Source organism: Rhinopithecus roxellana, chromosome 9 (genome assembly GCF_007565055.1).
Source record: "Rhinopithecus roxellana isolate Shanxi Qingling chromosome 9, ASM756505v1, whole genome shotgun sequence".
NCBI classification, from domain to species: domain Eukaryota; kingdom Metazoa; phylum Chordata; class Mammalia; order Primates; family Cercopithecidae; genus Rhinopithecus; species Rhinopithecus roxellana.
The window spans coordinates 1,624,140-1,912,497 of record NC_044557.1 but is presented as its reverse complement, the minus strand read 5'-3'; the positions used below and the strand labels follow the sequence as shown (position 1 = coordinate 1,912,497).

Genomic DNA, 288,358 nt, shown 5'->3' with positions numbered 1-288,358 from the left:
AAACTATCTTAAGTCAGGTTATCCAGTAAACGGAGTATGAGATGGAGATTTTCCTTTAGGAGGTTTGCTGGGAAGTGGAAATGAAGGAAGCATGATGGGACAGACTGAGATGTTGAACTGTGATTAACTTGCATCAGAGACATTAACTAATCCTATAGATAGACCTGGAACTAAGATGCCTCTTCAGAATTGTCTCAAATCACAGTAAGGGGCTGGGCCTTTATACCCCTATATTAACTAGGCATTGGATTTGAGGGTGCCACTGGAGAGGGGGCATACTTTGGGTAAGACAAGGTCCCTTTGACAAAGGGTAATTCCAAGGAAGCAACTCAAATTTGAGACATCAGCAACACACAGTTCTGACAACTGGGTGAATGAGTGCTTCAGTTCTAAAAAGGCAATCTGGTCTGTATACCCACAGAATCTACTACAGTGGCCCTCGCTTTACATCCCTCAGGGATAAGGATCTGAATCATCCCATCAAGCAAACTACCTAGACCGGCCAAGGTGCCAGTCAAGCAGGAGGTAACTCTAGATTGGGCAGAGCAGGAAGGAGCTAGTGAGTATCAGTCACAACCTTAGGATCCCTTGCAGCAGGAGTGACTATAGTGTGGGTCACTTACTCCTCTCTTGTGAGTGTCTTTAAGAATGAGACCAATAAGAATCCTAAAGAAGGTGTTCCTTTAGAGGTAAATTTACTATGTGAAGCAAGTAGATCTGATTCACATAGGATGTAGACTATTGATGATTTTGTCTGGATCTCCTTTTTGGGCCAAATCACCTACTCCCCACAACCAAGGATATGAGCTGGTGACAGGGCAGGGCCAAGTCCATCACTGAAAATTGCCCTTCACCAAGGGATCTTCTTTGCTCAAGGTTTTGCCCCTTCCCAGGGGGTGTCCTCAGCTAATAGCTGGCTGAGATGAGGATATAAAGAATTGGTCACTTGCCTTCACTTGGGTCCATAGAGATCACTGGCCTTGATTTGGCATGTGTTTGAAGGGTCAACCCAGTTCCACAGTTCCCTGTTGGATCAGCTGAGCCCTTAGTTGCAACCACATAGCAGGTAGTTTCTCTTTCTGACCAGCAATGCACCTTTTACTTCCTAGAAGGCATATATTCCAAGAATTTCTTTCCAGTAAGTCTTCAGCATTTACCTGTCTTACAGATTGTTTCAGGGAACCCAGTTTAGAGCAGTTATTACTCCCATTCTCATTCATACGGAAGTGATGCTTATCAGGGTCCCAGGTGGGAGTTGGAAGAGTCAGGCCTCTTATCCAAATTTTCTAACATCAAATCAATTCGTATTCTGCTTCACTATAATTCTAGCATTTGTCCTCTACTCTAACACTATGCCTGGGAACAGGATTACATTTTCCATCAGCTTGCCTTTGAGTTGTAATGCCACCAAGAGAAGGCGTATTTTGACGGATGGAGTGATATGCCCTTCAGAGGTAGGTAACAAATTCCTCAGCAGAATATTCAAGAAATCTTTCTTTAATGACACTATTTATTCCAAATTGATGCATGAATTCATAATCTTCCTTTCCACCTACCAGTATTACATGTAGGTTAAAGATGCAGTTCAAATTCTCAAAGAAGCCTTTCCCTAACTGTTTCAAGTCACATTTTTCTCTCTTCTTTAACACAAACAGCACTGAATATACCATTATGTCCTGAATAGTCAGACTGAGAAAGTGTCAAGGTTCAGTCATTAATGGATTCTTGGGATAAATATTGTCTCATACATGATTTCAGAAGCGGTATGGTATTAGGCAGTTAAGATGAAGAGTTTTGAGGCACACTAACCTAGGTTTAAATTTTAACTCCATCATTTATTATCTATGAGCTCTAATAACTTGAGAAAGTAAATTAAGCTCTTTGTGACTCAGTTACTTCACACTGTCAAACGATAATAATGATGGCCACCAATGCAATGAGTAATTTTAACATCAGGAATAGAGGGATAACAAGCCGCTGACCTGCATCCCGATGTATTGCACTGTGCTTTTTATACCACCACCTATGAATAATTTTCACCAAGAAATATCTAACCTGAATCTAATCCAGCCTTTAGAACTAACTTCCACTTAAGAACATAGGAAATAGAGGAATATGTTAAACAACATGTAAAGGAAATAATTAGAAAAAAAATTAGAATTTGCAACATTCTGTGAAGTAACTATGCCTCTCTTTCTTTTTCTTTCTTTTTAAGCAAACCTTATATTTTAATTTTTTTTTATTTAGAGAAAACTTGCAAAGGTAATAGACAGCTCCCACATACCCCACATGCAGTTTCTCTTATTATTAGTACCTTATGCTAGTTTAGTACAATTATTATACTTAATGAGTCAGTAACATGATGTTATTGTTAATTAAGTTACCTATTGCATTCAGATTTCCTTAGTTTTTACCTAATGCATTTCTGCTGCTCCAAGATCCCATCAGGATACCACATTGCATTTAGTCATCACATTTTCTTAGATTCATCTTGACTGTAGACTGTTTCAGACTTTCTTTGATTTGATGACTTTGACAGTTTTGAGGAGTACTGATCAGGTATTTTGTAGAATGTCCCTTTTTATAATTTATTTGATGTTTCTCTAATGACCAGGCTGGGTTTCTGGGTTTTGGAGAGGAAGATCTCAGAGGTAAAGTCCCATTTTCATCACAACACATTGAGTCCATGTGATGAACATAAACATCACTATTGATGTTAACCTTGATCATCTGGATAAGGTAGTATTTGTCAGAGTCCTTCCTTGTAAAGTTGTTCTTTCTTCCTCTTTCTATACTGTATTCTTTGGAAAGAAGTCACTATGCACAGATGATGCTGAAGGACTAGGGAGTTATTCTTCATCTCCTTGAGAGCTGAGTATTTACATAAATTATTTGTAATTCTTCTGCATGGGATATTTATCTACCCTATCCTATTTATTTTCTTATTTAATAATTTATATCATCATGGATTCACAGATATTTAATTTATACTTGTGGTTATGATCCAATATTACTTTATTTTGTTGCTCAAATTGTTCTAGCTTTGGCCATTGAGAACTCTTTTATTTGATCCTGTTTCCCTTTGACATATCTCTATCTGTGTGAGAATTTTTTTAAGCATTTCTTTCATTTCTGGCATTACAAGATGCTGTAAGTTTATCCTGTATATTTCCTGTCCCAGTCTTAAAAACAGCTATTTATCTAAAGACCCTTGGGGAATGGCATTAGAAATCAAGGTCTGGGCTGTAAGTGTGCTTGTTGCCACAGGCATGTCATTCTTCTAGGCCCACTTAGCTGACAGCAAGGAAATGCATGTATGTTTTTTAATCTATGTATATACACCTCTCTATACTATTTTCTATAAATATCTGTATTTATATTAAGCTAAACAGAAATTCAAACTGATATCTCTAACTCTAATCCATTACTGGATGGATTATTCTAGCTTCCTTTCCTGCATGTCTGTAAAGACCCACTCCAACAGTGAGAAACCTGGCTCCAGCCATTCACCATCCCTTTCCTTCATTGTTAAATTTCTTCAATGTATGGCAGTATCCAGATTGTCAACCCATATTCCCATGGGAAACAACTTTATCAACTGAATTGCATTACCTATATACAGTTCCTTTTGTCATTAGTCTTACAGGCTCCCCCCATTTCCAAAAATTACTTGGGTCATCACCTTTTCCCCCACCCACGTCAACGAGGATTGCTTCATACATTTGTGATATAGTTAGATTTTCTTTTTGTCACTATGCTTTCCATCCTGGGACTCCCTGATCTCTCAACTGATTTTTTTACATTTGCGTACCTTAAGGTTAACTGTTTGTGCTATAAAGTTCTATGGGTTTCAGCAAATGCACAGTGTCGTCATGTTATCTGTATTATGGTATCACAGAATAATTTCACTACCCTACAAATTATTTTGAGCTTCCTCTATTCAAACCTTTCTCCTCCTCCTGAATCACTGGCAACCGGAGATGTTTTCATTGGCTCCATAGTGTTGCCTTTCTAGAATGTCATGTAATTGGAATCACATTGTATGCAAACTTCTAAGATTGGCTTTTCTACCTTAGCAACATTCATTGAAGGGTCATCTATGTCTTTTGTGGCTTGAGAACTGACTTATTTTTATTACTGAATAATATTCCACTGCATGGCCCTTCTACAGTTTGTTCAGTCATTCGCCTATTGAAGAACATCTTGGTTGCTTCCACCTTTTAGTGATTAGGAAAAAAGCTGCTAAAAGAACCATGCGTAAGTTTCAGTGTGAACAACTGGGTAAATTCTAGGACTGCACTTGCTCAATCACATGGTGAGATTACATTTAGCTTCATAAGGACTGCCAAAATGTCTTCCAAAGTAGCTGCACCATTTTGCATTCCCACAATCAATGAACAAGAGATCATTTTGCTCTGCAATGCCAGGATTTGGTGGTGTTAGTGTTTTGGGGTTTAGCCATTCTACTAAATAATAAGTACATGGTAGTGGTGCACTATTTCAATTTGCAATTGTCAAATGACAAATAATGTGACTGAACATCTTATTATATGCTTATTTGCCATCTCTATATCTGCTCTGTTGAAGTATCCATACTTTTGCCCATTTTATTTGGGTTATTTGTTTTCCTATTGAATTTCATGAGTTCTTTTTATATTTTGGGTATAGTTCTTTACGAGACATGCATTTTGCAAATATTGTCAGTTTGTGTCTTTTCTTTCATTTTCTAAATAATGTCTGTTATACTGCAAGGTTTTCATTAATGATTTTAACAAAGTTCAATTTATCAATCTTTTATATTTTAATACATAAATTGTGCATTTAATGCTTTATCTAAAAATTCATCACCAAACCCAATGTCATCTAGATCTTCTCCTATATTGTCTTTAAGAAGTTTTATAGTTTTGCATTTTAAATTCAGACCTATGTTCCATTTTGAGCTAATTTTGTGAAAGGTACAATGTCTGTATTTAGGTTCATTATTTCTTCAATAGTTCTATCATCGTTTATTGAAAAGACTGTTATTTCCTTCATTGAATTTTCTTTATTCCTTTTTCAAACCTCAATTAACTATATTTATGGATTTTGCTTTCTGAACTCTATATTTTGTTTTATTGTTCAATGTAACCATTCTTTTGCTAATACCAATTGATTATTATAGCTTGATAGTAAAGTCTTGAAATTGGGTAGTGTGAATCTTACCACTTTGTTACTCCTCAGTACTGTGATATCTATTCTAGGTCTTCTTTTTTCCAGGTAAACTTTAGGACAAAATAATTTGCTGTTAATTTCATTGTTACTGTGTTCATTGTATAGATTAAGTTGGGAAGAATTGATATCTCAACAAGAATGAGTCTTCCAGTTCATGAACATAGAATATATCTGTTGTTATTTAGGTTTTCTTTAATTTCTTTCATTAGCGTTTTGTAACTTTTCACGTACAAATTTTGTGTATATTTTGTGAGGTTCATCTTATTTCACCTCTTAGATACTATTGTAAATAGTATTATGGTTCTAATTTTAAATATCAGATGTTCATTGCTGGTATATAGGAAAGCAACCGACCTTTGAATATTAACCTTGTATCTTGTAATCTTGTTATACTCAGTTATTAATTTCGGGAAGTTGTTTTGGTCAATTCTTCGGGATTTTCTACATAGTCATGATATCTATGAACAAAGACAATGTTATTTCCTCCTTCCCAATCTGTATAATTTTTCTTTTCATTTCTTGTTTTGTTGCACTGTTATATTGAGCAAAAGTGGTGGGAGAGGACATCCTTGTATTTTTCCTGAAATTACAGGGAAGCATTCAGTTTCTCACTACTAAGTATCATATTACCATAGATATCCTTTATCAACTTGAAAAAATCCCTGTGTTTCTAGTTGACTGAGATTTTTTATGATGAATTAGTGTTGAATACTGCCAAGTATTTTTTATGCAAATTGATATGATAATTTTTTTTCTTATTTAGTCTGTTTATACACTGCATTACACTGATTGATTTTCAAATGCTGAACCAGCCTTCCATAGATGAAATTAATTTTACTTGGTCATAATGTATCCATCTTTTACATGTTGCATTCAATTGCTAATTTGTTTCTAACTTTATTGAGGTAGAATTGGTACACCAATATATGACATGTAACTGATGTATATCATTTGGCATTTTATCCATCACCTCTAAAAGTTTTTTCTTCCTTCCTTCCTTTCCTTCTCTTTTTCTTTCTTTTCCCTCCCTTCCTTTTTTCCTTCCTTCCTTCCCTCCCTCCTTCCTTTTTTCTCTTTCTTTCTCTCTGTCTCTCTCCCTCTTCCTTCCTTCTTTCCCTCCTTCCTTCCATCCTTCCTTTCTCCCTTTCTTCATTTCTTTTTTATAGTAAGAACACTTACCCTGGATCCCCTGTCTGAAAATTTTAACTACACGATACCTATTACTAACTATAGGCATGTGTTATTCAGCAGGTCTCAGGAACTCATTCCCCTTGCATAACTGTAACTTTATACACATGGAACAACAGCTCCCATATACCTTTATCACTATCCCTTACTTGTTGATAAATTTTTCATTTGTGTTTATGGAAGATATTTGCCAATTTTTATTATAATGTCTTTGATTTTGGTATTAGAGTAATACTAGTTTTATAAAATTTGTTAGAAAACATTATGTCTGCTTCCATTTTCTGGAAAAGACTGTAGACAATTGATATCATTCCTCACAAATGTTTTGTAGATTCACCAGGGAGCTCATCTGGGCCTGGTGCTTTCCTTTTGGGAAGTTTTCACATTATTGGTTGAATTTCCTTAATAGATACAGGTGTATTCAAATAATCTACTTCTCCTTGTATGAGTTTGGTAGTTTATATCTTTCAAGGCTTTGGTCTGTGCCATCTAGGTTATTAAACCTGTGGGCACAAAGTTGTTCGTAGTAGTTTTTTATTAGCCTCTGAGTACTCATAAAATTAGTAATAATGACCCATTTCATTTCTGAAACTGATTATCTCTCTTCTTTTTTTTTTTTTTTTTTCATGAGACTGTCTACAAATTTACCAATTTTACTAATCATTTCAAATAACCAGCTTCTGGTTTTTTTGAGTATTTTTATTGTATTCCTATTTTCAATTTCATTGATTTGTGCTCTAATTTTTTTTTATTCTACTTGCTTTTGGCTTAAATTGTTTTTTCTTTCTAGTCCTATGTAAGAGAAACTCAGATTTATTGTCCACTCTTTCTTTCTAATAATGTATTCAATGCTATAAATTTCCATCTAAGCAATGCTTCTACTGAATCTCGGTTTGTTAAGCAATATTTTCATTTGTATTTAGTTCAAAGAGTTTTTAAATTTCTCTCGAGACTTATTTTCGACTAATGTTATTAGAAGTATGTTGTTTAATGTTCAAGTATTTTTGATTTTCCAGCTTTTTTCTGTTACTAATTTATAGTTTAACTCCACTGTGGAATGAGAACATACTTCGTATGAATTCAATACCTTTAAATTTGTTCACATGTTGTTTGTGGCCCACAATGTGATGCATCTTAGTCAATGTTCCCTGTGAGCTTGACAAGAAAGTATATTCTGCTTGTATTGGATAGCGTATTGTACAAATGTCAGTTCAATCAAGCTGATTGATAGGGTTGTTCAGGCCAATTACATTCTTACTGACTTCCTGCCTACTTCATCTGTCAATTATAGAAAGAGTATGTTGAAGTCTCCAAGTACAATAATGGATCTATTTCTTCTTGCAGTTCTATTCATTTCTGCCATGCATATTTTTATGCTCTGTTGTTATACACATACTTGTTAAATACTGTTATGTCTTCTTGAATGATTAACTCCTTTGTCATTCTATAATGCACTTCTTTATTCTTGATAATTTTCCCTGTTCTGAAGTTGGTGCCATAAGAAATTAATATAGCTACTCCAGTTTTCTCTGTACTAATGTTAGTATAGTATATCTTTCTCTGTTTCTTTACATTTAACTTATCAGAATATTTATATTTAAAATGTATTTTACAGACAATATATAAATGTGTCTTGTTTTCTTTAATTCACTCTGAAAATCTCTTTTAATTGGTGCTTTAGACAATTTACACAAAAATTGCTTATTGGTATAATTATATTAATATTGGCCTTGTGTAACTCCTTTATATTTGCTTATCACATGTTTCCCTCTATTTCTTTCTTATCTGATTGTAGGGTATTTGATGATTCCATTATATTTGGATAACAATTATACTTCTTTTTAAAAATTGTAGTGGTTTTCATTGTCTTTGCAATTTACTGTATCCACCTTCAAGACATTGCACTGCTTCCACCCTATAACAGTGTTCCTAATTTCTCCCTGCCATCACTTATTACATTGCAGTCATTCATTTCACTTATAAAATATGCTATAATCACCTAATATATTTTACTGTTATTATTGTAAACAGTTATGTTTTAGATCAACTAAAAATAAGAAAAATAAAAGATTTATTTGTATTTACTTAATTCTTCTCTGATGCTTTTTCTTTCTTTATATGGATTCAAGTTTCTAATCTTTGTCATTTTCCTTCACTCTGAAGAATTTAAACATTTCTTATATGATTTTCTGCCAGTGGGGAATTCCCTCACTTTTTATTTGTCTAAAAAAGTCTTTATTTCTTTTCTACTCTTCAAGGATAATTTTTCTGGAAATACAATTCCACATTGGCTGTTTTTTTTTTTCCAACCCTTTGAATATTTCAGTACACTCTTGTCTTGTTTACATGGTTTCTCACAAGAAGTTCAGTGTAATTATCATTCTACAATAGATAAGGCATTTTATTCTCTGGCTTCTTATATGTTTTTTTCCCATCATTTTTCCTCCCCCTTTTAATATGATGTGCCGAGGTGTGGATTTTTTGCATTTACACTGCTTGGTGTTCTTGGAGTGTCTTTGATCTGTTATTTGTTGTCTGTCATTAATTTTAGAAAATTCTCCATGATTATTTCAAATATTTCTTTCACTCCGTTCCTGCTTTCTTCCTCTCATATTTTGATAATGTATAGGTTATATCTTTGATTTTGCCCTACAGCTCATTGATGTTACTGTTGTTTCTTGTTCCTTTCCTCTTTGAATTCCATTTTGGTAAGTTCTGTTGACATCATCAAGTTCATTGACTCCTTCCTTGGCTGTGTACATTCTTCTGAAGAACCCAACACACATTCTCCATTTCTGTTACAGAGTTTTTCCTTTCTAGCATATTCCTCTGATTTCCTTCTTAGAGATTTCATTTTTCCATGTACATTACCCATCTTTCTTGCATGCTGCCCAATTTTTTTTCCATTCGAGCCCTTAATACATTAACCATAGGTATTTGGTTACATCCTAATAATATTAATATCCTAACGTGTGTCATATCTGAGTATGGTTCTAATGCCAGCTTTGCCTCTAATGCCAGCTTTACTTTTGCTTTTGTTCTAGCACGCTGTAATTCTTGTTGAAAGCCTTCCATGATATGTCAAGTAATAAGAACTGAGGTGAGTACCTTTTGTGTGTATTTTTTAAAATATTAATCTGGCATATAGTTGGACTGTGTTTGTTTTTGGTTTTGTTTTTATAAAATCTTTCTAGCCAGAGCTGCATTTAATGCTTGATGCAGTTGTAGGTTCCAGAGTCTTCAAATTCCTCTTACTTTAGTCTTCCTTGTTGTGTAGGAATGCTTATATAGAGTCTTTATCTTAGAGCTCTTTCAGCCATAATCCAACATTATACTGGACCCTGTGGATGTGGTGGTAGTTTGGATGAAGGAAAACATTCTATAATCTTATGATTAAACTTTGATCTTTAAATGAGCCTGTGTTCCTGAGCTGTAACTTTCACATGTGTTTCTTTCTGCCTCCCATCTCTTCACTCACCTTAGGTAAGGCAGGAAACCTAGAAAGGACTGCAGCAGAGCAGATGCCCTTTCTTCAGCTGGGGTAAGTCACAGGCAGTCTTTCCCTTTAGAGAGAAGGGTTTTCGGAGAATGATCATAATGGTTACATCTCTGCTTCCTCAGCCAGAACCATGAGATCTTTCTCAGTTCTTCAATGTGATAACCTGGTAGGGTTCTTGGAAATAAAACTTAATAAAGTTTTGGGGTCCCCTTAAGACTCTGGCCTCCAAGAGTTTCTAACTTTCATTCTTATTTCTATTCAGCCTCCACCAATTTATCAAAATTACCCTTTAAGTGTTCCTACCACTGTATTGCTCCAGCAACTACTGTTCCAGGTGAACAGATCTTGGCTGAGGCTCTCTGGATTTGCTTAACTCTCCAAATTTGGAATGGCAGTTTTTTCTGAGACTTCAACTCTCTGATAGGTCCAAAGCCAGTAAGTAATTATCAGTTTATTCAGCCATTTTCATGTTGCAAGGACAGGAGTTATGATTTCCAAACCTTTAAATGTCAGAGCCAAAACTAGAAGCCTCCTGGTCTCTGAAAACTTAATGCCATGAAAAAGAAAAGGTAAAGGCAGGACTGTGCTAGAAGAAAAGTGTGTTAACATAGATGCTACCAGCTGGGTGCAGTGGCTCACACCTGTAATCCTAGCACTTTTTGGGGTTGAGGTGGGTGGATTTCTTGAGTCCAGAAGTTCAAGACCAGCCTGGGCAACATGATGAAACTCTGTCTCTACAAAAAATACAGAAATTATCTGGATGTGGTGGTGCATGCTTGTAGTCCAAGCTACTCAGAAGGCTGAGGTGGGAGGATTGCTTGAGCCTGGGAGGAGGAGGATGCAGGGATCTGAGATCCTGCCGCTGCACTCCACATGGGTGAGTGAAACCTTTTCTCAAAAACAAACAAACAAAACAAAACAAACGAACAAAAAACCTCATAAATCCTACCAAGTGAAATGTAGGTTACTGTATTGGATCTTAGTTTGGACAATATGTACTTTTTGCATGCCACATAATCTGTGTTCGATTGGGAACATTTTAATGTGAAAATGGTATTAGGTATATTACAAACCTGTTGCCATCATTTGGTGCTATAATGGTATTGGGAATTGTTATTTTGAAATTGCTTATTTTTTAGAGATGCATACCAAAGAATTTGGGGTAAAATGCTATGATATCTATGATTTATTTTTAAAAACTTAAAGTTAATGTCAAAATGTTAAATCTAGGTAATAGATATATGGATGCTTATTGCACTATGCCCCAAAATTTTTTAGATGTTTAAACTTTTGCATCATAAAATTTAAAGATATATAATAAATAAACCTATCTTGCCATGTTAACAAATATTAAAAGGTACACATGAGACAACATAAAGTATAATCCATGGCACATAAAAGTTGTTCAATAAGTGACACATAATTTGATCCCCAAACTGGGAATTTTTTATTCTAGGGTAAGGATTGTGTATTCACTTGGAATAAACAATGTGGTTCTCTAAAATTAATTTCACTTCACCTACCACTCATCTTTTTAGAGTCATGAAGGATAAATCAATATTGCTTGTCGAACAAACACTATTACAATGAATACGGCATATGTTAGTGCTATTGCAGCTTAAGGATGAATGATCGATAAAAGAGGTAGACACCTATAACACTATCATCGCTGTGTGACATTTGGTGATCATCCACTCAGTGATAGATGCTTATTGAAGAACTGGCAGGTAGGTCAGCAAATTTCTTGATTCTTCTGGGCTTCAGAGAAAATTTTAGTCCATGAAAATAGGCGCCAAGGTGGTTAACATGTATTTACTATATACATAGTTTGCAAACATGAAGTTACAAGTCTTCTTCACACTCTACTAGGCTATTTGAATATTCTACATTCTATGAGCTATGAATTGCTTTCAAAATCAATGAGAACTTAAACATCATCTTAAACAACTCCCTCAGTTAAAAGGTGATGAAACTAACTCTCAGATAAATCAAATGACTGCCCAGATCAGAAAATAGGAAAATACAACTTTCAGACTTCAGTTCTGTGCCTTAATTTATATACATAGCACATACAAAGGATGCTTTTTAAAATTTTTTTGAATGTGACTTCTACATACAGCTTAGAAATCACTCTGTATTTTTCTCACATAATGTTAGTTCAAACACATGTTTATCAATTGCTTACGAAGTGCCAAGCAATCAAGTTGCTAAAAGAAATGAACTCTTTCTTGCCCTCAGCAAACACACAATACAGTGGAAAAATGCAATGAGCAATGGTAAACAAGTCAGCTTTGGGCTGTGGAGACATCAAACAGGGAGGAATTAACCCCATGGGAAGAGAGGGTTGATGTTGTCAAAAAAAAAAGAAAAAAGAAAAAAAACACAAAATGGATTTGATGGGGGTCACAAAGATAGTGTGAATTCACTGAATGAAATCAGAGTGGCAAGAAACAGTGCAAACAAAGGCAAAAACATTTAGAAGGGCTTGGTGTCTTTAGAGACAGGTGAAGAATGTGGATAGTTGTGGTGTGTGCAGCAGAGAGATGTGATAACAGGAGTTTAAGTTACCAGGATGTGATTCTCATCTGTGGCTATTAGAATCATCAGAAAACTTTCTAAAACTCCTGATGTCCAAGGCCCCACTTCCAGACCAATTATACCTGGACATCTGGTAGTGCCTGCAGGCATGGACATTCTAAAACTTCCCCAGGTGATTCTTATGTGAAAAACTGAATATCAGGGAATTAAGACAAGCTTACTACGGAAAAAAAGATTTTAAGTAAACTGTTATATGGATCAATGCAGGATCAGATTCTTAATATTAAATAACTTTTTTAACTTCTAAGAATTGGTCCCAATTAAAAGACAACAAATTTATCTGATGACAAGAACCTAGCTCTTGCTTAAATTATTAGTTTTAGTTAAGGTAGTTTCTAATGCTCTGTAAGAAGGTAAACATTAGAGTCAAGGTAAGAAACTCAATTTAAGCTTGCTTCCAAATGGCTGAATAGGAACAGCGCTGGTCTGCAGCTGCCAGCGAGATCGAATCAGAAGATGGGTGATTTCTGCATTTCCAACTGAGGTACCACGTTCATCTCATTGGGACTGCTTGGACAGTGGGTGCAGCCCACAGAGGGTGAGATGAAGCAAGGTGGGGTGTTGTCTCACCTGGGAAGTGTAAGGGGTTGGGGGATTTCCCTTTCCTAGCCAAGGGAAGCCATGACAGACTGTACCTGGAGAAATGGTACACCACTGATGAAACACTGCACTTTTCCCACAGTCTTAGCAACCAATAGAGCAGGAGATACATTCCCGTACCAGGCTCAGTGGGTCCCACACCCACGGAGCTTTGCTCACTGCTAGTGCAGTAGTCTGAGATGGACCTGCAACAGCTTGATGCGGGGAGGGGCATCAGCCATTGCTGAGGCTTGAGTAGCTTACAATGTAAACAAAGCACCCAGGAAACACGAACTGGGCGAAGCCCACCGCAGCTCAGCAAGGCCTACTGCCTCTATAGATTCCACCTCTGGGGGCAGGGCATAGTAGAACAAAAGGCAGCAGACAGCTTCTGCAGACTTAAACATCCCTGTCTGACAGCTCTGAAGAGAGCAGTGGTTCTATCAGCATGGCATTTGAGCTCCAAGAATGGACAGATTATCTCCTCAAGTGAGTCTCTAACCCCCATGTAGCCTGACTGGGAAACACCTCCCAGTAGGGGCCAACAGACAATGCAAACATGTGGGTGCCTCTCTGGGACAAAGTTTCCAGAGGAATGATCAGGCAGCAATATTTGCTTTTCTGCAGCCTCTGCTGGTGGTATCCAGGCAAACAGTCTGGAGTGGACCTCCAGCAAACTCCAACAGACCTGCAGCTGAGGGGCCTGACTGTTAGAAGGAAAACTAACAAACAGAAAGGAATAGCATCAACATCAACAAAAAGAACATCCACAACAAAACCCCGTCTATGGGTCACCAACATCAAAGACCAAAGGTAGATAAAACCACAAAGATGTGGAGAAGCCAGAGCAGAAAAGCTGAAAATTAAAAAAACAGAATGCCTCTTCTCCTCCAAAGGATTGTAGCTCCTCGCCAGCAAGGGAACAAAACTGGACAGAGAATGAGTTTGATAAGTTGACAGAAGTAGGCTTCAGAAGGTCAGTAATAACAAACTTCTCCGAGCTAAAGGAGCACGTTCTAACCCATCATAAGGAAGTTAAAAACCTTGAAAAAAGGTTAGATGAATGGCTAACTAGAATAAAGAGTGTAGAGAAGACCTTAAATAACCTGATGGAGTGGAAAACCAGGGCACAAGAGCTTTGTGATGCATGCACAAGCTTCAATAGCCGATTCGATCAGGTGGAAGAAAGGATATCAGTGATTAAAGATCAAACTAATGAAATAACGTGAGGAGACAAGATTAGAGAAAAAGGAGTGAAAACAAACAAACAAAGCCTCCAAGAAATATGGGAATATGGGAAAAGACCAATTATACATTTGATTGGTGTACCTGAAAGTGACAGGGAGAATGGAACCAAGTTAGAAAACACTCTTCAGGATATTATCCAGAGGAACTTCCCTAACATAGAAAGGCAGGACAACATTCAAATTCAGGAAATACAGAGAACACCACAAAGATACTCCTCAAGAAGAGCAACCCCAAGACAAATAATTGTCAGATTCACCAAGGTGGAAATGAAGGAAAAAATGTTAAGGGCAGCCAGAGAGAAAGGTCGGGTTATCCACGCAGAGAAGCCCATCAGATTAATAGCAGATCTCTCGACAGAAACCCTAAAAGCCAGAAGAGAGTGAGGACCAATATTGAACATTCTTAAATAAAAGAATTTTCAACCCAGAATCTCATATCCAGCTAAACTAAGCTTCATAAGTGAAGGAGAAATACAATCCTTTACAGACAAGCAAATGCTGAGAGATTTTGCCACCACCAGGCCTGCCTTACAAAAGCTTCTGAAGGAAGCACTAAACATGAAAAGGAACAACTGGTACCAGCCACTGCAAAAACATGCCAAATTGTAAAGACCATCAATGCTATGAAGAAACCGCATCAATTAACAGGCAAAATAACCAGTTAACATCATAATGACAGGATCAAATTAAAACATAACAATATTAACCTTAAATGTAAATGGACTAAATGCCCCAATTAAAAGACACAGACTGGCAAACTGGATGAAGAGTCAAGACCCAGCAGTGTGCTGTATTCAGGAGACCCATCTCAAGTGCAGAGACACACACAGGCTCAAAATAAAGGGATGGAGGAAGATATACCAAGCAAATGGAAAGCCAAAAAAAAAAAAAAAAAAAAAAAAAAAAAAAAAAAAGCAGGGGTTGCCTTCCTAGTCTCTGATAAAACAGACTTTAAACCATCAAAGATCAAAAGAGACAAAGAAGGACACTATATAATGGTAAAAAGATCAATTCAACAAGAAGAGCTAACTATCCTACATAATATATGCACCCAATACAGGAGCACCCAGATTCATAAAGCAAGTCCTTAGAGACCTACAAAGAGACTTAGACTCCCACACAATAATAATGGGAGACCTTAACACACCACTGTCAATATTAGACAGATCAACAAGACAGAAGGTTAACAAAGATATCCAGGACTTGAATTCAGCTCTGGTCCAAGCAGACCTAATAGACATCTACAGAACTCTTCACCCCAAATCAACAGAATATACATTCTTCTCAGCACCACATCACACTTATTCAAAAATTGACCACGTAATTGGTGGTAAAACACTCCTCAGGAAATGTAAAAGAATAGAAAACATAAAAAACTGTCTCTCAGACCACAGTGCAATCAAATTAGAACTCAGGATTAATAATCTCACTCAAAACTACACAATTACATGGAAACTGAACAACCTGCTCCTGAATGACTACTGGGTAAATGACGAAATGAAGGCAGAAATAAAGATGGTCTTTGAAACCAATGTGAACAAAAACACAATGTACCAGAATCTCTGGGACACATTTAAAGCAGTGTGTAGAGGGAAATTTATAGCACTAAATGCCCACAAGAGAAAAGAGGAAAGATCTAAAATTAACACACCCTAACATTACAATTAAAAGAACTAGAGAAGCAAGAGCAAATACATTCAAAAACTAGCAGAAGGCAAGAAATAACTAAGATGAGAGCAGAATTGAAGGAGATAGAGACAAAAATAACCCTTCAAAACATCAATGAATCCAGGAACTGCTTTTTGAAAAGATTAACAAAATGGATAGACCACTAGCAAGACTAATGAAGAAGAAAAGAGAGAAGAATAAAGGGAATATCACCACTGATCCCATAGAAATGCAAACTACCATCAAAGAATAATATAAACACTTCTATGCAAATAAACTAGAAAATCTAGAAGAAATGGATAAATTCCTGGACACACACACCCTCCCAAGACTAAACCAGGAAAAAGTTGAATCTCTAAATAGACCAGTAAAAGGTTCTGAAATTGAAGCAATAATTAATAGCCTACCAACCAAAAAAAAAAATCCAGGACCAGACAGATTCACAGTCAAATTCTACAAGAGGTACAAAGAAGAGCTGCTATCATTCCTTCTGAAACTTTTTCAATCAATAAAAAAGAGCCTCATTCTATGAGGTTAGCATCATCCTGGTACCAAAGCCTATTAGAGACACAACAAAAACCGAGAATTTTAGGACAATATCCCTGATGAACATCAATGCAAAAATTCTTAGTAAAATACTGGAAAACCAAATCCAGCAGCACATCAAAAAGTTTATCCACCATGATCAAGTTGGCTTCATCCCTGGGATGGAAGACTGGTTCAACATACACAAATCAATACATGTAATCCACCATGCAAACAGAACCAACGACAAAAACCACATGATTATCTCAATACAGGCAGAAAAGTCCTTCAACAAAATTCAACAGCCCTTCATGCTAAAAACTTTCAATAAATAAGGTATTGATGGAATGTATCTCAAAATAATAAGAGCTATTTATGACAAACCCACACCCAATATCATACTGAATGGATAAAAACGAAGCATTCCTTTTGAAAACCGGCACAAGACAAGGAAGGCTGTCCTCTCTCACCACTCCTATTCTACATAGTGTTGGAAGTTCTGGCTAGGGCAATCAGGCAAGAGAAAGAAATAAAGGTATTCAATTAGGAAAAGAGGAAGCCAAATTGTCTCTGCATGCAGATGACATGATTGTATATTTAGAAAACACCATCATCTCAGACCAAAATCTCATTAAGCTGATAAGCAACTTCAGCAAAGCCTCAGGATACAAAATCAATGTGCAAATATCACAAGCATTTCCATACACCAATAATAAACAAACAGAGACCCAAATCATGAGTGAACTCCCATACACAGTTACTTCAAAAAGAATAAAATACTTAGGATTCCAACTTACAAGGGATGTGAAGGACCACTTCAAGGAGAACTACAAACCACTGCTCAACAAAATAAAAGAGGACACAAACAAATGGAAGAACATTCCATGCTCATGGATAGGAAGAATCAGTATCATGAAAATGGCCATACTGCCCAAGGTTATTTATGAATTCAATTCTATCCCCATCAAGCTACCACTGACTTTCTTCACAGAATTGGAAAAACTACTTTAAAGTTCACAGGGAACCAAAAATAGCCCACATAGCCAAGACAATTCTAAGCAAAAAGAACAAAGCTGGAGGCATCATGCTATCTGACTTCAAACTATATACTACAAGGCTACAGTAACCACAACAGCATGGTACTGGCACCAAAACAGATATATAGACCAATGGAACAGAACAGAGGCCTCAGAAATAACACCACACATCTACAACCATCTAATCTTCGACAAACCTGACAAAAACAAGCAATGGGGAAAGGATTCCCTATTTAATAAATGGTGCTAGGAAAACTGGCTAGCCATATATTGAAAGCTGAAACTGGATCTGGATCCCTTCCTTACACCATATACAAAAATTAACTCAAGATAGATTAAAGACTTAAATGTTAGACCTAAAACCATAAAAATCCTAGAAGAAAACCTAGGCAATACCATTCAATACATAGGCATGGGCAAAGACTTCATGACTAAAACACCAAAAGCAATGGCAACAAAAGCCAAAATAGACAAATGGGACCTAATTAAACCAAAGAGCTTCTGTACAGCAAAAGAAACTATCATCAGAGTGAACAGGCAACCTATAGAATGGGAGAAAATCTTTACAATCTACCCATCTGACAAAGGGCTAATATTCAGAATCTACAAAGAACTTAAACAAATTTCCAAGAAAAAAACAAACAATCCCATCAAAAAGTGGGCAAATGATATGAACAGACACTTCTTAAAAGAAGACATTTATGCAGCCAATAGACACATGAAAAAATTCTCATCATCACTGGTCATGAGAGAAATGTAAATCAAAACCACAATGAGATACCATCTCACACCAGTTAGAATGGCGATCATTAAAAAGTCAGGAAAAAGCAGATGCTGGAGAGGATGTGGAGAAATAGGAACCTTTTACACTGTTGGTGGGAATGTAAATTAGTTCAACCACTGTGGAAGACAGTGTGGCAATTCCTCAAGGATCTAGAACTAGAAACACCATTTGACACAATGATCCCATTACAGGGTGTATATCCAAAGGATTATAAATCATGCTACTACAAAGACGTATGTTTATTGTGGCACTATTCACAATAGCAAAGAATTGGAACCAACCCGAATGTCCCTCAATGATAGACTGGATTACAAAAATGTGGCACATATACACCATGGAATACTATGCAGCCATAAAAAAGGATGAGTTCACGTCCTTTGCAGGGACATGGATGAAGATGGAAACCATCATTCTAAGCAAACTGTCACAGGGACAGAAAACCAAACATTGCATGTTCTCACTCATAGGTGGGAATTGAACAATGAGAACACTTGGACACAGGGTAGGGAACATCACACACTGGGGCCTGTCGTCGGGTGGAGGGTTGAGGGAGGGATAGCATTAGGGGAAAATACTTAATGTGAATGACGAGTTGATGGGTACAGCAAACCAACATGGGACATGTACACCTATGTAACAAACCTGCACGTTGTGCACATGTACCCTAGAACTTAAAGTATAATAATAAAAAGAAATTCAATTTAAACTTAAAAAATCAATTTCCCGCCGGGCGCGGTGGCTCAAGCCTGTAATCCCAGCACTTTGGGAGGCCGAGACGGGTGGATCACGAGGTCAGGAGATCGAGACCATCCTGGCTAACACGGTGAAACCCCGTCTCTACTAAAAAATGCAAAAAACTAGCCAGGCGAGGTGGCGGGCGCCTGTAGTCCCAGCTACTTGGGAGGCTGAGGCAGGAGAATGGCGTAAACCCGGGAGGCAGAGCTTGCAGTGAGCTGAGATCTGGCCACTGCACTCCAGCCTGGGCGACAGAGCAAGACTCTGTCTCAAAAAAAAAAAAAAAAAAAAAAAAAAAAAAAAATTCAATTTCCCAAGTTTAGCTCCCACTCAAATGTCCGATGACATTGACATTAAAGTCCTACAAGGGACATCTCAACTTCCCTGCATCTGCCAAGTCCTCATATTATAATTGCAACCCATTTCTCTAGCATTGTTTTAGCTTGATCATTTCAATGTCCATTCATTCAATATTGTGTCCCAGGCACTGACCTGGGCTCTGAGGACAGACCTGGGCATAAGTAGCCCCAGTTTCTCCATTCTTAGGGCTGACATTCGATCAGAGGACTTCCTTCTTTCAACTCAGTTCAGCACTTCTAACTTCAGCCTCTCATTCTTTAAACAATCCAAACAAACAACAAAGAGCTTGATTAAAATATGCGATCACTTTTCCCATCCCTCCTCCTATTGTCCTCTTCTATTCATCTTCCATATTAATCTTTTAAAAGCATCGGTGTCGCTATATGACACTCCCTGTTCAAAAATCTCCAACAGCTCCCCATGACTAATAGCAGAGAATCTACTGACATTTATAAACCTCCTCTCTCTGCCATTTTTGAGGACCACTGTGGTGTCAGCTCCTGTTATTGAGATGAGTACGGCCCAGTCCCCACGTCTATTAGAATGAAGAATAAAACACGAATCCTTACACTAACTGCAGCTATGCCTGACTTCCCTTTTCTGTTCAGTCTTATGAATCTCTGATAAAGGAGCATTAGTGCACTCTGTTGTCAACTAACCTTCCATATCCTTGCCTGAGATGTCGATCTTTATCCTGATTCTCCTACCTAAAAGACCCCAGTGCTTTTGATCTGTCCCTTTCTTTAGCAATGTGTTTCTCTTGAACTAATCTCTCATGCTATTATTTTAATCCCTATTTACCTAAAAAGAAAAATCATTTCTTGAGAAATCAGGGATTTGTTTGATAAATGTGTGTCTTATTCATAGCACCTAAAAGTGGTGGACACATAGAGGCATTGCAGAGTGAATGCAAGAGTTTTAGGCTTAGAAGCTGCAGACCTTGTTTTAACTCTAAGAGCCAACATAGTCAAACTCATTTTCCTTATATCTAAAATGAGAACTATGGCACTCACCTTTCAAGTACCAAAGAATAAAATTAAATCACAAAGTTTTTTTAAAAAATAAACACAGCTATGAGTATGTTAATTTGCCAAGAAGGAAACATGCCATTGAAGAAATTCACTTAGTTGTTTACTAGCTAGAGAAAAAGAAATCAGGGGAGTTTAACTGCTGGAAAGGAGGAGTTAATGGTGGTTATGCTAGTTAAGCTTTGAAGTCTGGCACTATGGATAGAATGAGTCCATGGGTCCAGAACAATTGGTTGAAATGAGTCCCGTTGTTCATGAGTTAGAACAGCTTTTTCAATTATGTCCAGTAAGAGTCTAGAGTACTGGGGTCATTCAAAGGTCATGTCTTCCATTTGCTTTAACTAGCTAGAGTAACTTATGAAATGCAACACTGAATTTTAGTATCTCCTAGGAAAGCACCGCCTTCAATGAAAAATGTCCTTTATAAAGGCTTGTTTAAAAAAAAATCTTAAAAGTCAAGTAATTAAAATGTATACATTGTTCAGCATATAGTAAACATTTAATAAATTATGTGTAGCATTCTTATTGAGTAATATTTGGTCATTAATTAATTCTTAGATTGGTTCCAAAAGGCATGCCCTTGAGTTTTGGTTATCTTTGGAAATAATTTTGAAAATGAGAAGTAAAATTATTTTAATAAATATTATGTTAGCAGCTGTATGGCTGAATTGTGTCCCCACTCCCACCCCCCAGATTCATGTTTAAGTTTTAACTCCTAGCACTGCAGAACATGGCTTGCTTTTTTTTTTTTTTTTTTTTTTTTTTTGGAGCCTTTAAAGAAGAATTACGGTAAAATCAAGTCAAAGGAAGTGGGGGCTAATATAATATATCTGATTTCCTTATAAGAAAAGGAGATTAGGACACAGACACGTAAGACAGATCTCAAGAACAATGTGAAGACACCAGAAGACAGCCATCTACAAGTCCAGGAGAAAGATCTCAGAAGAAACCAACCCTGCTGACACCTGTAGGGTAAATGTGCCTGACACCAATAATTTAAGCATACCCTTAGAATGACCCTGTATGGCAGACACACTTTAATATGTGTTCTGAGCTATTGAAACTGGGAGTGGCCAACCTGAAGATTCATTCCTTGTCTATAATAAACATCCTAGCCCCACATCCTGTCCCATGGAACATAAGCCATACAGGGGATTGAGGGAGGCCCTGAGTTTGGGGTTAAGTGAGGTTCCCAGGTAGAGATAATTAGGGGAAGGGTGTTAACTGAAAATGCTATATAAAGTGCATGACATTTGGACATTTGGAGGTGATTGTGTTTTCCTGTCCAGCTTGCTGCCACTGGGGCATGCAGTAATGTTGTTCAGCCTGCCACCACTGGACCATTTCTATAAGTAAGTTGGTTCTCCTGTCTAGCCTGCAGGCACTGGACTCCTCTGTATGTAAGACCCAGTGAAACCCCATGTCTTGTTTGCTGGATAATGGGTCTCTTCTTAGGCCTCTCAAACCTGGTTTCTTCCCAATTGAGGTTAGTGGGGTTTGGTGCAATACCACCTTGATATTGGCTTCTAGCTTCCAGAGCTGCAAGGAAATATATTTCTGTTTAAGCCAACCAGGCTGTCTATCGTTTATTATGGCAGCCCTAGCAAACTAATACAGGGGCTTTCATTTATTATATATATTTTAACCATAACCCTGTGTGGTAGATAATATCCTCATTTTACAAATTCAGAAGCTGGGGTTAGAAAAATTAGGTACACTGGCTTATATTTTTACAGTGTCCTAAAGCTGGAGATCTCATTGAATCTTTAGGATCAGGGTTCAGACCAAGTCAAGGCTGGTGAAGCACTTGCCTCAGGCTCAAATTTTAAGGGATGACAAAATATTCATCAATAAAGATAAATGGGTCTGGCGTAGTGGCTCACGCCTGTAACCCCAACAGTTTGGGAGGCCAAGGCGGCCATCTACCTGAGGTCAGGAGTTCGAGACCACCCTGACCAACATAGTGAAACTCCATGTCCACTAAAAATTCAAAAAAAAAAAAAAAATTAGCCTGGCGTGATGGTGCATGCCTGTAATCCCAGCTACTTGGGAGGCTGAGGCAGAAGAATCACTTGAACCCAGGAGGCAGAAGTTGCAGTGAGCTGAAATCATGCCATTGCACTCCAGCCTGGGCTACAAGAACAAAACTCCATCTCAAAAAACAAAACAAAAACAAAACAATAAATGGCTCAATGCAATATATTTTACATTCAACTTGTTTTGGGGATAATTATAGATTCACATGCTGTTATAAGAAATATTACCCAGACCCTTCACGTACCCTATTCTCAGTTTCCCTGAAGGATAACATCTTCCAAAATTATAGTACAATATTATACCAGAGTATTAATCTTGTTACAGTCAGATACATAACATTTCCATCACCACAAAGACCCCTGGTGTTGCCCTTTTGTAGCCTCACCCACTTTCCCCATCCCCACTCCCTCACCGACTTCTGAAAAGCACTAACCTGTTCTCTATTTCTATGATTTTGTCATTTCAAGATTGTGAAACAAATGAAACCACATAGTAAGTAAGCTTTAGGGGTTGGCTTTTTTCATACAGCGTAATTCTCCGGAGAGTCATCCAGGCTGTTGTGAGTCTCAGTGGTTTGTTCCTTTTTATTGCTGAGCAGTGTTCCATGGTATGGATCTACCACAGTTTAGCCACTCGCTCACTGAAGGATACCGAGATACTTTAGTTTAGGGTTTTTAAGAGTAAAGCTATTATAAACATTGTATACAGGATGGTTTGTTTCGTTTTGTTTGTCAGAAGATTTTGTTTTTATTTTCTTTTAAATTTTTTTCCTAGCTTTATTGAGATATAATTGACAAATAATATGGTGCAGGGCTTTGTGTCATAACTCCTCATTTCTCTGGGATAAATATCCAAGTATGATGTGAGTTGAATGTTTAGTTTGTTAAGAAACTATGGAACTGTTTTGTAGAATGGCTATATCATTTTACTTTCCTACAAGCAATGTGTACGCAATCCAGTTTATTCACTTCCTAACCAGCATTTTTAATTTTAGCCATTCTGACATATTAAGGGATACCTCGTTGTTGTCTTAACTTGCACTTCCCTAATGGATAATGATGTTAAATAGCTTTTTGTAAGCTCACTTGTCATCAGTTTATCCTCTTTAGTGAAATATCTGTTTATATCTTTTGTCTTGTTCTAATTGGATTTTGTGTTTCTTTCTTTAATGCTGAATTTTAAGATTTTTTATTAGTCTAGATATTAGTCATTTGTCAGATTTACGACTTGCAAATATTTTCATCCTCTTAAAAGATCGTTTTTTAAAAAGTTTTTAATTTTCACTAAGTCCAATTTATTAATCTTTTTCTTTTATAGACTGTGCTTTTGTGTTGAATTTAAGAACTTTTGCCTATTGCTAAATCACAGAGTTTCTTTTACATTTTCTTTTCTAAAAGTTTTATATATCTTCTGTTTTACATTTAAGTCAGTAATCCATTTTGAGCTAATGTTTCTATAAGATGTGAGACAGGTTGAGATCAACTTTTTTGTCTATGGATGTCCACTTTCTCTGAAAGGCTGTTTCCTCCATTAAATTATTTTTACATCTTTGTGAAAAATTAGTTGGGCATATTGAATGGGTCTCTTTCTTGGTTCTCTAGTTTGTTCCATTGATGCATGTATCCGTTCTTCTGCCAATCACCTACTGTCTTCATTACTATGGATACATAAATATTGAAATCAGTTTGCAAAGGCAAGAAACACACTTGCCTTGTTCCTGATCTTAGGGGGAAAGAATTTTGTCTTTCACCACTAACTTTGGGGTCCCCTGTAGGCTTTGGGTAGATGTTCTTTGTCAAGTTAAGAAGATACCCTCTATTTCTATTTTGCTGAGAGATTTTTTTTTTTTTTAGTCAGTTGAATCATGTCGAATGCTTTTCCTACATTGATTGATATGATTATATGATTTTTGGTTTTTGCCTTTTAATGTAGTGGATTGCATTAATTGACTTTTTTTTTTTTTTTTTTTTTGAGATGGAGTCTCGCTCTGTTGCCCAGGCTGGAGTGCAGTAGCGCGATCTCGGCTCACTGCAAGCTCCGCCTCCCGGGTTCACGCCATTCTTCTGCCTCAGCCTCCCGAGTAGCTGGGACTACAGGCGCCCGCCACTGCGCCCGACCAATTTTTTGTATTTTTAGTAGAGACGGGGTTTCACCGTGTTAGCCAGGATGGTTTTGATCTCCTGACCTCGTGATCCACCTGCCTCGGCCTCCCAAAGTGCTGGGATTACAGGCGTAAGCCACCGCACCCGGCCTCATTGACTTTTGAATATTGAATCAGACTTCCATCCCTGAAATAAACCCCACTTGGTCATAGGTATAATTCCTATTATATGTTGCTGATTTATATTTGTTGATATTCATTTACAAATTGTACTAAGAACTATTTTGATCTGAGGGTTTTTGTTTGTTTTTGTGCTGTTGTCAGATTGATGCTGGTTTCATAAAATGGAAAATGTTCCTTTCTCTTCAATTTCCTGGGAAAATGTCTTTTGAATTGGTGTTAATTTCTTTTTAAAAGTTCAGTAGAATTATCTGGTGAAACCATCCGGGTGTGGAAATTGCTTTTGGGGGAATTTTAAAATTATGAGATCAATTGTTTAACAGTTATAGAGCTATTAAAATTTTCTATTTTCCATTTGTGGAGTTTTCATAGCGTTTTCTGACAAATTGGTTCTTTTCATCTAAGTTGTTAAGTTTACTTATATAGAGCTATTTGTAATATTCCCTTATTATCATCCTAATGTCAGTGAGGTCTCTAATGACATCCCCTATTTCATTTCTGATTTTGGTAATTTATGTCTCTCTCTCTCTCTCTCTCTCTCTCTCTCTCTCTCTCTCTCTCTCTCTCTCTCTCTCATCAGTCTTGCTAGAGATCTTTGTGACTTTTATTGATATTTTCAAAGCGCCAGTTCTTTGTCTTATTTGTTGTTTTTCTCTATTGCTTTTCCACTTAAATTTTATTTCTGTTTTTATTGGTATTGTTTCTTTTGTTCTCCTTGTTTTGGGTTTATTTTGCTCTTCAGTATTTATGTTCTTACGGTGGGAGCATAGATTATTGATAGGAAACTTTTTCTCCTTTCCTTTTATTTTATTTTATTTTATTTTATTTTATTTTATTTTTTGAGACAGGTCTTGCTCTATTATTCAGCCTGAAATGCAGTGCCAAAATCACAGCTCACTGCAGCCTTGACTTCCCAGGCTCAATTAATCCTCCCACCTCAGCCTCCCAAGTACCTGGGACTGCAGGCATGCACCACCACTCCTGCTTAATTTTAATTTTAATTTTTGTAGAGATGAGGTTTCTCCATGTTACCCAGGCTTGAGCTCCTGGGCTAGAATAATCCATCCACCTCAGTTTCCCAAAGTGCTGGGATTAACAGGCATGAGCCGCCATGCCCAGCCCTTTGCCTCTTTTCTAATCAATGCATTTAGTGTTACAAATGTCTCTCTCAGCGCTGCTTTAGCTGTGCCCCACATATTTCTTATATGCTCCATTTTCATGTGGTTTAATATATAGTTTGATTTCTTTTCAGACTTTTCTTTGGCCTGTGGATTACTTAAAAGTGTGTTGTTCACTTTCCAAAAGTTTAAAGATTCTCCTGTTATCTTTGTTACTGATTTCTACTTGAATTCAGTTGTTGTTGGACAACAATTCAACATAAGCGCATTTTTCTATAAGTTTGTTGAGGTTGAATTTATGACCCAGTGTGTGGTTTGTCTTCATACTATATATCCTTTGGGCACTTGGAAAAGAATGTGTATTCTGCTGTTGTTGGGTGGAATGTTCTATGAATATAGATTAGATACTATTAGCTGATGGTGCTGTGAGTTCTCTTCCACATTCTTACTGATTTTCTGTTTAATTTTTCTATTAATTATTGAGAGAAGAGTATTGATGTCTCCAACTATAACTGTAGTTTTGTCTGTTTCTCCTTTTAGTTCTATCAGTTTTTACTTCACATATTTTGCAATTTTGATGTTTGATATATATACATTTATATATCTTCTTGGTGAATTGATCCTTTTATTATATAATATATCCCTCTCTGGTGATTTTCCTTCCTCTAAAGTCAAATTTATTTGTATACTTTATACTTGTATCAAAATATCACATGTACCCCCAAAAATGTACAACTATTATGTATCCATAATAAGTAAAAGTTTCTTAAGTAAAAAAATAAATTCTAATTTATGTAATGTTAATATTCATGTTTGCATAATATATCTTTTTGCATTATTTTATTTTTAATCTGCACATGTCATGTCAAAAGTGAGTTTCTTGTAAACAGCATAAAGTTTGGTTACATGTTTTAATCCATTATGCCAATCTCTATCTTATGATTGATATATTTATACCACTTATATTTAGTGTAGTTATTGTACTATTTTATTTCATTTGCTGTTTTTTTTCTTTCTTTTTTTATCTGTTTTGCTTTTCCTGCCATGTTGGGGGGCTACTTTAACATTTTTTAGAATTACATTTGGATTTATTTTTAGTATATCTCTATGGATAGCTTTTTTTTTTAGTTGTTGCTCTAGCTATCACTTTATTTATATATAAATTACTGTAGCCTATTGGTGATCATCTAAGTGACACATAGAAAGCTTATATTCCTTTAGGTCCTTCTACCTTTCCTTATATATCATATAGTTGGATTAAATATTTCCTCCTATATGCATTTAGAATTACATCAGATAGTGTTATAATTTTTGCTTCGATCACCAAAAATAATTTAGAATACCGACAAAGAGAAGGAAAACCTATACTGCTTACCTGTATTTTTGTTTACTGTGTTCTTTCTCCCTTCCTGATATTCTAGGATTTCTTATTCTATCATTTTCATTCTGTTTGAGGAGTTTCTTGTAGACATTTCTTAAGGTAAATGTACTGGCAACAAAGTATTTTAGTTTTCTTCTATTTGAGAATGTATTCATTTCCCCCTTATTTTTGAATAATATTTTTGCTGACTATTGAATTCTGGCTTGATAGTTCTTTTCCTTTAGAACTTGAAAAATATTGTGCTACTTTTTTCTGGACTCCATGTTTTCTAATGAGAAACCTGTTGTCATTGAAATTGTTTTCTCCCATACGTAAGGGATCATTTACTTTGACTGCTACGTAAGGGATCATTTACTTTGACTGCTTTCAAGATTTTATTCTGTCTTGATATTTCACAGCATTTGTTGTGATGTGTTCTTAGTGGATTTATTTTAGTTTATTCTTTTTAGAGCACATTCAGATTTTTGAATGTGCAAGTTTATGTATTGTGCCAAATTAGGGAAGTTTGCAGTCATTTCTTCAAGTTCTTTTAAGCCCCTTTCTTTCTATTCTTCTTTTAAGAATTTTATAATATTTAAAAAGTTCATAAAGTGCTGTCCATATTTAAATTCAGTTTATTTACTCTCTGTTGTTCCTATGGGTAATTTCCAGTATTCTACCTTCCAGTTTATTGATTCTTTATCTGTCCTCTTCATTCTGCTATTGAGACTAAGTAATACTGAGCTTTTATTTTAGTTATTGTAGTTTTCAGTTCTAAAATTCAGACAAATTTTATTTCTGAAATTTCTACTTGGTAATTCTGTATATCTCTTATATTTTTACTGAGACTTTCTACTTTTTTGCTGAGGTTTTTTTTATATTTTTGTTGTTTCAAGCATGTTTGTAATTGTGCACTGAATCATTTTATAATGGCTGCTTTAAAAATATTCTCAGAATTCTAATACCTCTGTCATCTCGATATTAGCATTCATTTGGTCTATTTTTATACATTTTGAGGTTTTCCTGGTTCTTAGTATGATGAGCGGTGCTACCCTGGATAGCTTTGCATTATGTTATGGGATTCTGGATCTTATTTAAATCTTCTTTTTTAACTGGCTTTGATTGACACCACTGCAGCAAGAGAAGGGAGAACACTGTCTCATTACTGTTAATTGTAAGTAGAAGTCAAAGTTTCTTACTAGTATACCTTTGACACTGGAAGTTGAAAGGACTTTTTATTACTGCTGATGAAGAGTATAGTGCTGGTTTATCATGTGGGCTCTACTGATCCCACATTTGTTGAGGATTCATTACTGTTGGATAATAGTAAAACCCTGACTTCTTTAGCCTCTTCTGACATTGCCTCAGGAGAGGAGAGAAAAACTGTGTTACAGTCAGTGGGGAATGGGAATTCAGGTTTCCATTATGGTCTTCAATGACACTATCATAGAAAGAGACTCAACACTAGTCAGTGGGAATAAGAATCCTGGCTTTGGGTCAATCTGACATTTGAGAAGCTTAGAAGACATCACTCTGTCCTAACAACAAATAAAAAACTGAACAAACTGAAAAATACCCAATTCCAGCTCACCCTCACCATCCTATTCCATCTATGAAGAGTAGAAGGGGCTACTGAGAAACACATGTGAAGTACACAGTCCAAAGGCATAGGCTCACTAAATGACTGGGACCTAAATTTAAAACTATAGAATGATTCCCAACACCCAGCCTTTACCACCACATTCCCAAAGGTTTATTTATTACATTTTCTTTTACCAAGTATCATATTCAACTATCAATAATAAATCACAAGGCATACTAAAAGGCAAAAGCAAACACAGTTTAAAGAGACAGCACAAGCATCACACCACACTTGAATATGGCAAAGATGTTGAAGTTGTCAGACCAGAAATGTAAAGCAACTGATTAATATGCTAAGAACTTTAATGAATAGAACAATATGCAAGAACAGATGGGCAATGTAATCAGAGAGATGGAAATTCTGAAATCAACAAGAAATGCTAGAGATCAAAAATATAGTAAAAACATAAATAATACCTTTAATGAGCTTATTAGTTGACTGTACACAGCTGAGGAAAAATATCTCAACTTTGAACTATCTCAATAGAAACTTCCAAAACCGAAAGACAAAGAGATAAAAGACACATACACACCAGAAAAGACTTATAATGTCCAAGAACTGTGAATCAACTATAAAAGGTGTAACATTACCAGAGCAGAAGAAAGAAAGAAATGCCATATTTGAAGCAATGATGACTGATAATTTTCTCAAATTAGTGTCAAATACCAAACAACAAACCCACAAGGTTCAGAAGACATCCATCAGGATAAGAGCCAAAGATAGCTATACCTGGGCATATTATATTCAAGTTACAGAAAATAAAAGATAAAGAAAAAACCTTGTAAGAAGCCTGAGAATAAAACATAAATAAATAAATCTTACCTAAAGAGAAGCAACGATAAGAATTATATCTGACATCTACTCAAAAGTAATAAAAGCAAGAAGAGGATGGAGAAATTCTTTAAGGTTTTGAAAGAAAAAAACACCAACCTAGAATTCTGTACCCTGAAAAAATTAACCTTAAAAAGTGAAGGAAATACAAATACATTTTTGGAAAACAAAAATTGGAGGAATTTGCTGTCAGTATACCTTTCTTGCAAGAAATTTTAAAAGATGTTTTTAGAGAAGTAAAGTTATATAAGCCAAAAGCTTAGACGTGCATAAAGAACTCCAGAGTAGGAATAAGTAAAGGTAAAATATAAAATTTTATTTTTCTTATTATTAGTTGATCTATTTTTTGCCACTATTCTCCTGGAACTTATTCTTAATTGATCTGACAGATAATAGGTTTCTTAAAAATTGTAACAACAGCATATTTGAATACACACAAACACACACACAGAATTCTGTATGCTTATATATAAATGAAATCACTACAAACATTGACACAAGGAACAAGAGGAAAGAATTAGAATTATTTTGTTATTAAAAGACACTTTCATGACCCATAAAGTTGCATAATATTTGAAAGTGGACATGGATTAGTTGTAAATGTGTATTGCATATTCTAGGGCAACCATCAACAAAGTAAAAGATGGCCAGGAGCGGTGGCTTACGCCTCTAATCCTAGCACGTTGGGAGGCCAAGGCAGGCAGACTGCCTGAGCTCAGAAATTCAAGAACACCCTGAGGGCAACATGGTGAAACCCCATCTCTACTAAAATACAAAAAATTAGTGAGGCTTCATAGTGCATGTCTGTAATCCCAGCTACACGGAAGTCTGAGGGAGGAGAATTCCTTGAATGCAGGAGGTGGAGGTTGCAGTGAGCTGAGATTCCACTGCTGCACTCCAGCCTGGGCCACAGAGCGAGACTCTGTCTCAATAAATAAATAAATAAATAAAATTTTAAAAGGAAGAATAATATTTCTAAGAAAGGTAGAAAATGAATCATATAAAATGTCCAACTGAAACCACTGAAGGTAGAAAAAGTAGAAGACAAAAATAGAAACAAAAATCAAGGGCAATAAACAGAAAACAGCAACAAATATGGCCGATGTTAACTATATCAATAATTACTTTACACATAAATGGTTTAAGTACAGCAATTAAAGACATAGATTTTAGAGTGGATAGAAAAATAAGACTCGATGTCATATGTAGGAAATATTTAAATATAAAGACTCAGGTAGATTAAAAGTAAAGGGAAGAAGAAACATGCTAACAAAAGAAATTATAAATAGCTACATTAATTTCAAACAGCAGACTTCAGAGAAAGAAAAGTCATCAGGGATAAAGAAAAGCATTACATAATGATAAAGGGTTTAATTCTCCATGAAGACATAACAATTCCTAATGTTTATGCATCCAGCAACTATGCATCAAAATATATAAGACAAGTACTAATAGAACAAGGAGAAATCGGTAAATTCACTCTTAGAGACTTCAACATCCCTGTATGAGAAATGAACAGATCCAGTGGGCAGAAAGTCACTAAGAACATAGTTGGACTCAACAGCACCATCAATCAAATGAATATAATTGACATCTATAGACTACTTCATCCAACAACAGCGGAATGTACATTCTTTTCAAGCCTACATGGAACAGTCACCAAAATAGATCACATTTATGTCCATAAAACACATATTAACAAATTTTAAAGAATAGAAATCAAGCAATGCCTACTCTCAGACCATAATATAAGTAAATTAAAAACCAGTAACAGAAGGACAGCTGGGAAATCTCAAAATAAATGGATATTCAACAACATATATTTCAATAACACATAAGTCAAAGGAAAAATCTCAAGACACATAAAAAATATTTTGAACTAAATGAAAATGAAAATATAACATCAAAATTTATGGGATTCAGTAAAAGCAGTCATTAGATGGAAATGTATAGCACTGCATACATATACTAGGAAAAAGAAAGATCTAAGATAAATAATCTAAGCTTCTATTTTAACTAGGAAAAAATAGCAAGTGAAATCCAAAGTAAACATAAGAAAACAGAAATTAGAGCAAACATCAATGAATTGAAAACAGGGAACAAATATGAAAATCAACAAAGCTAACAGTTGCTTTTTTAAAAAAAGACCAGTAAAATCAATAAACCTCCAACTAGATTAACTAAGAAAAAAAGAGAAAGATGTAGTGGCTAATGCCTGTAATCCCAACACTTTGCGGGGGTGCCGAGGCAGGTGGATCACCTGAAGTCAGGAGTTCAAGCCTAGTCTGTCCAATTTGGTGAAACCCCATCTCTACTAAAATTACAAAAATTAGCTGAGCGTGGTGGCAAGTGCCTGTAGTCCCAGCTAGGGTGGAAGAACCACTTGAACCCAGGAGGCGGAGGTTGCAGTGAGCTGAGATTGCGCCACTGTACTCCAGCCTGGGCAACAGACAGAGACTCTGTCTCCCACATGCCCCCACCCCGAGAAATAAGAAAAAAAAGAGAGAAGACATAAAGTACCAATGTGAAAAGTGAAAATGGAGGCATCACTACAGATACCATGGACATTAAAAGAAAAATAAATAAATACTATGAACAACTATATTCCCCCAAAATTGATAACTTAGATGAAATGGACCAACTTCTTGAAAGACACAATCTTCCAAAATTCACACAAGAAGAAGTAGGCAATCACAATAGGCCTATATCTATTACAGAAATTAACTCAGTAATTAACAACCTTCTAAAAGAGAAAGCAACAGACACAGATGGGTTCACTGGTGAATTCTACTTAATACTTAATGAAGAAATAACAATTCTCTCTAATTTCTTTCAGAATACAGAAGCAGAGGAAATACATCCTAATTCATTCTATGAGGTCAGGATTACCTTAATATCAAAATCAAAGCCATTACAGAAAGAGAAAACTACAGGCCAGTAGCTCTCACAAACACAGATGCAATACTTTTCAACAAAATATTAACAAATCAAATCAAACAATATATAAAAAGAATTGTACACCACAACAAGTGAGATATACCTCAGGTATGCAGGGCTGATACAACATTCAGAAAGCAATTAATGGAATCCATCACATCAAAAGTCTAAAGAAGAAAAATCGCATTTTTATAGCAGTAGATGCAGAAAACTGATTTAACAAAATTCAACAACGATTCATGACAAAAGAAAAACCTCTTAGCAAACTATGAATAGAGAAAAACTTTGTAAATTTGATTTTTTAAAAAATCTACACAAACCCTACAATTAACATAACCCATAATCATAAGAAACTAGAAGCCAGCCAGACGCAGTGCCTCACTCCTATAATCTGTAATCACAGCACTGTGGGAGGCCAAGGCAGGCAGACCATGAGGTCAGGAGACTGAGACCAACCTGGAAAACATGGCGAAACCTGGTCTCTACTAAAAACACACACACATACACACAAAATTAGCTGGGTATGGTGGCACAAACATGTATTCCCAGCTACTCGGGAGGCTGAGGCAGGAGAATTACTTGAACCAGGAAGACGGAGGTTGCAGTGAGCCCAGATTGCACCATTACACTCCAGCTTGGCGACAGGGCGAGACTCCGTCTCAAAAAAAAAAAAAGAAAGAAAAGACACTGGAAGCCTTTCTGATAAAATTAGAAACAAGGCAAGGATATCTTCTCTCACCACTTCTCGTTGAGATTACTCTGGAATTCCTAGCTAATGCAACTAAGAGAAGAAAAAAATTAAAAGGTACACAGATTAAAGAGGAAGAAATAAAATTGGCTTTGTTCACAAATGACAAAGAACTGACAAAAACTTTGCTTGTAACCAATAAGTGATTATAGCAAGGGACACAATAATACAAAGTTAATATTTATAAAACTCAGTTTCTTTTCTATATACCAGCAATGAATAAGTACAATTTTAAACTAAAAATACAAAACCATTTATATTAACCCCCACAAAAATGAAATACTTTGGTATAAATCAAATAAAATTTTTATAAGATGTATATAAGGAATATCATAAAACTCTCATGAAAGAAATCAAAGAAATAAATAAATGGAGAAATATTCTATGTTCATGGATAGGAAGACTAATATTGCATGATGTCAGTTTTTCTCAAGTCTATCTATAGATTTAACACAATCTCAATTTAAATCCCAGAAGTCTATTTTGTGGATATGAACAAACTGATTCCAATGTTTAGAGAGGGAGGCAGGTGACCTAGAATCGACAATGCAATATTGAAGGAGAAGAACAAAGTTAGAGGACTGATACTACCCTACTTTAAGATCTACTAAAATGTTATGGTAGTCAAGGCAGCATGGTATTGGCCAAAAAAAAAAAGGCAGAAAAAGTTTTCAATGGAACAGAAGACAAAGCCTAGAAATAGACCCACATAAATACAGGCAACTTGATCTTTTACAAATGAGCAAAGGCAATACAATAAAGCAAAAGATCTTTTCAACAAATGGTGTGAACAACTGGACATTTACATAAAAAGAATCTAGACACAGAACTTACACCCTTACAAATATAAACATTAAATATGTCATGAACCTAAATGTAAATGTAAAATGCAAAACTAAAACTTTCCTAGACAATAACATAGGAGAGAAACTAGATGACATTAGGTATGGTAATGACTTTTTAGATACAACACCAACAGCCTGATCTGTGAAAGAAATCATTCATAAATGTAACTTTTTAAAATTAAAAATATCTTCTCTGTGAAAAACACTGTCAAAAGTATGAGAAGACAAGCCACAAACTGGGAAAAGGATATTTGCAAATCACATATGGTAAAGTACTGTTAACCAAAATATACAAAGAATTCTTAAAACTTGACAATAATAAAAATACAACCCAATTTAAAAAACGGCCAAAAGATCTGAACAGATACCTCACTAAGAAAGATACATGGACGGCAAAAAAAAAATAGTATTTAAAAAGATACTCAGTATCATGAGACACAAGGGAATGGGAAATTAAAACATTACGTTATTCTCACACCAGTATTAGAACGGTCAAAATCCAGAACACTGACAACGCTGAATGCTGGTTTGGATGTGGAGCAATGGGCACTCCCATTCATTGCTGGTCAGAATGTAGAATGATATAGCCATTTTGGAAGACAGTTTGGCAGTTTCTTATAACCCTAAACATACTTTTACTATACAATTCAGCAATGGTGCTCTTTGGTGTTTATCCAAATGAGTTGAAAATTTACATCCACACAAAAACCTACACATCAATGTTTACAGCAGCTTTATTCACAATTGTCATAACTTAAAAGCAAGCAAGATGTTCATAACTGTTACATATATATGTGTGTGTGTATATATATACACACACACACACACACACACATACACATACATATACATATATATCCATACAGTGGAATATTTAATCCTGAATAATATTCCATACAGTGGAATATTATTCAGGACTAAATAGGAATGAGCTCTCAAGCCATAAAAAGACAAACAGGAAACTGAAATTCACATTACTAAGTAGAAGAAGCCAATCTGGAAAGACTATATACTACACGTTTCCCACTATGACATTGTGAAAAAGGGCAAAACTATGAATACAGTAATAGAACTAGTGGTTACCAGGGATTAGGGGGAGGAAGAGAAGAATAGGGAGAACACAGAAGATTTTTAGGGCAGTGAAACTACTCTATGATACTAGAACGGTGGATCAAAGTCATTAGCATTTGTCAAACCCATAAAAGATACAACCTCAAGAAAAAATCCTATTGTAAACTATGGGCTTTAGGTATCAATGATGTGTCAATGCAGGTTCATCAGCAGTAACAAACGTACCACTCTGGTAGGGATGTAGGTAACAGGGGAGGCTGTGCTGTCTGTGGGGACAGGAAGCATATGGGAACTCTGCATACCTTGCAATAATTGTTGCTGTAAAACTACTGTAAAAAATGAAATCGATTTTTTTAAAAACCTGACTCCATATTGGCCTTCTCTGATACAATTCCTGTGAGGGTCTTGGGCACCTTGTTTCATCTTCACAAGTGTCCCCACTCAGTTACCCATTTAATCTTTGCTGGCTTGGGTGGAGTGGAGCCACATTTTTTCTGCAGTATTTGGATAAAGCAGAGTAGCTATTTTCTAAGTTTCCTGTCTTAGTAGACTGCCCCTTTCCTGATCCTTTGACTAGTGAAAGCAACTGTTTGCTGCTGGGACTTGTTGTCTCTGCTCTAATTGGCATTTATGGGTTGCCTGCTTCTTCAGTTACATGTGCAAGTGATACGAGGTGAAAAGAAAATCAAGGGAGTTCACTGCTGTGTCACTCCTCTGGTCCTGAGGAAGCCTTCTGCCTTCTGCTGTCATCACATATAGAATGTATGTGCAAGATTTTTAGTTGTACTTAGTAGGAGAAGTAGGTGAAAGTATTTGTAATTTATCTTTTCAGGAACACAAGTCCCAGTGCAATAATTTAAAAAATCAAAATTAATGCAAAAAAAAATGCATGATGAGCAAAACATCAAAACTGTAAAGGCAGGATCAGTATTACTAAAGTTTCCTCTTCTCTGAGCCTCCAGTGTGGCCTTGTGCAGCACCGTTATTGATCTTGCCTATATTTAACATTTAGAATTGGCCTTCCTTTAGCAAAGAAAACAACAACCAATGGCTTAAACAAGAGAGGAATGTTTTTTGTTGTTGTCGTTGCTGTTGTTGCAGAAAGGAAGTCCTGAATCAGCAGCTTCAGGCTAGGAGATGCTCCATGGCTTTATCAGGAATTTGGGCTTCTTCTTGTCTATTTCACCATCTTTAGCCTATGGACTCTTGTTCAAGGTCACCTTGTGGTATTCATGGCTAGTCGAGGCCAGAAGGAGGAAGAATGGCTGGAGAGTACAGAGGGACTTATGTTCAGCTGAGGCAGCATTTTTCTACACATTTCCATTCACATTTTCCTGGTAAAGACATTCTTTTGCCTCTTCTAGCTAAACACGAGGGTTGAATATATTCTTCAGTTCTGAGCTGCAATATATCAGCTAAGAATCAGGGTTATCTATTCAAGGAAGAAGAGATCAAATGTTGGAAGAAGGGAATTAGCAATCTCTGCCATACATATGCCACTTGGTAAGTACCCAAAGTCTGAAAGAGACTGGCCCAATTGCTGTATATCTCACGATGCTGTAAATGTTGGTAAATAGGAATAATTTTCTTTGGGGGGGAAGCAAAGTCAAAAGCAGTAAGTATAAATGCAAGACCTCAAGGTATATGCACACTGAGCACTGCTGGAAAACATCAACACTCACATTTCCTGTCCACCCTCTTCCTGGGGCTGACTTGGAAGTTCTCACATATCCTCCTGGTCAATGTGAATGGATACTATTTTAGATCCAAAGGGCAATATGTCCTGTTCGCTGAAACAACGTGTATGTTTTTATTTCCCAATATCAATCCCTTCGCTCTGGACATTTAAGAGGCAAGTTCTCATCAGCATTCGGGATGCTGTGGATGGTATCAATATGTTCACACTTCCTGCTGTTAAACTCTCTGTTTTCACTGCTGACAGCTTTATGGGGTGGATATAAAGTTTTCTTAGGCAGCTCATCAGTCCTAGAGCAGCATACCTATTCAAGAAGGAGGGACAGAGCCCCTTACTGCAGCAATTTTGAACAAGGTCAAGAGTTTTTCTGGCATGACCCAACCCAATGCAATAACAGGACAACAGCTCCAAGCCAAAGGCTGAAAGGCAGAATTTTATGAAATCTTCAAGGAAAAGGGCAAAAAAAAGCCATGCATCTGCAACAGAAAAATGTGTGCTTTTTCAAAGGCTAAAAATAAACAAATAAAATCACAGAAAAAATATAAAGCACACATGGAATAAAACATACCTGTTTGTCTCTTTAGTTTTCAATGCTTTCTTCATTGCTTTTCATATTTTAGTTTTCATTGCTTTATATATTTTATATAAATGTGTATGTAAATTTTTATATTTATATACCTTTGATATAGTTATACATTTACACACAAATATATTTCATTGACCTGATTTACAGATTTTAATATAACACACCTTTTTGTAGGTTAATTCAGAAAATATTCTCATATACCTCAACTTGGAAGAGCACAGTGAAAAAAAGAAAGACATAACACTTGAAATGACCTTGTCAACTGGAAAACACTATCCAGATATTAGGAAGAGGATTCTGGCATTACCACCATCCAAGAGCTAAGCGTGCAGTCTTACCTCTCAGAGAGATGAAAATATTCTCCAAAGGTTACACATTTAGGAGGAGTCAGAGTCAGGACTCAAACCGATATAAACTTCTACCTGCAAAATACATGCTACTGTCCAGGTATAGGGACACAGTAGGCATGAATAGCAGTGATGCAAACTGCAACAGCCAAGCCATACTAGAGAACAGCTGAGAGCAGGAGTGACCTGGTGCCGGGGTTCCCCAGGGTTCATGAATCCCGACATCACCTTCTGCCATCCACTTAGCTAAGGGTCCTCATGTTTCTTATACCTATTACTCATTCTTTGAAAATGTGATATTCCTGTATTATCCCAGTTCTTTTCTACCCTTCAGCCACACCAAGTGCCTCTGGTGGTGAGTTAGGAGGAAACTGTGCAAAGGATTAAACAAAAATGACCACATCACTTGACCTTGGAGGAAAATGAAGGTAAAGGCCCTTTCTTCCCCTAGGCTGATGATTTCTTACTCTGATTTATGAGGTTAGCAGGAAAAAGCCATTCTGCACCCAACTTCACTTCATTTATTGTAAGACTGCATGCAATTGTATGAGAAGGCAACAATTGCCCAGTTGGGCACTGCAGAGTTTCTGTCTCTCCCTCTCTGACCCACTCACTTCTATTGGCCAAGTGTTCTCAGTGTGAGGCCGCTTGTCCCAGGGCACTCTTGAAATGGGGATGTGTGTTCCTCCATTCAGTACCCATTTCTCTAACTTGCCCTTTATCTCTCTTCTAGAATTCTCAAGAAAATAGTTTTTAATTCATTAGCAACTTGTTAGCACTGGGTTGCTGTATCAATTCTTAAGAGAGATGTTAAAGTTAACAGAAGAAACTGGAAAAGAAAATCTCCTAATGCTAAGGTAACACTTGCCTGTGAATACAACACTATGGAGAAAATAGGTAGGGATGCTGGAACGTTCGGTCAGTCCCTAGAGACTTCTGCCTGGATCAATCTGCTCCCAAGGGTCGAATTAGGAGCTTCCTGGCAGGCTTCTGACTTGAAGGAAATATGTGGGAAATAGTCATATCCTTTGTCCTCTGAAGTGCCATTGGTTTCTGTGGGCACTGCAAAAATCCAGAGATTGAGAATGGTTTGAAAAAAAGGTGCTTTTATAATTGGGAGAAATGTCTACAGCTGTGACTTTTGCCTCATGGATTCTAGAAGATCTCTTTTATTTTGTAATTCAAGACTGCATAGGTAGCAAAAAAATTACGTGGCATATCAGAAGCATGAAGTAAAATTTAAAATACTAGAATAATATATTCAGTCACATCACTGTATATAATCCTTTTTAAGAAATGGTTCTTTCCTTTGTTTAACTTAGTCTAAAATTCCATCTGATATCTGAGGCATCATTACAAGATTTTAAACCAAGATTAGTTCAGTACGTTAAAGGGGAAGAAAATATTTCTCTTCAGAAATGTTAGTAAAAATGGGTTGAAATGTTGAATATCATTCCTCTCAAATAAAGCTGACAGAATATAAATCACCCTTAATGTGTCTTATCCTCTTTAAAAAATGCACCAGGAGAAAATGGTCTCTGCTCTTCGTATACTTTGAAGGGTTTTAATCTTCATTTCATTTTGACTTAGGTGCAAACCAAAGGACACTGAACACCAAGGCAAGAGTTGGGTTTTCATACTAAATGAGATTTCTGGTTTATTTAAGATGTTGCCCAATCCAGAAGAAATCATAATCTCAGAACAGCTGCCAAATTAGGAGGCAGTTCTGGGTTTTCCTATCACCTGACATTTTCTGAGTTTGCTGTTTGTCCAGACCCAGAGTTCATTTTCATGTTAATCAAATTTGTCCAGTCACCAGGCGGGCGGGACCACCTGACCTTGTGAAGCTAGCTCATCTGTTTCTCAAATCATGAGCAGGCCCTAGTAAGAAGTGATTCTTGTTAATAAGAAGTAGAAATGCCCATTCGTGACCAAAACAACTTTTAATTAGAAATACAAAGAAAGAGCATTTTCTGTAGATATTCTCCACTTAACAATTAAAAAATTAAATATTTAGGTTTTAAATTGAAAATAGATTTTAAAAAGCCTAGGACCCTACTGTATTGAAGCATATAATTTATAGGAATAATCCATATATGATTGCTTTCTCAAATTAGAAACACTAATTACCTCAGCAAGTTAGTCTCCGATTCATTTGGTATAGACTTATACCTTTACGCATGAGTGTTGCTAAGCCAGGATGATCCAAGCAACCTTAAAAAATCTCCTTTATCCACAGGCCTAGGCTGTTTGGGCTCAATCAGTATTCATGAGAAGTGTCCTGGCAATTAGTAGTGAAAGAACAGAGAGAATTTGATAAACTAAAGCTCAGAAAATCTTTAGAATTCAAAATGGTGAGATAGTTTAAGATAGAAATTGATCACATAGATTTCAGTTCTGGATTCCTAAAAACAGATGTAGCAGAGGATTTCAGGTACAGACTGATAAGCCCTTCTTCCCACGGGTTGCCCAGTAAAGCATGTTATTGAAAATCTGTGGTTAACTTTGACACAGAGAGGAATGATGTCATACAGTTTCGTAAGTGGTCAGCGATAGGTACTCTAGGTTAACATAACAGAGGCTAAAGTTTTCTGTAGAAAACATAAGGATACTCTTGGCTAAATTAAGGCTGTATTAAGTTTAATTAGAGCTGTCACAACAGAATCTGTAACAAGGAATCCAGATTCTGAAAACATCTAGGTGTCAAGGTCATTCAGATTTTATTAACCTGAGGACCTGAAAAAGGAACTGATCTATGGAGAGCATTGCCGCTGCAACAAGACAAGGTACTCGACGCTTCTGGCAGACGTCATTTCTTTTCATCTTAACACAGACCTTATGAAGTAGGTATTATGAATCTTCATGTTCACATAGTTTACTAGTTAAGTTATAGCACCAGGTTCAAGTCCAGGCCAGTGTGACTCCAAAGCCCATGCATTTCCCACTGCATTATTCAGTTTATGTGGAGCAGGCAGTAGGCATTGGACAATAAGTAAAATTAAGTTAGCTAAATTACAAATGCATCCATGCTTTCACCTAACCATTCTACCTGGAGTAATTTACTTTGAAAAGATACCTGCAGAAGTCCAAAACATAATTCACAAACTTATTGACTGCTGCATTATTTGTATTAGTAAAAGCCAGGAAAGAACACTAAATGTATCCTAATAAGGGAGAGGTTAAATGAGAAACAATGCAATTACACATTAAATTGCTATGTGGCCAGATAAAAAGGATGAAGAAAATAAATATATACTTACATGGAATAATCTTTAGAAAAAGTTAATTAAAAAACTAAGATGAAGAACACTGTATAAAGGGTTAATATTTATGTGAGAAGTGAAAGGAAATAAGAATATATATGTATATGATTTTATATATTATACACATCCTTAAAATGAGAATCATCAGAAAAAATAACCAAACATTTTTTAAATGTTCAGCTATAGATGGTAGAGAGCTATGGGGTGAGGGGACAGAGATAGAAATTAAATGTCTCTGAAATTGTTGTTTTGACTTTTAAACCATGTAAACATCATACAATGCCTAAAAGTAAATAATAATAAAACAGAAAAACAAAGGAATAAAAATTTTAAAGTGAAAACCATCTGAAACAAATGAGCCTTATAATATTGGCCACATGGAGCAAATAATTATTTTAGTGTCATTAAAAACAGTACTGATCTAACACTGGGATATATTCTAAGACAAAAAAAAGAAATACGAAAATAAATTTAAAACTTTATCCAGAAATTTTGTTTTGTTTTCCTCAGTGGTAATATTTATTTCCTTGTTTTGAATCATTTTTGTGAATATTGTATTATGCTACAAATAGATAGTTGTTTGTTATTATATATCAAGATTTCATTTATAAGGGAACAGAGATACAAATCTAAAGTTCAAGAAGTTAAGTAAATCTCTTGTTCAAGTTAAAATAAAAACAAAATGATACATTCATGAGTTTAAAAAATGTATCCATCAAAGGGCCGAAGAGCAATAATACTTAAGTAGTATTGGGCACCACTTATGTCCAAAATTTGCTTTCTATACACCATTCTTCTCTAAAGGGTACTGTCCTTGTTTCTGAAAATAGCTGTTTCCAGATCTAATAGGGAAAATACAGTGTTGGGACATTTTTTGGTCCCAGAAAGCAAAAAGTATTCCAAGACCAATGGAGTCCTGTCAAAAGGACCCAGGGCCCAGTCAAAAGAGATTCTACCAATCAAAGTTGAAACAATCTGAGTAAAAAATAAAGATAAATGTATTTGATTGAAGCATATCGAATATAAACAATTTCAGACTACAGTGATGCACACATACCCCTACACACTCACATAAATAAAAAAAGCTTCCATTATACCAAGTCCTTCTGTGGAAATTGGTAAATTAATGAATTAAACGATTATATTTTTATTTTATTGACCATAAAGTGTCACCAAATAATCCTAATTGATGAGGGAAAATGTTTATTATAGAAAAGCATCAACTAACAATTATAGATGGAATGACGGGAAATAACACCACCATTTAATAGCTCCTAATAGGTATTTGATTCAACAAGGATCAGGAATGAATGCTAAAATAATTAACTGACAAGTTGATGGTGCTAAAAATACTGCCACACAGATAATCTCCTAATTGTAAAGGGAAAAAGATAACTTTACAATGGAGAAATCTGATTGCTACTATCATGAAAAATGAATCAGCCAATCATTTTGTGCCTCCTGGTATGATGGAACATGAAGTACCTAACATCACCAATAACTTACTTTGCTAAATTGTGGTTCAATATAAACAACATAAAATGTACTATTTTAACTGTTTTTAAGTGAACAGTTCAGTGGCATTAAGTGCATTCATATTGATATGCAAATTTCCCCACCATCTATCTCCAGAACTTTTTATCTCCCTAAACTAAACTTACCACCCATTAAACACTAACTTCTTACCTTCTCCTCAAAGTTGTGGTGACCATCATCCTACTTCCTGTCTCTAAGAATTTGACTACTGTAGGTACCTTATATATGTGGAATTATACAATATTTGTTCTTTGTGACTGGCTTGTTTCACTTACCAATGCTTCAATGTTGTAGCATGTGTCAGAATTTTCTTCTTTGTAAGGATGAATAATATTACATTGTATATATTATACTGACCGTTGTCTGAGCATTGGGCCTATTTATTCCTCCTAAAATTATCATTTATGAACCCTCGAAATGGCCACATTTCTCCAATATTCCCTTCCCCTATTAAGATGGATATACAACTATGTGTACTTCATTGGGTCATTGGATAACTATCCTGAAATTCTTCAGTGCTTATGCACATTAAATTTATTTGTATGCTTTTTTCTCCTATTAATCTGCCTTATTATCAGTTCACTTTTAGTGAATCTTTAGAGGGGAGGGGAAGGATTTCCCTTGGCCCCTACATAACAATTCAATTTCTTAAATAGTTGCAAGAATATTCAACTATCTTTCTTACATTGAGTGATATATATATATATATATATATATATATATATATATTATAAAAATTTGTTATATACACTTAGGTAGTGTTCATCTTTTGGCTACCATAAATAATGGTGCTATGATCATGAGTGTATAAAGATCTGTTTTACTCACTGACTTCAATTTTTGGGGGTTTATACCCAGGAGTGGAACTGCTGAATCATATAGTAATTCTATGTTTAGTTCTTTGAGGAATTGCTTTCCTGTTTCCCACAGCAATTGCATTATTTTACATTCTTATCAGCAAGACAAAAGGGTTCCAATCTCTCCAAAAATTACTTTTTCTGGTTTTGTTCGTTTGTTTGACAATAGCCATCCTAATGGGTGGTAATTGGAATCACATGGTGTCTCTCCTGCTGTTATTGTAGATCTGTCTATTTGTCCCTTCAATTCTGTCAATATTTGCTTCATATATTTAGAGCTCTGATGTCTGGTGCATACAAATTTATAATTGTTATATCCTTGATTAACTGACGCTTTTATTATTATACAAGGTCTTTCATTATATCTTGTAAATGGTTTTTGACTTAAAGTCTATTTTTCTGATATTAGCATAGGAACCTCTGCTTTCTTTTAGTTAATGTTTACATGGAATTTCCCACCCTTTATTTTTCACTTTCAACCTATGCATATCCTTAGATCTAAAGTGACTATGTGGTAGATAGCACATAGCTAGATCCATTAAAACAAAAATTCACTCCATCAATCTATGCCTTTTGTTGGAGACTTTAACCCATTTATAATTAAAGTAATTACTGAAAGAGCAGCACTTACTTTTGACATTTTGTTATTTATTTTTCATACATCTTATTTAATTTTTTATAGTGACATTCTAATTACCTCCTCATTTTATTTGTGTATATTCTACACAAATTCTAATTCTAATTACCTTCTCATTTTATTTGTGTATATTCTTTTTGGTTAACATGGGGATTATATTTAACCTCCTGAAGTTATAATAATCTATCTTAAATGAATACCAACTCAATTTCAATTGCATACAAAAACCCTACTCCTTTGTAGCTCTGCCCCCTTTATGTTATTTATGTCATAAATTACCTCTTTATATATGTGTGCCTGTTAACAGATTTATAATCAATTTTATGCATTTGTCTTTTAAACTTTATCAAAAATAAAAGATTGAATTAAAAACCAAAATTACAATAACAATTTTTTAAAATGTCTTTGTACTTCCCTTTATCAGAGAACTCTATATTTTTGTATGGCTTTTGAGCTACTATCCAGCATCCCTTCATTTCAACTTGAAGGACTACATTTGGAATTTTTTGTAGAGCAGATTCAGTGGTTATGAACTTTCACAGATTTTGTTTATCTGAGAAAGTCTCAATTTCTCCCTGTTTTTTGAAGAACAGTTTTGCCACACATAGAATTCTTGGTTGATGGTTTTGTTTTATTTATTTTTTTCAGCTTTGTATATGTATCATCCCACTGACTTCTGGCCTTCAACGTTTCTTCTGAGAAATCCACTGATAATCTGGGGACACACTGATAATATTGGGAAATTCTGTGATTTACTCATGACATGAATAGTCATTCTGCTGTTGTTCTTCTCAAGACTCTTGCTTTGTCTTTGACTTAGCAATTTCATTATAATGTGTCTCACTGTGGGTCTCTTCAAGTTTGTAGATCATTGAGCTTCTTCCACTTGTAGAACCATACCTTTCCTCAAATTTTGAAAGTTTACAGCAATTATGTTTTTCAAGTAGTCTCTCTACCCTTTTCTCTCTCTCTTCTCCATCTGAACTCATATAGTGTGTGTATTTGTCTGTTTAATGGTACCTCATAAGTTCCTTAGGTTCTGTTCATTTTTCTTAATTCTTTTTGTTCCTCACACTAGATAATTTCAAATGTCCTGTTTTCAAATTTTCTGATTATTTCTTCTGTCTGCTTGAGTCTCTTGTTGTATACTTGTAGTAAGGTTGTTAATTCAATGATTACATCTTTCAGCTGTGGGACTTCTGTCTGGTTATTTTTATTAAATAACTTCTAGCTCTTTGTTGCTCTTCTCATAGTATTCATTTATTACTTTCTTAGGTTTCTTTAGTTATCTGTCATGTTTTTATTTCGCTCTGGGAATATTTAAGACAGTTATTTTAAAGTATTTTTCTAGTAAACATGATGCCTAGTAAACAGGGATAACTTCTGGAGATATATTTTCTTCCTTTGAATGTGCCATGATTACTTATATGACAAATATGGGAAAATGTTCCAATTGTTTGATTTAGGTAGAGGATATATGAGTAGTAATTGTACTATTCTTCCTGCCTTAGAAGATATTTGAAACTATTAAAAATAAAATGCTCAAAATTTAAGAGGTCTAAGTAGAGTTGAACAGGATTAAACCACTTATAAGAGCAGAAACTTGTGGTGGAAACAAACAGGGAGCTGAAGTAGCGAAACACAGTTCACAATGGTTGGAATACTCCTCAGTCCCACTGATTTCTCTCACTCATATTTATCTAGTACATATGGGTTAGACAATAATAAGCTGGGGATGCTTGTACCTGTAGATCTCAGATGAGGTTGATACTTTCCTTCTCCATAGATTACAGGCAACATAAATATAGAAGCAGTATTTTTCGTTCCTTTTGTCACTCCTTATAGCATCTACCTGTACAGACACTGCCACGGTTATAAATTACCAGGAGGCTTATGAAAATTTTCAGAGGGGAGTGACAATGATAAACACTGTCATAATTTTCTACTTCAACCTTTGTCCACACTTCTGTGCAATGTGACTTTACAGTGCTTCCCATCAAAAGGTGGAATCTATTCCTTAATTGTTTGCAACTGGGCTGCGACTTGCTTTGACCAATAGAATGCAGCAGAAATGATATTTGTACCAGTTCCAAACCTACTCTCCAGGAGGCCTTGCGTGCCTTCACTCTCTCTCAGAATCCTCCCAGCCACCATGTGAACCAATACAGGCTAGCCTGTTGTGTATTAAAAGATACTTGCTCAGTTCTCCCCGATACCCCAGCTAACAGTTAGCCAACTTGGCTTACCATAAGCTGACAGATGTATAACTGACAACAGAGCAGAATAACTGGACAGCTGAGCCTAGCCCAAATTGCTGACTCACAGAACTGTGAGCTAAAAATAAAATTGTTATTTTTAAGAGATAGGGTCTTGCTATGTTGCCCAGACTGGTTACAAACTTCTGTTCTCAAGCAATCCTCCCACCTCAGCCTCCCAGCTGAGACTACATGTATATGCTGAAGCAAATGTCTCAAATGGTTGTTGTGTTAAGCCGCTCAGTTTGAGGTGGTGGTGCTTTTCATAGAGAAAGATAGATGATGCTAAAGATGAAGGTGGATGATTTTAAAAAGGAAGAAAAAAATAAAAGAGCTCCTGAGCATATGTATGACTTCTTTTCATGGATCTCTTAAACCTACATTTTATTTAATCATAGTTTCTGTTGCTTTGGGAGCATTCAGCAAAAACACAAAAGTTATGTTGCGTTACTTCTATTTTCTCATGCATGGGATTTGAAATACTTTTACAGATAAAAGAACTCATTATAATTCAAGAGAGTTTATCTCATTTGCCATTAGTTCATATCTACAGAAGCAGCATCTGTCTTCCAGCAATGGGTAGCTACTTAGTCTCACCTATAAGTTTTTCCTTTGATCAATCCCACAAACCAGAACATTGTTGCTTTCCTGTATCTGTTACAACTTTACTTTTTTAACTGCTATACTTTTTTAAAGCTGTTAATAGAGTGCTGAGTGAGGTGACACTTCAGACATTGACTAGATTCCAGAAGACACAAGGATTCTGGTCCCCAATTCGAAGCTCCTAATTTCTTCCTCTACCTCCACCATACACCACCTCTGAGTATAAGACAATATACCCGGAAATACATGATGAATCTTATCCAGTAAAAAATACTGACAAAGACCTAAAAAAAAGATCAATATCAAAGTCTACACTAAAGATATTTATTTGAAATATTTATTCACAATCAGAATGTCAGTGTGCTGCCTTGATACTGTGTAAGGATCTCAAAGAATATCTGTGGACAGAGGAGATTAAAGAAAAAGTAGACGTAAATTTAGAGAAATATCAAACTAAAGAATCACTCAAGTGCCTACCCTTCTCACTCCTCCTCACGTTTTCCCCCACTCCATCAAAGGTTTTGAAAAATTGTAAGAAGTCTGGGGAATTTGGAGGCTGAGCAGGGCAGAGAAGCTTATGTTCATCAGAGAATAAGTTGGATTAAAATAGAAGAAGCAGAAGAGACATCTGATCCACTTCTGCTTCTGTAATATTGGCTTCAGCTACCTTTCTCTTGGGTCCTGACCTTCTCATTCAGTGAGATGCTCTGACAGATTGAAATAAAGTGATTAATGCCAATAAATTTAATTAATGGACCTGTCCAGCAGTTCAGCTGCAGTAGTTAATGTACTTCTGTGGCCCTCTCATCCCTCCCCACCTAGGGTGAGAAGGACAGGGAACCAATGGCTCCCAATACACTATGCAAGAGAATTGCCCAGATATTTTAGTGAAAAAGGTAGACAGGCTCCATCCCTGACTCACACTGAAATCAACGTATTTAAGGATGGGGGCCTACTAATTCAAATTCAGAAAACTATCCCAGTTAATTTTCCTGCAGCCATTCAGAGGCTGGTTCATGGATAAAATTTCGGAAATCACTGGAGAAGATGAAATTAAGATCAAGATTTTATGATGTGATATTTATAGAGGTTTTAGTAGAGTTAGTTGACTTCTATAGAATTACTTTGGACACCTCCATAAGTATGCCATTTGAGTGAGACTCTAAAGCAGACAACACAAATATAAATACCTACAGAATAAACAGGTAAGTAGGAAGTGCCAAAAGCCAGAGACTAAAGCCCTCTCTAAAAGTCATAACCCATTACTGCCATTTAGAAATGAGGGCACAGTGTGATTGTTCAAATACATATGAACATTAAGATATTTTAAAGTGAAATTTCTTAATTTTAAAATCGTAACAACTTAGTTTTAAAAACTTAAAATACTGTTTTAATGCCTAACTAGATTCTTCTATGGGTCTGAATGTGATTGCCAGCTCCCTTTAGGTATCTGCAAATAAGTTGTTACCTTTGTATAACTTTAATCTATAATAAACATTCTGAAGTATTCCAAGTATCAAAAGATTTTAAGCACAACAAAAAATTACCCCAAATTGAGTAATGACTAATCTTTACCAAATACAATTTTTCCACTTGGCATGCATGAGGGTAGGATAGACATCATTCTAAACACAAACTTGTATGGTGCTCAGCAGCACCCCCTCCCCAAATACAAACTCGAACACACACAGATATTATCTACCAGGGTCTATCTGTATGATGTTATACACACCAGGTGTTTGTTTTAGGCTGGAGAAGGGCACCTTATTCAGGGAGATTTGGGATAATGAGATAATGAAGCAACTACTACTACTGTCAGTGCTTCCTGAGCTGTGGTTTTTGACTCCTTGTGGAGAAAGATGTTAAAACCACAGGATAAAAATAGCTGCTTCCTTGAGTCTTTATGGGACTCTGAGTACAAGTGCTGCTTGGGGGCCTGGGTGAGAAAGTCAACACAAGCCAAGAGATTGGTATTCTCTACTTCTTTCTGGTTACTCTATAGCCCCAGCACCTGGAGGGCTGAAGGATAATATAGCTTCATTTGGTGCCACTGTGATGCTGCAGCTTTTGTGGAGGTGGGGTCAGGGCTTCAGCATCATTTGGAGTGGCAGCCCAACAGTGCCAAATGATCGACTTTGAGTCACTTGTGAGCAGGCACCACCTACAAAGAGATCACAGTTGATATAAGCCAATTTGTTCCTGTATCTCAATGAAACGATGCAGGCAACTCCCAGAAAATTGATGCCTCCCCACCACATACCTACCACCATCACCAGCCATGGCTGTACTCAATGTCTTATTCACCCTAATAATTTCTGTTAAGGATAGACCTAAGCCAATTTAGCCATTCAGAGTCATCAGGTTCTCCTTGGTAAATATTGGATGCCTCCAGTGACTAGTGATGGCTGCAATCAGTTGTTTTCTCTACAATGTTATTGCTAGATGCTATGTTAAAAAAAATACAAATTCTGAAACAAGTACCAATATGTATTAATGAGTAGGCATCAAAACATGCAAACAATGAGGTCTTGCAAACACAAGGAACTGCTAGCTCTCCACCCTTCCCACTCTTCTCTTTTGCACACCACAAGGCCACTAATAGCTCACACTGAGACAACCCTACAAATACTCTAATGGCAGAAAAGCAATGTTTTTCATCTCATAGAGCAAATAATTCTCTATCAGGTGAGAAAGTTGGGAATAAGGGGAGTTTTAGAGCTGAGGTGCTACTCAAAAAATATTAGCCTGCTGGGATCATAGAGGATTGATCATGCAAGAGCAGATTTTTCTGTACAAACCTTTCCAGACAACATCTATCGAACGCTATTTATTTCTCCAACAATATATTTTTAATATTCCTTATGTCAGTTAATAAACTCTCCAGTACTGAATCAGACTGTGATATGTGAAACACATTGTGTGTAGCTACTTCTGTGAAGTATGAACTGTGGTATAAAGTTTTCTAAATTCTAAACAACCACCTCTGAAGCATCCTGAAATGGAAATTACTGGGTAACATTCTTTACTTATGTGATCATCCCTGCAGTATAGATTCATGTTAACTTGCACACACATCCACCCCTCACACTCTCCAGATATATTTTAGATAATAAAATAATATCCCATAGAACACTATTTTTGCACAAGGAACCTACTTTATAGTGAATTAACATTACAGTAAAGGAGATCAAGCCTGTGGGTTTCACTGATCTTACTGTCTATTCAGTTGTCTAAAAGCAGCTGGCTCTGTAAAATAGAATGGTATATGAAGACTCTGGCACAATGTTAATCAGGAGAAAATACCACATGAGACAGAGGTGTTGCTCACAGGCTTGGTATCCCCTCTAAACAGCAACCAACAAGGGGCTCTTTCCCCCTGAATACACAGGCACAGAATACAACTGGTTGAAGTGAAAGGATTCCCTCTTATTTTTATGCACATAATGGTTTCTTCTCACATAATTTCACCTTGTGCATCAGCAAATATATACCTCCTTGATAAGCAAGATCACTTTTATTGGCCAGTATCTCAATATTATAAACCTCCTTTCCTTCTGTTGAATTAGTGGCTGGAGAAGCCCAGATTTATCAAGTGGATATCTCAGCTTCATATACAATGGAAGCATTGTTTATTTTCCTGCTGGAAGCACCAGTATTCTCCTGAAATATTAAAATCTTAAAACCATGGGAGCCTAAGGTTTATCTTGTATTGGACAATGAAAAGAGTGGTATATGGCAGTAGTAACACTTGTTGCTTGATCAATGAATATGGTTTGGCTGTGTCCCCACCCAAATCTCATCTTGAACTGCAGCTCCCATAATTCTCATGGGTTGTGAGAGGGACCAGGTCGGAGATAATTGAATTATGGAGGCGGTTTTCCCTATACTGTTCTTGTGGTAGTGAATAAGTCCCACAAGACCTGATGATTTTATAAGCAGTTTCCCTTTTCGCTTGGCTCTCTCATTCTGCTGCCATGTTAAGACGTGCCTTTCCTCCACCATGATCGTGAGGCCTCCCCAGCCACATGGAACTGTGAGTCCATTCATCCTTTTTCTTTATAAATCACCCAGTCTCAGGCATGTCTTTATCAGCAGTATGAAAATACCATTATCTGAATCTCCTTTCAATGTTTGGGGAATTCTTGATGAGAAGCACAGCATACCCCACCCCGCCCCAACTATAGAAGCTGCTTATTCCAGGTAGCCATGTTCCAAGCCTCTTTTGTAGTTAGTGCATGGCACATGGTCTAAGCATAGCTAATAACAAGCACTCATTCTGGAATTTGAGTAAGAAACTGATGAAACAAAGAATTAAGATAGGAGGAAACTTCTCTGCAAGCAGATGAGAGGTACATCTAGCTTTCCAGGTAACCAAGCTATGAAATGCCAGCAATAGCATCCAGTGATGAGTGCCACAATGAGCCCCATGCCCACTATGGTGCTCAGGGATCATACTAATTTTCTATTGCTATATAACAAATTATCACCATCTTAGCCCTAAAAACAACACACACTGATTTTCTCACCATTCTGTAAGGCAGAAGTCCAGGTGGGTATGACTGACTCCTCCATTCCAGGTTTTATAAGGAAGAAATCAAGGTAGTGGCCAGTCTGGGCTAATATCTACAGGCTCTGGGGAGAATCTGTGTAGAAGAGTAGCTCTTTCATGGTTTCCTGGTGACTTTTCATGTATTTATGTAGCTCATGCATGCAAAGGCTTGAACCACAGCTTACCTGAGCCTTAGAAGAATGCTTTGTGATCCTTCCAGAACAGGAGAGGCTAGGAGCATGATGAGGAGCTTCTGTGAGGCCATCTCCCACTGAACTTACCTCTCCCAAGAGGCTTTCATGAGATGATATGGTTTCCTGCAGCTTCCCAGGTTGTGATGAGGGATGGGAATGTCTTCTCTGCTCCCCTGAAAATGGAGCTGTAGGATATAAGACTGCTTAGCTATAGTGTAGAGTTAGCTCCCCAGGAATACCATAGCCCATGATCCATATTACAGCCCCCTTTTGTTTCTGTATAATTCTTTCTGGTGTGAGGGATGAGGACCATTGGGAACTGCAGCCCTTGGTTAATCTCCCTCTTGCTGTCTATGTAAGTAAATCAGCTGTTTGAATCTAAAAGTGGCTTGTTGTATTTTTACTAGTTTAAACAGTAAACGAGTCTTGCCTTGTCTTGGGTGGGCTTGGAGACCTGCTTCCAAGCTCATTCAAGTTGTTGGCAGAATTCGGTTTTTTTGTGGATGTGGGCTGAGTCTCCCATTTTTGCTGACTGTTTGCTGGGAATGGCTCTCATCTCATTAGGCTCCAGTCAACCCTCATCATGTTGCCGCCTCCATTTTCACACCAGCAGTGGTGCAAATCTCATTCTTCAAATCTCTCCAACTTCTCCGTCAGAGCTCTTCTTTCTCCTTTCAGAAAAAGTTCTGTTTTAAGGTTCATATTATAACATTGGGCCCACCTGGGTAATATGGGATAGTTTCCCTACTTTAAGGTTCATAAACTTAATTACATTTGCAAAGTCCCTCTTGTCATGTAAAATAACAATGTCACAGGCTCTGGAATTACGGTGTGGATATCTTTTGGGATACGTTCTGCCAATTAAAATTGGAAATGATGCTGGCATCTCATCAGACCAGATTTACGGCACAATTTTGAGACTTGCTATGCCTAGATGGCTTTCAAGCTTGGTTCTACAGCACTTCCAGCTACTCAAGCTACTATGAGCTACTCAATATTCCTCTATAAATCCCTCTCCTGCTTGTTAGAGTCAACTTTTATTTCTTGCAAGTAAAATTCTAACTGATACCGATCCACATCATTTTTAGCACTGTTGACAAATATTGGATGACATTTCTTAGGGCTTAAAAATTTTTGCCAAATGATCATAGCCCATAGACTGGCTTACAAATATATCCTTCACGAGTTTCTAATAACAATAACATCTTGGCATAAAAAGCTTCCTTTTCTTTTTTGAGACAGTCCCCTCTGGGGCTTGTGGTATCAGTGTCTGTAACTGTCTTATGAAATAATTCCTTATTCTCGACTGACCATTATTAGAGAAAACAATTGAGAAACTAGCCACCCAAAGACCAACACCTTACCTCTTACTCCCAGTAAGAATCTTCCATCCTACTCTCGCCTCCCTCAGTCTTATTCTCAGTCAAGGTTATTACACAAACATCATCTAGAATTGCACAGGAAGCAATCACTCCATATCATTTAACTTCTTGCAACTGTACTTTGAACTAATTGTTCCCCTTCCTCTAGGAGCCATCAGAGGTAACCCCACAACATCTTGCATCCCTGCTGACCTTAGGTACCACCTGCACTCTTGCCCCCTTCCTGCTTGGAACCCCTCATAGTCTGGTCCATTGCCTTCCCCTTCCTGCCCATGCAAAGTCTACACTTTGCACATTAGATAGCCTCACCTGGAAACAGCAAGTCCATCTTCAACAGTTGCTGATTATGCCTTTACTGAAAGCTGGTTTTCCCATTTCTCCAAAACTCCCCCAGTTGGAGGCCTTTTATCTCCCTCTCTCATTTCCCCACACTGCAGGGCCATGAGGCAGCATAAGTGTTCTCTGTGCTCCCTCTTGCCTCTTCCATACCCTTTCTCCTCCCTCCTGCAATATCCCAGCTCCTCCTATACTGAAGCCACCAGAATATACCAGAGATGCTGCTCCCTCCTTGCTATCATCTGCAGACATCTCATTCTTTCTCATCTCTTAACTGAAGAGGTTACCAAGTAAAATGGCTTACTCCTAGATGCACAGGAAGCCAATATTATATCCCTGGGTTTTTGAGAAAAGAAAAGCATTTTTTATTGCAAGTCAGCCAACAAGGAGACTAGAGTCTAGCTCAAATCTGTCTCCCTGTACTGGCTCTAAGGCAGTCATTTTATTAGAAAAGGTTTAGGGGGTGAATTCTGAGATTAGTGGGTGATTGGTGGGAGGAAAGAGGAGGACTAAAAAGTTCTCAGGCATGCACAGGTATCTCTTCACTGCCTTCTCATGAATCAGTCACACGTGCACATTTGATGGGCATTATTAGTATGAAACGTGTGATCGAAATTTGGGCTGTGACATCAGCAAGCCCATTCTGCACAGACTCCAGTTGGTCATATTTGTTCCAATCAATTGTAATAAATGTTTGGCAGTCTTTGCAATCTCATGACTGGGGGGAGCTTCAGCATTTCAGCAAGTCTTTTGTTGTTGTTTAATCTGCCATCCTACAAACTCATGACTATCTCTTAGTCATTAGTTTCTTTAACTATTTTGGGCACAGTTTCAATTCGATATGGTTTGGCTGTGTTCCACTCAACTCTCATCTTGATTTGTAGCTCCCATAATCCCCATAGATTGTAGGAGGGACCTAGCAGGAGATTATTCAATCTTGGAGGCAGTTTCTCCCCTACGGTAGTGAATAAGCCTTGTGGTAGTGAATCAGTCTCACGAGATCTGATGGTTTTATAAGAGGTTTCCCTTTTTGCTTGGCTCTTATTATTCTGCCTGTTGCCATGTAAGATGTGACTTTGCTCCTCCTTTGCCTTCTGAGACCTCCCCAGCCATGTGTAACTGTGAGTCCATTAAATCTCTTTTTCTTCTAAATTACCCAGTCTCGGGTACATCTTCATTAGCAGCATGAGAACAGACTAATACACAATTCTTGTGGTCTCTGCTCAGATTACAGCTTCTTAAAGGAGCCTTCCATGCCACCCCATCTGAAGTCACTTTACCTCCACCTCACTTCTTCTCTAGCCCATCATCCTGCTCATTTCCTTCAGAGCAAGTATATTCTGAAGTTTTTTAAATTACTTTATTCATTTGTTTAGTGTATGTTTATCCTCATTAGAATAAGCAAGATCCTCATCTTTCTAATTCACAGACATAACCTCAGTACCTAGTATAGTGTCTGACACTTAAGAAAAATTACCTACCTGAAATTAAGTCATAGTTACATGAAGCTCTACTTTCATGTTTTATCCAAATAGCCAATTTTCCTACTGCTATTGATAGAATAGTAAGCTTTGCTCCTGCTAACATGCAATGTTTTGTGATGTATTACATAGCAATATTGGGTCTGTTTCATGATTTTCTACTCTGGCACTTGGATGCATTTGCCTGATTTTTCTGGCAAAGCCAAACTGTTTTAATTACTGTGACTTGATAAACTTGGTAATAACTAGTAGGACAAGTTTCTCCCCACTTCTTTTTTTTTTTTTTTTTTTTTTTGACAGTGTGGCTCTGTTGCCTAGGCTGGAGTGCAATGGCACGATCTCAGCTCACTGCAATCTCCACCTCCTGGGTTCATGTTATTCTCCTGCCTCAGCCTCCCAAGTAGCTGGGACTACAGGTGCCTGCCACCACGCCCAGCTTTTTTTTTTTTTTTTTTTTTTTTTTTTTTACTTTTTTTTTTTTACTTTTAGTAGAGATGGGGTTTCGCCGTGTTAGCAAGGATGGTCCTGATCTCCTGACCTCGAGATCCGCCTGCCTAAACCTCCCAAAGTGCTGGGATTACAGGCTTGATCTTTTCCCCTTTTAAGTTTTTCAGAGGAAGTCTCTTTTATATGGACGTTAGAGTTCAACTTATTAGGGTACTTTCAATGTACAATGACAATGGAGTAAATCATGAGTGAAAAAAAATAACTTAAATTTGATTATATAAAAATATGAACACTTTGGAAGGCCAAGACAGGCAGATTATCTGAAGTTGGGAGTTCAAGACCAGCCTGGCCAACAAGGTGAAACCCTGTCTCTACTAAAAATACAAAAATTAGCCAGGGGTGGTGGTGCATGTCTGTAATCCCAGCTACTCGGGAGGCTGAGGCAGGAGAACCACCTGAACCTGGGAGGCGAAGGTTGCAGTGAGCCAAGATTATGCCACTACATTCCAGCCTGGAAGACAGAGTGAGACTACCTAAAAATAAATAAACAAACAAACAAACAAAACACAGAAAGAACTTTAGAATGTTGCAAAACACCAGAACCAAACTTGGGAATAGTAAACAATATGTAGCAGTATTTGTGTTGGGGTTAGAAGAGGCTATGAGTCCTCTTAAGGAATCAGGTCATACCATCCTCAGGACCAGCCTCAACCTGCCATCAAGCTCCCAAAGGCCCCACCACCACAGAATGCTCAGGGACAGGGAAGGGATGCTGCACACAGCCAATCACTTGGAAATATCTGGGAGCCAGTGAGAAAGAGAGAACAGCAACCCTCAGCATAATCAGGATTTAAATGTGTCCACAGATCTGACAGATGGACTGGACAGAAAGCAGGAAATGGAGGAGTGGGTCTGGAAGAAAGGGCATGCTGCTTGATGCACTAGAAGCCAACATTATGGCCTTGGATTTCTGAGCAAAAAAAAAGTTTTTTATTGTAGAGCAACCAACAAGGAGAGTGGAGTCAAGCTCCAACTCTCTCCCAGGGCTGGCCTGGTATTTTTATTAGAAAAGGTTTAGGGGGTGGATCTGGGGATTAGTAGGTGACTGGTGGAAGGAAAGGGAGGTCTGGAAAATCCTCAGACCTGTGTAGTTGTCTCTTCATGCCTACTCCTGGGTTGTATGCATAAATTCACAGGGAGTTAGTATGAAGCATGCAGCCAACATTTGAGCCAGCTTGTTCTGTGCAAACTTCCGTTGGCCATATTGGTTCCAACCAATTTCAGCCAGTTTTGTTATTTTATAAGTAGAGGGAGTTTTAGCGTTTCAGCAAACTGACTTTATTTTTTATAATGTTATCATGTAAACTCAAGAATTGGCCACTCGTTTCTTGACCTCTTTGGGGCAGTTTCAAAAGTGTCAGAGCCTAAAGATCAGTGAAAAGGAGTGTGTGAAGCTGGCCTGGCCATGCCTGTTGCAGCCCCTCTATTCTTGGAGTCTCTGCTATCTGATAAGGAAAAACCTAAGGTAGGAAGAAGCAGATGGAATTCTGTTTCTAAGAACCCAGTGAACTGCTGCGGAAAGCCCTTTCTGAAGAGCTGGTCCTGCCAATCAGTCACACAGAAGATCCCTTTGTTGGTTCAGGAATGTGGAGAACAGCATCAGGCTGATGGCCAAGGATGATGAGACAGAAAGAGGAGCCATCACTGAAAGGAAAAGATGCCTGATTTTCTTGACAGTTCCTCCCCTTTCCCTAACCAAGTTCTAGGGAATAACAGGGTGAAGGGAACCCCAGTAGAGTTTGATTAGGAGGTGGAGACCCTAATTTGTGGAATTTGGAATTGCTAAATATTTGTAATCATTGGTAGGTGAGGTCAAGACACCTATGAGCTATAAATAAGAGAACCAAAGGGTTAATATTATCCTCAATGGAAAAGATGTTCTTAACTCAAATAAAGAAAGGACTAGCTTTCCAATGGAAAAAAAAAAAAAGTCAAATACATATATATATACACACACACACACACACACACACACACACACACATATATATATATGTTTTGAGGCAGAGTTTTGCTTTGTTGCCCAGGCTGGAGTGCAATGGAACAATCTCGGCTCACCACAACCTCCACCTCCTGGGTTCAAGCGATTCACCTGCCTCAGCCTCCCAAGTAGCTGGGATTACAGGCATGCGCCACCATGCCCAGCTAATTTTGTATTTTTAGTAGAGACGGGGTTTCTTCATGTTGGTCAGGCTGGTCTCGAACTCCTGACCTCAGGTGATCCACTGCCTCGGCCTCCCAAAGTGCTGGGATTACAAGCGAGAGCCACTGTACCCAGCCTATACTTTTTAAATGTTAAATATAATAATATGGGTGAAATGGAGAAGACCTAGGAGTTCCAGTAGGCATAAAAATATTTCAAGCTTTCTAAGAAGAGATTTGGCAAAAAAATATCAAACACTTTAAAAGAGCTCATTGTCTTTAAAATAGTAATTTTATTTTTAGGACTCAACCCAAGGAGCTCACTGGAGATGGAGACAAATATTTACAAAGATGCTTATGCAGCATTTTTATCATAAAAACATTGGAAACAGCTTAAATATGTAGGAGATGGCTAAATAATTAAGATAATGTAATAAGCATTATGCAGTCATTCAAACGATGTCTTAATGTTACTGACATGGAAAATATTCAATATATAATGTTCAATGGAAGAAAAAAAAGATGCAAAACGATATAGTATGATTACCTACAAGCCATAAAATCACTGAACTGTACCTCAGGCATTACCCAGGCCACTGCGATCATTTTATGGATGAAGAAATTAAGGTTCAGAAAAAAAATTAAAGATCGGAGAGGATAAACGACTTCCTCAAAGTCACAGAGTTAGTTTGAAGCAGAACCAGGACTAGAATTCTGAAGTCCCTGAACTCTCCACTGAATGTTTCTGAAACTGGCTCATAAAAATTTTTCTTAACCATAATATGCATTTATGCATTTTTTTAAAAGGGCTTCCAACCTCTTACCTATATCACTACATTTCTCCTTCTATCTCTCTCTCTGCCTCACACTCCCCTTTTTTCCATTATTATTACCCTTATCAATCTATTATGACTCTGGCTACTAAAACTGCCTTATCTTCAAATCCTTATCTGACTAGGTAAAGGGAATTCTTTTTTGTTCTTTTCATCTGTATCAGATCATTAACACTTTAAGAAATATACATTGATGTCTACGGCCATACCACACTGAACACACCCGATCTCATCTGATCTCAGAAGCCAAGCAGTACTTGGATGGGAGAAATATACATTCATGAGGGGAATGTCCCTAGGCCTTCTCAAATTTGCAAATCTGAAAATACCCCTATTACATATCATTTTGCCATAAAATGCTATATAAAGTATAACTTAAAATTTTAAGTGACCCCCTTAGACAATTAATGATTCTATCATTTCAGTACTGAAGGCTTTTACACAGCCATTAAAATAAATTCTGGCAGAAATAGTTCCACAAATTGCTCTCTCTCGTTTCTCTGTAGAGTGCATGATAATTCTGAGTTGAACTCAGCATTTGACTCTATTTTTTTTTCTTTTTTCTTTTCTAAGAAGTATAACCTTTGGAGCCACTTAAGTTTTATCCCAAACTTAGCTACTGACTTCCTTTTCCAGGTCATTTTTTCAAAAGAAATAAATGTGTGTTTTCGTGTTTGGTTTTTTGTTGTTGTTGTTTTGTTTAATTCAATCACTACCCATAGCCAAAAGACAGTGCTGAGCAGAGAACAGAGTTATGTCTAGATTTAGATACAGGGAAGCCAATTATGTTCCCACCTATTAAGATCACTCTAAAATACTAAATTCAAATTCATGATGCTGTTGTGGTATTGGGTGCCTAGAATCCCAGCTACTCGGGAGGCTAGGCAGGGACAACTGCTTGAACCCAGGAGATGAAGGTTGCAGTGAGCCGAGATCAAGCCACACTTTCTCAAAAAATAATAAACAACAACAACGACAAAAATTCATGATGCCCGCAAAATTATTAATTACTATGTTCCAAAATAATTGAAATTTTAAAGGTTATCCCAAAATGCCAAGTTTTGCTATAGCGTTTCATTCCTAGTAAGACACTTTATCATCTCGAGTTTATTTTTTAATATTTTCCTTTGCCTACCTATCTCACTTCCAATTAGCTGAGGTGGCTATTGTGTGTTTCTAACCTCGTCTGTGGCCCAGTGATAAACACTTTACCAGTTGCTCAGTACTTATCTGTTTGTCTGACAAAAGATCTGCAAACACTTCAGGCCCAGATTGTTGGTGGGACGGAAGCAGGAAGTCTAAAATGCATGCTCTTGGAATACCCCTATGGTCTCATACAGCCCAGTCTTTGATTTCCTACATTATCCCAAAGCAAATGCTTTGCTCTATTAAAACAGATTAAAATCTGCCATGACCTATCAAGTCTTTTCTTTAATGAAAGTAGAATGAGAAATGTATCAGTTAATACAGCAAATGAAAGGGGGAAACTGCATTATAAAAGTATGGTTGAGGAATCAAATTTCACTGTCCCTTGCATGAAATAAAATACAGATAGATATTCTAATAGTCATGTTCTTCTTTCCTTACCTAGAAAATACCAGTCATCTCAGAATTATTGGATAAGTGTGTCAAGACAAAGTCTGGCCTCATCATGCTGACAACCATGAAGGGTCTAGAATGTGGCCTAACGTGCTGGAAGCCCAGACTTCTCACCGGTGACCTAGGGACAGGCCCTGTTCATTATTACATACATATTTGGGACTTTGAACAATTCAATTATTTTTTATTTATACTTAATCTTAGAATATCTTTCTGTTACAAATTCACTTTGGTTAAGGGAACATTATAAAGGGCGTTTTTCCTATAATTATGATAAAGCTCACCAGCTGTTAGCAACTCTTTGCATCTAGGAAATAAATCTCAATTAGATTTCACATGATAAATACTAGTGTGTCTTATGACCATTCCCATATGCAGTCATAAACAAGTCATCACTATTTTACTCATAAATATCTGTCAATTCCACCCACCCTCCTCTGTTTCACCCTCATCCACTTCCACGCTGTCCTATGATTGTGCACTGACCACCCTTTTTCTTTCTGGTTCCCCACCAATCTCTTCTTCTCATTGCAGAGAGAGGAGAGATTTAGAATATGTAAATCTGTTGTCAAATCTAGGCTTAAATGCTTCAAAGGTTTTCCAGTGCTTTCAGGAAAATAAATGCACAGGTTAAAAATCCAGGACCCAGAAGCCTCGCACACTTGGTCTGACTCTAGCCATGTCCAGTTCCACGGTCTGCATCTTCTCCTCACCTCAGCCCAGTTGTGCTCCAGCCACCAGGTTGAAGGGTATGTCACCTGGAGAGTAGGACCTGGGATGGAGGAGAGAAGGGTGGGGAGCAAGCTAGGGACTGTCATCTGTTAAGTGTCCCAGGTGATTCCAATATCAGAGTTGAGAACTATGCCTGTCAAGTAGTTTGCAGCAGGTTACTTTATTCTGAATTCTTTTTTTTTTTTTTTTTTTTTTTTTTTTTGAGATGGAGTCTCACTCTGTCTACCAGGCTGGAGTGCAGTGGCACGATCTTGGCTCACTGCAGCCTCCGCCTCCCAGTTTCAAGCGATTCTCCTACCTCAGCCTCCCAAGTAGCTGGGATTACAGGCATGTGCCACCACACCCAGCTAATTTTTGTATTTTTAGATGGCCAGGCTGGTCTCAAACTCCTGACCTCAGGTGATCCACCGGCCTCAGCCTCCCAAAGTGCTGGGATTGCAGTCGTGAGCCACTGAATTCTTACAGAAACTTATCCTCTTCATTCATAGTACTTATTTTCATTTGTAATTTTACACTGGATCATACACTTGAAAATTCCTTGGGAGGAGGGACTCTGTGCAGCATAGTGGGCAAGTGCCTGCCACCATACAGAAGCTTCTCTGTAATGACTTGTTCAATGAATGAATGAATAAAGGAACAATGGCAAGCTAGTTGATTATTTTACTTAAAGAATGTAGTATAATACAGTGTATTTTCATTTTAAAGACAATAAAAAGTATATTTTAACAATTTTTTTTTACTTTTTTTTGTTTTTTCTTTTTTGAGACAGGGTCTCACTCTCACCCAGGCTGGAGCTTACTAATATGCTCACAGCTCACTGTAGCCTCAAGAACTCCTGGGCTCAAGCGATCCTCCCACCTCCATCTCCAGAGTAGCTGGGACCACAGGCACACGCCACCATGTCCGGCTAATTTTTTTAGTTTTTGTACACAAGGGATTCCCATTATGTTGTCCAGGCTGGTCTCAAACTTTTGGGCTGAAGTAATTCTCTCACTTCAGCTTCCCAAAATAATGGAATTACTGGCATAAGCTACTGTGGCTTGCCAAAAATATATATATATATATATTTTTTAAATCCCTATATTTTCACAATAAAAGATAGTAAATGACCCTGTATTGCACTGTATTACATTTCCTTCTGGTCTTTTTTCTAAGCATACAAATTTCAATATTATAAAGATAATAGTGTACATTTAATGTTGCTACTTAAAAAAAATTTAATATTCTTCTGTCATAATTTTCCATACTATGAATGGCAAGATAATCCACCAATGGATGTCTTTATTTATTTTCTTTTCATTTAATTATTAGGTACTTGCTATTATTTTTCCATTAAAAACAAAAATTATTCTTTTGAAGTTTTCTTTGAAGTTCTAATTACTTCTTGAGGATAGATACCTTAAAAATGAGTTACTAAACCAAGCTCAGTAGCTCATCCATGTAATCCCAGCACTTTGAGAGGCCGAGGTGGGTGGATCACTTATGGTCAGAAGTTTGAGACCAGCCTGGCCAACATGGTGAAACCCTGTTTCTACTAAAAATGCAAAAAATTAGCCAGGTGTGGTGGTGCATGCCTGTAATCCCAGCTACTCAGGAGGCTGAGACAGGAGAATCAATTGAACCCGGGAGGCAGAGACTGCCATGAGCCAAGATTATACCACTGCACTCCAGACTCCAGCCTAGGTGACAGAGTGAGACTCCATCTCAAAAATAAATAAATAAATAAGTTACTCAGTTAACAAAATAAATATTTTGATACTTCTGCAATATTTACATTTTTAACAGCTGTATATGAGGCAACATTTTTGGGCTCATGACAAAGAAGACTTTCTTTTATAGGAGTATTCACATCGTTATCAAATATTAGCTGTAGTCTTCATCACTGAATGTTAATGTTTCTTTTCATTTTTCCAGTAGTGTTCAGTAATGCTTACAAATTTTGAGTTATTTATAAGAAGTACCAAATTTTGTACCAATTATTTGTTGTAAAAATGTATTGCTTGGCTTTAATTTTATGATGTTTATGAACTATAAAGAATTCAATTGTCATATAAGCAAAGAAATCTATTTTTGGTTACTTTTTTCATTCTTTTTATGCTTAGAAAGTCCTTTCCCCTACCATATCATATAAATAGTAACTGGATTTTTTTTTTCTGGTTTTAATTTTTTTTTCTTTTTGAAAGACATTTATTAGTAAATCACACTCTAAAATTAAGAGGAGACATCGTATAAGGGAAAAAAAATCCATGCTTTGGGATCACAAGATTGGGCCTTCTATTCCTAATTAAGTCTGTGATCTTAGACACATCAACTCACATCCTAGAGTTAACTGGGTATCATAACACTCATTATCTAGGACTGTTACTGTAAAGGAAGTGTAAAATGGCTAGATCTCAAAAATGTTATTTCTTCCTCCTTCCCTTTTCACGTTTGTTCATTCTTACAGTTCCTGACATTTTCTCATCTGGAATGACTCTGTCTCCTTTATCCTCTAAATTCTACCTGGTCATTATTATCGTCTCTTCCTTAAAAACAGTACCTGATCTCACATCCCTCCTTCGGGTTGCACTCTTGAGGTTATAATAAAGTACTAAATTTCTTTTTCATAGTTTTTCATTGCATGTGTGTGTTCACTCTCATCGCATAGCTCTCTCTTCCAGCAAACTCATTGTTTAAAATATTAACAGATTTTGCAAGATGTTGTGGAGGCTGCAAAAGAAGATCTGAAACTCTCGGCTTCCTACCCTACCCAAACCAAGGAGATAGTACTTTTAAAATATTAAGGGAAGGGACAAACTAATCCCAGACATGTACACCAAGCAAGGAATGGCAAATGATGTATCATAGGTTATATCCTCTTCCTGATGCATTTCAGAACTCTGAAGCTGTTCCCAGTCTCCAGAGTTCAGACCTCAAACTGAAATAGTTCTAGATGACCTTGGCTCCACCTGCTAGAGCCCACTTCTTCCTTTCTCCTAGGGGACAACATTTCCTGCAAAGAACCACACCCTCCTCATCTGGCTGCTCCTCAGGAGAGCTCTTGTCTGTGCAGGCTGCAAATGCAACTAATTAGGTGTGGTGACCGGCTTCAGTCTTTCCTGTGTTTTTCCCTTTTCTCCTACTCCCACCCCCTTTTCTTTCTAGTTAGACTGAAGAGGTCTCCTTAGATAGAGCATGATTTCCAAATCAGAGTGGTGGAGGCAATCAGGAGCCGTTAAAGATCCTTCATTAACATGGAGTGCCCCTTTGTAATGACCCATGTGGTCAGAAAGAGGAAGGAGGTTTAACCTCTTTACAGAGAAGCAGCCTCAGATGCTGAAGGTTTCACTGTCCAAGATACAGGCAGCAGCTTGCAACAGCTCTGTCTGTAAAGCTTAATAGTGAGAGCAATGATTTTGGAGCCTGCTCGACTGAGCTGTGAGTCAAAACCACCACTTATTGGCTCAGAGACCATGGGCAAATCAATAAGTGTCTCTGCCCCTGAAATTTTTAATCTCTAAAGTGGATCAATGTATATCTACGGTGAACCCCAAATATCTAACTCAGGTCTCCAGTCAATTTAGGAAGTTTATTTTGCCAAAATTAAGGACGCGCATCTGTGGCACAGCCTCAGAAGGTCCTGAGGACATGTGCCCAAGGTGGCCAGGGTACATCTTGGTTTCATACATTTTAGGGAGACAGGAGACCTCAATCGATATATGAGGACGTACATTAGTTTGGTCCAGAAAGGCAGGACAACTGGATGCAGAGAGGGGGCTTCCAGGTAACAGGTAAATAAGACACAAAAGGCTGCATTCTTTTGATTTCTGATTAGCCTTTCCAAAGGAAGTAATCAGACATGCATTTATCTCAGTGAACAGCGGGATGACTTTGAAGAGAATGGGAGGCCAGTTTGCCCCAACAGTGCCCAGCTTGATTTTTCCCTTTAACTTAGTGATTTTGGGGTCCCAAGATTTGTTTTCCTTTCACACTACTATGCACTTACTGTTGAGATGATTTAGTGAGGCAGTCTGCATAAACTGTTTAATATAGAACTCTGTGCTCAATAAGTAACAGCTATTATTATAGTAGTCCCCCTTTACCCACAGGGCATATGTTCCAAGACTCTCAGTGGATGCCTGAAACCCAATATGTGCATACAGTACAACGATTTTTCCTACACATGCAGAGCTACAATAAAGTTTAATTTATCAGATAAGATATGAACGACAATAACTAATAACAAAATAGAACAATTATAGCAATATCTTGTTCACAATTTCACCGATATAAGATTTGCTCTTACTATATCTCCTAGCAACCTCGGCATACAATTTCTTTTCTTTCCTTATGGAGAATTTTTACTTTTTCACTTAAAAAAAGCACTTGATGGCTTCTCTTTGGCAGATCTGAATTGCCAGCATCACTAAGGTTGCATTCGGGGGCCATTATGAATAAGTGAAGCCGTGTCATTTGTCTGGGGTAATACCTGCGGTTCCTTGTCCCACAGTCATGGAAAACTAGGATTTGGATACACCAGGGTGTGGTTCAGAGCAGAAGTTCAATAGGCAAAAGAAAGAGAAAAGCTCTTTAACTGCAGAGAGGGGTCCCAGAGAAAATGAGTTGCCAGTTTCTTGGTGAAATGCACAGAGTTTTATAGACTACCTTGAGGAGGTGGTGTGTGATTTACATAGGGGACAAAGAATTGTTTGGACCAGATATGCCATTTACATAGTGTGCAAAGAGGCTGGCTGCCCCAGCCTAATCTGTTATTATGCAGACGGGTTCTCTACCTGGCGGGTGCCATGTTGCCTGCTTCTTTATTGTACACATGGCAACAAAGAAAAGGGAAGATGGAGCCTCCATGTTGAACATAACTGGCTTTCAGGTAGCCCTTTTCTATTTGCACAGCTGCTGGCAGTCACCTGTGCAATCTTCCAGCTTGCTTATGTCTGTAGCTCCATTTTTCAGGCTGCTCTTTGTGAGAAAAGAAATAATTTGGGGACTGCTTTTTATTAAAAGGGAAATTCCACTGAGGACTCTCTTACCCTCACTATCTGCCTAAATAATTTCTTTTTAGCTTCTGTATCATAAGGGTGACTTGAACTCAAGCACTACAATTCCACGACAGTCAGTTTAATAACCAGGAGGGCTCCTAAGTGACTAGTGGGTGGGGAGTAGAGACAGCGTGGGTCCCCTGGTTAAAAGGATTCATGTCCTTGGTGGAGATGGAGCAGGATAATGTAACATTTTATCACACTACTCAGAATGGCGTACAATTTAAAACATAGACATCTTTTATTTCTGAAATTCCATGTTTAATATTTTCAGATTACAGTTGACCATGAGTGGCTAAAACCATGGAAAGTGAAGCTGTGGATGACGGGACTACTGTATTATTATTGAATGCCTGAGTGCTGTCACACGAAAGAGCTTTCCTCATGGTGCCTAACTTGACCTCATACTGTCTACGAGGCTTCAGGGTAGGGTAGGTATTTTATCTCCATGGATTCTGCAGGGTTTTTTTTTTTTTTTCTTTTTTCCCCGGATCTGATAAGTAGCAAAGCCAGGACTCAAAGCCCTCCCTGGAGGATTCAGGGCACTTTTCCCCTGGCCACAGGCCCTCTTGCCTTTCCGGTAGAGGAGCTCCAATTTGTGGAGGCCATGATTCCGCTGTGAATAATGAGCTTCTAAACAATGAACAGGGGTTTGTTTGGGTTGTTTTCATTCCATCTACTGGAATCAGCCAGATAGTATTGAAGCCCAGAAGCCTCACTACTGTGTGCTATCAATTTGTTCAACGATTATCCGAGGAGCAGGTGATTTCCATTAGATGGTCCATTAAATGGGGATGCGTGTTTTTCAAACTGGAAACTCTCAGCAAACAGAGAAGCAGAGCCGGCTGATCTGCCTCCCTGGGAGCCACTGTCCTTAGGCTGACCTTGGGTGGGAAGGATAACAATGTGGTTATCTGGGTGTTGTGTGGTCAGGCCAGGTACTAGACTCTGAGTATATCCACTGCCAACTGTTAACTTACCCAGCAGTGAGAAGGATATGAGATGGGTCAGGGAGGGAAAATGACAGCCAGTGTGTGACAGACAGGTTGAGAAGAAGACTCCAGAAACCATAAGAGCTCCCAGAAGCTTATTTTCTAGCTGGAGAAGGGGTTAGGGATAACTCACAAAGCCAAAAAAGAAAGTCCTGGATGATCCTTCTAACATCACCACGATCTTTCTGGGGAAAATGAGTTAATTACCTTCTACCTTTCTGTGTTTTTGTTTTGTATGGGCACATTAAATAGGGAAAATGGTTAAGACTCTCCCACTTACATCTTGATTTCTGTGTTAGACCTTGATAATCTATGGCTGAGATCATCTTGTAACGTGGTCTTTGCTGCAAGAAAAGTCCATGCTCAGGAAGACATTTTGAGTGGAGACGCAATAAACGAGTTTATTTTTTAGTTCTTTCACTAAGTTAACTAATCCAAGGATGGTGATCCAGGACAAGAATGAACTTTGCAAACCTAAATCCTCTCTGGATTTTCAGATGTTAATATACTTCTGAAATATAAGACTCAGAACAAGTTTCTTATGCTCCCTGAAGCATAGTTTTCTCATCAGTGTAAAGAAGAGTCTGAACTGATCTCTGAGATCCCTTCTGGCATTGACATACTACCAATCTTTTATTCTATAATCTTAGATTATTTCTGTAATAGACTGTAAACACCTTACTATATTTCTAGAATCTGACCTCATTCTCCAAATGGACTCTTTTAAAAAACGAACACAGAGTTACCTGTGTTACATGCAACCACCCTGCCTAGTTATACTAGTGAGATTCACATCTATAGCCCCAAACATTTGTCCTTCCAGTTTCATCGAGGTGAGCACCAAGGTAATTGCCAGGAAAGTGGTCAAGGGCTCTCCTGTATCTCATTGTTAATCAGGACTGCACTTATTTCCCCCTATTCTGATCAGGGACTGCAAAGATGTGATTTCTGAAGGGTTCATTTGGCATACTCCCGGGGAAAACACACACACACACACACACACACACACACTTTTCCTTAAAAAGGGGGTGGAAGTGGTGGAAGTTGGTGGGGGTGTTAGCAGGTCCCTAAGAGCAAAAGTTAGACAGTGTTGCCCTCTGGTGGCAAAATTTCCCAAGAGCGACCTTTGCTTTGAAGAAACTGCAATGACACTGGCTCGTCAGGGACTGGACACAGGGCGCTCGGGACACAGCATATGTGCGGAGAGGAAGAGGTCACTTGCTGAGAGGTGGCCATTCCATACAGAGTTGCTACCTTGACAAGCAAATAAAATCTTGCCACCAAATTGCTATGCTCTCTCCTTTCACTATCTCTCCTGGCCACAAAGGATTTGATCTTTATCTCATCTGTAGTACTCCCTTTTCTCCCATCAGTTCAATGCTTGTTAGAAATAAGATTAGAAGATATTTTAAAACTCAGAGGATTTGCCAAATCAAAGGTTTTGCCAAATAAGCTTACCATTAGTCCTTATGACTGCTTGACATCATAGGGTTTTCTTTTTTTTCTGTGAAATACTATGCGTGTGGATGAATTGGGGTAGCTCTGCATTCATAGTTTGAAGAACAAATTCTTCTGCCTGGTATCAGTTTCCTCCTTTCTAAAAAGAATGAACAGGAATAAGTGCTAAACAGATTTAACGCTCAATGATTCTTGTACCCCAATATTTATCTATATAGTTTTAGTATTTTATATTCCAAAGACCCATACTTCAAGGACATGCTGAAAAAAGAAAATAAATGTATTAACGCAAACAGCTCCATATCAAGGGCGTTGCATAGAAAGGCAGTTTTTAGACAAATGCAATTAAAATCACAATACTGATGAAGAGAGTCAGAAATATCAATAAGGAGGGCAACATTACCCTTTGATGGGAGAAAGAACAAAGCTAGGTGAATAAGTAAAGCTCTGCATAAGAATATGTTAATCAGTTTCAGGGTATTTCATGTGCTTCGTGCATGCATCTTATAGCATTTGTTTGTATTTTCTTGTAAATATGTGAATTACAATAAATTCTATTATGGAAAGCTATTTTCTATGGCATTTTAGTTTCTCCCTTAACTGAAAAACTACTGGGCTATCGTCAAACCAAAGATGGACCTAATGGCCACTCCTTTCAACTCCTGCCAGAGCTCACAAGGAGACAGAAGGCTGTGGAAAAGAGTATTTTTGCATGAACGTGCCAATTCAACGAGATCTGATACAGAAGAGATGGCTTTCATCTCCTATGCTGTTGTGGAGTGACAACTGTTTTTTAACCTAAGCCTCATGTTGGGACTCAAACAAATACACAGTTCATTGTAATTAGGATTTTGGAAACACGTTCACACAGCACCCACGGAAATAATGCAACCAGCCACTGGGCCAATGCTTGGTGATTTGCTTTAGTCTTTTAATGACAGACCACTAATTCCAAACAGGAGTGGTGGAGAGGATGGGCAAAGGGCTGGCATCAGAAGCTTGGCTAGAGTTGCTGGTCAGAACTGCCAACAGTGAGCCTCCACTGCTGTCTCCTTCACTCCGCTTTGTGGTGGACATTAAGCATTCCAATAAAATCGTCAGCTTGATGCTCAGCTGGCCTGATTGCTGAAGAGACTGATTGTATTATTCATTCTCATGAAAAGATTTTTAGGACTCTCAAGGATCTACAGAGATTACATTAAAAATTTTTTTAAAAAAGCTTCAGAGTTATCAACAGTTTAATTTATCCTCCTATTCTCTCAAAAGGAACAAAATCACAGAAGACAATAGACAGAGCCTGAACAGAAAACAGGTTTTTGCTGAGGTTGAACGAGTTTGGAAGCCCTGCATGTTATGGGATTGGGTGCCCCTCTCTTAGTCTTTTATTTTTTCTTTTTCATTTCCCCTTTCCACTTTTTTTCCAGACAGGTTCCTCTACCTTTTTTAAAAAATAAATAAACAAAAAGTAAACAACACCCCCTCCACCAAAAAAAAAAAAAAAAACACCAAAAATGTCCCAAAACAACAAAAGCTTGCTGCTTGCTAATTCCCTATGAAATACTTCCATCTACTGGCTGAATGGAGAAGACTCATGTTTTAACTTTTGTTGTTGAATTTGTACCACAATTTATGAATACCACTCTTCAAGTATTTAATACAAAAAAATAGGAATCGCAAATCCAAAAATCAAAGAAACTGAGCAATGTTTTACTTTATATTTAGCAATAGACCCAAGGAATACCCCCAAGTATTTGATATAGGCATGAACATTCAAATGCACTTTGCAAACACCCAAAATGAGGCACAGATCTGCAGTACTGCAGAAAGCAAACTGGTGAGAAAAAAGGAATTGAGAGACTAGGGAGAGCAATGGTAAGAGATGATCTTTTAAGAGATGATCTTTCTGTCAAGTTAGTCAGGATATTTTAAATCAGACCACATAGGGAACAAGGCCGTGGCATTAGAGATGAAATCAGAGACGGTGGCCAAGGTAACCACATTCTCTCTGTGAAGAAAAGTAATTCTGTGAGATCTAAAAAGAAACCAAATTGGATTTCAAGTTACGTTATTAAAGAGGATGCCTTCAATAAAAAGTCATTCAGAAATGATGCTTCTTCCTCTGTGTTCATTTTTTAAAAGAGTCCATTTGGAGAATGAGGTCAGATTCTAGAAATATGGTAAGGTGTTTAGTCTATTACAGAAATAATCTAAGATTATAGAATAAAAGATTGGTAGTATGTCAATGCCAGAAGGGATCTCAGAGATCAGTTCAGACTCTTCTTTACACTGATGAGAAAACTATGCTTCAGGGAGCATAAGAAACTTGTTCTGAGTCTTATATTTCAGAAGTATATTAACAAATTCAACAAAAAATACAAATAAAACTCAGGGTTTCCATATGGATGTTAAATGCATTATATTGTTTGTAATATTCTTTCAAGAGTTGTTAGTTTCTAAAAGCAGATCCATATGCACAACAGAGCATCACAGACATCCTGTTATTGGGTTAACATTCATATCACAGTGGAACATCTTGCTGCAGTTTGTGCATTTAGAATATACAGGGAACAACAGACTGCAGAGAAAATACAGTGCCTTTTTCAAAGGGTAAGTCTCAATAGGTCATGGGGCTAAATAAAATACGGATTGAATTATGTTCCCTCATTAGCTGGGCGTGGTGGTGTGTGCCTATAATCCCAGCTACTCAGGAGGCTGAAGCAGGAGAATCACTTGAACCTGGGAGGCGGAGGATACAGTGAACTGAGATCACACCACTGCAACTGCACTCCAGCCTGGGTGACAGAGCGAGACTCTGTAGAGAAAAAAAAAATGTTCCCTTTGAGGGAACTTCTCTAAAAGTTATTAATATGTTATGTGCCCTATTGGTGAAATGTAAAAAGAGGGGTCAAACCAAAAATGAATCCTTAAGGAGGTTTAAGGTAAAGACGTGGTGACTTAAATAACTCCACATACACATCTTGAGAAACTGAAGCTCTAATCTTTAAGTCAATTTCCTTAGTGATATATATAAAAACTCAGCAAGGAGAGAGTTCCCCAGAAGCAGCTGGCTGTGATGGGCTTTCGCCATGACTCTAGTGCTCTGTGGCATTACAGCCATTTCCATCCCCAACTTCAGACCTGCTTCTGCCATTGACTGGCCACACGAATTGAGGATTGAGGCTTAGCATTTCTCAACAGTGCAATTTCCCAATAGTATGAATGTGCTCTGAGGATATAAAAAGAAAAACTCTGCTTGTAGAAATAGAGAAATGTGGGGTTATAGCATTAAGTGCAATGGATAGGCACTTAAAAGGCAACATTACAATATAATTTTTTACTTCCGGAAGCATTGCAAACACACACACACACACACACACACACATTCATGAGTGCTGTTATCTACACTTAAAAAATGTAATTCTTACTTTCCTTTCCCAGATATGGCATGTTTCTTGAAGAGAGTAAATTTTTTAAATTAAACATTTATTCAATCCCATTACAAAGTATAATTTTCCAGAATATTTGAGTGCCCAGAGGTAAATTACAGAAATGTGTACAAAATGAAGCAATTTTTCTAATCAAATCACTGACATGTTAAAAAATTCATCTGAACTAAAAAGAAAAGAAAAGAAAAAAAGATTCCGTAGCACAGTCTTCATTTCTTAGATTTACTATTAAAGGCATAGCAGTGAAAAGCCCCCGGAACCACCCAGAGGTATCACTCAGAGACCCAGGATTAGCTTTGCTGCTTCCTGGCCCTCACGTCCCAAAGGCTGACTTTTCCCCAGACATCACTCACACCTGCCCACCTGTGTCTCTTCCCACCAGCCCCATCCCATCAGGACTAGCGTTCTGTCAGTGTCGGGACCAGCTGTCTCTGCATGGAAACCAGTGTGACGCTTACACAATGGAAATGCAATCACTTACCTCCCTTCTTTAGAACCTATCAAGTATTTCCTCTTGACCTTAGGATAAAGTTGTTCTTGGTTTTTAGCCTAAGCTGGAACACAAAGCCTTGCATAATCTGGTTCCCTTTGAGACAGCTAGGTTGGAAGCGGTGCCGGACAACCTCCAACCAACCTGCGCACTAGGAGGAATGCGCACTGGGGTGGAGACACAGAAGTTCGTGCCCTTTGGAGCAGGGAGGAGCCTGGCCCCTCCTCTTCCTGTGTGGAACCTGGGATTCAAGCTGCAGGCGGGAAACGCCCCAGCAGGGACTCGCCTAGCGAGAGTCCGTTTCCTCCTTTTCTTCCTCTTCACCCACTACAACTCTCTCCTACTCACCATTCAAACCACCTGCGAGTCTAAATTTTCGTGGCCATGGGACGGACGAGGACCCCGTCTTTAGCCGAACCAAGGAAAAGTCCTGCAACACATTTATACACGCCCAGCCTTCTTTTGGGTCACTGCGTTCCATCTGGTCGATGATGAATGCCCTTCAGCACTTTGGGAGGCAGGGGCGGGCGGATCACGAGGTCAGGAAATTGAGACCCTACTGGCTAACACGGTGAAACCCCGTCTCTATTAAAAATACAAAAAATTAGCAGGGGGTGGTGGCGGGCGCCTGTAGTCCCAGCTACTAGGGAGGCTGAGGCAGGAGAATGGCGTGAACCCGGGAGGCGGAGCTTGCAGTGAGCGGAGATTGCGCCACTGCACTCCAGCCTGGGTGACAAAGCAAGACTCTGTCTCAAAAAAAAAAGGTGCATTCTCCTTCCCAGCCTAATCATGCTTTACCCCAGCCTCCTTAACCCCTTCTGTGGTCCTGGCCTGGGAAGCTTCTCATCCTCCAGACCTCAGCTTCAAACATGATGTATTTGAGGTAGCTTTCCTGACCCCCTCGCTCCTTACTAGATTAGTTTATTTTCTAAACAGTTTTTGCAGTTTGTCATTGTAAATATCTTCCTCAGTTGACTCTATCTTCTGTGAGGGAGTGAACTAGATTTGTTTTGGTGACCCTGGTGCTCCCAGTCCTTGGTATAAGGTAGTTGTTCAATACACACAAACACACACACACACACACACACACTTAGACAACAAAGATTCTAGCTTGCAGTTGGTAGTCAAAAAAAATAGTTATTGTTTTTTATTCTTACCAAACCATCAAGTACAAGGAGAATACTATCTTTCATTACTGTGAAGGATATCATTGCTTCAAAGTTCTCTACCTTCCAAGTTCTGAACCCTGAACTACCAAGCTATAAAGGGCTATGCCTAGTCACATGTCCACCCATCACCAAATAACTCACTAACCGAGAATAATTACCTATTTTATTTTATTTTATTTTATTTTATTTTATTTTATTTTTGAGACGGAGTCTTGCTCTGTCGCCCAGGCTGGAGTGCAGCGGCACCATCTCGGCTCACTGCAACCTCCACCTCCTGGGTTCAAGTGATTCTCCTGCCTCAGCCTCCCAAGTAGCTGGGATTACAGGCATCTGCCACCCCACATGGCTAATTTTTTTTTGTATTTTTGGTACAGGGGGGTTTCACCATGTTGGTCAGGCTGGTCTCAAACTCCTGACTTCAGGTGATCTGCCCGCCTCGGCCTCCTGAAGTGCTGGGATTACAGGCATGAGCCACCGCATCTGGCCATAATTACCAAATTTAAATTTGCAAAGATGGTGACACTTTGACACTTGATCCAAATCAGGTGCCCTTTTCACTACACACACACACGCACATGCACACACAGTATGAGCCATGCATTACACACTATGGGTGATGCTTTCGTCACAAGAACAGTTTGCAGTCAGAGGTGGCGAATATGGAGCAGAGAAGTCTGGATAACTTGGGTTAAGGTTGATGCAGATTCAGTATTTCATTCACCTAACAAATATTTTTGAGGATCAACATGCATTCGTTCAATCGCCAAATATTTACAAAGTCCGTACACATTCCCAGGCACGTGCCAGGTACAATACTAGACATAGAGTAATCGGTGATGAGTAAAGCAGAAATGATATCCCATGCTTGTAGAGCTTACAGTCTTGTGAAAGGAGATAGAAAATAAACCAGGCAACAAGTAAATCACATAACAACAAATCTTGAGTACTATGAAGTGCTATAAAAGAAAGGGTCAGAAAGCCGTAAGAGAGACCAAGGGAGATCTGAAGAACAACAAAATAGCAGCCACTACTGAAGTGAGTGCTCTGGGCAGAGGGAACAGAGGCATTGTGCTGTAAGGGCCTGGGCCAGGAAAAGGTTTGCATGTTCTCATAGCTAAGAGGAGGCAGTAGGATTGGAGCGCAGCATAGGTGATGTGTTGTGGGATGCGGGGTGACTAGTCGCTGAAGTTTGCCAGGACAAGGCGGTTTCTCAAGACACTGGACTTTCAGTTTTGAACCTGGAACAATTCTGAACAGGGGCTGTTCATCACTCTAGGTTCAAGATGGGTTTGAAGAGACTGATTTTGAAACCACCTGCACATTTTTTGACTCATTTGCAGACACTAATATTATTATCATGATAACAGCATATTAGAGGGACAAACTACCTGCCTGTTTGAATTGAGTGGAATCCGTTTTGTGTTCATAGAGCAATATCTGCAAAAAGGGAAGAGATGCCCGGGATGCATCATAAAACAGCAGAATCAAAATACTTTGAAAATAGTGTTAGCCCAAGCAGCGCCATCCTATAAACCCCTGCCATTTTGCACACCCTGCTTCGGGTGGAAAATTCCACAGGAGGGGCTCGGGCCATGAGAAACATCTTGGCAGATCCCAGGCCTAACCGTCTGACTGCAGGAAATTCTTCCCTTATCACATTCTGCCCTGCAGTGACCCATACTGCCCCACCTCTCCTGTCCAGACCTACAACTGCTCCAGTCAATAAGCAGGGCTTGGGCTCCAGCGCTGTCTGGTGTTCCCCCTCTGCAAGTCTTTGTCCAATAAATCTGTGTTGCTGTTGAGCAACCCTCCCTGCCGCCGTCTCTATTTCTTTTATCCATTATAATAAATAGTAAATAGCAAAAGTGAAGAAATGAGAAAATTAAAGTGATAATGATAGATTAATCATTAATTAAGAGGGAGAATACTAAGTAAAGGATGTGGATGAATTTTGGCTTAGAAACTCTGATCTTGTCCACATAGTTGTAAGTGTATGTGTGTGTGTGCATGCACACACCCACATATGTGAAAGAGATAAACAAGTGATTTCTCCCTTTTTCCTTCCTCCCTCCCTCCCTACCTTCCTCCCTTCCTCCCTCCCTCCCTCCCTTCCTCCCTCCCTTCTCTCCTTCCTCCCTCCCTCCCTCCCTTCCTTCTTTCCTTCCTCCCTCCATCCCTTCCTTGTTTCCTTCCTCCCTCTCTCCCTTCTTTCCTTCCTTCCTTTCCTTCCTTCCTTCCCTTCCTTCCTTCCTTCCTTCCTTCCTCCTTCCCTCCCTCCCTCTCTCCTTCCCTCTTTCTCTCCCTCCTTTACTTTCTTCCTCCTCCTTTCTTTATAATTAATGCCATTCTAAAAAGGAACTGAAATGGCTAATGGCCTCTTATATTGAGTTTTATGCTTTTCAAAATATGTTCACATTACCTTCTTGAATCCCCACAATAATTCTACCAAGTAGGTATTATCTTCCACATAAAATCAAAAGACTATGAAAATTAAAATGACTTGTTAGACATCACACAGTAACTTAACAAAAGGACTAGGCTGGAACTCAGGGCTCCTAACTCCCCGACCAGTGTTCTTTTAAACACCGCCCTTTGTTATCAGCTAGCTCAATGACAGGATTTTGTAGATATGATAGGTAAGCTTAAAGGCAGGAAATGTAACTGTGGCAGCAGTTCTAGGAAATGCTACAGTTATCTTCTGAAACAGCCTGCCAAACAGCTCGGAGTCATGGCGGGCTCCCAAGGACAGTGTGATGATTTCTCTTGGGCCTCTTCACCTGGTGTTAGGTTATCTTCATAATAACTGGGGTGAACTAGGCCCTCCACTGGGCTCTGACATTTCACCTGCCACTTGTGCACACTGAAAGGCATGACATTTCTTACACCTTTGAAAACATCAGGGAAAATCAAAGAAATTTCTCTCATTCTGAACTTTACCTCTGCTGGGCCAAAAGGTTTGCTGCCAGGGCAATAATAAAAGCAAGAAAGGAGAGAGTTCCATAAAGAAGAGGTAAGTGGAACAGATTTATGGGCTGAAATAACAATCAACCAATGAGCACACTAGTTAAATTGCCTTCTTCAATACCTGCACTCTATACTATGCCTTTCTTATGTAAAGAATAAACAAAACCCTTTTTTTCTGTTTCAAAACAATCTTGATTTTCATTGTGTGTAATTAAGAAGTACAATGTGATATTCTTTGGATTGATGCACAATAGATACACATATTTTCAAGTCACGTGGGATAACATGTTCACATAATTTGTACAGATCAAGTCAGTGTACTTGGGATATCAATCAACTTACATATTTGTATTTTCTTTATGCTAGAAACATTCAAATTTTTCTCTTCTAGCTATTTTTAAATGTACAATAGATTATCATAAGCTTTAGTCACCTCACTGATCTTTAGAACATTATGTTATTTCTTCTATCAAACCAAATGTTTGTACCCATTAATCAACTTCTCTTTATCCCACTTCTTTCCTCAGCCACCCTTCCTGGCCTCTGGTAACCATGAATCTACTCTCTATCTTTATGAGATCCACTGTTTTAGCTTCCACATATGAGTATAAATGCAAAATGCTCTTTTAATATACTTATGCATAGTGAAACAGTGACTGTAGTCAAGCAAATTCACATATCTATCATCTCACGGAGTTAATCTTTTTTGTGTGTGCATGTAATAAGAGCCCTTAAAATCTACTCTTTTAGCAAAAATCTTGAATACAAAATAATTTTATTAATTATATTCTTTGTTCTGTACACTGAATCTTCTAGACTTATTCATTCTGCATATCTGCTCGTTTGTATAAAGGATAAACAAAAACTTTAAAGTACTTCTCTCTTCTGTCCTTCCAAGCCTACTAAGCACGTGGCATCCTCCCAGATGGAGAACCAAATCATTCACACACATAGTTGGCTGTTGTTTCACTCAAAAGGAGTTGATTTGAAATTATCTGACTGCATTAACTGAACTGATAACCGGCTGATCATTGCTATAGATAATGGGATTTCTTCAAGGCATGGAGAAAGTCAGTAACAATCAGATCTAGAATTATGATTTTTTTGACTATTCATTTTATAGGCCCCAGCCATCTCCAGTTGTGTATTCATTCACAACCCATGAGCTGGCACCGGGGGATTGGCAGACCCTTGTTCCTGGAACCTCCCACTGGTTATCACACCTAACGTTGGAACACTGTGGTACAGTGAACTCTGATTCCTGGAATTGTTACCAGGTGACCACGACATCATCAAATGGTCTGGCAATTCCTTCTACTGATGTCTCGAACATGTTTCAGACTAAGCTACGAAATGAAACTTGGGAAGACTTGCAGAAAATGTCCTGCACAACTGAGATCCAAGTAGCATTCATTCTCTCCTCCTTTCTGACCTTCATCAGTGGACTCATCATCCTGCTGATCTTCAGGCTGATCTGGAGAACTGTTAAAAAATGGCAAATCATCAAGGGAACAGGAATTATCTTGGTCAGTTTCCTTACTAGGGATCCCTTTGTGTGAAGTTACAGATGAGTTTGGGGTAGTTTTGTGTTCAGCAAAAGATCTAAGCTTCATTCAGTTTTTCAGGCTAACACAGTCAGCTTCTCTGGCCTGGTGCCTCAGAAAGGGTGGTAAGTCAGACCTCAGGCCACATTCTGAAGCCTGAAGAGACAGGGCCAGGCCTCTTTTCTCTCCCATCACTGGAAAGAGCAATGTCTTGTATGGATAATGATTAATGTTAGCTCTGGAAACGGAGGTCACTGTTCTGAAAAAAAGGTTCATAAACATTATGTCCATGACTCTATCTTGAATTTTAACAAGACAATTGTGCTAGGTTGTAGAAAGGAGGTGAAAGGGAACAAGACATCAATGTCAACCTTGCTTTCATAAATTGTTCATGCATAATGCATATGTACTGACATGTGTACATTGTCTTTTGTATGCTGTGTGAAGACAGCACATTGAGTTGCACATACACAGAGAAGCTCATGCATACATGCCTGTGCTATCCAGGCATAGATGCAAGGACATTTCTTATACCCAAACAACCTTAGCAGGAGTTGATGTTGTTGAATAACAGCTGGCAAATGATGATGATGAGGATAAATGATGTATTATACAGATAAGGCATTGCTTACGAGCTTGAAATAAAGCTCTCAAATGCTGTGTAATGGATGTTCTATTACCAGAGGTCAAAGCCGAAGAGTTTTATTATACCCTGTGTAGTTTGTTTCCATTTTTGCTTCCCAAACTTTCTTTCTCTGATAAATTATAGCAATTTCCATAACACAACACGTTTCACCTGTGCATTATAATCCTGAAAATTTGCTTAAAACATTTAGTGCTAAAACCTACAGAAAATATAATTTATAAATTGATAATTTTTAAGGTTATTGGTAATATGGAATTTTGTTTTCCATATTTGAAAATTAGCCAATATTGAAGCTTATAGATTTTGTTCCTAAACAAGTTTATTCTATTGATTATTTCTACATTATGGATTTTAAGCAGTGGCACAATAATTGGAGAAAGAATACTGGGATACTGACTTATGGGTAAATAGCCATGATGAATCTGCCTCCTGTTTTCTACCTTGTTTTGTTGTTGTTAATGCACAACTGAATTTGTAGGATTTTTAAATCTTCTTAGTCTTCTGCTCCAGGTAGTATTCTTCTCCATTATGTTCATTTTCTGTGATTACAAAAATGTGAGAGTACATTTGTCAATTTCCTATATTTTTCATTTCTTACTTTGGGTGTAATTTATGTCTACACTTCAATCCAGGTGCATCCTTTAATTACAAATATTTAGCAAATGTTACAAAATGTTAAGAAGTGAGCCTGAGCAACCAGAATGCTGTGCCGTTCTGCTTTTGAATCTTGAGGAAAGAGTTTGATCAAGTTGAGTTAGTTTTCAATAATTTGTTTTGTTTCATCAAATTAAGAGTGACCTGTTTTTCTCTAAGCCTTTGGAGAAGTTGGACAAATGCAAAAAAAAAAAAAAAAAGTCAGAAATCTAGGTATACTGTGAAGAGTTATTTTAAAAATTATTTGGAGAGTTATAATTTCTCTCCTTAAATGTGCATTTAAAACATTTATTACATCTATAAATATGATTTTATTATATTTTAAGACCAATTTGTTTTTCCACAGAAGGTAGCTCCAATTTTATGATGGAATTCAAATGAGTATTCTATATTAATGTCATACCTAGTATTTTTTAAATTAATTCTCAGACAACATTTAGAAACAGACATGAGTCGTGTGTATTAGAGGACAAATAATTGATCAGGATGTAAACTTTTATTAAGGAGTTTTTAAATGAGACTTCCCTTCTTATCATTCAGAAAATATGAGTAGAAAAATTAAGTGATTTTGGAAATCCTGGCTTCATATAAAATGAGCTTTTTTGAAAGTCAGAGGGAGTCATTTAGCTTGGTGTGGGTAGTCCTAGTTGGTTTGTGTATTTCTTTGTGGTGGTTCTAAAATATTATCAACAAACAATGAATGCCAGCTCAGGCCCCAGCCTTTCCTCATTGCCTGATATTAGGAAAGTCATTTAATTTCTCTATACCTTGGTTTCCACATCAATATAAAATTTATTTAGTCATGCCTAACTTTATCATATGAGATTACTGTAACATTTAAATATAATAAGTAAAGACATTCTATAAATGTGAGGAAGGATTATAATTTCAGAATATAACACCAGCCAAAAAAACTAAAAGCAACACAGAATTGCTGAAAACTTCCCCCTTCTCTCACAAAATGCAGACAAGTAATCATCTAAAAAATCAATTCGTAATCTTTTTTCTTTGTCCACATATCTTGATGAAAACTGTTACACTTATACCCAGAGCAGAAGAAAGCATGATGCTCCCAATTCTGATCGTTGCAATGATGTCAGTATGATGGGTCTGGGACTGAGTATACATGAGAATGACATAGAGGAAGACTGCAGAATTTCAGCATAAAAAAAGCTGTGCAGAAAACCAGGAAAATGCAAATCCAGTAAAATCCATATTGTGAAATATTGAATAAGCAACTTCAGGGTTCCCTGGTTTGGAGAAGGTAGAGTAATTTTCGACTGATACCATCACAAGAGGCTCTATCAACGTAAGTAAAACAGATTTATTTCTCTCAGATCCAGCTCACATTGTCAAATTCTTTCTCTCGATTGTAGGAACTGTTCACATCAGGTAGCATCGCTAGGAACCATGTAAGAAGCCTCCACTTCCAGGGACAATTTCGTGATCGTATAGAAATGTTGCTTTCGGCCCAGACCTTTGTGGGGCAAGTGTTGGTAAGCACATTTTCAGTGTTAGCTTGCTAACAAACTTTAGCCATAGGTGTGATTATAGTCAGTATAAATCAATTGATTCCCTAGGTAAGCAACTGATGTTCCTTTGGTCGTCTTATCTATAATATCACCACCTCCCCGTCCCCACCTCCCTGTGTCTACTGCTCTTTACCCATTATCTTGCTTTATATCTGCAGTGAATATAATTACTAATAATTGTATTATATTATTATACATTATGTAAATCTATGATATATTATTAATAATGTTATATAATTAATAGTATATAATACATTATCTGTAATAACATGTAATTATATTATATGGAATAATTATATAATTATTAATAATTAGTCTTACTAATTATAGTTATTACTAATCATGTATTTATAAATAGTAATTGTAATATTATATATTTACTAATTAATTATATATGTATAATTATATAATTACTAATTATATATTATAATTATATTTTATATTTATTGTCAGTCTTTCCACAAGGAAGAAAGCTTTGTTAGGGCAATAGTTGTGAGCATTTGGTTCTCTTTACATATGCAGATGGGTGTGCACATAGATATTTTCAAAAAATGTTTAGTAAACTAATCAGACCTGAAATGTATAGCTACTTTCCTCTCCTTTGATTTCAATAGACCTCTTTATATCATTATGCAAACTAGCCTTTAATGTCCCTCTATAATATTTATCCCTCTACTTCCTATTTTAATCTCGGTAATTTGAACATATTAAATCTCACTTTGGGCATCATCTCTTTGTGGCATCCTAACCTTACCTCTTTATTAAGTTAAGAGCTCCTCCTCTAGCTTCTTTAATATTTTTGAGCACTGCTATTAAAATTATCTGTGCACATGCCTGTCTCTCTCAGAGTACAGTGAGCTCCTGTCCATACTATGTCATGGAACTGTTTATTTTCCATTATCTGGATACAGCAGAAGCCCTGTAAATGAAGATTGCACTGATCATCCTTTCAGTAGTGTAGTTTGATCTAAAATATGAAAAGATGAAATTCGTAATTAGAGGTCTGCTGCCATCAGATGGTCTTATAATGAAAGTAGGTTCATGTGAGCTAAAGATTATCCTCTGTTTTTTATGACTAGCAAAAACATGGCCCTTTTCCAGTTACTGTTTAATTCCGATCTCATACATTGCTAACGCTTGGTTGGAAGTATTAAGTAAAACTGCTTCCATAAAAGCTGCAGGGAATGTTGAGTCATCTGGAAATGTGCCTCTCCTTTTTCTGTCTTCTAAAGTTTTTGATCTCTTTTCCTGAAATCTCTGTGGGTATGACCCATTGCAGAAGGATTTTGTAATTCTCTCTGATGATATCAAGGATTTCTTGGTTAGGATTCAATGTTCTTCAAGTGTTCAAGTCATGTTTGTGTGAGAAACTTTGGGAATAATGTATTAAAGGTCACTAGGGTGAGGGAGAAGGGAACTTACAACATCCATCATATGAGCATTGCATATGGGAAGTGGGTGGGAAAGGAATGATGAAAAATTACATACCAATAAAAATTACTTATTTAACAAAGGGAAACTGTATTATTTTAACCTATAACAGCTGGTGATTATCTAGTTGGAACAGCAGGAGGCAAGGAGTAAAGCTCAGATGAGAATAAATACTTCAGGCCGGGTGTAGTGGCTCATGCCTGTAATCTAGCACTTTGAGAGGCAGAGCAGGAGGATTGCTTGATCCCAGGAGATCAAGACCAGCCTGAGCAGCATAGCAAGACCTCACCTCTACAAGTAATTTAAAACTTAACTCAGTATGTTGGCCTGCACCTGTGGTCCCAGCTGCTCAGGAGGCTGAGGTAGGAGGATTGCTTGAGTGGTCAAGGCTGCAGTGCTGCAGTGAACTGTGATCACGCCACTGCACTCCAGCCTGGGTGACAGAGAGAGACCCCATCTAAAAAAAGTACTCTAGCATTGAAAGGCAAAACTGAGCCTCTTAGAGATCCCAAGTACAGTTTTAAGAGAATAAAATGGCTTAAAAGGAAGGCTTCCTTCCTTCTATCCTTCTTTCCTTCCTTTGTAATTCTTTTACTTCTTTTTTTTTATATATACTTTAAGTTCTAGGGTACATGTGCACAACGTGCAGGTTTGTTACATATGTATACATGTTCCATGTTGGTGTGCTGCACCATTTAACTCGTCATTTATATTAGGTATATCTCCTAATGCTATCCACCCCCCGACCCACTCCCCACAATAGGACCCGGTGTGTGATGTTCCCCTTCCTGTGTCCAAGTGATCTCATTGTTTGATTCCCACCTATGAGCGAGAACATGTGGTATTTAGTTTTCTGTTCTTGCGATAGTTTGCTGAGAATGATGGTTTCCAGCTGCATCCATGTCCCTACAAAGGACACAAACTCATCCTTTTTTATGGCTGCCTAGTATTCCATGGTATATATGTGCCACATATTCTTAATCCAGTCTGTCATTGATGGACATTTGGGTTGATTCCAAGTCTTTGCTATTGTGAATAGTGCTGCAATAAACATACATGTGCATGTGTCTTTATAGCAGCATGACTTATAATCCTTTGGGTATATACCCAGTAATGGGATGGCTGGGTCAAATCGTTTTTCTAGTTCCAAGACTAAACCAGGAGGAAGCTGAATCCCTGAATAGACCAATAGCAGGCTCTGAAATTGAGACAATAATTAATAGCCTACCAACCAAAAAAAGTCCAGGACCAGACGGATTCACAGCCGAATTCTACCGGAGGTACAAGGAGGAGTTGGTACCATTCCTAATGAAACTATTCCAATCGATAGAAAAAGAGGGAATCCTCCCTAATTCATTTTACGAGGCCAACATCATCCTGATACCAAAGCCTGACAGAGATACAACAAAAAAAGAGAATTTTAGACCAATATCCCTGATGAACATTGATGCAAAAATCCTCAATAAAATATTGACAAACTGAATTCAGCAGCACATCAAAAAGCTTATCCACCATGATCAAGTGGACTTCATCCCTGGAATGCAAGGCTAGTTCAACATACACAAATCAATAAATGTAATCCAGCATATAAACAGAACCAAAAACAAAAACCACATGATTATCTTAATAGATGCAGAAAAGGCCTTTGACAAAATTCAATAGCCATTCATGCTAAAAACTCTCAATAAATTCAGTATTGATAGAATGTATCTCAAAATAATAAGAACTATTTATGATAAACCCACAGCCAATATCATACTGAATGGGCAAAAACTGGAAGCATTCCCTTTGAAAACTGGCATAAGACAGGGATGCCCTCTCTCACCACTCCTATTCAACATAGTGTTGGAAATTCTTTTACTTCTTTCAACAAATATTTATTGTTTGCCAAGTACATGCTAGGCAAACACTCTAGGTATAGTGGAGAATTCAGGCAAGAAACTTGCATTTAAGAAACTTAAATTCTAGTGAGGGTAGATATGAAAATTACATACATATGTAAATAAGATAAATTCAGATAAGGAATGCCATGAGGGAAATGTGAGTGAAGTGTTTGTGAGTTATGGTTGTTACGGAGTTAGATCACAGTGATGATAGAAAAAATCTCTTAAAAGGTAAGATTTGAGCTGAAGCATGATGACAAAGAATAAAGCAACTGAAGAATTAAGGGAATAGAGTTCCAGATTGAGAGAACAGAATTCTGGAGTCAAAGAGTGCCACAAGAGTTTACTACAAGTACCAGAAGGAGGCTCCTATGCTAGGGACATGGAGAGCAGGGGACAGCGAGGTCTTACAAGAGACTGTAAAATGGCTCAATGTCTTAAGGTTCATAGGGAGGAGCTAAAAGACTCAAAGGGAATCACTCTATTCTAAGATAAAGGGATGTCTGAGATCTTAAAGCATGAGTTGACATGGTCTGATTATATTTTAAGGTTCAACAGGCACTAAAGGCTGAAAATAGAGGAATTGTCAAAAGTAAGACAGGAAAATAATGGTAGAAATTAGGAGTACAATTTTAATATGACATAAGTTTAAATTCAACAAAATTCAACCATAACCTTTGAAATGATAAATGTAACAAACCACAAAGAAGATATAACATCATTAACATCACTGCACCAAAAATATAACCCCAACATATGTAAAACATTAAAAAGTTATTTTGATAAATGAAAAAGTAATTAAAATAAGTGAACTAAGTATCAAATGCAAGAAGTTAGGGAATAAAAACATTAAATCTAAGCAGAATAAATTTAAAAGATAGTTAGAAAATAATGAATTATAAAACAGTTAATTACTTCAAGCAATGAAATAGAGAAATCAATAGCTAGTCCATAAACAAGGGAAAAAAAAGGAAAAAGAACAAATATATGAAATAAGACATTTAAATGAGAAAATAAATACAGATAAAAAGGAAATTGAAAATATATATATATATGCAATTAATTTTGAAAACTAGATGATTTCTTACTATAATAAGAATTACCAAATTTGTCCATAAAAGGAGAAATTCAAACAGACCAGTATCTGGAAAAAACAAAGTTGTCAAAGACCCATAATCATCATCACCCTCCCTTTTTGCCCCTTTGAGGAGAGACTTGGATGATTTCAGGGACTAGTCTATAAAACCGTCAAGGAGTAGATATCTCTAATGCTAATTAAACAGCTCCAGGTCATGGAAAAGAAAGCATTACATTTTCTTTTCCAATGAAGACACAGTACTCACATGAAAATCCCCCCAAATAGCAAATTTTATATACCCTAAAAACTAATGCCCTTAATACTTTGAGGGAGAATACATGGGCAACCACTCAATAGAAGACTAAGAAAAGGAAGAAGGAGGAAGAAGAAACTAGGAAGATGGAGAAAAAAAAAAGGAAAAGGAGAAAGAGGAAAAGAGAAAGAAGGAACGTGAGAAGGGAACTCCAACAGTAAAATAAAAAGATTCCCTTCAAAAAAGCATGCCCTCTAGAGGTCTTCCTATATTATTAATATTAATAGAATGACAAGGTGTTGATCAACTCTGTAGCATCTATGGGTTTGATGTTTAGTGCATTTATGGGTTAGATGTGTTATATCAACTACCTGCAGAAAAAAAATTTTCTTCTAAATTTAGTTCCAAATACGATCCTATTCTCAAACAATTATCTTATTCCTTCTTGAGATTTTGTGTTGTGGTTAATTATGTAACTGACTGTAATTCTCTATTGCTTTGTGGCTAGAAAATGTAAAACCAAAATTACGGCTTATTTTTAGCAAGTGTATCTATTTTTAGCATCATCCTAAGCACTACTGTATGTTCACATTCTGTTTTTCTGGCTTCTCTGGCATCTCTTTTTTGTTTTTTTCTTTCAGGTAATCTAGCATTTGTGTTTTTGTATTCTGCCTTGAATCCTTTCTGTAAATGCATAACCTTTTCTGTGAACATGTAATCCTCTCTGTAGATAAATTAAGTCCCTAGCAACAACAACAGTTGTCAACCTTAGTATAAAGAAGAAATAAATGCACAAATAAAGCATCATAATTCATTTGGAAATGGGAAAGAATATTTCAAAAATGGTGTTTGGAATGACTAAATAACTTATTTTGCTGTTTTTTGCTCATTTTCCTAATGTAATGCAACCTCTAGGGAAAAAAATAAGAAAAACATAAAACATATTGGAAAAGATCAGTTTCTTCAAATTTTATATGCATTATGTGAAAATAAAATAAACCTTTTCCACCACCTTGAGATAAGCTGTATCTTTATCTTTGTTTTTTTCCACTTCCTTTTCTTATTCCATATTTTATATTGAATATACCATCAAGCATCAAGAATGTACTTTGATATATATGATGAGAATACAGTTTAGAGATCGCTATCATATGAATAAAGAAAACACTGGCAGGAAACACTACACTACCTTCCTAGAAATGTTTTTGGCAGATGATTACCTTGTTTATGTTTTTTTCTGCACTGATCATTTATGGATATTATTGTTTATCTTTTCATGCACCTGATACAATATTTTAAAAGTACAAGGTAAAAACTAAATTCCTTCCTTACCCCTATCCCCAGAAGCAAGTACCTACTGCCATGAGTTTCTTCCTTCAAAGCTCTGCAAATTCTCAGCAACATTGTCAGATTTATTTTATTTAGGTGTTCAGGCCACTTGGGATACTCTCGTCCTCCCATAATTGTATCTATAAATATAAATTTTGAAATAATGTGTTACTTCTTGTGGCACTTCTTTGTGGAGAGTAGTAAAGTGAATGGCCAGTGAAGCCAGTGGAGGTAAAATTAGATCTGAATTCAGGTTAGTCCATAGATCCTGTCTTCAAATAGGGATACACCCCGCGAGAAAGGGAGGGATGCCGACAGGTTTCTGAGGGGTCAGCAGGTGGAACGGTTCTCCAACTTTCCTTGGTTCTACTTCCTAACATTGATGAAGCTGCGAACTCCACATGCTCACTTTCCTTTCCCCCACTACCATTTCACAATCCGTTTTTCAAGAGAGGCACTATCATTACCTCCTTTTTAAATGAGGAAACTGACACATATCTCATAGAAATACAATGTAAAAATTATAAAGTGGGGATGAAAAATACTATCTATAGATTTCAATAAACAACCTAAAACATAAAAATGAGTTAACATTGTAATCATTACTGTAGTGTTGTCATTATTACATGAGTTAATAAGTGTAAAATATACATAGGTTGTGCATATAATAAGCATATATAGGTATTGTTATTAATATTTTTATGAAGAAAATATCTCAGGACTTATATCTATAAACATAAACAATGACTAATATTGATGTTGAACCCTGTCTCATTCTAACAATAAGTGATATCTATAAATACCTACATTAATTTGAAAAGTCCATCTCGTGGGTGAATTTTTTATAAAATTTTACTTTTTATGTTTTGCAATGATCAGCTTATAATATGTTGTTTAATAAAAATTATCATGACAATTCAATCCAGAAAAAAATATACAAAATAATATTTTGAGGCAGATGTCAGGAAATTTAGATTCCCTTTGAGTTTCTTGCACCTATCTTGAGATTTCAAACCTGCTGTCCCATTTTTCCATTTGTTTATTACTGGAAATAATATTTGTTAGAGGCATTAAGCAGTAATTAGTAATCAACATGACATTTTATGTTGTAACTAGGATGATCATAAACACAGATTTCTGCTAGTTGTCCTAGTGTAATTGTTAATAGAGCCTCTTTTATTCTTAAAAATCTATGTATGGCCAGGTGCAGTGGTTCATGCCTGTAATCCCAGCACTCTGGGAGGCCGAGGCAGGCGGATCATGAGGTCAGGAGTTTGAGACCAACATGGTGAAACCCCATCTCTACTAAATATGCAAAAATTAGCCAGGCGTGGTAGCGCTCGCCTGTAATCCCAGCTACTCAGGAGACTGAGGCAGAAGTATCACTTCAACCTGGGAGGCAGAGGTTGCAGTGAGTTGAGATTGTGCCACTGTACTCCAGCCTGGGTGACAGAGCGAGACTCTGTCTCTAAAAAAAAAAAAAAAAAGGATATATTTGGACAATATAGTCACCTTGGTTTTAAATGAAAGCAAGTTACAGGTCATTTTCCAAAGAAGAGGAGCCAACAGAGAGAAGACAACTTTGTCTCCTTGACAGCCCCACAGATTAAATTACAGCTTTGATTAGAAAGAACCTTTTTTTTGCTTTTGTTTGGTATGCCTCTTTTTCTCTAATTTGCACCCTTCTTCCCTTTTCCTCATGGGTCATTTTCCTTCCTTTTGGTCTCATTTAGCCTTTCTGGAGATGTATATGTTTCATTAGTCTCATGAAGAAAAGTAGCTTTATTCATTAATTCTACATAGATGTATGTGTGTGTATATATATATATACACAATGTATATATACTTCAGTGTGTGTGTACAATTTATACACACACATATATGTGTAATTAATATCTTCCTTAGCCTTCTTAATTTTAATATGGTTTTTTCCAATTTACCTTAATTTTCCTTTTCTCCCCCTCTAGTCAGTTATATGAATGTATCACATGCTACACCACCAGTTCAGGATGAGCATTTTCTCATAAACTTTTTCTGATACCCAAACTGCTTCCTCTTACCATCCAAAAGTCCATCCTGGCCAGTCATGGTGGCTCATTCCTATAATCCCAGGACTTTGGGAGGCTGAGGCAGTAGAATCACTTGAGCCTAGGAGCCTGAGACCAGCCTTGCAACATAGTGAGACCTCATTTGTACAAAAAATAAAAATATAATTACCCAGGCATGGTGACGCACACCTGTGGTCCCAGCTATTTAATTGAGAGGCTGAGGTAGGAGGATTACCTGAGCCCAGGAGGCTGAGGCTGCAGTGAGCTGAGATTGCACCACCCACTCCAGCCTGGGCAACAGAGCAAAACCCTGTCTCAACAAAAACAAAACCATAAAAAACAAAAGTCCATCCCAAGCTGAGGAAAGGGAAGTCTGATTGGGCTCTAAGTTTCTTGAGAGGAATCCCCAAATCCACGTTTCCTCTTTGCAAGGAGGTGGGGCAGGGAGAGCTAATGCTAGCCCACAGGGCAAAAAGGATTAATGGGTAATAAACACATTGCTCAACGGTTCTTGTGAAGCTTGCCGTTTAAAAATAACATCCTCGGCCGGGCGCGGTGGCTCAAGCCTGTAATCCCAGCACTTTGGGAGGCCGAGACGGGCGGATCACGAGGTCAGGAGATCGAGACCATCCTGGCTAACATGGTGAAACCCCGTCTCTACTAAAAAAAAAATACAAAAAAACTAGCCGGGCGAGGTGACGGGCGCCTGTAGTCCCAGCTACTCGGGAGGCTGAGGCAGGAGAATGGCGTAAACCCGGGAGGCGGAGCTTGCAGTGAGCTGAGATCCGGCCACTGCACTCCAGCCTGGGCGACAGAGCGAGACTCCGTCTCAAAAAAAAAAAAAAAAAAAAAAAAAAAAAAAATCCTCAGCACAGGTTTTCAGTGGCAGTGGCTCACACTGTTAGCTTTGGCAGAGGGGCCTGAGCTCCTTCCCCCTGGAGCCTCTACCTGCCTCTGTTACCAGCAGTGACTAGTCTTGGATGTCTCATGTACTTGGCACTTACTCTTAATCACTGACCCTGATTGCAGATACCCAGCAGTTCTAGCAGTAACCCCCCTCACATCTGACATCCACATTCATGCCTTGTCCATGCTGTCAGTAATCATCCACTTTAAAGCCAGGAAGTGGCTGGTCAATGAGGGGCACAGGGACTTGGTAGAAATGGTCCCCTGGAGGGTATGTACCTGATCCATCCCAGGCTGGCACTTCAGGAAAATTTCTCAGTGGTTGGTGGAAGGTGGTGTGGGGGTTGGGCTGGACACTTACCCCTTCCTTTGCAGAAGCTGCGTGATACTTTCCAAACTTACTCTGTCCATAGTTCCCTGAGTCTGTGTCCTAAAGGATCTGGCTGTACTTGACTTCCTCCTTCCAACGTCGTCTTGATGAATTCACTGGACCACTGGATCTTCCAACACAGAGCTTGTGTTCTTGAATGGGGCAGCTTTGATGAGTGTCTTTCTGAGATCCAGCTCATCCTTTGCCCTCTGGATGAGCTTGGCCGTGGGCTTGGGTAATATTTGTTGTCAGTCTGGGTATCCCCATATTCAGGACCAGAGATTCATCATCTCCCTCAACTTAGCCCAGAGGCGCAGGACAGCACCACAAGCCCAGGTTAGGTCCCACCATCTTGCACAACCTTCACCGTGGAAACAGCCATCTGGGCTGGCCACATTTTCCAATTTCTTGAGTTGAAATTAATTGTATCAGAATTTTTCCTTGGAGTACTTCTTTGGCTATATCTCAGAGACTCTGGCAAGTAATGCTCTTATTTTTATTGATGCATAATTCATCTTTTAAGTTGTTTAAATTTTAATTTTGATTTCTTGTTTGATTCATGATCTATTTAGAGAAATGTTGTATGCTTTCACTTTCCTTGGATGGAGGGGTTTTCGATTGGGGATAGAGTGGCTATCTTTTCTACTTCGGTAGAAATTTATGGTCCAAGAATGTCAAAGCTTTTATGATTTCTACTTCACAGAATTTATGGAGAAATTCTTTGTTGTCCAGTACTTGATCAATTTTTACTACCATGTAATGGAATTTTGAAAGACTATATATTATCTATTTGATGTATAAGCAATACTAATTATGTTATATGTGTTTTCCATATCCTTAATTATTTGCTGAATGATTGAAAGGGACATGTCAGAAAGCTTCATTTATAACTTTTTAGTTTTATTGACTGTCATGTATTTCCAGCAGATTTTGAATGATACATTCTTATATGGTATCCACTGATATACAAAGTCACCTATTGCATCTTCTTGGTTGATAGTGCCTTTTATCAATATGAAATATCCACTTTTGCCAAATTTTGTATTATTTTTGGCTTTGTTTTGCTTTTGCTGGAATATTTTAGAATGCAATATTAGCATGTAACATTGATCCTCCTGTTTTCATTTTATTCCTACTGGGATATCTTTACCCAGCTCTCTTTCAATCTTTCGTTCTTATTTCCTCTTAAGTATGTCTCTTGGAAGTGTCATATAGCTGGATTTTTGTTCTTGTGTTGATTTAAAAATACATTTATTTTTTAATTTGCCAGGAGAATGTGATCATTTTCCTTTATGGTGATCTATTTTATTGGCCTTTGTATTATATTTAGAGATTAAATGTACTGCATGATAGAATATCTAAATATTAGTGGCTTAAACAAACAAATGGGAGATCAGTTAGCAAAGAAAGAGAGAACAGGTATTGGACACACACTAGGAGCTCTGCTAGGGTCTGAATTTCCTATCTCACCGGAGAGGCAGAGCTACATGGTGATTGTGAATTTCAGGAGATTTCGGTTCAAACACTCACGACTCCACTTCCTAGTATGTAATCTCGAGTGAGTTAATTTTTCTAAATTGGAATTCATTCACATAATATGAATATAAAGGAGGTTATAATAACACCCATTAGAGTGTTGCAAGGAGAATTCTATCATAATACATGTAAAACACTCAAGGCAGAGTAAGCACTGACCATTGGCTGATATTTACATTTTTACTTTTTTTTTATTACTTTAATTTATTTTTTGGCATCCTCTAATGTGGCTAATTTAATTTTAATAGACTATTATACACATTATGTAAATCAAATGCAGAACAAACTATCTGCCCTATATTTCTCTGTGTATCTTTGTGTGTTTGGTGTATCTATATGCTCCTTTTGTATGAGAATAATTGCAGGGGAGGTCAGGTAGCATTATACATGTAGTATGATTTCTTCTTAACGTTTGCTTTAAAGTCTAAAATTACACTAAAACCTAATTTTATCAGTTTTATTATGTACCAGTTTTTCTTACATAACGTACTATTTCTTTCTGAATTTTTCTTCTTTTTTTTTTTTTTTTTAAGAAGTGCTCATATTCATTTGCCATGGAGAAGTGTGGGTAGTATACTTTCTGAATCTTTGAGTGTCCGAAAGGTTTTTTTTTTTTTTTTTTTTTTTTTGCTCTTACAAGTAAACAACAATGTGGTTCAGTTTAGAATTCTTGGCTTACAATCTGTTTTTCCTAAAACTCTGTAAAAGCTGCTCCAGTGTTTTCTAGCACTTAGGGCCACATGCCAGGTACTAAGCTATTGTCTAGCGGCTCCCAATGTAGCCTCTCTCCTCTGTTTTGTGAGGCGGGGCCAGAACTCAGCAAGTGTGTCTCTTCTGTAAGTTTGCTCCTAGACTCTGCCAATAGGGAGTACAAGACGAGGCAGGAAGCCTAGAGGTCAGAAAAGGGAGTTGTTTGTTGCTACTGTGTTTTGTGTCTGTTCCTTTCAGTCCCACCTACTCAACAGATTTTTAGTCCAGTTGTTGTACTTGGTTCTTGTTTCCATTTTTTTCTTCCAACATTGCCACAAGCAGCTCACAGCATCGCTGCAGAGGCACAATTACCGTCTGTGCCAGGATCCTTCCTCTTAGGTCTTGAGGACTAAGTTCTGATTATTTTTATCTTGCCCAAATTCCTATCTAAGGGATGTAGGGAGTCATGCCCTACAAACCGTAAATTCTCATCGATAGGTTTTATTTAACCCTATATATTGGGAGTTACTTTCCAATCTGACTGGCATAACATTATGCCAGAAGAAGAAAGTCAAAATATTTTTACCCCAAAACATGTTTCTTTGCCACATTTTGAATGGCCCTGCAAAGCTGTCCTATGTGGGGGAATATTTGCATGTGTAAAGAATCTCTATTAACATAGCTAGATCTTTTTCTTCCAGGCCCTCCCAATCCTAAAGAGCTTAACTAAGAGTCCAGCACGTTTTAAAGATCTGGATAGGAAACATTTGTCATCTATTGTCTCTAAGGGCAACTATCATAAGACTTCAGAAGAACCTTGGTCTCCGCAGTCTTTTACCTTAACCTGAACATTTCCTTTCTATCAATCCCAGGTCTCCAGACAAACTCAACCAATTGTCAACCAGAAAATTTTTAAATTTACCTATATCCTGGAAGCTCCCCACCACTGCTTTGAGTCCTGCCTTTCCAGACTAAACCAATGTATTTCTTAAATGTATTTGATTGCTGTCTCATGCCTCCCTAAAATGTATAAAACCAAGCTGCACGCTGACCACCTTGGGCACAGGTTCTCAGGATCCCCTGAGGGCTGTGTCACGGGCCATGGTCACTCATATTTGGCTCAGAATAAATCTCTTCAAATATTTTACAGAGTTTGACTCTTATCGTCGACAGTCTGAATCCCAACTCCAAAGAGCACCTCTTTTAAACTACTAAATTTTGAGAATTCCAACCTTTTTTTTGTTGATCCCCCAGGCACTGGGATGCAGAAGCTCACAGTGAGTTATGCCCATATTCCTCTTTTTGCCTTTCTGATCCTCCAATCCTACTTAATAAACTTTTAAAATTCAATTCTCTTAAAATGACTGGTGTGACTTCTGCTTTCCCTTCCGGATCCTGACTGATACAGATTAGAAAGAATTACAAAGTCAGTCTTGCCCTCTTTAGTTTGCAGATAACCTGTATTTTTATATTTTCCAATATAGAAAAGTATAGACTATCTTCAAAATCTGAAATTTCCCCATGATATGGCTGTGTGTGTGTCTTCTTTCAATGTTTCCTCCCTGACAAGTTTTGGTGGGCCTTTTCGATCTAGGCTCAGGTTAGTTTTCAATTCAGGGAATCACCTTTTGCTTTTTTCTTTAGCTATTCTTTTTTTTGTGGGGGGAGTAGAAGTGTTTGTCTTATCCTTCTAGAATGCCCATTATAGTTGTTTCTCTTGCATTTAACCTCCCTGCCTTTTATTTTTATTTATTTGTTTATTTATTTTATGGAGTGTCACTCTGTCACCCAAGCTGGAGTGCAGTGGTGCAATCTTGGCTCATTGCAATCTCCGCCTCCCGGGTTCAGGCAATTCTCCTGTTTCAGCCTTCTGAGTAGCTGGGACTACAAGCGCATGCCACCACACTTGGCTATTTTTTTTTTTTGTATTTTTAGTGGAGATGGGGTTTCACCATATTGGTCAGGCCTGTCTTGAACCCCTGACCTCAGGGGATCCTCCCACCTCGGCCTCCCAAAGTGCTGGGATTACAGGCATGAGCCACTGTGCCAGGCCCCTGCCCTTTTAATTATAATTTTTATCTCGGTTTTTTTGGCTTGGTGGTTTTGGGGAATTCCTTTTTTCTAGTTCACTTTCATCAGTATCCATTCTGCTATTCAGTACCTCAACTGAGATATCAATTTTGTCAGTCACATTCCCTCCTGCCCTAAGACTTCTCTCATTCTTTTATTGTTCCTTTTGATTGTAGGCTGCATTTATTTCATCAGTATAATATCCTCTCAAGTCTCACTAGAAACTCTAATCGTAACTTTAAAATGTTAAATCGTAACAGATTCTGTGTTAACTCTTTCATGAAAGTCATTCCATGTACTTTCTTTGCCTGATCCTCCTATTTTCCTATACTTCTCATAAAACAGGCACTTCTCCATGATATGTTAATATTCCCAAGTTTAGAGTACTCTTGGTGCCCTTTTAAAAAGCATTGCATTGTGTTTCTTATCTGAAGACCCCCACAACTATCCGCTAACTAAACAGGGTTTTTTAGATCCAGTTGTGAAAATCAAAGTCCCAGGTTTCTATGTGTTTCCTCATAAAGATAAGCGTGGGAAATAAGGCTGAGGCCAGCAACTCTACAAAGAAGGCTCTGTCTGGATGAGGTCTCCACTCTTTCAGTTAATTTTTCTTTGATTTCTTTCTAATGTGCTTCCTAGAAAAAGAACTGTTGCCACTAGCCAAGAGGTTCCTCCTCCGGGACTACTCAGCCTCAGGGTGTCTCCTCTCCACCACTTTCAGCTGGATGGCCCCATCTCCAATCCATGGCCTCCATGGCTCAGGTAGAGGGCTTTCTACCCGTCTCTGAACAGTCAGCTCTTCCAGATTTTGCTCCTCCAACCCAGTGAGAAATTTACAGCTCTTCTCAGAATTATCTATCATTTCTACCCGACTCATTGAACAGTGTCAGTCAGAGCCCTAGCATCAGAAAGTACTCATCTTGAGAGTTGGTAAGAATGACTGACAACAGTATAACAGGTTTGAAAAAGGAAAGTGTTATCAGAAGGAAAGAAAACTGCAGTAGAGTTCAGCAATATTCTTCAGCAAAACAGGACTGAGTGTGCAGCAAGGTGCTTCAGCAAAGCAGGACTGAGTGGGCACCAAGGTGCTTTGACAAAACAGGACTGAGTGTGCAGCAGGGTGCTTCAGCAAAAGAGGACTGAGTATGCTGAGATGGATTTTTCCTTAGGGGTGTTTTGGACCTTAAAGCAGGAGCTTAAGGGAAATTTGAACCATATTAGCCCATAGGTCTGCATAAATGATTACATTTGTAGACATCGTGGTGCCTTGATGTCAACAAGGGTTGCGCGATGAGTTTCGACATGCATGCAATCCAGAGATGTATAGAAATTCTGGTTACTTGTAAATTTGGGGGAAAGAAACATGGAACCAGATGCCTGCTTTAGGTAATAAGAAAGCCCAATTACTTGTAATTCCTCAGGTAAGGAGTTTTGTCTCTGGATGGTCTGCTTGATGGGCATCAGGTGATCTTTCCTCTCCTTAGTGTCCACAAAGCTGTCAGCTCCCAGTGCCTTCTTTTGGTTTTAATGTACATTTTGCTGTTAGTTTCCTATGATTTCTGGGTAATGTTCTTTGGGTTTGTGGTATTCAGTTCTTAGTTTCAACACTTTTTTTTTTCTTTTTAAATTTACTTACATGTTTTTGTTCATTTCCACGGGTTGGAGGGATTGTAAAAGTAAGGCATGTATGCCATCATCTTTCCAGAAATCTGTCAATATATGATTTTTACTTGAACCTTCTATGGGATTTCATAAGAGAAAAAAAATGTACATAATCATATGTAAAGAAAAGTAAAAGGATTTCATTAAAATTATTAACAATTATCAATATGCTGCTATTAAATGTATATACGTGTGTATAAATACACACAAACACATATATATCTCCACTCCCAACAACTTTTCTGAGCTTCAGACCACAGTTGCAACTGAATATCTGCATGAGACCGTCAATCTTAGTATTATCTTCATCAACACTTAACCTAGATTTTTTAAATGGAACTTACAGGGCCAAGCGCCGTGGCTCACGCCTGTAATCCCAGCACCTGGGAGGCCAAGGCAGGCAGATCACTTGAGGTCAGAAGTTTAAGACCAGCATAGCCAACATGGTGAAACCCCATCTCTACTACAAATACAAAAATTAACTAAGTGTGGTGGCAGGTGCCTGTAATCCCAGCTACTCAGGAGACTGAGGCAGGGGAGTTGCTTGAAATAGGAAGGCGGCGGTCACAGCGAGCCGAGATTGCGCCACTGCACTCCAGCCTGGGCAAAAGAGAAAAACTCCGTCTCAAAAAAACCAAAAACAAAACAAAAATGGAACTTACAATAAGAGCTGAGACCCCAGCACTACCACTTACAAAGCTCTTGAAAGAAAACCAGTTGAAGCTCCTAACCTCTTACCCAATCACTTGTAAACTAGGGTAAATTTGAAATAGAAGAGCATTTTTGGAAGGGACTCCGCTGTTGGAGAAATGTGAGGGTACTTTTCCCCTCATCTCAAACTTAGAACAGAAAGCTGAAGAGGGACCAGTCAGAAATCTCAATTTGCCTTCCTTGGAACTTTGGGAGCACAGAGGACAGGTCTGTGCCTCCTCTGTGGCTCACTGTTGGCTGGCTGCTTTGTGTCAGACGAGTTGCCACCCAGGACATAATCTGTCCCTTCCAGTGTTTGTTGGAGCAAAGAAAACTTAAGAGTTTCCATGGGCCAAACATGAATCACATGGGAGAGACTTCTATAACCAGCTGAATGGGGGATCTGGGAGGATAAGGGCTCCTGCAGAAAACAGGAGGGTGGGAAGTAGTGAGAGAAGAGTGGCCATGAGAGAACAGGCTTCACAGAAATCAAGGAAACCACAAATCAAAAAGATTGTCTTCCCTCTTCCCCTTCTTCCCCTTGCATTTTCCCCCTTTATTTTGCTTTGTTTTATTTTCAAAGAATTTCACTTCTAACATATCAGATGATTTGCATATTAATTATCTTCATTTGTCATCCAGGCTGTGATGTCCATGAGGGGGCAGGGATCTTTGTGTATGTTGCTTACTGATGAACAGAAGAGTACTTGGGTCACAAGAGGAGCGAGAGAAATCTTTGTGGAATTTGAACATGAATTCAGTTGGAATCTCCAAAGAACAATGGGACCACCATGAAAGTAAACATTAAAGACCTTTCATGGCCAGAGAGCCCCAGGGTGTGAGCACCATGATCTAACACCAGTCAGAGAAGCAAGTTCCTTCTCTCATCTCCCTTTTCTGATCCCTCCCCAGATGGAGCTACAATTCTGGAGAGGTCAGTGGTAGCCTAGTCGGCAGAATCCAGGAATAACAACCTAGAAATGGTTAACAGAGATGAAACCGAGTCCTTTCACAATATGCATAGCCCACCCAAGGAATATCTGAGCTAAAATTAAGAGAAGATTTAATCCTAAATAAAAATCCAGAGTTTCATTATTAGAATTACACTGGACTGAACATGTTCAAGAGCTGGATCGTTTGGAAACAAGAAATAACTGGAGGGATGTTAAATTACCTAAAATTAACCTGAAATGTCATGAAGGCCGCAAAAGGTTTTATCCAAACACCCCCAGGGCTTTGAATGGACAGTTTCTAATTGCATTCCCCGAGTTATCCCTGTTTTACCGAGGCACTGGCATGGGAAAAAACCACCTTCTTCTCACTTGCAGCATTTTCCCTACTGCAAAAATTCTGGCTCTCCTTTAGGGAACACATGTCTGTAATTTTTTCTATAGTATAACCAACAATTCAAATCCAGGGTCTATTTCCCATAACCCCTTCTTTTCTAGCATGTGATAAGTTGCATAATGCCTATTAAGCACTTAATAGATGTTTGATGAGTGAACAAGTGATCACATGATAGGGCCTCTTGAGATCAAAGATTAAAAAGCTCTAGAAGCGCAGGAAGGACAAACTGTGTATTCTGAAGTGTATGCAAGTGAAAATTAGGTAAGTAAAATGGGTGCATATTCATTTTTTTAATAGTCAGGAAAGGTCCAATCAAGTTTTCTTGAATCAGCCGGGCGCGGTAGCTCAAGCCTGTAATTCTAACACTTTGGGAGGCTGAGGCAGGCGGATCACTAGGTCAGGAGATCGAGACCATCCTGGCAAACACGGTGAAACCCCGTCTCTACTAAAAATACAAAAAAAACTAGCCGGGTGTGGTGGCAGGCGCCTGTAGTCCCAGCTGCTCGGGAGGCTGAGGCAGGAGAATGGTGTGAGTCCAGGAGGCGGAGGTTGCAGTGAGCCGAGATCGCGCCACTGCACTCCAAACTGGGCGATACAGCCAGACTCCGTGTCAAAAAAAAAAAGTTTTCTTGAATCGATAAATGAATGAATGAATGAATGAATGAATGAATGAACTAACATAAGTGAATATGTGAATAAATGTCTGTACGTACACAGGCACGGTAAAAAGAGAAAACAAACTTTTGTCGATGTTATTTAATGCAAATGAAGTGGATTTAGACATTTGTCCCTGTTTTTCATTTTCAGGTGATCCTTGTCTTTGTACTAAGCATTGGGTCTCTTATTATCTATTTCATCAATTCTGCTGAGTGAGTACAATGTCCAGTCATGCTTGTCTGCTATATCAGTACATTGCTCGGCTAATGTGGAATTTTCTCCTCAGGAATAATGCTTAATATACTTTCACACACACATGCACACACACACACAAGCTCATAAAAATTGATGTGGTTGGCCTCTCCCAGTAAGCACTAAGCCCAGCTCTGCAAAATATACAAGAGTTTCCTGTATCCTGCCACCTTCCACTGCTAGGAGTCAGGGTGGTCTGCAACCCCCACCCCAGGTTTACTCTGGAGTCTCTGGGATGCCAGCCTTCAGCTTTCTTTCCCTCACCTAGGCCACTCATGAAGATTTTGTATGTCTTTGGTTTCCTTGGGTATTGGAGCAGAAACTCTGTTGTAGTTTCAGGGTTTCTCATAGGTTTCAGGCAACTTCGGATGGTATTGAGAAAGGAAAATGCCAGCCCTCACCTGCGGCAAAGAAGCGAATTGTTGCCTGCTGTCCTCTGAAAGCATCCTCTTCTTATTTCTCAGGGTTAGGGCAGCTATTTTGGACAAAGCCCATTCTACTCTGAATTTCATGTCAATCACCTGGGAATTATATTGGATTTCTAGCTAAAATGGAATTGGGATTGCAGGGCCGCAGAAAGCCAGGCAACTTTAGATAACCTAGGGAAACTGGTTGTCTTTGCATTGTAAATTCCTAAGAGATCTTTTAGGATATTTTCTTTGAAATTGGTTCAAATCAATCCATTTGACCTAGAGTATCTCTGTATCAGAAGATAATAAAATTGAAATACACTGACTAGATAGATGATCTTGCAAACCAGGAAGAGCTCCATCATCTCTCTGGCTCTGAATCCCCATTGTTAAAATGGAAATAGAACCAATACATCCTAGGAAAGAAATTGTGGGTAATTTTCCTGTTATTTCCAGTGCCATGGGCAGTCCACTGGTTTTGTTCATGCGTTCCTCTACTCCCAAGAGAAAAGGTAATTTCCTTGAGATCTGAACTTAAGTGTCTGGATTCATGGTGAATAAAGAAAAATTCTCCTATTCTTTCCCTTTAGTTGGTCTTATATAGATACCACTTTTAAAATGTTCATCTTCACAAACTGTCCTTCTTTATTTCCCAGCCCTGTTAGAAGCTGTTCATCATACGAAGACAAAACCATTCCTATTGATTTGGTTTTCAATGCTTTCTTCAGTTTCTATTTTGGATTGAGAGTAAGTACCTACTGAAAGTGGGAGTGAATATCCAAACACCACAGGCACAACATGCAGAGAACTAACTGTGTCTCAGTTAGTCCTACAATCTGCCTGAGTTTTCAAACTCTAAAGATAGATCATCTGTGCTCTAACTTGCTAAATATATACTGATCCCTAAAAACTCTCTGTCTTGCACGTGAAACCCTAAACCAGGTTAAAAGTTCCAACACAACATGAAAGTGATTCTTATGTTAAATGCCATCATCGTGTTCCCATGGCCTCCTTACTGGCTTCCCATCTTTACTAATAAAGTCAAACGAGCAGAACTTGAGTAGCAAGTCTCTGGAGATGTCTTTGGCTCCACTGGTGGCATGCCTGCAATACAACTGTGGAAAATAACTTTGTATCTTTGTTTCATTTTGTTACACTCATTTGTTAAATATTTCTCTCACTCTAGAGGTATTTATTAAGACCTTTTCTAGATCTAGATTTCAATCTCTTTATTCATTCCTTGTTTGTGGGAGACTAATGTGTATATATAAAATATATACATATATGTATGTATATATAGGCATGCTATATATAAAAACATATCTTTTTTTTTTTTTTAAAGACAGGATCTTGCTTTGTCATCTAGGCTGGAGTGCAATGATGCATTCTTCATTCACTGCAACCTATACCTCCCAGGTTCTGATGGTTCTCCTGCTTCAGCCTCCTGGGTAGATGGGATTACAGGTGCCTGCAACCATGTCCAGCTAATCTTTGTATTTTTAGTAGAGACAAGGTTTCACCATGTTGGTCAGGCTGGTCTCAAACTCCTGACCTCAAGCTATCTGCCTGTCTTGGCCTCCCAAAGCATCCACATAGCATATAAATATATGTGTCCGTGTATATGTAAAACAGAAGGAGATCAAGGCTTCAGCTGATGATTAAAATGTAGCTGAATAATGCTGTCTCTTGTGTTCACTTCAAAATTCTTGAGGGTAACAGAATTTGTGTTATTCTGTTTCCGTTTCATAGTTTATGGCAGCTGATGACAAGATCAAGTTCTGGCTGGAGATGAATTCTATCGTAGACATCTTTACCATCCCACCAACCTTTATTTCTTACTATTTGAAGAGCAATTGGCTAGGTAAGTGTGCTGTGGGAACTGGTAGCAATATCTATGAAAAAATAAAAACTCAACATTCATTTATAAGTATCTATTTTTCATTTTTGCTTAATGCCTGACTGTCATTTTAAAAACCCCTCACCTTAATAGTATGGTTTTACAATACACTTGCAGAAACCTTTTAACTTTAACACTTTGCAACGCAGCAGGCACGCAGTAGGTGTTCAATAGGTGTTGATGGAATTGACTGCACTTGTAATGTGAGAGGCAAGGTACCAACATCTCATTCCCCTCATGACACCTTTATGCTGGGATCCCACAGGACCTGGGGGAGGTCAAAAACCTCCCTTTGTCTTTAAAAGCTAATCATCACCTCCATATGTACTATGGCATTTTAGAGAATTATTTATTTAATTGTTTTGTCTTTAAGGTGAATGTGTTGACAGTGCATGGACATTATGTAGCTTTTATCAGTTTCATAAAATAAATATGAATTCCATTCCTTGCTAACATTATCATGCCACCTAAAGTAAAATATTATACAAACATTGTGAAGCATATCATAGAGACTGTAATGTCAGGAGTTTAAGTGGTTAAGGGAAAATTTGCTCTCTGTTCCAAAGAAGAGTTAAATAGAGTAAAATGAATAGTCCCCATAATATGTCAGGCATGCTTCTACACGCTTGATAGGGATGCTACAACTCTGTGAGGTTGGTACTATTATAATAGTAACATTTTACATTTTACATTCCCATCTTACAGATAAGGAACTAGAGACGGTGAGGGGATTGCCTTAGGTTACAACAGTGTCAGGGCTAGTATTTGAACTACAGCTTAAGCTGTTACACCTATAACTTGAGAACAGATTTGGAACATGTCGAGAAGAAAAAGAATGTAAGCAATTCCAATGATGTTATAACGTAGGCTCCCTCTGGGGTGACCCTCTGATTTTGGCAGCTTTCTTCTTTCCACTGGTTTGTAGGTTTAAGGTTCCTAAGAGCATTGCGGCTGCTAGAACTCCCTCGAATCTTGCAAATTCTACGAGCCATCAAGACCAGGTAAATAGCCCTGACCGAAGTACTGCTTACTTACTAGTTTGGATTAGAAAATGAATGTATTAACTGGACCTTAAACTCAATGCATTTCTTACCAGAATTTCAGTGCAAAGATCATGAAATCTCTCAGCTGCCAAAATATTATTTGTTCACATTCTCCCATTATATTGCATCTTAAAGTAGCTGAAAACTTTGCAATCGTTTTAAATCACTGGTTTAGTCTTTGTTTTGTAAAGCTATGGTGTATAAGTTTATTTAGGTTTTAATTCTAGGTCCCTCCACCAAAAAAAAAAAAAAAAAGTCAAAACAATTCAGAGGTATTGGTTCCATATATTTGCTTTAACAACGCACGTCTCTCCTGGCTAGGTAAAGAAAAAGAAATAATTCTTCAGGCATTAGAGTGTAAAACAATTCCTTGAAGCATATGTTACCCAGTAGCAGCCAGCAGTGAACTATTGCTTGCAGAAATATAGCCACCTAAGTATTTCCAGACAACAAGAACATAATCCAAACTGCCTTTGAGCAGCAATACTTGTAAAGTTTTGAGCAGTTTGGTCTGTTACCTACTCAAAATCTCCATGCCTTGACAGTCAAACTAGAAGCATCAAATATTAGAGGCCAGGTGGATTTCATTTCTATGTGTTTATGAATTATGGAGAAGCTGGAGGAGGAAAGGCTGCTCCTGTGTGACAGGTGGTCCTGCCTGAAAACCAGAGAGATCTCAGCTAAACTCTAGGGCTCTCCTTAGGTGACAAGGGCCCCTCTCATCCTTCACTTGAAGACCCTGTTATCAGTTCAGCAGCCTGAGTGACTTTATATTTTTGTGTTCTGTTCAGAATTTTATTTTGCAAATCTGCTCCCTGGATTTCTACTCCTTGGATTCCTGGCATAATGCATTGCATATTACTATGTTGGACAATATAACAATCTCCATGATCCACATGTAACATATTTTAAAAGTGATATGAGGCTAGTGGATATCGCAGCAAAATTCAGACTTTCCAAACAAGTATATGTAACTGGGCGAGTTTCAAAGCTGTGTTTCTCAACCTCTAATGTGTACGTGAATCAAGCAGAGAATCTTGTACCAGTGCAGATTGAGAGATCGGGGCAGGGACTGGGATGCTGCATTTCGAATATGTTCTCGGGTAACGCCATTCCTTCTGGTCCATGAGCCACACTTTGTGTAGCAACATCTTAGAGGATGAGGTGTTTATGCTGTTCTGGAATCTGTTAGACCCAACAGCTCTTTGTCTTTCTTCCTCTAGTAACTCAGTGAAGTTTTCCAAACTATTGTCAATAGTTCTCAGCACCTGGTTCACAGCTGCGGGATTCATTCACCTGGTAAGCATCTCATCACAATTCCTAGTGGTGTCTGTTGTTACCAGCATCCGTTTTTTGAAAAATGGAAGGGAACCTGCTGAGCCCCTGTCTCCACCACTGTAAGCCAGTTAGAGGTGTGTCTTTCTACTTCCCATTTTCAGGTTTTCTTTACCCTCATATTCTCACAAATATGTATATCCTACAATCAAGGTGTCTCTGTTTCCTCTTCCAACTTTCAAAACCTACTCTTAGGGAAAGACCCAGTAAGCTCCAAAGGTATCAGCAATAAGTAAAACGTATCACTGTATCTTCATAAGAGTTCTAGCGTTAAAAAAAATTAAAAAGTGAAGGAAATGAAGCCAGTTACAGGATTTCAGACTTATAAATGCTGGAAACATATGAGGGAGGAGTTACTGTTGCAAAGGGGAGTTTGGGGGCTTTTTTGATCCTCCTCCTGAAATCAGTCTGTATACCTAGCTGCCTCCTTTGCCTATAGGAAAGGCTGGTTCTTATCCCACATAATGAGAAATCTAGGAAATGGATCTCAACCATAGGAAAGGAACTCCTGGACCTTACTTTGTGAGGACAGTTGAGGAGCAGTCATTAGCAAATACAGAAATTGATGGGAAATGTTAAAAGCCTGCAAAAGCCGTTGAGCTAAACAAAACAGAATTCATAACAGGTCTTTTTTATCTGAGCCCTTCTCTCAATATTAATGTAAAACAATAACAATTTAAAAATACATTAAAAAGTTACCATTGTTCAATTCAACAAGAAAAATGTCAAATGCAAACAAGGATATGAACCTTCAAGAAATCTGAAGCTCTCTACGTCCTCCTCAGCACTCAGGAAGGAAAGAGATTTTCCCGAAGTGTCACAGCAGTAAAGGCTGATTCCTGGATTTAGAGAATTGAACCTTCGAGTCCTGGGCCCACCAGGGGACAAGTAGACATTAGTGTCCCTTTAGAAACCTCGTGGCTGCCACAGGATGCTAAAGGAAAAGTCATTAGGGCTTTTTTCTTTTTCCTTTAATAGCTGTTTCAATGAGAGGCTCAAAGCCTAAATGTGGCCTACAAGCATATTATTATATTTGACCTAATTATGTTTTAATTTTTTGTTTGCTATTTTTTTTCACTTGCTGACTTTTATGAAGAGCTCACATAAAAATCAGAATTTCTGAATTCTTCGGGAAAATATAAGGTTCTAATAATCCCACTCTCCCAAGGCCACCAAACCTTTAGCTGAAGAATAGCTTCGTATCACAAGGTCGAGAGATCGAGACCATCCTGGCCAACATGGTGAAACCCCATCTCTACTAAAAATATAAAAATTAGCCAGGCATGGTGGCATGCATCTGTAGTTCCAGCTACTCAGGAGGTAGAGGCAGGAGAATTGATTGAACGCAGGAGGCACAGGTTGCAGTGAGCCAAGATCGTGCCACTGCACTCCAGCCTGGCAACAGAGCGAGACTCCATCAAAAAAAAAAAAAAAGAATATCTTCTCCCTATGTACAGCAGGTGCTCTTGGGTTTACCACAGTCTCTGCCAGGCCTACTTGAATCATTGTAGTTTTGCTCCACTCCTCTAAGGATGTGAGCATGTTTCCCTGCTGGACATCTGGTTTCCCAGGAAAGGAGACCTCCAGCAAGGAAGTAACCACAGAACAAAGGAGAAGCAATGAGATGACATGTGAATTAAATGGTGCCACTTTGAGCCATGCCAATTTCTAGAACATTAAAAACCTAGAAGAACTATATCCCAGAGCAAAGAGGATAGCAGATTTTATTGAGGGGATATTTGAAATGGCAAACCAAAATAAAAGCTATGGTTATCCTAACTCACCATCTTCCCATTCTCATACCATCCTTCAGCTAAAAGTTGATATCATTCAAAGATTAATATTAACTAGAAATGAATCAATATGGCACCTGTGCCTAAATTCTGCTAAAAATAACAAGAAGGTGTATTGGAAAGCAGAGAGAAACATTCGCATAATAGAAGTTACAAAATAGAACAGTTATGAGAGCATCAATTAAGATAATTTGCCCAAGGGAACAAAGGAAAAGTTAAGAAAAAAAGCCCTTTATATTTAAAAAAATAAATAAATTTTTTAGAAAAACTGAAAATGATCCTTCATAGAATATTTATACGGTTTTAACTGAGGGATTATTAAACAACAGAAGTAATTGAAAGTGGACCAAAAGACATCAGAGAAAAATAACAAGAAGAGTATTACAGAGCTAAAAACCACATTAGAGGGAACCAAAATGTAATACATTTGACAAAATCACATTCAGAAACATGATGGACAGGACTGGAGCAAAAATCTTGACATGGAAAATAACAAAGATACTCAAATGGTTGTAAAAAAGAAACGTGAAAGTGGGACAATATTGATGCAACCTACTGTAAATATCATTAGGGTATTACAGAAAATAATAAATGGTGCCAGAAAAGTGTTTTAAAATAAGGTGTTGAATCTGTAGATTAAAGGATATACTGTATTCCAGGAAAGACAATTCTAAGATATTAATTCTAATCATATATTGGAGCAGTTAACAGACATTCAGGGATAAAAAGATAATCCAAGCAGAACAAAACAAGATTTATACAGGGGGGAACCAATGAGACTAGCTTCAGGTTTCTTGGCAATATAGATCAATACCAGAAGATGATACAGCAGTGTCTATAAAGTTTGCATAAAAGAAAGTGTAACCTGTCTTGTCATTTTAAGCGTGCAAGGGGTAACGCACCAGTGAGCTTCTTTTGAATCTGTATTAATAGCTTAATGATAAAATTCAGCCACATAGGAGATTAATGAAAAGAGAATTCAAGAATGGGGAAGCCATGGTAAGAAGTAGTGATAGTGGCTGGGCACGGTGGCTCACGCTTTTAATCTCAGCACTTTGGGAGGCCAGGGCAGGCACATCATTGGAGGTCAGGAGTTCGAGACCAGCTTGGCCAACATGGTGAAACCTCGTCTCTACTAAAAATACAAAACTTAATTGAGTATGATGGCAGGTGCCTATAATCCCAGCTACTTGGGAGGCTGAGGCAGGTGCATCACTGGGGGGCAGGAGTTCAAGACCAGCCTGGCTAATGAAGCCTTATCTCTACTAAAAATACAAAAAAATTAGCTGTGTATGGTGGCATGCAACTGTAATCTCAGCTACTTGAGAGACTGAGGCAGGAGAATCATTTGAATCTGAGAGATGGAGGTTGCAGTGAGCTGAGATCATGCCACTGCACTCCAGCCTGGGTGACAGACTGAGAATCCATCTCAAAAAACAAACAAACAACAACAACAAAAAACATGATATTTTGGTCAGGCCCCTTGGCTCATGCCTGTAATCCCAGCGCTTTGGGAGGCCAAGGAGGGGTGGATCACCTGAGGTCGGGAGTTCGAGACCAGCCTGGCCAACATGGGGAAACCCTGTCTCTACTAAAAATAGATAAATTAGTCAGGTGTGGTGGCAGGCACCTGTAATCCTAGCTACTTGGGAGGCTGAGGCAAGAGAATTGCTTGAGCCCAGGAAGTGGAGGTTGCAGTGAGCCGAGATCATGCCACTGCACTCCAGCCTGAGTGACAGAGCAAGACGTCTCTCAAAAACAAAACAAAAAAGTAGTGGTAGTGATTACTGAATGGATATAAAATAGAGCTAAGACATAACCAAGGTAATTATCACTACAGAATAGAATGTAGATGCACAAAGTAAAAGTAATATAGCTAATATAAATGTTGATGGGCAGGTAAGAGAAGATGAGAGAATGTCCTCATATTCTTCTTCCTAGTGTATCTCAATCTAAAGTTGAAAGAAAGTTTAAAATAATAAGAATTCAGTTTTGAAATATGCAGTTAAAGTAGATAATGATTCAGTCTGTTAACATTAGTCTGTAATACTTTACCTTAACTGTATTTCCCACCTTGGACTGACGGGTCAATACTAACATGGTTAAGAGGAAGAACAATGTGAATAAGTAGACCCACAGAAGGCTGCCAACTCCCTTCTTCCATAAACTAAAGAGATACTAAGGAAGTGGAAAGGGATTTGAAACACCAAATTATTACTCCCAAGGACAATGAGTTAAATTTTAAAGCCTTTTTAAAAAATTGTAAAGGATATTTCCAGATTAAAATAAATTTAGTTTTACTTTGTACATATTGTGCAGGGATAATATTGAATCCCTCTACTATGAGTTGTAAGAGACACTATGGGATTTTAGCTTAAAGGGAACTGTGCCAATAAATATGAATGATTTAAATCTGTGTGACTTAAATTTGGTTTTCTTGTAATGTACATCTTGGAAAATAGTGAAGACTCCAGAAGTCAGTGACTTTGCAACAGTATCCACTATCAGCCATAAGACATAAGAACAGACATATAATCCCATTCTTTCTTTGGAGTGGAGTATTATAGGGGTCCACACTCTTAACCTATTCATTAAATTTAAGAAAGGATCAGCACTTGGCACATCACTTTTAAAAAGGGAACAAATATCTGAGCAAACTGCATGGTTTCTAATTTCCTTCCTAGTTCTTAAAAACAAAACGAAAAGACCACTTCCCCCAGTTAGACATCTCTAAGATTTTATCATCTTTTGTGCTAAATAGAAATGGAAACATCTAGAAAATATGTGAGGTGAGGAGGAAAAAAGAAAAAACAAAAAAAAATTTTTATTATAAACTATACATGTATAAATGTATGTTATATATAATATGTTACATAATATTTTACACATATTTATAATAAATTTATATATGATATAAATGTCTAAGTTACTTCATTTATCTAATATTAAAAAATCTGATAAATTTAGTTTTCTTGAAAGGTGAAGACTCAAAGAAAAAATCAGAAGAAAATATTTTTAAAGGTTTTTTTTTTTTTTTTTAATCAACAAAAAGACCATTGTGCAAAGAGGTAAACAACTTGGAAAACTGGTTTGTTTTTCCATAGACACTAGCATTCTATATGCTTAAGCTTAGTGAAATGAAGTGCTCATTTAAGTGCTTCTTTCTTTAATGATAATCCTAATCTGGTTAAAAAGTGAGAATATGTTATAATTGCTCAGTCTGAGAGCCTTTGGAGTCCCCTGGCTCCAGGATGCAATGCTTGCACCTACTTGAAAAGAGAGCACAGAGGCATCTGTGCGCTGTGGAGCTTTTCAAATGCTGTGCTGCAGCTACAAGCCCCCTCAGATTTTGGCAATGATCACAATTAAGGAAACCAAGACTTTACACTCACTACCGTGATTTACAAACTCTTCCATTTATGTAAACTCTTCATAGCAACCTGAAAGCCATTTGGTATTTCATTTGGATTGAATGAAGTGCAATTAATCTCGTGTTTTGCCTATTCTTTAAAATTCTTCTCTTGGATTCTATTCAGAGACGTTTCCTGAGTCTTCTCTCTTTGGACAGGTGGAAAATTCTGGTGATCCCTGGCTCAAAGGTAGAAATTCACAGAATATATCATATTTTGAGTCAGTTTACCTGGTCATGGCAACAACGTCAACTGTTGGCTTTGGAGATGTGGTAGCCAAGACATCCTTAGGACGGACGTTCATCATATTCTTCACACTGGGGAGTTTGGTGAAGAGTATTTTTAATATATTTTGAATATAGCTACATAAACCAGAAAATATTTGGTTAATGGTAATCAATGAAGCAATATAGGTTTAAGAGTGAACGTTGCATTATTTGGGGCACGTGTCAAGGGGAAATGAAAACATGCACAGATCCCGTATTTTCCAAACTGCATCCCCTGGAGCTCGGGATAAAATTGCTCAGTTTCCAGGGATGAAGGATGGTAGACAAAAGAAGCAGACTTTCCTGATTAAGCTTTACATTGATTTGAGCAAACCTATCTTCCTTCATAGTTTACCCATCAAACTAAAGTCTTTCTTCTAGAGGAAGGCTATTTGAGATTTGATCTGAAGAAAATTCCATCCCTCTCAGCTCGAATGAGTAACCTTTCACTAAAACAGCATTTAACTTTAGAGATGTGAACATCTGTGCCTGGCTTACGAGTGTAGCAAAGGCAAAAGCCTTCTTTTGTTTTAGTGACTTTCATTTCAATTCCTTAAATTCCACAACAGAGTTCTCCACTCCACTTTATTTGATACCTACGCATCCACGGTCTCACATCCCTTTTTTTCAGTCATTGTCTCTTAACCCTCCTCTGTCCCATAGGCTTTCATTCCAAGCCCCAAATAGAATAAACTCAGGGTGAGAAGGGAAGTTTTAAGTGATAAAAGGAGGGCGGGCCGGGCGCGGTGGCTCACGCCTGTAATCCCAGCACTATGGGAGTCCAAGGCGGGCGGATCACGAGGTCAGGAGATCGAGACCATCTTGGATAACACAGTGAAACCCCGTCTCTACTAAAAATATAAAAAATTAGCCGGGCATGGTGGCGGGCGCCTGTAGTCCCAGCTACTGAGGCTGAGGCAGGAGAATGGCGTGAACCGGGGAGGCGGAGCTTGCAGTGAGCCGAGATCGCGCCACTGCACTCCAGCCTGGGCGACAGAGCGAGACTCCATCTCAGAAAAAAGAGTTAATTAATTAAAAGGAGGGCCGGGCACGGTGGCTCAGGCCTGTAATCCCAGCATTTTGTGAGTCCAAGACAGGCGGATTACCTGAGGTCAGGAGTTCGAGACCTGTTCCAGACCAGCCTGGCCAACACGGAGGCACCCCATCTCTACTAAAAATACAAAAATCAGTCAGGCCTGGTGGCAAGCACCTGTAGCCCCAGCCACTTGGGAGGCTGAGGCAGGAGAATCGCTTGCACCTGGGAGGTGTAGGTTGCAACGAGCTGAGATCTCGCCACTGCACTCCAGCCCGGGAGACAGACAAGAGACTCTGTCTCAAAAACAAAAACAAAAACAAAAGTGATGAAAGGATAAGACATGTGGGGAAGTCACCTTGCTGCTTTCCTTTGTTTTCATCATTTTGAATACAGAAAAGCCTTGTATTAAATTTTAACAAAATTCAAAGGCTGAAATAAGGAAGAAAAACGGGGTCCCTTTTAACATGCTATCATGTACTCTTAGATGACAAAGTTTTACATACCCTCCTTTTCCTTTCTAATCTTGAAATTTTTGGAGTATTCATCAACATAATTAGAACTAAGATTTTATTTGCTGATCAATTTTAGATATTGTTTGCAAACTATATACCTGAAATGGTGGAACTGTTTGCTAACAAGAGGAAATACACCAGTTCCTATGAAGCACTCAAAGGAAAGAAGTAAGTAGTGTTTTAAGTATTTCTACAGTTCAAGAAATTCTATTAGCCACATATCTCGTTCTAGACATCTATTGTCTGCCTTAACTGTAGAACTCAAGATGAATATATCAGCAACATCTTGCATTCACTGAAAAGGATTGTGCTCAACTAAATACCATAAGAAAATGATATTTGCTACTTGACACAAACTGCTACATAGATGCCCATAAGAATACTAAATCAACTAAAATGACAGATAATGTTGTAATTCACTGTCAATAAATATTATTGATTATGGCACTATTTGTACATTCCTTTTCACTAACTTCTCCTATTGTCATTATCAATTGTCTTACTCATTTTCCTTGTATGGGTAACCTATGGCTAATTTTACATAATGGATAAGATTAAAGCCATGATTCCAATTTAAAATAATTAGTTTAATTCAGTTGTCTTAGCCAAAGCTCCCCTAAGCCATCTGGGGCTCATTTATGGATGAGGATTTGCCCGCGTGAGAAGTTTCTACCCTGTCTTCTGTAGCGCCTCCTAGATAACTGATTTTTTTTTCATGCCACAGCCATGTGTTCCCAGGAGGAAAATGGAGTGGAGTTGTTTTTATATTATTTCTTCTTGGATTCATGTTACCTTAGCTTCCATTAGGTTTTTTTCCTATCTAAGACAAAAAGAATGAAATGGAGATTTTTTTTTTTTTTTTTTTTTTTTTTTTTTTTTGAGACAAGAGTCTCCCAGGCCGGAGTGCAGTGGCGCGATCTCGGCTCACTGCAAACTCCGCCTCCCGGGTTCATGCCATTCTCCTCCCTCAGCCTCCCGAGTGGCTGGGACTAGAGGCGCCCGCCACCACGCCCAGCTAATTTTTGCATTTTTAGTAGAGACGGAGTTTCATTGTGTTAGCCAGGATGGTCCCGATCTCCTGACCTCGTGATCCGCCCGCCTCTGCCTCCCAAAGTGCAGGGATTACAGGCGTGAGCCACTGCGCCCGGCCTGAAATGGAGATCTTAAATTAGATGTGATCCTTTTAAAATCTTAGTCCCTGTCTACTGTAATGAAAGACGCATAATGGAGATAGACTCCCTCAAAGCAGTCTCTTAATACAGTTGGATGAAAACTATAATTGACCTAGGACTATGAAGAGGAAAGGAAAAATATGATGAAATGAACAAAAAATAAATAGTGAGAAGCAATGAATTTAACTAGATAAGCCAAAATCGGGCCTCATTTGTCTCAGGAAAAGCCTTTGGGGCACATACAAAATCAGTCAATAGGTCTGGGAATGTTAACGTTAACTTAGGTTAAAATTATGTTTTCAGTTTTCTTCAATGAGTAGTAGGAGGAAAATAGTTCCTTTAAATGCCTTAAACCTCAGAAAATTTTTCATGACAAAAACTATGTGCATAGAGTTCTGCACCTGTCTTCGATGTCGCTCCACTGGGCTCATGTTTTTGTAACTCCTAGATATTTGTAAATGTGGAAGATAAGCTGAAACAATCTGGAATGTGGTGCTTTCTCAGCCATGATATTTGGCTCTGGAAACATTGATGAACTTTTCTGCTCCTCAAGAAAAAAACAAACAACAACAACAACCCAATATCAGACAACTAGGAATCAAGTGAAAAAATGAAGTGAAAAATCTATTATAAGTTATAAATAAATGTGAAAAATCTAGCAATAATAGTAGTTGCTCTTGTATTCTTAAAAAGCTAGGTGCAATTTAAATGTTTGGAGTCATATTCTACTTGAGATGAGATAGAAGACTGTGGATATCTGATGCTTCTTTTGTATTAGAAATGCAGTCCTTAGTGTTTCAATGTTTAAAATCTGATGCAGGCCAGGCACGGTGGCTCATGCCTGTAATTCCAGCACTTTGGGAGACTGAGGAGGGCAGATCACCCGAGGTTGGGAGTTCAAGACCAGCCTGACCAACATGGATAAACCCCATCTCTACTTAAAAAAATACAAAATTAGCTGGGCATGGTGGTGCATGCCTGTGATCCCAGCTACTTGGGAGACTGAGGCAGGAGAATCACTTGAACCCAGGAGGTGGATGTTGGAGTGAGCCGAGATCACGCCATTGCTCTCCAGCCTGGGCAACAAGAGCAAAGCTCCATCTCAAAAAAAAAAAAAAAAAAAAAAAAAAAAAAAAAGTCTTGGTGATGCAAATACCATATTTATTGAAAACTAAGTTTGAGCTAATTATTCATCTCTAAATGCTGACAGGAAGGTGCTTGTGTTCCTCGGATGATCCACCTCACCTGTTCTTGCTGCCTAGGTTCATTGTGGTCTGTGGAAACATCACCGTGGATAGTGTGACCGCTTTCCTGAGGAATTTCCTCCGTCGCAAGTCAGGAGAGATCAATACCGAAATTGTTTTCCTGGGAGAGTAAGTATATCTGTATGGCTCATGGGTTCTAAATTAATATTTAAAATATGAGTGAATATTTTTAATGCAAGAAAATCACCTTCACAATATTTATAGAAAAATTAGATATTGATCATAAACAAAACAAAAAAGAAATCTTTGACCACGCTAATCTCTGCAAATATTTTGGAATATATCTTGTCAGATGTTTTTCTGCATAGGTACTAATATGATTTAAGTGATTACTATTTGACATTTAGGTTACACTACACATTATTATCATATATGAGTGTAATCTTATGCAAAAGCCTGGTGCACTTGATAACTATTATTCTGTTAATTCTCAGAATTAGAAATGTGACGTTCAAATCAATACAGAAATGATTGCTCTTGATGCTGTTTTTGTCCTATGCAGTCTTTCTTTCCACTAGCAGAGCCTAAGTCAAATATTTTGTCGAGCACTGGGAAATACATATTTAGTACAGAAAGATTTTAAGTATAGCTTAGGTATACAAAATGATTTCTTATATTTTAATTTTATAATTTTCAATTTGGTAAGATTGACTAATTTTCTATGTTTTGACTGTTGGCTTTTCTTTTTGAAATTTTTCTGTCTTTCATCCCCTCCTATTAGGTGGATTGATTACCTGTTGCTTTACTGACTTTTCTACTCAATATATGTTGATACTAGGCATTTTGTGTTACATGTTATACATATTTTTCTTCCTACTTTCACCTTTTAATTTTTTTCATACTTTTATTTTCATACAGAAGTGTTTGATTTGCATGCATTCCAGTCAGCCCATTCTTTTAGTATTTAAGATCCGTGGAATTGTTTTGCCTGATGTGTAGATAATTGACTTATTTATTTTTCTCAAATGATTCATCAGTTACACAAATATCATTCACTAAATAAGTCAGCCAGATTTTGAAATGACATTTTGATCTTACATGGGATTGTATACAGCATCGCCTCCATCTTTGGGCACTGTGTAGTTGAGCACTCTGCTTTTACATTATGACATGTTCAATTCACCATAAATCTGGGCCCTTATATATGGAATAACTGATAGCAGTTTGAAGCACTCTACTATGTTACTGACAGCCAAGAATTCTGTTTAAGTAGCATCACCGTGTCCATCTTTCTAGCAATTTGTGCATTATTTAAATCTTTTGTTAGAAAACAGTAGAAACAAAGAGTACTAAAACTAGGAATTAAAAGCTAATTATTATGATCCAGCTGAGACAGAGAGGAAATCAATAGATGTGTGACATGTTTTACCTGCCGTTGCATTTTTATGGACTCATGTGCGTTGTTGTATGTACTTGCCGAGATAGTGAATAATATTTTTTAATGGAGAAAAATGTGGAAAGTATCTATTTATTTATTTATTTATTTATTTTGAGACGGAGTCTCGCTCTGTCGCCCAGGCTGGAGTGCAGTGGCGCGATCTTGGGTCACTGCAAGCTCCGCCTCCCAGGTTTACGCCATTCTCCTGCCTCAGCCTCCCGAGTAGCTGGGACTACAGGCGTCCGCCATCTCGCCCGGCTAGTTTTTTGTATTTTTTAGTAGAGACGAGGTTTCACCGTGTAGGCCAGAATGGTCTCGATCTCCTGACCTCGTGATCCACCCGTCTTGGCCTCCCAATCTATATAGAATTTTGTTAATTTCGTCTATACTCCAATGACTCCAAAAATTTACATCTTCCCTTAGACATTCTCTGTGGCTTTGTATTTACACAACTAATTGCCTCCTGGATATTTTTAACTTAGTGTTATGAAGGCCCCTCAAGCTCAACATTCTCAAAAGTGAACTCATGATCTTGTGTTCTCCTTTCCAACTCAAAGGCAAACAAACAAAAATAAAAGAAGGAAAACAAAGAACATTTTCTATCCTAGTAAATGAGACCTGATTAATATACTTCTTTAAAACAGAAAACTGAGTATTATCTCTGATACTCCTGTTCCCCTCAATCCTTATATACGTTTTCATCAATACCATTAATTTTGTCTCACATGTAAATACTAATTCTGTTTCTACCATTTATTCTCCACCATCACAACCCTATTCATAGTTAAATCTTGTCTTCCCAAAATTTCTCTAAAGGCCACTTTATTTGTTTGTTCTTTGTGCTACAAAGCTCTTCTTCTCCCTTTATATAACCAATTTATTCCCATCCTTCCCACTCAGAGAGACAGTCCCTGTCCATTCTGTCTAAATTGGTGTCCTCTAATTTCCTTCTATCTCATTACTCTGTTTTATGTCCTTTAAAGCAATTATCACAATCTATAAAACACAGCTGTTAACATTTCTTTCTTTTACAATATACTCCTGCCCCTTCTCCCATTTAAATGTGAATTCTCTTTCTTCTTCCTTTGAATCTGGGCTAACTTGTGGCTTAATGTGATAAATAGAACACAGAAGATGTGATACTTTGCTACTTCAGGCCTAGCATTTAGGAGGATTGACAGTTCCAGCTTCCACTTGGAGCCCTGAGTCATCATGTAAAAAGCCATACTACCTTGCTGGAGAGAAGAACCAGTCAACTGTCAGCTACTCTAGTCATATAGCTGAAGCAACAATCGTGTGCATAGCCACTTTGGACATTCCAGCTCCCTCTGAAGCTCCTGGATGAATGTACCTATGTGGAAGCTGCTAGTCAACAATGCACAGAACACAACAATCTGGCTAGAGACACAACAAAAAAAGAGAATTTTAGACCAATATCCCTGATGAACATCAATGCAAATTCCTCAATAAAATACTGGCAAACCAAATTCAGCAGCACATCTAAAAGCTTATCAACCATGATCAAGTGGGCTTCATCCCTGGGATGTAAGGCTGGTTCAATATACATAAATCAATAAATGTAATCCAGCATATAACCAGAACTAAAGACAAAAACCACATGATTATCTCAATAAATGCAGAAAAGGCCTTTGACAAAGTTCAACAGCCCTTCATGCTAAAAACTCTCAATAAATTCAGTATTGATGGAACGTATCTCAAAATAATAAGAGTTATTTATGACAAACCCATAGCCAATATCATACTGAATGGGCAAAACTGGAAGCATTCCCCTTGAAAACTGGCAAAAGACAGGGATGCCCTCTCTCACCACTCCTATTCAACGTATTGTTAGAAGTTCTGGCCAGGGCAATCAGGCAAGAGAAAGAAATAAACGCTATTCAATTAGGAAAAGAGGAAGTCAAATTGTCCCTGTTTGCAGGTGACATGATTGTCTATTTAGAAAACCCCGTCATCTCAGTCCAAAATCTCCTTAAGCTGATAAGCAACTTCAGCAAAATCTCAGGATACAAAATCAATGTGCTCACAAGCATTCTTATACACCAATAACAGGCAAACAGAGAGCCAAATCATGAATGAACTCCCATTCACAACTGCTTCAAAGAGAATAAAATACCTAGGAATCCAACTTACAAGTGATATGAAGGACCTCTTCAAGGAGAACTACAATGAAATAAAAGAGGACACAAACAAATGGAAGAACATTCCACGCTCATGGATAGAAAGAATCAATATCATGAAAATGGCCATACTGCCCAGGGGAATTTACAGATTCAATGCCATACTTGTTAAGCTACCAATGACTTTCTTCACAGAACTGGAAAAAACTACTTTAAAGTTCATATGGGACCAAAAAAGAGCCCATATTGCCAAGACAATCCTAAGCCAAAAGAACAAGGCTGGAGGCATCACGCTACCTGACTTCAAACTATACTATGAGGCTACAGTAACCAAAACAGCAGGGTACTGGTGCTAAAACAGAGATATAGACCAATGGAAGAGAACAGAGCCCTCAGAAATAATACCACACATCTACAGCCATCTGATCTTTGACAAACCTGAGAGAAACAAGAAATGGGGAAAGGATTCCCTATTTAATAAATGGTGCTAGGAAAACTGGATAACCATAAGTAGAAAGCTGAAACTGGATCCTTTCCTTACATCTTATACAAAAATTAATTCAAGATGGGTTAGAGACTTAAATGTTAGACCTAAAACCATAAAAACCCTAGGAGAAAACCTAGGCAATACCATTCAGGACATAGGCATGGGCAAGGACTTCATGTCTAAAACACCAAAAGCAATGGCAACAAAAGCCAAAATTGACAAATGGGACCTAATTAAACTAAAGAGCTTCTGCACAGCAAAAGAAACTACCATCAGAGTGAACAAGTAACCTATAGAATGGGAGAAAATTTTTGCAATCTACTCATCTGACAAAGGGCTAATACCCAGAAGCTACAAAAAACTCAAACAAATTTACAAGAAAAAAACAAACAACCCCATCAAAAAGTGGGCAAAGGATATGAACAGACACTTCTCAAAAGAAGGCATTTATGCAGCCAACAGAAACATGAAGAAATGCTCATCATTGCTAGCCATCAGAGAAATGGAAATCAAAACCACAACGAGATACCATCTCACACCAGTTAGAATGGCAATCATTAAAAGGTCAGGAAACAACAGGTGCTGGAGAGGATGTGGAGAAATGGAACACTTTTACACTGTTGGTGGGACTGTAAACTAGTTCAACCATTGTGGAAGACAGTGTGACGATCTGTCAAGGATCTAGAGCTCGAAATAGCATTTGACCCAGCCATCCCATTACTGGGTATACACCCAAAGGATTATAAATCATGCTGCTATAAAGACACATGCACACATATGCTTCTTGCGGCACTATTCACAATAGCAAAGACTTGGAACCGACCCAAATGTCCATCAGTGACGGATTGGATTAGGAAAATGTGGCACATATATACTATGGAATACTATGCAGCCTTAAAAAAGGATGAGTTCGTGCCCTTTGTAGGGACATGGATGCAGCTGGAAGCCATCATTCTCAGCAAACTATTGCAAGAACAGAAAACCAAACACCACATGTTCTCACTCATAGGTGGGAACTGAACAATGAGAACACAACACAGGAAGGGGAACATCACACACTGGGGCCTGTTGTGGGGAGGGGGGAGGGATAGCATTAGAAGATATACCTCATGTAAATGACAAGTTAATGGGTGCAGCACACCAACATAGCACATGTATACATATGTAACAAACCTGCATGTTGTACACATGTACCATAGAACATAAAATATAATAAAAAATAAATAAATAAAAGAAGAACAATCTGGCTGAGACCAGCAAACCTACAAAATCATGAACATAGTATATTATTGTTGCTTAAGGTCAGTAATTTCTAGGATGGTTTGTTTTGCAGAAATAGATAATTGATACAACAAGTGGTACTAGAAGTGGGGTGCTATCATATCAAGAGCCAAAATGTGGGCTTTTCCTTGGAACTGGTGGAGACACAGGCCAGAAGAGTTTCATGGAGACTCAGTAAAGGCTGGAAGAGCAATGAGGAAATTGCTGTAGGGTGCTGGAGGAAGAAAAGCCCATGCATGGTATTATGTCAGAATTTTGGTAACACTGTCACCAGCAATAATATGGAAGACAGGCAATGTACCTAATGAAATTATGAAGCTAAGAAGATTTCCCAAAGGAAGATCATTTACTCTAGTTTAATCATGCATGCTAAGGTATTATAAAAAAAAAATTGAGGAAAAAGAAAAGAAATTTTTTAGTTTTTGAGCAGAACTTAGAAGAAATACAGAAGGCCCAGAACAATCTCTCCAGATGGAGAAAAAAGGGAAAAATGACCTCAGAGAGAAAAAAATCAAATTTAGGGTGCAATCTATAACATTTGACCTCAAGGTCAAAAATTGAATCAAGGATGCAACTGTAAGATAATTTGTTAAGACCTCAGAAAGATTTAAGGTGGTGACTTACAAAGGCTCTCAGTCAGGCAAAGGGGCTGCAAAGAAGCTTACAGACATTTGTCCCGGAAGCCTGACATTGTCAAAGTGGAGAGAGATCTGTCTGCAAGGAATCATGGATCTGACTTTTAAAGCATGACATGAACCTGAATTAGGTTTATAGAAACTACTCAATAGAATTCTGCTTTAAACAGAATTTTTCTGATAGCAGCCCTACCAACTTGAAGTAAAAGGGAAAGAAATAGTTCAAAGTGAAAAAAAAAATGCTTCTGAGCCCAATTTAGCACACACAAGAATCAGGCAGAGAAAGCTACTGAAGTATAAACATAGACCTTTTATTAAAGAAAGGGAAGCATGATGACTCAGGATCAGAGGACAGAGAAAAGAATTACAGACAATAGATTAACTCGTGACCACAGAACTGGGCCATAATTGAGAAACATTCTCTACCCCTAATAATACATGCTCAGATTTCAGAATTTCTGTGGACCCATGATTTCTCAGTGCCCTCCATTACAACCTCCACCACTTTTGATGGGGCTTGTCTATTGCAATTTTCCTATCCCTGTTGGTGTCATCATGGTGAGTTGGCTGTGGGAGTCGGGGTATGCACTTCTGCATTCAGTTCACAGGTGTTCACATCAGGACCAGATGTGTTCAGGAGCCCCCATCCAGGTCTGGGCCTAATTTAGATGACAAGATCCAGGACTTTGAGCTGATTCTGTAAAGAGATGAGACTTTGGGAGGAAATGTGAGAGTATTTTGTACAAGGGAGAGATGTGAATTATTGTGGCCAGGATGCAGACTGTGGTAGTTTAATGATAGCTAATAGCAATTCCTCTTTATACATACAGATAGTCCCTGGTTTATGATGCTTTGACTTAAAACAATGTTGTTTTACTTTATGATGGCACAAAAGCCATATGCATTCAGTAGAAACCATACTTTGTATACTCATACAACCATTTGGTTTTTCACTTTCAGTACAGTATTCAGTAAATAATATGAGATACTCAACACTTTATTATAAATAGGCTTTGTGTTAGATATTTTGACCAAATGCAGGCTAATGTGAGTGTTCTGAGCATGTTTGAGGTAGGCCAGGCTAAGCAATAATGTTTGATAGGTTAGCTGTGTTCAAAGCATTTTCCACTTACCACGCTTTAACTTATGATGGGTTTATAGGGATGTAGCTCCATCATAAATTCAGGAGTGTCTGTATTCTGCTCCTCCTACCAAAAGTGGAGTCCATTCTCCCTTCTCTTGAATCTGGGCTAGCCTTTTAACTCATTTCAACCGTAAGATATCGACAAGTGACAGTATGCCAGTTATGCCAGCCCTTAAGACTCCTGACAACATCTGCTTTCAGTATCTTGGCACCTTGAAATATAACTATAAATAAATAAATGCACACATATCTATGTATGTGTATATATGCATCATACATATATGTGTGTGTATGATACATATATACATATGTGATACATATATACATATGTATATATTGATAAATACATAAATATATACATATATGTATGATACATATATACATATATAATATATGTATGATACATATATACATACACATATATTCATACATATATATGTATGTACATATGATGGAGAATAAGGCCCATCCCACTGCCAGTCTTTCCAGCTAGCTCAGTCGAGGCAGCAGACATGTAAATGATGCCATCTTGGATGTTCTAGACCACTAAAGCTCTCCTATAAAGGAAGTCAGTCCTATAAAGGACTCTAACAAAACCACAGGGAACAGAAGTGTCACCCTGCTGAGCCCAGTCAAAACAAGGAATACAAAAAATAATAACTTGTTATTTTAAGCTATAAAGTTCTTATGAGATTCTACACAAGAACACATAAATGATACCGTATTATCATTTTCTTTCTTTGGTTACTTATTTATTGCTTGAACAAAGCAGTATCTAACATGTTATTCTATGAAATGTTATGAAAATAAAATATTAACTTGTATTTCCATAAGTCAGACTGCTTAGTTTCACACAAGAAAAACTATAGCTAAATTAAGCAGAAAAGAATATATAAATAGATATTACACAGCTCTTAAAACCACCAAAAGCCAGATAACTAGGCTTAGAGGCTACATAGCAAGGAGCAGTGATAATGTGACACCTCTTTCCTTGAGTAATTTGTTTTATGAGTGGACACATAAATGTTGACTTCCTTGTCATTCTTTATGCTGACTGCATATGTACTGTTTTTTACAAAATTTGAAAGATGAGAGCTTTCGAGGTTTGACAAAAGAAATCAGTTCTCAAATGAGAAGGTACAATAAATCATGTATACTTCCATATACTTGAAATGTGAAAATCAAAACATAGGGATAAAGAGAGGCATGCATGTGAGTGTTGTCTTAACAGAGGGGGCAGCTAATTCAGCAATTGTTAGGGGATGGGGCAGACCAGAGTATGCATTCAGGAGAAAGTACCATTAAGAAAGTATTTGGTTGGTGCAAAAGTAATTGTGGTTTTGCCATTAAGAGTAATGCAAAAACAGTATAAACCATAAGTTACACATCAAAAGTAAAATACTTACCATGAAGTGCTTATCCCTTCTTCCCTTTCCCCAGTCCTACTGCTCAGAGACAACTGCTTTCAGTTCTTTCAGACTTAATATTTCTTCAAATTTTAAGTCTAAATGTTACCACTTTTTTGATTCCTCAGTTATAGATGGTATTTATTAACCATCAGATTTGCAGATGAGAATTGTCAGCACTGTGCATCACTTCTATTGTTTCAGTATTATGATCTTAAATCTGTAGTCACATGATTAGTGTTTATATCATTGTGGCAAATAAATATTTTTCCTTGCAGATTCAAGTAAAAGTGTATAAAGATAACAGTATATTTCTTCAAAATTTTATTTGCAGTCCTCAATGATTGTTTCATTTTATAATATGTTTATCACATATATTATATCATATATAGTAAGTACATATAATAGAGGTACCATATGAGTGGCAATAAATATTTTCCAATTTCTCCAATATGTAATAATACAATAGGACAAAAGTTGACTGAGAGATTTCTAAGAGTTGCACATGGGTCATTGGACTATAGAAAAAAATATGCCAGAACATTTATTCACTTCTAAAATAGCAAGGAAATAATTAATCTCTTTGTTTAAACCTTGTTGTTTTTTTTTTTTTTGAGAAGGAGTTTTGCTCTTATTGCCCAGGCTGTAGTGCAATGGTGCGATCTCAGTTCACTGCAACCTCCGCCTCCCAGATTCAAGTGATTCTCCTGCCTCAGCCTCGCAAGTAGCTGGGATTACAGGTGTGCACCACCACACCCAGCTAATTTTGTATTTTTAGTACAGACAGAATTTCACCATGTTGGCTGGGCTGGTCTAGAACTCCTGACCTCAGGTGATCCACCAGCCTCTGTGTCCCAAAGTGCTGGGATTACAGGTGTGACCCACCACACCCAGCACCTGTTTAAACTTTTTTATACCAAAATGTAATTCAAAAACTCACTTAGAATTAAGATGATTTTAAAGTGAACACCCATGTAACTACCACTCAAGTCAAGAAATAAAGTAGTGCCTCCTTATCTGCAGTTTCCCTTATCACAATTTCAGTTATATATGGTCAGTCGTGTTCTAAAACTTAGTGAGTACAGTACAATATGGTATTTTGAAAGAAAGACTGCTTTCACATACATTTTGTTACAGCATATTGTTATAATTATTCTATTTCATTATTACTTGTCATTGTTAATGCCATACTGTACCTAATTTATAAATTAAATGTTATTATAGGTATGTGTATATAGGAAAAACAGTACTGTATATACAGGATTTGGTACTATCTGTGGTTTCAGGCATCCCCTGGGGATCTTGGAATGTATCCCCCTCGGATAAGGATGGATTACTATATTCCATAGCTAGCACACCAACACAACCCTCTGCAACTGAAACTCCATCTTTATTTCCTAGAAGTAACTACAGTTTGAACATTATATCTTATTATTTTTTGTTTATCTTCTATGTTTATTTAGAATATTATTTGCCTTTCCCTGTTTTCTTAAACTTGTATAAATGGAATATAAATTTCTTTACCTCAATGTTATGTTTGTGAGATTTATCCATATTGCAACTGGAAATAGTTGTATAATACTTATTTTTATTGCTGTGTAGACAGTATTCTATGAATACACCATGATTTTTCTTAATCCATTCAACCATTGGTGGCATTTCTCCCCTATACTTTGGCTATTATAAAGAATGGTGCGGTGCAAATTTTTGTATATGTATCTTGGTGCCCAAAAATGTAATTGTAGGGTAGTAAAGTTTAAATATTTTTCTTAGGTAGAACTGTCAGTTGTACAAAATGATTTGAACAATCTGCACCTTACCAGTAGCCCTGAGAGTTCCTGGTGCCCTGCATCGTACTAACACTGAAAGTGTAACTCCACAAACTAAGAAACAGCAGTCTTTTTCATCGTCGCCATTCTTGTGGATAGTACTTTATTAAGATGGTAGTACTTCTTGTGGTTTTAATTAACATTTTTCTCACTACTAGTGAGGCCAAGCATCTTTTCATATCCATAAGCCAACTGGACTGCCTCATATTAAATGATGATCCATTTGTCTTGACCATTTCTATGCTGAATCGTTAGTCCTTTTTTATTTGCATGAGGTAATATGTGATTCGAGCCTTTGTCGGGTATATGCATGATTAAGCTTATTTCATGTTAAAAAAATCTACAAACTTAAAGTTTTATGACAAATTTCATTAAATTTACCCTAACATTTAACCTTTTGTTATATTTATCTCTTCTTGCACCTCTGCTCTTCCTTCCTATTGTAATGATTTTCTTCATGCTGAAAAGTAAAAAAAAAAATTGGTATGAGTTTAAGGGGTACAAGTGCAGTTTTGTTACGTGGAAAGATGGTGCAGTGGAGAAGTCTGGGCTTTTAGTGTAACCATCACCTGAATAATTTACATGGTACCCATTAAGTAATTTTTCATCTCCCAACTCCCAAATTTTTAAATTTTCCTTAAATGCAGATCTACCAGTGACTAACTCTGTTGGGTGGTGTTTGTTTCTTTAAGTGTAAAGATGTCTTTTTTTTTCATTCTTGAAGGACAATTTCACTGATACAGAGTTACAAGCTGGCAGTTTATTTACTTAAGAACCACGACATTTTATTCCACTTATTTCTGACTTCTGTTGTTGCTATTAAGAAGTCTGTTGAATTACCTTGTTAAAAGAGCTATCTTTTTTAAAGGTCATACATTTTGCTTAATATGGATGTATGTTATACTTTTCCTGTGATGCGTATAGGTTTGAATTTCTATCAATTTACCACAGTTAGGATGCATAAATCTCCCGGAGTCTCTGGATTGGTGTCTTTGATCATTTCTGGAGGATTCTCAATTACTTTAATTATTTCTTCAAATGTTGCTTTTGTCACCTTTTTGTTTCTCCTTTTCTTCTGGGATTCCAATTACAGGTTAACTCTTAGCCTTTTTCTTTTTTATTGTTCCAGTTATATGTCCTGATTTTTTTTTTTTTTTGAGACAGGGTCTTGCTCTGTTGCCCAGGCTGGACTGCACTGGCGTGATCTTGGCTAACTGCAATCTCTGCCTCCCAGGTTCAAGCAATTCTCCTGCCTTAGCCTCCCGAGAAGCTGGGATAATAGGTACCCGCCACCACACCTGGCTAATTTTTATATTGTTAGTAGAGATGGGGTTTCACCATGTTGGCCAGGCTGGTCTCCAACTCCTGACCTCAAGTGACCTGCCCACATTGGCCTCCCAAAGTGCTGGGAGTACAGGTGTGAGCCACTGCGCTAGGCAATATGACCTGAATTTCTTACCTTCTTTTGAACTTATCTCCTCCCTTTTTATATCTCTGTGTTGCATTCTGGAAAATTTGTTTTGACCTAGATTCCAGAACCTTAGCTCTTTTTGTGTGTTTAATCCACTTATAAACCCATCCATTAAGTTTTCAATTTCAGTTATTATATTATTCAGTTCTAGAATTTACATTTGATTCTTTTTTTAAAAAAATTAACTTTTATTTTTATTTCAGGGGCATGTGAAGGTTTGTTATATAGGTAAACTTGTGTCATGAGGGTTTGTTGTACAGATTATTTCATCACCCAGGTATTAACCCCAGTACCCATTAGTTATTTTTGATTATTTATCAAACTGTCCTGTTTTTATTTTTACTTCTTGCATTTCTACCTTACCTTTTGTGTATTTCAACAAAATAAGCATAAATATGCTGTGGCTAGTGTCCAATAATTGAATGCCTCACATCTTTGATTTTACTGACTGTGGCTTCTGCTGCATGTTACACACAGTCTTGTTTTCTTTCTTTCTTGTTTGTGTGCCTATTGTCTTACATTACACACTGATTCCTGTATTGCACAATTATACATGGAAACACTGTTAACTTAGAAAGATGACGTTACCTTCCTCAAGAGAGTATATTTCTTTACTTCTTTGAAACACAACAGGGCACTTCTGCCTCAGGACCATCTTAAATGTGCATATTACTTTAGACATGTTTAACTTTATAGAAAGAACACCATACCAATGTAATCTTTGGGGTTTTATTCAGTTTATATTATGTTAGTAAGATGCTTTCATATTTTTGAGTGTTGCTGTAGTTAATTGGTTGTTCTTGTTAGTGATATTCATTTCCCTCAGTTCCACTCTTCTTTTGGTGTGATTGGGGTTATTTCTATATTTTGCAATTGGAAATAGTTTTGTTATTAACATGCTTGTATATGTCTCCTAGTGGACACATGAAATAGTGTCTCTGTGTGCATGTTTGTGTGCATTTGTGCTTGTACGTGTGTGTGCTTAATAGTGTCAAGTATGTGAATATTCATTTTTAGGCTATTAATCATTTTTTCCAAGTCTTTGCACCATTTTGCAAGCCTATCAGGAATGTGTAAGAGTCTTCATATATATATATATACACACACACACACACATTCTTCTCATATATACATATATATACACATCCTTCATATAAATACACACACATATATATATACATATTCTTTCCAACAACTGGTATGGTTATATGTTTTAATCTTTACAGTAAAATCAATGTAAAATGGAACCTTCTTGTGGTTTTGATTTCTATGCCCTTTAGCTCTACAGATGTGGATCTTCACCATGTTTACTAGCCGCACATCTTTTCTCTTTCCGTGGCATACTCATTCATGTGTTTTGCCTATTTACTGTTTTTACTTAACTATTTTGTGTGGTTTTTGATATTTAATTTTAGGAATGTGTAATATATTATTTGCAATAATTCTTCATCAGTTGTGGGAATTGCAATTTCTTCTTTCAGTTTATAATTTGCCTTATTACTGAATATTACATATCGTCTGATGCCTAAAAGTTTTTAATATTATTATAGTCAAATATTGAATGTTTTCTATTACATTAAAGCACTTATTGTTTTTTGTTTAGAAACTCCCTATTCCATTGCTTAAAATATGTTGAACTACATTTCCTACCAATAATTTAAAATTTTTGTTTTTGTCATTTATGTCTCTAATTCATTTAGAATTTTTTATAGAGTAAGATACATGTATAAAGTTTTTACCTTATTCCATTGGATATAACTATTTTACCAGTGCCAGTTATTGAACAAACTCTTCCCTCTCCTCACTGATCTGGCATGTGACCACTGTGAGTAGTGCACTTTCTATTTTAAAGAGAAATTTTATATATTAATCTTGTAATTAATTTTGTATATTAATCATATCTAATCACATAAATTTTTTTTTTCTGTAGCAATATTAGGGATTTCCTTGTAAATAATTATATATATAATTAATTGTATAATTATTTATATTTGTGTAATTATAATTATTTGCATTAAACCAATTTATGTTTATTATCTTTGTAATAAAATAAATTTAAATCAAGATTTATAAATCTGTATAAATCTTTATCAATTTCTCTATTACTACATTAATACTACACTCTTTTAATTACTAAATCTTTGTAACTAGTTCTGCCTATCCCTAGAGCAAGTCGTTTTACCTTTTATTTTGTTTTTTCATAGTAGACAAGCTTTACTTGGCTCTTTATATTTTATACAAATTTTTAAATTATTTTATCACGTATATTATTTTATTATGAAAAACTGCAGAAATTTAATATGAATCTAATTGAGATTTTAGATGCAGCATTGACTGCTTTATGCTACAAACTTTTTCCAACTTTTACTATACTGGGGTTATTCATTTATTTAGTTCTCATTTAGTAGCCCTTAATAATATGGTATAGTTTCCCAGGTAGGGAGCTTACTAACTTTTATTTCTAGGTACTTGGTATTTTCTGATATTAGTTAAAGTAATATCTTCCAGTTGGGTTTACTAGTTGTTTGCTCCTAGTACAGGAAAAACACAATTAAATTTTGTATATTAGTCTTATATCTAACCACATAAATTTTATTTTTTCTGTAGTAATATTAGGGGTTTCCATGTAAATAATTTTATTTATATTATTTATATTTGTGTAATTATAATTATTTACATTAAAACAATTTATTTTTATTTTATCTTTGTAATAAAATAAAATAAATATTAATCCAGATTTATAAATAAAATAATTCTTTATAATAAAATAAACAAATTGTACACATAAGGATTGAAAAGAAGGAAATAAACTATTTGTCTGAAATAATATAATTATTGCTGAGACATCAAATACAATGTTGAAAAAGAGCAGTGATGATATCTTTATTTCTCTTTTTTAAAAGCACCTTTAATATTTTTTCGTTAAAGATATCTTTTTTATTTTAAAGATATTTGTTGGGTTAAAAATATTATCTTCTATTTCTAATATACCACGAATTGTATTTCTTAACTCTGAAGAAATATTTCTGTCAATTTGTTTCTGCATCTGAGGTGATAATATAATTGTTGTTTTTTAATTTGTTAATGTGGTGATCTCACTGATATTTTTGATAACATGATTATTTTGTCTTTTTTAGTATTAGGAACTATTTCCTATTTTTACTTTAAAAGTCTTTGTATAAAAATGAGATTACGTGTTGCTTTAAAGTATTGTAGAAGTTAAATGTGGAAACCATATAGAACAAGTGGTTTTCTACATTTTATTTGATGGGGGTATGTGTGTGTTTGGGTGTGTAGGTTTGTGTGTGTGTGTGTGTGTGTGCATGTGTTTGTTGTGTTTTGAGAGATTTTAAGCCATAGTTTTAATTTCTTTAACAGCTATAGGGCTGTTTAGGCTTTGTATTTCTTCTAGGGTTAGTTCTGGTAAGATATACTTTCAAGTAATTTGTTCATTTTGTCTAAGTTTTCAGAGCTGTTGACATTTAGTTATTTGCTGTCTACTATTGTTATTTTTTAGATCTACTTTGACTATATGTATTATATCTTCTTTATTCAATATTTGCATCGTTTTTGTCTTTTATTTTTTTCTCCATTAACTTTACAAAACTTTTGCCTATTATGCTAGGTTATTTTTCAAAGAACTGACTTTTGATGCGGTTTATCTTCTCTGTTTTATCTTTTTGTTCCTTTTTCATTGTTTCTTATTCTTGTTTTTATCATTTCTTTTATTCTTATTTCCTTGATCCTGTTCTAATATGTCTCCAAAACTATAAATTATTCCTAAAGCACTGCTATTGTTGTATCCCAAAGCGTATATATTTAATATTTTCAACATATTTCTAAGAATAATGATAAAGAATTGTTGCAATTTATTCTAAACCTATAATATTTTTAGCAGTCTATTTTTTTAAATTCCTAAATCTAAAAACTATTTTTATTTGTGTTTTGGTTAACTTCCAAGTTCACTGTATTGTGATCAAAGATCATTATATGTAATAACTATGTTTTTGTAATGTGTTGAGGCTTTCATTTTCTGTCAACTAAAGTACCATTTTGATAAATATTTGTGTGTTCTTTATAAAAATTAGTTCCTCTAAATGTTATTTGCAGAATTTATAAATATTAAACATGTGTGTTCAAACTCCATGATGATTGTTTTCTGCTTGCTCTATCAATAGTTTAAAAAGATATGTCAAAATCTCTCATGACAGTAGCAGATTCATCAATTTCTCCTTCTAGTTTTTTTCATATTTACTTCCTATATTCAAAAACCATTTTATTAAATGTATAGTTTTTTTTTTTTTTTTTTTTTTTGAGACGGAGTCTCGCTCTGCCGCCCAGGCTGGAGTGCAGTGGCCGGATCTCAGCTCACTGCAAGCTCCGCCTCCCGGGTTCCCGCCATTCTCCTGCCTCAGCCTCCGGAGTAGCTGGGACTACAGGCGCCCGCCAGGTCGCCCGGCTAGTTTTTTGTATTTTTAGTAGAGACGGGGTTTCACCATGTTAGCCAGGATGGTCTCGATCTCCTGACCTCGTGATCCGCCCGTCTCGGCCTCCCAAAGTGCTGGGATTACAGGCTTGAGCCACCGCGCCCGGCCTTTAAATGTGTAGTTGTTTTAAAATGTTATGCCTGTTTCAGTAATTCAATTTTTTAAACTAAATAGTGAACCTCTCCATCCTTAGTAATTACATTTTTTAAAAAAGTAGCATGAACTTGATTTGTATTTTTTCATATCACTATGAGGGATTCTACTAAATGCACCAAATAAGTTATAAAAACCTCTAAACCCAGAATCAGTCATCTTTTTTACCTCATTGCTGCCACGTTCTTTTTTGTCGAGGACCCCTCCTTCTTTGGAACTTGAAACCATATTTAAATGCTACTTGGCCTACACAACATTCATTTCTGGATCTGCAATGAAGTGGGAGGATCTGAGGCGAGTTGCGGTAAGATCTAGCTGTTTTAGTTCCTTGTAGTTTTCCTAAGTTACAACAATTAAAATTACAAGATATATTGCTTTTGGAAAAGATATTATTTCAGCTTCTTTAAGTGGTGGAAAATATAACTTCCTCAGCTTTAAAAACAATTGTAAAGGAGGTGTAGTAATTGACCTCCAAATCTGATTTCACAAATGTCAAGCAGACCTCACTGTTTGCCAACACTTATATTTAAATTATTTATTTCACAAGATTCTCTATCTAAATCAGTTTTATTTTATCAGCCTAAGAGGTCTGTAAAAGGTATGGATAGCAAGGTGTGTTTGATCTTACCACACAAATAGAATTCTTACCAGAAGGCAGATCTCTGAGTCTGTCAGCTTTAATCAACTTCTCCTCCTAAATGCATGAATATGCTTTCCAATAGGAAACGCATAAAGGAAAATAGTAGAAATCTCATTAAAGTTGTGACTAAAAATAATGAGCAACAGCCAACCCTCTAGACAGGTTTGGCTTAAGATCAAAGGCAGCTTCCTGTCATGTTCAGAGAATCAACAAACAGAAAAGTTTCTGTTTAAAGCCAAGATCTATAGAGTAAACATGAAGAATTGACAGACCCAGAAAAATCTTTCTCTTTCCTGCAATTTAGTACTGTAAGAGCCACTTCAGTAATTTTCTAGAACTTTGAAATTCACACGCCACCAATATTGAATAACTGTTTACTTTGAGCCAAGTGGACTCCCAGTTCCTCTGTTCTTTACTGTGCTGAAAGACAAATAAATACACAGGCATTTGCTTATAAAGGTCTTATGGCTTATCACTAGGCATCAAACAATGATGATGGATGGTAGGAAAAATATAACTCTGTATTTTACCCATTTGAAAGCAATCTTTTACCTATGTCAGAGACCCTGTGCCCTGGTCCATCAGCTGCAACCCTTGCCTTTTGTGGCATTTGCAGGACAACAATCCTGATGTAAAGACATCCTCATTACAACTCATTCCCAAGTGTGTCCTCTTTTTTGTTAGCAATTTTATTACAAAATTCTAAGAAAACCCGAAAGGGGAAGACCAGAGCATTTCCCACATAATTAACACCATGGCTCCTGTCCAATCTTGAAGGGTAGGTGGAATCTGCAGAGGCATGCCTGATTATAGCCAACCCTTTGTGCAGTGATTCCCATGCTGAAGATATTTCCAACATTATGAGGTAAGAATCTGGTATTGTGTTTTGTATGCTGTAATGATTATTTTTTTCTATCTCTCTTAAAGTGATGCCTGGTACATAAGCATAAACAGGAGAAAATGCCATCTATCATATCACTAGATTCATCGTATTCCAAGGTTCTGCCTACTTTTTGCCCCCTCCCCAAGACTGTGCAGACGGTTGCAAAAGAAAATGAAAATAGAGCATCCTGAGTGTGAATGTGCTTCTCCATATAATTCCCTGAAGTTTCATATGTATAGTAGCCTTCTGAATTTAAGAAGCAAGCATACAAATAACTGGTTATTGTTCAGATAGCACCATTATAACTAATATCCTCTCTCAAAAATAAAGATGCAATTTTATGAACCCTGTTAGTATACTTTGTTTATTGGGATTTTTCTCTAGTAGCTATGGTAAAAGATTATGTGTGGTCAGATATGATGTACTTTTTGACCATCAGTAAGTATTTTCCTTCGTTTTTTTTTTTTTTTTTCTTTTCTTTCTTTTTTTTTTTTTTTTTTTTTTTTTTTTTGAGACAGTTTTGCTCTTTGTTGCCCAGTTGCCCGTGCTGGAGGGCAGTGGTGTGATCTCGGCTCACTGCAACTTCCGCCTCCCGGGTGCAAGCAGTTCTCCTGCCTCAGCCTCCCAAGTAGCTGGGATTACAGGCATGTGCCACCACGCCAGGCTAATTCTGTATTTTTAATAGAGATGGGATTTTACCATGTTGGTCAGGCTGGTCTCGAACTCCTGAGCTCAGGTGATCCACCCACCTCAACCTTCCAAAGTGCTCGGATTACAGGTTGAGCCACCGTGCCTGGCCTGACCATCGGTGAGTATTTTCAAGATGTTATCACATTAAACTGTGAACTCCGAGCAAGAACATAACTTGTGATAACAAAGCTCTAACTGTGATTATGATGGCAATGGCATTTTGGCTAATCCAGATGAACTTCCAATCTCCAGAGTAAAATAAATACACATAGCTGAAGGTGACATTATATATAGCAAGAAACACCTGAAAAGTTGTACCATGCATAATACAGTAAATATGAGGTAGATCTTAGTTTCTTAATTTGTAAAATGAGGAAGTTGAATTAGACAGTCTATGAGCTATTTCAAGCTATAGACAACTATCAAATTTCTATTTTTACCTGTAATAATTAGGTTTGGGTTTGAAGGCTAAAACATGAAACTGTTGATTTCCTCCTCAAGAATTGGTCTCAGAAGAACACAGTCTTCTAATACCAAGAGATAATCATTCCATAGATTTGATTGGCAAAGTCATGAAAACAATGACGCTCTTCTGTGTAGGCTACTAAAAACATTTTTCGAAAACAACATAACAATAAACTTCATTGTATGCCAAGTTTTTCTACACTTACCTACATATCATTTTAACTCTGAATTAAATTATATTACAAAGCCCTTTGGCGATGACACATGACTAATGAGAGTGTTTGGGGTTTATATAGGGTGTTGTCTATCAAGAACTATGACTCTACCACCAGAATCATCATACAGATACTGCAATCCCATAACAAGGTATAGTAACATTCTAGCATATTCAGTCTCCTCCTTTTATCTGTATAGCTAGATTAACTTTTTTATTTTCTAATGGATGTGTAAATAAAAAGTTTTTGCTAATCACAGGTAAAATTTGGAGTTTCATTAAGATGGATAATCACTCAACAATGTAAACTGGGGGCAGAATTAGAGGTTTAAGCCATTTGACCTGATTTTGCAACTCTAGCTATTTTTGTTTCAAAAAATGAGAGCCATTGATCACTAACCACTTTCAAATGCTGAATTTGTTCTTACCATTTTCATTGACCTGGGCACCACTTTTATGTGCAAAAATAAAGAATATATGATTGCAAGAAAATTTTAAAAAGAAAGACATCCATCCACAAGAGCTTTCTTGAGGTGTGTTTATTCCTAATACTTGACCTGCTTTGTACTATGGAACAGGTTTATCTGCCCAAGATTCCCAGCTGGGACTGGGACGCCGGAGACAACATCATTTGCTTTGCTGAATTAAAGCTTGGATTTATCGCCCAAGGCTGTTTGGTGCCAGGCTTGTGTACCTTCCTAACATCTCTATTTGTGGAGCAAAACAAAAAGGTAACCTTGTAAATTAATGTCAATTCTTGGCTCTGTCCCCATGTCCTACATATTAAGATCAGAAATAGAAAAAAAAAAAATGAGAAAAGCATCAAGGCCCCAAGAAATGAGATTTGACTTCTGCTTGAGCTGGGAAAGGATTAGAAGATCTGGATTTAAAAGTCCCAGGTACCACACTGACCTTGAAGAAATCATTTATTTTTTTCCTGCCTAAGAATATTTATCTGCAAAACAAAAAAATTATAACTCTGCTTCCTACCTACAGTCCAGTATGTTTTAAATCAAAGTACATTCATCAAGGTAGAAGCATTGAGTTATTGAAAGTGAAAATATAAATAAAGGTTATATTATTAATGAAGGATTCATATATTTCAATATAAATTAAATCCAAAATAATTTGTATAATAATAATTATATTCATCAAATAGAAATAATGATCAAATAGTAATTAAAATCTAATTTTTCCAGGTTGTTTTAGGGAGAATTCCATGCAGGAATAATAACAGTAACCACATAATGAGTGCCTACTGTCTTGTGTTTTCCCTCAATATTATGTTAAGTTAGTAACCCAGCAGTGAATTGGTGAAGCTAACTAACTTGATCATACAGTAAGTTAGTGAGCCACAGAGCTAGGACTGTCTGGTGCACAGTGTTGTTACCACAGTGCTCTATGTCTCTGGTGTTATTTCCATACAATGTCTCACATCAAGATTTTTGATATTTTTGTCTCAGACAAAGTAAGGGGCTAAAAGTGACTCTTGGGATAAATTTTTGTAGCACAAAAGGTGGTCTTCCAAATATCGTTTCCATGAAATGCTCCAGCCAAGGCATGTTAGCGCTTGGCTGGACCTGGTCTTCCTTTTCTAAAGCTCTTGCAGAGAATGACCTTACTGTCTGTTTAATTCTGAGTCCATGCTTGCCTTTCATACACTTGACTTCCCTCCTGACCTCTCTTTGCTTGCTCTTTCCTTTGTTCTCTTTTTCCCGTGTTCAGTACAAATGTTTGCATCTTTTTCTGTTTCTTCCCTGGTGCTATTTAAGGAAAAGCAAAAGAGGTGAGAGGTGGTCTGGCCAACTATATGCTAACTGCAACAAATGGAAAGCTTCTGTAATTCCTTCTGTGAATGTAAAGAGATATAATATACAGATGTAAAGAAATAGCAGTCAGGGTGGATGGAACGAGCCTTCATGCAGCTACAACACACAAGCTTTTACTTTCATGTAGTGTTCACTGTATACAGCCTAGAAAATGGTTTATAAGGACATTGTCTTTGTGTTGTATATTTAGAAAGTAGCAGAGAACTTCAATATTTCTTGTGATTATTGTGCTTTCAATCACCATGGCTGCAGAAAGTAAATGGAAATAAATGGAATGTGAACTCTATATGAAGACTTATCCTCCTTCATGAAACTATAGAAGATAGAGATGTAAAACCATACTATCGTGTTTTTCTTATTTAAAGAGTTGTGGCCGGGTATGGTGGCTCACGCCTGTAATCCCAACACTTTGTGAGGCTGAGGCTGGCGGATCACTTGAGATCAGGAGTTTGAGACCAACCTTGCCAACATAGTGAAACCCCATATCTACTAAAAATATTTTTTAAAAAAAAGTTAGCCAGGCATGGTGGCATGAGCCTGTAGACCCAGCAACTGGGGAGGCTTGGGAGTTGCTTGAACCCAGGAGGTGGAGGTTGCAGTGAGCTGAGATCATGCCACTCCACTCCAGCCTGGGCAACAGAGTGAGACTCTGTTTCAAAAAAAATAAATAAAGAAAATAAAAATAAGATCTAGAGTTGTAACCTCCCCACTGAGGCTGATCACCTGTCATTATTTATACAAGATGGATTTTAGCTTACAGGAATTGAGAGATATTTGTGGTCTCCTTAGTGATTTTTTGAGTGAAATCTGAAACCTACTTTCAGGAATCCTTACTGAACAGCATCAGGCAAGATGTGTGAAAGCTGCATTATTCTTTGGTGCTTTAGGTTCTAAAACAAACTATCGACTTTGGTTTAATGGCTGGGACTCCAGAGTTTTATGACCGATTTCTCTCAGAGTAGGCCCTTACTGTCTCTGACTGTCAGTTTCTCTACCTATAAAATTAAAGTTATTAATCTCATAACTGGGTTTTTCCAAGTATTGAGTTAATATTTGTAAAATTTCTGAGAACTCAGATTAAAAGGCCTTGAATCAATGCCATGTGTTTTAATTATATTGATCATATTGTGAGAAATTGTATCTCAAAGAACATTTCCGATTGGTCCTCGGTTCAGAGCATGGCCTTAAACTTAAATTTACATTAGATCTGATCCAACTGGCTTATTTGAGCACCCAGATTATTCATCCAAAATCCTCCTGTTTTCCTTTCTGATCTTTTTAAATCTATCTCAGGAAGTCTTCTCCATCCCCATGCTATCATTTTTTACCTTCTTTCAAACATCAAAACATTTAGATTAGAAACACTAAGCCAGTTTCTTTAGTTACTGGAAATTAGTGGTATGAACCACCTAATGATCAGAGCCCTCCTCATGAGAGGACTGCAAGAAAGTAAGAAAAGGAAAAAGATTCATTCAGCTGAATCTTGGTGGTGGAAGCAGGCACTGGATTGCCTGAAATAGTCTGTCCTTTTTGGTAGGGCAGAATTGTTTGTGTATGTGTTTGGTTTGGTTTTGCTTTTTTTCCCAAACTGCATGATGACCATCTGAAGAGAATTTCTGAACCAGCCATAACTCTCCACAGCAACAGTGCTCCTAAATGTTTAGAAATTCAAGATTTTCATCTGAGATTCTGGGCTTTAAGAAGACTGTCTTGCTATATTAGAACAGTGTGGTGGTGATTCTCTTGGCAGTAGGTGGAGAAGGAGGAGGAGAGGGTCTTACACAAACGTCAGCCACAAGTTCCTAAGAGCCTTTCTGTTGGGTTGGGTGCATTTAGCCGTTTTGAGATATCTTTCTCCTTTTACATCTCCCATTTTTCTGGAAGCCTACTGTTTGCCTTGATTTCTCCATTCTCTCTTCCATGCATCAGGATGGCCCTTCAAGTTCATTTGAACTTATGAAGGGTTCTGATACTAGAAAGAAGCCATGAGTATTTTCTTCATTGAGGTATATGGTTAGTAGAAAACTAAAATATTTTAAACCAATCTTGAATAGTCGTATCCAGAGAGAGATAATTTAGATTCCACATTAACTTTCCCATCTGATTTTTACTAACTCAAAAGCTGAAATCAGGATTTGGCGATGGAGAATTCTCACTGCCAGCAAGGAAACTTGAACACCATCTGGAAAGAAAATAAGTAATGATGTGTCTGCCTCACCCTGAACTCTGGTGAAAATAGTTAAGATGGAGTTAGCTTTTTAGTTATTCCTTTAACATTCTCTAGTTAGGCACTACGATAAATCTCCTTTTTATGACTTACATGCAATGAAGACTCATTTGTGCTTAGCAGAATATGCAATGTGAGTTCTAACGTTCCACATTCCTTGTCATTTTGCTTCATGTGGCATGATTATGTATTCCAGGTTACACCTAAACAGACCTGGAAGAAACACTTCTTGAATAGCATGAAAAACAATATTCTGACCCAACGTCTCTCTGATGACTTTACTGGAATGAGCTTTCCTGAAGTTGCCCGGTAAGTGAAGTGAAATACCTCATTCTTCAGACAACAACATTCTTTCAACAACGTTCACTGAGGGCCCACTATAGGCCAGGCTCCATTACAAACTGATCTAAGAAGGGACAGCCCAGGGTCCTTGCAACTTAGCAGTTCATAGTTGGGGTAGGGCAATTTCATCTCTGTCCCAGTTGGTGCAGTGGCTGTTGGTTACTTTAGGTAGTTTCACTTACAAGGGATCATTCCATATTGGGAGTTCTTTCCTCTAAGATGTTGGTTTCCCCCTAGGCCCAGGGCACAGAGTGTTAGTTATGTTTTTGTTCACTGACCCCTTGCTCTCCTTATGACTCCTCGTCTTCTTTCCCAGGCTCTGCTTTCTGAAGATGCACCTCCTGTTGATAGCCATCGAATACAAGTCCCTCTTTACAGATGGTTTCTGGTACCAATAAGTCTGCTCATCTCTTCAGTTGTGTTTCTTTTTTTTTTTTTTTTTCTGGAGAATCTTTGTGATTAAGACTTTTTCCAAAGATGCAGCTATAACTAAGCTTTTTCCCTTTGGTGGATTGGCTGAGAGGCAGCCTCTGGGGCTCCCTGGCTCCTCTGCTGTGCTGTCTCTGATGGCACGGGTTAGGGTGGTGACCCTCTTGGATAAACACTTCCCTTTTGTTCCTCAGACCCTACCCCAGTCCTCTCTCAGGAGCAGAGAGGAGAAGAAATGGTCACCTTCTCAGAACTGTTTCTTTTAATATTGCCAGATCTTGACCATGAAATAATACCACAAAATTGAATTATTTGTAATAAAAATGTTCCCACAAACACTGGCCATGAAAAGTCAAGGACAATGCTGGGCATGGTGGCTCATGCCTGTAATGCCAGCATTTTGAGAGTCTGAGGTGGGTGGATCACTTAAGGCCTGGAGTTCGAGAGCATCCTGGCCAACATGGTAAAACCCAGTCTCTGCTAAAAATATAAAAATTAGCAAGGTGTGGTGGTGCACCTGGGCCAGTAATCCCGGCTACTTGGAAGGCTGAGGCATGAGAATTGCTTGAACCTGGGAGGCAGAGGTTGCAGTGAGCCGATATCATGCCACTGCACTTCAGCCTAGGTGACAGAGCAAGACTCTATCTCCAAAAAATAATTTTTAAAAAGGTAAAGCACAAAATATGCCAAAATGGGAATCTGACCAGCCGACTGGACAAAGGCTTTTGTTGATAGAGTAGATAAAGAAGACGTTACATCACCAGACATCAGCATTTCCCAAAAACCCATAAGTGAATAAATATGAAAGTAAGAGAAGTTATCACGTAATGCGAAATAAAATTCAGAGCAAATGAAATATACATATACAAATGGGAGAAAAGGGGGAAAGAAAGACATACATACTATAATATAGAGAAAAAGATCTGTAAAAAGAAAGAAAAGGGGTGGGGCTTAAGTGGGATGAGGGCAAGAAAGACTGTGTGTTGGCTCATGTGTACTTTTTAGTGAAAAATTAACTTGTGCTAAATAGGAATTAACAGACTAGATTCTGATCCTGACTGATTTGCTGGCCCTGTGGCCGTGGAGAAGGATTCATCATTTGTAGAATGAGGAAATAGAGTTAATGAAACTCTAACACACCTTCCTGTTCTAAAATTGACATGACCAGAAATTGTAAAATTATAGGAAAACATTCAAAATGAAATAATTTTCAATTATATCAGATGGACTATAAAGGAATTATTATATGTGAAAAGTTTGGAAAAAAGCAAAGACCTGTCTGAGTTGAGAGGTTGTAGAAGGCCTCTGGGTAGAAGACATCAGTAGGATATTGTAAAAAGCAAGTCATTAATAAGAGAATAACAAGTAGTATTGTCTGTCTGCCAAAGTTCTGTTTAAAAATCCTGCTGTGCTCAAGAAAATCTCACAATCAAAACCTCTGAATGTAAACATCTGCATAAATGGGCCTCCTACTAGAAACAGGTCATAGTAAAATGGGTAGACTCGGAATCATAAGCCAGGTAGTTTGGGTTTCAGACTGGCCCAAAATTTTATCAAGTTTTAGTAACAACTTTAGCTTTCAACCACGTGGCTTATATGTCAGAATTACTTGCATAAGTTTTTTTGTTTTTGTTTTTGAGATGGAGTTTCACTCTTGTCGCCCAGGCTGGAGTGCAATGGCATAATTTCAGCTCACTGCAACCTCCACCTCCCAGGTTCAAGCGATTCTCCTGCCTCAGCCTCCTGAGTAGCTGAGATTACAGGCGTGTGCACCACGCCCGGTTAATTTTTGTATTTTTAGTAGAGACGGGGTTTCACCATGTTAGTCAGGCTAGTCTCAAACTCCTGACCTCAGGTGATCCACCCACCTCAGCCTCCCAAAGTGCTGGGATTACAGGTGTGAGCTACTGTGCCTGGCCTGTTTGCATAAGTTTTAAAGACTTACAGATTCCAAAACCCTACTTTTGACTGCAAAACCAAGGGTGAGCCTGAGAATTCTTTCTCAAGTCTCCATGATATATTTGGTTTATTCACTGGAATTGAATGTCCTTAAGATCCTTTCCACCTCTTGACATTCTAGATTTCTGTAAACTTTATTAAGATGATGGTTAGGACATTACAGACCAGAAACATGGATATTTGTTTAGTAACTAATCTCACATAGATTTAAGAGGTCCTGTTTACTACCTAACACACAAGTACCCCAATGAAAGGGGGATTTACAGAAACAGAGATTTAACTTTACCTTCTCACTTGGAAGTCAGGTGAATCAAAGGGATTAAGTTCTTATTTGGCAAATGTATTGATAAGAACATTCCCTTACATGATTGATACTTTGTGACCAACACTGCTATAGACCTGTTACATATGTTAACTCTTGAATAATCCTCACAACAGTGCTGTGAGATGGGTACTATCATTATTAGTCTCATTTTACAGAGGAGGAAGGTGAACCTCAGAAAGCTAAATGATTTTCCGAACCTCACACAACACCCAAGTGGCAAAGCCAGGATCTGAATTCAGGTCCTCTGGCTCCAGGGCTGTGCTTCTGTAACCATCCTGTAGTAAATTCACTGCTGCCGTTATTGGTAGAAGGAAAACAGAATGTTTAAATAGTTGGACTTTAAGCAAATATGTTGAAATTCTGAGGAGAAAACCTATCTTTTCTCATCTTTTAATTCCTCTTCTAATTGGCAAGTTTGAAGAGATCGTAAGACTTGCAAAAGGCTTCGAGAATTATAAGAATTTTTCTTAGGGAATTATTTGTCATCTGCTAACAGATGAAGCTGGGTCTGACCCCAGTCACATACTATAATGATTTTGTTTCAGGGACAAACATTCTCTGATAGAGCAACTTGCCAAATCATAAAGAGGGAATCAACTAAAAACACCACATTAGGAAAGTCCTTAAGAGAGACTCACCTCTTTTCTCAAATACAGTCAAATATGTGTTTTATTGTGACAGTATCTTCGTAGCTAGATATTTAATATGAGTTCAGAGAAACCTCTCTCCTTAAAAAAAAAAAAAAAAAAAAATAGGAGCGGCCGGGCGCAGTTGCTCACGCCTGTAATCTCAACACTTTGGGAGGCCGAGGCGGGTGGATCACCTGAGGTCAGGGGTTTGAGATCAGCCTGTCCAACATGGTGAAACTCTGTCTCTACTAAAAATACGAAAAATCAGCCGGGTGTGGTGGCATGCACCTGTAATTCCAGCTACTTAGGAGGCTGAGGCAGGAGAATCACATGAACCCGGAAGGCAGAGGTTGTAGTTAGCCGAGATCGTGCCATTGCACTCCAGCCTGGGCAATAAGAGTGAAACTCCGTCTCAAAAAAAAAAAAAAAACAAGGCTGTATAAGACACAACTAAGCATGCATCTGCTACTTAGTGAGCATCAGCCAATAATATTTAAGGGGCCACCGTTGTTTTTTCTTTTCTTTCCAAAGTTAAAACCAATTATTTCACTCATTAATATAAGTCAGTAAATACTCAGAAAAGGCCATCCATTGTCTTAGGTAGTAATCTACCTGAACACAGCTATACAGCCTGGGTCTGTTCTTGGCATAAGACTGAAGAACTTTGGCTATGCAAGCTCATTTACTTTTGTGAGGGTTCTCTAACACTTGAAAGGTGTGAGTATCCCAACAACAGAATAAGCTTTGCCAGAATTAAAACTTCACCTCATTCCAATGTGAATACAAGAGGAGGGATGATTTTTAAAGGAGGAAAGAAGAACTTCCATTCTGCAAAAAGTGAGGGGAATTATAGGGTTGTAAGAACTCACCATAGACATCTGAAATGAAGAAAATAAAGGCAGGAGATCCTGATAAACAGGGAGAAATGTGAGTAATTTGAAAAGCATAGCAGAATACTGCATCAAAGAGTATCATGGACAGAAAATTATAATACAATATTCTCAAACACGTAAACCACAAGAAAATAGAAAATCAAAAGGTTCAAGTAAGATAATAATAGAAATAGTTCACATGGTTCCTGTTCTCAGAAATCTGGCAATCAAAATAAACTAAACTGAAATCAAAAGAAATGCATAACCTCAAAAACTGCGTAGTTGAATACAAGAAACTTTTGAATCCAGCTGGTTAGTTAAACATTAATTTTAAATGGCAAGTGGCCTAAAGATGAGCACTACTAGTATGACGCTAAGCCTGGAAACTGTGTGGTCTCAGCATATTTGTCATTTGATAGCTTAAATCAAAAAGATATCGTGCACCTGAGTGGTCGGACCATCTCAGATGCGTGACAGAATCCAGGAGAGGCTTCCCCGCAGGTCCACTGTGTGTTCAGCTCACTGATCAAGTTGTTCCCTGGCTCCCCTCTGCATAGTCAGCCCCAATCAAACAAAGAATCACAAATGTCAAATTCACACTCTCCACTGTGTTTGGCAGTAAGAGGAGGTTGAATACGATTAACTTAGCAACTTAGAGAATCCATTGATCATAACAGAAAGAGGCACCAACTATTGCCACTGAAATCAGAGGGAAACATTACTGTGTGTTTATTTTTCATTTCCAGTGGTCTGATACTAAATCCACCTGCACAAGTTAGGATACATAAGAACACACTAGGGTTCTTTATTGCTGAAACTCCAAAGGAAGTCAAAAGGTAATTTTTTTATTACTTTATGGGGGAAAACCACTAAAGCAACTACAGCTTAGTGGGAGGCCCACTGAGTCAGCACCATGCCTCCTTTGTGTTAAGACTCACATAAGTCATTCTTGGTTTTCTTTCATTGTCCAGAGCCTTGTTTTACTGTTCGGTCTGTCATGATGATGTGTTTATTCCTGAGCTAATTACAAACTGTGGCTGTAAAAGCAGAAGCCGACAGCACGTCACAGGTAATTGCACTTTATTTCTGGCCGTCCTTAGCCCAGCCTCTAGGGAGCTGCCTGAGGAAAGAGAAGAGAGTTTCATCTCTTAAAAGGCAATGTCCATTTGAACTTGGCCAGGAAGTGGCAGACATTTCCTCACTGGCCACATGAGAGGTGAGAATCAGTGTTTTAGAGTTGGAAGAAACCTAACTAGTTATCTAATTCAGTTCCTTTAAAGACAAGCAAATGCATTTTAAGAGATCCAGTCACTTTATTCCAAAGTCACATAGCCAGTTAGTGACATCACCAAACTCAATCTCAGGCATGCTGACTTTCAGCCCATTGCTTTTTCATGATTTCACAGTTTTTCACAACTTCAGACTGAAAATTCAGCCTATATCTGACCACTTGGTCGGCCGTGAGGATGCTACTTCATGACCATACCTTGAGTACTCTGTTTCCTTAATGGATAGTAAGAAGTTTAAAATTTACTCACCCTGACATGCCGAGGGAATGTAATTTTCTCTATTTTCTCTAACTGAACTCAGCAGTTTACCAACACCCTTTTCCATTTAATGGCAGAAATGGAAAAATTAATCTCAAGCATTCATAATCACTTAGTCCCTTCTGGTTTAAAATTTAGTCTCGGCCGGGCACGGTGGCTCACCCAGCACTTTGGGAGGCCAAGGGGGATGGATCACAAGGTCAGGAATTCAAGACCAGCCTGGCCAAGATGGTGAAACCCGGTCTCTACTAAAAATACAAACATTAGCTGGGTGTGGCAGTGTGCACCTGTAATCCCAGCTACTTGGGAGGCTGAGGCAGAGAATTGCTTGAACCTGGGAGGCGGAGGTTGTAGTGAGCCGAGATCATACCACTGCACTCCAGCCTAGGTGGCAGAGGGAAAAAAAAAAAAAAAACAAAAAAACTTAGCTTCATCCAGGTACGACTCTTTGTGTAAAACCCCAGTGTTTCAGAATTTAAACTTAGTCAATTCAAAATGTGAATTTTCTATCAGGACTATTTTCATCCCTAAGATTCTTATTCTCTCCTTCTTCTCAGAAAGCTATTTAAATGCAAGAGTAAGCAGGCTTAGCATCGTAAGTGTTCTTGCAGTGAACTGCAAGTCTTCACTGATTCCTCCTGAGGTTCCTCATTAACTTTGGTCTGTCGTTGTCACCTTCTGTCACCTCTGAGTCAACAACCAATGAATCTGCTCCTCCCGGTTTTGGGTCAGGCTCTGTCACTTGTTACTGAAATCCATTCTCCTAGTCTCGAAGTCTGCAAAACTCTTTTCAGTAATCCTTGTCTTTTCATTCCTTTTTACATTTTTTTCTGTTACTTTTAGTTCACATGTAATAATTGCATATATTTTTGAAATACAGAGTGATATTTTGATATAGATATACAATGTATAATGATCAAATCAGGGTAATTAGCATGTCCATCCATCACCTCAAACTTTTGTCATTTTCGTGTTGTGAACATTTAGATTCCTCCCTGTTAGTCTTTTGAAAATATACAATAAATTATAGTTAACTGTGAAAGACACTAGAAATTATTGCTCCTGTCCAGCTGTAACATTGCATTCTTTAACCAATCTCTCCCCATCTTCCCTTCCCTCTCCCCTTCTCATCCTTTAATAATCACAAGTCGAGTCTCTACTTCCATGAGCTCAATTGTTTTTAGCTCCCACGTATGGGTGAACATGTGGTGAACCTAATGTCCTCCAGTCTCATTCATGTTGCTGCTAATAACAGGATTTCATCCTTTTTAATGACTACATAGTATTTCATTGTTCATACGTATCACATTTTCTTTATCTATTTATCTTTTGGTGTACATTTAGGTTGCTTCCATAACTTAGCTATTGTGTATAGTCCTACAATAAACATGGAAGTGCAGATACCTTTTTGATACACTGATTTTTTTTTTATAGATACACAGTGGTAGAATTGCTGGATCATATGGTAGTTCTACTTTTAGTTTTTTTGATGAATTCCCATACAGTTTTCCATAGCAGCTATACTAATTCACGTTTCTACCAACAGCATATGAGTTCCCTGTTCTCCACATCCTTGTCAGCATCTATTGTTTTGTTTTATTTTTTGTCTTTTTCATAATAGTCATTGTAACTGGAGTAAAATGATAACTCATTGTAGTTTTGATTTGCATTTCTCTGATAATTAATGATGTTAAACATACTTATATACCATTTGTATGTCTTTTGCAAAATGTTTATTCAGATCTTTTTCCTATTTTAATCAGATTTTTTTTTTTTTGCCATCGAGTTCCTTGTATATTCTGGATATTAGTCTCATGTCAGATGAATGGTTTGCAAATATTTTCTCCCATTCTACAGGTGTCTCTTCTGTCTGTTGATTGTTTTCTTTGCTGTGCAGGTTTTGGTTTAATATAGCACCATTTGTTTATTTTTGGTTTTGTTCCCTGTGCTTTTGAAGTCTTAGCAATAAAAATATTTGCCTAGTTTAAAATCTTGAACCATTATTTTCTTCTACTGGTTTTGTAGTTCTGGGTATTCCATTTAAGTATTTAATCCATTTCGAGTTAATTTTTATACGGGGTGAAAGAAAGGGGCCTAGTTTCATTCTTCTGCATATGGATATCCAGTTTCCCCAGCACCGTTACTGAAGAGAATCCATTCTGCTTGGTGTGTTTGTGGCACCTTCATTGGCCTAATGTCATTTTAGTCTCTCTGCTGTTTGGGATTTTTAACTCTCCTCCTGTATATGCATTTGTATGTCAGGATGTGGGAACCTCAGTGGATTTCTCTCCACATTTCTCCCTGTTTACAGACACTATCATGTTTCTTCTTCTGTGATCCTCTTGCGTTGTTGCTAGACACTGTTTCAGGAGCACCCCACCGAGAATCCATATGAAAAGGGAAGCATCTCTCTCATTTTTCTTCTTGCACATCACACAAATATCATATTTTCCTGGCCTAGTCACCCCTTATCAACCTGAAGCGCTGTGGCGGGGAGCGGGGTGGAGAACTGAGTTCTTTCTCAAAGATCAGGCTCTGTCCTATTTTTATAACACCTTTATTCAGATATATCTCAAATACCATGAAATAAATATATATCCATTTACAGTGTACAATTCAATGAGTTTCTTTATACAAATAGAGTTGTGTGGTCATCACTACAGTCAATTTTAGAACATTTTCCTCACCTCAAAAAGAAACCCCATACCCAATAGAAGTCACTTCTCCTTCTCAACCCACAGCCCTGGAAAAAAAACACTAGTCTACTTTCTGTCACTGTAGCTTTTCCTATTCTGGTCATTTCACACACACACACACACACACACACACACACACACACACACACACACACACAAAAGATCCTATAGTTTGTGACTTGTTGTGTCTGGCTCCTTTTATTCAGCCACGCTGTAGCATGTATCAGTACCTCATTTCAGCTGCGTACAGTGGCTCATGCCTTTAATCCCAGCACTTTGGGAAGCCAAGGTGGGCCGATCACTTGAAGTCAGGAGTTTAAGACCAGCCTGGCCAGCATGTTGAAACCCCATCTGTACTAAAAATGCAAAAATTAGCTGGATGTGGTGGTGCGTGCCTGTAATCCCAGCTACTTGGGAGGTTGAGGCAGGAGAATCTCTTGAACCCAGGAGGTGCAGGTTGCAGTGAGCCAAGATCATGCCACTGCACTGCAGCCTGGGTGACAGAGCAAGACTCTGTCTCAAAAAAAAAAAAAAAAAGCAAAAATCACCAAAAACCTCATTTCCTTTCTTGCTGAATATTATTCTGTTGTATAGATCTATACCTCATTTTGTTATACATTTATCTACATTTATCTATTGATGGACATTTGGGTGGTTTCTGCCCTTTCCATGTTGTATATAATGCTGCTATGCACATTAGGGCAAAAATATCTGTTCAAATTCCTGCTTTCCATTTTTTTAATGTATACACCCAGAAGTAGAATTACTAAATCAAATGCAAATTCTATATTTCATTATTTGCGGAATCACCACACTATTGTCCACAGCAGTTACACCATTTTATATTCCCACCAGAAATGCAGAAAGGTTCCAATTTTTCTGTATTCTCACCTACACTTATTTTTCATTTTAGAAAAGAGTGGTCATCCTAATGGTTGTAAAGTGATATCTCATTATGGTTTTGATCTAAATTTTCCTAAATGGCATTTTTTCATGAGGATCTCATTGACCATTTATGTTTCTTTATAGAAATAACTACTTAGATCCTATATTTAAATTTGATTATTGTCTTTCTACTATTGAGTTGTATAAGATCTTTATATATTCTGAATATATAGGCCCTTATCAGATGTATGATTGGCAAATATTTGGTTTTGCTTTTCATTTTTGTTACATACTTTGAATCACAAAATTGTTTAGTTCTGATGATGTTCAATGATGTATTTTTTATTTTGTCACTTGTGCTTTTGTGCAGTATCTAGGAAGCTTTTGACCAACCTAAGGTCAGCAATATTTACTCCAAAACTTTCTTCTAAAAATTCTGTATTTTTAGCTCTTACATTTAGATCTGTGATTTTTTTTTTCCTCTGAGACAAGGATTCACTCCATCACCCAGACTGGAGTGCAGTAGTACAGTCATGGCTGACTGCAGCCTCAACCTCCTGGGTTCAGGAGATCCTCCTGCCTCAGCCTCCAAAGTAACTTGGACCACAGGTGCACACAACCACGCCCAGCCCTGCATTTTTTGTAGAGATGGGGTTTTATCATATTTCTCAGGCTGGTCTGGAGCTCCTAGGCTTAAGTGAGCCACCTGCCTCAGTCTCCAAAAGTGCTGGGATTACAGGCACGAGCCAATGTGCACAGCCTCTATGATCTATTCTGAGTGATTTTCGTTTATGGAATAAGAAAAGGATCCAACTTTACTCTTTTCATTGTGGCTATCCAGATGTCCCAAAATTCATTTATTCAAAAACTATTCTTGTCAAAAAACAATGGACTTTAAATATCTGAGTTTATTTCTGGGTCTCAATTGTATTCTATTAATCCATATGTGTAACCTTGTGCAAGTACCACGCTGTCTTCATTACTATAGTTTTGTGGTAAGTTTGACACTGGGAACAATGAGTCCTCCAACTTTGTTATTCTTTTTCAAGATTTTTTTTTTTAATCTGGATTTCTGCATTTCCATATGAATCGGGATCAATGTGTTAATTTCTGCAAGGAAGCTAGCTGGGATTTTAACTGTGAGCCTTTTGAATCTATAGATCAATTTTGGAAAAATCTTAATTATATTAGATATTCTGATCTATTGATATGGTTTGGATCTTTGTCCCCACCTGAATCTCATCTTGAATTGTAATCCCCATGAGTCAAGGGAAGAACCTGATGAGAGGCAATTGATTATGGCGAGGTTTAGATCCTCTTTAATTTCTTTGAACAGTGTTTTATAGTTTTCAGATCACAGGTTTTGTACTACTTTTGTTAATTTGATTAGTAAGTATTTTTATTGCTATTGTAAATAAAATTGTTTTCTTAGCTTTATTTTCAGATGGTTCATTTGTAGTATATAGGGGTACAATTGAATTTTGTATATTGATCTTATATCCTGCAACCTTAATAAATGTGTTTATTAGTTGTAATAGTTTTTTGATTGTCTCTTATTTCATTTCTTGCCTAATTGCCCTGACAGAACCATCAGTACATTGTTAAATAGAAGTGGTGAGAGCTTGTATTTTCACTTTGTTCCTGACCGTAGGGGGAAGGCATTCAATATTTCTCCATTAGTTGTGATGTTGGCAGTGAATTTTTCATAGATGCTCTTTATTTGGTTGTGGAGGTTCTGTTCTATTCCTAAATTGTTGAGATTTTTTTTTCTCATGAAGGGCTCTGATATTTGTCAGTTTTTTTTTTTTTTTGCTTTATTGAGATAATCATGTGTGTTTTGTATTTTATAATATTAATGTGACATATTGGGTTAATTGATATCCAAATGTTAAACCCACCTTGTGTTTCTGAGAGAAATCTCACTTGGTCATAGTATAGAATCTTTTTTATATATTGTTGGGTTTGATTTGCTAGCATTTTGTTGAGGAATTTTTAATCTGTATTCAATACAAATTTTGATCTTTAGGTTCCTTTTCTTGTATGTCTTTGTCTGCTTTTGCCATCATGTTAAAACTGGCCCCATAGAATGAATTGGAAATTCCCTCCTCTTTTATTTTTTGAAAGGGTTTGTGAAGGATTTGTGTTAATTCTTCTTTAAGCATCTAATAGATTTTTACTTGTGAAGCAATCAGGGCCTAACTTAACATCTTTTATTATTAATCAAACTCTTTACATGTTATAAGTTTTTCAGGTTTTCTACTTCTTCCTAAGACAGTTTTGGTAGTTTCATCTTTCTGCCAATTTGTTCATTTAATCTACATTATCAAATTTATTGACTTGTATACATCTATTCATATGAGTATACATCTGATCATATAAGTATACATGTTGTATACTTATGTGTACATATGATATATATAAGTATTGCTTTATATTTCTTTTATTTTTTCAGAATGGTAGTAATAATCTGTCCTTCGTTTTTTACTTTGGTAACATGAGTGTTCTCTTTTTTTGCAGCCAAACTTGCTACGATGTTTATCTATTTTGTTGATCTTTTCAAAAAGAACAACTTTCCTAATGGATGTTTTTCTAATTTTTTCTATTCTATAATTTATTTATTTTCATTCTAATTTTTATTATTTCCTCCTTTCTTCTAGATTTGAGTTAACTTGCCTTCCTTTGTTCAGTGTCACCTAAGGTGAAACATTAAGTGAAATAATTGATTTCAGATTTTTCCTTTCTTTTAAATAGGAAAAAATCTAGGCGGCCAGCTGCAGTGGCTTACACCTATAATGCCAGCATTATGGGAGGCCAAGGCTGGCGGATCACCTGAGATCAGGAGTTCGAGACCAGACTGGTCCACATGGCAAAACTCTTTCTCTACTAAAAATACAAAACTCAGCCAGGTGTGGTGGCACATGCTTGCAGTCCCAGCTACTCGGGAGGCTGAGGCAGGAGAGTCACTTGAACCAGGGAGGCAGAGGCTGCAGTGAGCCAAGATCATGCCACTACATTCCAAGCTAGTTGACAGAGAAAGACTTCTCTCAATAAATAAATAAATAAATAGGCATTTATATCTAAAAATTTCCCTCTAAGCACCTTTAGGAGCATGGTGTATTTTTAATGTGTTACATTTTTATTTTCATTGATTTAAAATACTTTATAATTTCCCTGTGTTTTCTGTTTTCTTTTTTTTGTATGGTTTTGACCCATTATTTAGAAATGTGTTGTTTTTACTTTCACATATTTGTGAGTTTTCCTAATTTTCTCTTTTATTGTATTCTTATTTAATTCCATTGTAGTTGGAAAGCATACTTTATATGACAAATTTTTATCATATTTTAAGACTTGCTCTGTTGTCTAATACATGGTCTATCTCGGAGACTATTCAATGTATATTGGAAAGATCATGTATTATTCTGTTGTTGGATGGAATGTTATATGGATGTCTGTTAAGTATAGTTGGTTTATAGGGTCGGTTAAGTATAGGTTGGGGTGTGTGTGTGTGTGTGTGTGTGTGTGTGTGATTTTTATTTCTTCTTGTGGATTTGAATTACTGCCTAATGTCCTTTTATTTCAGCCTCAAGGAATCCTGTTAGTATTTATTGTAGGGTTTGTCATATATCAACAAGACCTAAGTTCTTGTTAATCTTAAAAATGTCTTAATTTATCCTTTATTTTTGGAGGATAGTTTTGCTAGCTATTAAATTCTTTGTTGGTAGTTGTTTCTCATTCAGCACTTCAAATATTTCATCCTACTTCTTTCTGGCCCGTATTGTTTCTGATTAGAAATAGCTTTCAATTTGATTGGTCATCCTTTGTACACAATGGGTCACTTCTGTCTTGCTGATTTGGATTCTCTGTCTTTGAGTTTCACGTTTTTGATTATGATGTGTCTCCACATGTCGATCTATTTAAATTTATCCTACTAGGAGTTTATTAAGCTTTTTAATTGTGCAGATTAATGTTTTTCAACCTTTGAGAAGTTATTGGCCATTATTTCTTCAAATACTCACTCTACCCCTTTCTTTACTCTCCTCCTGTATCTATCATTAAATCCTTTGGTACACTTGATAATGTCCCAATGTCCCAGCAGTCCCTTAGGCTGTCCTCATTTTTCTTAATTCCTTTTTCCTTCTGTCTCTCAAACTGGATAATTTTCATTCACCTATCTTTGAGTATGCTGATTCTTTTTTTTTTTTTTTTTTTTTTTTTTTTTTTTTTTTTTTTTTGCATGCTCATGTCTGATCTTTGGTTCTTCTTGTCAAGTTTTTATTTCAGTTATTGTACTTTGAACTCCAAGATTTCTACTTTAAAAAAATTGTAACTATTTAATGATATTCTCTATTTTGTGAGACATCATTCTCATATTCCTTTTGGTTCTTTATATATAGGCTTTTAAAGCTCTTCAAATATATTTAAATTAGCTGATTTTAAAAGTATTTGACTGGTAAGTACAATAGCTGAGTTTCTCTCAAGTACAGTGTCTATTGAGAGCCTTTCCCTGTGTATTTTTATCTTTCTTGTTTCTTTCCAAGTCTTGTAATGTTTTGTCGGAAATTGGACATTACACAGGTTATAATGTGTTATTTATGGAAATCAGATTCTCTAGTAGACTTTCCCAAAGTCTACATCTCTGTCATTTGTGGCCATTGGATTTTCTACTCTATTAGTTTAGTGGTAAGCTTATAATTGGACAATGATTTTTGTTAAACACCTGGAACCAAGAAGTTTCTCAGTCTTTGTCAAGGGATTCTGTGTTCGTGTTGGGGCATGCCTTCAATATTCAGCTGAAAAGTTGACAACTCTGTTTAACCTTCATTTTCTGCTTTTATGAAACCTCAAGGTCAGTCAGAGATGAGAGCTTTGGAACATCTCAGTCCTTTCTGCTTTTGCATACTGCTTTGCAAAGTTCTGGGCATCTTCATTGTCATTTAGATTTCCAGTAACATTCCAGAGTTTTTCAAAGTCCCTTATAAATAAGAAGACATTTTATTCTTCAGTTTTCCTTTTATGCTTTTATTTGGTCTTCAATTTGCCCTGCTATGTGTTGCCTCAGGCACAGGTGACGTTAATATATTTGATAACACTCCCTGGGGATAGGCTTATAGCACTAGACAAATGCAAATGAGGTTGCAAAAGACAAGCCATTCAAGTAGGGTTATCCAGGGAACCACCAGACAAGTCCAATAATGACTCTTCTTTGGAAATAAGGCTTTTGAAGAACTGTATTTCTGCTGTACTCCCTCTAGTGTCAAGAATATGGAGTATTACATTTTGAAAGCTATCGATGAGTTGTGGAGCTAGAGATGAAACTAGTGTAAATTAAAACAACACAAATCTTGTATCTCTTACTGCTATCTATTTATTTATCTTGACTAAATGTTTCCATGGCTCCTGTTGGTTAGTTTCCAGAGTTCTGAAAAATAAAATAAATCTCACAAGTTTCGCCAGTTTTTTCTATTTTTATGGAGGGGCAGCCTATCTCAGGTCCCTCCTCTACCTTTTTATTCTGGTATCTTGTCTTGATTTTTTTTTTTTTTTTTTTTTTTTTTTTTTTTTTTTTTTTTTGAGATGGAGTCTCGCTCTGTTGCCCGGGCCGGAGTGCAGTGGCACGATCTCCGCTCACTGCAAGCTCCGCCTCCCAGGTTCACGCCATTCTCCTGCCTCAGCCTCTCGAGTAGATGGGACTACAGGCGTCTACCACCACCCCCGGCTAATTTTTTGTATTTTTAGTAGAGACGGGGTTTCACCATGTTAGCCAGGATGGTCTTGATATCCTGACCTCATGATCCACCCGCCTCGGCCTCCCAAAGTGCTGGGATTACAGGCGTGAGCTACCACGCCCGGCCTTGTCTTCATTTTTTAAAGGTAGTTTTCCTGGGTATAAAATTCCTGGTTGGCAGTTTATTTCAGCACTTTTTTATGACATCTCATTGCCTTCTAACCTCCATTTTTTTCTGATAAGAAGTCAGCTGTTTCACATGAAAACCACATTTTTCTCGTGCTGGTTTCAAGATTTTTCATGATGTAGCGCACAATTTAGTCCACAACAGTCACATTTTGAGGTTCTAGGCAGACACATATTAATATTTGGGGAGACAGTCTCCAATTTATTAACCCCTCTAGTGAATAATTAACATCAGTTAATGTACTTTTCAACTATAAAACTTCTATTTTGTTCTTCTTAAAATTTTTATTTGTTTATTGATAATGTTTCTTTAGGGAGACATTGTCATCATGCCTTTATTTAATCAGGATTTCCTTCATTTCTTTCAACATATTTAGAATATTGACTTTTAATATTTTTTTGCTAACTCTAACATGGACTCTTGCACAGAAAGTTTCTTTTGCTTGCTTTCCCCACCCTGGGTATAGCTCATGCTTGCCTGTTAATTTGCATGTCTCATGTTTTCCTGTTACTTTGCATGTCTCATATTTTGTGTTGAAAAATGAATATAGATAATTATAGCAGCTCTGAAACCAAAGCTTGTTGTTGTCACTAGTTGTGTAATTAATTGGTTAGTGACTTGGCTGAACTGTTTTATAAAATCAGTTTCCCCTAAGTGTGAAGCCTTTGATGTTGCTCATTGGAGAGTGAAGCCTTGGACTGCAGTGGTTAATAACCATTGGGCTGATGGTGGTTTTAGCAGGCTCATTTTAACCATTGGGCTGATGGTGGTTTTAGCAGGCTTATTTTAATTATCTCTTTCCCTGATCTCTATGGTAAGCTCTCTGCCTCTGTTGGTATCACACCCAGTTCCTAGACTACACTAGCAGGCTGTCTATTATTGTTTCTTACTATGCCTGAGGCATCTGTCACTCCACGGTATTATGTAATTAAATTTGGGCCCCTTTGCAAGAGTGGTTTCTAAGACCAGTCTTTGCAGTTTGTTCTGTCCCTAAGAGAATAGTTATTAGCTGTATTTTTTCTGGTTCACTATGGTAAACTCTGACTTATTGTTTGTCTTGTTGTTCTCAAGGAGATACCAGCCTCCAATTAATTGTTTAACACCAAAATCACTGTTGTCAAAAAGCACCCTTGGGCTTGAAATTCTTGATACTCTGTTCCAAGTAAAATCAATTCCTTTGGGCAGAGCTTCAGAGCTCTTTGTTCTTATGGCCTGCCTCTCCTCCTGGGCAAAATCTCTGAGCCGTTGCTTCGAAGCTTGCAGAATGGTGGGTGGTGTTGGAAAAGAAGTCTGCTTCTGTTGAAGTGACACACCTGTTTTATGAGTAGGACACTAGCAGTAGTGTCTGCTAGCAGTAGTAGCCTGGCCTTCTTTGTTTGCTTCTCCCACTATGAAACCTCTGCCTTGGGGGTGAGCTGGGGTAAGGAAGATTAATACTTCATTGTTTTCATCCTGTGATACCTAAACAGAGCCTCACCTATAAATGAGAGCTGTGAGGAGTAAAAGAGTCTCTATCCTCTAGGCTGCACTCACCTGAAACTTAGTTTCTGCAACACAGAGTGGGAAGGGGATGAGAAATACTGATGCTGTGTCCCTCACAGGGACATAGCACAGCCTTTGATTGGGAGCTGGAGGGAGGGGAAGCCCTGCATTCTTGAGCACACTTGTCCAGAATAAAGCTTTTATCACACCTAGCTGAGTTTGGAGGAAAGGAAGCAGTTTGTGGTTCAAGTGCCAAAGATTCTTGATGCCCTTATTAAGATTTAGTCTATTTTACTGAATACAAGTTTTTGTATTGCTGTTGTTGTTGTTGAGATGGAGTCTCACTCTGTCCCCAATCCTGGAGTGGAATGGCGTGATCTCGGCTCATTGCAAGCTCCACCTCCCAGGTTAAAGTGATTCTCCTGCCTCAGCCTCCCAAGTATCTGGGATTACAGGTGCCTGCAACCACATCCAGCTAATTTTTGTATTTTTAGTAGAGATGGGGTTTCATCAGGTTGGCCAGGCTGCTCTCAAACTCCTGACCTCAGGTGATCTACCCACCTCAGCCTCCCAAAGGGCTGGGATTGCAGGCATAAGCCACTGCACCCAGCCACAAGTTTTCTTCATTTGCTATATGTTCACAGAACAATCTCTAGAGATTTTCAATGTGTGTGTGTGTTTATATTTTGATAATTTCACTAGTTAGGGCTGTTTCACTAAGGAGCAAGTTTATGAAGCTTCTTCTGCCGCTATTCCACACCCAAAACTAAAGGCTCTGTCTTAATATTATCTTAACGTAAGATTTTCTGTGAATCTTTCTACTTCCCCTCGAAAGTCTTAAGACAATTTCTAGGATGGCCAAAAATAAATAAATAAATAAATAAACTGTTCCTATGTAATTTCCTGAAATCCCTATTATCTACATCCTGAAATCCCTATTGTCTACAGGGTAGTTCAACTGAATGCTTGAGTCTGAAGAATATTGTTTCTTAAAGTATCTTCAAGACTTTATTTTGGGACTGGATTTAAACATGGACTCCTTACATTCAATAAAAATGTGAATCTTTTTTGAAGCAATGGATGAGTCTGACTAAATGGGAAGAAAGTCCCATTAAAGGAAGGGCCCCCCAAAAAAGAACAAGATAATACCCTAAAAAGTATAATCTCACTACACATGTCATCCTATTATATGTAAATTTAGTATAGTTTCATGCAGTATACATATGCCTTTAAACACAGTGTACAAACAAAACTTTCTGAAAAGAAATTACACATACAAGCATACACATGCATATACTTGTCATTCTGCAAACAAAAATGCTTTATAAAAATAAATAATCATCCCTTTTTAGCCGACTTTTGTGACTTTACTATAAATGTTAAAATATTTCTGTATAAAAAAGAAGATTCTGCCTTCATATTTGTAGACCTGGCAAATTTTGCCCACTTCTATGACATGTATTTTATGATGTCTAGGGATAAGTTAATGAGACTTTCAATTTACAATCTAATTTCTTAGCTTCAATGCAGTCATCATACTCTTCAGAATCTTTCATTACTCTTAGAATAATTTCTTTTTCCTACCCTATATGGATCCTCAATCACCAGTATTACCAAATCCATTCCACTCCAGCCAGACCTCTATTAATCTGGTACTGAGATTCTGCAGTAACAAGCAGCAAACGATCAAGTGTTACTGACTTCAGTTTGCCAGATGATGGCAGCAGAGTACCATGAAATACTCACAGGTCAATGGCTTGGTGTGTGAATTTGAATCTGGAGATCCTGGTTCTAACTAAAATGTGCCAAAAGAGAACATTATTTTAGAAAGGTGTTGCTTGACCACATCGTTTTAAATGTCATGATAATATCTGGGCACTCTCTTAGAGAATTAACTTTCAAAAAGAGCTTAGAAACTTATCAATAAATGACAACATAGAAATCGTACACTGACTAAATTAGGACAGTTATCAGGTTGAATACTTTATGGGTTTAGCGCCAGTTAAGAGTATCCTCAGTCCACTCCTTTCAAATAGTTATCTCTTTAATGAGTTCATTAAACTTCCTTGGTCTCACCAGTTTCTCCCCGCTACCATACTCAGTGAGAACTCAGAAGACTTGAGTTGTGATCACAGCTATTCCACTGATTACTGTGGTTGGTGAAAAACATGTTAGCTTTTGGGGTCTCAGTGTAATCACCTCCAAGGAGGGGAATTCTCAGTCTCTATGGCCCTTTTCAACTCTGGTGCTCTATAATTCTGAATCCCTCTTTTTTTGATTACGTCCATTTTTCTAAATTAGAACCACACTAGAGGTTCTCCAATTAAATTCAAAATCAAATATTTTACAGAAGCAGAATAGAGTGCTGGTTAAGAACATGAATTCTGGATTGGCCATTTACTAACTCTGTGACTTCAGGCAAATTATTAAAATTTTCAAGGTGCTTCAGAGTTTTTTGAAATGTTGACAATAACATTGCATATCTCAGAAAGTTAAGTGGGAATATCAGTATAGAAAGAAGATACAAATTGATTATATTAATATAAAAAGCATTAAGCCAGTAAGTTCTGCATATATAATAATTATTATGCCACCCATGGGAGCACAAACTCAAAAGGAATCTTTTTTATTTTTTTCAATCAATGAAATACAGATAAAATAAGAATTGAAAGAGAATTCCTAGTAGATTACACTTATTTTAACCCATTACCTGATTTTTGTTCCTTTTTTTTTTTGAGATAGAATCTCTCTCTGTTGCCCAGGCTGGAGTGCAGTAGTGCGATCTCAGCTCACTGCAGTCTCTACCTTCCAGATTCAAGCGATTCTCCTGCTTCAGCCTCTTGAGTAGCTGGGACTACAGGTGCCCACCCGCCATCATGCCCAGCTAATTTTTTGTATTTTTAGTAGAGACGGGGTTTCACCATGTTAGCCAGGATGGTCTCGATCTCCTGACCTCTTGATCCACCCACCTCAGCCTCCCAAAATGCTGGGATTACAGGTGTGAGCTACCACACTCGACCCATTACCTGATGATTTTTGCGTTCACAGCATAAATACAAGTAGGGCTAAGCCTTCAGAGTAAGAAGAATAATTGTCTTTCTGACCTTCTTCTTAATGGAATTAGATAAGTTATTGGGCATGAAGTTTCCTAGCCTCAACTCTACTGTTCACTACCTGCTATTTCTTCATTGCAGTTTCTAACACCTAGGATAGTAGTATCCAACCAAGGCAAGGAGGGGTACATAAGAATCTTTACATGTGATAGAGTAGAAGGAATGGGCAATTTGAAAGTAGCCCTTAGGAAAGTTGTGCCCAAATTCTGCTAATCTTCACCCCTTGAGAACTGTTTCAGAGTCTGCATTAAAATGCTAATATTCTGCAATAGAGTCAAATCTAATGGAAAGCAGAATTCTGAAAAGGAAATTGGAAAGAGGGTGCAAAAAGTTAGGGACAGGAAAAAAAATGATAAGAAATGGGCTGAGTAGGTGGTCCAAATATGGATTTATTTTACTTTATAGTTTTCTTTAGGTTTGACCCTGGGTCACCTTTTTTTTATATATAAACATTCCAGACTATTAATTGACCTTTTTAAGGAGGAACAACCCCAGCCAGTGTTTCCTAGGGAGGAGAACTCTAAACTCAAAAGGTAGAGATTTAGCTACCCTAATGAATATACCAGCTCATCTTCCCAGTTTAACTTATTTAAGCAGCAGTGAAGAACAGTCAGAGGTCCCAGTGGTCTTAGGTTAGGTAGGATAAAGAATAGGACATGGTTCCTGCATATTTTCTTCTCTAAGAGTTCAGGACTACATGTCCACCAAATTTCAATAAAAAGAAAAGCAACTTGATAACAAGCCTATAAAGACCCTACACAGATATATTGCACTCCTATATTTGTGTCAGTTGCAGTTATTCTTCTAATGGTACAGTTGAGTATGGCTTTCCGTGATTTCCAGTTGTTAGCATTATTTCTGCCCCAGCTGAGGCCTTCTTTCTCATCCTAGTGACTACAATAGCTTTCTACTTGGCCTCTCTGGCTCTGCTCTCCTTTCATGCCAATCCATGCCATTTTTCATAGCTGCAATAATTTGTATGACATTCTGATCATGAATGGATACATAAATAAATAAGGAATAGATGGGTGACTGTTACCCCACTTCTGCAAGACTAAGGCATGGGCTTGCTCTGTTGCTAGCATTATTTCTGCCCCAGCTGAGGCCTTCTTTCTCATCCTAGTGACTACAATAGCTTTCTACTTGGCCTCTCTGGCTCTGCTCTCCTTTCATGCCAATCCATGCCATTTTTCATAGCTGCAATAATTTGTATGACATTCTGATCGTGAATGGATACATAAATAAATAAGGAATAGATGGGTGGCTGTGACCCCACTTCTGCAAGACTAAGGCACGGGCTTGCTCTGCTGCCCTGTTGCTTTTTCAGCTTCTAAAGTAGTGGTTTTTAGCTAGAATATGTAATGTCACTTTTTAGGTGTGGCACAATGAGTGGTAAAGTACTACATTTTACAAATAATTGCAACAATTTAGCTATTTAGTAAATTGGAGAAGATTTGGGATAATCTGAATAATATAGGCATTATTTTCACTCATTTGAACTGTGATAAAACTTCTTGAGGGAGATAGAAATAAGTGGAATTATTGCTATCCATGTGAAAATCACATATGAGGCATTTCTTAAAATGCAGTCCTATCATGTATTCCAGAAAAGGAAAGATTTGCTTGTTGCTTTCAAGGGAATTACCTTTTGAAAGAGAAAGATAACCAAAATGTTGGCCATGTATTTAGAAGAACTTTCATTTTTCTAGTCATTTACAGGTCTCAGATCCCATGGTTTTTTAAATTTTATTTATTTATTTATTTATTTATTTATTTATTTATTTATTTAATTTTGGTATCCAATGCTTTATCTAGAAATCTGTAAAGTATCCATAGGGAAGTCATGGTAAGTCATGACATTAACAGTTTAGCTAGAGTGTTAGGAAAAATCTATTTCAACTTTCCTTGCCTAAAATAGATTTAAAATATATTGCACACAGTTAGCTATAGGTAGATAGATAGATAGATAGATAGATAGATAGATAGATAGATAGATAGATACACAGATAGAAGAAATATAAATAAATAAAATGATCAAACAGAATGAAATCAGAGAAACTTCACTGCTTATCTACTGCCTTGAGGAAGGGACTTTGTCTTCTTATTTTTTTCTTAAAATTTTTTCCTCAAATACTTGAAGCAATATTGAAACTGGGGATAAACTGTTGCAACTTCTTTATCTGCCCTATCTTGCAACCTGGTAAGTAAACAATTTTCAACTTCCGTTTTGAACGCAATTAGAATTATAGAATTTAGACCTGGAAGGAATCAGAAGAGATGACTTGGGCCAGTTTGTCCTTGACCTTCAGGTGGTCAACACCAATCAGAAACATCAGCAATCTCCATACAAGCTGTTCTGTCTGCCCCACACACATGCACATTCTTCCATAATTATGAAAGCTTCCAAAATTATAAAAATCATTAATGCGTTTTCAGATGAGGTTTTAAGAATGATTCAAGGAAAGATTCAAAGCTTTAGCGAAGATTTTGAGAGTTTTACAGAGAGCACTCACCCCTCCCACTTATCCTTCCCCCAACCCTCATTTTTTAGCAGCTGACAAATGTTATTGGCTGGAGATTTAGGCTTTGAGAAAAGGAGACACTTCCTAAAAGTTCTGTAATTCCTAGGCCAGTTCTGGCATGTTGTCTTAGACATTCCATAATTCAGTTTCCATCACAACCAACCAGCCTTTAGAGACTGACAGTTGGTAACACAGCTAGTCCTTCCTCAGATTTTACTTCAGGTGTTCCCTTCCCAAGCCATTCCCCCCAGGGCAAAAGGTAACCTTGAAATAAGGAAGCATCAGTCAAGTGAAGGCTTCTGAGGATTACAGGTAGGGTAAACTTATTCCAAATCCATCTCTTAACACACCTGGATGATGCAGTCACTGCCAATTTAAGTTGAGAAATCACATATCCAAAGGATGTCCTTCTTTCAGAAGTGTGTTTTGACTCAGTTGATGTTTTTATGGATTAGAATGGTTCAGAAAAGAATTACATCAAAAGAAAGAGGGATGCCAAGACATCTTCATGGCTTTTTCTGTCTGCCACTGATCAAAATGAGGTGATAACTGGGATTAAGGGCTTGTCCCACACGAACTCCCCACTGTGGTTAGTCTAAGTACAGAAATAATGCTTATGTTGAGACAGTAGGAAAAGGTCACGTCTCCTTTCTGCACTTGGGTGGGCAGGAGAAGAGGAGTATCAGTGATGACTGCCCCTTGATGTGGTCCACCTCCTTAGGAACTTCTGCTCAATCTCTCCGTCTCTGATCACCAAGCAATCAGGTTCTGACAAGTGGATTACACAGGCTCTTTGAAAATTGAAGAGAAGTATTTAACTTGCAAAGCATTGTTTAGAATATGCTTTTTAAAAATCACAACAGCAAGTGCAAATTTTTATTGTGTGACAATGCCTACCTAGCCTAGATGGTTGAAAATGATTCTTGGGTTGAATCTGGGTTCCAGAATAAGAAGGGCATGATTACATATCAACATATAGGTGCAGGAAGAAGTATTGGCTCACCTGTCACATTTTTCCATATTAAAGTGGCTTCATGGTGCTCACTGAATCTATTAATTTCAACATTCTTGCATGTATCCTTATAATCACCCTTCATAAAGTCATGGTAGTATTCCTATACTGCAGGAGAGAAAATTATTTCCTTTTGTGTTATTTCCAGATTTGGAAATACACAAAGTCTTTGATATGCATCTACTGTAAGATCGAGATTCTTCAAAAGTCAAAATTAATAATAAAGAAAGCCTCAAAGAAAACATAAAGGAAAAGGAGGTGATGTCCAAGCAGAATGAATTGCAAGCCTGGGCAGCATCTGCAGGAAGGAGACAGGATTTTTGTAGAGTGATGCTTTCTTAGCGTCCTAAGGTGCCTCTAGACATGCCGTAGCAGGAAGACTCCTCAAATGCATTTGGGTGAAATGGGAGGGGTGATGGATTAGAAAGGTGCAGCAGCTACTCAGTAGGTACTTATTTTAAACACACCATATGGAATTGAAATCCTCTCGCACTCCCTAATTCTGTAGAAGGAAACCAAAGAGTTTGCTACAATTCATCCTCTTAGAACTAGGCTGTAGCTGAGACTCCCCAGCCTTTCCTTAGTCAAGGGTCTATAAATGGCTCAGCCAAGGGGAATAGTCCAAAAATCCCTTGTGAAGAGATGTGCCAACTCACTGAGATTTCTATCCTATTGCAGTGCCATCGGTAAAGATAGTGAAAAAATGTATGAAGGGAATCTCCTCTCGTATAGCAGGGCAGGATTCTCCTCCAAGGGTACATGCAAGCACTTCAAGAGTATCAGACTTCACCACCAGGTAAGAGCTGCAGAGAACCCTGGTCTCCTATAGTTTTTCTGAGAATCAGTGGGATATATATATATATATAGTATTTAAACCATTGTAATATATTTATAAACTCCTATACTGACCAATGGAATCGTTCCTCCCCAAAATGAAATCATCTCCACCTCGCCCATATCATTAAGCTAATCAAATATACCTCTTTCTTCCATTGCTCAAATCATCCGTACCCATAATAACCCAAAAGTTAAATGCCCAACTTTCTTTCAGACCACCTTTCAGGCACTTTAGAAATGTAAGTTAGAAACAAATTTTAACAACTCCAAATAGCTTTTCTGTTGTTAATCAGTCCCCCATTTCCAATACATTCAAGATGTGATTGCCTTAGTTTTTGCTTCTGCAAAATATGGGCAATGAATCCCTCCTCCCTGCCCTTTTCCTTGCAGCTTTTTAGTACACTGAAACTTCCACTAACCAGAAAGCAGAGTTGGAGGAGGGTGACCTACTTAGTTGATTTTAATTAGAGGGGCAATCCAAATGTTCTATCATTCCAAACTTTAATGAAAATAACTCTGTAATATCTTGACAACATTTCAGTTTATTAGGGATAATATACCAGGAAGATCTTTGATGATTAAAAACTGATTATCTAAGGGTAAATATATTATCAAAGAGTCATTATACCCTGGCATTACACGATGGTATAAATATTTTGTAGATTTTTTTATAGTGATTAAATGAGATTAGGTATTTAAAGCACTTTGCTGCTGCAGCTAGTATGGAAAATAATATGCAAGTTCTTCAAAAAATTAAGAATAAAACTACTATATGATCCAGCAATCCTACTTCTGGGCATTTATTCAAAGAAAACAAAATCAGTATTTCAAAGACAATTCTGTACTCCCATGTTCATTGCAGCACTATTCACAATAGCCAAGATATAGAAACAACCTAAGTGTTACTCAGAAAATGAATAAAATAGGGCTGGGCATAGCAGCTCATACCTATAATCCCAGTGCTTTAAGAGGCTGAGCTGGGAGGATTGCTTGAGCCCAGGAGTTCAAGACCATCCTGGGGCAATATAGAAATACCCTGTCTCTGCAAAAAAAATTTTTTTTTAAATGAGCCAGGCATGGTAGCACACAGCTGTAGTCCTAACTACTTGGGCTACTGAGATGAGAAGATTGTTTGAGCCTGGGAGTTTGACTCTACAGTGAGTTGTGTTCATGCCACTGCACTCTAGCCTGGGTGACAGAGCGAGAGCCTGTCAAAAAAAAAAAAAAAAAAAAAAAAAAAAAAAAAAAAAGAATGGATAAAGGAAATGTCATACACACACACACACAGAGAATATTATTCAGTCCTAATAAAGAAGGAAATTCTTCCATTTGCAGGAACATGGATGAACCTAAAGCACATTATGCTAAGTGAAGTAAGCCAGACACAGAAAAAGAAATACTGCACGATCTCGCTTATATGTGGACTCTAAAATAGCCAAACCCATAGGAACAGAGTAGAGTGGTAGTTTTCAGAAGTGGTGGGTGGGGGAAATGGGGAGCTGTTGATCAAAGGGTACCAAGGAATCACTTTGCTTAATTCCTGGCTGCTAGTATGTCCTCATTAAATGCTTCTTCTTATTGCAATGATCAATTCTTATAGCCAGGAAGATGTTTGAAATTGGGCTGAGAGTGTAATAAGTGCAGAACCTTCCAGTGATGTAGGTTTCGCAATAAATCTTTTACTTGTACTTGGTTTTGATGCAATTTACTTATTTCTTTTAGCACACAGTTCTCTTCTGTTTACCTGAGGATTCTGGATTGTTGGGTCTGGTTAATGGAAATTTTCCTGTATCTTCCCAAAGGTGGGGTGGGAATCAAACGTCTGAGCCACCAATTTTCCCTCCCTTTTATGCACTTTCTAAGAGCAATATAAAAGTCCAGGAATTACAGTTTGTGCCCTTCCTGCCTTGCATTCCCAGATTTTATAAAGTGGATGAGATAGCCTATGGGAAAGCACTGAGAACTAGTTGAAGGAAAGGTCTTGGGGCATTTCAGGGACCCAGATTTTGCCTGGCTATTTCCAACCACAAAACAGTCCCAGATGAGCACAGGGATCTGCAGATACTTTTTCTCCAAAAATGGTTGGTGAATAGGCATTTATTGAGTAGCCTATGCGTGCTAAGTAGGCACCATGCTTGATGCTTTTGTAAATATAGAAATCATGTTTCAACTTCCATGCTGTCTAGATGGGTAAACAAGATGAATTCACATAAAATGAATCAGAGGCCAAAGAAAGAATAAGTGCTAGTTTTTGACAGCACAGTAAAGTGACTATAGTTAACAACAATATATTGCATATTTAAAAAGTACTGAAAGAGAAGATGTAAAATGCTCCCAGTGCAAAGAAAGGGTTCACACGTGAGGTGATGGGTATTCTAAATACCCTGACTTGATCATTACACATTCTACACACATATCAAAATATCGCGTATACACCATAAATGTGTACAAATATTATGCATTAGTACAAATATACAGAAAAGATAGGTTAATTTTCTTCCCTAGAAAGTACAAGGGAAAAAGTTGGAAAACTTTCACAATAAAAAGTTTTTGCAGTTCAAAATAAACACATAATAAGACCCAATCAATCAATCAATCAATCAGAGGCCAAATAAAGTGGTACTCTTTCAAGTGCTGCATTGGTGGTTCTGGCAGAAGGTAGGGGAAGACAAGGTCAATGAGGGCTGGAAAGATTGTTCTAGAAAGCTTCCTGTGGGGGGTGGGAATTGGAAAGGTGGGAGACAGTGGGAATCTCAACTCTTGTGAATAGTGTGACATGGGTAAAGCCTGGGAGGAATGTGGCATTTTCCATGTAGCAGCTAGCCAGCCTGACAAGAGGAGAGAATGCACGGTAGAGTGTCATGGGAAAGTCTCAAATTTATCAAGAACACAGTCTTGGATTTTGGTATTGTGCATGCATGCATGTGTGTGTACACTATGTTTATGTTAATGCAAAGTTGTCATAAAAACATGATTCAAATTTGAAAATTGTTTGTGAACACATAAACACAACATATGTGATAACACAGAAAATGCTCCAATCATGTTTGTGCTTTTGTTTATTCTCTCCCACGTCTTCTCTGTGATGGTAAAGGGTTGGCAAGCCATGGATAATCAAACGCCACAGAAAATTCTCAAATGTAATTTTACTCATTCAGTTTCACTGGCTTTTCTTTTTATTCTTTAGCACAGCTGTAAAAACAAAACTAATTTAACATATCAGAATTTTTCCCATTGGTTTTAATTCCCCTTGTCTGTAATAAACAAGAAAATGGTTTAAAGCAGGCATCTAAAAGAAGGATGGATCCAGATAACCTGGTTCATCTGCAGACTTGGTCTGTCAGCCCTGTTTCTGGTTGGGGATCCCTAAATATGCTTTTGACCCCAAATAGACCAGAGACTGTGATAGTAACCCATGCAGATGATTGCTAAAGCTGATGATTAATTCCCTTGCACGTCTTAATTCAAAATCAAGGTATGTTTGCATGAATTAAAGAGCTTTAAAGAAATAAACAAGGGCCACACTGCGTAATCTTTTAGATGGTGGTATATCCTTGAACAAATATGTTCCATTTAAGGGTAAGTCTCTATGATATTTCATCAATGGGGTTGGTTAGCTCGGGTGACTTACATACCGTGTTAACGGGTCAGTGGTATAGTACTCCCTCTTAGAACCTTAGAAAAGAGTTTGTGTTTGTTTTGTGTTTATGTTGTAGGACAAAGGGAGTTCCAGCTAGCAAATTGGCAACATGTGTCTAGTGGGATCTATGTTTGCCATAACAACAATGAGTGGTAGAATAAGCTGGATGGCTTAATAGAGATTAGTAGGCATTTTTGGAAAAAAAAAGTGAAGTATGTGGTATGTGCTATTTGTGATCCATTTTTTATGCGTTAATAGTCTTGCATTCACAAATCAAAAGCAACATAATATTATTTATAGTTTTGCTGACAATGAGCTTGATATTTTTAAAGATGTAATCTTCAGGCCACCAGTGGGTTTTCCAGTAAGTTCAGAAACTACTATTTTCTATTCTTAGTACTTAAAGCACTACAGACAGCTCTAACTTATACAAAAGTTAATGTCGAATATTTTATGGTATCCCTGGTGTCTTTCTTTTCCCACAGAATAAGCAATGTTATAAATAGCAGCTATGTTGTCAGGCTAGCACACAAAAGACTGTTTAATAGATGGTAGTTAAATATATATTTGTTGAATGAATAAGTAAACAAACATTAGCTCTAGTCACTTGAATTGTATGTCCTTAAATCAAGGGATCATATGATATAAGAGAGAGAAAGTATTTCCTGTTTCTTTTCAGGAAAGAGCTGTGCAGTGTTTCATTGTAAGTGAACATGAATCTCATTCATTTCTGGAGCTCCCTGGTCCTAGCTTCCAATTTCTTTACCTTGGCCATTCTATTTTGGGTGAGTTAGGACAGTTTTGCCCATTCTACCTATTACACAATTATTTACTATTCTCTGCTTCTTCTCTATCAAAACTCTCTTCTTTAGTAAACTGTTTTTAATTAGATATTAGAAAGAAAAGGTTTAGATACAACTAATTAGTATGATGTTGTGACTAATAACACCATAACCACAATAAATTATCCAAGTTTCTAAAAAGTAGATGTGAATAATCTCAAGTGAATGGTGAAAGATATTTAATTGGTGAAACAAGGCAGAAATTTCCAAGCATTGTATAACAGACCTGGGCCAGGAGAGGGAAACATTTTTAATAGAAATACTTGGTTTGTTTGGCCTTATCAGTCTTTCCCTGGAAATTCTCCCCACTGGGTCTGCTTAAGTCACCTTATGGCCCATATTGAAATCTAAATATTTTTCCATATAACATCCCTTCTCACCATGTCTTAATAGTATCTATGAATGAGATCACATTTATAATATCAACGTCATCTCCATCCTCTCTGTGTTCTTTTACAGATACCAGGGACCATAAATGCTATTTTTTTCTCTCTTTGCCAATGTCCAAGCCAGCCTTAGTTCTTTCAATGATAAGTGGTCCTCAAATATTAGCCATGAGCAATAGCACCTATGGCAGACATGAGTTTCAGATCACCACCTTCTTAGCCTGTAAGCTTCAGTTTTCTCATCTGTAAAATGAAATGGTATTAGAATCTAATTGAAATGTTGTAAGGATTGGTTGAGACAGGACTGATTCAATTCTTAAGTAGTGCCTAATATACATTGTGAAAATACAGCAAGTGAAAAATGTTTCATTCTGTTGTTATCATTGTATTTCCTGTCACCCTCTGCCATCATGTCTCTGGTTCTTAGACTTCTACGTTTCTGCTACCACTTTCTTTCACATTTTAGAGGAGAGGTTACAGAGTTCAAGACCTCACAAGATTTCATTCACTGTCTACAATCACCATCTATAGACCACCAGCCTGGCAAGCATACCAGCAGGGTTTTCAGTGAAGATCTATGATGCAGTAGTTCCCATTGGTAAGGTCACTTTGCCATGTCCAAGTCTGCCTATAGCTTGCCATTCTCCCTCCAGAACATTCTTTTCCATGGCATTTCCAGCTCCTTCCTTGGCTATTTTCCAGTTCCTTCCAGTCATCCCATGGCAGTCTTTCATTTTCAACCAAATGGTAGTCCATCCAGAAGGACTGCCAGGATAGCCTTTGCCAAGCTGGAAGCTTACTAATAAGTAGTGCACTAGCCGTAAGGGTATAAGAGGATCAATCCAACTGGCAGATGTTGTTTGTTTCTTTTCTGGCACATCTATTTCCAGCCCTACATAATTTATGCCCAGGCCTGACTCCTGAGACACCTTTTCCTATGACCTCTCACTTTCATGCCTCGTCTGCCATACATACCATGTTGTCTCAGGAAAAGAAGCCGAGCCCTTCCTCCCCTTTTACTCTCAGTTCTGTACATTTTATCGAATTCTGTGTCCCAAACTATTCAGGCAAGAGAATCCCCATCTTTTAGCCTCAATGATGTCTGAACTCCTACTGAGAGCCAGGCTCTGAGTCCACCTGGGGGCGGGGGGCAGAAGATCGGATACGAATCACTGTACATGGCTCTTTTCATGTCATTTCTGAGCTTTCGACAGAAACTGTTCAGATGAGATTATCTGAGCAATTCCTTTTATTCCTTCTTATTTCATATTAAGCTTTTAAAACTACTTTCCCTCCAGACAAGCATAGACTTTCCTATTTGAGTGTAATGTAGCCCATAACTAGGAAATCACAAGCATTCTCTGGTTCTTTCATTCATACATGCCTATTGAGTGGCACCTTTACTGTAGCATTTCAAATCACGTTCTGGAAATCTACATTCACTTAACACTATATGGCCAGTATTTCATCTTCCAGAGTTACCTTTCCCCAAGAGTCCAATTGGCACTTATGTTTCCCATTGTATGGTTTTCCACCTGAGATTCTAGAACCTCTAAAATATGCTTTCTCTCATTTTAATTGATGGTGTAATTTGGGACCACCAGGATCCCTAGCAGGGCTATGTGTCTGCAATGAAGTTTAATAAATATCTTCATCAGGCCTCAATAGCAAGACCAAAGAAGACAGCAGGACAAAATACATTCTCATATAATTATGGGGATATTCTAGGGGTAGGATTGAAAATAAACATACACATATATGTATAGAAACTATACTTTTAATCACAATGAGCCTGAGTTTCAAAAGCAGATGAAAGAGCTAGGGTGGCAGGAAATAAGAATTTTGAAAAGATGACTAGATATCTTCCTTCAGATCCTCTAAATACCTCTTTTCTAGTTCTTATTTTCTATTCACAGGCAAAGATCCCATTTTTGAGAAGCAATGTGCCACAATCCTAGCAAAGTACCATATATATATATATATATATATATATATATATATATATATATATAGAGAGAGAGAGAGAGAGAGAGAGAGAGAGAGAGAGCACAATAATTTATCAAGTAGGTATTGAATAAACTGATTATTTAGATTAACAAACAACATTTTATTGTTATTGCTTAAAAATAGCAGAAGAATAGCTTCAGGTATCAGGACTGTACCATGGAAAACTCAGCTTATCTCTTCCATTACTCTCATCTCCCTCATCTTGCCTAGCTTAACAGACTACAATAAAGGAGGGACAAGGCATTTTGTAAATACCTTTGTGAGTCTGTGGACAGGTCTTTTAAAAAACTAAAAACAAGCTGGGCGCGGTGGCTCACACCTGTAATCCCAGCACTTTGGGAGGCTGAGGCGGGCGGATCACGAGGTCAGGAGATCGAGACCATCCTGGTTAACACGGTGAAACCCCGTCTCTACTAAAAATACAAAAAAATTAGCTGGGCGTGGTGGTGTGCACCTGTAGTCCCAGCTACTGGGAGGCTGAGGCAAGAGAATGGCGGGAACCCGGGAGGCGGAGGTTGCAGTGAGCCGAGATCAGGCCACTGCACTCCATCACTCCATCCAGCCTGGGCAACAAAGCAAGACTCTGTCTCAAAAAAAAAAAAAAAAAAAAAAAAAAAAAAAAAAAAAAAAAAAAAAAAAAAACTAAAAACAAATTCTCCTGGAATTATGGGTATGGAAATTGATTTGGGTGGTTGCTAAGATGAGGAAGTGGCCCTCAGATCATTGCAATAAAAATTATGATGGAATGACTGATCATTTACTGAGTGCATATATTTACTTGCATTCGTTAACTAGTATTTGCATGCTTTTATTCGTCATCTCATTTATAATCTCCTAAAAGGCGGGAATGAGACCTTGTCTGTTCAGGGTCAGATATAAAAGACTGACTCTATAAGACAAGGTGAAGATTATGTGAAGCTTAGTCACTGTTTCTAAGTAAAACTCTCTTCAAGGCCTTGAGACATGACTTGCATAGTTTCCAAGGGAAAAAAAAATATGAAGTAGGGAAATGGCACTGATTTTCAGTTTGTGTTATTTGCCCTCTGAGTAACACCTTACCATCATCTTTCTCAGGGGCTCACAGTCCCCAGACACTTAAATGTCCTCATCAACATCTATTATCTAAAACTTCATTTGCAAAAACAGAATAAAATATTAACCCTTCTGGGGCAGCTTCCCTTTCATCATGGATCAGAGACTTCAGCTAAGGAACAAAGCCCTAACAGATTTCAGGTATCACCATAAAGGGGAGGTATAATTGTAGGTGACCTCCAAGAAGAGTCTTATCTGTATGTCCAATACCACATCTCGAAGCCTATTGTATGCTATGCTATGTTAGCTTTTTGGCTTCAGAAAGAGAGATAAAGGGGGACACTGCCATGCCCTGTAACTATGGTGGGGGCTCCAGCAGTAAACTGTGAAGTGTCAGATCACAACTCTGTGATGCTCATGCTCTGTGACCATGAGCAAGTCACTTACTGTCCTGTGGCTCAGATCCCCCACTCAGTAAAATAAGTAGCACCAATCTCATAGAAATTATGAAAAGATTAAGTATAAGACTTTGAGAGAAGTTCCCAGCATTGAGTAGTAAGCATTAAATAAATGCTAGCAATTATCGCTACACAAGAGGCAGGAGTATCCCATAAAATAATTGAACCCAAGGTCTGGAGAGTCACCGCAAAGCAGCTTTCTGCTAAAATTATATTAAAATTCTGCATTTGTGCTAACACCAACAGTTTGAGTAGGTAAGACAGAGGACTTAGAGATAAATGTTATTTCAATTAACATCTTAGGCTGGGCGTGGTGGCTCATGCCTGTAGTCCCAGCACTTTGGGAGGCCAAGGCGGGTGAATCACCTGAGGTCAGGAGTTTGAGGCTAGCCTGGCCAACATGGTGAAACCCCGTCTCTACTAAAAATACAAAAAATTAGCTGGGTGTGGTGGCTCACACCTGTCATCCTAGCTACTCGGGAGGCTGAGGCAGGAAAATCGCTTGAATCTGGGAAGTGGAGGTTGTAGTGAGCCTAGATTGCACCATTGCACTCCAGCCTGGGCAACAAGAGCAAAACTCCATTTCAAAAAACAAACAAACAACAACAACAACAACAACAAAAAAACCCCAACAATTTACATCTTGTGGGCGTGGCAAAGTGGCAGCAGAATTCACTTTTAGTAGTAAGAGAGGTAGACCCTGTCTCATTCTCCCCAGGGAGCAATGTGTTCCTTGCCTACTAAGAATAATTTCTTTCTTTCTTTCCTTCCCCCAGCCCCCACCCCCACCCCTTTCTTTAAAGATAAGAGAAATAAGAATTCTCCACCTGTATTAGACCCATGCTTGGCTCCTAAAGACCACACCACTTTTGATAGTGAAAGTCAAGGACACAACCATAATTGTCCTCCTCAACTTAGCATCAAATATAAAGGCTGCTTACCCAACACTATAGATTATTGGCTTATCCAACACAATATATTATTGACTTTTATACAATTATTTATACCTTTCAAAATAAACATCAAGAACAAGTGAGTGTGGAGTCTGTAATAGTCCCCATTTAATTGGGAAAATCTTTCTTGCTGAGAGAGGGTTAAGAAAAGGCACCTTTAACAAATTCTTCTCCTTGAACGCCCTTTTCTCTCCTTGCTCTCTGTTCCACAGCTGGCTGACGACTGCAAGCACAAGGCAGGCAGAACTTCAGGGTTGCTGGGCAGCTTTACAACTTGGCAGCTCTCTTCAGCACATGCGCAACGATCAGGACAATAAAATATTGTTCATTGCTTCTACCCCACAACCAATTAGGTCAGCTGTAAATATTGGAATTGCTTGGTAAACATGCTGGAAGATTGTGCTGACTTGTTAATATAAGTGAAAATGTAATTAGATTTATAACACTTTTTTTCCAAGCCATAATTTACAACAACAACAACAGGAGGGAAAAAAAATCTCTTGCAACCTGCTGAAATATCATTATTAAAATGCACATGAAAAGTCAATTATGCCAGAGGGAGGTATTTAAGAGAAGTGAGTTTCCATACCGTGGGATTACACTGTGGGGATTACATATTTCTTATTTATTTTTTTCCCTGGATCTTTTCTGCTGCCAAATGAAAAGGAACAGATATTTTACTTATTCCACTCTGAAATATTGCTGAAGATAGTGCTAAGAAGTAAACCAAATAACCTGACTCCCTGGAAACCTACTCAATCCTCTTCAAAGCCCCAGGAAAAGCCGAGTAGTCACCATTCTTTTTTATTTATAAGCCCATCTCACTCTAAGCAATAGTCATGTTCCTTAAAACATGTGGAAATGTATTTTTTATTTATTATTATTATTATTTTTTTTTTTTGCCTAAATGCTGTTCTGTTTTACACTCTAAATGAGTAGATTATTATATAGAATTCTGTGGGGGCAGTCCTTATGTAAAGATAACAAATAAGCCCTCATTTTCATTTTAAAATCTGGAGTTTTCTCTGCTCGCAGGGTGATAGTGGGAGCGCCACTCTATCCTCACTGAAGGATGGTACAGAGTGGCAGGACATTCATGTGACGTCCCAGGCACAGGTGCCACCACGTGCCCTCCCTGGGTAGGAGATCTTGGTGGCATCATCCCTGAGCTGGACTTCATCTCATGAGGGGTGTTGGGGTATCTGTGTGTCAGGTGAGGACACAACCATAATTGTCCTCCTCAACTTAGCATCAAATATAAAGGCTGTTTACCCAACACTATAGCTTATTAGCTTACCCAACACAATATATTATTGGCTTTCATACAATTATTTATACCTTTTAAAATAAACATCAAGAATAAGTGAGTATGGAGTCTGTAACAGTCCCCATTGAATTGGGAAAATCTTTCTTGCCGAGAGAAGGTTAAGAAAAGGCACCTCTAACAAATTCTTCTCCTTGAACGTCCCTTTCCCTCCCTGCTCTCTGTTCCACCAGAGGGGTTCTGTTCCTTCCTTAGAACCCCTTTGTTCCTCCCAGAGGGTTTCTAAGCCCAGTTCCAATCATAACCCAGCCAGATTGCTGCCCTTCTGCTTCCTGGTTTCCTCCTAATGAATGTAGGTGGTATTATATCTCATCTACATTTGAGGTACCAGTGGTGAAAAAGCTAGTTAAAAAAAATCATAAGGCCATGTGTAAGTATGAAAGAAGCTGCCATTTTCTGTCTGTCCCAAACTTCTAAAATGTTCTGTTTAGATAATGGAAGAAATCTTTTAATGCTTTTTTTTAGAATTGCTAGGGCATATATTGCAGATATATTGCTCTTTAGGGGAAGATTTTGGTGTTGCCACATAAGAAACAACCAAAATAAATCCTATGTATGTGTGTGTATATATACACACATATGTATGACTTATTCATACATACCAATACTTACATAGGTTACATATATACACTACAGATATATAATATATATTACAGATATAGTATATAATGTGTTATATATTTTATTATATATTATGTTATATATAATATATAATTCATAATAACATATACTATGTTATATAGGTTATGTTATATATTATATGTTATATGTTATATATAACATATATATAACATAGACATTACAGATATACACACACACACATTACAGATATATTATATATATACTGGGAGATCTAGAAGAGCCAAAAATAAGGAGTGGCAAAGTTTACAGACTTTGATTCAAAGTAGCCTTTTAATCCAGTGATATGACTTTGTAATTGACAACAATGCAAATGACCTTCTAAAATAAAAATGTCCAGTTTTTGTTTACTTATTGCATGTAATAATTATGATTAATACCTTTATATTCGCATTTTATTATAAGTAAAGAGCACATTAAAATTTCTATTTCATAAAATAATTTTTTTAAATTATACTTTAAGTTCTAGGGTACATGTGCACAACGTGCATGTTTGTTACATATGTATACATGTGCTATGTTGGTGTGCTACACCCATTAACTCGTCATTTACATTAGGTATATCTCCTAATGCTATCCCTCCCCCCCTCCCCTCCCCACAATAGGACCCAGTGTGTGACGTTCCCCTTCCTGTGTCCAAGTGATCTCATTGTTCAATTCCCACCTATGAGTGAGAACATGCGGTATTTGGTTTTCTGTTCTTGCAACAGTTTGCTGAGAATGATGGTTTCCAGCTGCATCCATGTCTCTACAAAGGACACGAACTCATCCTTTTTTATGGCTGCATAGTATTCCATGGTGTATATGTGCCACATTTTCTTAATCCAGTCTGTCACTGATGGACATTTGGATTGATTCCAAGTCACTGCTATTGTGAATAGTGCCACAATAAACATACGTGTGCATGTGTCTTTATAGCAGCATGACTTATAATCCTTTGGGTATATCCCCAGTAATGGGATGGCTGGGTCAAATAGTATTTCTAGTTCTAGATCCTTGAGGAATCACCACACTGTTCTAGTTCATAAAACAATATTTTTAAGAAAAATATTTTCATGCAGATTAGCTGGCTTTGCTTCAACTGAAATATTGTTTGATTTTATACTCAGTCAAGCCTGGTGCCTGGATTTTACACTGTTTAGGTATAAATATAAATATGCAGAGACCTTTCTAAAAATCCCTGGTTTCAGCTGTTGCCCACAGCATAGTTATCTGCTGCCAGGACCATGGACAACGTGCTTTCTTTTTTCTCACTTGACTTCTGTTTTATTCTTTTCAGAAATTCTTTAATGAATCTTAAAACTTGGAAACCAGTTTTAAGAGACTTAGAGATAACTCAGAGGCAAAAGACAATTTGAAGGGATTTTCAGGGCCAGGTATCTGCTTGGCTTGTGAGTTTAGTCTTCCAGGAACAGTTCTAGTATCTCCTTCCCACAGCCACCCAGGTCCTACTCAAACTAATTGATTTCCATCATGCATCCCATAGGGCCACCCAGGACAAGTTCTGAGCTAGGCAAAAATAAATAAATATGTAAAAATAAAAAATCTATGAACCCACTGGCATAAGGCTTTGACTTCTCTACATAGATTCTATCTGGGTTTCTTGAAAGCTAATCAGGAAAGATTTGAGTGAATGTATTAAAAAAGAAAACAGACGAGGAACCATCCTGGGTGGCTTTTACATTTTTCTGTTTTTCAAAGTCAAAAACCTGTGTCAGAGGACTCTCAATCTTTAGGGAATCAGGAATAAGATCGTAGAAGAAACATCTTTGTATAATTATACAAGCAGATCATCTCTGTCAAGCCTGATTCTATCCCTCCTTCCAACAGTCTTTCAAGGTCTATCTTCCCACCTAGAACCATCTTCTTTCTTGGAGACAGGGCAGGGTAGGTATTTCTAATGAGGTGCTCTGTCACCAGACATTCTTACCCAGAATCTTACACCAGATTCTTACTTCCAGATCTGCGGAGCTGCCTCAAGTTCTCCTCCTCATTCCCCTTCTTCCTCCTTTCCTCTTCTTCAGTTCACCTTGCAGCCACTACATTTGGTTCTAGTATTCTTTCAAGCCAAGAAATAAGAGTAGAGAAGAGATGAAACAGTACTTTCCAAGATGAGTGTGTATGTAGGTATGGATACAAAAATGTCAGGGGATAAGAGGTTTCTTCAAAACCTTGTCTAATAATACACCCTCTGGCTGGTCTGTTTCCACCCTAAGAATCACAGCACACACACAAGGCCAGATGTTGGTGATAGGAGCACTGAAGCAGAAAGGAGGTGAGGAGACAAGAGAAGAAACAGAGAAGTAGGAAGAGCAACTGGATTCTGGAAAAATAATTTACTATACCAAATTAGAGAATACAATTATAAAATTAACACTTTTCCCAAGCACCTGATTTCTCTCTAACTTTCTGTTACCTGCACTTAGAAACACATTCTAAAATAAGCAAAAACAAAGGGCAAAGCAGATGATCAATGTAACCCAGCAGGGGCTACAGATTGTTCACACCTGGGCTAGCAGGCGGGGTAAGGGTTCATAGAATCAAGTGAGGAAGATGTGAGAAGGGTTTCTCTCCTCAGTTCAGTCAACCCTCTTGCTTTCTCTATTTTATTCCTAAGAATTTCTTGAATCTCTAGTTTTTCCTTTTTTTTCTTTTTTTTGTTTGAGAAAGAGTTTACTCTTGTCGCCCAGGCTGAAGTGCAATGGTGTGGTCTCGGCTCACTGCAACCTCCGCCTCCTGGGTTCAAGGGATTCTCATGCTTCAGCCTCCCAAGTAGCTGAAATTACAGGTGCCCACCACCACACCCGGCTGATTTTTGTATTTTTAGTAGAGATGGAGTTTCACTGTGTTGGCCAGACTAGTCTCAAACTTTTGACCTCAGGTGATCCTCCTGCCTCGGCCTCCCAAAGTGCTGGGATTACAGGCATGAGCTACCACACCTGGCCTAGTTTTTCCATTTTTAAGTCTAATCCCAAATCAAGCTACCATCTTCTCTTCCTGGACAAACACTGAAATATCCTCTGGTGTGGTCTTCCCATATCTATACTTGTCCCTTCTTCTCTGTTTTTATATCACAACTTGAGGGATGCAGCAAAAATGAAAATGTGAAATACTGCTTCCCTGGAATGGTTTTTCCATGCCCTTAAGAATGAAATCAAAATCCTTAACAATGCCCTTTATCATATAGTTTCTATCTCTCAAAAGCCCTCTTAACTCGAACTATATTCTACCCTCTCACTTGTCCAAATATGCATTATACTTCTTATCTGCCTTGGTCCTGTGTGTATACATGGAATGTGTTTCTGTCTTCCTATGTTTGCCTAATAAATCCTCACTGCATTCCAAGGATATTCCAAAACTCAATTCTAAATACCCCAGATTACCAAGATGAAAAGGATTTTGTATTTTATTAACATCCCAAAAATATCTAGCTTCTCATTACAAGGAATGATCTCTTTTCAAACAAAAATGTGTCTCTCATGTGGTATTTTAAAAAGTTGATTTAGCAATAAAATATAAATATTTTAAATAATGCCCAATTAGTTGCAAGTAGTATAAACCAATTAAAAATAAAGACAAGAAAATTTCTGATAAGGAATTTCAGATCAGAAAAACTCTAAGGGAGAAAGTGATGTTGGCCTTCAGGTGAGACTGGAACCAGGAATAGAAAATCTGTGCGCCCCACCCAAGGAGGATGCCCTCTCAGCTGCACTCTGCCATGGGTCCACGTGAGCTGTTGTGTAGACCTCACACTCTGCACAAAGACTCTCTTTACCTCTGTAAAGCAGCAGATGGTTGTCCCTGTCCTGAAGTCATATCCCTGCTCACAAACTAGGTGACTAGCTTCTCAGTTTCTCTGTTTCTCATTACGAGAGTATCCAATTGACTCAAGTCAAGTCAGCTTTCTGTGTTATATCAGGAAGTGGAGACATTGGGAACAAACTTGACCATTGGGTAGGGGATGAAATAGTTCTCAAAGAAGTAAAGAAGTGCAGACACGGACTTGGAAGAAACGCCAAAGGTTTTATTCCAAATAAACACAAAAACAATAGCCATAGTAAAAAAATACTTTTAAGCATTATCACATCAATTAGGCCATATGTGTATATTTTATATATATAAAATATAATTATACATACATATCTGCCTTAATTGACAGTATAATGCTTAAAAGTATTTACATATTTTATATAAAATATATATTTATATTGTATATGTATATAAATATATAATACATTGTAATACATTATATATGTTTTATATATTATTTATGAACAATTTTATATATAGGGAAATGTAGACTGGCTCTCCCCCAGGTGAGATTTACCTAGCAGCTATGATAGTAAATCATTGGGACTTTGCTGAAGTCACTTTCTCAGATCTTCTGGAAGGCCTACATTGAGTGGGCACTGTAAAAGATTGGTTTATGGCTTGGGTATTTCTTGCATTTTAATAAGGCTTGGAAACTTAGATGTTATTCACTGCAGTTGCCAATCAAGTACTTGTGCAATTCAGGCGTGTGTGTGTGTGCGTGTGTGTGTGTATATATATATGAAATATATGAGATATATAAAAATATATTTTTATGTTATATATATATACACATAATATGCTGTAGTTTTATATAAAGTTATATTTTTGCTATACCTACTAGGTACACAGTGGTATAACACACACTTGTGGTATAAATCTAACCTTGAGAAGTATGTGTCTGCTATGTAAGAAAAATTAGCCATCAATTAATTGCAGAATCAATTGAATAAATTAATGCAGAGCATATTTCCATCTAATATTTGTTGAGTGCCTTTGATATGCATTGTGCTTTCATGAATTTATTAGTGAGAAAGCTGTGTTGAGGGATGGGTCAGGTATTGTGCTAGAGATCAGAAAAATAGTGAAATGAATAAGGAAGCCTTCCTGCAGGAGGCAGATCTTGAGCTGCATTTGAAATGCCGAATGCTTTAACAGCTAGCGTACTGTAATCTGCAGGAATAAGAAAAAAAATTAGTACAAAGCAAAGCAAACCTGATTGAAGGACAATGCAGATTGGCTTTCCCTCAGGTGAAATTTACCTGGCAACTATAATAGTAAATCACTGGGACTTTGCTCAAGTCACTTTCTCAGATCTTCTGGAAGGCCTGCCTCGAGTGGGCACTGTAAAAGATTGGTTTATGGCTCGGGTATTTGTTACATTTTAATAAGGCTTGGAAACTTAGATGTTATTCACTCCAGCCACCAATCAAGTACTTGCGTAAAAGCAGGACAAGCATAACAATAAATGCTAAGCACTCCAGTGTGCAGCAACTCTGGCAGGATGTACTGCAGGCTTTATGAATGTGTGAGAGTGAATATACAGAAGCTTGGGAAAAGGTCATTGGTATTTTTGGAGCAATAAATCAAGTATGGAAAAATTTGCATTTTGGCTGTATAACATGCAGGACTGGATTAGAGGGAGAGAATACTTTGAAGTAATATTTCTCTGCTGACTTGTTTTATTAGCTTCTTTTAAACATGTTACATTATTGCTTATAGAATTTCATTTACTCGGATTGGCAGCTTGATAAATACGTCTATTGGCGATGATTTGGATTGCTCTGGGCATTAATATTATTAAAACCTGTCACAAGGAAATGTCTGAAAGATGACTTACTGTAAAGATTGCAGCATGAAATAAATCATCCAGTGGTATTTGTTACCATTTATGGCCTCTTGGAGCTGAGTCAATCCCTTTTTATGTTGCATTATTTTTCAAGTTGTTATAGCCTTACATTATATATTGCTGTCAGAAATGAACAGATGGGGTGTTGAACACAGGCTTTCTGAATAATTCCCACCCTCCAGTTATTGGTATGAAGGACAAGTGCAAAACTGTGCGTTCTCAAGCAAAAGGGAGCGAGAAAGAGGTGGGGAAGTTGCTGTTGAGGAAAGGGATCCCTTTGTCAGATGCTTTAGGCCAATCCCACCAGCTGGTTGGAATTCCTGACTGGCAGTCACCCTGTTTGGGTTTCAAGCAAGAGATGAGGTGGCTGTATCTGGCACCAGCAGCCAAAAATTGCAGTTTTCAAATCCATTTTTTTTCCTGAGTGCCTCTTGCTGAGATACCCACCTCCACATTTGGAGGTAAATGTGTCATATTACTTCTTTCCTAAAAAGCTGAGAAATTAAAAAAGAAAAATCTGGTAGAACAAAAAGAAAGATGCACAGAAATAATTGAATACTCTTTGAGTAAGTGACTAATACTGCAAACATCCTGTTGTTGGGCTTGGGGGTGGGGCATGAAGGATTCTGAGCAATGTGGATTGCTTTGCAGGGCCCTGGGCGTCAATATAAAAAAAAATAAAAGGAGCAACCTGGAGGTTCTCAACATCTCACAGAGGAGGCAGGAACATGGTGCTCCAAGAGTTCCTACACACTGAAGGCAGTGTGCCTTTAGGGGTCATTAGTTGCCCCCACTGACAGGACCAGGCAGCCACCAACCCTTTCGGGAGCCCTTCTGCAAAGTTCTGAGGCTTTGCAACCATTGCAGGAGGAGAGAAAGTTAACTCACTAAAAGGCCAGCCAACTGGTTTTGTTTTTGTTATTTTTTTTGAGACAGGGTCTTGCTCTGTCATCTAGGCTGGAGTGCAGTGGCACCATCACAGCAGGCTTGAGCAATCCTCCCACCTTAGCCTCTGGGGTAACTAGTAAACAGTCATGAACCACCATGCCCCGCTAATTTTTAAAATTTTTGGTAGGGACAGGGTCTCACTGTGTTGCCCACTTTGGTTTCAAACTCCTGGCCTCAAGTGATCCTCCCACCTTGACTTCCCGAAGCCCTGGAGTTACAGACGTGAGCCGTTCCACCTGGCCAATCCAACGAACTTTTTTAAGGGGATGGGGGAAACATGAAATTTTCCTCACCTAGTCTCCGCACACACTACTACATTCATTCTGAGTAGTTGTACAAAGTACTAGCATATTATAGAGGAACATATAATAGATACAGAGCCTGAGTGTCTGGAATTCAAATTCATTGCTCACCATCTTGGGACTTTGAATGAGTCCATTTCTCTTCATCATAAAATGTGGATAAAAATATTTTTTCCGGCCGGGCGCGGTGGCTCAAGCCTGTAATCCCAGCACTTTGGGAGGCCGAGACCGGCGGATCACGAGGTCAGAAGATCGAGACCATCCTGGCTAACACGGTGAAACCCCGTCTCTACTAAAAAATATAAAAAACTAGCCGGGCGAGGTGGCGGGCGCCTGTAGTCCCAGCAACTCGGGAGGCTGAGGCAGGAGAATGGCGTAAACCCGGGAGGCGGAGCTTGCAGTGAGCTGAGATCCGGCCACTGCACTCCAGCTTGGGCGACAGAGCGAGACTCCGTCTCAAATATATATATATATATATATATATTTTTTTTTTTTTTTCCTGCCTACCTCGTGGTGTTGCTGAGAAAAGTCAAATCACACACACACACGCACACATTCAAGTTTACTGGCACCAACGTTTGTCAAAGATAGGTATTTGAGTCACCATGTTACAGCCAGATTCTTACCTTCTCTCCTATAAAGCTCTGCATCTTCACAAGTTTATCAATCTGTTACTCATCTCCTCATCCCCGGGTCCCTAAATATTCAGCCCTTTCGCCATCATCTCTTAAAAGTGCTACCTTACTAGGAGTGATTTGCAGACAGTCATCTACAGCATCTCCAAAAAGAGACCCATTCTCTTTTACCACACCTCTTGACACCCTTGTCTCAATCGTTTCTTCTTTTATGTCATTTCCAAAGGACCTTTCATATGGGTTTCTCTCTATTTGTCTCATTCATGTGAGGATGCCATTTGGATAAGTCCATTTAAAAGTCCATATTTACCAATCACACCTGAAACCGGCAGGGCTGTGGAGGACTGTTTCTTTCCAGGCAAAGTTCACAGCATTGCTCCTTCTCATTTGAGATCTCATTCTTGAGTAGCACAGAAAGTTTTCTGTCCTTAACCCAGAGAGAGAGTGTGTAAAAGTGTGAATTTCAGATAGTTGAGTTTACAAAGGCAGTCAATTAGTTATGTATGCAGAACTAGAATTTCTGTATTCCTGTGAGAGATACCTCTTGCCCCTTCTCTGCTTCTTTTCTCCCATTGCCTCTACAAAGGGACATTTGCATAAACCCCATTGTCCTCACCAAATTGGCAGTACTGAGCCCCCATAGGCAAACTGATACATAAACATTTCACTCTTTTTTTTTTTTTTTTTTTTGAGATGGAGTTTTGCTCTTGTTGCCCAGGCTGGAGTACAATGGCACAATCTCGGCTCGCTGCAACCTCCTCCCGGGTTCAAGTGATTCTCCTGCCTCAGCCTCCTGAGTAGCTGGGATTACAGGCATGTGCCACCACGTCCAGCTAATTTTGTATTTTTAGTAGAGATGGGGTTTCTCCATGTTGGTCAGGCTGGTCTCAAACTCCTGACCTCAGGTGATCCTCCCACCTTGGCCTCCCAAAGTGCTGGGATTACAGGCGTGAGCCACCAGGTCTGCCACATTTGTTTAACTCTTAAATATAGAATCAATCTATAAAATATATGTTTCTCTTTTTTTCTTTCTTCTCCTTCCCTTCCTTTTCTATCCATCTCTTTTTTGCCTTCCTTATCTTGTGCATTTTATTTACTTTTACTTATCCAGAGATATATTGAATGAGTCATCAAAGTTCTTAGCATCTTCTGAATAAGCATCATGATGCCTGTGTTTCCACACAGTTATTTTCTTGTCTCATGAGAGGCTGTAATTCACCAAGCTGAACAATCAGTGAATTACCTTTTCTTTCCTCTGAACATTGAGCGTGAACCAGCCATCAAAGTTCTCTCACCATGCTGAGAAAGTTGATGCTCACCAATTTCCTCATCAGTTGGTTGCCTATCATACTTTAAAGAAGAGACACGTAGCACTAGGCTTAATATCTGGCTCTCTTAGTAACTGGCAGTCATTTATTCTCTCCAGGCTAAATCCCCTATCTGTGAAATTAGAGAGAAGATGAGACATAATCATCTAAGCTTTGAACTTTATCATTTACTCCTGTTCCAGCTGCCATATCCAGAAACAACCTCAGGGTAACTAATTTCTCCTTGTTGTGCTTTGCGTTTTCTGGGAAGAAAGACTTCTACTGACTGGGCACCATGGCTCACGCCTGTAATCCCAGCACTTGGGAAGGCAGAGGTGGGAGGATCACTTGAGCACAGGAGTTCAAGACCAGCCTGGGCAACATGGTGAAACCCTGTCTCTACCAAAAAAAAAAAAAAAAAAAAATGCAAAAATTAGTCAAGTGTGGTGGCACATGCCTGTAGTCACAGCTACTTGGGAGGCTGAAGTGGGAGGATCATTTGAGCCCAGGAGGTTGAGGCTGCAGTGAGCTGAGATGATATCATTGCACTCCAGCCTGGATGACAGAGCCAGACCCTGTTTAAAAAAAAACAAAAAACAAAAAAGACTTCTGCTGATTACAGTTGCCAAATATCTGTGTCCAATCGGTTGCAAAATACTACCTCATGCAGAGTTCATAAATCCTCTTCCTTCTCCTAGTTTAGCTTTCATTTAAAAAAGTTATCATAAATTCACTAAAACCATTAAATCATGTATAAAACTATCTTAAAGGTAGGGATGCATCTTCAGTGTGTTGGGTGTGGGGTTGGGAAGACATGCAACTTTGACCCAGAGTGACCTGAGATAATGAAGTTTCATAGTAATGGCTAATTACTGCTACCCACCTCTTTATTATTAATTCCACAATTCCGGCACATAAAATAACTTAATCATTTTCAGAATTTGCATGACTAATGGAGTGAGTTCTGATAGAATAAGGATAAGTTTCATAATTAGGTTTTGCTGGGAACTTGTGCAAACCAGTCTATTTATAATTTGGTCAGCTCCTGATTTTTAATGAGGACATTGAGAGGGACTGAAGCCTCTGGCAGCACTCACTTCTTATTTTAATTACCCACAGTAATTCTGACAATTACACATATGTCATAAATCACATCATAATGACCCGTGAATAAAGTGTATTTAATTATTGAAAGGGGAGTTTTCAGGTTAAACGTGCGGCGGAGGTATGCCATGATGTGAACCACATTTGAAAACCAATAGCCGGGCGCGGTGGCTCATGCCTGTAATCCCAGCACTTTGGGAGTCTGAGGCGGGTGGATCACCTGAGGTCAAGAGTTCCAGACCACTCTGGCCAACATAGCGAAACCATGTCTCTACTAGAAGTACAAAAATTAGCCAGGTGTGGTGGGGCAAACCTGTACTCCCAGCTACTCCGGAGGCTGAGGCAGTAGAATCGCTTGAACCCGGGAGGTGGAGGTTGCAGTGAGCCGAGATTGAGCCAGTGCACTCCAGCCTGGGCAACAGAGTGAGGCTCCATCTCAAAAAAAGAAGAAAAAACAAAACAGAAAACAGAAAACAAACAAACAACAACAACAACAACAACAAAAAAAGGGGGGGGGGGAGGAAGAAAACCAGGCCTTCGGTTTCTGTGGCCTAGGAGAAGCAGTCTTAGTGAATAAAGAAAGCTGTGGTTGAATTTCCAATTTTAACTCTGACTTGTAAAGATCTTTGAAGTCATTACTCCTGTCCTTACCATAACAAAAAACTAAACAAACTGAAAAATTAGAGACTTTTCATGGCCCATCAGTGAAACTGAGGTTATAGGGCAAAATCCAGAAATGTGGAGAATCACAGCTGAGATCTGCTCACTGGGGGAAGCACTGAAGCTGTAAACTAGTAGGAATATTTACATGATAAACTGGGATAAATTACTACAGGCGAGTGTGGATAAGGTATAGAATGAGAAACTCCTGGGGGCACACTTTGGAGGGTTTTGCCTTCAGGAATTCTACCAGGTTCCAGGATTTTTCCAGTGAAAGGCCTAGAAAAATTCCCTCAGAGACTCTGGCAGGGTGAGAGAAAGAGTAACCATTGTGAAATACAACCAGAGGCCAGGCACGGTGGCTCACGCCTATAATCCTAGCACTTTGGGAGGCCGAGGCGGAGGGATCCACCTGAGGTCAGGAGTTGAAGACCAGCCTGGCCAACATGATGAAACCACGCCTTTACTAAAAATACAAAAATTAGCTGGGCATGTTGGTGGGTGCCCGTAATTCCAGCTACTAGGGAGGTTGAGGCAGGAGAATCACTTGGAGCCAGGAGAATCGCTTGAAGCCAGGAGGCGGAGGTTGCAGTGTGTGAGATCACACCACTGCACTCCAGCCTGAGTGACAGTGTGAAACTCCATCTCAAATAAAAAAAATGAAAAAACCTGAAGGCAGGAGTTCGAGACTAGTCTGGCCAACATGGCGAAACCCCATCTCTACTAAAAATACAAAAATTAGCTGGTCAGGTGGTGGGCGCCTGTAATCCCAGCTACTCTGGAGGCTGAGGCAGGAGAATCGCTTGAATCCAGGAGGCGGAGGTTGTGGTAAGTCAAGATTGTGCCACTGCACCCCAGCTTGGGCGACAGAGCAAGACTCTGTCTGAAAAAAAAAAGTAAAAAGAAATAGAATCCGAACATTCTCCATTACAAGGGCCTGCTCTCCAGGGGAAAAAAAATACTTTCCCAGGGCTTTGCCTCAGCTGAGGGAATGGCATGTCTTCTACTCTACCCCTGTATCACCTGAAGAAGAACGGAGAAATGTGGGGAGTTCAGATCCATGCTGATGGTCACAGCCTCCAAAAACAGACCCACTAAAAATCTGAGACTTCATCATACAATCATATAATCTTCCTGTATCCCACACATTACCACCACACCAATAGGGCTTCAGTATCACAAAAGTGAATTATAGTTGAAAGAGGTGCAAGGTACAGATTATTCAAGAAGGAGTTCTTAGGAAAACCCGAAGACAACCAAGTAGACAAAAGCAATGACACTAGAGGAATTTGGAGCCACTGAAAACTACAGCTACAGCAAACAATAGTGCAATTCCCAGCTAGATTAACATAAAATCTCACACTGAACATCTATTTACCTCAGTTCTTATTATCTAATACAACATATCCCATTGTAAAACAAAGTTGCAAAGAATGCCAAAAGCCAAAAATAAAACAAAACACTCTCTGAGATGTTCAGTTTAAAATCACACAATTTATAAATTCGGAAAGGAGACTTTATTTCTTGTAAAAGGTTACAGCCTGTAAGGTGGCCATCCCACAAGCTGGGAAGTGAGCCTTCAGGAAAAAATAGAGACAGGAATTTCAAAGGCAAAGGGGTTGAGCTAGGAGCTTTATGTTGAACAGGTTGGCAAAACATATGTATTCAACAGGTTACAGGAAAAGCTATGAATGTGCATGCAACATGAGCCCCATGTTTACCTTGGGGTGGAGACTTAATATTTTTTTAATGTCTGCTTTAGGGGTACAAGTGGTTTTTTGGTTACATGGATGAATTGCATCATGGTGAAATCTGAAATTTTAGTGTACCTGTCACCAAAGCAGTATACATTGTACACAATATGTAGTTTTTTGTCTCTCATCCTCCTTCCAGTGTCCCCCTTCTGAGTCTTCAGTGTCCATTATACCACTCTGTATGCCTTTGCATACCCATAGCTTAGCTCCCACTTATAAGTCAGAACATGCAGTATTTGGTTTTCCATTACTGAGTTACTTCACTTAGAATAATGGACCTTTGTTCTTGATGTCTGTTGTGTTTATTATTAGTGTGACCACTACAGTTCTCCTTTAATTATTATTTTCATGCCATTATTTTCCATCCTTTTACTTTCAACCTATTTGTGCTTTGAATCTAAATTCTTTCTCTTGTAAATGAAATATATATTTTATGAATATTATTACAGCCTGTGCCTTTTTATTAGTGTAATCTATTTACACCTAAATTGATTATGAATAACGAAGCATTTAAATCTGCCATTTTGGCATTTTTTATATATGTCTCGTCTGTCTTTAATCTATTCTACCATTACTGCCTTTTTTTTTGTTAAATAGATATTTTCTATTGTACCATTTTAATTCTCTTGTGATTTCTTTTAGAATATTCTTATTTTATTAGTGGTTGCCTTGGAGATTACAATTAACAACTTATAGCCACATAGTTGATATTAATACCAGTTTATTTTCACTAGTACACAACTATTTTACTTCTATGTAGCTCTAATTCTTTGCCTCACCTTTGTGCTATGATTATCATACAAATTACATCTTGATAATATTATAGGTTCATCAACACAATCCTATAATTGCTTTGCGAACTTGTATTTTAAGTCAGACAAGATAATACAAAAGGATGGATGGATGGATGGATGGAAGAATGGATGGATGAATGGATGGATGCATAGAGAGATAATACTATCTTTCCTATTTACCTATGTAATTACTTTTACTGCTACTCTTTATTTCTTTTCTTTTTTTTTTTTACTTTCTTTTTTTATTTATTTTTTATTTTTTTTAATTTTTTATTCTTTATTTTTTTATTTTTATTTTATTTTTTTATTATATTTTAAGTTCTAGGGTACATGTGCATAACGTGCAGGTTTGTTACATATGTAAACTTATGCCATGTTGGTGTGCTGCACCCATCAACTCGTCAGCACCCATCAATTCATCATTTATATCACGTATAACTCCCCAATGCATTCCCTCCCTCCTCCCCCCTCCCCATAATAGGCCCCAGTGCGTGATGTTCCCCTTCCCGAGTCCAAGTGATCTCATTGTTCAGTTCCCACCTATGAGTGAGAACATGCGGTGTTTGGTTTTCTCTTCTTGTGATAGTTTGCTAAGAATGATGGTTTCCAGCTGCATCCATGTCCCTACAAAGGACGCAAACTCATCCTTTTTTATGGCTGCATAGTATTCCATGGTGTATATGTGCCACATTTTCTTAATCCAGTCTGTCACAGATGGACATTTGGGTTGATTCCAAGTCTTTGCTATTGTGAATAGTGCCGCAATAAACATACGTGTACATGTGTCTTTGTAGTAGACTAATTTATAATCCTTTGGGTATATACCCAGTAGTGGGATGGCTGGGTCATATGGTACATCTAGTTCTAGATCCTTGAGGAATTGCCATACTGTTTTCCATAATGGTTGAACTAGTTTACAATCCCACCAACAGTGTAAAAGTGTTCCTATTTCTCCACATCCTCTCCAACACCTGTTGTTTCCTGACTTCTTAATGATTGCCATTCTAACTGGTGTGAGATGGTATCTCATTGTGGTTTTGATTTGCATTTCTCTGATGGCCAGTGATGATGAGCATTTTTTCATGTGTCTGTTGGCTGTATGAATATCTTCTTTTGAGAAATGTCTGTTCATATCCTTTCCCCACTTTTTGATGGGGTTGTTTGTTTTTTTCTCGTATATTTGTTTGAGTTCTTTGTAGATTCTGGATATTAGCCCTTTGTCAGATGAGTAGGTTGCAAAAATTTTCTCCCATTCGGTAGGTTGCCTGTTCACTCTGATGGTAGTTTCTTTTGCTGTGCAAAAGCTCTTTAGTTTAATTAGATCCCATTTGTCAATTTTGGCTTTTGCTGCCGTTGCTTTTGGTGTTTTAGACATGAAGTCCTTGCCCATGCCTATGTCCTGAATGGTACTACCTAGATTTTCTTCTAGGGTTTTTATGGTATTAGGTCTAACATTTAAGTCTCTAATCCATCTTGAATTAATCTTCGTATAAGGGGTAAGGAAAGGATCCAGTTTCAGCTTTCTACTTATGGCTAGCCAGTTGTCCCAGCACCATTTATTAAATAGGGAATCCTTTCCCCATTTCTTGTTTCTCTCAGGTTTGTCAAAGATCAGATGGCTGTAGATGTGCGGTATTATTTCTGAGGACTCTGTTCTGTTCCATTGGTCTATATCTCTGTTTTGGTACCAGTACCATGCTGTTTTGGTTACTGTAGCCTTGTAGTATAGTTTGAAGTCAGGTAGCGTGACGCCTCCAGCTTTGTCCTTTTGACTTAGGATTGTCTTGGCAATGCGGGCTCTTTTTTGGTTCCATATGAACTTTAAAGCAGTTTTTTCCAATTCTGTGAAGAAAGTCATTGGTAGCTTGATGGGGATGGCATTGAATCTATAAATAACCTTGGGGAGTATGGCCATTTTCACGATATTGATTCTTCCTATCCATGAGCATGGTATGTTCTTCCATTTGTTTGTGTCCTCTTTTATTTCACTGAGCAGTGGTTTGTAGTTCTCCTTGAAGAGGTCCTTTACATCCCTTGTAAGCTGGATTCCTAGGTATTTTATTCTCTTTGAAGCAATTGTGAATGGAATTTCATTCCTGATTTGGCTCTCTGCTTGTCTGTTACTGGTATATAAGAATGCTTGTGATTTTTGCACATTAATTTTGTATCCTGAGACTTTGCTGAAGTTGCTTATCAGCTTAAGGAGATTTTGGGCTGAGACGATGGGGTTTTCTAAATATACAATCATGTCATCTGCAAACAGGGACAATTTGACTTCTTCTTTTCCTAACTGGATACCCTTGATTTCTTTCTCTTGCCTGATTGCCCTAGCCAGAACTTCCAACACTATGTTGAATAGGAGTGGTGAGAGAGGGCATCCCTGTCTTGTGCCAGTTTTCAAAGGGAATTTTTCCAGTTTTTGCCCATTCAGTATGATATTAGCTGTGGGTTTGTCATAAATAGCTCTTATTATTTTGAGGTACGTTCCATCAATACCGAATTTATTGAGCGTTTTTAGCATGAAGGGCTGTTGAATTTTGTCAAAAGCCTTTTCTGCATCTATTGAGACAATCATGTGGTTCTTGTCTTTAGTTCTGTTTATATGCTGGATTACGTTTATTGATTTGTGAATGTTGAACCAGCCTTGCATCCCAGGGATGAAGCCCACTTGATCATGGTGGATAAGCTTTTTGATGTGCTGCTGAATCCGGTTTGCCAGTATTTTATTGAGGATTTTTGCATCGATGTTCATCAGGGATATTGGTCTAAAATTCTCTTTTTTTGTTGTGTCTCTGTCAGGCTTTGGTATCAGGATGATGTTGGCTTCATAAAATGAGTTAGGGAGGATTCCCTCTTTTTCTATTGATTGGAATAGTTTCAGAAGGAATGGTACCAGCTCCTCCTTGTACCTCTGGTAGAATTCAGCTGTGAATCCATCTGGTCCTGGACTTTTTTTGGTGGGTAGGCTATTAATTGTTGCCTCAATTTCAGAGCCTGCTATTGGTCTATTCAGGGATTCAACTTCTTCCTGGTTCAGCCTTGGGAGAGTGTAAGTGTCCAGGAAATTATCCATTTCTTCTAGATTTTCTAGTTGATTTGCGTAGAGGCGTTTATAGTATTCTCTGATGGTAGTTTGTATTTCTGTGGGGTCGGTGGTGATATCCCCTTTATCATTTTTTATTGCATCTATTTGATTCCTCTCTCTTTTCTTCTTTATTAGCCTTGCTAGCAGTCTGTCAATTTTGTTGATCTTTTCAAAAAACCAACTCCTGGATTCATTGATTTTTTGGAGGGTTTTTTGTGTCTCTATCTCCTTCAGTTTGGCTCTGATCTTAGTTATTTCTTGCCTTCTGCTAGCTTTTGAATGTGTTTGCTCTTGCCTCTCTAGTTCTTTTAATTGTGATGTTAGAGTGTCAATTTTAGATCCTTCCTGCTTTCTCTTGTGGGCATTTAGTGCTATAAATTTCCCTCTACACACTGCTTTAAATGTGTCCCAGAGATTCTGGTATGTTGTATCTTTGTTCTCATTGGTTTCAAAGAACATCTTTATTTCTGCTTTCATTTCGTTATGTACCCAGTAGTCATTCAGGAGCAGGTTGTTCAGTTTCCATGTAGTTGAGCGGTTTTGATTGAGTTTCTTAGTCCTGAGTTCTAGTTTGATTGCACTGTGGTCTGAGAGACAGTTTGTTATAATTTCTGTTCTTTTACATTTGCTGAGGAGTACTTTACTTCCAATTATGTGGTCAATTTTGGAATAAGTGTGATGTGGGGCTGAGAAGAATGTATATTCTGTTGATTTGGGGTGGAGAGTTCTATAGATGTCTATTAGGTCTGCTTGGTGCAGAGATGAGTTCAATTCCTGGATATCCTTGTTAACTTTCTGTCTCGTTGATCTGTCTAATGTTGACAGTGGAGTGTTGAAGTCTCCCATTATTATTGTATGGGAGTCTACGTCTCTTTGTAAGTCTCTAAGGACTTGCTTTATGAATCTGGGTGCTCCTGTATTGGGTGCATATATATTTAGGATAGTTAGCTCTTCCTGTTGAATTGATCCCTTTACCATTATGTAATGGCCTTCTTTGTCTCTTTGGATCTTTGATGGTTTAAAGTCTGTTTTATCAGAGACAAGGATTGCAACCCCTGCTTTTTTTGTTCTCCATTTGCTTGGTAGATCTTCCTCCATCCCTTTATTTTGAGCCTATGTATGTCTCTGCATGTGAGATGGGTCTCCTGAATACAGCAGACTGATGGGTCTTGACTCTTTATCCAGTTTGCCAGTCTGTGTCTTTTAATTGGAGCATTTAGTCCATTAACATTTAAGGTTAATATTGTTATGTGTGAACTTGATCCTGCCATTATGATATTAACTGGTTATTTTGCTCGTTAGTTGATGCAGTTTCTTCCTAGCCTCGATGGTCTTTACATTTTGGCATGTTTTTGCAATGGCTGGTACCGGTTGTTCCTTTCCATGTTTAGGGCTTCCTTCAGGGTCTCTTGTAAGGCAGGCCTGGTGGTGACAAAATCTGTAAGCATTTGCTTATCTGTAAAGGATTTTATTTCTCCTTCACTTATGAAACTTAGTTTGGCTGGATATGAAATTCTGGGTTGAAAATTCTTTTCTTTAAGAATGTTGAATATTGGCCCCCACTCTCTTCTGGCTTGTAGAGTTTCTGCCGAGAGATCTGCTGTTAGTCTGATGGGCTTCCCTTTGTGGGTAACACGACCTTTCTCTCTGGCTGCCCTTAAGATTTTTTCCTTCATTTCAACTTTGGTGAATCTGGCAATTATGTGTCTTGGAGTTGCTCTTCTGGAGGAGTATCTTTGTGGCGTTCTCTGTATTTCCTGAATTTGAATGTTGGCCTGCCCTACTAGGTTGGGGAAGTTCTCCTGGATGATATCCTGAAGAGTGTTTTCCAACTTGGTTCCATTTTCCCCCTCACTTTCAGGCACCCCAATCAGACGTAGATTTGGTCTTTTTACATAATCCCATACTTCTTGCAGGCTTTGTTCATTTCTTTTTCTTCTTTTTTCTTTTGGTTTCTCTTCTCGCTTCATTTCATTCATTTGATCTTCAATCGCTGATACTCTTTCTTCCAGTTGATCGAGTCGGTTACTGAAGCTTGTGCATTTGTCACGTATTTCTCGTGTCATGGTTTTCATCTCTGTCATTTCGTTTATGATCTTCTCTGCGTTAATTAGTCTAGCTATCAATTCTTCCACTCTTTTTTCAAGATTTTTAGTTTCTTTGCGCTGGGTACGTAATTCCTCCTTTAGCTCTGATAAGTTTGATGGACTGAAGCCTTCTTCTCTCCTCTCGTCAAAGTCATTCTCTGACCAGCTTTGATCCGTTGCTGGCGATGGGCTGCGCTCCTTTGCAGGGGGAGATGCGCTCTTATTTTTTGAATTTCCAGCTTTTCTGCCCTGCTTCTTCCCCATCTTTGTGGTTTTATCTGTCTCTGGTCTTTGATGATGGTGACGTACTGATGGGGTTTTGGTATAGGTGTCCTTCCTGTTTGATAGTTTTCCTTCTGACAGTCAGAAAGACTGTCTGTTGGTCTGTTGGAGATTGCTTGAGGTCCACTGCAGACCCTGTTTGCCTGGGTATCAGCAGCAGAGGTTGCCGAAGATAGATTATTGCTGAACAGCGAGTGTACCTGTCTGATTCTTCCTTTGGAAGTTTCCTCTCAGGGGTGTACTCCACCCTGTGAGGTGTGGGGTGTCAGACTGCCCCTAGTGGGGGATTTCTCCCAGCTAGGCTACTCAGGGGTCAGGGACCCACCTGAGCAGGCAGTCTGTCCGTTCTCAGATCTCAACCTCCGAGTTGGGAGATCCACAGCTCTCCCCAAAGCTGTCAGACAGAGTTGTTCGCGTCTGCACCGGCCCCCGCTGTTTCCCCTGTTGGTCTTCAGCTGTGCCCTGTCCCCAGAGGTGGAGTCTACAGAGACAGGCAGGCTTCCTTGAGCTGCTGTGAGCTCCACCCTATTCGAGCTTCCCAGCGGCTTTGTTTACCTACTTAAGCCTCAGCAATGGCGGGCGCCCTTCCCCCAGCCTCGCTGCTGTCTTGCCGATAGATCGCCGCAGACTGCTGTGTTAGCAGTGAGGGAGGCTCCGTGGGCGTGGGACCCTCCCGGCCAGGTGTGGGGTATATTCTCCTGGTGTGCCTCTTTGCTTAAAGCGCCCTATTGGGGTGGGAGTTACCCGATTTTCCAGGTGTTGTGTGTCTCAGTTCCCCTGGCTAGGAAAACGGATTCCCTTCCCCCTTGCACTTCTAGGTGAGGCGATGCCTCGCCCTGCTTCAGCTCTCGCTGGTCAGGCTGCAGCAGCTGACCAGCACCGATTGTCCGGCACTCCCCAGTGAGATGACCCCAGTACCTCAGTTGCAAATGCAGAAATCACCGGTCTTCTGTGTCGCTCGCGCTGGGAGTTGGAGACTCGAGCTCTTCCTATTCGGCCATCTTGCTCCGCCTACTCTTTATTTCTTAATGTGGATGCAAGTTAATGTTTGTCATCCTTTCACTTCAGCCTGAAGGAATTATAATACTCTTTAGTATTGTTCATAACAAAAGTTTGCAAACAACAATTCTGGCCATTTTTCTTTATCTGAAAATGTCTCCATTTCTTCATTGTTTTTGAATAATACTTTGTTGGATATAGAATTCTTAACTGATATGTCTTTTTTTTGAGAACTTTATATATGCTCTTCCACTGCCTTCTGGCTTTCATGGTTTCTGATGAGAAATTAGCTGTTAATCTTATTAAGGATCCCTTGTAGATGCTGAGTTGCTTTTTGCTTGCTGCTTTCAAGATTCCTATTTGCCCTTGGCTCTGAACAATTTGATTATGATATATCCAGGTGTGAATATCTTTGAGATTACTTTAGCTGCTTATATATGTAAGTTAATGTTTCCATTAAATATGTAAAATTCATGTCCATTATCTAAGTATTCTTTCTTCTTTCTCTCTCTCCCCTATTTCTGGAACTCCCATTTTGTGTATGTTGATACACTTGATGAAGTCCCACAGTTTTGGCAAATTTCTGTGTATATTTCTTCAATAGGTTTTTATTTCTATTTTTCTGACTGCATTATCTCCATTGACTTATATTTAAGCTCATTTATTCCTTCTGTCAACTCAGATCTGCTGTTGAGCTCCTCCACTAAAATTTTCTTTTCAGTTATTGTACTTTTTAACTCCAGAATTTCCATTTGTTTATTTTCTTGTAATCTATCTATTGGTGTTCCCACCCCCCACCCCACCTGCCAGGTATGGCCCATACTTCCTCTGTCTTTGTGTCTCATAATTTTTTGTTGAAAGCCAGGCATTTTAAATAATATTATATGACAACTCTAAAAACTATTTTGCTAGGCTTTATTGTATATTGACACTTAAATCTCTACTCACTTAGCTTTATGGTCAGCTAATGATTGCACTGAGATTTCCTTAAATGCCTTCAACTGATAAGTCTTCTTATATTTGCCAAGGGATTCTGTGTACATGTTGAGGTAATTCCTTTGACATTTTAGCAGTTTACATCTTTGCCTTAGCCTTCATTTTTGGTTTGTGCAGTCTCAATATCAGCCAGAAGAGATTAGGAATATCTCAGGTTTTTTTCCCTACGTGTATTTACAACTCTGCAAACATGCACATGATTTTATTTTTATTTAGTTTCCTACAGTGAATGTTTCAAAACCTTTTAATACCCTCTATAAGAAGTCTGTTATTTTCTTTTGTTTTGTTTGAGACAGAGTCCTGCTTTGTCACCCAGGACAGAGTGCAGTGGCACAATCTCAGCTCACTGCAACCTCCACCTCCTGGGATCAGGCAATTCTCCTGACTCAGCCTCTCGAGTAGCTGTTATTACAGATGTGAGCCACCATGCTTAGCTACTTTTTTTTTTTTTTTTTTTTTTTTTTTTTTTTTTTTTTTTTTTTTTTGTGGAGATGAGGTTTCACCATGTTGCCCAGGTTAGTCTTGAACTCCTGGCCTCTAGTGATCCACCTGCCTCAGCTTCCCAATGTGCTGGGATTACAGGCATGAGCCATCATACCCGGCCCTCTCTATAGACTTCTAATTCTCCAGCTTTTTCTTTTGAAGATTTTTATGAGTCTTTTTTTGGCCACATTGTTAACTATAACTCAGATACTTGCAATTTTAAAAAATTACTGCTGATTATTTTTTTAAAATGCCTCAGGAAAAAATTCCACTGAGGAAGCTCCCAGGCCAAATAAAGATAAGCCCTGTAAGTGGGCATTTCCAGGGAACTGCTAGAAAGCTCAAATAGTAACATATTCTGTGAATAAGCATATTTAACAGCTTCAGATCTATTATTTTCTCTCTGGTGGCTGCTAGACTGCTGGTTTTCAGAGCTACTGTTATTGTAAGGCTTCTGATCTTGAAGGCTACTGTTGAACTAAAGAGAGCAGAATGGGAATAGCACTTCTCAAAAATACCATGAAACTTATTATTCTTACCAAGATCTCACGATTTTTCTTAAACAAATACTCCTCATATTGCTTCAAGTCTCTGGTTTGTTTCCAGAACTCTGAAGATGTTGATTTTGATAAGTTTTTTGTCAATATTCTCATTGCTTGTGTAGATTAGTGAATATTCAAAGGCCCTAACTCTGCCATTCTGGAAGAATGTCCCTTGTAGTTACTTTTTATAGTTATTTTTCATCTTATTATTAAATGTGTAAAGGTCTCTCAAGATGGTTTAAGACCGTCTCTTTGCAGCAATGCGTTTCTTCATCTCTAACTTGACACTTTTAGTCTGCAAGCCAAAAATCCAAAAATGTTAGAAATATAGATAATTCACAAAAAAATTTTCCATTAACAAATGCCACTGAGTATTTGTGATATCTTTGGTCTATGCAAATGCTATTTTAAAATGGTGTCAGTCTGCTTTCTAGATTAGAAGTCAAAATCCACTTCGCTACCTGTTTTTATATGATTTGCCATACAAAAGCATTGTGTTTCATTTGTGATGAAAGTATAACTGTGGTAAAAGAATACAATATATGCTGATATTATCAAACTTGGCACTTAACACAATATTCCCAATTCATGGTGAAGCCATGGTTAGAAAAATTATAAAATTTTAAAAGAACATCTTAGCACAGCAGAATTTGCAACCAGAGTTTGTTTCTGAGTGACTCACTTGTTAACCAAGAAAGTCATTTACTGATGGCGAGTCAATTAAATTGTGTTTGATTGCAGAAGACCAAAAAATGTATCCAGACAAAATAAAACTGCCTAGCACTATTAACCTTTCAGCAAAAATCATTGCTGGAAGAATTGAAGACATCAGAAGCAATATCAATATCACTTAAAAATAAGGAAAATAGTTGTGAGTGGTTTCCCTCAGCTTTTAATATGTTAACATACATTACTGATACAGCTTAGTTATTGTTTATTCAAGGAGTCGGTGCAGAGTTTGAAGTGCCTAAATGGCCTCTGTGAATAGTTTACATTGCACAACTACCTGTGAAAATATATTCAAAGAAGTTGAGAAAATATTAATTCAGCATAATCTGAAGCAGAATCTGCTAAGATGTAATACACCTGATACAAAAATACATGTGGACCAGAAACAGTCCTAGTTAGACAAATTTACAAAGTTCATAAAATGTAAAATGCATGAAGACTATAGTCCTTATTGTGTTATCCATCAGAAAGTATTTTATGAAGAATATATGAATTTATCATGAGTTATTGAACCAGAAGTGTCAATGGTGAACTTCATTAGCTCTCATAAACTTTGCCATTGTTAGTTCCATAAAGTTTTGTAAGAAATAAAAGCTGAATATCCTGACTTACCCTACCACACATCAGTTTAAGAACTTAACAATAGTAAAGTTTTGTGTGGGTTTTTTTTTTTTTTTTTTTGAAACAGAGTCTCTCTCTGTCACCCAGGCTGGAGTGTAGTGGCACAATCTCAGCTTACTGTAACCTCTGCCCTCCCCCACTGCCCCGGTTCAAGTGAGTCTTCTGCCTCAGACTTCCAAGTAGCTGGGACTACAGGCACTAACCACCACACCCAGATGATTTTTATATTTTTAGTAGAGGTGGGGTTTCACCATGTTGGCCAGGCTGGTCTCAAATGCCTGGCCTTAAGTGATCTGCCTGCCTTGGCCTCCCAAAGTGCTGGGATTGCAAGCATGAGCCACTGTACCTGGGCTTTTGTGTTATTTTTTAAACCTGGATCAAGATTAAAATGTTTCTGAATAAGAAGAACTGTGCTGTCAACCACTATTTCAGAACACTAAATGACTTCAAAACTTATTATTCACTGCAGGTTTCATCATCTCGATTAACAAATTTAAAATTGAAAGTCAAAGCAAAGCTAATATGTGAAACTTATTCTATCATAATTACAATGACAATCATCAATCTTTGAATCACAACTAATATCATGCTTCTTTATATACTTCACATGCTGTCAAAAGTTAAAATAAAAAATGAGATTAATATTTCCACACAAATCTCTGTAGATATATTTTCTGATCTCAATTTCAGCATTGTCGTTTTAGACCTTGATGCAAGTGCTAAAAAAATTTTGTATTTCAAAGTTTACTTAACAATGCAATTGAGAAGATTCTACCTAAACTTTCATTGCAAGTGATTAATCTGCAGTATAATGACATGCTAAAAGGCAAATATCAAAAGAAGAATCTAATAAAAGTCTATAAATGACTTCTAAGCAATAAATATGCTCAATTATTATAGAATCTTATGCTCTTGGAGCACTATCGGTATGTGATAGTACCTATCTGTGTGAAAATACATTTTCAAAGATAAAATATGTTAAATTTTGTTGGTGTCAACATTAACATATGAACATTTGCAATTAATTTTGATTACAGAGAATATTAACATGAATGCCAATTTTTAAAAATTCCTTAAAAATTATTTTGTTTTCATTAGGAGACCTATAATTTAAGAAATTTAAATTACTAAACTATTATATTTTAAACATCATCAATGAATATTTATAAAAACTTTTTTTCTTTCTTGTTATGTAAGTAGCTACATGATACCAATTTAGCCTCTTGACCTGAAGAGCTTAAAATATTTATTATCTAGCCCTTTGCAAAATAAAATTTGTCAACTCTGTTCTTGATAGTTAAAATGAACAGTATCACATCAGATGTCTGGAAACAATAAAGATTAGATTTATGATAATTTGACAAAGGCAATAATTTTCATTCCAAACTACTAATAAATGTTTTGAGTTTAGATTAATAGGTTGTTGGAAAATTGGGAAAAGTAGGGGTAAATAATACTTTTAAGGAGGAATTGACTCAATTATATAAGCTTAATTTTCCATGGAAACAAAAAATAATAGTACAGCAGATAAAGGAATCAAAGAATAGAATGTGATAATCATTAAGACATCTAAAATTTGTTGTGGTTACTGTTGGACCTTTACCCCTGAAACTCTGAGAAAGAAGGTCTGCTCCTTTGAGATGATCAAACAGAAGAGGTTGGAGGAAAATTTCAGAGAACATGCAGTTTATTTTCTTTTTCAAACAGTAAAAAGAGCTGAGACATGATTGGGAATTTATTTCAATGGAGTTTTTGATATGAAAGAGAAAGAGATCATAGGAAAACATTTTTTTCTTGCAAAATAATCAAGAAACTGATCACCAGGAAGTGAGATATTATTTATATTTGTATTAAGATAGTTTCATACAGATGCCAGTTTATTCTAGTCTATAAAAGACAAGGTTGCTTACCTAAAAAACTTTAACAGTACACAATTTTGCATCTTCCATTTGCTCCACACAATCAGTAAAGAGAGAAATGCATGTGCTTCTTCATGAGTTATAACTAGTGGTGAACCATGAGGTGATTTTGTTCTTGCTATGGGACAACAGCAAAAAGGGTGTGAGTCAAAACTCACTTATCAGCATGCACAGTGGTTCCATTGTGCAGACATTTTGATTAGACATAAGCCAGAATTTTATTGCCAAAAGCTGTGTGTATGTGTATGTTTGGTGTTGATTTTTAAATTGTAGAGAAATTCCCATAAAATTTATAGAATCATTCTCTCTCTCTCTCTCTCTCTCTGTTTTTCTCTCTCCCCCAATAAATGGCTGCAACTAAGTAAAAACATTTACAAGGAAATAAATGACTTCCAGTATTTCCCTCTGGAGCTTTAGAATAAGAAGTGAAACATCTAGATAGTTTCTTGGTGCAACAGGTCTTAGCTTCAAGGAATCCAAATATGAATGTGACCAAGAGTCACACATCAGGAAAGCTGAGGACTTAATGACCTTTAGAAACTTCATTTCAAATTAGAAGTGAACAGAGCAGGGTGAATATCCTCCTTCTTACCCCGTTCCATTGTCATTCACCTTTAATTTAAAAAACTAAAGCATAGGAAACATCTAAGTATGAGTGCCCCTGCCTTACTGAGGCTGTCTCATCCTGCACTTCTTATATGGTCCACTAAAAAACCCTGATGCTTACCTTTCATCCCTAGTCACAGCTACACTAATCACATCTTGTTAAAGAACACTGTCCATAACCTTTTCCCTCCCACAAGAGACTCCTAATTTTAACTTTTCATCTTTAATCAAGGTGTGCCTCCTTTTAAAAATAGCCATTGTGTAACACACAGACCGGGAGGACTCCCATGTCGTGAGTGATCCCAAATGGCCTCCATCTCCATTATCTCCATTGCTTCTTGACAGGTTGCTGGTACTAAGTAAAATGTTATAACACTCAGGATGCCTATATTCACAGGCTTTCCTCCAGTGATGGCTTCCAGATGTGAGGAAATTTTTAAAGTCTGTGGTCCTCAACACATCATTGGGTCCTTCCAATGTTTTCAAAAATCCATAATCACCAGCACACTATGTTGACTCCATTTCAACTTTCAGCCACAGAGAAACTAAGCAATATGGATAAGAAGACTTCACAAATAACTTCCCATTTGTAGAGAAAATACATTAAAATATCCACATACCCTGCAATTATTTTAATTTCCTCTGCAGAGTTTGATACCTACCCCCGTATTCCTCTCACACACACATAAACACATGGGCATCTCACACCAGTAACATTTTGATGGGTGCTATTTTTTTCCAGTCCTAATTCCTTTTGGGGGATATTAATGTTAATAATTTTCCAGGCCAAGCCTCCCAACCCACTGCATAAAGAAAGCATTTATGTCATGTTGAACCCTGACCTGAACTCAATCCCATAAAACCTTGGGAAGTGGATCAATACAATGAAAAGGGAAGTAGTTTTCAGATATCTCATGCTCCTACTCCCCATCTCCATACCCCACCAAAATGGAAAAAAGAAAAAAAATACAGTCTTGTGTCTGAAATTTGCATTTGTTTCAGTGATGCGTTTTAGGATTGAAAGTGTCAGAGTAACTGACTTCATTGTTCAGTTCATTGTCCAATGCACAAAGAAAACTGTATGCCACAACTGTCTATGGGAGGGAAGTATTTTTTATTTAGGTCAACCTCTACACTTACTATACAAGTTGATATTTAGAAAGTGTTGGAGAGTGTGGGAAAGAACACCTAAAACTACAACCTTATGCTGAAAAAAATTGGCTGAGGAAATGGCTCCTATGAGGGTTGAGACTTGCCCTGAGCCCGAGGCTTGTCGAGGGCACAGACTCTGACTTTTATTAAAGGAACCTGCTGCTCTGGGTCATGTCTCATTTGTCCTCATGTTATAGAAAATCCCAAATGCAATATCCATGAAATGTGAAGGAATTTAAATGAGGGTTCATCTGTAGAATGGGTGAGAAAGAGGGAAATTGTCTTTTTATCTTTCTCTTTTCATCTGGTAACAATTTATACTCAGAGATGCCTACACAAGTGTTTTCACAGAAAATGCTCTGTGGAAAAGCTGTCAGTTTTTACTCATCAGAAATCAAAGCTTAACAGAGAGAAGTTCAAATATCGGCTCAGATGTGGGTTTATCTAACAGAAACTCTATCCTGGTCTTGCCTCACCTGGGCTGGGGCCACTCTGACCTTGGATCTAACTTCTAAGCTAGAAGATAGAAAAAAAAGCCTTTGTGGAGATTTTAGATTGTAAACATTGAAAACAGAGGCCATGAGTTTGATAGAGCCCATCTGTAAAGCAGCATTTAAAGACAGACAGAACACTCCGCTCACAGCTGATCTGGTTTACCTTAGAACACAGTTTACATTCTCCTACGTAGACTGAAATTAGATTATACTGAATAGAAAGATATCCTGAATTTTCATATACCTCCTTTTAAAAATACCATTTACAGATGTTTTTAAAATCATACCTATTATCTCTACTATTAAAGTTTATAATTTAATAATGACTTCATGAAGGCTCTGTGTATGCAAAGAATCAGGAGAGACCAGGAAGCGGAGAGAGGTTGAAGAATACAGAACCTGTTTATCTTAAAACATTTCAGGGCTATTGGCCACCTAGCTGTCTTCTCTGTCTGCTCTTCCATTAAACCTCAGCAGGACTCATCAATAAACACAGAGGTGTAGAAAGTTTTCTGCACAACGTGGAAGGCTTTCTAGGCATGATATTTCAAGTGTTTTATTCTTTCTTTCCTCCTCTTCCTCCCAGGGAGCTTTTCAAATTAGCACAAAGAAGTATCTCCATTTGGGCAACAGAGTGACCAGTTTTAGCCCTGAAAGTCTCCATGTCCTGGGAAACCCAAGCAAAGCAGAATGGCTGGTAGACAGTGGGTTTATTTCCTCTTCTCAAATGGTTTCCTAAGGTTTTCCCAGGTGGCAAGCAAGGGGGCTTGATGCTTTGGAAGTAACCAGGCTGCTGTCAATGTATGTCACATCCCATGAGATTTCATGGCAGGTCTTTTTAAAATTTTACCCAGTAAAGGAGTAACAGCAAGGATCAACTGGCCAAGCTGAATGCAAGACACAGAGCCTGGTGCCCATTTCACTCCTTGTAGGAAAGGAAGGAGTCACAGAGGCCTTTCTAACAGGGAGGGTGAATTATGTCCCCAGTTGCTTGGTCCTGAAAGTTTCTTGGCACTCACAGGATCTCTTTTCAGTTTGCTCATACACAGGTTCCTGGGGAAATGAACTATATAAAATTATCAATTTTTTTAACCTTAAATTTCCCTCCAAGGTAAAATAAAATGCCTCATAATGAATAAACAGCAATGAGATGAAATCCAGAAAAATTAAATCATAATGTGGCCATAAAGATTAGGCTCAGATTTTAATATTTGACTACAATATGTGTATAGGTGTGGGAGGGGGTATGTGAGTAGGATCAGGTGGGAAGCACTGATTATATAACCTGCCCTTACATTCCCCAATTTTAGGTGATTTTTTTCCCCCATAACATGCAGAAGTCATCAGAATTGACAATAAATGAGTATTTCCAAGTCAGGTGTAAACTGAATAACCTTGCTATATTATATATAAAATCATTGGAGAGAGGGCAGATGCAGCCTTTGATATACAAAAATCTCAGAACCATCAAAGGCATCCTGAGACATAGGATTTTTTTCTAGAATTTTGGCGAGAACTTGACTATTATATTCAAGAGACAGTCACAATGGAGTTTTCAAAAGATTGAACCAAGAAAGCCACTCAGACTGCTGGACACACAAATGCTCTTCCCTCCTTCTCTCTATGCTAGAACTTCATGAAAGTTGTTATTTCTGTAAAACTCAAATCTTGCCCCAAAAATATATTACTCTGCATCCAGGCCAGAAAACTCTCTCTTAAGAATTTATAAGCCATCTGTAGGGTTTTAAGGAAATTTCAAGTAGAATGGTCATAAGCCAGGATTTCCTAACATAGCCGAAAATGAGGTCTACAAAAGAAAAAAAAAGGAATTGTAGAAGCTTTTTGAACTTTCTAATAAATATTGTGAACAGTGGAAGATCTCATTTTTTTGGCAGATCACCTTCAAGAATCATCTGAGTCAAATCCGTAAGTTGGAGAAAATAATGATAACAAATTTACATTCTTGGAAACCATGCCTCCTGACCTGGCACAACTGAAACCTAGTCCACCTTCTTAATAGAAGTTTTCTTACATGGTTTGGTCTGTCTTTCATCAGGTGCCACCATTGGCAACCAAAGGCACAGGGTTTATTTTTTCCTTTAACTGATAGGATTTATACAGGATAAGTTGCTAGGAACATGAGAGAATATAAGTTCTATTCAGAATGGTCACAGAAAACAGAGCTGCCTTTCCCTGCTGGAACATGTTCAAGTGACACGTTCTGTTCATGAGGCAACACATTCTGCTCATGAGACACAGTCTTCATGCATATCAAAGCAATCCAAAGAAAAGCAGTCATCAGAAAGGAACGCTGATTTGCGTGCTGCTCTACACAGCCACAAGTGGACAGACTGCAAAAACTGTTCTTATCCAGCAGCTTCCAAAGCTGAAAGCTGGAGATGGGACTCAGATATTTCAAGGTTCATTGCTTCCTGGATGCTCCCAGGCAGAAATACAACACACTGTTGCTTGGGCAGTAAGAAGCAAGATATGTGACCAAGGGAACCAACCCCACCATTATCCCAAACACATCCTGCTGAAGGCCACCCGGTAAAACTCCCACCACATTTCTTGCCAGCCTCTCCTATATACAAAGCCCCCTCGACCTTGGTCAGGCTTTGACAGGTCTTTTTTTGACCTGAATGGTACCCCGTGGCTACCTTTTCCTCCTATAGCATAACCTTTATGGTCTATTCCTTGCTTCCAATTTCTAAGACTGCTGGTGCTGAACATTCTCATAGATGATTTATTAGTCTCTTTAGGAGAGTATGTTTCTGTGAGGATCATGACATTTGCAAAGCATATGGCAGAAGGGAGCTTCAGTTAAGGGATGGTGATGTAAATTGCATTCGGTTTTGCTTTGGCAAGGACACCAGATGGATGCCTTTATGATGAAGTGGGTTTCCTCCAGAATTTTTTAAATATCGGTCTCCAACAGGTGTTTCCTTTAAGGCATGTCTGTTTTTCATAACATTAGAATGAAGAAAAATGTTGTCTGTGACAGCTTGTATACATATATCACACTTTTATTATGATAAAAATGTACAGTGATTGATTCCCTATTCTGAGTCATGTTAAAATGTGCTTGGGAGAAGATCATCTTAAATTTGCCAAAATGGCATTTAATTACCAGACCAAAGACTCTTCATTTATCATGAAGGTGGAGAGGGTGGAGAAGGAGGGGAAGTAGAGAAAAGCTGAAGAAAGTGACCAGAAGGAAAGTAGTAGTAGCAGCTGTAGACTTGAGTGCTGAGGGCAGACAGCAGGGAATCACCTCCTAAAAGGCAACATAGCTATTTCCAAATTGTTCTCAAAGAGTCCCTGAAAGACAATCACTACCACCTTGGTCATGATATGTAAACACATGTTCTGAGGAATCCTAGGGAGAGTATCTAGGAAGCGACTCAGAGAGAGAAAGAGATTCTATGGATGAATAATATCATTCATCAATTCTCCAAATCCTGATGAAAATCAAGACCAGATTCAGGTATTAGCTGTGTTTGCTGGTGAGTCCCATTAAGAAGTTTGTCATAAGGCTGTCATCAGGGTCCTGTCTGGTGCAATTAAGACAGCCTGTGGGGCTTTTGGAATGTGGTGTTGGAGCTCATGGCTTATAGGTATTTAAATTGCTGAAAGGCATGTTAATTTGAATGAACAGGGTAACCCATTTTGGTCAAGCTGACCTTGAAGCCTATATGTTACGTCGTCTAACTAGGCAAATGATTAGAATTCACTAAACCCACTAAGTTTATAGGTAGTTCTTAAGTGCAAGAGGAGATTAAGGATTGCATCAAGACCTTGGCCACTCTTGTTAGGAATTATCCTCTCTGACTTTCCAAACCTGTTTCTAGCATCCCATTCCCCCTATCCTGGCTTCTCCTTCTAGGTCCTCTCTGTCCTATTACTTTAAAGTTTGACACTTCAGTCTAAGTTGGAGTAAGTTCTTTTGTCTGAAAAAAAAAATAAGGTGTAAGATATCAATTTAGAATCTAGCCTGCTTGAGGAAAGCAAAATTGCTTGTCATTATGTTGAGGTCTGAGTTTGGGGGCTAGACGTTGAATAATAAACTGTATTAATTCACAAGGAAACCCCATAACCCTGCAGCATGAAGGGGAATAGATTGTATTTCTCCCAAGATGTAGAGTAAAATTGCATGGGAGAACATTGTTATCAGTTACCTCTGAGATGAGCAGGACTGAATCTGTAATGTGACACACAGTACAGTATATGCCAAAAGACTTTAGGAGACAATAACAGATACTTTTAAATAAATAAAATAAGTAAGCATGTGAGTAAATAGTAAAAGCTTTTGTGGTCAGATAAGTTGTGAAACACTGGGTTATACAATTTTTAAAGGATTTCTATATTGCAGAAATCCTTTTATATGCTGTTGTCAGAAACTTTCACAGGCCAAAGTGCACTGTGACTACGTTATTCTGTCACACTGCTAATATTTGAGACTGAGTAATTTATAAAGGAAACAGTTTTGGTTGACTCACAGTTTACCATGGCTGGGGAGGTCTCAAGAAACTTACCATCATGGCGGAAGGGGAAGCAAGGAAGTCCTTTTTCACATGGTGGCAGGAAGAAGTGCAAAGTGAATTTTGGGAGAAGCCCCTTATAAAACCATCAGATCTCTAAGAACTCACTCACTATCGTAAGACCAGCATGAGGGTAACCATCCCATGATTCAATTACCTCCTACTGGGTCCCTCCCCTGACACATGGGGATTATGGGAACTACTGTTCAAGATGAGATTTGGGTGGGGACACAGCCAGACCATATCAGTGACTGTCAAAGAGGGGCCATTGCTCTCAAACTCTGATTACTTCTAGGATGTCTCCAGCTACTAATATACCATGGAACATGTGTTTTGCAAAAGGAATTGGTGTTAGAATGGGATGGACTTATGCCCTGATAACAGCTATGAAATCTCAGTGGCTGAGCACAAGAAAGGTTTATTTCTTGTTCACATTACATGTCCAGCATAGGCCAAGCAGGCCAGGGCACTCAGCTCAAGGTGCCCACTGGAGCAGCCAGGCTAGGAGAGACCCTGAGAACTTCATCTGAGAGCTTCTCACTGCCTGACCCATCTCTTCTCACATTTCATTGGACAGAGCTAGTCACATGGCCCCACCTACCTGTCCCTATACTCAGGAAGGAAAGCAACTGGATATGGTAAGGTTGGTAACCTCAACTTCAGCACTCTATTCAAATGCCAGTTTTGCACTTTGTTAGCTCTTTGACTTTTATGCATAAAATAAGGGCGGGTAGTCTTTAAAGTTTCTGCCAGAGACAGAAATGTTTACTGAACAATTTAAGTTACTTCCCATGTTCTCCAGACCTCTTAAAGTCAGCAGGAGCCATGTGACTAATTCTGGCCAATGAGATGTGAGGAGAAATGAAGCGAGTCACCCTGGGCCAAAGCAGTTAGAGGCCTAGACTTGGTTCTCCAGTTCCTTTTTCCTCCCCTGCCTGGTGACTGAGGAGTATGCATGTTCCAGATGTTGAGGCCATAAGATGGTAGAGCCTCTGTCCCCCAGGTTCTGGCTGGCTGTGTGGAGCAGAGACATCTTTTCACCTGAGTAAAATATATAATATAGGTGAGAAGAAGTAAGTTGTGTTGTGTTAGGCCCTGGGGATGTTGAGGTTGTTTCTGCAGTGTAAGCCTAGATTTTCCTGGCTGATATAGGCCTTTCTAATCCTCGATTTTCTGTAATTTGACAAGGGTTTTCTTATTCTCTCACAAGCAAATATGCATTCCTTAGGATGAGAGTGGGATTTTTCAAAAGAACATCCAACCCTGTCATGGATTGAATATATTATGAAACAAACGTGTGTCTAACTGCAGTGTGGGGTGACCACGGGGATGGCATTGCCAAGACTTAGATCACGATCAAAGCAAAGTCTAGGCAAATGCAGACCAGTGATGAAAGCTTTAAAGAATGCAAAAAGTATTTACTAAATCAGAATGCTTCAACAGGGACCCATTCGGAAAAATATATGGAAAAGAAACAGGAGGAAAATATGCTAAGGAGAGAAATATCACCCATGATTGAATCTCTCACAGCTATGTAAATTCCATATTCAGGTGCCCAAAACACTGCTCATGATATCTACCAAAGAATAACAGTATCGTACAGTATCAAAATTAAAAGCAGAAATAACTATCTTCAAGGTACATATAATCTAAGGCAAAAAAAAAAAAAAAAAAAAAAAAATCCCGACGTGGCTTTTGCCCAAAGTGTGTCTTCAGCTATGATACAGTCTGGGCTCTTTGTGCTCTTCACATCTAAGCCTTTATTCTAGAGTCTTACAGACCTGTGGTCATTCTACTTATGCTATTCTCCTCTTTGATCTCAAAGCTCTGATGAGTTTTACATCTCGGCTTTCTTACAGAGGAGCTCCAAATAGTCTCAAGCTAACTCTCCATTCTTCCTATTTAGGACTTTTCAACATGATGTAGAACAAGATTCTGACCAGCTTGATAGCAGTGGGATGTTTCACTGGTGCAAACCAAGCTCTTTGGACAAGGTGACTCTGGTAGGTGATCTTGCATCATCAAATCTCAAATAAGATAAAGCATTTCTTAGGGTAAATGATGTTCCTATGTTAGTCATAAGCACCTGTCACTTTTCTTTGTAAACTATGAATTTGTCAAAAAAAGAAAAAAAAATCCGTATCCCTCACCAGCCATGTGAATAATATACAAAGTAACACATGAGGCATTTGACAAAGCCTACATGAGTAATATGCTGGAATTTCAAACAATTATATGTCTTCAACTATTTCCTCTCTCCTTTAACAGTTTAGCTGACTCAGTTATTCAGAATAATGTTTTCCTGAAGTTTTGCTGTTTTCCTAGTAAATCTAATTAATTTAAATGCACCAGGGAAACCTACTGTTTACAAGGACTCTGCAGTCTTTTTTCTTTTTTCTTTTTTTTTTTTAAGTAAATAAGAATTTTTCTAATGTATTGGTTTTGAAATTTGGATTTTCTGTAGTGGTTTTTCTTAAAGTTGGCTCTACTTAGATTTAACACATTAGCCACAAATATGCCTCCTAAACACTTCATACAACCAGGGTGAATCTTTGTAGATATTACAGTCATGTCCTTGTCTCTCTTCTCAAAGAGACAAACTAACTCAACTCACAGAAATACCTGCAACTAAGATGGAAAAAGTCTTGTATCCTAACCCAGGGTCTGGCACCTGCTTTCTAGATGCCCACCTACTGTAATTTTCTGGAGTTGGAAATTCAAGTATAATCTTAGTGGTTTACCTTACAAGTAGTAGCTGATAAATTTAACTAATAAAAATGATTGTTTGCATGCTGTATGAACCCTACATATATTTTTATATATGACTAATTGATACTTATATATATTTTCTTGCTTTCCAAAAGTAGTTTAGTTCACTTTTTTGATAAATGCACACATGCATACATACACATCTTTGTGACTCAGTGCCAATGTCCTGACAGAATATATTTCAACTTTTGTAAAAGCATGATCCATCATTTGATCAGAAACACAAAACTGTCAGAGCTGTCATACCAACTGGAAGACTACTAGGGTTGCTGAAACTCACCATTTTAGCAATTATGTCTTATTCTGAACTATACAAAATAAACATCCGTTGAGCAGGAAGACAAACATATTTTCAGTGGGAGGCAAATCTTTAGAAAGGTTAGGAAGTTGGTTGCAGATTGAGACATTTGAGACCAAAGGATGGAAATAGCAGAAGTTTTATTAGATCATATTTATTAAGAATGCAGACAGGTTGCCATGATTGATATTTCCCTTATGATACTTGATATGGAATATAGTTCAGAATACCAACTGAGTCTTTCGTTAACTTTAGGATGCCTTTTAGTTTTAAAAATGCTAAGAAATTTGAAATGTGTGCCCCTAGGAAAGAAATATCTGGATTGCAAAATTTGAGGAGCCTTTAAACTTGGTTTCATCTGCAAAAGGGTCAAGTAGAAATGATCAATTTAAGTTACTTTGAACAAATAGGACATCCTCCCCTTCCTCCAATAGCCACCATCTTTCTTAATCAGGAGACAGTTTTGTGCCACAGTTTCTTGGAGAAATTGCCTCTCTAGCTGTGCCCATTAATGCACTCTGCCATGTATCTTGTTTCTAATTGTTTAGTTCTACTCAGAAGAGCAATTGTTGGACTTTAGACATGTTACATTAAATACAGTTAGAGGCTTCAATATTCAAGTTAAAACTAATCGGATTAGCTAGAGACAATTATTTAATAGATTTGGTTAAGATTCATATCACTCTAGGAAGGCTCTCCAGGCAAGTAGCTTTATTTCCCCTCGCAGGGAGATCCCTCTTGGAAGGAGGGTACAGTACAGTATTCCCAGTATATGCTAATTTGGTAAACTTTTAATTGTTGAAATGTCAGATGCCACTTGTTTATCCTTTTAAATTTCATCAATGCCTGTTTCATAGAAGATTGCCATTTAACCGAGCAAAGAACTGGCATAAAGAAGAATGATATATCCATTTGAAGTGTTCTGAGTCTTTGTGTGTCTAGGAATGTAGGAAATGCTCATGCTGAAATTTAAATACACTTAACTTACTCTGTACCAGCTTCTAAGTGTCCTCCTTTGAAAATATAGAAATTCAATAACTTTTAAATTTGATTGATAGTTATTGAACAACTTTTAGTGAATTAAGAAATAAACACTTTCAATATATTATGTCCTACAACAAAATTAACTCTTTGTTTTTTTTTTTCCATTTTATACACAAAGAAATTGAGAACCAGAGAAGTTAAGTAATTTGCTCAGTCATATATCTAACAATAGAACCAGAATACAAAATCATGTCTTCTGACTCCGAGTCCAGGGTTCTCTCTGTCACATCTCAGTGCTCTTAAGAGGAGACATTAGCCGTACTCTGAAAGAAACCACACACAGGCTTAAGATAAGTTTCCCACAGGAATATCATTCTTTAAAAGTTACATTTATTGTTTTTATGGGTCTCTGTAACTGTGGGAGAAACCTAAATATATTCCTTACATATTGTTTTGTTTTCAACTTAGAGACACAGGGACAATGTTAACAATTGGCAATGCTGATAGTAGTATGAGACATATTCAAATGTTTGAGATCAAATGAAATTTTTTTATTATACTTTAAGTTCTAGGGTACATGTGCACAACGTGCAGGTTTGTTACATATGTACACATGTGCCATGTTGGTGTGCTGCACCCATTAACTCTTCATTTACATTAGGTATATCTCCTAATGCTATCCCTCACCACTCCCCCAACCCCATGACATGGATGAAGCTGGAAACCATGATTCTGAGCAAACTATCACAAGGACAGAAAATCAAACACCGCATGTTCTCACTCATAGGTGGGACTTGAACAATGAGAACACTTGGACGCAGGATGAGAAAATGAAATTTTTATAATATTTCTTTTTCTTTTATGCATTTTGTTTGATGAATTTCCTTGCTGCAGGAGTCTATAGAAACAGTTCAGTGTATTCAACTGAACCATATGAAATTGCCACTGTTCAACCATTTTTGACCTATAAAAAGGCAAATTCATATGGTTCAAATTAATGAATGAAAACCCACTGAATACTGCAATATGTTATACAGCTTGCTGTATAACACTAAAAGACATAATTTAGCATTTAATTTGGATTGTCTTATGTTTTCACCGAATTTTACTGTGGTACATACAAGGCTAAAAATATGTAATAAAAATCAAGAAATATTTTCTCCATTTGGTCCAATGATTTCACACCCTGAAGAATGATGCTAATCTGAGTTTTAGTTGATACACTCCAAGCTAATAGAAAACTAAAAAGAGAGTGAAATAAAAAAGAAATTCCACAAAAAAAGTAAAAGGTGTAATTGCACCACTTACGCATGAGTTCTGTTTTTTATAAACAATTTGCAAAATTCTATTCACCTTATGAAAGTAGGGCTGTGGATGTACCTAGAAGAATTGGGAGGAGGACGGCAGTCCATTTGGAGGGATTCTCATCTTGTTTATAAAAATGACCAGACTCTGGAATCCTTATCCTTAGGAACGAACTCGCAAGTCAAAACATAAGTTTCGGAACCACATTGTAGCATGTGTATTTGGAGATGCCCATTCAGCCCTGATAGGGCTTCGGAACTTTGTAATGCCCTTGAGAGCCAGCAACTATACCAGGAATGAGCTGAAGGACATAGTGTTCGTTGGGTCTCTGGACTATCTACAGAGAGAATGGCGATTTCTCCAGAATTTTCCCCAGATATACATTCTGCCTGTAAGTATCATATAAGGAATAGTTAATAATTATAAGGATTTCAATATTAATGGGACTAGAATTAATAATGATAATGATATTGCAGTTCTACAGTGCTTGCCAGATGCCAGAAACTGTTCTAAATATTTTCCCTATATTAATTCATTTAATCTCAAAACCACCCTATGGGTAGATGTTAAATTTATTGAACTTTAAGCATAGGAAGAGTAAGTAACTTGACCAAGATTGCACAGCCAGTAAGTAAGTAACAAAATTAGGATTTAAATCCAGATGTTGTGGCTCTTGAGTTAATGCTTGAATCACCATGTTTTATGGTCTTTGTACAAATAAGAATTTCTCTGCATTTCTGAGTCTGATTATAATTTAATGGTTACACCTAAGCTAATACTGGCCAGCCTTTGTGCTCTAACATTTTCATCTTTTCTGGAGACATTTTATATGAACCATATAATGCCACATGGTCCCTGACAGCTGTATGGAGGGATTTTGCTTATGTGGTATTGTGGTTGCAACTATATTTTCCCAGAACATGCGTCCCACTCTATGCCACCATTTCACTGGTTGAGGAGTCCATTATGTGCACTGTGAAATGCACCAAAGCATTTCATTTTCATGAGATATGCACCAAAGCATTTTCATAATGCTGGCAACATATTTGAAAGTAATGGCAAAAACCATGGTTACTTTTGCACCAATCTAATGTAAGGAATATTTTTCAAATTTCAAAAATAATTCTCTCAAGAAGCAAATTGCATTTGCTTTTTAAAAAAGCCACTGTAAAGTTCCCTGTACTACCTCTCCTGCTTAAGTCCATTGAAAGGCAGAAAAAAAAAAAAGAGCAAATCTGATCCAGCTAGTGTTAGGAATTACCACTATATTGGACTCCAACCTACTGGAAGACAGTACCAGATCGATCTCTGTTTTCCCACCAAAGAAAGAAGCAACTGCCACCTTGCTAGTTAACCCAGAGAGTACAAGTAGGGCCAGCTGTTTGTACTAGCAATATTGTGAGGATGCACGTTTTGCCTCTAGATCCATAACCTCTCTTTTCTCTGAGTTTTTTTCCTCATCGCTGTTACCCTGACCCTACTCTCTTCTTCCACCTGAGTCAGTGGCGTGGACTTATGTTCCTCCCTCCCCACTCTCCTCTGTCTCATCCAAACTTGCTTTCAGGAAAGAATCTATGAAACTTATTCACACTAAAATATTAATGTTTGATAAGGTTAAATGTATCAGATATGAGGTAACTAAGTTTTAAAATCAAATCAGTGAAGGTTGGAGCTCAATGCTGAAAAATTACATCACTTGAGCCATGATATAGCATCCCTCCATCAGACAAGTGCCTCCTCTCTCTGTTTTCCTCTCATTAGGGATGTGCACTTTATTCTGCAGACCTCCATGCGGCCAACATAGAGCAATGCTCCATGTGTGTTGTCTTGTCCCCCGCATCCAAGCCATCAAGCAGCCAGACTTTGGTAGACACAGAAGCCATCCTGGCGACCCTCACCATCGGATCTTTGCAAATTGACTCCTTCTCTGACTCATCACCCTCAGTGTCAGGTGAGAACAGCACCCCTGAGAAGAAGCTAGGACATATGGAAAAAGAAAAGAGAATTAACTCCTCTTTGAAGTATTTTAATTATGGGGAGCAGGAGGGTGGGCCAAATGTCCTCTGAGGTCCCTTCCAATCCTGAGAATCCTATAGTAGAAATAGCCCACAGTTCAGGGCTCTGGAATTCTAAGTCAAATGGATAATGGTATGCATCTTCTAAATGGAATGCACTTAACACAGGTTTTTTATTTTTTCATTTTTAAGGAAAAAACACAATTTTGAAATGTTATCATTTTTGTTGTTAGTGAACATAGCATGTGGGATATTATTTTAATTAATGAGGTACTACTATAGTTATTATTATTATGAAATTCTCGTTGGATCTTATAGATCTAATGCAATCAAGTTAAAATTGTTAGTTTTGTGGTTGAGAGAATGAACCATGATTCTCTTTTCCTTTTTGAGATGGTTTCAGTATATGAATTTTAGAAGACTAAGATCTTTTGTAACATCTATAGACTAAAACTGTCATACTTCAACTTCAGACTAGAAGGAGATGGTGAGGGAAATTCAAGGGTCTTTCCAGGATGGGGATCGTGTCTTTTTTCCCTTTGTATTTCTCTCAGTGCCTATTGCAATTACTGTCACTTGGTTGATGTTTAACAAATACTCGTTGAATTGCAGCAAATGAGCCTGTGACACCTGAGGTGCTTCTGCACATTTCAGTGTGCCCAAAATGTGCCTATGGTCAATCCCCATGACACAATTGTGATTTTCCTTCTTCCTCAAAATGGGAAAAAGCTTATACATTAGTCTATTTCTAAAAATTGACTACCATCCCCTCAACCTAATCTAAAAGTACTGTTACTAAAGAATTTTCTGTATCTAAAACAGATTTCCAATTCAAGAAATAAAAGTAAGTCATGATTGGAATCCCTTGGATCCAGCTATGTTCCTTGGGGACAATTGATTCTCTCTATCAAGATCAGATACTCAATCCTTGGGCCATGCAACCTCTGACCACAGCTGTCCCACTTTGCATGGCACTTGAAGAAGTTAGCATTGAAGGCATTGCAAGGCTTTTCATGATAATGACTATGGATAAAAATGTTCATGATTCAAACTGGGAAACCAAAAGTCTCTCTCTGACTCTTAGACACTGTTGCTATGCAAGAAAATATAAGGTTATTGGCACAAAGGAATAAAACAGTAATCTAATCTTTGGTGGGCAAACTGAGCTAGCTGTTAGACAGACCTTCACTAAGCAACCAATCCCAACCCAGAGACCAGGGTTTCAGGGTGTTTTCCAAAGCAGAGCTAATAACAAGGCACTTCATGAATATCAAAGTGCCATGAGCAGCCAGACTCAGGAGGGGTGAGCCCTACCTCTGCTGAGCAAATCTAAAGTTCCATAAAAGTGCTGTTTTGTTCTGCCATAGGAATCCTTAGCTTAGCAATTAGGGACACTCCTTGGATTCACTCATTTGTGTGTGTGTGTGTGTGTGTGTGTGTGTGTGTGTGCATGCTGGTAACTGTCCATAATTGGACAAAGAACAAGTATTCACTTTAAAAGCAGTATAGGCAGGGTGCGGTGGCTCACGCCTGTAATCCCAGCACATTGGAAGGCCGAGGCGGGGGGATCACGAGGTCAGGAGATTGAGACCATCTTGACCAACATGGTGAAACCCTGTCTCTACTAAAAATACAAAAATTAGCTTGGTGTGGTGGCTCTTGCCTGTAATCCCAGCAACTCGGGAGGCTGAGGCATGAGAATTGCTTGAACTCAGGAGGCAGAAGCTGTAGCGAGCCGAGATCGTGCCACTGAACTCCAGTCTGGTGACAGAGAAAAAAAAAAAATGTTTATAAATCCATATACAATGAAAATGTATGCACAATATAAGCCCAGGGTAACTGACAACACCATAAGTCATTTAGTTGATGGTCTAGGTGAATAGTTCTTCCTGTTATTACTATTATTGAAATTTCACCTTCTTTAGGGACTAGAAAAAACATAAACCTATTATTTTAATTTTAGTTTCCTTTATATCTAGTGATTTTCCTACTTTATTCATTAAATCAACAAAAAAAAATATTGATTTTTTATGATATGTCGGGTACTCTGTCACAGGCAAGAAGGTTGCCCTTAAAGGAGAAGCTGACTGGTTTTGGGGGAAGGAGGTTGAGGAAAGAAAGAAAAAAACTTGGAAAGACAAAGAGAAAAGAAATGGAAGGAATGTCAAAGTATTTGAGTCATTATGAGTATGAGTGTGCTTAAGCAAAAAGATGAAAAGAAAAGGTTAGAGAAGAATGTGCTAAGTTGGGCTTGTTTATGGGATCATACCCATTTGTGTGATGGGGAAACATAGATCCAGATGGGCTCTAAGGACCCACCTAATGAAGCGCTTATCTGGCACTGTCACATCGGTGAGGTCACATTTTAAGAACATTTTGAGGCAACCTATGAATAGCAAAGGGCTGTTACCCAGAATCTTCCCCAACTACTCTGGCATCATAAGTCTCTATTTGGAGTTTGTATTAATGTAGAAATTCCCAATCTTCACAGAAGCCTGTTTGGCTTTCTTAATCATTCTTCTCATTCCATAATAATACTCCTCTTCCACCATACGTAAGAGGTAGAACCAGGAATACACTCCCCCAAGAACTGAAATTATAAAGGATTGTGAGATTCTACCAGGAGGCAGAAAGCATCGTCCACAATGAGCACTAAAATAAGATTTGCTGGTAGGCAGTTTTCTATCACTTTCACTCGGGGATAGAGTGTTTCTCAACCAGTGGCAATTTGTCTCCTGAGGTCACCTTACAATGTCTGGAGGCAGTTTTGATTTTCACCACTGTGGGAATGCTATCACCATCTAGTGGGTGGAAGTCAAAGATGCTGCTAAACATCTTTCAATACAGCCTCACACAATTAGAAAATGTCAACAGTACCAGGTGGAGAAACTCTGCCCTAACCTATCTGGTGACCCCTTTGAGGGATCAGTGGGCGTTTCCACATCTTCATAGTCATGATAAACATAAATGTGAAGCCAAGCTAGGACCACCAAGGCTATTCCTTGCAGAAATTCACCCAGGGAAATTGGATGGGGCAGGGAGGTTTGGGGGAGCAGCAGAGTGAGGACTTTCTGAAGGATCAGTGAGAATGCCAGGCCTCCTGGACATCTCCATGGGAAATTTTAGGTTTTTCCGTAATACTCTAATTACTGCCCTGTCACATCACAAGGAGAACAGGCTGGCAAACCTAGGTACTGAACTAAATAATCTGTGGCATAATCTAAACATACAACGGTAATTAAGCCTGACAACTTAATATGCTACTGAAATTTAAATGTACAGAAGTAATCTACAATTAAGCAATCTTTTGTAATAGCACCCTGCCAGGCTGGAAGATTTCAGGTATAATACTGTGTACTATTAGGTAGCAAAAATATTGACATTAGTAAAATGTACCCAGGCTATGATATGACACATTCAAATTAACCATTGCTAGAAAAGGAGATGGAGTTAAGGTGGAAATTCAGTTGCTGTCCTTCAGGCGGCATCAGAAACAGATTTTCATACAGCTGCTTCAGCTGATGTGAATGTGTCTGTACCCAATTAGAACACTGGATTCTAAACATCAGGATATTTCAAGTCCTTTATTAGCAGAGAAATGGAATCAGAAAGTGGGGTTCAAAGGGGGATTTCCCCATACAGAGGTTTCCCCTTTGTAGAAAACTGATTTCAATATTTTATTGAAAATTCCAGTCAAACCTTGTATATCTTAATAGGGCTACAACTTAAGTAGGTACCCTGAAAAAGGGTATGGGCTTTGAAGTTGGTACTGGTCAGGCTGTGAAGCCTCCTCCATTATTTACAAGCCATGTGATCTTGGGCGTGGTATGTAAATCCTGGTGGCAGTTTTCTCATCGTCAAAGGTGATCTCACTATGGTTAACTCACAGAGTACATGTAATAATCATGTAATTCTTTTTTTTATTTTATTTTATTTTTTGCAAGTGATTTAACACAGAAACTTTATTATTGAAATTATTCTCATTACAGCATATAAAATAGCCAATGCCTAATCATGCCTAAAGGAGAAAAAAATAATCCTGTAAAACATGATTATAAGAGTATTTCCTTTATTTTACAAAGGCACTCTTTTTCTTTTTTTTTTTTTTCTTTTTTTTTATTTATTTATTTTTTTATTTTATTATACTTTAAGTTCTAGGGTACATGTGCATAACGTGCAGGTTTGTTACATATACCAAAGACTTGGAATCAACCCAAATGTCCATCTGTGACAGATTGGATTAAGAAAATGTGGCACATATACACCATGGAATACTATGCAGCCATAAAAAAGGATGAGTTTGCGTCCTTTGTAGGGACATGGATGCAGCTGGAATCCATCATTCTTAGCAAACTATCACAAGAACAGAAAACCAAACACCGCATGTTCTCACTCATAGGTGGGAACTGAACAATGAGATCACTTGGACTCGGGAAGGGGAGCATCACGCACTGGGGCCTATCATGGGGAGGGGGGAGGGGGGAGGAGGGAGGGATTGCATTGGGGAGTTATACATGATATAAATGATGAATTGATGGGTGCTGACGAGTTGATGGGTGCAGCACACCAACATAATCATGTAATTCTTATCTCTTTACAGTGTCTATTGCTTACAGCAGCCAGAGATCTTTTACACATATTCATCGGATAATCTCATTTCTTTACTTTAAATTCTACAATGTTGACCCATGGCGATTAAAGGAAAATCTAGGATCTTGCAAGCCAGCAGGGAGCTTTGATTCTCTCTTCCTTCATCCTGTTCACACTGGCTATTACCCACCATGGGTTCTTTATCATAACCCTTCTGCCAGGATGACCTTTCCTTTTTCCTCAGATTCTGTCCCAATGTCAGAGAAGCCCCACTTTGGGGCCTTATCTAAAGTCATGTCTCCAAACTCAATGACTATCCTCTGAAATTTGGGGTTTTCTCATACTCATCAATATCTGAAAATCTTTTCTATTTGCAACATGTGGTATGTGATTGGGGCAAGAACTGTACATAGTTAAAATATTTTTTATTTATTGATTTATTTATTTATTTATTTATTTATTTATTTATTTATTTATTTTTATTATACTTTAAGTTCTAGGGTACATGTGCATAACGTGCAGGTTTGTTACATATGTATACTTGTGCCATGTTGGTGTGCTGCACCCATCAACTCGTCAGCACCCATCAATTCATCATTTATATCATGCATAACTCCCCAATGCAATCCTTCCCCCCTCCCCCCTCCCCATGATAAGCCCCAGTGTGTGATGTTCCCCTTCCCGAGTCCAAGTGATCTCATTGTTCAGTTCCCACCTATGAGTGAGAACATGCGGTGTTTGGTTTTCTCCTCTTGTGATAGTTTGCTAAGAATGATGGTTTCCAGCTGCATCCATGTCCCTACAAAGGACGCAAACTCATCCTTTTTTATGGCTGCATAGTATTCCATAGTGTATATGTGCCACATTTTCTTAATCCAGTCTATCACAGATGGACATTTGGGTTGATTCCAAGTCTTTGCTATTGTGAATAGTGCCGCAATAAACATACGTGTGCATGTGTCTTTGTAGTAGACTAATTTATAATCCTTTGGGTATATACCCAGTAGTGGGATGGCTGGGTCATATGGTACATCTAGTTCTAGATCCTTGAGGAATTGCCATACTGTTTTCCATAATGGTTGAACTAGTTTACAATCCCACCAACAGTGTAAAAGTGTTCCTATTTCTCCACATCCTCTCCAACACCTGTTGTTTCCTGATTTTTTAATGATTGCCGTTCTAACTGATGTGAGATGGTATCTCATTGTGGTTTTGATTTGCATTTCTCTGATGGCCAGTGATGATGAGCATTTTTTCATGTGTCTGTTGGCTGTATGAATGTCTTCTTTTGAGAAATGTCTGTTCATATCCTTTGCCCACTTTTTGATGGGGTTGTTTGTTTTTTTCTTGTATATTTGTTTGAGTTCTTTGTAGATTCTGGATATTAGCCCTTTGTCAGATGAGTAGGTTGCAAACATTTTCTCCCATTCGGTAGGTTGCCTGTTCACTGTGATGGTAGTTTCTTTTGCTGTGCAGAAGCTCTTTAGTTTAATTAGATCCCATTTGTCAATTTTGGCTTTTGCTGCCATTGCTTTTGGTGTTTTAGACATGAAGTCCTTGCCCATGCCTATGTCCTGAATGGTACTACCTAGATTTTCTTCTAGGGTTTTTATGGTATTAGGTCTAACATTTAAGTCTCTAATCCATCTTGAATTAATCTTCATATAAGGAGTAAGGAAAGGATCCAGTTTCAGCTTTCTACTTATGGCTAGCCAATTTTCCCAGCACCATTTATTAAATAGGGAATCCTTTCCCCATTTCTTGTTTCTCTCAGGTTTGTCAAAGATCAGATGGCTGTAGATGTGTGGTATTATTTCTGAGGACTCTGTTCTGTTCCATTGGTCTATATCTCTGTTTTGGTACCAGTACCATGCTGTTTTGGTTACTGTAGCCTTGTAGTATAGTTTGAAGTCAGGTAGTGTGACGCCTCCAGCTTTGTCCTTTTGACTTAGGATTGTCTTGGCAATGCGGGCTCTTTTTTGGTTCCATATGAACTTTAAAGCAGTTTTTTCCAATTCTGTGAAGAAAGTCATTGGTAGCTTGATGGGGATGGCATTGAATCTATAAATAACCTTGGGCAGTATGGCCATTTTCACGATACTGATTCTTCCTATCCATGAGCATGGGATGTTCTTCCATTTGTTTGTGTCCTCTTTGATTTCACTGAGCAGTGGTTTGTAGTTCTCCTTGAAGAGGGCCTTTCCATCACTTGTAAGTTGGATTCCTAGGTATTTTATTCTCTTTGAAGCAATTGTGAATGGAAGTTCATTCATAATTTGGCTCTCTGGCCAGGTGCGGTGGCTCAAGCCTGTAATCCCAGCACTTTGGGAGGCTGAGACGGGCGGATCACGAGGTCAGAAGATCGAGACCATCCTGGCTAACACGGTGAAACCCCGTCTCTACTAAAAATACAAAAAACTAGCCGGGCGAGGTGGCGGGCGCCTGTAGTCCCAGCTACTCGGGAGGCTGAGGCAGGAGAATGGTGGGAACCCGGGAGGCGGAGCTTACAGTGAGCCAAGATCACGCCACTGCACTCCAGCCTGGGCGACAGAGCGAGACTCCGCCTCAAAAGAAAATAAAAAATAAAAAAAAAGTAAAATAAGATTTGGCTCTCTGTTTGTCTGTTACTGGTGTATAAGAATGCTTGTGATTTTTGCACATTAATTTTCTATCCTGAGACTTTGCTGAAGTTGCTTATCAGCTTAAGGAGATTTTGGGCTGAGACAATGGGGTTTTCTAAATATACAATCATGTCATCTGCAAACAGGGACAATTTAACTTCTTCTTTTCCTAACTGAATACCCTTGATTTCTTTCTCTTGCCTGATTGCCCTAGCCAGAACTTCCAACACTATGTTGAATAGGAGTGGTGAGAGAGGGCATCCCTGTCTTGTGCCAGTTTTCAAAGGGAATTTTTCCAGTTTTTGCCCATTCAGTATGATATTAGCTGTGGGTTTGTCATAAATAGCTCTTATTATTTTGAGGTACGTTCCATCAATACCGAATTTATTGAGCATTTTTAGCATGAAGGGCTGTTGAATTTTGTCAAAAGCCTTTTCTGCATCTATTGAGATAATCATGTGGTTTTTGTCTTTGGTTCTGTTTATATGCTGGATTACATTGATTGATTTGTGTATGTTGAACCAGCCTTGCATCCCAGGGATGAAGCCCACTTGATCATGGTGGATAAGCTTTTTGATGTGCTGCTGGATCCGGTTTGCCAGTATTTTATTGAGGATTTTTGCATCCATGTTCATCAGGGATATTGGTCTAAAATTCTCTTTTTTTGTTGTGTCTCTGCCAGGCTTTGGTATCAGGATGATGTTGGCCTCATAAAATGAGTTAGGGAGAATTCCCTCTTTTTCTATTGATTGGAATAGTTTCAGAAGGAATGGTACCAGCTCCTCTTTGTACCTCTGGTAGAATTCAGGTGTGAATCCATCTGCTCCTGGACTTTTTTTGGTTGGTAGGCTATTAATTACTGCTTCAATTTCAGAGCCTGCTATTGGTCTATTCAGGGATTCAACTTCTTCCTGGTTTAGTCTTGGAAGAGTGTAAGTGTCCAGGAAATTATCCATTTCTTCTAGATTTTCTAGTTGATTTGCATAGAGGTGTTTATAGTATTCTCTGATGGTAGTTTGTATTTCTGTGGGGTCGGTGGTGATATCCCCTTTATCATTTTTTATTGCATCTATTTGATTCCTCTCTCTTTTCTTCTTTATTAGCCTTGCTAGCAGTCTGTCAATTTTGTTGATCTTTTCAAAAAACCAACTCCTGGATTCATTGATTTTTTGGAGGGTTTTTTGTGTCTCTATCTCCTTCAGTTCGGCTCTGATCTTAGTTATTTCTTGCCTTCTGCTAGCTTTTGAATGTGTTTGCTCTTGCCTCTCTAGTTCTTTTAATTGTGATGTTAGAGTGTCAATTTTAGATCCTTCCTGCTTTCTCTTGTGGGCATTTAGTGCTATAAATTTCCCTCTACACACTGCTTTAAATGTGTCCCAGAGATTCTGGTATGTTGTATCTTTGTTCTCATTGGTTTCAAAGAACATCTTTATTTCTGCCTTCATTTCGTTATGTACCCAGTAGTCATTCAGGAGCAGGTTGTTCAGTTTCCATGTAGTTGAGCGGTTTTGATTGAGTTTCTTAGTCCTGAGTTCTAGTTTGATTGCACTGTGGTGAGAGACAGTTTGTTATAATTTCTGTTCTTTTACATTGGCTGAGGAGTGCTTTACTTCCAATTATGTGGTCAATTTTGAAATAAGTACCATGTGGTGCTGAGAAGAATGTATATTCTGTTGATTTGGGGTGGAGAGTTCTATAGATGTCTATTAGGTCCACTTGGTGCAGAGGTGAGTTCAATTCCTGGATATCCTTGTTAACTTTCTGTCTCGTTGATCTGTCTAATGTTGACAGTGGAGTGTTGAAGTCTCCCATTATTATTGTATGGGAGTCTAAGTCTCTTTGTAAGTCTCTAAGGACTTGCTTTATGAATCTGGGTGCTCCTGTATTGGGTGCATATATATTTAGGATAGTTAGCTCTTCCTGTTGAATTGATCCCTTTACCATTATGTAATGGCCTTCTTTGTCTCTTTTGATCTTTGATGGTTTAAAGTCTGCTTTATCAGAGACTAGGATTGCAACCCCTGCTTTTTTTTGTTCTCCATTTGCTTGGTAGATCTTCCTCCATCCCTTTATTTTGAGCCTATGTATGTCTCTGCATGTGAGATGGGTCTCCTGAATACAGCAGACTGATGGGTCTTGCCTCTTTATCCAGTTTGCCAGTCTGTGTCTTTTAATTGGAGCATTTAGTCCATTTACATTTAAGGTTAATATTGTTATGTGTGAACTTGATCCTGCCATTAGGATATTAACTGGTTATTTTGCTCGTTAGTTGATTCAGTTTCCTCCTAGCCTCGATGGTCTTTACATTTTGGCATGTTTTTGCAATGGCTGGTACCGGTTGTTCCTTTCCATATTTAGTGCTTCCTTCAGGGTCTCTTGTAAGGCAGACCTGGTGGTGACAACATCTCCAAGCATTTGCTTATCTGTAAAGGATTTTATTTCTCCTTCACTTATGAAACTTAGTTTGGCTGGATATGAAATTCTGGGTTGAAAATTCTTTTCTTTAAGAACGTTGAATATTGGCCCCCACTCTTCTGGCTTGTAGAGTTTCTGCTGAGAGGTCTGCTGTTAGTCTGATGGGCTTCCCTTTGTGGGTAACCCGACCTTTCTCTCTGGCTGCCCTTAAGATTCTTTCCTTCATTTCAACTTTGGTGAATCTGGCAATTATGTGTCTTGGAGTTGCTCTTCTGGAGGAGTATCTTTGTGGTGTTCTCTGTATTTCCTGAATTTGAATGTTGGCCTGCCCTACTAGGTTGGGGAAGTTCTCCTGGATGATATCCTGAAGAGTGTTTTCCAACTTGGTTCCATTTTCCCCCTCACTTTCAGGCATCCCAATCAGACGTAGATTTGGTCTTTTTACATAATCCCATACTTCTTGCAGGCTTTGTTCATTTCTTTTTCTTCTTTTTTCTCTTGGTTTCTCTTCTCGCTTCATTTCATTCATTTGATCCTCAATCGCTGATACTCTTTCTTCCAGTTGATCGAGTCAGTTACTGAAGCTTGTGGATTTGTCACGTATTTCTCGTGTCATGGTTTTCATCTCTGTCATTTCGTTTATGACCTTCTCTGCATTAGTTAGTCTAGCTGTCAGTTCTTCCACTCTTTTTTCAAAATTTTTAGTTTCTTTGCGCTGGGTACGTAATTCCTCCTTTAGCTCTGAGGAGTTTGATGGACTGAAGCCTTCTTCTCTCATCTCGTCAAAGTCATTCTCTGACCAGCTTTGATCCGTTGTTGGCGATGGGCTGCGCTCCTTTGCAGGGGGAGATGCACTCTTATTTTTTGAATTTCCAGCTTTTCTGCCCTGCTTTTTCCCCATCTTTGTGGTTTTATCTGTCTCTGGTCTTTGATGATGGTGACGTACTGATGGGGTTTTGGTATAGGTGTCCTTCCTGTTTGATAGTTTTCCTTCTGACAGTCAGGACCCTTAGCTATAGGTCTGTTGGAGATTGCTTGGGGTCCACTCCAGACCCTGTTTGCCTGGGTATCAGCAGCAGAGGTTGCAGAAGATAGACTATTGCTGAACAGCGAGTGTACCTGTCTGATTCTTACTTTGGAAGTGTCCTCTCAGGGGTGTACTCCACCCTGTGAGGTGTGGGGTGTCAGACTGCCCCTAGTGGGGGATGTCTCCCAGTTAGGCTACTCAGGGGTCAGGGACCCACTTGAGCAGGCAGTCTGTCCGTTCTCAGATCTCAACCTCCATGTTGGGAGATCCACTGCTCTCTTCAAAGCTGTCAGAGTCGTTCACGTCTGCACAGGCCTCTGCTGCTTCCCCTGTTGTTTTTTAGCTGTGCCCTGTCCCCAGAGGTGGAGTCTACAGAGACAGGCAGGTTTCCTTGAGCTGCTGTGAGCTCCACCCAGTTCAAGCTTCCCAGCGGCTTTGTTTACCTACTTAAGCCTCAGCAATGGTGGGCGCCCCTCCCCCAGCCTCGCTGCTGCCTTGCGGTTAGATCGCCGCAGACTGCTGTGTTAGCAATGAGGGAGGCTCCATGGGCGTGGGACCCTCCCGGCCAGTTGTGGGATATATTCTCCTGGTGTGCCCGTTTGCTTAAAGTGCAGTATTGGGGTGGGAGTTACCCGATTTTCCAGGTGTTGTGTGTCTCAGTTCCCCTGGCTAGGAAAAGGGATTCCCTTCCCCCTTGCGCTTCCCAGGTGAGGCGATGCCTCGCCCTGCTTCAGCTCTCGCTGGTCAGGCTGCAGCAGCTGACCAGCACCGATTTTCCGGCACTCCCTAGTGAGATGACCCCAGTACCTCAGTTGAAAATGCAGAAATCACCAGTCTTCTGTGTCGCTCACGCTGGGAGTTGGAGACTGGAGATGTTCCTATTCAGCCATCTTGCTCCACCCCACCTTAAAATATTTATAAAGGAAGAAAGGGAAGGAGGAAGAAAAGAGGAGAAAGGAAGAAGAGGAACTAAGGAAGGAAAAAAGGAAGGAGGAAAAGAAAAAAGGAAAAAGAAAAGAATGAAGGAAAGGAAGAAGGGCAAAAGAAAGGAAAGGAGAAGGGGGAAAGGGAAGAAAGAAAAAAGAACAGGAGGAGAGGAAAGGAAGGAAGGAGGGATGGAGGGAGGGAGGGAAGGAACGAAGGAAGGAAAGGTGGGAGGGAAGGGAAGGAAAGAGAAGGGAAGGGAAAGGAAAGAGGGAATAAATGGAAAGAAGGAAAGAAGGAAGGAAGGAAGAAGGAAGGAAGGAAGGAAGGAAGGAAGGAAGGAAGGAAGGAAGGAAGGAAGGAAGGAAGGAAGGAAGGAAGGAAAGGGAGAGGGAAGGGAAAGGAAAGGAAGAAATGAAGGAAGGGAGGGAGGGAGGGAATGAGGAAGGGGAGAAAGAAAGGAAGGATAAAAGGAAAGGAACGAAATTAGAAAGGAAAAAAGGGAAGGAAAGGAGGGAAAGGAAGAGAAGAGAAGGGAGAAGAAAAGGGAAAGAGGGTGCATGAAACAGATAAGGCATCTTAATCTGAGAATAAAATAGAACTTTAATTCCCTCAAATCTTCCTGCATTATAGAAATCTCAGACGTATTTTTAAGGAAAATAATTTCAGGTATTTAGATCCCATCAAGAGTAAGAATTATCAGTGAATTAGGATCTCTAACCAGCCGTGTAAACCTTCCCCTTTAATAGCTGTGTGAATCCAGTTAGCCCTCTGCGCTTCCATTTCCTCATCAAACCTGAACAATTTTGTGAAATTCTGGAGGTCACTGATGGTTCTAGACATAAACCAAATGTCTTGGGTTCTTCATGAGGAGCTTCAGTTTTTAATCCTACATACATTACTCAGAAATTTACTAGAAATCAGAAATATATTCAGCTCTACTCTGCATTAACAAGAAGTGGTTCTTTTCCATCTCAGTAGCAAGATGGGAAAGGTGTGAAATATTGTAGTACGTAGCATTTCCTCTGGAAACAAACCTCTCTTTGGATTTCCCCTTTTCCTGGTCTCCACCTCAGTGGCTCCATTCCCTGTCATCTTCCCATTGTCTGTTTCTCAGGGGGTCTAAGCGCAGAGCTCACCTCCATTCATTCCACTTCTTACCCCTACCAATGACCCCACTCAAGGAACAAAGGACCTTCCAAAGATTTCACTCTCTTCTTAGCAGCAAGAAATCTTAATTACAAGTAGATCTTGAAGGTTTACAATATTTTTTTCCTCTTACATTCTGAGAAAACTTTAAGAAAGTAACCAACAGTTGTAAGCACAACTTACAATGCCATTATAGTGTTTTTCTTTCTTTTTCTTTTTTTTTTTAATGGCACCCTATTTTCCCATTTTCCCCACCAAGCTTTTTTTGTTTTGTTTTGTTTTGTTTTGTTTTGAGATAGGTTCTCAGTCTGTCGCCCAGGTTGGAGTGCAGTAGCACGATGATGGCTCACTGTAAGCTCTGAACTCCTGGGCTCAAGCAGCCCTCTCACCGCAGCCTCCTACGTAGCTGGGATTTCAGCTGTGCACCACTACACCCAGCTGATTTTTTTAAAATTTTTTTTAGAAAACAGGTCTCTCTATGTTGCTCAGGATTGTCCTGAACTCCTAGACTCAAGTGATTCTCACGTGTCAGCCTCCCAAAGGGTTGAGATTATAGGTGTGAGGCACTGCACCCAACCTTCTATTCCGTTTCTTTCCTCTTACATTTTTACTGTAAGTTGGAGACTAAACCTCTGATGTCATACTTCTTTTTGAAACTCACCGTGTGATAAAGCTCTTTCAGGCCAGTGCTGTGCATCCCTGTTTTGGGGTCGAAGCTCACAGAGGTTACTGCAGTGCCTTATCTCCGAAGACAGGAGGGAACCGTGTCTACAACCTGAGCACAGAGGTCACGGGTTCTGAGTGACATCCCAGCCCAGTCTTTAGGAAACCCCACAGCCTTCCATATGGAGACAGGCAGGCAGCCAGTTCTGCAGAGACAAAAGCAGTGCCTCAGCCCAGGGAGGAGCTCAAAGAAGCAGAGAATGCCCGGAGTCAACAGCCACTCATAATGTGTCCTAAAGCACTCATGGGGACAGCACCACCCATATATTTGCAGTTTCCTTAAAATACTACAGGCAAATTGATGTGGTTTGAGCTACTGCCTGACTGAATTGTTACCTAGCACAGCCACTCAGTGGAGAGTAAGCATATCTTAATTGTGACATCAATAAGCAACTACTGGGAGAACTTTGCCTTTTTTGTAAGTCATTTGAAGTGCCATTTAGAAAGAACAGACATAGCCAGGCATGATGGCTCATACCTGTAATCCTAGCACTTCAGGAAGCCAGGAAAGGAGGATTAGTTGAGGCTGGGAGTTTGAGACCAGCCTGGGCAGCATAGCAAGACCCTATCTCTGCAAAGATAAAAATAAATTAGCTGGGTATGGTGGCATGTGCCAGAAGTCCTAGCTCCTCAGGAGGCTGGGCAGCAGGATCACTTGAGTTCAGGATTTGGCACCTACAGTGAACTCTGATGGCACCACTGTACTTCAGTCTTGGTGATGGAGCAAGACCCTATTTCAAAAAATGCAAAAAAAGAGAAAAGAAAGACCCCCCCACACACACACATACACACACACTCTCCTCCCCACATTTATCAAAAGGAGATGCTGAGGAGACCCACATAATAATTTTTTGTCTAAACATAGTAAAGGATTTCGGATTTGCACATGAAAGTAACTTTGCTAAGATAAAGCACCAAGTTACATGATATTCTTCTACATTTTTGACGTTTCGTAAGGCATTGTGCTTGCATTTATCACCTCTTTTCTTCTTTGCAGAGGAGACTGCAAGTTACACAAATGGACATAATGAGAAACTAAACTGCCGAAAAGTCCCTATCCTTATAGAACTGAGTAAGTGGTGTTTCGAGGGCAAAATTCAATGGAGAAATTTTTGTGATATATAACTGATGTTCCAAGGATCTTTTTAGAATGCACAAAGGACTCAGGAACCAGAATGGGGATCAGAGCTTTAAGTTCTTGCCCAGATGTTACATTTGGGCTTTGATTCAACTGGGGACGTCAGTATATCTGGTGTCAAGGTTCAGAAATGACATCTGCTTTTTCCACTCTTCTAATTACCAGGAGAGGGAGGGGGAGCAGCAACTGGCTTAGTCTTATTCAGAGGGAGGGGCCGTGGATTTGAAGACTGCTAGAAAGAATCTCCCCATACTGACTAGTCAAACCCATCACAGGACTTTAGGTCAGATGCCTTCCTTTCCAGCAGTGACACCAGCGCTGGGCCAGTGTAATGCAGGAGAAGCATGTGGGCTACAGACTTAGAGAAGGTGCTCACCCTTGGTGTACCCAAATTTTGTGTCCCCTGTATTTCCCCCCGTCACCTTAATCCCAGCCCTGAGTGATAGTTTCCTAAAATAGGCAAAAAAAAAAAAAAAAAAAAATTCTTGAAGAATTAACAGAATATGCTGTTATCTGTCACCAGCACCTGTACAAAATTTCCCTAGGCACAAGGAGCTCTGGGAATAGAAGACAAGGGAGGGAAGGCAGGGAAGGGTGGCCAAGTGCATTTGGTAAGGTGCATTGCTGGGGCACCAGGGGACGCATTGGGATTTGCTACTGAGTAGAGTTGAAGGGAAAAGGAGAAAATCCCAGGCAAGAGGAGAATGGTGCCATTAGTGCAGATTGAACCAATTCAGAGATGATCACTAAAAGCTGCTCCTAGCTGTGATTTGACCTGATTTTACTAACCAGAAAAATGCATAATTGGCATTTTATGAGCAAGATTACCAAAACCAGTGGGATTTATCCCAAATTAGATGAACATCTAGAGCTCTTAGTCCTGCAAAGTGGGGGAACTTAGAGAGAAATCAGTAGGTGTCACCACCACGTGAGCTGGGAGTGACAGTGTAGAAGGTGAGAGGTGAGTCACTGCCTCATTGCTACCTAGCTTTCCTGGCCGTTTTATGGAGCAGAGGCTGTTGCAGTTCAGCTCTGAATATCCTAGACCCCTGGATCCTAGTACCTGCCTGCCTATTTAGAACCACCTTGAAGCTGTCTGCTGCAGTTTTTAATTATTTTTTACTTTTTTCCTCCCCTTTGAACCATCTCTAACTGTTGAGCTGTATACAGTTGGTTCTTTGTATCTGTGAGGCATTGGTTCCATAACTCACTCACTCTCCACTCCTCCCCTTGCCCTACTTCGTGCAGACATCAAAATCCATGATGCTCAAATCCTTTATATAAAATGGTATAGTACTGTCAACCCTCTGTATCCATGGGTTTCCATCTGCAGTTAAATTGAATCCTTGAATGCAAAACCTGTGAAAATGGAGGACCAACTGTATACATCAAATGCATTAAATCAAAGAAGAGTGTAAGTTAGAATTGTTGGGAAGAAATCTGCCAGTTTCTCACTGACCCAGAGGTGCATCTGGTCACTCTCCGGGGACTTACAGGCTTTGTTTCTGGCACCAAGTAGCCCTTATCAAGTTAACCTAACAACCCACCTGCCAGCTTGTCCAGGTTCTTGTTGTCTAGCTGACTGGAAATGGTCATGTTGACATGGAAGCTGCAGGTCTGATGTTCTGTACCACTTTGTTACAGAATGGATGGCCATCTGAAGGAAATGGCCAGGAAAGCTGAGGCCGCTAATTTAGGATGATACAGCAGGATTTGGACAAAGACTCGTGGGATATTTGTGCGTGTGTGTGCGCACGCACCTGTGAGTGTGCGTGTGTGTGTGTGTGTGGAGGGTTCACAATGCAAGAAGAGGAACGCAGAAGTGCACAGGAGATGTGGGTTGATATTAGTCATACCTTGCTCATCTTTTATAAAAATAATGCTGTTCTCAGAAGAAAATGATTCATTAATATCACTTCATTCATTAATGTCACTTCCCCCAAACATACTGAGAAATAATTTAAGGCATTAGGGGATAATCCAGACATAGTAAGCAATGGATTCTGAGTTGTGTGTCCAGCATATTTGTTTGGATTGGTCATTTCAAGAACTGTAATGTCAAGAACTGTGGAGAATCTAAGGCTATCCTATTTGCAAACCAACAGGTGCACCTACCCCAGTCTCATGGATGCTGGCAGAAGATATAAGACTCCTGGATCAGAGAACAAAACAAAACAAAACCAATCAGTTTATTACTCAGAGTAATAACAGCAGCCAGAGTATCCTCATTTTTGTGTTGGTTGCCCAAGCCCTGCTTTCCACTGGGTGACATGAAGAGTAACACCTGTACCCACAGTGGATTGCTCTTTAGGATAGGAACCTGAGCTCAGGAAACCAGAGTCTTTTATAACAGGCAGTAAGCATGCCTTCCCTTACCTCCTGTGGGAGACATCATCTCTATCTTCCAATGCTGTTCTTGAGACAAACATTCTTGAAGCAAGAGTCTAAAACAAACTTTGGGAGGCTGAGGTGGGTGGATCATTTGAAGTCAAGAGTTTGAGACCAGCCTGACTAACATGGTGAAACCCTGTCTCTACTAAAAATACAAAAATTAGCTGGACATCGTGGTACATGCCTGTAATTCCAGCTACTTGGGAGGCTGAGGCATGATAATTGCTTGAACCTGGGAGGCAGAGGTTGCAGTGATTGTGCCATTGGGCAGCCTGGGTGATGAAATGAGACTTACTCAAAAAAAATTTTTTTTAAAAGAGTCTAGGAACAAAGGCAGTGTGGTACGTGCCTCTCCTCTCACGTACCACAATGACGCCTGTATTCACCTCAGAAGCTGCCTACAGGGGTCTGAGTTGGAGCCTGGGGCCACTACAGACATGCTGATAGATAATTTGGCTACTGCTATACTGGCCTCAGTTAGGATGATTCCCTAAGCCCTTGCCACACAGAGTGCCATCCATGAATCAGCAACCTCAGCAGCATCTGGGAGCTGGCTGGGCATGTAGACTTTCAGCCCTCACCCTAGATCCAGTGAATCAGAATCTGCATTGCAACCAGATCTCCAAGTGATTCATATGTTCATTAAATTTTGAGAGGCACTGGGCTTAAGTGACGGGTGACCATGTGTTCCTATGATACCAGGGCAATTTTTGAGCATGCTCCCTTTTGCTCCCCCAAAATATCCTGGTTTGAAAGATGAATTATACAAGGATGACAATCAGAACACTTCTTGAGAAACAGCCTGTGCTCCAACAATGTCCCCTTGATGGTGAATGTACCCAACTGAACTATGTCTTTTGTGGAAAGGAAGATATTTGGAAAGGAAAGAAAAAAAATGTACTGAAATAAGGGTAGATCCAACAGAGACCCCAAAGAAGACATCAGATCTTTTGATCAAGGGGTTGCCCCTTGGCCTGCATGGATGGCAGTTCTTATATTCTTAACTTGATCTGATTGTCTTTCCTTTTTGCCTCTTGCCTTGCAGAAAATCCTTCCAACATTCACTTTATTGAACAGCTTGGTGGACTGGAAGGGTCCCTCCAAGAAACAAATCTGCATCTCAGCACTGCCTTTTCTACAGGCACTGTTTTTTCTGGCAGCTTCTTGGATTCTCTCCTGGCCACGGTAAGAAAAGTTAAGCCACGGAGCCAACAAAACCAAGCCCTCTGCAGAGAAGTGAGCAGGTGGCATAGAGCTGAGTAGATGATAACACCTCTCAGTTCTAAGTTCTCTTTGATTTTCAAAAACAAGCTTGTTCCCATACATTAATTTATCTTTTCTGATAACTACTTGGTGTGGGAAGCAATATTTTCACATTTTCAAGATTAAAAACATGAGGCCCTTGGAGCCAGAACCCCTGATGCCAGGAAAAGTGAGTGCCGGCCTCTCAGCTTCGAAGGCATCACTGCAGACCAGGCCCCTTGGGATCAGAGCTCAGGAGATACTACTTTCCCTTCTCTCTAAAATCCTCCCAACAGCTCATGTGGAAATTGGCCATAAAGGGATCCAGAGTTTCAAGGAAGAAGCTCTGGCCTTTGCTGGTGAGTTTTATTCAAAGCTAAGTCAAATCTCCCTCCATGTTCCTCCTCTCATGGGGCGCGTTGTTGACTACATGGTTGTTCTTTAGTTTTCAGCACCTCTTTAGCCACCTGGCAAATTTTTTCCCCCGGATGGAATTAATTCATCCTACAAATGCCCACTGAACACCTACTCTGTGCAGGGCACTGTTGAGGGGGGGGTGGTGCTGGGGAATCTGCAGCTTGAGAATGACAAAAGCCTCACCCACATGGGGCCTGCTGAGTGGAGGGTATTGGCATATGCATCATAAATAAGTAACACAGAGGGATGCCAGTTACATGGGCTAAGGAGATGTGAGATAGGAAATGTGGAATTTGGGGAAGGAATTGCAAGATTCAATAACACGCTGAGAAGGTGGCAGGTGAGCCCAGCTCTAAGGGAGAGAAGAGAACACAGCATTCAGAAGCCGTGAGGTGGGAGCTGTTAGAAATAGATAATCGGTGCCATGAAGAAAAGTCAACACGGAGACAAAAGGTCTCTCAGCAAGGCAATCTTTACTTTCTGCAGAAAGGGTGCTCAATGGCAGATGGAACAATGGTGAGAGCACACTTGAACAAAGGAAAAGCAGACATATTTATCCCTTACGCATTTGGGTCATCCTTACTGCTGTGTCCTGCATTCATTGGCCAGAACTATCATCATAGTCTTAAACTGATACCCAATTTGCTAATAACCTAAAACTTTCCTAAATAGGTAAGTGCAAGGAAGAAGGAAGAAGGAGAGGAAGTTGCTTATGACAGGTTTAAGGAAGCAATAGCATTTCCACATAAGGAGGTACAGAAACTATGAGCTAAGACTTGCCTGGGTCTGTCCAGGTATGCCTGAGTAAGCCAAAACAACTAACTGGAGGAAAATGTAAGAACTAATAGTTGATAGGAGGATTTAGAGTAAGGAGCTATTATTCCTAGTGTCTATTATTTTATTTTTAAACCAAGATGAGCTTTGAAGAGGAACTTTTCTACTTTCTACAGAGTACACCTCAGGGTGTTAAAGGAGTTTCAGATTGACTGAGACTCATGAGATTGGTGTGTAGCCATTGGTGAATGACTTGCAAGAACGCTTCCAAAGGAAAGCCACATAACCCACTGCCTCCCACACTCCTCCTACTCAGGATTTTCAAGGGAAGAGCTGCAGAATGGCTGGATGTCAATATGCAGATGCTTATATGCAGAAGAATCTGAGCACAGTTGATGAACTTGCTGTCTTCTGGAGGTCCACATGAAGAGGCATCACGCCTGAATTTCAGGAAAGCCTCAAGGCACAGTTTGCAAATTTAAGGGAACATGGCTGGCCATATCCATCCCCTTCCTGACATCAGTGCCATTTGGCATGAGATTGTGTTGCCCTGGACTCTGCCTGTCTACGCCGTGGTAGGGGTCTCATACACCCCATCAAGCTCTTACAGAGAGAATACCACTTAAATGGTAGTTTAACATTAAATAAATTAGTAGAGTGCAAGGGTCCTAAAGAGTTAAGCAGCTCAGCCTTCACTGAGCCAGGGAGGTACTGGAGGAAGTCAAGTCAGGTTACTTTTCTGAGAAGGTGGCTCTGTCAGAGAAAGTGTTATATCACTGTCTGTCACTGATACGTCAATTAACTCGCCTGGAATTAATGACTGGAGTGTCAGGCAGGAGGTGACTTTCGATGAACTTGACCTGTCTGCACATATATTTCAGATGGGTTTCAGGTCCCAGTTCTCTTCAGAGATCCTTAGATGTCAGGCAGCTTCATGCCTTAAATTAAAATTGAGACTTAATTAAACACCACCAGCTCACGCAGACAGAAACAGAGCCACAGATTCTATTTAGAGCTGGTCGGAAGGGCAGAATGGACAGGGAAGGGCTGGAAGAGTAGGGACAACAACAAATGAACACACAAGCACAAGCCAGTATGAGGAATACAGATTTGGTCACAAGCCTGATTCCTCCCACCACTCAGCACCTGATCGTGACATTGGCCTTGGGTGGTCTAAAGAGTGCAGCTTCTTCCCAGGCTGCCTTCAGATATTGGGTCAATGGGCTTCACTTGGTGGAAGAGGAAGATTCTTGCTGGAAAACAGAATGTGCCACATAGAGAATAAAGGCCACACAGTGTGACATGAAACTGTAGTCATCACATGAGGTCACAACACACAGTGGATCAACAGCTTTGCCTTCAGAACTCTTGGTAAGTACTTATTTTAGGACTGACATTTGTTCAACTGAATTTGGGCAGGGGTGGCAATGAAGCATTAGGGAAGAAGGTGTCTTCTGTGGCAAGGCTGCCAACTGAATCTTGAACCTCTAAATCTCTACCTAGCAGTTTTCTGCCCCAGCTCTTGAATCTTTAATGATGTACGCCACAGCAAAATGAACACACTGTAACATTATTTAATGATGAGCTGAACTAGGCCATTGAAAATAATTGTGAATGCTGATTATTTTTGTTTTCCTTCTCTTGTTTCCCTTCTCTCTGCACCTGATTCTACTGGTTCTATGTGCCCTTATCAGTGTGGGGGTGGCTTCCCATCACCAAAGAAAGACCCAAGGATCAAGACTGAGCCTCCAATCTCATTGTCTCCTTTATTCCGGGGACCATTTGATCTTGGGTGGACTCTGGATCTTACCACCTGGTCACATGGAAATACCCTCGGAGAGGAAGAGAACATTTAACACCTTCCAGTAACAACATCTGGAGTCACTACAGTGGCTCCTGAATACATTCTCAAATACTTCATTTATTCTCTGTATGTGCTGGAGCATCTCCTGGCGGAGGGTTGATAGGAAGGCAATGACCTCGATCTCCCCATTAACTTAGAAAGGCAGTTGTGGGTCCTGGAGCTATGACCTCCACAGACCCCCAAGGCAGACATTGCTGATGACCACAGTTCTCCTCCCCCAGATCATACCTTTTTCTATATAGGTCTCTAGGCAATTTATTTTGATGAGTTTTCTTGTTGAGATAATATCAAGAACAATAGCTATTGATCTTAAGAAGAGTAACATCTTTCAAGCACTTACCCAGAGCCAAGGAGTTCACTAAATGCATTACCTCCATTACCTGGTTTAATTCTCCTGTCAAATATGGAAGCTTAGCTGAGTAAATAATCTGCCAAAGGCTGCATCATTTACAAGTAACGAGTTGGTTTTCAGATCCAAGTGTATGTGATCCCAGAGTCATTCCTCGCTGCCACAATCAACTGCCCCTCCAGAGATCTAGTTCTGTAATGATCAGTGTCCTTGCAACACAGGGATTTTCAAGTTTAGGTTAGAGGGCTCCTTCCCTGACAATGCTCTGTTCAGAAAGAAGGAGATGTGCCCACCCTGCCTTGCCCACCCACACCTCTCCCCTCCATCAGAGCAACTCCACTTTCATCTGTGGTATATTAGAGGTGCCTGCATAAGATTCAATTGCACAAGAGACGTCTGTTGTTAAGAAGATTTTGGAACTCATTCCCTTGAAGTTAGGATGCAGGACCAACAGAGAGGCATAACATAAACAGAATCCTATTCTCTTCTATTCTGAGACAGTTTTCCAATTTCCAGCCAGAAGTCTGGTGTGGGAGGCAGGAGTCAGTCATTTTGCCCCATTTTGCATGTCCCTTTTATCCATAATATCCCTCCACAAAGACTGTATTCTGGGTTTGACACTTCCAACCTGCAGCCCAGCTTAATGCACCAAGAGATCTGTGTCCCATTGCAACATAGAGGTTACAGAGGTTACAATTAGACTCCCAACGTTGGTTTCCATGATACCCATACTACACAGAAGGTCAAGGCTAAGAGCAGATGCATTCAGGACAGGCTCCCTGAATGTATCTGCTAATGCTTCAGCAGTTTATGAAACAAGATGAGAACACCAGCCATTACTTCAATCCCGGTGAACTGTATTTTCAACCGGATATTAAGGGCCCTCTTCCTTCCCATGTGTACTCAGACACCTCCATAGTGCTGTTCCACCTTTCTCTCTCCACTGCCCCTAATAAACACCAAGAATAAATGTGCGAATCCCAAGAAGGCCACAAAGCCCACAGTCATGTGCTGTGAACTTGTCACTGCTTAGAAATACTAAGGTTTTGTTTAAATTTTCATGCAATTTAAAAAATTATATCCCTTGATAGACCTGTGCTAGTTTTTTTAATGTAAAATGATGGATTTTTCTCTGCAACCTTCTGATACAGTTGACATTAGAATGACTTCAAGTACCCCTGGTATACTACCCTAAACTCCTGACTAGCTGAAGAAACATGCCTATAGGATGTAATTCAGATTTGCTTTTAATCCTCTATCAGTTCAAGGCTATAAAAATTCAAATATGGTGAGGCAGCCAGGCCCATATGTGGGACTCCTATCTGGTTCTACAATCAAAGACTTTCAAAACTAGATGTGAACTTGGGGAGCACTTTCCTTTACTTGTAAGGAAATTGAAGCCTACACAAATTATATGACATTCTTAAGGTCACTTGGCTTGTTAGTTGCAATTTTCCTACCTTATAATCTCACTCTTAGATTAGAAGTTATTTCCTGAAGAATGTTTGATCTTAAGGTCTTTGAGAATTCTCAGAATGAAAAGCAGCATTTGGCTAGGATGTTAGCATCTACACCATTAGGTAATACTCTAGGTTATGACAGGGACCACAGCATTCATGGTAGCTAAAAGTTACAACATTATGGGCATCAACATTTTCTAACATTGAAAGTCCAGGTTCCAGTAAACAAGATGATATTAGAAACATTGGCCAAATTTGAAGGTCTGAGATATTTCAAGTGCCCTTGAACTTGTGGATTTTCTTGTGAAAGACAAGAGGGATGGAGAGAGAACAAGAGGGGGAGTGAGAACTAGAGGGAGGGAGGGAGGGAGGGAAGGAGGCAAGGAGAAAGGGAGGGAAGGAGGAAGAGAGAGAGGAAAGAAGGAAGGAAGGGAGGGAGGCAGGGAGGAAGGAAGGGAGGGAGGGAGGAGAAGGGAAGGGAAGATAGAAAGAGATATTGAGGAAGGTCTGTGCCAGAAACCCCAAATAATAAGAATAGGAGATGAGCTCACAGAATATGGGTGACATGTAAATCCCATTGTTTTTCTCAGTATAGAATTATAATCCTTTTGGTGTCAGAGCTGAAGAAATGATATATTCAAAAGCTAAGCCTCTCTCAGTTAAATATGTAAAGCACATGTTTCCCTAGAGTTATTGACACCAGGATAACCCTAGAATTTATGCCTTTTCTTCAATCAGTGGAGAATTATTCTAACGCATTATGTTTGATCACTCTACACTATGGCCACATGTTCTTAAACGGATTGTGGTTCAACCTGAATTTATGTCCTCCACTACTCCCCCGCCCCCCCGGATGTCGGGGACTTTATTCCATAAGCACCCTCCCAGGTGGTAGTGGGATGTAGCAAAGAAGAAACAAGAAACATAAGAAGACATCACTCAGGAAATTCCTTTAGTCTGGGGACTAGGGCGAAGTCATCTTTTAACCTAAAAAATACTGTAAAAGTTATTTTTATTATCTTCTAATTCATATAGATTGTATTATTCCTTAAGTCAACTTGTCCCAATCACGTCTACATTTTACCAGCAATATTTATTTGTTAAAAATTACCTATCCATTGAAGTCAATATTCTTACAGCTTTCAAACACATGCCTTGTTCAGTGCACTACTGAGGATATGAGTGTTATATAGACATAGCCTATCTTCTGAAGGAGCACATCATCTTTAGGAATTATTGCTCAGTCTGATCTGAGGACAACCAGTGTCAGAACCACTCAGGGTGCTCTTTAAATTCTGATTCCCACTCCTGTCCATATATTCTGATCCAGGAGATCTGGGATCCCAGAAATCTACACTCATTAATGTCACTTCAGATGATCCAGATACACAAGAAGCAATGATAAAGAAAACAGAATTTAGCAATGTGTGCATTATATTTTACTTAATCCTGCAAGCAATGCTAGAAGGTAAGTATTGCCATGTCAGCTTTAGAGATTATAAAACTGTTGCTGAAAAAACAATCAGCCAGACACAGTAGCGCATGCTTGCAATCCCAGCACTTTGGGAGGCCAAGACAGGTGGATCACTTGAGGTCAGGAGTTTGAGACCAGCATGACCAACATGGCAAAATCATGTTTCTACTAAAAATACAAAAAAAAATTAGCTAGGTATAGTGGCGCATGCCTGTAATCCCAGCTACTTGGGAGGCTGAGGCAGGAGAATTGCTCGAACCCAGGTGGCAGAGGTTGCAGTGAGCCAAGATCACGCCACTGCACTCTAGCCTAGACAACAAACAGAGTGAGACCTTGTCTCAAACAAACAAACAAAAAACAAAAACAAACAAACAAAACACATGAATTGCCCAAAGGCACCCAGCTGGAATACGGCAGTCCAAGATTCAAACTCAGGTTTGTTTCATACAAGCAACTAACTGTAAAAAACCGTAAAATATAGAAGAATGAAATTAAGTAAAACCCAGTGCCCAGGGAATCCCAAAGAAAGAGAAATTTCATTCTGCTTAGAAGACCCAGAAAAGAGTCATGAAGCTGATGAACCAGAGGTTCAAAAGCAAAGGCATGAAGCGGTAAAAGAATGGCTTAAGTACCTGTAGATAGACTAGCGTGCCCCAGAGGGAACATGTCATGGAGGAAATAAGCCTGGGAAAAAGGACTGCATCAGATCCTGAAGGTTTTGAAGGCCACGGTGGAGACAGAGGGCCTGGTGGCCTGGTTTTATGTCAGGATACTAAAAGGTTGAGGAGGTGGAGGTCATGATCTGATTTGTGTTTCTGGGAATTGCTGTGGAAGCATTGTAAACCGTGGGATGCAGATGAGAAGAAAAATCAAGGCAGAACAAGAAGTAAAGAGGTTCCTATGATAATCCAGGTTTCAGAAGATGGATCCCTGATTTTGAAAGTAGAGAAAATAAATGGTAAATGAATAACAATTGAAGTTATTCCTGATGTTTATTATAAAAACAAAATGATTGCATTTAGATAATACATATAAATAGAAATTCTCATTTTTAATAAAGCAAAAGTCTAATTTAGATAAAATGAAGGATGAAAAATAAAGCCTAGTGGGTAATATATTCCAATGACTTTTCCATGTATGCTAATGCCTGATCCATACTGAATGTGGTAGCAATCCTGGAGAAAGAGACTTTATGAAAATGGCTGGGATTATTCAGACTCAAGCTCATTTCAAAATAAGTTTACCACGTCTTCCTCTGGTTTCATTTGGATGCCAAAGATTCTGAAACCCTATCCATTTAATTATTAAACACCTATAATTTCTAAAGTATAATGAGAGCTATGGGAAATCCAAATACTAATAAGACCTATGTCGATATGTGTCCTTAAGTAGGTCACAAACAACAGGATTAAAAGTAAATTCACATCCAGAAGGCTCAAGTATAGATGACAATAATATCATTAGTTCCCCACTGGAAAATCTACAGAATGTCTCAGTAAATATATGTATTTTTAAATATACATTGATGATGATTAGGGTATCTGTGGCCTGACATATATACCTCCTCTGGTCATTTTGGGAAGAGGGGAATCCCTGGTGTCAGTATCATTATCCAATTTCTTCTTCATCTGCAGTGTAATCTCCAAGGAACAGGAACTGGGTCAGTATTGTTTTCTCTGCACTTGGCCTAACCTAGCACAGTACCCAAACTGCCATCCTTCAGCTGCATTAGATAACGATAATGAGAAACACTGTTCTACACCATCAGATCCATGTTAAACAGCAATGCCCGGTAAATCTCCAAGCCTATACCCCTCGGCAGTTCACATATTGGCTCTTCTGACTTTGTATGTGGCTTGTCCTTGTTTTCCAGGCCTTCTACAATTATCATGTCCTGGAATTGCTTCAGATGCTGGTGACAGGAGGAGTAAGTTCTCAGCTGGAACAACATTTAGATAAGGATAAAGTCTATGGTGTGGCAGATAGCTGCACGACGCTCTTGTCTGGAAGAAACCGGTGTAAATTGGGGCTTCTGTCCTTACACCAAACCATTTTATCAGACGTTAACGTGAGTCTACTCTTCTCAGAATTCTGTTTTTCACTTCCTTTCCTCTCTGAGCTTCTGAAAATGGTCCAGAATATTTGGGTTCATAGATGTCCCACAGCATAGTAATGATAACAATAAAAATGACAAAAAAAGAATACAAGTTTATATTATTCATAGAGTATTTTACAAATCACAGTGTGTTCATATATTTATTTTTTATAATAATAATGAGATAGATAAAGCAGTTGTTATTATCCCCATCTTCTAGATAAATAACCCGAATCTACAGGGAGCATCAGAGAGGCCTAGCAACTTTGTACCTTGACAAGGGTATTCATAATAATTATAACAGCTAATGTTTATTGAGTATTTTCTCTGTGCTTGTCTTTTTTAGTATTTTTTCCACTTAATCTGTCCATGGATTTATATGGTAGGCATTATTATTAATTCTGTTTAACAGATCAAGAAACTGGAGCTCAGAGAAGCAAGGACTTGCCAGAGACCACATTGTCAATCAGTGTCAGAGCAGGGACCCAGCTACAGCAGTTTGACCCCGGGCCTGCCTACTTTCCCCATACTTAAAATGCTAAAGAAATCTGATAAGGTCAGCTGAAATCAGGCAGAAGACTTCTGTATGTGGGTCTAAGAATCTGGCTGCACTATCCAGTGGAAAATGCTTGCGTTTTCTTAGCCAAGGGAGCTGGTAAACAGTAGATTACAGCAAGGGAGAAGATAATAATTCTGGAAAATTCCAACAGGGCATCCAGGCATTTGGGAATCACAGTAGGGTCTAGCCAAGAAATGAGAAATCTATGTGGTGCCTTCTGGTTTGGTTTTCATTGGCATTGTATTCAGTTGTCCAGTGTTAACTGCTAGGGGCAGGCTTTTCCAAGGAAACATCTTTTGTTGATTCAGAGGACGTTAGCAAAACCCCTGGGTAGAACACTATACCTGGTGCATGTCGATGTGTGCTGCCAAAAGGGGCAAGACCCATGTTCTGTGCATTAGCATTTCAGGTGTGAACCACATTCCAGAAGTTCCCTCGATGTAGTCTGGTCCTTTACATTTCCTTAGTCCTGGGTTGCTCACCTACAGGTGGACTTGTAAGTGTATATAAGCCCAGGAAACTATTGCTAGCAACTTCCTGTTGGCATCAAAGAGGGCGGTAGACTTGTCCCCACTCCTCTCCCTCCTCTCTCCATTTATGCCATGTCCTCCCTTTGTTCTTTATCCTGAGGAATTACAGAACTGGGTGGATTGATCTCTTTTGACCTTGCTGAGCCCGTTTACTGCTGCAGGGGCTTGAAATTGTTGTCTATTCATAATGATCTTGTTGGGTATAGCCTGAGAATAAGGTCCAGATGAGTATTTGGGACTGTGATCTGTTTTACAGTAGGATAAGATGACTCTCAAGAGGTCATTTAACATCCCAACTCATTATGTATCTCAAAAGCTCCATTTTCCAATCCGTGGCTCATTGTTAATTCATAGTGGTTACCAGAATGGCAATGGTAATAAGGACAAGCACAACAGCATGTCACACCACACCTACCAGAAGCTCTTGAAAGAGCCAGAATGATAAAAACAATCGCTGGGATTAGAGTTTCAGAACTAATCATTCTCTTAATTACCTATCCACCTGGCAGTGCTGCCACAAAGATATTGGGAAACGACTTTCCAAGCTTCTACTACCAGGTAAAGCAAACGACACTCCAGTGAGTGCTTATAATTGCTTGATCAAAGTGCCCAGCAGACATATTTTTGTCTCTTCTCTCCCCAGCCAAGAAACACCTTTGGACAACTGTTCTGTGGCTCATTAGATCTGTTTGGAATCCTGTGTGTTGGCTTATACCGAATAATTGATGAAGAGGAGCTCAACCCAGAAAACAAAAGGGAAGTGTGCTAGATTAGAAAGCACCATCCACCCATTCAAGCATAAGAACCAAAGCTACTTTATTCAATGTGAAAGAGAATTCCAGAGCTCAGGGTCCATAGTTGCAAGGAAGGGTGCATGGGAAATAAAGAACTATGTAAGAATAAGGAGGAATGGGTATAAACAAGAGGGACCTGAATAATTAGGGTCCAATTAATATTGACCATGTAAGAAGAATGGAGTCTCTGTCCCCTAGTGAAAACTGAAATATGGAGCTAGATTTTAAATCAGCTCATTTCAATTTTGTAACTTACTCCTCATCCATGTCTGTACAACTTTCTAAAGCTGAACGCCACTATCCACATTTGAAAGATGTACTTGTTTTCTGCTGGACTCATTGGGTAAATATTGATTGAGATCTACTTTGCTAGCCATGGTGCTTTTTACATATAAATCATGGGGGTGATATGTTCGACTTTCAGTTTAAAGAAAGACCATTCTGACAGCCCCAAGGAAGATAGAAATGTATGTGGAGGGGAAAGGGAAAGGAGAGGTTACAGTCTAGAGACAACACAATCATGTATGCCCAGACTAAGATCTTCACAGTGGGAATGGACAGGATTCAGTAGGGAAGTAGAAACTGAAAGGAATAGAGTGGAAATAGATCGATGGAACCTATTCCAGGAGAAAGGAGAAGGAAGCCAAATTACTCAAAGTGGAGCGGTCTTGAATAGAAAATAACAGCAATGATTTTTTTGGCCCACAGAAGAAAAGGAGGAAAAGAAGAGATGCCAAGGCAGATCTAGCTCTAGGTGAGGGCTGTGTTTATGGGAATTTTTATTTTGCACTAGGATTTCTTAGTGCATAGTCATTGCTGAGAGAAAGATAGAAGAAATATTATCAGGAGTTGAGAAAGGAGCCAATGTTTAGATTAACTGCTGAGAGGAGTGGAAGAGGAGGCTTATTGTGGATTTGTGAAGAAATCCTAGACCATACAGTGAAAGAAGAAAGACTGGAAATCTCAATGCATTGAATAGTGGATGTACTCAGCGTTAAGGGAGTGAGAGAGAAGGTATGATGAGAAGTTGTAGTCAGCAATGATTTATTGAAATGTAACATTTTAGAAGTGGAACGATGTTAGGAATTAAAACAGCTAGGACATGGCCAGGAAAGTGGTTTGGAGGTAAAGATCATTGCGTACTGGAAGTCATAGCAATGTGTCTGCATGCTGGAGTTGTAAACCACATAGACACTGCAGGCATGTAAAAAGATAGCTGCACTAAAGTTTGAAAGGAAGAGCATGTCAAGTGCCAAATGACAAAATAAGCGTGGAGGTCTACAGATGACTCTGATGGATGGGGAAGGAAGGTGCCATAGCTTTATAGCACCCACCACCAAGACAATGGGGGAGGACTGATGTTCTGGAAATAGCTCTCTCTCTCCCTCTCTGCCTGAACTCCACCCCTCCCCCAAACACCTCTGTACAGCCCTTGCAACACGATAACTGGGAAAATATACAGCTTATATTAATACTTGACCTCAGGGAGAAAATTGATATTTTTGTTTTAAACAGAATATGTGCTCTTGTTCAGCATATTTTTTTAAGAATAGAATTGAGGTTACAGAGGACTCAGTGGGAAAGATAAAAGTGGGTAGGTCATTCAGTGAAGGAAGTTCAGTGGTACCTTGAGATCTATGCTAGGAAAGAGGTGATCATTTGAGGCACTAGTGAGGCAATGCGGGATGCAAGTCATACAAGGCTACCCTGCCTCAGTGTTCCCACATAAGCACTGTTGCACTCATTACTTCAACTCACATTTTTGGGCATTTGCTGTGGACCTGATGCTGTGTTAAGGCTTCTGGGTATTCTTTAGGGTTCATTGACGTTCGCTATTTGCTTGCCAGTCAGGTTTCAAATGAAACTGTTTTTTCTAATGCTTTTCTCCATTGGCCAGGCTACATTCTGTGTGAAAGTTGGTGGCATAAGCATTAGGTTAGAGTAGGTCTAAGTCAGGATGAAAATACCTGAAATATATGTCATCTTTCCGTTGATAAAGCTTGGCTACGAGGTCAGTATTGTGCCAGCTGAATTCATGAGTATAGTGTCTTTTAAAAGCAAATAGACCTGTTTTTAAGGCCATTAGACGTCAATCAGTCCAAACTACAGTCTTCCCCCTCTTCCCACTGGAACAAATGATGAGTGCAGCAAGGCCCAGAGAAGGAGGACACCATGCCCAGAGTCAGAAGTGGTTGGGTTCAGAGGCAGGGATGAAAGCCAGCCCCCTCATTCCTACTCTAGAACCTCTCCTCTTGCACTGTGCTACAGGAGTAAGTACTAAATAGATATTTACTGTTAATCAGAAACCCATGAAGCAAAGCAAAACAAAAATGTTTCCTCTTTGGGCCCAGCCAAATGACCTCTTTATTTGGGTCACTGCCTGTCACTACACCGGCCAGCTGCAGAGGCTCAGCATTTATCTTTGACTTGTCTTACAGGTTTGTGATCACCCGGCCAGCCAATGAGTTCAAGCTGCTGCCCTCAGATCTTGTGTTTTGTGCCATACCCTTCAGCACTGCTTGTTATAAAAGGAATGAAGAGTTCTCATCGCAAAAGTCATATGAAATTATAAATGAAGCATCACGGACAACAGAGACACAGTCAGACACAAATTTTCCTCCCACCATTTATTCAGTTGATGAGACATGGTATTCACCAGTCTATCCTTACCAGTCAAGAACTAACTCCCTCTCTTTTCCTAAGCAAACAGCATGGAATCAGAGTAGAACAAACAGTTCTATAACATCCCAGAAACCTTTAGGTGACGATGCAAAAGAAAATAGAAAGAAAACCTCAGACGAGAGTTCTGATGAGGACCCCATTGCATATTCAGAGCCACTATAGACCTGCCCATATTCTTCACGTGCTCTTAACTTGCTGCTTACAAATCATCTCTCGAGATGCTAACTTTGAACAAAGAAAATAAAAATGGAAGCATGTCATTTTTCTGCCCATTGCTTAGTGCCTCATGAAGGCCACACTGTTTTAGATGAGACAAAAGTCTAATCCCACTGGATCTTGTGTGATAAATAAAGAAATATATGATCAATACTTGTGTAAAGAAAGTTCATTGCTCCGTTTCCCTTGAGTAGAAAATATGTTAATTTGCGCAGCATTAAGGAAGTCCTCCAGTACTTGCTGGATTCTCCAGATGAGGAAATACAGGTAATCAAGATAAAAATGAGAATTACTCAGACGTAGGAAAGAAGTAAAGACCCTTCAATCAAGAATCGTACATTTTATTTTATCCCAGAACAGGCAAACAGTAAACTAGTATATATTTCCCTCTTTCCCTCCCCATCATATTTTTTGTTATTCCATTGTATTTTTTGTAAGATTTTTGAAATATTAGTTTTTTATTTATTTTTATTATTATTATTATACTTTAAGTTCTAGGGTACATGTGCATAACGTGCAGGTTTGTTACATATGTATACTTGTGCCATGTTGGTGTGCTGCACCCATCAACTCGTCAGCACCCATCAATTCATCATATATATCATGTATAACTCCCAATGCAATCCCTCCCCCCTTCCCCCTCCCCATGATAGGCCCCAGTCTGTGATGTTCCCCTTCCCAAGTCCAAGTGATCTCATTGTTCAGTTGCCACCTATGAGTGAGAACATGCGGTGTTTGGTTTTCTGTTCTTGTGATAGTTTGCTGAGAATGATGGTTTCCAGCTGCATCCATGTCTCTACAAAGGACACAAACTCATCCGTTTTTATGGCTGCATAGTATTCCATGGTGTATATGTGCCACATTTTCTTAATCCAGTCTGTCACAGATAGACATTTGGGTTGATTCCACGTCTTTGCTATTGTGAATAGTGCTGCAATAAACATACGTGTGCATGTGTCTTTATAGCAGCATGATTTGTAATCCTTTGGGTATATACCCAGTAATGGGATGGCTGGGTCATATGGTACATCTAGTTCTAGATCCTTGAGGAATCGCCATACTGTTTTCCATAATGGTTGAACTAGTTTACAATCCCACCAACAGTGTAAAAGTGTTCCTATTTCTCCACATCCTCTCCAGCACCTGTTGTTTCCTGACTTTTTAATGATTGCCATTCTAACTGATGTGAGATGGTATCTCATTGTGGTTTTGATTTGCCTTTCTCGATGGCCAGTGATGATGAGCATTTTTTCATGTATCTATTGGCTGTATGCATGTCTTCTCTTGAGAAATGTCTGTTCATATCCTTTGCCCAATTTTTGATGGGGTTGTTTTTTTCTTGTAAATTTGTTTGAGTTCTTTGTAGGTTCTGGATATTAGCCCTTTGTCAGATGAGTAGATTGCAAAAATTTTCTCCCATTCTGTAGGTTGCCTGTTCACACTGAGGGTAGTTTCTTTTGCTGTGCAGAAGCTCTTTAGTTTAATTAGATCTCATTTGTCAATTTTGGCTTTTATTGCTGTTGCTTTTGGTGTTTTAGACATGAAGTCCTTGCCCATGCCTATGTCATGAATCGTATTACCTAGGTTTTCTTCTAGGGTTTTTATGGTATTAGGTCTAACATTTAAGTCTCTAATCAATCTTGAATTAATTTTCATATAAGGAGTGAGGAAAGGATCAAGTTTCAGTTTTCTACTTATGGCTAGCCAATTTTCCCAGCACCATTTATTAAATAGGGAATCCTTTCCCCATGTCTTGTTTCTCTCGGGTTTGTCAAAGATCAGATGGCTGTAGATGTGTGGTATTATTTCTGAGGACTCTGTCCTGTTCCATTGGTCTATATCTCTGTTTTGGTACCAGTACCATGATGTTTTGGTTACTGTAGACTTCTAGTATAGTTTGAAGTCAGGTAGTGTGATGCCTCCAGCTTTGTTCTTTTGACTTAGGATTGTCTTGGCAATGCGGGCTCTTTTTTGGTTCCATACGAATTTTAAAGCAGTTTTTTCCAATTCTGTGAAGAAACTCATTGGTAGCTTGATGGTAATGGCATTGAATCTATAAATGACCCTGGGCAGTATGGCCATTTTCACGATATTGATTCTTCCTATCCATGAGCATGGCATGTTCTTCCATCTGTTTGTGTCTTCTTTTAATTCACTGAGCAGTGGTTTGTAGTTCTCCTTGAAGAGGTCCTTTATATCCCTTGTAAGTTGGATTCCTAGGTATTTTATTCTCTTTGAAGCAATTGTGAATGGAAGTTCATTCATGATTTGGCTCTCTGTTTGTCTGTTACTGGTGTATAAGAATGCTTGTGATTTTTGCACATTAATTTTGTATCCTGAGACTTTGCTGAAGTTGCTTATCAGCTTAAGGAGATTTTGGGCTGAGACAATGGGGTTTTCTAAATATACAATCATGTCATCTGCAAACAGGGACAATTTGACTTTTTCTTTTCCTAACTGAATACCCTTTATTTCTTTCTCTTGCCTGATTGCCCTAGCCAGAACTTCCAACACTATGTTGAATAGGAGTGGTGAGAGAGGGCAACCCTGTCTTGTGCCACTTTTCAAAGGGAATTTTTCCAGTTTTTGCCATTCAGTATGATATTGGCTGTGGGTTTGTCATAAATAGCTCTTATTATTTTGAGGTACGTTCCATCAATACCGAATTTATTGAGAGTTTTTAGAATGACGGGCTGTTGAATTTTGTCAAATGCCTTTTCTGCATCTATTGAGATAATCATGTGGTTCTTGGCTTTGGTTCTGTTTATATGCTGGATTACATTGATTGATTTGTGTATGTTGAACCAGCCTTGCATCCCAGGGATGAAGCCCACTTGATCATGGTGGATAAGCTTTTTGATGTGCTGCTGGATCCGGTTTGCCAGTATTTTATTGAGGATTTTTGCATCCATGTTCATCAGGGATATTGGTCTAAAATTCTCTTTTTTTGTTGTGGCTCTGCCAGGCGTTGGTATCAGGGTGATGTTGGTCTCATAAAATGAGTTAGGGAGGATACTCTCTTTTTCAATTGATTGGAGTAGGTTCAGAAGGAATGGTACCAGTTCCTCCTTGTATCTCTGGTAGAATTCAGCTGTGAATCCATCTGGTCCTGGACTTTTTCTGGTTGGTAGGCTATTAATTATTGCCTCAATTTCAGAGCCTGCTGTTGGTCTATTCAGGGATTCAGCTTCTTCCTGGTTTAGTCTTGGGAGAGTGTAAGTGTCCAGGAAATTATCCATTTCTTCTAGATTTTCTAGTTTATTTGCGTAGAGGTGTTTATAGTATTCCATGATGGTAGTTTGTATTTCTGTGGGGTCGGTGGTGATATCCCCTTTATCATTTTTTATTGCATCTATTTGATTCTTCTCTCTTTTCTTCTTTATTAGTCTTGCTAGCGGTCTATCAATTTTGTTGATCTTTTCAAAAAACCAACTCCTGGATTCATTGATTTTTTGGAGGGTTTTTTGTGTCTCTATCTCCTTCAGTTTTCCTCTGATCTTAGTTATTTCTTGCCTTCTGCTACCTTTTGAATGTGTTTGCTCTTGCTTCTCTAGTTCTTTTAATTGTGATGTTAGGGTGTCAACTTTAGATCTTTCCAGCTTTCTCTTGTGGGCATGTAGTGCTATAAATTTCCCTCTACACACTGCTTTAAATGTGTCCCAGAGATTCTGGTATGTTGTATCTATGTTCTCATTGGTTTCAAAGAACATCTTTATTTCGGCCTTCATTTCGTTATGTACCCAGTAGTCATTCAGGAGCAGGTTATTCAGTTTCCATGTAGTTGAGTGGTTTTGATTGAGTTTCTTAGTCCTGAGTTCTAGTTTGTTTGCAGTGTGGTCTGAGAGACAGTTTGTTATAATTTCTGTTCTTGTACATTTTCTGAGGAGTGCTTCACTTCCAATTATGTGGTCAATTTTGGAATAAGTGTGATGTGGTGCTGAGAAGAATGTATATTCTGTTGATTTGGGGTGGAGAGTTCTGTGGATGTCTATTAGGTCTGCTTGTTGCAGAGATGAGTTCCTGGATATCCTTGTTAACTTTCTGTCTCGTTGATCCATCTAATGTTGACAGTGGGGTATTGAAGTCTCCCATTATTATTGTATGGGAGTCTAAGTCTCTTTGTAAGTCTCTAAGGACTTGCTCTATGAATCTGGGTGCTCCTGTATTGGGTGCATATATATTTAGTATAGTTAGCTCTTCCTGTTGAATTGATCCCTTTACCATTATGTAATGGCCTTCTTTGTCTCTTTGGATCTTTGATGGTTTAAAGTCTGTTTTATCAGAGACTAGTATTGCAACCCCTGCTTTTTATTTGTTCTCCATTTGCTTGGTAGATCTTCCTCCATCCCTTTATTTTGAGCCTATGTATGTCTCTGCATGTGAGCAGGTCTCCTGAATATAGCATACTGATGGGTCTTGACTCTTTATCCAGTTTGCCAGTCTGTGTCTTTTAATTGGAGCATTTAGTCCATTTACATTTAAGGTTAATATTGTTATGTGTGAACTTGATCCTGCCATTAGGATATTAACTGGTTATTTTGCTTGTTAGTTGATGCAGTTTCTTCCTAGCCTCGATGGTCTTTACATTTTGGCATGTTTTTGCAATGGCTGGTACCGGTTGTTCCTTTCCATGTTTAGGGCTTCCTTCAGGGTCTCTTGTAAGGCAGGCCTGGTGGTGACAACATCTCTAAGCATTTGCTTATCTGTAAAGGATTTTATTTCTCCTTCACTTATGAAACTTAGTTTGGCTGGATATGAAATTCTGGGTTGAAAATTCTTTTCTTTAAGAATGTTGAATATTGGCCCCACTCTCTTCTGGCTTGTAGAGTTTCTGCCGAGAGATCTGCTGTTAGTCTGATGGGCTTCCCTTTGTGGGTAACCCGACCTTTCTCTCTGGCTGCCCTTAAGATTCTTTCCTTCACTTCAACTTTGGTGAATCTGGCAATTATGTGTCTTGGAGTTGCTCTTCTTGAGGAGTATCTTTGTGGTGTTCTCTGTATTTCCTGAAGATGAATGTTGGCCTGCCCTACTAGGTTGGGAAGTTCTCCTGGATGATATCCTAAAGAGTTTTTTCCAACTTGGTTCCATTTTCCCCCTCACTTTCAGGCACCCGAATCAGACGTAGATTTGGTCTTTTTACATAATCCCATACTTCTTGCAGGCTTTGTTCATTTCTTTTTCTTCTTTTTTCTTTAGATTTCTCTTCTTGCTTCATTTCATTCATTTGATCCTCAATCGCTGATACTCTTTCTACCAGTTGATCGAGTCGGTTACTGAAGCTTGTGCATTTGTCATGTATTTCTCATGTCATAGTTTTCATCTCTGTCAGTTGGTTTATGGCCTTCTCTGCATTAATTATTGTAGTTATCAATTCATCCACTCTTTTTTCAAGATGTCTAGTTTCTTTGCACTGGGTACGTAATTCCTCCTTTAGCTCTGAGAAGTTTGATGGACTGAAAACTTCTTGTCTCATCTCGTCAAAGTCATTCTCTGACCAGCTTTGATCCGTTGTTGGCGATGGGCTGCGCTCCTTTGCAGGGGGAGATGCACTCTTATTTTTTGAATTTCCAGCTTTTCTGCCCTGCTTTTTCCCCATCTTTGTGGTTTTATCTGCCTCTGGTCTTTGATGACGGGGACGTACTGATGGGGTTTTGGTGTGGGTGTCCTTCCTGTTTGTTAGTTTTCCTTCTAACTGTCAGGACCCTCAGCTGTAGGTCTGTTGGAGATTGCTTGATGTCCACTCCAGACCCTATTTGCCTGGGTAACAGCAGCAGAGGCTGCAGAAGATAGAATATTGCTGAACAGCGAGTGTACCTGTCTGATTCTTGCTTTGGAAGCTTCCTCTTAGGGGTGTACTCCACCGTGTGAGGTGTGGGGTGTCGGTCTGCCCCTAGTGGGGGATGTTTCCCAGTTAGGCTACTCAGGGGTCAGGGACCCACTTGAGCAGGCAGGCTGTCTGTTCTCAGATCTCAACCTCCATGTTGGGAGATCCACTGCTCTCTTCAAAGCTGTCAGACAGAGTCGTTTGCGTCTGCAGTTTTCTGCTGCTTTTTTTTTGTTGTTGTTATTGTTTAGCTGTGCCCTGTCCCCAGAGGTGGAGTCTACAGAGACAGGCAGGCCTCCTGGAGCTGCTGTGAGCTCCACCCAGTTCGAGCTTCCCAGCAGCTTTGTTTACCTACTTAAGCCTCAGCAATGGTGGGCGCCCCTCCCCCAGCCTCACTGCTGCCTTGCGGTTAGATCACAGACTGCTGTGCTAGCAATGAGGAGAGCTCCGTGGGCATGGGACCCTCCCGGCCAGGTGTGGGATATAATCTCCTGGTGTGCCCGTTTGCTAAGACCCTTGGTAAAGTGCATTATTGGGGTGGGAGTTACCCGATTTTCCAGGTGTTGTGTGTCTCAGTTCCCCTGGCTAGGAAAAGGGATTCCCTTCCCCCTTGCGCTTCCCAGGTGAGGCGATGCCTCGCCCTGCTTCAGCTCTCGCTGGTCGGGCTGCAGCAGCTGACCAGCACCAATTGTCCAGCACTCCCTAGTGAGATGAACCCGGTACCTCAGTTGAAAATGCAGAAATCACCTGTCTTCTGTGTCGCTCGCGCTGGTAGCTGGAGACTGGAGCTGTTCCTATTCGGCCATCTTGCTCTGCCCCCATTCCATTGTATTTTTATTTCATTTCTTTTTATAGTAGTTAAGAAGCACCAGTTGGGGACATGTGACTGTAATTGGAAAACAATTTTTCTATAAGACCTGGGCATATGCCTGGAACATAGTAGAGGTTTCATAAAAATGAATGTAGAGTATCCTGGGATGGAGTGCCTGAGTGAAATAAGATAGATTAAAGTATGTAACCTTCCAAAATCTCTAATTCAAGAACAGAGACGTCATTGCAGAAAAGGTCTGAAACATTTCCCTATTTCATAATCTAAAACAAACCTATCCACTGCTCTATAAACCTTATCTTACAACTAAGTCATTTCACCTAGAGGTTACTGTTTACATTGTAAATAAAAGTTCAGGATATCTAGGATGTATCCACTCCCAATTGGTTGTCTTACAATGATGAACTTTGTAAGCAAGGTCCTTGCATTATCAATACAACACAGGTAGAAGGGGGGTGGGGGGAGAAAGAAAATAATTAACCATTTCTCATAAATTGTTTTACATAACATTCATAACATCCTTGACATTTTTAACAATATATTTGCTGATTTGGTATTATTGCTTCTCTTTTACAGGGCAAGAAACTATGTCACAAATAGTGTTGCCAGATCAAATCAACATGCCCAGTTAAATATGAATTTCTGATAACATAAGTATGTCCAAATTATTCCATTCAGCGAGTAAGTGATTGAATCAACATCCAAACTTGGTTTATTTCATTCCAGCACTTGTAAACATTATACTTTGAAATATGCTAATAAAGAAAGTAAAACAAACTAAAGAAACACAAAAATATCCATCCAGAGAAAATACAATTTTGCATCAGTTAAGCTTTGGTTGTAAAGAAATCAACTCAATCTATGTGGAAAATAGAGTAATTGTAAGGAAATTTGTCAGGAACCAAGGAAATTAAAAAAAAAATTTTGAAGTCTACCAAAGTCATCTTCATCCTTCCCCCTTTTCAGATAGATTTTGCTTTTCCATATATTTGGCAAGATATATCTTCCTGCAATTCCAAATTTATAGGTAGAGTTCTAGGCATATCAAAGTTTTAACTGACTGTCTCTAAATCACAATCCTAATTTTTAAAAGTATTTGATGGGCTCAGCTTTGGCCACTCCATTCCAACTATCAAGGGCTGAGGAAGAGGGTGCCTCTGAATGAAGGACTGTGCTCAGGGAAGGGAGGAGGGTCCATGGCCTGGGATGAAGTGCCACCAGAATCTATTGCAAATACAGTATTAGTCCCTTTTCCCCATTTCCCTAGCCAGTCTGTACACATAGGAGGTTTAGTAGAGACAATATGTTCCTGAGAAAGAAAGTATGGATTGGTCCTATGGATGTTCAAAATCCAGTATTTTAGGGAAATGAGTACTGGAAATCTGGCTAAGGAAATATCTGTTGCAACTACGGACAGTGTGTAAGTATTCATATTGTCAGCCTTGATAAATGTAGTTGGCAGAGTACCCCGAAATTTATGTGCCAAGCAATTCTATAGCTCCAGAACCCAACTCTTCACCTATAAGTGACAACATTTTTATAATACAAATCACAAGCACCAGGTTCTTTGGCAATATGGTGGATATTTAATTCATAATAATTGTTTGATTCTTGTTAATAGAAGAACTGATATGAAGACAAGGGAAAACATACAAGGAATTTAGTTCACAAACAATATGTGGACCAGAAGTTCTTAAGTTTTTTGGCACTTTAATACTTTCAAAATTGGATGACAGCTACAGACTTCCTCCCCAGAAAAATTTATATATGCATATATTTCACAAAATTCCTCATGTAAGTGGGAAGGAGGACATGGATCACTCTATAGTCTATTTATTATCTTTCAAAATCCCTGATACAGACTTTTTATGATCAGCAGAGTACTCACCAGATAGAACATAGGAGAGGGAAGTCAAGAGACCTGAGTACATGCTTTGGATATCTCATTAAAGATTTTTTGTTTGTTTGTTTTTAATATTGGGCAAGGTCTTAAAACCTTCCTGAGCTCATTTTACTGTTTGCAAAAGGATAAAGTTTAACTAGAAGATGCTGAGCATTACTTCCACCTTCGTTTATTCAACACATTTTTTTCACTTACTATGTATCAGGCACTGTGCTAGATGCCAAGGATAGAGCAGTAACCAAGACAAAGTTGCTTTCTCCATGAAGCATACATTCTAGTTGAAGGAGGCAGAAAATAAGAAAGAAATCTAGCATTGTTAGAGCATAGTGAATAAACCAGAGGAAATGTTACATGAGATGAGACTGGAAAGATAGGCAGGACCTAAGTAATAAAGACTCTATAGACAAAAAAGACTACATTTGATTCTAAATGTGATGAGAAGCTCTTTAACAATTTTAAATACTGGAGTGAATGATGTGATTTACAGCTGATCCATGAACAATACGAATTTGAACTGCATGGGTCCACTTGTATACAGCTATTCATCCTCTCTTGAGACAGCAAGACCAATCCCTCTTCTTCTTACTCCTCCTCAACCTACTCAACGTGAAGATGACAAGGAAGAGACCTTTATGATGATCCACTCCCACTCAGTAGTAAATGTGTTTTCTCTTCCTTATTATTTTCTTAATAATATTTTATTTGCTCTAGCTTACTTTATTGTAAGAATGCAGTACATAATAGATATAACATATAAAAATGTGTGTTAATGAACTGTTTATGTTTTTGGTAAGGCTTCCAGTCCAGAGTAGGTTATTAGTAGTTAAGTTTAAAGGCAGTCAAAATTTATATGTGAATTTTTGACTGTGTGGTGGGTTGGGGCTCCTAACCCCTGTGTTGTTCAAGGGTCAACTGTATATTTTTCAAAGATCAGTGTGGCATTTAGGGTTTCAGAGTTATAACTAACTGGATTCAAATGGATTTTCTGTCTGCTAGAAGCACTCAGAAATGCTAGGTAAACTATAATAACTTTTAAATATATATATATATATCAGTTCCTTGTTTGTTTGTTTGTTTGTTTGTTTGTTTTTCTTTTGAGATGGCATCTCGCTCTGTCACCCAGACTGGAGGGGAGTGCAGTGTCACAATCTCATCTCACTGCAACCTCTGCCTCCCAGTTTCAAGCAATTCTTCTGCCTCAGCCTCCTGAGTAGCTGAGACTACAGGCACGTGCCACCATACCCAGGTAATTTTTGTATTTTTAATAGAGATGGTGTTTCACTATGTTGGCCAGGGTGGTCTCCAACTCCTGACTTCAAGTGATCTGCCCACTTCAGCCTCCCAAAGTGCTGAAATTACAGGCATGAGCCACCATACCTGGTCTATAGTAGTTATTTAAAAAGAAAGAAAACTCCCAGGCAGAAGCAAGAGGGAAGTCACAGCCAGGGAGAGTGTCTATGAGAGATACAGGACTAATATGTAAGACTGTTTAGTCAATGGCTAGGATTATGATGTCATGGAGGAACCATAAGATGAGATGGGAACCGAGAACCAATATAACTTTAAGCCGGGAAGGACCAGCCCATCTGAGCAAGAAGCAATAGAAAGCCCCCTTCCACTGGCCAAAAGAGGACCAAGAACATTTATCTTTGCTTAGGAATCTGGGTATGAAAAACACCTGTCATGAGAAATTGAAGCCCCAAGCTCATATCATGTGCTGATGTAATATTCAAATTAATGCCATGTGTGACAGAAATTTGAAACTGAAATGTAATAAAGAAAAATCCAGTTCCAAATGAGTAACACTCTTGAAATGACATGAAAAAACAGGGAAACATGACACTACCAAGGAAACAAAATAATTATCCAGTAACAGATCACAAATAAAAGGAAATATACAAAATGCTACAAAAGGAAATCAAAATAATAAACTTAAAGACATGCAGTAAAACACCAGAGAATAAAGACAGACAATTTGATGAATCAGGGAAAAAAATCCATGATCTAAATGAGAAACTCAACAGAGATAAATACCATAAGAAAGAACCAAACAGAAATCTTAGTGCAGAAGAACTCAATGAATAAAATAAAAATGTCCAGAGCTTATATGAAATACTAAATCAAGCAAGAGAAAGAATTTCTGACCTGGAAGACAGATCTTTTGAAATAACACAGGCAGATGTAAAACAAAAAGAAAAAAGAACTTAAAAGAATGAAGAAAGCCTATAGGATTTATGGAGCACCAATAAGCAAACAAATATTCATATTATATGAGTTCCAGAAAGAGAATAGACAGGAAAAGGCATAGGAAGCATATATAATGAAATTATAGCTGAAAACTTGCCAAGTCTAGGGAGAGAGATAGACATCTGTTTGAGAAACAGCAAAAATCCCCAAATACCTTCAACTCAGACAGATCCTCTCTGAAGCATGTTCTAGTCAAATTTTCAAAAGTCAAAGCATTCTAAAAATGGCAAGATAAAATGTGAAGTCACATATAAAGGAATCTCCATTAGACTAGTGCAGCTTTCTCATCAGAAACCTTACAGGTCAAACAAGAATGGGATTATACAGTCAAAGTGCTGAAAGAAAGTAAATCTGCCAACCAAGAACACTGTACCCAGCAAATCTATTCTTCAGAAATGAAGTAGTGTTTCCCAGACAAGCAAAGACTGAGAGAATTTATCACCACTGGACCAGTCTTACAAGAATCACTTAAGAGAGTCCTACATTTGGAAGTAAAAAGGCAATAGCAATCATCATGAAAACACACATACACACAAAAAATCTAAAACTCACTTGCAAAGCAGATACAAGAAAAAAGAAAAAGGAATCAAACCTTATTGTGATAGAAAAACCACCAAACCACAATGATAAAAAACAATAGAGGAGGAAATTTTAAAAGGATATACAAAACAACCAGAAAACAATAAAATGATAGGAGTAAGTCCTCCCCTATCAATAACTTTGATGTAAATTGATTTCCCAATTAAAAGACGTAGACTGGCCAAATTGGTTGAAAAAATAAACAGACATAACTATATGCTGCCTATGAGAACTCAATTCACCATACAGACATGAATAGACTGAAAGTGGAGTGATGAAAAAAGATATTTCTTGGAATATCAAATGGGTACCAAAAGCAAGCAGGAGTAGCTACATTTATGTCAGATAAAACAGACTTTACATCAAAAACTGTAAAAAGAGAAAAAGAAGAATATTATGTAACAATAAAGGGATCAATTCAGCAAGAGTATATAACAAATGAAAATATATAGGCATTAACACCAGAGCACCCAGATATATAAAGCAAAATATTATTAGATGTAAAGAGTGAGAGAGATTCCAGAACAATAATAGTTGGGGACTTCAACATCCCACTCTCAGCACTGGACAGATCATCAAAACAGAAAATGAACATAGAAACACCAAATTTAAGGTGCACCATAAACAAAATTGACCTAACACATTTATAGATCTTTTCACCCAATAGCTGCAGAATACACATTCTCTTTCTCAGCACATGGAATATTCTCCTAAATTAACCATATGTTATGACAAAAAACAAGTCTCAAAAATTAAAAAATAATTAAAAATCATACCATGTATTTTTTTCTGACCACAATGGAAAAAAACTAGAAATCATTAACAAGAATATTCAAAAATATACAAATACATAAATGTAACCAATGAGTAAGGAGGAAATTAAGAAGAAAATTTAAAATTTCTAGAAACAAATTGACATAGAAATACAACATACAAAAACTTATGGGGCACAAAAAAGCAGTATTAAAAGACAGGTTTATAGTAATAAATAAATGCCTACATAGAAAAGTAGAACTATTTCAAATAAACCACGTAAGAAAGCACTTCAAGGAACTAGAAAATAATAACAAACCAAACCCAAAATTAGAGAAAGAAAGAGGTAATAAAGATCACAGCAGAAATAAACAAAACTGAGACTATCACATTACATAAACAAAACAAAGAATAAAAGCCACATAATCATCTCAATAGACGCAGAAAAGACTTTCAATAAAATTTAACATCCCTTCATGTTAAAAACCCTCAACAAACTAGGTATAAAAGGAACATACCTCAAAATAACAAGAGCTATCTATGACAAACACACAACCAACATCATACTGAATGGGCAAAAGCTGGAAGCATTCCCCTTGAGAACTGAACTGAGACAAGGATGCCCTGTCTCACCACTCGTATTCAACATAGTACTGGAAGTCCTAGCCAGAGCAATTGGGTAAGAGAGAGGAATAAAAGGCATACAAATAGGAAGAGGGGAAGTCAAACTATCTTTCTTCACTGATGATATCATTCTATACCTAGAAATACCCATAGTATTTGCCCAAAGGCTCCTAGAGCTGAAAAACAACTTCATTAAAGTTTCGGGATACAACATCAACTTACAAAAATCAGTAGCATTTCTATAGATCAATAACATTTAGGCTGAGAGCCAAATCAAGAATGCAATTCCAATCACAACTGCCACAAAAAGATTAAATACCTAGGAATACAGCTAACCAGGGAGGTAAAAGATCTCTCCAGGGAGAATTACAAAACACTGCTGAAAGAAATCATAGATGACACTAACAAATAGAAAGTCATTCCATGCTTATGGATAAGAATAATCAATATTGCTAAAATGGCTACACTGCCAAGGGTAATTTACAGACTCAATGCTATTTTTATTCAACTACCAACATCATTTTTTTCACAGACTTAGAAAAAACTATTCTAAAATTCATATGAAACCAAAAAAGAGCTTGAATAGCAAAGCAATCCTAAATAAAAGAGCAAAGTAAAAGGCATCACATACCTGACTTCAAACTATTCCACAAGGCTACAGTAAACAAAACAGCATGGTATTGATACAAAAACGGACACATAGACAAATGAAACAGGTTAGAAAAGCCCAAAAATAAAGCTGCACACCTACAATCATCTGATCCTGAACAAAGATGACAATAACAAGCAATGGAGAAAACACTCCCTATTCAATAAATGGTGCTAGAATCACTGGCTCGCTACATGCAGAATATTGGTAATGGACCCCTTCCTTTTACCATATGCAAAAAATCAATGCAAGACAGATTAAACACTTAAATGTAAGACCTGAAACTATAAAAATCCTGGAAGCAAACCTAGGAAATACCCTTCTAGACATAGGCCTTGGCAAAGATTTCACAACGAAATCCCCAAAAGCAATTGCAGCAAAAACAAAAATGGACAAGTGGGACCTAATTAAACCAAAGAGCTTCTGTACAGCAAAAGAAATTATCAGCATAATAAACAGCCTACAGAATGAGAGAAACATTTGCAAACTGTGTATTAGACAAAGGCCTAACATCTAGAATCCATAAGAAACTTAAATCAACAGGAAAAAAACAAGCCCATTTAAAAATGGGCAAAGAAAATGAACAGACACTTCTCAAAAGAGGGCATCCATGTGGACAACAAGCATATGAAAAAAATGCTCAACATCACTAATCATTAGAGAAATGCAAATCAAAACCACAGTGAGATACCATCTCATACCACTCAGATGGCTATTACTTAAAAGTCAAAAAATAGCAGATGCTGGCAAGATTGCAGAGTAATAGGAATGCTTATGCACCGTTGTGGGAATGTAAATTAGTTCAGGCACTAAGGAAATAAGTTTGGGGATTTCTCAAAGAACTTAAATCAGAACTGCTATTCGACCCAGTAATCCCATTACTGGCTATATGCCCAACGGAATATAAACCATTCTTCCAAAAAAATCATAAATCCATACTTTACTGCAACACTATTTACAATAGCAAAGACATGGAATCAATCTAGATGCCCATCAATGGTGGAATGGATAAAGAAAATGTATATATGCACCATAGAATACTATGTAGCCATAAAAGAATAAACTCATTTATTTTGCAGCAACATGGATGCAGTTGATGGCCATTATCCTAAGTGAATTAATTTAAGAACAGAACACCAAATACTGCATGTCCTCACTTACAAGTGGGAGCTAAACATGGAGTACCCATGGACACTAAGATGGGAACAATAGACACCAGAGCCTGTTTGAGTGGGGAGGGTGGAAGGAGGATGAGGGTGGAAAAACTACCTCTTGGGTAACTATGTTCACTATTGGGTGACAAAATCATTTGTACACCAAACCCAAGTGACATGCAAGTCACCTATATAGCAAACCTGCACATGTACTCCTGCACTTAAAAGTGTAAAATAATAATTTAAAAAAATTTTTGAAAATAATTGAAAAATCTTTAGCTATACTAAGAAAAAACTCAAATTAATAAAATCAGAAATGAAGAAAAATGTTGCAACTAATACCAACAGAAATAGAAAGAATCACTAGAGGCTATTACGAACAACTACAGAACAAAACATTTGAAAATCTAGAGGAAATGGATAAATTCCCAGATACATACAACCTACCAAAATTGAACCAAGAAAAAATAGAAAACTGAAACAGACCAATAATGAGTAATAAGGTTGAATCAGTAATAAAAAGTCCACAAAGGGGCCAGGCTTGGAGGCTCACGCCTGTGGTCCCAGCATGTTGGGAGGCCGAAACGGGCGGATCACGAGGTCAGGAGATCCAGACCACCCTAGCTAGCGTGGTGAAACCCCGTCTCTACTAAAAATACAAAAAATTAGCCGGGCATGGTGGGAGGTGTCTGTAGTCCCAGCTACTTGGGAGGCTGAGACAGGAGAATGGCATGAACCCGGGAGGCGGAGCTTGCCATGAGGGGAGATAATGCCACTGAACTCCAGCCTGGGCTACAGAGTGAGACACCATCTAAAAAAAAAAATTTAGAAAGTCCCCAAAAGAGAAAACCCAGGACCAATGGCTTCACTGCTGAATTCTACCAAGCTTTTTTTAAAAAACTGACACTAATTCTTCTTAAATTATTCCAAAAAATTGAAGAGAGGCTAATTCTTCCAAACTCATTCTGTAAGGCCACATTAACCCTGATACTAACACCAGATAAAGACACAACAACAACACTACAGGCCAATATTTCTGATGAACATAGATGCAAAAATTCTCAAAAAAAATACTAGCAGATTGAATTCCACAGCACGTCAAAAAGACTACACATGACAATCAAGTGAGATTTATCTCCGGGATGCAAGAATGGTTAAACATATGCAAATCAATAAACGTGATATAACTCATCAACAGAATGAAGAACAAAAACAATACGATCGTTTCAATAGATGCAGGAAATATTTGATACAATTCAGCATTCTTTCAAGATAAAAACTCTCAATAAATTAGGTATAGGAAGAATGTACCGCAACACAATAAAGGCCACATATTACAAACCCACAGCTAACATTATATTTAAAGAGGAAAAGATAAAAGTTTTTTCTCTAAAAACTAGGACAAGACAAGGATGTTCACTCTCACCATTCTAATTCAACATAGTACTAAAGGCCCTAGCCAGAGTAATTAGCCAAGAGAAATAAATAAAGAGCATCCAAATTGGAAAATAGGAAATAAAATTTTCCTGTTTGCAGACAACATAATAATATATATAGAAAAACCTGAAGACTCCACCAAAATACTCTTAGAACTGATCAACAAATTCAGTAAATTTACAGGACACAAAAACATTAACAATCAGTAGTGTTTTTATACACCAACAAACTAGCTGAAAAATAACTCAAAAAAGCAATCCCATTGACAGTAGCTAAAAAAAGAAAAACCTAGGAATAAGTTTAACCAAGGAGGTGAAAGGTGTCTATCAGGAAAACTATAATACACTGATAAAAGAAATTGAAGATGTAAGCAAATGGAAATCCCACATTCATGAACTGAAAGAATTCATTTTGTTAAAATGATCATACTACCCAAAACAATCTAGGGATTTAATGCAATCTCTATTAAAATACCAATGACATTTTTCACAGAAATAGAAAACAACAATTCTAAAATTTGTATGGAACCACAAAAGTTCCCAAATAGCCAAAGCAATCCTGAGCAAAAGGAGCAAAGCTGGAAGCATTATACTACCAGACCTCAAAATATACTACAAAGCTATGTCTGATAAACAAAAAAAGCATTGTATTGGTATAAAAATGGATACATAGATCAGTAAAATGAAATATATAACACGGAAACAAATACATGTATTTACAGCTTATTGATTATTGACGATGGCACTAAGAACATTCATGAGGGAAAGGACAGTCTCTTCAACAAGTGGTGTTGAGAAAACTGTATATCTATACACCTCAGAATGAAACAAGACTCCCATCTCTTACCTTATACAAAAATTAACTCAAAATGGAGTAAAGACTTAAATGTAAGACCCAAAACTATAAAACAACTAAAATAACAAAGGATAAATGCTTCAGGACATTGGTATGAAAAATGATTATATAAATAAGACCTCAAAGGCACAGGCAACAAAAGCAAAAATAAACAAATGAGATTATATCTAACTTAAAAGTGTCTACACAGCAATGAAAACAATCAACACAGTGAAAAGATAACCTGCAGAATGGGAGAAAATATTTGCAAACTATTTATTTGACAGGAGATTCATATTCAGAGTATATAAGAAACTCAAGAGAAAAAAAGTCATCAGGTTAAAAATACAGCAAGTAATCCAGATAGATATTTCTTTAAAAAAGACAGGCAAATGGCTAACAAATATATGAAAAAATGCTCAACATCACTAATTATCAGGGAAATGTAAATCAAAACCGCAATGAGATATCATCTCAACCCACTTAGAATGGCTACTATCAAAAAGACAAAAAACAACAACAACAAATGCTGGTGAGTGTGGGGAGAAAGGGACCTCTTATACACTGTTTGTGGGAATATAAACTAGTATACGTATTATGTAGAACAGTATGGAGATTCTTCAGAAAATTACCAGTACAACAACCATATGATCCAGCAATCCCACTGCTGGTTATATATCCAAAGGAAAGGAAATCAGTATGTTGAAGAGATGGCTGCACTCCCATGTTGTTTGCAGCACTGTTCACAAAAGTCAAGATGTGGAATCAACCTAAGTGTCCATCAATAGATGAACAGGTGAGGAAAATGTGATAGATACACACAATGATGTACTCTTCAGCCATTTTTTTACAAAGAATAAAATCCTGTCATTCATGGCAACATGATTGAGCCTGGAGGGCATTAATTTAAGTGAAATAAACCAGGAACAAAAAAAGTAAATACTTCATGTTCTCACTCAGATGCAGAAGTAAAGAGTAGAATAGAAGTTACCAGAGGGTAAGAAAAGGAGGGGATGGGAGTGGGGTAGAAAGGAATTGGTTAAAGATACAAAATGACAGCTAGATAGGAAGAACAAGTTATATTGTTTTATAGTACTGTAGGATGACTATAGTTAACAGTGCATTATTATATACTTTCAAATAGCTATAAGAGCTAGAAGAGAGTACCCAACACAAAAAAAGAAATAAGTGTCTGAGATGATGGATGGGCTAATTACCCTAATTTAATCACTATACATTTTATGTACTGAAACATCACTTTGTAGACCATGAATTGTGCAACAGGCAAGGTGGCTCACTCCTTTCATTCCAGCATTTTGGGAGGCTGAGGTGGAAGGATCGCTTGAGCCCAAGAGTTTGAGACTAGACCAGGCAGCAAAGCAAGACCCTGTCTCTACAAAAGAAACAAACAAAAATTGGCCAGCTGTGGTGGTGTGCCCCTGGTGTGGTCCCAGCTACTTGGGAGGCTGAGGTGGGAGGATTGCTTGAGCCCAGATCAAGGCTGCAGTGAGTGATGATTGTACCACTGCACTCCAGCCTGCACAACAGAGTGAGACCCTGTCTTTACAAAACCAAGCAAGCAACAAACAGAAAATAACAAGTGTTGGGAAGGACATGGAGGAATTGGAACACTTGTGTACTGTTAGTGGCAATGTGAAATGTTGTAGCCACTATGGAAAACAGTGTGGAGTTTCTTCAAAAAGTTAAAACTTGAATTACCATATAATCCAGTAGTCCCACTTCTGATTATCCAAAAAAAAAAAAAAAAAAAAATGAAAACAGTATCTCAAAGGGATATTGCATGTGCCCATGTTTACTGCAGCATTACTCACAATAGCTAAGAAGTGAAAGCAACTTAAATGTCCATCAGTAGATAAATGGATAAAGAAAAGGTGGTATAGGCATACAATGAAATATTATTTAACCTTAATAAGAAAGAAAATACTGTATCCATGCTACAACGTAGACAAACCTTGAGGATATTAAGCTAAGTGAAATAAACCAGCTACAAAAAGACAAATACTACATGATTCCACAAATATATGGTATCAAAAGTCAAACTCTTAGAGAGTAGAACAGTGGTTGCAAGTGGTTGGGGGAGGGGGTAAAGGGGAGTTTGTTTAATGGGTATAGAGTTTTAGTTTTGCAAGATGAAAATGTTCCCAAGATCTGTTGCACAGCAATGTGCATATAGTTAATAATACTTTACTGTAAACTTAAAAATGGTTAAGGTGGTAAATTTTATGCTATGTGTTTTTGATCACAATAAAATAAATTGTTACATATGTGTAAGTTAGTAGAAAGAAGTGAATTTGTAACCTTATATGCATATGTAGGAATAGATGAAATCTTAAACATTAATAAGCTAGTCGTTCAATTTATTATAGTAAATTAGAGAAAGAATGGCAGAGTAAACTGCAAAAGTCTACAGGAATTTTGCATCAGTCTTCACATTTCCCAACATGCTTGTCTGGAACAGGAAACCAGAACACAAATCAAGACTCCACTTTGCTCAATAGCTAACCATTTGTTATTTTGAGAAATAGGGAAAATATCCTCTATCAAATAGATTGTTTAAGTAGCCTAGAGAAATACTGGAGCAACGTTTGAACAGAACTGAAGAGTAGGGCAACTAGGGTAAGATGAAGAAGCTGGAAGCAATACGTGAAAATCTCTTTAAGATGTGCTGTTCAAAATATGGTCCCCCAACCAGCAACATCTATGTTACCTGAAAGTGGGCCCCATTCCTGGCCTATTGAATCAGAATCTGGATTTTAACAAGATTGATAAATGATTTATTCATTAAAGTTTGAAAAGTAATATTTTCAAGGGATATATACATGTGCATGTATGTATGCAACATATGTGTGTCATATAATACACATGCACACATACATATACTAATATATATACACAAATATGCATACACATATAAATGCAGACACACACACAATGGTTTCTGAAAAATTAAAGAGATCTGGAGGTTTGGTTTCAATGAAAACTACCTCATTATAGTAACATATACATGTGAATGTGTGTATTCAATATATATGTATCATATAGTACACATACACATACACAAATATACACAAATATGCATACACATATAGATATAGACACACACACAGTGGTTTCTGAAAAATTAAAAAGATCTGGAGGTTTGGTTTTAATGAAACGACTTCCACCAACATGCTGCTATTTGGCATGTTAACTTCTATTTAAGACATATACCTTACAACACCTCCAATTAATTATGAAATTCTCAAGCTGCATACCTTCAAACCATAAAGGAGTTAAGGGAGGTTAAAATTCAATGAGGTTGATGTATATTTTCCTGGAGGAAAAACAACTTACAGCTCAAAACTTAAGAATTGTTTCTTCCAGGCCAAAGAAACACAAGAACTGGAGCTCTAGACGTCATCTCAAGTCAGTTCCTTGATTTGCATGCACAGGGCACTCTGAACAGTGAGAAGGAAAGGAGGGAGTGAGAAGAATGAAGGGCTGCTGGGGACAGGAGGGAGCCAGCGAGGAAAGGCCCTAACACTAATTAGGTTTGAAAGACTACAGGATGAGGCCAGCCACGGCATGCTGAGAAGAAAGGAACCTGAGCAGCTGATGCTAAGTTCAGACTAAACTAGCTGCAAGTCCCCTGGGGACGTCCCAAGGTAAACCTGATCGTCTCTGTCATTTACAATCATTATCAGGCAGGCTGCCTCTGTAATTTTACTGGGGAGCCAATTAACAGATCCCTGAAGCTAGGGGGGAAATGTCCCAGCCCTCCTCTTGTTTTTGAAAAGAAAAAATAAGGCAGTCCCTGTGCTGCTGTCTTCTGAGTGCTGCCTTTTTTAAAGGCAGGAAAGATGACTTTGTACAACACTGGTGTAGTGACTCCTCGGGTCAGGTGGATGGTGGGAGTCAGTCTTTTTTCTGCCTTAATTTACTCTTTTCTCTAGCAAACTAAATTAGCCACCAGATAGCCCAGCAAGCCTTGCTTCCTCCTTTATGGAAATGCTGACCAGCTATTTTACTCTTCTTTGCCTTCAAGAAAATGTCTTTGCAGCATTTCATCTGGCAAAAAACTGGGAAAGGCCAGCTAATGTGCTAAGGAGGCAGAAAAGAAGGACCACTCTTCTATTTATTGCTCAGCGACACGTATATTCTCCTGCCCCTATCCTTTCTCTTGCCTTCCCGTCACGAACTTGGTAACTAGTTGTCTATATTCACTACTTTATTTCAACATCTCTGATTCACTACTCAAATCACCCAACCTGGCTGTACATCTACTAAGAATGCTGTTCCTAGGATTACCAACAACATTTATGTCACTCAGGATACTAGAATATTTAGTGCTAGCCTGACTTGAAGCCTTAGCAGGACTCAATACGGTTGATCCTCCTTCTTCAACCTGAAACACTGTCTTCCCTCGACTTCCATGATATAAAAATTGTCTAGTTTTTCTTTCACTTCTCTGGCTATGCGTTCCCACATTACTTTTGATTCTCCTTTTCTACAACACAATTAGGTATTGGAATCACTCAAAGTTTGATCATGCACCCTCTTCTTTTTTTACTCTCAGGGATCCCTTAGTTAGGCAGACAAAAAAAAAAAAAAAATACTGGAGAGCATATAACTGAAATGAAAAGGACAGGGGCTACTTGCCTCTATCCAGTGCTGACATGCAAGAATGCGGGCTCGGTGTTGCTAGATTTTTTTTTTTTTTTAATTTTTAAGAGAAACTGGCAATTCTGGTATTTATATGACATCATTATCCTTTTAAAGTTTAAATTACGGCTGTGATAGAGTAGCTGTAGCAGACCAACCCTCACTTCTAGAAAAAAATTAGAACTAGATAAACTTTTTTAAAATTATGTATTTGAAGTAATCAGAGAGCAACAAAGTCGGTGAGACCTTGAAAGGCTACGATCCAAAAAAAAAGAAAAACTTTGAGGTGAGCGCACCATTCTCTGCCACTTTTTCCTTAGGGTATCTGCCAATTAGTACGTGGTACTGGACAAGAGATCAGGTTGAACTGTAAGGCTCTTAGTTTTCAGTGGACTCATGGTCGTGGGAGAAAGAAAACAATTGGACAGTGGGCTATCAAGGTAGCCAGGTTTTGAGGGGACTAGATTCAGGAGAAGAGAACTAGAAAGCAGGTCCTGTGCTGCTTTTCTCCTTGAGGGATTTATTTATTCCCAATATGTTCAGAATGAGAGGCTGAGCACCTAAGAAGAAAGCATTAGCTAAAAACTAGAGAGCTAAGCAGAGCTTTTGTCCTTCTCATAGTGCTAGAAAGATGAAAATTGGCATTCAAATCCTGGAAATGGGAATAGACCCCCAAAACCATCTCTTGTTTTCATTGGAGTGCTTGAAAGGCCCTACTTTAGGATTACATCAAACTAGGAATGGAGCAGTTCTCACAACATCCGAAATCCAGTTCAATGTCTCCTATTCCCTGACTATATGAAGGTGATCAATCCCTACTGTAACTGCCTATGAGAAAAAAAATAAGATAAATTCTCTCTGCTAGAAGTTAACATTATTCAGAGCTTTTCTATGCTCTGTATACACAGTATCAAGCACTCAATAAAAGTGGTTAGTCTCAATCTTATCTCTGCCTTTACTTACTCTTTAGGTAGGGCGGCAAGCTTTGTTTTTTTCTTTTCTGAGTTATAAAAATGTTGACCATCTCTTATTCCTTTTTTACCCCTGCAAGAAATAAATAAGTAAATAATTATCATGAATGGCAGCAGCAGATAAACTCAAATAATAATAATAATAATAAACTAGAAACCGAGAAAAAATAGATAATGGAGATGGCCCACATGTGATCTAGATATCACACATAAGACATGGACTTTAAAGTCACTCTAATTACCACGTTCAAGATATTGGATGACAAGATGGAGAAATTTACCAGAAAATGATAATTTATCCAAAAACTATTTTAAAAATACAAAAAGTAAATTTATAAATGTAAGAGGCACATTTAACAGTTGTCTGGGTAAAAAAGAAGGTAAAATTAGAGAACTGCAAAAGATGTTAGCAGAATAAAATCAGAGTATAGCATGAAGAAAAAAATAAAACATGCATAAATACGTGTAAGAGACATGGTGATAATGCCTAAAATGGAATTAGAGCCCCAGAGAGGCAGAAAAGAGAGAGCAAGTGGGATAGAATTTTATGGAAATATTAACCAAGAATTACTCTAAACTGAAGACATCGACCCATGAATTCAAGAATCTTTTTGTACCTCAAATGGGAAAAATAAAAAGAACTCCTAAACACATCATGGTAAAATGTCTTTGTATTAAACTAAAATAAAACATCTTAAAGACATCCAGACAAAATATACACGTTATCTTCAAAGAAGCTATGATAAAATGTATAGCTGACTTTTTAATTGAAACAATGAAAGTCATAGGTCAGTGGAATAAAACATTTAAAGGTTTGAAAAAGAAGAAAATTAACTGCCTAGCGTCCTATACCCAGTGAAAATATCCTTTATAAATAAAGGCAAAATGGAAACATTACTAGAAATACAGAAAGTGAAATAATTCATCACCTTCAGACTTATACTATAAAAAACACTAAAGAGAATTATTTAATCAAAAGAAGAGACCATAAATAGTAATATGGAAATACAGTATTGAATGAAAAGCAAAAAAAGTGGTAAATACAAATTAATACTGACCAAGATAAATGATAGTAATTATCTTGTAAGATTTAAAATAAAAAAAAATAGGAGTTGCTAAATGGAAGTAAAGATATCTAACGTTTATGCATTGCTGGAAAATGATTGAACACTGGTGAAAATGCTAATTCATAGTAACTTTATTAAGTGAAAGATACTCACTATAATTCACTGGGTAAGCATTAAAAGAATAATAAAAAGAATACATAATGAACTATAAAAAACAAAATGGAAAAAACTGTGACTGGTCAAAAGAAGGCAAAAGACAAAAAGAAAAAAGAAAAAAGCTGTTAATAATCAAATAGCAAGATGGTAGGCTTTAAAAATAAAAATAAACGATTTACTCAAAAAATAAAAATTTTCAGATTGAATAAACAATCCCAAGGTATATAATGCTGATGAGACACAGCTTAAATATATGGCACAAAAAGATTGAAAAAAAGGATAGAAAAGCTTATACCATAAAAATAATAGAAAGAAACTTGGCATAGTATAGTAATAGCAAATAACACAAACTTGAAGGTAAGAAACATTAATAAAGATATTCAGGGACATTTTGTAATAATAAATATGTTAATCCAATGAGAATGTTTAAAAATTCTAATTCTAAATTATATTTACCTAATAATATGTTCTTAAAATATTTAAAACAAAAAATGACAGCAGAGACAGAAAAACTAAATAAATACACAAGGTAAAACATTTTAACAAACATATCCTGGTAACTGATAGATTTAAGAGAAAAAATCAGTAAAGATATGTAAGATTTAAGTAGCAAAATAGAATAAATCAACCAAATGGAAAAATATAAAACATGATATGCAACAACTGCTGAATAAACATTTTCTCCAAGGGCACGTGGGATATTTACCATTTGATCATATTTGGATCATAACGAACATCTCAATGAATTTCTAAGGACTGAAATTATTTAAAGTACATTTTCTGAGCACAGTAAAATTAAACTAAAAATCAACGTTTACAAAACTGAATGCCTCTGAAATGCCTTGAAATCAAGCAATATACTTCCAAAAATCCATAAACGCAAGGATAAGAGAAGAAATTAGAATACATTGGGAATTGAATTACAATGAAATATATGCAAAATTTAAGAAATACTGCTAAAGCTATATTTAGGAAATTTATCATTTTAAATAGCTACATTCAAAAGAAAGATTAAAAATTAAGAATCTAAGTATCTTTCTCAATAAGTTATGAAAAGAAAAGGTATTCAAAACCAAAGAAACTGATAGCAAATTATAAAGAATAGAAATTAATAAAATGAAAATAATACAACAAAGAAATTTTCAAAGCCAGAAGTTATATCTTTGTTAACATTAATCAGATTGGTTTACTCTATCAAAACCGAGCAAGGAAAACATAGCAAAGCCATAAATGATCAGTATTAGAACTCAGAAAGGAAACATTGTCTAGATCTTACATATTAAGGAGATATGAACAAGTTTATATAATGAATTTGGCAACATGGATGAACTGGGAAAAATTCCCTGAAAAGTGTAATTTATCAGAAATTGTGCTTTCAGTATAAACAAAACATCTGGAGGTTTCTTGTATGAGTCAGAGTCCAGTAGGGAATGGAAATCTTACCCCTAACTTAAAAAGAGATTTAATAAAATAAATTATAAACTGATACCAAAGGATGAACTGTTAAGAGGGATAAAGAGAAGTCTGAAGAATAGAAGAACAGCACATTTAGGAAGTAAGCATTACCTGGCTCCTAGGTCTGAGGAGAAGTTCACAAGATCCCCCAAAGCTGAATTGTGGGCATCATTGGGTGTGGCTGTGGCCCCCTGGGTGCCAGAGAAGTTGTTAAGGTGCCAACGGGTGGAACTTGTGAGCAAAAACCACCTCCTTGAGTGCAGATGAAAATCACTAGAAACAAACCTACCTGGGTGAAGTGTGACTCTCTGGGAAGTCACCCGCTTGGGTGCCAGCACAACTCCCTGGGATGCCACCTGCTGAGGGGCTGATACAATTTCTAGGAAGCCACCCTCTGAGTTAAGTGGGAGTTAAATAGGTATTGCTAATCCCTACTTCATTCAAGCTTTTGATTGTGGCATTAGCTTCTGCAGCTCTCTCAGAGATGAGGGATTATTCCCGCTTTACTACTTTGGTAGGGAGAGGAAATTCCAGAGACTTTCACTTAGCACTTTTTACCATGATAGCATTCACACCCATGGGTCCAGAGTGCCATTGAGCAAATTCTGCCAATTCTCAAGTATGTCTGTTCCAACTACACACACAGGAACTACATGTGGGGGTGAGTCAACATGCCAACTGGGGCCAATGAGAGAGGGACTCTGGCTATTACCTTATCACTATAAGCCTCCAGGTTGGCCAGGGGACCACAATGGCATCTGGAGCCTTAGGAACTAGAATCAAAGCAGGGGCAAAGGCTAGTAATTTTTTAAAGGCCTGAATATTTCCTTTTCCCCAGGGTACAATCATTTTAATAAATGGCCTGTTCCTATCCAGTGTTAATGTTTGTTTAAAAAAGATAGTGACATAAGCCTACATATTAATGGAGATATTTAGAGATTTTTAAGGAATAATAACATCTAAAGGAAGGCCCATGAAAGAGAGAAAGAGAGAACAAAAAGAACATAAAAAGACTCCAGGCTTAGGAACCACACTTCAAGACTTCCGTTTTCATAGAATCTTTAATTTATTATGATTTTAATTTTGAGGAATAAAATCTTAGAAATAGTACAGAAAACACTTGCGTTTCCATCAGTTGTAAGTGATTGTTATCAGCATTTTGTTGTACTTCAATTTTTTAAATAAAAGAAGATATTACAGACAAAATTTTAAATTTTACTGGATCCTGAACCTAATCCCAATCTGTCCTCCTAATAAATGTGTATAAAGGTAACCATTACCACGAATTTAGTGTATTCCCTTCTAATTTATTTTTAACTTTTACACACGTATATATTTGTGAATTATGTATACTTGTCAGTGTAAACGTGTGTGTGTGTGTGTGTGTGTGTGTGTGTTTACCCTACTTGTAGTTCTCTGAAACTCTTAAAGTTATGGTCTGTTGTCTTTCATTAAAGTTGGAAAATTTCAGCCATTATCTCGTCAAATATTCCTTTTGCCTCGTTTTCTGTTTTCTATTCAGTATCCAATTACACATATGCTGTTTATCTAATATTATCCCTCAGATTTTGGATACTCTGTTCAGTTTTTGTTTGTTTGTATATTTCTTATTTAACTATTTTTCTCCTTATGTTTCAGATCAAATCATCTCTTTGGTCTCTTTTTTAAATTCCCTTATTCTTTCCACTCATGTATCAAACTTTTGATAAACCAATCATTGAGTTTTTTATCTTTCATATTGTGGTTTTTTAAATTCTAGCATTTTTATTTGACTCCTTTCTTTGGCTTTCCTTTTTCTATTGACACTTTCTATCTGTGTACAATGTTAATCTTTTCCATGAGTTATTTTAACATATATATCATTGTAATTTTGAAGTCCTCATCTGATAGTTCCAACATCTAGGCCACCTCTAATTGCTTTGACTGCTGTATCTTTTGATAATTACTTTTGTTTTGATTATTTTCTGTCTCAAAATAATCAAAGTAATCGACTGAATGCCAGACATTGTATGTAGAACAGCAGAGGCTGAGGCCTATGTGCTAACTTTGTGCTGAAAATTATTTGCAAAAATTTTGTGTTGAAAATTAGCACATATCTTTTTCTTTCAGGTAAAGAGTTTGGAGTTTAGTTAATTGAGTGCATTTGGGTTTTGTTGTTGAAATAGTTACTTTGAAAGCCCTGTGGACCTCAAATTCCTCCAGTAGCAGCTATTGTAACTTTGCGGTCAATGTTGGGCATGGGGTGTAATTTTGTGGTCAATGTCGGGCGTGGGGTGTTGAAGGTTTTTTTTCTACTTCAATTTTAGTTTTTTGTAGGACTTGTTTCTCTCTACCACATAGAATATTTCTCTTTATGCTGTCTTTCCCCCAAGCAGTACTTTCCCCCAAGCAATGCTACTACTGGTTAATAGGTATAAGATGTATGGAAGGAGCAGAGATTCTGGATTCTCTTGCTTCAGCCTCAGTTTTAATCAGGTACTGCATACTTGATATCATGGTTAGGGTTTTCTCAGTATGACTTTCCCTTCCTTCTATGGCTGCCAAACTTTGCCAGCTACCTATGGAGAGATCTGGGCAAGAGAGCACTTCCTCCCCCTCCCCAGTGGTCACCCGTCTTTGGTTTGCAGCAGTGCAACATCCTCAAACTCAGCAGGTTTTTCCCCTTCCCAATGGAAAAGAGTTCTTTCACTCTTCCCTCAATGCATTTCCCTTTGCCTCTCACTTATTACTCAACACGAGGATTGTACTTAAGGATAATTCCTACATCTCCCTTAGGAGCATACAGGTTTGACTTCTCTTATCTCAGTATCAGTTCACCTTTTCCTGGGACCCTGGACAGGAAGGTCTCCTAGCCTGTTACCTAGAATCAGAAGGCTTTTTTCCCCTGCTCCTACCCCAGAACAATGAATCTTTGGTTAGGCCTTGTGGGAAAGAGGTTTTTCTGCTTTCCCTCAAGCAGTTAAAGGTTTGTACTTTGCAAGAGAGAAAGGGACTGGAGAATGAGGAGAGGTCTCATTCCTGTGCGCCTCCAAGGAGTCTCTCTCAGATCTCTGCTCTGTCCACAATCTTTTGAATGAGCATCTGATGAAGGACCATAAAAAATAATTTTGTAGTGCATGTGGACTCCTCTTGTGTCTTGAGGTTCTCAGGAATTTTCAATGTTATTCTGCCCCTCAGAGTTACAAAATGTGGATGTTTATTCTTACCTACTATTATGTGGGTCACTTCTTCCTTCTGTGCTCTGCAAAGATGAAAAGATCTGTGTGTCCTGTCTTTGCTGAGAGGGTCTTGTCAGATTTTGGAATTTAGGGCACCAAGGTGCCTTGCAAACTTAGTTCCCCATGGATTTCTTGAAAAGTGATTGTTTTGTAGATTATCTGGGGGTGGTTTATGCATTGTTATTAGCTTGAGATTGATTTTTGTTTATGGCTTTCCAAATTCTAAGATAAATTCTAATAAGTCTTTTCTATAAACATCTCAAATCATCTTTACGATAATTTTATAAAGACAATGTTTTTGGATTTACTGGAGATTTAACATTTTATATTTGCGTCATATCATTTTTTTTAATTATGGTAAGAATATTTAACATGAAGTCTACCCTCCTAACAAATTTTTAAATGGACAATACATTATTGTTAACCATAGGCACAATGTTTTATAGAAGATATGTAGAACTTAATCATCTTGCATAACTACAACTTTATACACTTTGAATAACAAATCTCTATTTCCCTGTTTCCCCAGCTCCTGACAACTGCCATTCTACTTTACATCTACATGTTTGAATATTTTAAATACTTTATATAAATGGTATCAGCAGTATTTGTCATCTATGACTAGATTATTTCACATAGCATAATATCCTCAGGGTTTATCTGTCTTGTCACATATGGCAGGATTTCCTTCTTTTTTAAGGCTGGGAAATATTCTGCTGTATGTATATACCATTTTTTTTATCCATTTATTTACCAATTGACATTTAAATTGTTTCCACATCTTGGCTATTGTGAATAATGCTGCAATAAACATGGGAGTGCAAATCTCTCTTCAAGATCCTGTTTTCCTTTCTTTTGAAATTGAGGTAGTGAGATTGCTGGATCATATGGTACTTCTATTTTGATTTTTTGAGAAGGGGCCACACTGATTTTCCAAAGTAGCTGCACTATTTTACATTCCCATTGACAGTATACAAAGATTCCAATTTCTCTACATCCTTACCAGCATTTGCTATCTCTGTTTTTTGAATTTTTTGTTTTTATAATAGTCATCTTAACAGAGGTGAGATGATGTATCATTTTGTTTTGATTTGCATTTCCCTGATGATTATTGAGGTTGAGCACCTTTTCATGTAACTGTTGACCATTTGCATGACTTTTCTGAAGAAGAGTTTATTCAAATTATTTGCCCATTTTTAATTGGGTTATTTGGTTTTTTGTTATCAAATTGAAGGAGTTCCTTATATACTTTGGATATTAACCCCTAATCAAATGTATGATTTGAAAATACTTTCTGCCATTCAGTTGATTTTATTTTCACTCTGTATTTTGTTTCCTTTACTGTGCAGAAGCTTTTAAGTTTGATTTAGTCCCATTTGTTTATTTTTGCTTCTGTTGCCTGTGCTTTTGGTGTCATAATCAAGAAATCATTGCCAAATCTAATGCCGTGAAGATTTTTCCCCATTTTTTTTTCTAAGAGTTTTATAGTTTTAGGTTCTATGTGTAAGTCTTTGATTCATTTTGAATTAATTTGTGTGTGATATAAAGTAAGGTCAAAATTTATTCTTTTGCATGTGGATATACAGTTTTCCTAACACCATTTGTTGAAGAGACTATCATTCCCCAGCCCCCACCCTACCATTATGTATTCTTGATATCCTTGTGAGAGATCAGTTGCTCCTATCTGCATGGGTTTATTTTCAGGCTTTTTATACTATTCCATTGTTCTACATGTCTGTTTTTGTCCAAGCAACATGCTGCTTTAATACTGTAGCTTTGTATTATATTTTGAAATCAGGAAGTATGATGTCTCCAGCTATATTTCAGCAACCTTTTTTCTATCTGGGTTTCTTTGTCATTTCCCATAAATTTTAGGATTTTTTTTTTTCTGGTTTTGTAAAAAATATCACTGGGCTTTTGATAGTGTTGACATTGAACCTATAGATCATTTTGGATAGTAGGTCCACTTTAATATTATTTTTTCAAATCCATGAATCCACAAACATGGGATATCTTTCCATTTATTTGTATCTTCTTAATTTTATTTCATCAACATTTTAACATTTTTAGTGTATAAGACTTTCACCCCAAGTTCATTGCTAAGTATTTTAGTCTTTGTGATAATATTAATATTATAAATGAGACTATTTTCTTAATTTCCTTTTCAGAAAATTTATTATTGGTTTATAGAAATACAACTGATTTTTTTTTTTTCTTTTTGAAACGGAGTCTCACTCTGTCGCCAGGCTGGAGTGCAATGACGCGATCTCAGCTCGCTGCAATCTCCATCTCCTGATTGCAAGCTATTCTTATGCCTCAGCCTCATGAATAGCTGGGATCACAGTCACATGCCACCACACCCAGCTAATTTTCGTATTTTTAGTAGAGACGGGGTTTCACCATGTTGGCCAGGATGGACTCCATATTCTGACCTCGTGATCCGCCCGCCTCAGCCTCCCAAAGTGCTGGGATTACAGGTGTGAACCACCATGCCCGGCCTTACAACTAACTTTTTTATGTTGAGTTTGTATCCTGCAAATTTACTAATTTCATTTATTAGTTTAACAATTTTTTTTGTCTGTGTGGCGTACTTAGGGTTTTCTACGTATAAGAGCCTGTCATCTGCAAAGAGAGATAATTTCTTCTTTTCTAATTTGGATGATTTTCAATTATTTATTTTTATTATTATATTTTTTCCTGTTGTTCTGACTTGGACTTTCAGTACTATGTTGAGTTAAAGTGGTAAGAGTGGACATCTTTGCTTTGTTCTGAATCTTAGAGAAAAACCTTTCAGTTTTTTTACCGTTGAGTATAATGTCAATTATAAGCTTTCCATATGTAGCCTTTCTAGGTTAAGGTAATTTCCTTCTATTTCTAGTTTGTGGAGATGATGATTTTTAAATCATGAAAGGGTGTTGAATTTGACCAAATACTTTTTCTGCATATATTGAGATGATCATGTGATTTTTATCTTTTGTTCCATTAATGTGGTGTGTCACATTAATTGATGGGTTATGTTGCACCTAGAGATAAATCCTGCTTTGTCATGTTATATGACCATTCAGTGCTGTTGAATTCAGTTTACTAGTATTTTGTTCAGTATTTTTTGTGTCTGTGTTCATTGGGAGTATTGGCTTATGGTTTTCTTGTATCATTTTTGTCTGGTTTTGGTATCGGGGAATGATGGCCTCAAAAAATCAGCTTAGAAGTGTCTGTTCTCTTCAATTCTTTGAAAGTAATTAAAAAGTACTGGTGTTAATTCTTCTTTAAATGTTTGGTAGAATTCACCAGTGAAGCTATGTAGTCCTGCACTTTTTTGGTTTTTTTTTTTTTTTTTTTTTTTTTTTTTTTTTTTGAAGATTTTGATCATGGATTTATTCCCCCGAGTAGTTATAGGTCCATTCAGAATTTCTATTTCTTCATAATTCGGTTTTCGTAAGTTGTACATTTCTAAAAATTCATTCATTTCCTTTACTTTCTCTGTACCACCTCACCTTGTATCTCAAAATACTTTCCTGTAATAATGTTTCTTCTTTCAGAATTGCTTAAGAAATTTTTGTAGCAATTTTCTGGTGATAAATTCTGTCAGTTTTTGGATCTCTGTAAATATATATCTCATCCTTATTATTGAAATGAGTGTTTGTGATTATAAAATTCCTTGTTGACAGTTATTTTGAACAGCAAAGTCCAATCACCTTAATAGTTTAACAATTCTCCTGAGTGGTCAATTGATTTTATACATGGATTTTACCTGTGTTTGGTGCTTGAATCTGCTGTAAGAGCCTCCAAGCAAGGACATCAGTTGACTCAGAGTCAGGTGATGAGAGTCCAATCAGCACAATGCTATCTAGAGTCATGATTAAAATCCGCTTTCACCTGATGATTATTCTATTGAAAAATGGGAATAGAATGAACAGATATTTGAGAGCTCTCAGTACGTCTGGTGAGGTCATCCTCATTCTCATAAAATACCAAATAGGCAACTACTATCTCAGCTGACTAAATCCCTGAAATTGTGTTGTTCTGGACCCCGAAATAGCCTTAAAATAAGTTTTACTTTGGCAGTAAATCTACAAAATGCATACTCGATAAGCCCTGGGCTTTTTCCAAAGAAACATCCATGATCACTGTCCCCTGAAAACTCCTGCTTTGCCCATTTTCATGATACCTCACTTTTCTGATTTTCTTCCTTTCTCACTGGTCACTCCTTCCCAGACATATTGGATAGATCCCATTATCTAAACTCTAGAGTTGGAATGTCCCACAGATCAGAGCAAGGCTGACTCTTCTTCTCCATGTTTACTGTCTTCCTTGGTGATATCATCCAAGTCCATAATTTTAAGTATCTTCTAAATGCAAATGACTCTAAAATTTATATTTCAGCCCTTACATCTCCCGCTGAGTTCCATGTGTGCATATGTCAACATCAACATCATAATGTTGGGCGCATCTGAAATTCAATATGGTCAAGAAAAAACAATGAATTCCACCATTTCCTGGGCCCCAGGTTTCATCTTCTCTGTTACTCTGTCTTAGTTAACTCCACCCTCATGTACCCAATTGCTCAGGCCAAAGGAGAAAGGCCTTATCCTCTCCTTTCCTCATGTCCATATCCAATCTATTAGCAAATCTGTCACTTCTATCTCTCAAACATATTCTGGTTCTGTAAACTCATTGCCTCTCTATTAAATTGCTACTACCTCTTAGTTTACTGAAGTTTCTCACTTTACAACTGGGCAATTTTCCTGGCCTCCTAACAGTTATTATTTTAAGTTTTAATTGAGTTTGTTTTAGGTGGGATTCTGTAAAAGACTTATTTGTCCTATTTGCTACTGTATTCTTGATATTTAGAATAGTGCATATTAGATGCTAACTAGATATCAGTTGAATGAATGAATAATAAACGTGAGGTTTCATACCAAAAGAGCACTTTTCATAGTTTTACAAATTCTCACTTAATTCACCCATAAATTTATAAATTCTTTGTCAGAACATGTGTCCTGAAGTTTTATACCACTGAAAACATGAGCAAAAGCAGTTCAGGATAATAGCAGCTCATTATTTTGTTACTATCAAAGATGCTCCATTTGGGCATCTTCACTCATGGGGTTGATTGAAGACTCAAAGGAAATCTTACTAGTCTTCTGCCAAAGGAAGATCTTACTAGTCTTCCTCAAGAAATCAGTACTGCAAGAAGTCTAAGAAGAATTATTCTTTTGAAGATATTCTTCAGAACTTATGCCCTTTATTAATCCATGCATTTAGAGCATATTATTAAAATTCCACAGTTAATAGAATCTCCTAGTTTCTTAAGTCATTCCAACAATTCCCAAATATTCTCCTCACTGTATAGCCATTTTATTATTGCCTGTTAATAATCCCAAACCCAAATAATCTCATCTAACCCCACTGGGAAAACATCACCTTCCTATTAAGGTGATAAAAATCTGAGTACCAGAAATGGGTAAAATGGAAGATGAAGAAAAGAAGCTGGTTGTAATGTCAGAGAGGACCAGGCTCCAGGTTTGGCTCTGTTGCTTTGTGGAGCATGAATTTGAGGAAGTAACCTATTCTCTGCAAATCTCATTTTTCCTACCTGAGAAAGGCTGCCAATATGCCTCTCCTGCAAGATCCTTGTAATGTGTAGGCATAATCTACCTGGCTGGGCACACTTGGGAAAAGTTCAGGCCCCATGCTTGGAGCTAGTTAGCTTTTTTTCTTTCTTTTTTTCGGAGTTTCACTCCTGTTGCCTAGGCTGGAGTTCAGTGGCACAACCTTAGCTCACTGCAACTTCCACCTCCCGGATTCAAACGATTCTCCTGCCTCATGCTCCAGAGTAGCTGGGATTACAGGTATGTGCCACCATGCCTGGCTAAAGTTTTTGTATTTTTAGTAGATATGTTGGCTAGGCTGGTCTTGAACTCCTGACCTCAGGTGACCTGCCTGCCTCGGCCTCCCAAAGTGCTGGGATTACAGGCATAAGCCACCACACCCTGCCACTGCTAAGCTCTTGAAAACTCTTCTGTGTCATCCCTCCAAGGGCTGTCTTTTGGCCCCTGTCAATCAGCTGTAACTGACTACTGTAACGAACACCAGTGGCAGGGCCTACCTCTTCCCAAGATCCAGATAACTTGGGGGAAGTAAGAAATGGGGAGTCCTGAGACAGTTGTTATAAGTCTCATTCATTAAATTAAATGTAGGTACTCAATCTGACTTATACAGTCATGTGGGAGATGATCAATAAACAATCGAGAATGAGTTAACAAATGAAGATGGAGGTTGTTCTTCATCAGTTACTTCCTAGATAGTAGAGCCACATGTTTCGTTGTTTTGTTGTACTTTACAGTTCAGAAACCTTTGGACTTAGCAGATGGTACAAAAATGAGTGCTGCTGTGTCAAGGGACTCAGAAGCAAGGAGGGTGGGGGGCGGGGGGAATTGTGAGTCAAGGGAGAGCAGAGATTTGCTTCTGAAGAACAAATCCTTACTGGGTCAAGGCTGTTTTTGCATAATTCTATTATCACCAAGAAGAAGAGAAATAATCATATTAGGTGTGTGCTATACTGCTCGACATGGCTTGTCTTACCTTACTTTTTGAAGTCATACAGGTTTAAGTGCTTTGTGTAAGTGAGTTGTTCAGAGGCACCTGATCAATAAGGCATGTGCTGTCAGGGCAAAACAAGGAAGTTTTTGATGTTGACAATGACATATATTCTCATGCAGAAAGGAGTAATCCATTTGGTCACAGTAATAAAAAAAAGTTGTATGTGTATTGCTTTAGAGAACAGAGACAGTGCCATCAGGGAAGGTTGCTACCAGGCAAGCCAGCCACTGGACACCAGCACGCTGGTGGGTCAGCCCATGACCAAGAGGAGCCCTTTATTGTACCTCCCTGTCCTCTGTATGAAAAAATGGGCATTTGCACAAGCAACTGCGTAGTGTTACTCAGATCATTGGCTCCCCCCATCTTCTGATTACAGAGCCCGAGCATCTCATTAGGTAGCATTGAGTTTCTGCCCAGCATTACCTCTTCCTGAAGCCCAGTGCAGTTCACAGCAAGACCTGTGCCCATCCAGGCTCTGCTGGTTCCAGGTGGGGCTTGTACAAAGCCTCCCCTATGGTGGACCAGAGGTAGCCAGGGAAACATTAGCGCTTCCATCTTTCCAGCCCACTGCTCTTGTTCTCTTTCTTCAGATGAGGTATCTCATCTGGCAGTGGCCACCTGAAAACGCATCAGAGACAGTCTAAAGAAGAGAACATCAAATAAGGAAGATGTCAATCTTTTTAAAGGTGTAAACACTGTCCATCGTTGAACAGGGTTGGCTTCGTAACAAAATGTCCTCCTTTCTAAATCCTCTATTCTACCTCAGCCTCTATGAATGATGCCAGGCTTGGCACAAGATGCTAAAACTCTTGTTTTAAAGAGGAAAAAAAGCTATCTCACCTCAAGTAGCTCCCAGCTTATGGTGGAGAAGCAGTCTGCAAAAACAAGCACAATGCAAAGGGGAGGTAGCAATGAATAGTGCTTAAAAGTATGGGCTGTAGAAACAGGGACTTCTTTCCTCCAGATTCCACCTTTCCATCTATTCACTGGGTATCTGTACCTACTTAGCCCTTCAGTACCTCCAGTTTTGTTACTTCATACATCTGTAATGAGGACAAAACAGGATCATACCTGTGATCCTTAGCATGATTTGGGCATTTAGTTAATTCTTAATAAATGTTAATACTTTAAATAATAATTACCATGGAGAAATCTCTGTACGGTGTTCTTCAGATGCACAAAGAAGGGAGGAGCCAATTCTAATTAAAACGGTAAAGAAAGCCTTCCTGTAAGTGAATTCTGAAAGATGATAATGGTTATGATTTTTATTGTTACAATTGTATTTTAAAGCAGTTACTGTGTCCTGGTCTCTGTGTTAAGTACTTACAGGTGGTGTTTTCTGTGTTCACAAAACGACCATAAAAATTAACTAAACTGCCCTTACTCCCATTTTATGGATGAACATAAGTGAGTATAGTCTGATTAAAAACAAATAATCTGTGAATGCATAGAGAAAATAATGAAATATTATTCAGCCTTAAAAAGAGGGAAATCCTGCCATTTGCAACCACAGAAATGAACCTGGAAGTGATTATGCTAAGTGAAATAAACCAGGCAAAGTGTATGATCTCACTGAAATGTGAAATCTAAAAAAAATCAGAGAAGCAAAGAGTAGGAAGGTGGTTATTAGGCAGTAGGAGGTGGGGGAAGCCAGGGCATGTTGGTCAAAGGGTCTAAACTTTAAGTTGTAAAATGAACAAGTTCAAGGAATCTAATGTATAGCATGGTGGTGATGGACATGTTAATTAATTCGAGTGTAGTAATTATTACACAATGGATACATATATAGAATAATCACATTGTATGCCTTGTATATATGCAATCTTTGTCAATTAAATATTTTTAAAAACTAGTAATAAAGTTCAGAAGATAGAACTAAGAGCTTCCAAATGCACCCTTACAGAGCAAACACAGACTTGCTGTATATGTACAAAGCGAAAGCAAACTTTGTTATCAATTGTCACCTCTCTGGCCCCTATGGGAAGGAATGAGAGTCCCTTGGAGCTGATGGGGTATTTGTTTTCACCCCTGCAGGCAGGGCCCAACACAAGCTGATCCCAGAGTTTCAGAGTTTCAGCCAAGAGGGAACTGGGAGTCCATCTCGCCAGATGAGAAGAAAGAGGAACAGCACAGGATAGAATGTAGTCCTGTTATGTGTCTATGCGTGTTCAGAAAAGACCAGCATACTTATTTCAAGAGGCCAACAGAAGTCACATCATGGCTCTTGATAAGAGCAGCCAGGCCTTTGCAGACCACTCACATTTATGCAGATAATCCACAAGTCCTCCCAAACCACAGGGCATTTGCAATGAAGCGACTGAACTATTACAACATTGCATTCTCTTGCTTAAATCGTAAGACTTACAGGCTTCAACTGGTTTAGGCAAGAGTTTGGTGAGCAAAGGGAAAGTCCTTATTAACAGCTAAACTGCTTAGAGCATCCAGATAACTCAAGAGATTTTTCTGGGGCTCATTCCTGTGGGTATTCTTCACACAGGAAGAACATGAAAGGACACACCCAAAGTGGTCTTAGGAGGGTAAGAACAGTCAGAGTTGTGGAAAAGCATGGTGTGTATTCAGTGCTCATCAAGTTCTTCGGTATGATTAAGGCTTAGAGTGTTGGGGGAGGGTAGAAAAAGTTAAGGCCAAAGAATTATGCCTAGGCCAGTATGGAGGACTTTGTACTTTAGGCTAGTGAGCTCTGGCTTTGTTTTGTATGCTTTCAAACTATTTTATAGTTGTTTAATGACTCTTGTATTCACATTAGCACTTACAGCAGCTGGAGTAAAAATATGTAGCATAGGCAGCCACTGTAGTTTTCTATGCCCATGGCAGACATTACTAATTGATCATAGCACTCTACTCCCTGAGCCTGAAGGCAATTTAAGAAATTCTTCATTGGAGCCCTCTAGACAGCTATTAACAATTGATCAGAGTTTTCATGACTTAAAACCTATTTTCCATCCCAAGCTCATGAGGAAGCCAAGTGCGTATGTGACAGATAAAGGTAGAGTCTTTCTGGCAGAGGCCCTGGGATGGTCAAGGAGGTGGAGTCAATGGTGCGCTAGAGCAGACTTCACATTTCTTGCAAAATCTCATGGTGCTGGTAGCTTGAAATTGACCACAGTGGGAGTGTCTGTATTATAGAAACTAGCCAAATCTACAAATAAGGATTTCGTGGGAAGTTTTTGTTTTCACTTTTGGGGAGCTGGTTGTTAAACATTTGCCAGCACAATACTAAGCTAAGGGCTGGGGGCAGAAAAAGGATGTCTATACTTCAAAGCCCTAAATTGCCTTCTCTCCCCACCTTTCCCTGCAAACACTTGAGTGACCCTCTCCTTCAGGGTGACAACCATGGTAGGAAGTGACCAGCCACAAAAACTTTTGAGTGTGCTTTTGTTTAAGACCAGATTTGCACTTTAGAAAGGCAACCCTGGCTGCAATGTATTGGATAGACTGAAAGGGTGTAAAATCACAGAAAATATCAGAGGCAAGAATGCTAGAAGGTAATCTAATGTCCTTGTTCAAACAAAGGTTAATGAGTCCTGAACTAAGGCAGGAGTAGAAGGAATAAAAAAGAGAAGACAAATATAATAGATGTTAGTGAAACAGAGATGATAGGACTTATTGGTTGATTGAGTGTCAAAGTGAAAAAAAATAAAAATATTCAAGTTTCAAGTGATCTTGCTATTTACCATGACAGAGTACACAGGAGTAGCAGATTTTGGTGGAAAATTGATGGCTTAAGTTTAGAGCAAGTTGAGATGCCTGAGCAGCAGGTAGAGGAGGCTGAGGCTCAGCGGCACAGGGTTAACCAAAAAGGATTTTCAAAGTCAGAAGATAGTGGGAAATTGACACCAGGTGATTAGAGGGAATCACTGGGGAACAATATGAAGTGAGATGTCCAAAGAAGAAACATGGAAACATGGTGTTTACAGGGCACACAAAGAAATGAGTCAGCAAAGGTCAGAAGGATTGGCCAGTGGAGGAGGAGAACTGGAAGATAAGCAAATGGAGTTAGAGGATCAGATGGCCATGGATGCAAAATGCCGGGTCGGGGTCAAGGAAGATGCAGTCCAATGGAGAGCAGGATTGGTGTAGCTGCGAGAAGATTGCAAGAGCCTTAGCCAGAGCAGTTTCTGTGGAGTGCAGGGAGAGAAGGAGCCAAACTGCAGTTTGTTTGAAGAAGGAAAACTGGGAAGTGGATAGATGGAAAACAAGTCAAGAAGCAAGACTTTGTAGGCTTGGATGGTAAGAAAAGAAAAGAAAAGAAAAGGAGGTGTAGGATCTGGGGAGGACTTTAAGATGGACAACATGCTTGATCATAATTTTATGATATGAAGAAGGAGCCAATCCAGATGAACTTGCCCATTTGGGAAGGAGAAAGGGAATCCCAGGTGAAACAAGGTCCTTGGGGTGATAGGAGCATTGTCAGTCAAGGGTACAGGGGGAGGGAATGGCCTTAAACAAGAGAAATAACAGCTCTTCCTACAAGACCTGAAGGAGAGCGTGAAAATAAATGCAAATATGAACAGCTTTTCAATGGTTGGAGATTGAGGGTGTTTACGCCTGATAATTTCAGTTGTCTCTTGAAGTTTGAAAAAGTTTAAGTAGAGGAGTAGAAGTTTGAATTAAGCACTGTTGGGAATAGAACAGGTCATAACACTCTGCTTTAAACCTACATTACATTTTAATGGTATAATGCCCATATATGATTTTATTGTACTGTTGTGTTTTGTCTATTTTGTGCATCCCTGAGTAGCTGTACCATCACAGTCATAACAGCATGGCTCACACAGCATTACTAGTGCTTATTTGATTACCTGCTTTCCATATAGCAGTAATCCTAGATAGGGAAGGAATAGTGTGTTTAGCCTAGCAAAGCACCTGAAATATAATGAATCATTAACAAATGTTTGTTGAATTGATGAATGATTAAGCATTAGATGTCTAAATTAGTCCAGTCTTTCCAACTAAACTGTTAACTCTAGGGTGAGGATTGTGTCTTAAACTTGGTTGGATCACTCAGCATGTTTGGTACAAAGGAACTACACAATAATGATGCATTAAAATGAATCAAAGGTCGGTTGCAGTGGCTCACACCTGTAATCTCTGCATTCTGGGAGGCCAAGGAGCCTGGAGGATTGTTTGACCTCAGGAGTTCAAGGCCAGCCTGAGCAACATGGCAAGACTCCACCTCTACAATTTTTTTTCCTTTAATTAGCCAAAAGTGGTGGTGCACACCTATGGTCCCAGCTACTTGGGAGGCTGAAGTGGAAGGATCGCTTGAGCCTGGGAGTTTGAGGTGACAGTGAACTGTAATTGCACCATTGCACTCCAGCCTGGGCAACAGAGTGAGACCCTATCTCTAAATAAATAAAAAAGTAAATAAAGAAATAAATAAAATTGAGCTACCTAAAGACCAAAGTGTGAATGTGAGAAATCAAGAAGTGCCTTCCAAGGAAGGAGCTTGAGATGAGATGAAATGATGGAGGAATGAAATTCAAAACTAGCTAAACCTTTAGAAGAAAATACAATCTTCTTCTTCCCAACAGCTTTCTGTCATTATTATGTAAGTTTTAGGTAAAGGATCCTTCGAACATCCCAGTGCTTGGGATTTTCCATTTCTAAGTGGAATGGTCCAATCATTACCAGAATCTCTCATCCAACCTATTCTCTGGTTTCTTGGCCCTTAATCCCCATGGTCTAGAGACTGGGGTCCAGGTAAAGGAGCCAATTAACATTGACTATTTCCCTGCTTTGTGGTTTTTCTAGTTCTAAAACTGTGCTCCCAACTGCCAGCCCTCTGTAACAATGAGAGAGAAAACCTTCAGGCAGGCAAGGAGAAGCAGCTTCTCTCTGCTTTGCTCTGAAGGGTCCCATAGCAAATGACAGTGGCAGGGAAATGTCTTAATAGAGCCTGCTGTTCAGCATAATTGATGCTCAGATGCAGCCTTGGTAGAAACAAGACCAGTTAATTGGTCTCTCAACCTACATTAGGTGTTGCATTGCAGCCAATTAGGCAGGGGCGAGAGGGCCCTCTGCTCGGTCATTAGAGCCCTGCACGCTGAGGTGGGGAAGGGCAGCAGTTAGGGAGCGAAGCTGGTGTGAAGGGTTTTGATGAGGTGTGTGTGCAGCTGCACCACGGCCGGAGCCATCTGTCCATTTAGGAGTGCGAGACCCTCAACGACCAATCTTAAAGGTGACAAAAGGAAGGTGACATTCAGGAAAGGGAAATCTGGGCACTCCCCAAGGGGTGAAGTGTTAGAGGAAACGTTGAAGATCTTAGATTTGAAGAACATTGTCCTACAGCAATATTTCTGATGAATGAAGAGCCCGTGTCTATTCTCTGAGCCTTGATGTTACAAGGAATGCCCTGGATATAAAAAGGAAGGACCAGGCCGGGGGTGGTGGCTCACAATCTCAGCACTTTGGGAAGCTGAGGCAGGTCGATCACCTGAAGTCGGGAGTTCACGACCAGCCTGGCCAACATGGCGAAACCTGGTCTCTATTAAAAATACAAAAAAAAAAAAAAAAAATAGCCAGACATGGTGCAGGCGTGGTGGTAGGCACCTGTAATCCCAGCTACTTGGGAGGCTGAGGCAGGAGAATTGCTTGAACCTGGGAGGCGGAGGTTGCAGTGAGTTGAGATCGCACCCTTGCACTCCAGTCTGGGTAACAGAGGGAGATCTGTGGACCAGTGGCACCACAATCATCTAGCAGTGTCCTAGGTAGACAGGCCTCAGGCTCACTCCTTACCTGCTGAATAGGAATCTACAGTTTAATAAGCTTTCCAGGTGTTTCATATGCCCATTGAAGTCTGAGAAGCCATGCTCTAGGCCAAGGGTCAACAAACACCTTTCATTGGCACACAATCATATCCATTCCATTACCCATTCCTCATGGCCGCTTCCACACTTCCATAGAGGAGCAGAGAATTTGCAACAGAGACCTAATGGCCCACAAGCCTAAAATATTTACTCTCTGACCCTGTTTTACAGAGAGAGTTTGCCAACCCCGACTCTAGGCTGCACTGACCAGGATGGCAGAAATCTCTGTAAGGAACCCATGTGACAAACATTTCTGTTCATCCTCAGAAGATAGGCTAACCCCAGATATTTAATTTATTGTTTAAATACAGTCATAGGGGCTGGGTGCGGTGGCTCATGCCTCTAATCCTAGCCCTTTGGGGGGCCGAGGTGGGTGGATCATTTAAAGTCAGGAGTTCGAGACCAACCTGGCCAATACAGTGAAATCCCGTCTCTACTAAAAATACAAAAATTAGCCAGAAATCACTTGAACCCAGGAGACAGAGGTGCAGTGAGCCGAGACTGCGCCACTGCAGTCCAGCCTGGGCAACAGAGAGAGATTCTGTCTCAAAAAAAAATAAAAATAAATAAATAAATAAATAAATAAATAAATAAACAAACAAGTCATAGCTGTGTTGTGTCAAACCCCTATTAACCTCAATAGGGAAGGCACCAGGTTTGAGAGGCTAAAGAAGAGACTCAGAGACATGGGATTTTATTTTGGGTTTATATAAGGAGAAAGAGTCCAGTGGTGGTGGACTGGACAAGAGATCCACCTTCTTTGGTCCAGGGACAGCAGGCTAGCCAGGAAAACCATGGCCACCTGCAAACATCATGCAGTTTCTATGGCATTTTTACTTCGCACCCTCCACCCAAAGACCTCTACCTGGCAATCTTTATTTAACCCAAAACTGGGGACCTCAATCCCCTGTATAGAATGTGTTCCACAGGACAGGTGCGGGGCTCAGATGTTTATCACAAATAAGGAACAAATATCTGGGTTGGCCACTCCCACATTCCCTAGCTCAGAACACACATGCAGGTGCATCTGTCCTACAGGGTCATTCTAAGGGTCTGCTTAAATCATTGCTAGCAAGTGCATTTATCCTATGGGATCCTATGGACAGGTAGAAGAATATATGTTAGATAATAAATAACCTCAATTTCTAGAGGCTTAGAAGTTCATAAAGACTTCAGCAAAATTTGGCAAAAACTTTGAACTTCCTGCTACCATGAATGAGTCAAATGGTTTTCAGAATTCTTTCCTCCACATAGAGAATAAAGAAAAAATGATAAACTGAAACTAGTAATAAAACAATCACCAATTTTCTATATTGTATCATTGAGAGCATGTTTATTGTGACTAGCAGTATTTGCGTTTTTCCCAAATTTATCAAGAGGTGGCTTTGACTTTATTGCTAGAGTTTGGGGATAATTTTACATCCAGCGAAGTACCCAAAGAGACCACTTTCTTCCCTCTTGTTTTTCTGCAGTATGAAATGTTACAGAGACATGGATTCTTTCAATGTTTGAGGTAGGTGTGGTGTCACACACCTGTAGTCCTAGCTACTCTGGAGCCTGAGGCATGAGGATCCCTTGAACCCAAATTCTACGCTGTAGTGTGCAAGGACTGTGCCTGTGAGTAGTCACTGCACTGCAGTCTGGGCAACATGCAAGACCCCATCTTTACAAAAAAAAAAAAAAAAAATAGGCTTGGCTACTCTTCTTTATATGTAGCAAAAGAATTGTTGGAAATATGCCTTCCTTAGTGTATCCGCCCATAAAGAGAACTAGACTCCACAATAACCAATGATTAGGAAGAGGCCTACTAAACCAACATTTCTGAAATGGCTGAAATATTTTGATAGAAGATTCTGGCTTCGAGCTTCTAGAAGACATGCACTTATAAGGATATTAAAGAGACACCTCACTGTTTTCAGAACCCTTGGAGTTTTTCCAAGCTCTAGCTACCCAAGTCTGTCGCTGTCCCTCAGTCTCACACGCATGCCCGCATGCACATGCACACACACACACCGCCAACAAAAGCCAGGCTGCAGCCTCAGACTCCAGACGCATGCATCAATCATAATTGCAGCACCGCCGGCAGTCATGTAACTGCTTAAAGACCTCAACAGCCTTCTGGCACTTAAAGGAAAAAAAAAAAATCATCTAATTAATCACAGGTGAAACAGCTTGGACTGTCTCCAAAAGCCCCTGAATTTACTGCCAAGCTTTGATGCTAATTTTCTTTCTAAGTAACCCCCTAAAGAAATTTACGATTAGGTAATTAAAGTAATGAATAAAGAGATACTTAGGTGGAGGGAAATGAGGAGAGGAAAAAAGTCTATATTTCCATCCTGCAATAAACGCTTCTGGGTATGCATCATTTGTGAACCCCAACTTAAAGGTCCCCAAGTGGCTTTCTCCTGAAGAATATTTTAAAAATCAATATTTGAAAGACCAAAATGAGGCACATAAATGAAGTTAGGAACAGGTCATTTGCTAGGGCCTGTTAGACAGGGAGGGAAAGTTGTCTTCTGCTGGATACTTAACTCTTGACTTAAAATAATAATAATAGTGTCATAGGTTATATCCTTTGGGAAGGTTGGTAGTGGTTTCTCTCTGTGAGCTGATTGGATAACATCACTGGGTTTGATTTAGAGATCTCATCCTCCACCTATTCCCCATGTCCCTGCTGGGATGAACTCTAGATTTCTGGTTTTAATTGGTTGAAAAGCAATTGCTCTAGCCTTTTGTCCTTAAAATTGGAAATGTTCAGGGGAGGGCTTTGGGTTTTATTATTCCAGCCCTGATCCTTCCCTAGATCTCTGACACTTAATATTGGAACACTCCGGGAATGGGGAACTTTAGTTAATTGGTTACTTTAGATTACAGAATTAAACAGAAATGCTCATGTTTAAATAATTCATCAAACAAGTTTCTGCTAAACTCCTAAACACCTAGAGCTTCAACTCCTGCTGAAACATCTTGGTAGCAACTATTTTTCTGATTTAATAAGTACAGTGTAATAAGCATAATGCTTTTTTAAATAATTCAGAATCTTGAATTTTTGATTGAAAAGCTCTTTGCTTTGATTTATGTGTACCCTTTGGGATCGTTTACAAGCTTCTGCAAGGAGAGATCAAAGCAGGTCTCTATGTTGTCTCTTTCCCACATCTAGCAGAGCATGAGTGCTCATTATTTATTACTGCTCAATGGTATTCCAGTTTATGCAAAGAGGGTGTAAGAGTTTTTACTAAATAAACACTGACTCACTCAAAGTGTCATAGCAGGAAAATTTAGGGTTTTTCTTTTTCACTAAGTTACCATATGAACTTACATATTTAGTTTTGTACCCCTCCCGAAAAGAGAAGGGTGAAAATTGTACATTTAGAATTTTGATTTGGAAGTAAGGTTGGCAATTTTATAGTCTGAAACTTCATTTCTGAGCTGAGGACATGGAGGCTTAGAAAAGTAAGATGATTTGGCAAAGACACACAGCCACCTAAGGGGTTGTGAAGATCATACACTCTAAAGCCAGATGAATCTGCATATTGTAAAGCACATCTGCTACTTACCAGCTGTGGACCTTGAGAAACTACACGCTTTATTCTGAGTTTCTTTTTCTGATCCATACAATGAAAATAATAATGTTCTGAAGATTAAATGAGCTAGTATAAGAAAGATGCTTAGCATCATGCCTGGGATGTGATAAACGCTAAAAATCACTTAGCTCTTATTAGT

General features: G+C 38.2%; 1 protein-coding gene across 1 annotated transcript; it reads left to right on the top strand.

Annotated features, from left to right (window-relative positions):
* Window positions 1-77,750: 77,750 nt before the first annotated feature.
* KCNU1 (potassium calcium-activated channel subfamily U member 1) lies at window positions 77,751-242,786 on the top strand. Its single transcript, XM_030937901.1, has 27 exons — window positions 77,751-77,945; window positions 80,640-80,759; window positions 98,896-98,957; window positions 100,064-100,154; window positions 101,157-101,268; window positions 102,230-102,305; window positions 103,571-103,646; window positions 109,044-109,214; window positions 110,776-110,867; window positions 113,134-113,244; window positions 129,744-129,849; window positions 130,968-131,050; window positions 132,520-132,589; window positions 133,016-133,168; window positions 136,690-136,802; window positions 137,152-137,223; window positions 141,796-141,885; window positions 142,021-142,118; window positions 160,897-161,014; window positions 205,942-206,038; window positions 209,558-209,782; window positions 211,153-211,342; window positions 225,853-225,927; window positions 229,430-229,569; window positions 237,838-238,032; window positions 239,792-239,910; window positions 242,381-242,786. Exons 1-27 carry the CDS (start codon window positions 77,751-77,753, stop codon window positions 242,784-242,786), a joined length of 3,456 nt encoding a protein of 1,151 aa, XP_030793761.1.
* Window positions 242,787-288,358: the final 45,572 nt, after the last annotated feature.

Bases quoted from the DNA above. Each gene is read 5' to 3' on its own strand.
- KCNU1 (XM_030937901.1), top strand. From the start codon at position 77,751: ATGTTTCAGACTAAGCTACGAAATGAAACTTGGGAAGACTTGCAGAAA. The intron at 80,760-98,895 runs GTAAGCACATTT...TTTCATTTTCAG, and splicing joins CCTTTGTGGGGCAAGTGTTG to GTGATCCTTGTCTTTGTACT. The intron at 136,803-137,151 runs GTAAGTGAAGTG...CTTCTTTCCCAG, and splicing joins AGCTTTCCTGAAGTTGCCCG to GCTCTGCTTTCTGAAGATGC.